We start from the raw sequence: 252,098 nt of genomic DNA, 5'->3' as shown, positions 1-252,098 counted from the left end.
CTTCTTAAATGTTGTGAGGCTTCCCGTCTCTTTCAGGCAGTGAGTACCAGATTCCCACTATCCTCTGGGTGAAAAAAGGTTTTCCTCAAATCCCCGCTAAATTTCCTGGCCCTTACCTCAAATCTATGCTCCTTGGTTATTGACCTCTGAACTAAGGGAAGAAGTTTCTACCCCAACCAAGGGAAAAAGTTTCTTCCTATCTACTCTAACCTTATAATTTTGTACACCTCAATCAACAATCTTCTCTGCTGGAAGAAAAGTATCAATCTCTGAACATTATTTAGCCAGTAATTTAGAGATCCAGACCAATGTTCTGAGGGCATGGATTCAAATCTCACCACTGCAACAAGTGGTAGAATTTAGATTCAATTCATAATGGTGGCCATGACAAAAATAGTTGCAAAATACTTTTCCAGCCTGATCTGGTCTACATGTAACGACAGACACACCACAAAATGATTAACTCCAAAGTCTCCTTGCTCAGCCATCCAGTTCAATGGCAATTAGGGATGGGCAACAAATGCTGGTCTTGCCAGCGACACCCACATCTCATGTGTGATGATATAGTTTATGTTTAAGGGGAATGTTTTAGAATATAGTTCTTTTCTGCAGACAGTCGGTATGTCTGGCAGGAATGCAGCTCAGATGCTGGGACAGCAGGATAGTCACTCATTTTAGGCACGTAGGATTTATTTAGGAGTGAGCTAATGGACTTCTGTTTACAAAAAGGGAAGGTCTCTGGGGTTTTTGATTAAAGAACCAGAAGGCAGATTTAGGTATGCAGGGTCATGTGATAATGTGGTTCATGGGAGGAGCTAGGCATGCAGCAGAGGGAAAAAGGAGTTCAGTTCTGGCTGGGATTTGCTTAAAAGCAGAGGTCAGCGAAAGGCAGGATTTTACAGCCTCCCTCGGGCGAGACCAGAAATTCTTTCCCGCGATCAACGGAGATTTCTGTTGTTGGACCCTCACCCACGCTGATTCCATGGCTGGTGAGGTGGTAGAATTCCAGCCTCAATTCCTCTTAAAGCATCAAGGTTGTTTTCAAACTTATATGAGGTATATTTATCGTTTGTGGCTATATTTAAAGTGGGTCTGTAAGAAAAATGTTGCTTGTTTGGAACTGAAACAGTGATAAGTTAGAAATTAAAGTTGTTTCCTTTTATTTTCTAAATATTGTTCAATTGTTAATAGTTAAGTAGCTTCATTTGTTAGTGTTATATTGAAACTATGTTATGAAATAAAGTTTGTTTTACATCTTTAACTTGCCAGTGGAATTACTCCTGGAGTGAAGAATCATACCCTCGCATTAGTGCTAAAACAGAAAAGCTGTTGGGGTTTAATCTGGTTTCCTGACATAAACTGGGATTCTGGTCCAGGGTCCTCACACATGAAAGAAAAAAATAATTGATGACAATCCTTCTCACAGAAGTCTCCACTTTGTATCTAAAAGTGTTGAAGATGCCCATGACCAGGCCATGCATTTTCAGTGGCGTCGCTGACTCTCCACAATTGACCAGGAGGCTGGAGGAATTGAAGATTGAGTGCAACCCTAGAGCAGAATCAAAAAGTTGGTTTTCTTTTCATTTTCTTTGACGATTTAGCTGTTAGGCCATAAGAACATAAGGCATAGGAGCAGAATTAGCCCTCTCAGCCCATCAAGTCTGCTCCACCATTCAATCATGGATGATACTTTTCTCATCCCCATTCTCCTGCCTTTTCTCCATAATTCCCTTATTAATCAAGATCCTATCTATCTCTGTTTTAAAGACATTCAATGTTCTGGCCTCCTCTGCGGCAAAAAGTTCTACAGATTCATCACTCTCTGGCTGAAGAAATTCCTCCTCATCTCTGTTTTAAAGGATCGTCCCTTTATCCTGAGGTTGTGCCCTCTAGTTCGAGTTTTTCCTACTAGTGGAAACATCGTCTCCACGTTCACTCTGTCCAGGCCTCACAGTATCCTGTGAGTTTCAATTAGAAACCCCCTCATCCTTCTAAATTCCAACGAGTACAGACCCAGAGACCTCAACCGTTCCTCATATGACAAGCTCTTGATTCCAGGGATCATTCTTGTGAACCTCTTCTGGACCCTTTCCATGAACTCTTCCCTGTTCAGAGAAGGTTCATTCAATAGATTCCCTGGGATGACAATATTGCCTAATGAGGAAAGCTTCAGCAAATTACCAAGCAGTGTTTCGAAGAGTGAAAGTGGACCTTACCAAAACATATCAAATCCTGAAGGGAATTGACAGGGTCAATGCTCCCCCTTGTGGGGGAGTCTAGAACTAGGGGGAACACCGTTTAAAAACTGAGGTGTTTGCCATCACCGAGATGAGGAGAATTTTTTCTCTCAAAAGTTCTTTAGTCTGTTGGAATTCTGTTCTGCAGAGAGCACTGAGTCATTGAATAAAGTCCATGCTGAGTTAGACAGATTTTTGATAGTCGTTGGAGTCAAGGTTACGTGGGGCAGACAGGAAACTGAAGTTGAGGCCGCCATCAGACCAGACATGATTTTATTGAATGACGGAGCAGGCTCGATGGGCCGAATGGTCGACTCCAATCCCTAATTCTGTTGGTTTTCTGTTCTTGTGTTCCCACCAGCAGTTGTGACAATGATCAGATTATCTACTTCAATTACGTTGGTTCCGTGCTAGAGATTGGCCACCACATTGGGGAAGATTCAAGGTGAGGGGGAGCGAGGTTTAACTCAGATATCAGAGGGACATATTTTACACAGAGGGTGGTGGGGGCCTGGAATGCACTGCCAAGCAGGATGGTGGAGGCGGACACGCTTGGATCATTTAAGATTTATCTGGCTGGTCACATGAGCAGACTGGGAATGGAGGGATAGAGAAGAATGGTCTAGTTGGACCAATGAGCGGTGCAGGCTTGGAGGGCCGAAGGGCCTGTTTCCTGTGCTTTTTTGTTCTTTGTAAGATTCCTTTCTTTCCTCTTTAAATTGTGGCATGAGATATTTTATATCCATCAAGGGGGTCACATGGGATGTGAACACCACTATCTAGGCCAGCATTTATTGCCCACCCCCAGTTGCCCTTCAAGATATGGTGATGAGACATCTTATTGAACCTCTGCAATGCTGTAGGAACACCATTAGTGGCGCCAGGAAGGAAATCGCAGGATTCTGACTCAGCAACAGTGAAGGAATGGCAAAATATTTCTAAGTCAGGATGATAAGAACATAAGAACATAAGAAATAGGAGCAGGAGTAGGCCATCTAGCCCTTCGAGCCTGCCCCGCCATTCAATAAGATCATGGCTGATCTGTCGTGGCTCAGTTCCACTTTCCCGCCCTCTCCCCATAACCCTTAATCCCCTCTCTTATCAAGAACCCATCAACCCGCTTCTTAAAAATATTTAGCGAGGCAGCCTCCACCACTTCAACGGGCAGAGAATTCCAGAGATTCACCACCCTTTGAGTGAAGAAGTTCCTCCTCAACTCCGTTCTAAACCGCCTCCCCTTTATCTTGAGGCTGTGCCCCCTAGTCCTACTGTCTTTTTTGAGCAGGAAGAGTCTCTCCACCTCTATCCTATCCATCCCATTCATCATCTTATACGTCTCAATGAGATCTCCCCTCATTCTTCTAAACTCTAACGAGTGTGGCTTGGGGGGAGAACCCACAGGTGGCAATGCGCCCTATTAATCTATCTGCTGCCTTTGACAATCAAAGTGGTAGAGACACGTGTTTGGAAAGTGGTTGGATACTGGATGCTGTCGACCATCTTAAGTGTTGTTGGAGCCACCCTCAGAGATGGCGGTACGGTGGTACTGTGGTTATCACTGCTGCTTCACAATGCCAGGAATCTGCATTTGATCCCTGGCTCGAGTCACTTTCTGTGTGGAGTTTGCACATCCTCCCCGAGTCTGCTTGGGTTTCCTCCAGTTGCTCCCGTTTCCTCCCACAGCCCAAGGATGTTTGGGTTAGGCGGATTGGCCGTGCTAAATTGTCCCTTAATGTCAGGGGGACTACCTAGGGTAAATACATGGGGTTATGGTGATAGAGCCTGGTTGGGACTGTGGTCAGTGCAGACTCAATGGGCCAAATGGCCTCCTTCTGCACTGATTCTAAGATTCGTGCAGGAAAGTGTGGAGAATTCCATCACACTTCTGAGTTGTGCCTTGTAGATAGTGCACAGGCTTTAGGAAGTCAGGTGGTGGGTTACAACATCCTCTGATTTGCTCTTCAAGCTATGGTAGTGACGTAACCCTAAGATGTTAATAGTGGGGGAATTCAGTGACAGTGATGCCATTGAATGTCAAGGGGCGATGGTTAGATCATCTCTTTCTGGAGATAATCATTGCCTGGCTGTTGTGTGGCACGGTGTGACTCTGCCACTTATAGGTACATGCCTAAATTTTGTCTAGGTCTTTCTGCATTTGGGCATGGACTGTACTTGTATGTATTGGTAATAAAGTATGTACAGCATATATGTAAAAACATTTCTAAAATGATTTTTCTTCCTTTCTATTTCATCATGTTATCTTTCTTCCATTCTCTTTCAGTCATTACAGTCATTAATACTTGTCAAATAAAGCTTATTGCTTTTATATTTTGTCTCACTCATTCCTATTGATCCACAATACGGTTCTGAGTATAAGTGATACTCGGAATGGCACTCTCACACTCCCTTACAATGTCAAGATCAATCATTCACCCTTATCCAATAATCTGACAAAGAACTAGGCAATGGTAACAGTGTGGTTATATTATGTATCCAGGCGTGTGAAAGAATAAGAGTTGGACTGCAGGAGGAAACCCACACAGACACAGGGAGAATGTGCAAACTCCACACAAACAGTGACCCGAGGCTGGAATTGAACCCACATCTCTGGCTCTGTGAGACAGCAGTGCTAACCACTGTGCTATTGTGTCACCACTAGGACTGTTTCCATCAGAGTAGAGAAGGTTCAGGGGAGATTTGGTAGAGATATTCAAAATTATGAATGTTCCAATGAGTTCATTGAGAAATTGTCTCCATTGGCAGAAGGGTAAATGGAGAGGACAGATTTCAGGTCGCTGACAAAAGAAACAGAGGTAAAATTAGGAACAATTGTTTATTTGGGGAATGGTTGTGATCTGGGAGGCACTGATTTGAATGGGTAGGCACTTTCGATGGATGGGTTTTCCAGTCTCACCCACTGCTGGGATCATCCGGTCTACACTGAACGTCAATGGACTTTTGGCTGGACTGCCGAATATCCCACGGGGCTGGAAAACCGGTTATGCTGTCTCGTACAGCCAGTGAGCAGAGTTTTCCATTCGGTGCACAGCGTGCTGACTGAGGCAAGACGACCGGTGTCCGCCTCACAGGCTGCACAACCAGGCTTTCTCTCCAGATAATTCAGCGCTCTGCAGAAACAAATCTGGAGGTGTGGCCCACACTGGCAAGGCCAGAGCCTGAGAAAGTGGTTAGAAAAAAAGAAATTCTGAGATCAGGTCTCCATTTTGAAGATACAGGGTATTCCCCCCACCATGGACATGGGGGATCCCACCTGCCCTCCGCAATGGACATGGCCCCCTGGCAGTATCAGGGGGAAGTGTCAGGAGGTGTCCAGATCGCCAGCAACCTGTCCTTGTCACCCCTTGCCGACACAATAGTGAAGAAAGCCCACCAATGACTCTACTTTCTCAGAAGACGAAGGAAATTTGGCATGTCAGCTACAACTCTCACCAACTTTTACAGATGCACCATAGCAGGCATTCTTTCTGGTTGTATCACAGCTTGGTATGCCTCCTGCTTTGCCCAAGACCACAAGGAACTACAAAAGGTCATGAATATGGTCCAATCCATCACGCAAACCAGCCTCCCATCCATTAACTCTGTCTACACTTCCCACTGCCTCAGCAAAGCAACCAGCATAATTAAGGATCCCACGTACCCTGGACATTGTCTCTTCCACCTTCTTCCAAAAGTCTGACGTCACCTAACAACCGACTCAAGAACAGCTTCCTCCCTGCTGCTGTCAGACTTTTGAATGGACCAACCTTGCATCAAGTTGATCTTTCTCTACACCCGAGCTATGACTGTAACACTACATTCTGCACTCTTGTTTCCCTCTCTGTGAACTGTATGCTTTGTCTGTATAGCATGCAAGAAGCAATACTTTTTACTGCATGCCAATACATGTGACGATAATAAATCAAATCAAATCAAATCAAAATCAAAGTGGAAGTGTCAGGGACAGTGCCAGGGGACAGTGCCAGGCAGTGACAGGACAGTGCCAGCAAACAATGCCAGAGTACTGTCCAGGCGTGTCCCTCTTTTCACTCCCCACCCTCCCTGGGACTGTATGGGCTCCTCTCGCTTTGTTCCCACGTTTGAAAAACAGATGTCAATCTCACTAATGTGTTGGGGTCATTGATTATATAAACATTTATTGAAAAGAGGTTCCTGACTTCCCTGGACTTTTCTTGAGTCCATGAATATTACTACCGGAGTTTTACTGCCTCGCCCACCCTAGGCTTGTAAGATTCCGCCTATGGCCAACAGAGAATGCCATTCTGTGAGCCTCACCCTCTCCAGTTCTGGGACAGGCGTGCCGGTAAAATTCTGACCTACATGTCTGTCACCTGAGGCTGCCTGTGGTGGGTTTCTCCATTAGCTTTGCCGTCACCACATTGTGCACTCTCCATTCAAAATACTTTTAAACAAAATTAACCTCATTCTTATGGAAGTTCTGTTTAGCTTGATTAATTTATTGCCTGGTCATGTAGCCTTGTTACGGCAGGGAGTGGGGAGAATCAGAAAACTAGATCATTTTCTCAGGCTTGTGAGGTTTTGCCCATGTTGCTGCTTGCGTTTGTGGCGAACACTGGCTCAAAATCACGGCAAATGTCTTTCAAAAGGAAACTTGGAAAATGCAATCCTCTGGGATAACAGGAAGAGAGTGGAACTGATTGCTTAAGACCATAAGCCTATCAAGTCTGCTCTGCATTCAATCGCGACTGATATTTTTCTCAAGCCCACTTTCCTGCCTGTTCCCCATAACCCCTGATCCTCTTATCAATCAAGAACCTAACATTCTCTGTTTTAAAGACACCCAATGACCTGGTCTTCACAGCCTTCTGCGACAAAGACTTTCACAGATACACCACTCTCCGGCTGAAGAAATTCCTCCTCATCTTTGTTTCAAAGGATCGTCCCCTTAGCCTGAGATTGTGCCCTCTGATTCTAGTTTTTCCCACTCGTGAAAACATCCTCTCCGCGTCCACTCTATCCAGGCCTCGCAGTACCCTGTAAGTTTCATTAAGATCCCCCCTCATCCTTCTAAACTCTAACAAGTGAAGGAAGTGAGGGTTGTGCTAGAGGGCAGATTTGAAGGAACTCAGATGTCTCAGAGAGTTGTAGGGCTGGAAGTGGTTGCAGTACAAATAGCCATTGTGTAAGAAAATGCTTTTATCCCTGTTGGTGGGGTTGAATTGTGAAGTGATGAAAAGGCGTTGCCTCATGTTTATTCACACACAATAAGAGCAGTCTCAGGAGATGGACTGCTTAAACTGATCGCTAACCAACAGAATGGTGTATTGTATCTCTGCATCTTCAAATACTTGTTCGTTTCCCTATTATTGCCAACTGAAGACAGGGAGATGCAGAATAAACAAATACAAGCCTGGGAATGTCTGTGTGTGATATCAATGCATGGGCACTTAGGTTCTCGTCAAATTCATTGTGAAACTATTAAGTTTCCAGCCAGTACCAGGTAAGCATATGGACAGAGATGAACATATTCAGCTACCTAATCATTTCCATACATTAGCATTTTGTGTAACTAAATTAATTCCTGGGATAGAGGGAATGCCCGAAGAGGGATAATGAAATAGGCTGAGCTTTTAGTCTCTCAGAAGAATGAGAGGTGATCCCATTCAAATAAAATTCTTCCTCGGCTCAAGAGGGTAGATGTAGGAAGTACATTTCCCCTGGCTGGGGGTTCAAGAACCAGGGACAAGCCACTTAGGTCTGAGATGAGAAAGAATTTCTTCACTCAGAAGGTGATTAACCTTTGGATTCTCTGCCCCAAACAGACCTGGAGACTCTGTTGTTGAGCATGTTCAAAACTGGCAGTGATAGATTTCTACATATTAAAAACATGAGTAGCATTGTGGCACAGAGGTCAGCACTGCTGCCTCACAGCGGCAGGGATCCAGATTCAATTCCCAGCCTGGGTCACTGTATGTGTGGAGTCTGCGCATTCCCCCCGTGTCTGCATGGGTTTCCTCCAAATGCTCCAGTTTCCTTCACAGTCTGAAAGGTGTGTTGGTTAGATGCATCGGCCATGCTAAATTCTCCCTCAGTGTACCCGAACAGGCATCGGAGTGTGGTGACTAGGGAATTTTCACAGTAACTTCATTGCAGTGTCAAAATCTTGGAATTCCCTGTCTAACAGCATTGTGGGTCAATCCACAGCAGGTAGGCTGCAGCGATTCAAGAAGGCAGTTCACCACCACCTTCTCAAGGGCATCTAGGGATGGGCAGTAAATGCTGGCCAGCTAGTAGTGCCCATGTTCCATGAATGAATGAAAAGAAAGTTGGCAGCTGAATCACCCTTGTCATTGCAACAAGGCAACAGCGAGGTAAAGCCCCCAGTTGTATGGGCTTGCTGTTTCCCTGAGTCCAAGTTGCAATATGTTGTTTTGTATTCTCCCACAGAATATTCTTTCAGCTTCCTGAATAGCAAAGAACAATTGCACATTCCTGGATAATAAAGGAAAGCTTTCCTTGTGTGCACAAGTTGGGAGAGACTCTGCAAAGAAAGAAAGGAAGAGTAGGAGAGGGGGAGGAAGAAAGGAAGGGAAGAAAGGAGGAGATAAGGAAGGAATGATTAAGTTCATATTGATCTTTGCAAGACCACAAAACATTTCAAAGTGCTTTAAAATCAACAAAGCGCTTCTGAAGTACAGTAACGGTTGTAATGTCAGGATTACTGGATATTGCTGGTGAGGAGAGTTTGACCTCGACTGGAATAAGAACCAGGTGGAGGAGAACATTGAGATGATGCTCATGGGGGGACTCCTCGACAACTGTGGAACATCTCAGCACTGATTCCCTCTCTTCTGTACATTTTATCTTTTCATGACCCATCCCTTTCAAATAAAGGGATATTTCCCTAATCTTCTGCTCTACAACATAGCAACATGACAATCCTCAATGCATCTATATCAGTTTAAGTTTATTTGTTAATCAGAGATAGGCTTGCATTAACTGTGCAATGACGTTACTGTGAAAATCCCCAAGTTGCCACACTCCAGCGCCTGTTTGGGTACATTGAGGGAGAATTTAGCGCGTCCAAAGCACCTAAGTAGTATGTCTTTTGGACTGTGGGAGAAAACGGAGCACCAGAGGAAACCCATGCGGACACAGGGAGAATGTGTAGACTCTGCACAGACAGTGACCCAAGCCGGGAATTGAACCCAGGTCCCTGGCATTGTGAGGCAGCAGCGCTAACCGTTGTGCCATGGTGCCATAAGCAGGCCAATAGTCACCCCACGAGTGTACCAGTCAGCACTAAATTAGTTCAGTAATTAATAACTCCAGTCAGCAAAGATAACAAAGTCCAACATCGTTACAATCTCTGTCGATAAGAATTTGATGAGAAACATGAACCTCCTGTTATTATCTAAAAGGATGACTCATTGAGGTTTCATTTCTTAAAACAACTTTTATTGTGTCAAAGGCTGAAACAAAATACTATTATTTCAACACTTCTCTTTTTGTAGACAACCTTTGACAGCCAAACAAGATGTGCTCCTTTCTGCTTTTAATGACAACCAAGAATGCAAATTCTGTTACGTTACTCGTTCTCTTGAGCAGAAATCCAATCGCTTGGAAACAATCCAAAGCATGTTGCAGCTCTAAAGGGTTTCATTCTGGTTCTTTTCATTCCCCAACACAATCTTTCACAATGACAATTATCTCTGGAGATACTCCTGCTAAGCTGCAGCTAGGTTCACTCTCCAGCCTTCTTTACATTCCTCATGTGCTAGGATTTCAAACTGGGTGTGAGTCACAACACACATTTTATGCGGTAAACAATAGAGTCGACATTTTTGCTGCTTTAAGTGGCAGGTCTGGCCTACGTAAATCTTGTTTTCTCTCTCTCCTAGTTATCTGCAGGTCACCCAAGACCAAAACTGCAACATTCCCAGCTTGGGTCACTGTCTGTGTGGAGTTTGCACATTCTCCTCATGTGTGCGTGGGTTTCCTCCGGGTGCTCCGGTTTCCTCCCACATTCTGAAAGACAAGCTGGTTAGGTGCATTGGCCCGAACAGACGCTGGACTCTGGCGACTAGGAGAATTTCACAGTAACTTCATTGCAGTGTTAATGTAAGCCTTACTTGTGATTCATAAATAAACTAAGCTTTTAAATATTGCTTTTCAGTTTTGCCAAACCCAAATTGTTAAACCATTTTTTCCCCCTCAAAAGCAGGAGTCAGAAAGCTGAATCATTCTTGCACAATTGCTGCTTCACAGTGTCAGGGACCCGGGTTCAATTCCGGCCTCAGGTCACTGGCCAAGTGGAGTTTGCACATTCTCCCTGCTTCTGTGTGAGTCAGAAAAACTCACAATCTTTTCTCCAACGGGAACATGCCCAATTCACAGGATTGCTAATCAAGATCCAATCCTCTACTTCTCCATAATTCTGCTGGCTCTCTAACCACCAACATCGACAAAATCATTTTTTGGAACTGCAATAATCGGAACTTACACAGTAGTCCAAGTGGAGTTGCAACACGATTTATGAATTATAAATTATTTCACTATTTTGTGGGTGGCACGGCAGCACAGTAGTTAGCACTGCTGCCTCACAGCACCAGGAACCCAGGTTCAATTCCAGCCTAGGATCACTGTGTGTGCGGAGTTTGCACGTTCTCCCCATGCCTGCTTGGGTTTCCTCTCACACTCCAAAGATGTGCAGGTAGGCTAATTGGTCAGGCTAAATTAACCTTAGTGTCAGGAGGATTAGCAGAATAAATATGAGGGGTTACGGGAATCGGGCCTGGGTGGGATTGTGAGTGGCGGAGACTACATAGAACCCTACAGTGCAGAAAGAGGCCCTTCGAGTCTGCACCGAACACAATCCCACCCAGGCCCTACCCCCATATCCCTACATATTATACCCACTAATCCCTCTAACCTATGCATCCCTGGACACTAAGGGGCAATTTCTCAGCATGGCCAATCAACCTAACCTGCACATCTTTGGACTGTGGGAGGAAACCAGAGTACCCAGAGGAAACCCACACAGACACGAGGAGAATGCGCAAACTCCACACATACAGTGACCCGAGCCAGGAATTGAACCCAGGACCCTAGAGCTGTGAAGCAGCACTGCTAACCACTGTGCTACCGTGCCGCCCCAAACTGTCAGTTTCCTCCCACAGCCTGAAAGAACATCTCCTGCTGCACTGTAGGTTTTCTCTGATTCTATTTTGGCTTAATATATCCCAGTGTCTGTCTCATTTTCTGGTGTATCTGCACCATCGAGCTCCTTGTTAGAAACCCCTCAATTGTAATATAAAGCTGATTACAACATGTAAGATGGTTTGTTCCTTTGCGTGAATGGGACTCTGTGTACATAGCTATTGTGACAGCTTCAATTTATTATCAATCAGCAACCTTTTCACTTTCCAGGCACATTATTTCTTTTCTATTTAATTTTTAATCTTGTGAAACGATTATCGCTATCTCATTTCTTTTCTATTACAAGAGTCCCATTCATGCAAAGAAACAAATCATCTTACTTAAGTCTCATAAATGAGTACAGAATTTAAAACATCAGGGACATGTCATACTGTAGACACATAGGGCTCCAGATGAATATGCACCAATATGTTGTAATCAGCACTATATCACAATTGAGAGGTTTCTAACAAGGAGCTCATTGTGTTACAACGAGCATTTACCTGCTGTTTCTGGATGCCCAGTGTTCAAGGGGATTGAGGAGGGATTTCTCCTTAATATGTACGTTTAACTACAGGAGGATAACTGCACCATTAAATGTGGAACTGAGCCATCCACGTCAGCCTTAGTCCCACTGTTACCTGATCTCAGTCAGGGCAGCATTAAAGTTAATTTATTAGTCGCAAGTAGATGTACATTAACACTGCAATGAAGTTGCTGTGAAAATCCCCTAGTCGCCACACTCCGGTGCCTGTTCGGGTACACTGAGGGAGAATTTAGCATGTCCAATGCACCTAACCTGCACATCTTTGGGCTGTGGGAGGAACAGAAGCACTCGGAGGAAACCCACACTGATATGGGGAAAATGGCAAACTCCACACAGACAGTGACCCAAGCTGGGAATTGAACCCAGGTCCGCTGTGAGGCAGCACCGCTAACCACTGTGCTACTGTATTATGAGGTGCTATGGTTTGGTCTTTCTGCCATTGAAACAGAATCAGATATCTCATAGAGCGTACAAGAAGGCCAATTGGCCCATCATACTAATGCTAGGTTGTTCAAGTGAGCACTCTATTTCATCCTACTCCCCTGCTCTTTCCCCTTGTTTCCTTCTCAAGCATATGTTGGGTGGCACGGCAGCACAGTGGTTAGCAGTGCTGCTTCACTACTCTAGGGACCTGCGTTCGATTCCCAGCTTGAGTCCCTGTATGTGTGGAGTTTGCACATTCTCCTCATGTCTGCGTGGGTTTCCTCCAGGTGCTCCGGTTTTCTCCCACAGTCCAAAGATATGTGGGTAAGGTGGATTGGCCATATTAAAATTGCCCCTTAGTGTCCTGAGATGTGTAGATCAGAGGGATTAGCGGGTAAAATATATAGGGATATGAGGGTAGAGCCTGGGTGGGATTGTGGTCAGTGCAGACTTGATGGGCCGAATGGCTGCTTTCAACACTGTAGGGTTTCTATGATTCCATCCCTTTCACAGATGACAAATGAATCTGTTTCCACTCTCCTTTCAAGCTGTGATGCGAAAATAAAGTCTCCTCATCTCCTTCTTATTTCTTTGGCATTTACCACAAAAAGAATCAATTAAAAAGTTATTAATGGGATACCTCTTAAATTAAATTGAAGTTAAAATTATTAGGGTGTGGGGCTCCTGGAAGCCATGGTATTCCTGGATGATTTCAGCACATTCTTGGTCTCTTCCGGAGGCATTTTTTTGAATAGTAAGTAGTCTCACAAAACCAGGTTAAAGCCCGACATGCTTATTTGGTAGCACAAGCTTTCTGAGCACTGTTCCTTCATCAGGTGAGTGATGGGCACTCACCTGATGAAGGAGCAGTGCTCCGAAAGCTCGTGCTACCAAACAAACCTGACGGACTTTAACCTGGTGTTGTGAGGCTACTTAATGTGCCTACCCCAGTCCAATGCTGGCATCTCCACATCATTTTCCTGAATGTCAGCTCCTCGTGAAGGGTCTTGCATAGTGCAGGATTGTCTGCTCATCGCGTGGCACAGACAGTGACTGTCTTGTAGGCTTCTTTACACACCTGTGCAGTATGACCCTGCTTAAAACCCAAAAGGTCGTGAGGCCCTGCTTTCATCTCCTGTATTCATAGTGAAAATCAAGATCAAGCAACCTTTTGTCCTTCTGCTCCCTGACAGGTTTCTGACCTCCATGAGTGCACCTTAGGGTACCTGTATTACTGCATCCTTTGGTTACCATCCCGCACACAAGTAGAGAAAGTTTCTCCTTATCTACCTGTCAAATCCTTCAATAATTTTTAACACCTCTACTTCCATTTTTCTGATCCGACTCGATAGAGAAACAGTCTCAGTTTTTCCACATAATGGACATTTCTCAATCCTGGAATCAGCTCTTTTCTTGAATTAATTCACAGAATGTGGATGTCACTAGCAAGGTTAGTATTTATCTCCCTTCCCTTTCGAGGGTCAGTGGCTCGATTGTGGGGGAAGGACGGTTGGGGGACATAAGATGTCCGCGCAGAGGTATGTTCATGAGTTGGCAACTCTACTCCCCAGTGGGAATCTGCAGACAATCGATTGCCCCAGTATAAGATGAATTTAACTAAGTTCAGAATTGCCATAAAGGCAAGTGAAGTGAAATTGTAAGATTTGACACTTTGCAGTTTATAATTTCCAAATTCATCTTCAGGTCTTTCTCTGTGGCAGGAGTGTGGGATGGCATTTCCAGGATGGATGTGGAGAGACAAGGAATGAGGTTTTGATTGGGAATGTGGGCACTTGCCATTGGAACATTGAGAGATTGAATAGGTTAGCACTTTATTCCCTGGAGCGTAGAAGAATGAGGGGAGATTTGATAGAGGTGTATAAGATTTTGATGGGTATAGATAGAGTGAATGCAAGCAGGCTTTTTCCACTGAGGCTAGGGGAGAAAAAAACCAGAGGACGTGGGTTAAGGGTGCAAGGAGAAAAGTTTAAAGGGAATATTAGGGGGGGCTTCTTCACACAGAGAGTGGTGGGAGTGTGGAATGAGCTGCCAGATAAAGTGGTAAATGCGGGGTCACTTTTAACACTTAAGAAAAACTTGGACGGGTTCATGGATGAGAGGAGTGTGGAGGGATGTGGTCCAAGTGCAGGTCAGTGGGACTAGGCAAAAAATGGGTTGGCACAGACAAGAAGGGCCAAAAGCTGTAAATTTTCTATGGTTCTATGGTTCTATGGTTCACCTCTTTGGCAGGGCGGTCTGTCCTCTTGGTATCTGGGTATAGAAGTGGTATCCACTCCTCACCTCAGCTGAAGGAATCTTCTTTTCTTTCTCAGTCTTTCAGTTCTATCTGTTTATCGTCTTCTATCCTTCAGCTATTCATATGTTCTTTGGCCTCATGTCAAAGCAGAGCAGAAGTTCCTTGGACCACTCCGATTATATTCCATTTTAATAGTGTAGCAAGTTCAACTGTTGCACTGTTCAAGGCCCATAAAGTGCTTCAATGCTGAGTTCAGGCATAAATTTCTGCAGCGCTGTGTGTGTTTTGGCATGCTTTGGAGATAAAAGAAATTGTCTGCGAATTAATGATGCAATTTATGGATTAATTTCACAGATTTCACAGATACTTTAAATCCATCCAATATTGTAAAATATGAGAATGTACTGTATTAGAATACCAGTCCAAAGATGTGATTAGTCATGGTAAATTGCCCCATAGTGTCTCAGGGGGACCCGCAGGGTAAATACATGGGATTAGGGGATGGGGCCTGGGTGGATTGTGGTTGGTGCAGACTCATTGAGTCATAAAGATTTACAGCATGGAAACAGGCCCTTTGGCCCAACTTGTTCATGCTGCTCTTTTTTAGCCACTAAGCTAGTCAATGTTCTTCTATTATCTCGTGCTGGTATCACTTTCACTGTTTAGCCATCTCTTTTTCACTTTGCAGGTTGTTCCACTTTATCACTTGCGTGATTCTGTGTAGGGCTTCACTCTCCCTTCTCTTTTGTTCCCTTCCTTTTAAAATGCTGTCCACCCATCATGGCTCAAGCTTTGAAGAAGGGCTTGGGTGACACAATGTTTATCATTGCTGTCTCACAGTGCCAGGGGCCCAGGTTCAATTCTAGCCTTGGGTGACTGTCTCTGTAGAGTTTGCACATTCTCCTCATGGGTTTCCTTCAGGTTCTCCGGTTTCCTCCCACAGTCAAAAGATGTGCAGGTTAGGTGGATTGGCCATGCTAAATTGCGCCTTCATATAAATACATGGAATCACAGGGATAGGGCCTGGGTGGGATTGTGGTCAATGCAGACTCGATGGCCAGAATGGCCTCATTCTGTGCTATCAGAATTCTATGAGTTTATGATTCTGTGATTCTAAGAGCGCCCATTTGACTCCACTATTCTTTCCATAAATCCTTTGATTTGATTTGATTTATTAGTGCCACGTCCATTAGTTTACAGTCAAAAGTATTGTTTCTTTGTCTATACAGACAAAGCATACCATACATAGAGAAGGAAATGAGAGAGTGCAGCATGTAATGTTACAGTCATAGCTAGAGTGTGGAGAAAGATCAACTTAATGCAAGGTAGATCCATCCAAAAGTCTGACAGCAGCAGGGAAGAAGCTGTTTTTGAGTACATAACCCCAGACTTTTCTATCATTTTCCCAATGGAAGAAGGTGGAAGAGAGAATGTCCGGGCTGTGTGGGGTCCTGACTTATACTGGCTGGTATTCTCAGGCAGCGGGAAGCTCTCCTGCCTGACCTGCTATGTGCTTTCAGCAATGGTAGACGTTATTGAGTGCAATCAATTTTCTAACTTCAGATGTACCAGTTAGCTAATTTTCTTTTGTGGTTTACAAGATTCAAAGCGAATTAACAATAAGAGAACACTGACATAATTTGAAAAGTGTGAAGCCGTGGCTGGAAGTATAAATTACAGATAAGGCTTTCTAATGTGACCACAATCTGCTGCATACAATGCTGATCGCCAATTTTATGAAGAAATTAGTCAGTTTCAAACTATCATCTCCTGATCTTACACCTCACCGTGGTGTAACCTGCCCAGCGAAATGACCTTTCGTTGATTAGTCCTAGATGAAAGTGGCACTGCCTTGGATAATGACGAAGAGCAGATAAACATAGAAACGAGAAGCAGGAGGAGGCCATTCAGTCCTTCACGCCTGCTCCGCCATTCATTTTGATCATGGCTGATCATCGAATTCAACATCCTAATCCTCAGCTCCCCCCCCCACTCCCCAATCCCTTTAGCCCTAAGACATATATCTAATTCCTTCTTGAAATCAGATAACGTTTTGGCTTCAACTGCATTCTGTGGCAGTGAATACCACACATTCACCACCCTCTGGGTGAAGAAATTTCTCCTCGCCTCAATTCTTAAGGGTTTATCCCTTATCTTCAAACTATGACCCTCTACTTCTTGACTCCCCCACCACTGAGAACGTTCTTTCTGAATCCACCCTGTCTAAACCTGTTAAAATTTTATAAGTTTCTATGAGATCCCCTCTCACTCTTCTAAACTCCAGTGAATATCATCCTAACTGATTTAACCTGTCCTCATATGAAAGACCTGCCATCCCAGGAATCAGCCTGGTAAACCTTCGCTGTACTCCCTTGATAGTAAGGACCATCCTTCCTCAGATGAGGACACCAAAACTGCACACAATACTCCAGGTGTGGCCTCACCAACGCCCTATACAATTGCAGCAAAACTCTATTGAGTTCAACAAGAAACACAACACTTTTACAGGAACCACTGAGATGAATTGGAAGCAAGATCTAAAACTTCTATTTCAATAAGAAACCTAAGTGAAGGTGCTAAAAGAGTTAAATTATGAGGATAGCTTACACAACCAATGCTTTCTATTCCCATTGAATGCAAGAGATTAAGAGGTGACCTAATTAAGATATTTATTAACAATCATAAAATCATCTCACTCAATATGACTATTGAAATTAGTAGTGTAGACAGAGAAAAACTATTTCCTTTGGTGAGGTGAGTTCAGGGGCAGAATTGTCAATATGCGGACAAGAACAGAAGGATGTGGCATCATTCCTGTGGCAGAATGAAGTTGAAGTTCACATTGCCAGCCGTAATGCCAGTTTGCCAATACCATCCTGCTCCGGTGCCACATTCCTAAAGACTAGCAGTTGGTGGACAATTAAGGGAAGTAAAAATGTCCTAATGTCCTTTAGGGAAGGAAATCTGCCATCCTTACCCGGCCTAGCTTACATGTGGCTCCAGAGCAATATTGTTGACTTTCAACTGCCCTCAGGGATGGGCAATAAATGCTGGCCCAGCCAGCGCTGCTCACATTCCACGAACAAATAATAAAAAAGACCAATTAATGCCAATTATCAGAACTTTCCAACTGGTTTATGACCTCCCCCAACCCTTCAGGTGGCCGTCGTCTGCGGGATTTTTTTTGTTTATATCCAATCCAATCCAATCAAAGTCCAATTAAAATTCTCAGTAAGTGAGACATGCCCAATCCAATCTGACAAGATAGGCTGCTTGGATTTGATCTACATGATCCAAACTGATTGGAGCAGACATTGCACCTCCTCCAAGGCTTGATCTCATTTTGCATCTTAGCCAAAAGGACTAGATGCCACTTTTAAAAAAAATGCTTCAAATGAAGCCTCAGTGTAACCTCATGACTTCATGAGAGCATAAGAACATAAGAAATAGGAGCAGGAGTAGGCCATCTAGCCCTTCGAGCCTGCCCCGCCATTCAATAAGATCATGGCTGATCTGTCGTGGCTCAGTTCCACATTCCCACCCTCTCCCCATAACCCTTAATCCCCTCGCTTATCAAAAACCCATCAACCCGCGTCTTAAAAATGTTTAGTGAGGCAGCCTCCACCACTTCAACAGGCAGAGAATTCCAGAGATTCACCACCCTTTGAGTGAAGAAGTTCCTCCTCAACTCCGTTCTAAACCGCCCCCCCTTTATCTTGAGGCTGTGCCCCCTAGTCCTACTGTCCTTTCTGAGTGGGAAGAGTCTCTCCACCTCTATCCTATCCATCCCATTCATCATCTTATGTGTCTCAATGAGATCTCCCCTCATTCTTCTAAACTCTAACGAGTACAAGCCTAGTTTATTCAGCCTCTCCTCATAGCTCAACCCTCTCAACTCTGGCATCAGCCTAGTAAACCTCCTCTGCACTCCCTCCAAGGCCAAAATATCCTTGCGTAAGTGTGGCGACCAAAACTGCACACAGTATTCCAGCTGCGGCCTCACCAGTGCCCTGTACAGCTGCATCTCATCACCCCATGCAGATCACGCTGGACGAAGTGTACACCACTACAAATAGCCTTGAGGCAAAACATCCCGAAGCCTTGTTCATCGTGGCTGGAGACTTCAATCTGGCCAAGCTCAAGAACGCACCACCAACTTACCACCAACATGTGTCCTACTCAACCAGAGGCCCAAACATCCTAGAGCACTGCGACACAAATATGAAAAAATGCCTACCACTCTATCGCCCACCCACACTTTGGCAAATCAGGCCACAAGGCTCTTGCTCCCAGCTTACAAGCAAAAACTGAAGCTGGAGAATCCATCAAAGAGAGTCATGCAAGGATGGTTTGAGGAATCGGATGATCTCCTATGGGGCTGCTTGGGGTCAGTGGACTGGTCAGTATTTAAAAATTCTGTGACCAATTTAGTACTTCATTAGTATCTGTGTTCCAAAGAAGCAAGTCTGTGTGTTCCCCAACCAGAAACTATGGATGAACAGCGATATCCACTGCTTGCTGAAGTCCAGGCCTGAGGTGTTCAATTCAGGCAACACTGGCCTACACAAGAAAGCCAGATACGATTTAAGGAGGTCCATCACAGATGCCAAAAGACAGCACCGGACCAAGCTAGAATCTGAGGCTAGCCACACCGGCACTCGCCAACTCTGGCAAGGTCTGCACGACGTAATGGGCGACAAGATGAAAATATGTAAAATCGTCAGCTCCAACACACCCCCTCCCTGATGAGCTCAATGCACTCTATACCCGTTTTGAGCAAGAGGTCAGCGAGAGCATGCCCTCCACCCTGGATGAACCTGTGTCTGGGTCTGGAGTGACTACTGCAGACGTCAGAGCAGAAAGCAACTGTCCCGGATGGGGTACCTGAACGAGCGCCCAGATCCTGTGTGGATCAGCTGGCGGGGGTATTCACAAATATCTTCAACCTCTCATTGCAACAATCTGAGGTCCCTATCTGCTTCAAGAAGATGACCATCATCCCGGTACCTAAGACAAGCAGTGTGCCTTAATGACTATCAGCCGGTGATTCTGACATCCATCATTATGAAATGTTTCAAAAGGCTAGTCATAGCACGAATCAATTCCAGCCTCCTGGCTACCTGGATACACTACAGTTACCTATTGCCACTGCAGGTTCACAGCAGACGCCATCTCCCTTGTCCTGCACTCAACCCTGGAACACCTACATAATAAGGAGACTTATGTCAGACTCCTATTTATTGACTACAGCTCAGCTTTTATTTCCATGAAACTCATCTCCAAACTCCTTGGCCTGAGCCTCGGCATCCCACTCTGTGATTGGATCCTGAACTTTCTAAATCACAGACCACAATCAGTAAGGATAGGCAACAACACCTCCTTCATGAACATCCCCAACACCGGTGTCCCACGAGGCTGTGTTCTCAACCCCAGATTACACTCCTTTTACACCTATGACTATGTGGCCAAATTCCCCTCTAATTCAATTTTCAAGTTTGCTGATGACACAGATCTCGAACAATGATGAGATGGAATACAGGAATGAGATAAAGAATCTGGTGAACTGGTGCGGCAACAATAATCTCTCTCTCAATGTCAACAAAATGAAAGAGATTGTCATCGAGTTCAGGAATCATTAAGGAGAACATGCCCCTGTCTGTAGCAATGGAGATGAAGTAGAAATGATCGAGAGCTTCAAGTTTTTATTTGTCTAGATCACCAACAACCTGTCCTGGTCCCTCATGTTAACACTAGTTAAGAAAGCCCACTAACACCTCTGCTTTTTCAGAAGACTAAGGAAATTTAGCATGTCAGCTATGACTCTCACCAACTTCTACACATGCACCATAGAAAGCATTTTTTCTGGTTGTATCACAGCTTGGTATGGGCTCCTGCTCTGCCCAAGATCTCAAGGAACTACAAAAGGTTGTGAATGTAGCCCAATCCATCATGCAAACCAGCCTCCCATCCGTTGACTCTGTCTACACTTCCTGCATCTCAGCAAAGCAGCCAGCATAATTAAGGACCTCATGCACCACAGACATTCTTTCTTCCACCTTCTTTGTTCAGGAAAAAGATACAAAAACCTGAGATCACATACCAACCGACTCAAAAGCAGCTTCTTCCCTGCTGCTCTCGGACAGGGAATCAGCATTTGGCTCTGTAAGCACCCATTTGCCATTCCTTTTACTGTTTAAATGCCTAAAGAAGACTTTTAGATTCTCTTTTATGTTAGGCTGAAATTTTCCATTCCTGATTGTGCTGAGTGGATTCAACAACGGGAGCAGAATACCACACAAGAGGTTCCAAATCGTCTCACCATCAGGGAGATAATTTAAATGAATTAGCAACTAATTATCAAGCCTCTAGGTTAGAATCATTCCCCACCTCCTGCCCATTCCCCAACATAAAAACCATTCAAATCAGCGTGAGGATAGAAGGATGGGAATCACAGCTGGTTTCCTAAGGCCTGTGCCTGGCGAGCAGATCACAGAGAAAAACACACCACTTAGCACAGTGGTTAGCATTGCAACCTCACAGTATCAGGGACCCGGGTTCGATTCCCGGCCTGGGTCACTGTCTGTGTGGAGTTTGCACATTCTCCTGTGTCTGCCTGGGTTTCCTCTGGGTACTCCGGTTTCCTCTCACAGTTTGAAAGATGTGCTGGTTAGGTGCATTGACCATGTAAATTCTCCCTCAATGTATCCAAACAGATGCCGGAGTGTGGCGGTTGGGGATTTTCACAGTAACTTCCTTGCAGTGTGAATGTAAGCCTACTTATGACTAATAAATAAACTTTATGTTGCAAAGTTACCTTCAATGCCTCATTCTTTTGTCTTTTTTAAGGATATCGCCATCACATCAAATGCCTTTAGAACGTCTGCGTGGATAGTGTACACTGATAGTATACACCATCCACCAGGTTAACAACCTCCTCAAGGAAACTTTAGCCAGACATCATCAACTCTTCACTAATCCCAACTGACTCTGTTTAATCAGACATTTTAAACACCGAAAGATTTGACTTTAGTTCCACGAAAAATCTTAATGCTGAATTCACGGGGCAGAATGATCAGAACAAGTGTAAAGATTTCACGCTTGAAGCACTGACGTCTGCCGAGCTTTCCAAACAGAGAAACATTTTTCAACTAATGTGAAGCAAGGCCGGCAGCTCAATATAAAATTCTCGACAGCGTGCATTTTTCCAATGATCCGAGGGCCTACTGGTTGACTGGAACCTGTCTCGGTCTCCTCTTGAGACTCTCCGCCGCCCACTGTTGGTGTAAGTTATCTGATGTACCTCTGTAAAGTAATTCTTCACTTGTTTCTTCTCAAATCTGCACAGCCCAAGCTTCTCCAGGCCTTCCCCGTTTCTTGTTTCTTCGGCTTGACTCATGCTCTGCACAGCACCACTTCCGAAGGATTGAATGATCCCCTGGTGTCTCTGTGACCAGAACTGGAGAAAGTTCTCGATATGTAGCCTGGCAAGGGCAATGCACAATTTAAGTTTGTAGTATAGACTTTTGGCTCATTTAGCATTCAATTCCCCTGCAGGTTGACTATATACATTAAGTCCCAAATCAATTAATGTTCTTAGCTCTCTTTCAGCTTCACCAGATTCTGATCTACCTACCACTCATTAGTGTGCCGCACATTTGCCACCCTTTGTTTCTTGCAGGATTTGATATTTATCCGTACACTCACAATGTTTTACACATTTAATACCACCTGGCATCTTTTCACCTAGGTACAAACTTTAACTTATACATCATACAGTTCCCAGCTCAGGTTTAGCTGACCCACTGGGCCGATGACGAGTTGCCAAATTGGCCATCGTCCACCGAGCTCCTGGTTATCCTGTGTTAATAAGTTCAGTTCTTTGTAACTGGCAATGATGTGTCCAAAATAGCATTGTGTTTACCAGGTGGAACATTTTGTCCTTCTGTAATGTGTGGGACTTTCCAATTTTGATACGCACCAGGAGCATTAAGTCACAAGAAGTGAAACAAAACAAGTCCGGAATGACGGGGCCTGCATCAGGCTAATTCAGGTTCCTTTGCATTCACAGTTTGGCTCCTATTTGCCCGGTTAGTAATGAAGCCTAATGGGCAGCATGGTGGCACAATGGTTCGTACTGCTGCCTCGCAGCGCCAGAGACCCAGGCTCGATTCCAGCCTTGGGTCACCATTGGTGTGGAGTTTCTCACCGTGTCAGCATGGATTTCCTCCGGGTGCTCTGGTTTCCTCCCACAGTCTGAAAGATGTGCAGGTTAGTTGGATTAGCCAGGCCTTAGTGTCCCAAGATGTGTAGGTTAGGAGGGGATTAGCGAGATTAATTTTGGGGTTTACGGGATAAGGCAGGGACTGAGCCTGGGTAGGATACTCTGTTGGAGAGTCAGTGCAGACTCAATGGGCTGAATGGTCTCCTTCTGCACTGTAGGAATTCTATGATTCCATCAGTAACGATATACAGAATACACAGCTCATACTCAGCCCAACTAACCCCTGCCTCATCTCACCCCTCTTCATAGAACAGCAGACTCAATGGGCTGAATGGTCTCCTTCTGCACTGTAGGAATTCTGTAAGAATTCTTCATAGAACTCTTCATAGAACAGCAGACTCAATGGGCTGAATGGTCTCCTTCTGCACTGTAGGAATTCTGTAAGAATTCTACTTCATCTGAATGTAAGTGATGTTTATGACAGCGTCACACACACGCGTGTGCAATTTTGATACTGAGGTTGCTATGGGTTCATAGAAATCATAGAAACTCTACAATGCAGAAGAAGGCCATTCGGTCCATTGAGTCTGCTCATACAACCATCCCACACAGGCCTTATCCGCGTAATCCCACATATTTACCCTGCTAATCCCTCTGCCTATGCATCCCAGAACACTACGGGGCAATTTATCATGGCCAATGCACCTATCCTTTTGGACGATGGGAGGAAACCGGAGCACCCAGAGGAAACCCACGCAGACACGGGGAGAACGTGCAAACTCCACATTGACAGTGACCCAAGCTGGGAATTGAACCCAGGTCCCCAGAATTGTGAAGCAGCAGTGCTGACCACTGTGCCGCCCCATTCTTTTCTTTTCATAGATGGTATGCAGGCCAGGCCTATTTTCTGTATCTGTCCCACCTCCGGCTGAGTTTGCCAAGGATGGGGGTGGTCAAGGGGATTGGCAGCATGCAGCACAGAGGTAAGAAACCAATCAATCTGCTTAAGACTGCAAACAAGCGCCATTATTCTATGCTGACAGAATTTCCTGGCATCGCACAGATCCTCTCCTCAACCTGAAACCCCTCAAATGTTTGGAGGAAGCCCCCTGGCAGGAGGTAGGTGGGTTATCAAAGCCCGTTCACAGTGCCAGGATTGCCAGCCTTTCATAATTGGTCTCAAATCTCTAGGAACACAAGATCAATGTCCAGGAATTGCTCTGTGCAGTCCTGGAGAAAAGTTACCGGGCATTAAAAAAGATTGTTTTGTCATTTTCTCTGAACATTTCTCTGCCAGATATAAAAATATTGCCAAAAGGGATGTTTGCTTGACAGGCAAGCATCATCCGATTGGCTTATGAGTCTTTTTGCTTTCAAATTGGCTGAGGAAGGCAGAAGCCACAAGGATAGATGAGTTGGCCAACCTGGGGTGTGAGGCAAGCCACGTAATCAAAGAATCATACAATCTGCGGCACGGAAACTGGCCCTTCAGCACAAACCGGTTCATGCTGACCAAAAAGCCCATCTAAGTAACTCCATTGTCCTGCATTTAGCCCATATCCTTCTAAACCTTTCCTTTCCATGTATCTGCCCAAATGCCTTTTAAATGTTGCCAATGTTCCGGCCTCAACCACTCCCTCTGGTTGCTCATTCCACACACGTAGCACCCTCTGTGTAAAAAAGTTGCCCCTCAGGTTCCCATTAATTCTTTCCCCTCTTAACTTAAACCTACGCCCTCTAGTTCTTGATTCCCCAACCCTGAGAAAAAGACTGAGTGCCTTCACCCTATCCATGCCTCTCATGATCTCATCCACCTGTATAAGATCACCCCTCAGCCTTCTACGCTCCAAAGAAAAAATATTCTAGCTTGTCCAATCTCGCCCTATAACTCAGTACCCTGAGTCCTGGCAACATCCATGTAAATCTCCTCTGCACTCTCTCCAGGTTAATAACATCTTTCCTATAACAAGGCAGGAAAACATTTAATTGCAGATGACAACCCTACTCAGTGCCCATATGGGGGAGCAGACATGATCTCCACATGAATGGCTCAAACAGCTCTGGAATATCTTTGTTATGGAACATTCTGCAGTCTTTGAAGAGCACCTCCATTTTGAGATGAGCTTGCACATCCATTCTGCTTCAGAATGACCATCTCTTCCAACGGGGTTTCCATCAGAAAGCTGTGCGGACCCTCCCGTTGGGCCTCTGAGTTCCTGTTCTGTCTCCTGGGCATAATCAGACATTGAATTGGGGGAAGGTCAGTGCCCAAACATGTCATACGTTAGTGCAGGAGATTCCACCCATTGTGGGCAATGCTGGATACCACACTTTAGAAGGTGTATGAAGATGTTAATGAGGATGCAGAAAGGATTGGGGGTCTCAGAGATGAGGAAATACAGTTACATGGTTAAAATGGGAGAAGTCGGGGAGCTTTCTGCTTTGAGAAGAAAATGTTGAGAAGAGATTTCATTGATTCAAAATGCTTACAGTTCTGATGGAGGCCATTCAGTCCATTGTGTCCATGCTGGTAACAAAGATCTGACTACACTATTACCCTGGGGCTATGGCAGTAGAAGTGAAAACCTAAATACTTTGGAAATGTTACGAGAGTTTCTGACTCACCACCTTTTCAGCAAGGAGTTCCAGGCTGCCACCACCCTCTGGGTGAAAAAGATTCTCCTCAACTCCCTTCTTAGCCTTTATCTCTTACTTAAATCTCAGTCCCCTGGGTATTAACTCCTCTACTAATGGAAAAAGTGCCTTCCTCTCCACCATATCTATAATCTTATCTACCTCTATCAGGTCCCCTCTCAACTTTCACGGCTCCAAGGTAATGAGCCCCAGTCTATCCAATCTCTCCTCACAGCTCAGACCCTGCAGCCCAGGTTACATCCTGGTGAATCACTCACGCACACTCCATAGGGCAATCACATCCTTCCTATAATGGGGTGACCACAACTGCACACAGTATTCCCATTGTGATCTATCCAACAGTTCCAGCATGATCTCCCTGCTCTTATCTTCTATGTCTCAAGTAATAAAGGCAAGTATCTCATATGCTGTCTTAACCACAATATCTACTGCCCTGCCATCTTCAGGAATCTGTGGATGTGCACGCCAGGGTCTCTCTGATCTTCAGTACTTTCCAGGGACCTACCAATCACGGTGAAATCCTTTATCTTGTTAGTCCTCCCAAAGTGCATCATCTCATACTTTTCCAGGTTCAATACTAGCCCATTGCTATCCTCTGCACTATTTACCACCCTACAGTTTTCATGTCATCTGTGAACCTCTTGATCAGACCCCCATACATTTAAATCCAGACCATTAACATACACCACAATTTAGCAGGGACTCCAGCACCAAGCCCTCTGGCACCTCGCTGGAAACAGACTTCCAGTCACAGAAACATCCCTCTCCCATCACCCTCTGCTTTCTGTCTCTTTGCCAATTTTGGATCCAATATGCCACTTTGCCTTGGATCCCATGGGCCTTCACTTTCTTGACCAGTCTGCCATGACGAACTTTAACAAAAGCCTTGCTAAAGCCCATGTAGACCACAGCAGATGCATTACCTTCATCAACACTCCAGGTTAACACCTCAAAACACTTGATGAAATTTGTCAAACACGACTTTCTCTTGACAAAACCACGCCAACCTTCCCTGATTAATACGTAACTATCCAAGTGCAGATATATTCTGTCTCTCAGAAACCTTTCAAGTAAGTGTCCCCTAGCACCCACCTTAGACTGACTGGCCTATAATTTCCTAGTCTAACCCTACCTCCTTTTTTATCATAATGGTAGATGTATTCAAAGTCACGAGGGGTCTAGCAGAGTAGATAGGGAGAAAGTGCTCCCAATGGGAGAGGAGTCAAGCAAAGGACACTGGTGTAAGGTGAATGACAGAAGAACAAAAGTCTACTGATGACCCCCCCCCCCCCCCATTGTCGATTGTCTAATTGGTTCATTAATGACCTTTAGGGAAATTTAGTAGGTAAATTTAAATTTAAATTTAGTAGGTACAGAGGAGATATCAGGGGTAAGTTTTTTACTCAGAGGGTGGTGGGTGAGTGGAACCGGCTGCCGTCGGTAGTGGTGGAGGCAAATTCGATAGGGTCTTTCAAGAGACTTCTGGATGAGTACATGGGACTTAATAGAACTGAGAGTTATAGGTAAGCCTAGTAGGTATGGATATCATCGGCGGAACTTGTGGGCCGAAGGGCCTGTTTGTGCTGTAGTTTTTCTACGTTCTATTTTTTTCTATGAAATCTGCCGTCCTTACCTAGTCTGGCCTACATGTGGCTCTGGAATCACAGCAGGTGGTTGACTTTAAAATGTCCTTAGGGATGGGCAATAAATGTTGGCCAGTCAGTGAAGCCCACATCAAAATAAACGAATAAAAAAAATTATTTTTTTAATTAATCCTTTTTTACAGCATGTGTTTAGGATGTACTGTCCAAGAACGTGGTGGCAGCAGATTCACTCAAGGTATTCAAATGACTATTGGATAATATTTTTTAAAATTAATTAATTTTTTTATTTGTTCATTTTGATGTAGGTGTCACTGGTTAACCAGCATTTATTGCCCATCCCTGAGGACATTTGGAGTCAACCATGTTGCTGTGGTTCACATGTAGATCAGGTAAGGATGGCAGATTTCCTTCCCAAAAGGACATCAGTGAACCAGATGGGTTGTTCATGGTCATCAGTAGATTCGTAATTCCAGATTTTTATTGAATTCAAATTTCACTACCTGCCGTAGTGTGATTTGAACCCGGATCCTCAGAGCATTAACCTGGGTCTCTGGATTACTAATCCAGTGACTATACCACTATGCCACCATCTCCCCATGATATCCTCTTCATTACCTGACAAGACAAAAATGCGAGGGACTAGGGTGGAAGGCTGCAGAGGGCAGAAGGGGAGGTTAGGGGATGGGACTATATAAGACGCCCTGGTGAACTGGATCGACATGATGGGCTGAATAGCTACCTTCTGTCCTGTAATCATAGAAACAGGAAGTAGGAACAGTCCATTCTACCCTTCGAGCCTGCTCTGCCACACATTTTGATCATAACCGAACATCAAATTCAATATCCTGATCCCCCTTCCTCACATATCCAATGTTTAATCATTCTAAGATTCTATGAAAAGCTCCTTTTGAAGATTAGACAGTTACATGGGTAAGATGGATATCGAGGGATATGGGCCAAATATGGAAATTGGGGCTAGTTTATTGGTTTAAAAAAGGGTGGCATGGACAAGTTGGGCCAAAGGGCCTATTTCCATGCTGTAAATCTCTACAACAGTGTGACTCTACTGTTACTCCACTTGGAAAACAGTGGGTTAAACTGAAGCAAGAGAGGCGATTTCATGCATTTTCACGCACGAGTGCAATTTGCTATTCATCAACCATGGTAATGTTCTCAACTAGGATTAATGCTTTGTCCATCAAGATTAGGATCTGTAATTTTACTCCTGACTTTAGCTTGAAGCAGCAAGAACATCTTGCAGAGTAGAATGAGAAATCATGCCTGATTACTTAAGTGCAATATTGTGGTCCCTGCTTTGATGGAAATTCTACTCGCTAACTGATTCAGCTGCATAAGTACGAAATCGAGTTCATCAGACTCGTTCATTTCTGTTCAGTGAATGGATTGGAGGCGAATTTAACTTTAATTTATAACTGCTGTCTCCGCTGTGCTGTTAGTTACAGTGAGGAGGATATTAACTCTGTCTTCAGACTGACAAACAGTTAAAAAATCATGGGTGGCTCAATGGCACAGTGGTTAGCACTTCCACCTCATAGTGCCAGGGGCCTGGGTTCGATTCCTGGCTTGGGTCAGAGTCTGCACCTTCTCCCCGCGTCTGTGTGGATTTCCTCCCACACTCCAAAGATGTGCTGGTTAGGAGCATTAGCCATGCTAAATTCTCCCTCAGTGTACCTGGACAGGTGCCAGAGTGTGGTGACTAGGGGATTTTCACAGGAACTTTATTGCATTGTTAATGCAAGCCTACTCTTGACACTAATAAAAATAAATATAAACTTATCAAATTGCCCAGTTTGCCTTGCTGTCTTAATGCCATCACAATCCTGGTTTTAATTGATTCTTCTGGGGAGAAGAATGCACACCAACACTGATGAGTTCCTCCTCACGGATCCTACTGATGTCATAGGATGCACCAACACTCAATCCCTAGGAGCAGAATTAGGCCCATTGAGTCTTCACCGGTAACAATCCCACCCAAGCTCTACCCCTCTAAAACCCCTCATATTTATGCTGCTAATCCCCCGACACTAAAGGGGCAATTTAACGTGGCCAATCAACCTAACCGGGATATCTTTGAACTGTGGGATGAAACCACAGCACCTGGAGGAAACCCATGCAGACACGAGGAGAACGTGCAACCTCCACACAGACAGTGACCCAAGGCCAGAATTGAACCTGGGCGTGCTGTGGGGCAGCAGTGCTAATCCTAAGGGATTTTTACAGTAACTTCATTGCAGTGCGAATGTAAACCTTATGACTAATAAATAAACTTTAATTGACCACTGTGCCATTGTGCCACCCCCTATCTCAAATTGACTAGGAATATGACATGGTGACTTTTGGTTGACAATAACCCCACTAAGAAACCATGGCCTTGCGGGCAATCTCTTGCAGCATTAGAGGATCTGAGAACTGTCAAAACACAGAAGGCCATTCTGCCCATCGTGCTGACATTAGCTCTCCCAATGGAGCAATTCACTTCATGCTATCTTCCCACCTTGTCCCCATATCCCTGCACATTCTCCCTCTTCAGATAATTTTCTTTCCTATAACTCAGTTGAACCTGCCTCCACCACACTCCAGGCCTTAACCACTCACTGTGTGAAAATGGTTTTTTCCCATGTGGCTTTTGCTTCTTTAGCCATTAACATTCAATCTGTGTCTTATCATTCTCCATCCTTCCATGAGTTGAAATAGCTTCGCCTTAGCAACTCTGTTTGTATCCCTCAAGGGTTTGAGCACCGTACCTCTGAGCCACCTCTAGGTTCCAGTTACACTCCATAGAATTGAACCTTTGTGTTGTTTAGCAGCAATCCTGGGAGAGTGCTGGACTGTCAGAGATGCTGTTTTCTGAATGAGGCATTAAACTGAGGTTCCCTTACCCCGACGCCAAGGCACTATTTCAAGGAAGACTGAGGAAATCGCCACGGTGTCTTTGTCATCCTTTAACTTGTATCAATGATGCAGATTATCTCATTATCCCCTGTGTGTTAATTAACAGTTATATTTCCTTAATGCTTTCCATCCATTCCATCTACAATCTATCCATTGACTCTGTTTAAACTTCCTACCACCTCAGAAAGGTAGCCTGCATAACTAAGGACCCCAAACATCCCAGACTTACTCTTTTCCACCTTCTTCCGTCAGGAAAAAGATACAGAAGTCTGAGACACGTACCAACTGACTCAAGAACAGCTTCTTCCTTGCTGTCATCAGACTTTTGAATGGACTTATCTTGCATTAAGTTGATGTTTCTCTACACCTTAGCTATGACTATAACACTACATTCTGCATCCTTTCCTTTCCTTCTCTGTGTATGGTATGCCTAGTCTGCATAGCACGGAAGAACAGCTTCTTCCCTGCTGCTGTCAGACTTTTGAATGGACCTACCTCGTATTTGGTTGATCTTTCTCTACACCCTAGCTATGACTGCAACACTACTACAGTAGCACAGTGGTTAGCACTGCTGCTTCACAGCTCCAGGGTCCTGGGTTCGATTCCTGGCTTGGGTCACTGTCTGTGTGGAATTTGCACGTTCTCCTTGTGTCTGCGTGGGTTTCCTCTGGTTTACTCCCACAGTCCAAAGATGTGTTCGTTAGGTTGATTGGCCATGCTAAGAAATTGCCCCTTAGTGTCCAGGGATGTGTAGGTTAGAGGGATCAGTGGATATGATATGTAGGGGCTTGTGTGGGATTGTATCTGGTGCAAACTTGATGGGCTGAAGGGCCTCTTTCTGTAGGATTCTATGACTACATTCTGCACTGTCTTGTTTCCTTCTCTATGAATGGTATGCTTTGTCTGGATTGCATGCAAAAATAATACTTTTCACTGTATGTTAACACATGTGACAATAATAAATAAGTCAATTAATCCATGCAGTCAGTAACTACATTCCAAAAGTATTTCATTTGTTATGAAGAGCTTTGGGGTGTCTTGAAGCCTGACACTCGTATTTTATTCTTTCTCTTTTTCATTATTTCTCTCGGGAGGGAGGCTGGAGGAGTGGAGAACCCACGTACATTTCCTGTAGCAGCTCTGACTTGTGATTAGGCTTTCATTGTTTTCGAATGGGGGACATTGTGGCGGGAAGTGGCCGGGATTCTTTGGCCTCGTCCCCGGCTGGGATTCTCTGGTCCCACTGCAGTAAATAGAGTTTTGGATGAGTGCCAAATTCTTCGTTCTCCCTGGCAGTGGCTGTGGGCCAAACAAGACCATAGATTTACGGCCATTGTCACCAGACTAGCAACCCTGAGACCCAAGGAAATGCTCTGGGAGACCAGGATCAAATCCCACCATGGCAGATGGTGGCAGCTAAATTCAATAAAAATCTGGAAACCATTGTAAAAGGTCACCTGGTTAATTAATCTGGAAGGAAGGAAATCTGGCCAGATCTGACTCCAGACCCGCAGCAATGTGGTGGACTCTTAAATGGCCTAGTAGAGATGGCACAATGGCACAGTGGTTAGCACTGTTGCCTCACAACACCAGGGTCTGGTTCCCGTCCTGGGCGATCGTCTGTGTGGAGCTTGTATGTTCTCCCCATGTCTGTGTGGCGTTGTTCCGGTTTCCTCCCACAGTCCAGAGATGCCCATGTTAGGTGATTGGCCACACTAAGTTTCCCCTTAGTGACCCAAAATGTGTAGGTTAGTTGGATTAGCTATGGTAGAAGTGCTGGGTTATTAGGAATGGGGGCACAGGGGTGGACCTGAGTTTTTGTGCTCTGCCGGAGAGTTGGTGCAGACTCGATGGGCCAAATGTCCTCCTTCTGCACTGTAGGGATTCTATGAAGTGATAATCAAGACACTCAGTTCGAGGGCAATTAGAGATGGGCAACAGATGCCTGTGACACACACACCCCATTAATATAAAAAGCAATTCCTATCTTCCTGCCTTGTGAAGATTTGTCAACTGTTTTTCAACAGCTGTAGTTAATCTATTTTATATGGAACCACTTTGAAACTCCTTGGAACACATTTAAAAGCTGTAATTCACTCAAAACTTTATAAATTAGATGAAATTCCCATTTTGAAAGAAATAATCCCGCACAGTTATTAAAACTAGAAGAGAAGTTTTACCTGTCATTTATCAATGTTCCTATTATTTGATGATTTTTGTTCATTCTAATTTGTCAAAAGATCCAGATGGAAAGATAAAGAGAACTTTTTTTCTTTGTGTGGAGAGTTTTTGTGATCTAGAAAGCATTGCAGTGAAAGTAAATTTGGGAATAACTCTCAAGAAGGTCAGATATGCAAATTGACTCTTGGGAAAGATTAGTGTGAGGGAGATTAACTGGGGCTGAATGGTTTTGTTCTCTGCTCTGAGAGTTTGTGCTTTGCAATATTGAAATGCTTGGAGAAGTGAGGCCCCACAGTGAGAAAATGACAATGAGAACATAAGAACATAAGAAATAGGAGCAGGAGTAGGCCATCTAGCCCTTCGAGCCTGCCCCGCCATTCAATAAGATCATGGCTGATCTGTTGTGGCTCAGTTCCACTTTCCCGCCCTCTCCCCATAACCCTTAATCCCCTCTCTTATCAAGAACCCATCAACCCGCGTCTTAAAAATATTTAGCGAGGCAGCCTCCACCACTTCAACGGGCAGAGTAATGCTTTCACTGACAAACTATGAATGATCCCAACATGATCACCACCAGTTTATTCACCCATCAAGTCAGCATGGTTTTACAAAAAAGGAAATCCTGTTTGACAAATCTAAGTCAAACTTTTTGAGAATCTATCTAGTAGGGTAGATAAAGGGTAACCAGCAGATGTAGTATATCTGGATTTCCAAAATGCATTTGTAAATTGCCATTCAAAAGGCAAGTAGGCAAGGTAAGGGCTCCTGGAGTTGAACTATTATATTAGCAATGATAAATAGAAAACAGAGAGTGGAAATAATCAAGACTTTTTGATTGAATGGTGGAGCAGACTCGATGGGCCAAATGGCCTAATTTTGCTCCTATATCTTAAGGTCTTATGGTATTTCCAGGTAAGCAGGCACTGAGTTGTTAAGGACCACTGCCAGAGCCTTGGCTATTTACAAACTATATTAATGACTTGGATGGAGAGAGAGAGACTGATGGGTGTAAGTTCGCTGATGATAACAAGTTAGATGGAAAGGTGTGCTGTGCGGAGGCTAGAAAGAAATATGAACAAGAGTGTGGGCAAAAAGCCAGCTGATGGTTGATTTTCATTTGTTAGGAGAACAGACAGGCATTTCTGTAGAAGACATATGGGAGAAAGTAATGAAGTCGAAATCAGGGGTTACTGTGTGTATATTTGGATGTACAGAATATGTTGCACAGGGTGGCATAGCAGTTAGTACTGCTGCCTCACAGTGCCAGGGACCTGGGTTCAATTCCATGCTTGGGTCACTTTCTATGTGGAGTTTGCATGTTCTCCCCATCTCTGCGTGGGTTTCCTCCGAATGCTCCAGCTTCCCCCCACACTCCAAAGATGTGCAGTTCAGCTGAATTGGCCATGCTAAATTACCCCTTAGTGTGAGGGAGATTGGCTGGGTAAATACAAGGGGTTACCGGGATAGGGTCTGGGTGGGATTGTCGGTGCAGGTTCAATGATCCCAACGTGAACGCCATCTAGTATAGTCGCCCATCAAGTCAACATGTTTTACAAAAAAGAAAATCCTGTTTGACAAATTTAGTTAAGCTCTTTGAGGATCTAACTAGTAGGGTAGATAAAGGGTAACCTGCAGATGTAGTATACCTGAACTTCCAAAATGATTCATAAATTGACATTCAAAAGGCAAATAGGCAAGGTAAGAGCTCCTGGAGTTGGACTATTATATTAAGATTTTGCGGTTGCAATGTGAAAATATGATGTGATAATAATGGAGGCCTGGCATAAAGGAGTGCTGGACTGGGTGTTAAATATTTCTGGGTGTAAGGCGTTCAGAGTAGATAGGAAAGGAAGAAAAGGAGGAAGGATGGCAGTTTTGGTTAAGGAGAACATCTCAGTGCTGAAGAAAAAGGATGTTCCAGAGGTTCAAGGACAGAATCAATTTAGCTAGAACTAAGAAATAAAAGGGTGCAACTACATAGCTCGATATACTCTATAGATTGCCAGCTAGTGGGCAGGATGTAGTGGAAGAAATCTACAGGGAAGTTATAGAGAGACCAAACATTGCACAGTAATCATAATGGGGGACTCTAATTACCCAAATCATAGTATCATCGAACTCCTACAGTGCAGAAGGAGGCCATTTGGCCCATCAGGTTTCCACCAACCACAATTTTACTCGGGCCCTATTCCCAAAACCCCACATATTTACCTTGCTAATCCCCTGACATTAAGGGCCAATTTAGCACGGCCAATCAACCTAACCTGCACATCTTCGGTTTTAGATTTCAACCATCAAATTGCGACAATTTGATGTTCACTATCTAAGTGACAAAGAGGTGTCCAAGATCTTAACAGTTAACAGTGGATGTTAGCGTCGAGAAAAGAGGTTTAAGAAGGCAGTTTGCAGTGGAGAAAACAAGCTAGGGGCTACTTTTACATGCTACTCTGGAACAGTGCATAGATTCCGATCGAGCCTCAGAGAGTCTTGCCAAGTCTGGTCCCGCTGTTGGCATTTAAGGGAGTGGAGTTGATGGTTGTAACTGGGGAAATGGCCAAAGCATTGACAGGATAATTGTTGTGAAATGAGAGTCAGATTGAGCAAAGTGGTCATTGTGGAAGCGTTATGGAATGAAGAGCCAAAGGCTAGACAATTGGGATTTTGGAAGTGCGGCTGTAAGTAAATTAGAAAAACATTTTCTCCGAGGGTGAAGACAGAGGTAAGAATCCTGATTTAGGCATATATCAGCCATTTGTTCATCATTTCTGGGGCAAAAGTCTGGTATTGTCGCTGGACTAGTAATCCAGAGATCATAGATAAAGCTGTGGAGTCCTGGGTTCGAATCCTATCATGACTGATGGTGAAATTTGAATTTAATGAAAAATATTTGGAATTAATCATCTAATAATCACCATGAAACTATTGACAATTGTTGTAAAAAAAAACCCACCTGGTTCACTAATATTCTTTAAGGAAGGCAATTTGCTGATCTTAACTGGTTTGGCCTACATGTTGCACCAGATCTACAACAATGTGGTTGCCTGTCAAATGATTTTGATTTGATTTATTATTGTCACATTTATTAACATACAGTGAAAAGTATTGTTTCTTGCATGCTATACAGGCAAAGCATAACATTCAAAGGACAAAAGAACAACACAGCACAGGAAACAGGCCCTTCGGCCCAACAAGCCTGCGTCGCCATTTTAACATTGTGAGTGACCTCTTCTACCTATGACCTTTGTCTACGCCTGTTGGACTCCACAATAAAGGAATTATAACCAGATTGAGGGATGCCTAATTTAGGGACATGATTCATAGAGGAGAGGAGAGAGTGCAGAATGTAGAGTTACAGTCATAGCTAGGGTGCAGAGAAGGATCAACTTAACGCAAGGTACGCTTTCAAGGATGGGCAATAAATGCTGGCCTGACCAGTGACGTCCACATCCCATGGACAAACCTAAAGAAAATTCCCTCCCGAACAACTCTGGGGGAGGGCTTTCACCCACACGGACTGCAGCAGTGGATGAAGAAGGCTGCTTGCCAAAGGCAATTAACGAGCAAGCAGTGAGTGGTGACCCTGCCAATGATGTCCACGTCCTGGAAATGAATAAATAAATGAAAGTCTCAAAATGGCGTGTGCCATTGATGTCCGACACACAGCACCTCTTTTGTAATTGTACCAAGATGCCCGATTTTCTTTTCAATCTAATTGCAGAGAGCTGAGTGACGTGTCTCCGAGAAGCCTAGAACGGGCTGTTCTTTATGGATCTAATCACAGTGAAGGAGCAAGGATGAATTCTGACGCCCACCAACTGCGCTCGTTTTGCCAGATATTCTCTGGAAGATTAAAGCTGTCACAACACATATCTCAAAAGCATTTATACATGATGAATGAAAGCACAGCTGCAGCTGTTTGTATCTGCTCCTTTTATATCCAGTTACAAACAAATTCAAGGCTATTGCTCAATAGAAAAAAAAATCTCTGCCACCTCTCACTAATCTTTGTCTTTTGATATTAAGATTAACACTCCTTTAATTGCAAATAAATTCATCGGATTCTTTTTTAATCATTGGAGCTGTTAGTTGGATTGGTTTCTCTGTCTCTTGAAGTGTGGAGGAAGTCTACCGCAGAACAAGCACTTGTCCATTTTGGCGTGGGTTCCTGGATTTGTACCAGGGTTTTGTGTGTTCTCTAAACAAAAATATCCTGAAATATGGCCACCATTGGCAAGGTCATGCTTTATTGTCCATCCCTAATTGCCACATGATGAGGGTACACCCACAGCACTGGTAGGGAGGATTTTCATCCAGCAATCAGAATCGTAGAAACCCCGCAGTGCAGAAGGAGGCCATTTGGTCCATTGTGTCTGCACCAGCTGCAATCCCACTGTGCAAATGGCCATTGACTTCGGCGAGACCAGAACATTCCACTCGCCACTTCCACTGTGGGAAAACACACTATGTGAAGGGGTGGGAAGGACCAGAAAATCCCAGCCAATGATGAAAATCTGGCCCATAGTATTTTGATGGTGTAGCCCATGAATGGTCAGGTTGCAATGAATTCAATTTCCTAACTTTACCCGGCAGGATTTGAACTCACAATCACTGGATAATGAATCCAGTGCTGTAACAAGTTATGTCTCCTTCCCTGAGCATGATGGTTTATTGAGGGTAAAACTCCATATCCAAGGTCTCTGTCCTGGTCTGCCCCGTGCCGACATGATAGTTAAGAAAGCCCATCAACGCCGCTCATTTCTCAGGAGGCTAAGGAAATTCGTCCATCACAATACTCACCAATTTTTAAAGATGCACCATAGATAGCATCCTTTCCTGATGTATCACAGCTTGGTACGATTCCTGCTCTGTCCGAGACGGCAAGAAACTACAAAGTGTTGTGAATGTAGCCCAGCCCATCATGCAGACCTGCTTCTCATCCATTGATTCCACCTATACTCCCCGTTGCCTCAGAAAAGCAGCCAGCATATTCAATGACCATACGCACCCCGGACATTCTCTCTCCCATCGTCTTCCGTCAGGAAAAAGGTACAAAAGTCTGAGGTCATGTACTAACCCACTCAAGAACAGCTTCTTCCCTGCTGCCATCAGATTTTTGAATGGAGCTACCATACATTAAGTTGATCATTCTCTCCACCCTGGCTACGACTGTAACATTTATGTTCTGCACCCTCTCCTTTCCTTCTCCACTTTGTACTCTCTGAACAGTATGTTTTGCCTGTATGGCACACGAAGAACAAAGAACAAAGAAAATTACAGCGCAGGAACAGGTCCTTCAGTCCTCCAAGCCTGCACCGACCATGCTGCCTGACTTAATTAAAACCCCCTACCTTCCCGGGGACCATATCCCTCTATTCCCATCCCTCTATTCCTATGTATTTGTCAAGATACCCCTTAAAAGTCAGTACTGTATCTGCTTCCACTACCAAACGAGTTCCAGGCATCCACTGCTCTTTGTGTAAAAAAATCTGTCGCATATATCTCTTTAAACTTTGCCCTTCACACCTTAAACCTGTGCCCCCTAGTAATTGACTCTTCCACCCTGGGAAAAAGCTTCTGACTATCCACTTTGTCCATGCCTCTCTTAATCTTGTAGGCTTCTATCAGGTTGCCCCTCAATCTTCATTGTTCCAGTGAGAATAAGTCAAGTTTCTCCAACCTCTCCTCATAGCTACTGCCCTCCATACTAGGTAACATATTAGTAAATCTTTTGTGTACCCTCTCCAAAGCATCCACATCCTTCTGGTAGTGTGGTGACCAGAATTGAACTCTATATTCCAAGTGCGGTCTAACTAAGGTTCTATAAAGCTGCAACATGACTTGCCAATTTTTAAACTCAATGCCCTGGCCAGTGAAGGAAGCATGCTGTATGCCTTCTTGACAACCTTCTCCACTTGCATTGCCACTTTCAGTGACCTGCATATCTGTACACCTAGACCCTTTTGCCTATCAATACTCTTAAGGGTTCTGCCATTTACTATGTATTTCCTATCTGTATTAGACTTTCCAAAATGCATTACCTCACATTTGTCTGGATTAAACTCCAGCTGCCAACTCTCCACCCAAGCGATCTATATCCTGCTGTGTTCTCTGATGGTCCTCATCGCTATCCGCAAATCCACCAACCTCTGTGTCATCCGTAAACTTACTAATCAAACCAGTTACAAGTAACAATACCTTTCACTATATCCCAATACATGTGATAATAATAAATCAAATTTATTATTGTCACATCCTTCACTGCCTAATATTTGTCTCTAAAATTGTTGGCAGGGTCATTGGCCATGGGAGGGAGAACAAGGGCATGGGGATGGACATCACGGTAGAGCTTACTCCTGCCCTCATTTAACATTTGTGATTTTATAAAGGCATATTTAGTAGCAAGGACAAGGAAGTGGATAGTAGTGTTGCACAGGCATCTCAGCTGAGGTCAGCTAACATTAGGCATGAAAAGCAAAATCCCCACTGACCTTCCAGCTGAAATTCCTGGAGTCTGATCAGCCACGTTCTGCCCCAAGGAAGTAAATAGTTGGCAAGGACTGACACTTGAGCCAAGGTGCAACTTGGTGGCCAACCAAAGTGTTACCCTGAAGCTATCTGTGAAAATGTTTAAAGTTTGGACCCTTCCACATTCCAGGCCATGTGGAATTGGATAGGATAGAAGTATAATTTTACTTGTGATAAATTGAAAAATAACAGTCACAAACCTAAGATCATCATTGACTAATAAAGTCAATGGGGATTTCAGGAGAAAAGTCTTTATCCAAAGACTGATCAGGATATGGAAGATGTTGGGGTGAATAGCATGGATGCATTAATGTCATTCCCTTCTAGTTCTGTGATTTCCTTCAGCTATAATCCGTTGTGAATTTTACGCTCTTCAGTGCCAGTTTTCTGGCACTCAACTTTCTTTCCCCCTAAACAGCTCCCGCTCATCTCCTTTAATTCCAATTCTCCTCCCGTGCATTATGGTGCACAAAGGCAGACTTTCATTTGTTCCCACAGCTAGTAATTCCCAGAAGAGGTTGTTAGTCTGTCACACTCCACATCAAGCATGGCTGGCCAGGAGTCTCTCCCACTCTTACCGCCAGCCATTGACGTGATTCGAAGGATTTTACAGGTTGACACACTCGGCTTGTTTGACTGTGTTACAATTGCACCTTCCTTGGCCATCGAGTCCTGGGGTGGCACTCCAACCCAGAGCTTCTGGCTCAGAGGCAGGGATACTGCCCCCTGTACCACAAGATTTCCTTGTCTCCTATAAGATGCTCCTTAAGGCTTATCTCATTTATCAAACTTTTGATGACCTATATATATATATCTCATGATCTGGCTTAGCGTCAGATTGTTGGGATGCTTTATTGCTTTAAAATGTGAACTGTATTTCTTGTTATATTGCATAGTGTGAACCCACCACCTCCCCCCCACCCTGCCTCTTTATGAGATCACCAGGGATAAATACACTTGGTTCTGGAATGGGGTGTAGGGAACACCAAAATTTTGGTCCTGAAACTCTCCACCCATGGCTAATGACCCTGTCAACAAATCTGAAAGCTCATGATTCCAAATAAACCTTTTGGACTTTAACCTGGTGTTGTGAGACTTCTTAATGTGCCCACCCCAGTCCAATGCCAGCATCTCCACATCATAAGAACATAAGAAATAGGAGCAGGAGTAGGCCATCTAGCCCTTCGAGCCTGCCCCGCCATTCAATAAGATCATGGCTGATCTGAAGTGGATCAGTTCCACTTTCCCGCCTGCTCCCCATAACCCTTAATTCCCTTGTCTGTCAGAAACCTATCTACCCGTGACTTAAACATATTCAACGAGGTAGCCTCCACCGCTTCAATGGGCAGAGAATTCCAGAGATTCACCACCCTCTGAGTGAAGAAGTTCCTCCTCAACTCTGATCTAAACTGCCCCCCGCCACTTACTTTGAGGCTGTGCCCTCTAGTTCTGGTAGAGATCATGATTCCTTGCCAAAGACTATCTGCTGTCATCATGATTTTAGAGACAAATATTAGGTAAGTAAGGAAAGGTGTGACAGTAATAAATTTGATTTATAATTGTCACATGTATTGGGATATATTGAAAAGTGTGCATGCCATACAGACAAAGCATATCATTCATAGAGTGCCATAGGGCAGAAGGAAAAAAATAGGTGCAGAATGTAGTGTTACAGTCATGGCTAGGACATGACTGTAACACTACATTCTGCACCCTTTTCTTTGGGCATAGAGAAAGATCAACCTATTAACCTAAAGAAAATTTAAAATTCAAGTCTGGTGGCAGCAGGGAAGAAGTTGTTCTTGACTGGGTTGGTATATGACCTCAGATTTTAGTATCCTTTTCCCGATGAAAGAAGGAGGAAGTAAATAACCTTCCCGGTAACCCTGTCAATTTTGGTGAAAACACAGTAAAAAGTCTGACAACACCAGGTTTTAGTCCAACCTATTTATTTGATAATATACTCACAAGCTTTCGAGGGACACCCTCTTCGTCAGGTGAATGGAGAGTTCTGGCCTCAGACAGAGCATATAAAGCACAGACAGTTTAGAGATTCCTGATTAGAATGCGAATCTTTACACCAGTTGCATTCTTGGACACACGCATCTCCATTAAGGACGGTCACCTCAGCACCTCACTGTACCGCAAGCCCACAGACAATCTCACAATGCTCCACTTCTCCAGTTTCCACCCTAAACATGTTAAAGAAGCTATTCCCTATGGACAAGCCCTCCGTATACACAGGATTTGCTCAGATGAGGAGGATCGTGACAGACACCTCCAGACCCTGAAAGATGCCCTCATAAGAACAGGATATGGTGCTCGACTCATAGATCGGCAGTTCCGATGCGCCACAGCGAAAAACCGCACCGATCTCCTCAGAAGGCAAACACAGGACACAGTGGACAGAGTACCCTTCGTCGTCCAGTACTTCCCCGGAGCGGAGAAGCTACGACATCTTCTCCGGAGTCTTCAACATATCATTGATGAAGACGAACATCTCGCCAGGGCTATCCCCACACCCCCACTTCTTGCTTTCAGACAACCACACAACCTCAAACAGACCATTGTTCGCAGCAAACTACCCAGCCTTCAGGAGAACAGTGACCACAATACCACACAACCCTGCCACAGCAACCTCTGCAAGACATGCTGGATCATCGACATGGATACCATCATCACACGTGAGAATACCGTCCACCAGGTACATGGTAAATACTCTTGCAACTCGGCCAACATTGTCTACCTGATACGTTGCAAGAAAGGATGTCCCGAAGCATGGTACATTGGGGAGACCATGCAGACGCTACGACAACGGATGAATGAACATCGCTCGACAGTCACCAGGCAAGACTGTTCCCTTCCTGTTGGCGAACACTTCAGTGGTCACGGGCATTCAGCCTCTGACCTTCGGGTAAGCATTCTCCAAGGCGGCCTTCATGACACACGACAGCGCAGAGTCGCTGAACAGAGACTGATAGCCAAGTTCCGCACACATGAGGACGGTCTCAACAGGGATCTTGGGTTCATGTCGCACTATCTGTAACCCCCGTGACTTGCCTGGGTTTGCAAAACCTCACTTACTGTACTGTCTGGAGACAATACACATCTCTTTAACCTGTGATCAGTGCTCCTTCCACTCACATTATCAGCCACTTCAGGTCTTGAACAGCAGGTTAGGTGTAAAGATTCGCATTCTAATCAGGAATCTCTAAACTGTCTGTGCTTTATATGCTCTGTCTGAGGCCAGAACTCTCCATTCACCTGACGAAGAGGGTGTCCCTCGAAAGCTTGTGAGTATATTATCAAATAAATAGGTTGGACTAAAACCTGGTGTTGTCAGACTTTTTACTGTGTTTACGCCAGTCCAACGCCGGCATACCCACACCAATTTTGGTGAACACAGTAAAAAGTCTGACAACACCAGGTTTTAGTCCAACCGATTTATTTGATAGTAAACTCACAAGCTTTCAAGGGGATTCCCTCTTCATCAGGTGAATGGAGAGTTCTGGCCTCGGACAGAGCATATAAAGCACAGACAGTTTACAGAATACTGATTAGAATGCGAATCTTTACACCTAACCTGCTGTTCAAGTCCTAAAGTGGCCGACAATGTGAGTGGAAGGAGCACTGATCACAGGTTAAAGAGATGTGTATTGTCTCCAGACAGTACAGTGAGTGAGGTTTTGCAAACCCAGGCAAGTCACGGGGGTTACAGATAGGGCGACATGAACCCAAGATCCCTGTTGAGACCGTCCTCATGTGTGCGGAACTTGGCTATCAGTCTCTGCTCAGCGACTCTGCACTGCCGTGTGTCGTGAAGGTCGCCTTGGAGAATGCTTACCCGAAGGTCAGAGGCTGAATGCTCATGACCACTGAAGTGTTCGCCAACAGGAAGGGAACAGTCTTGCCTGGTGATTGTCAAGCGATGTTCATTCATCTATTGTCATAGCGTCTGCATGGTCTCCCCAGTGTACCATGCTTCGGGACATCCTTTCTTGCAACGTATCAGGTAGACAATGTTGGTCGAGTTGCAAGAGTATTTACCATGTACCTGGTGGACGGTATTCTCACGTGTGATGATGGTATCCGTGTCGATGATCCGGCATGTCTTGCAGAGGTTGCTGTGGCAGGGTTGTGTGGTGTTGTGGTCACTGTTCTCCTGAAGACTGGGTAGTTTGCTGCGAACAATGGTCTGTTTGAGGTTGTGTGGTTGTCTGAAGGTAAGAAGTGGGGGTGTGGGGATGGCCCCGGCGAGATGTTCGTCTTCATCAATGATATGTTGAAGACTCCGGAGAAGATGTCGTAGCTTCTCCGCTCCGGGGAAGTACTGGACGATGAAGGGTACTCTGTCCACTGTGTCCCGTGTTTGTCTTCTGAGGAGATCGGTGCGGTTTTTCGCTGTGGCGCATCGGAACTGTCGATCTATGAGTCGAGCGCCATATTTTTTTTAAAAAATAAGACTGGTCGGCGCAACATTGTGGGCCGGAGGGCCTGTTCCGCGCTGTAATGTTCTATGTTCTATGTTCTATGTTCTATATCCTGTTCTTATGAGGGCATCTTTCAGCATCTGGAGGTGTCTGTCACGATCCTCCTCATCTGAGCAAATCCTGCGTATACAGAGGGCTTGTCCATAGGGAATGGCTTCTTTAACATGTTTAGGGTGGAAGCTGGAAAAGTGGAGCATTGTGAGATTGTCTGTGGGCTTGCGGTACAGTGAGGTGCTGAGGTGACCGTCCTTAATGGAGATGCATGTGTCCAAGAATGCAACTGATTCTGGGGAATAGTCCATGGTGAGTCTGATGGTGGGGTGGAATTTGTTGATATCATCATATAGTTGTTTCAGTGATTGTTCACCATGAGGCCAAAGGAAGAAAATGTCATCGATGTATCTAGTGTATCTAGTGTGTTTACCCCAGTCCAACGCCGGCATATCCACATCAATTTTGGTGAAACCAGCATTTAAGGCCCAAGGTGTAGGAGTAAATCAATACACGAATGTCAAGATGAACCCTGCCGCTCCCCAACTGGATGTGACAGACCGGAATAACATGGATCTCAACAAAGATGACTTGTCCTTTAACCAAAAATCAAAATTCACTCTCTGTGGTTGGGGTGGTGGTGAAAAGGTTGGACTTGCTACCGCTTGGTGTCGGTTGTGGTCAGCGGCACAGATGCACTTAAGGAGAAGCTGGGCAAAGATACGAGGGAGAAAGGAATGAGATTGGACAAGTGGGAAGAGGCTAGTGTGGAGAAACAACCCTGTGGGAGCAAATGACCTGTTTCTGTGTTGTACACTCGATGCGATTCCTCGCCATAGACTATCTGCCGTTGAAATGAGTAAAATATTTTTAGGGAGTCTTTACTTTGACCGCATGTCCTAGAAAAATAAAGCCTGTTCTGGGCTCATTTCCTTTGTCGCATTGTGACATTCTTGTGTTTGTTTTTCCTACCTTTCACTCAATATTGACTTCACCTGGGCAGAGAGGGCAGCAGACAGTCAGGTTTATTATTCTAGTGGCAAAATTCATTACCAAGAATAACAGGGCTGCTTCGAATTCCTCCCGGGAAAGGGAAAAATGATTACTGGAACAAATATGCCTCCTCATTGGTGGGTGTGAATGGAAGCTGTTTTCTTGACCTTCCTCAGTTTCCTGTATGTCTAACATTCCAGGTCAGTTCGATGCAATTGCGGTATTGTGAAAAACCCTGCCACTATATGTAGAAATAGAGTGTTACTCATAAATGGTATTGAATAGGAGGTCAAAATGTGCAAGCCTCCCACGCACAGTAACTTTTAAGAGCTGATGTTGGAAACCAAAGCAGGCTAGGCCCTGGCCTCTGAGCTTTGGGAGTCAGGTTCAAACTCAGGCCACCCAAGAGGTCTCGCAGTTCGCACGAAGCAAAGGTGCCTGACTTTGGACCGTCTCAATCTGGCTCCTAGCACCAAGGGCTCACGGTGACAATAGTGGCTTGTTTCACTCTAAAGTTGGCACGGACTTGCAAACTTAAAGAGATTACAGGGTGACATGGCTGATGTGAGCTCACAACTGGAGTATGAGGAGAGGTTGGAGAAACTTGGCTTCTTTTCACTGGAACAATGAAGGTTGAAGGGCAACCTGATAAGATGTCTAAAGATTATGAGAGGTATGGACATAATGGATCATCAGAAGCTTTTTCCCAGGGTGGAAGAGTCAATTAGTAGGGGGCATAGGTTCAAGGTGCGAGGGACAAGGTTTAAAGGAGATGACCGAGGCAAGTTTTTTTGCACAGGCAGTGGTGGGCGCCTGGAAGTCGTTGCCGGGGGAGGTAGTGGAAGCAGATACGATTGTGATTTTTAAGGACGTCTGGACAAAAACATGAATGGAAGCTGTTTTCTTGACCTTCCTCAGTTTCCTGTATGTCTAACATTTCAGGTCAGTTCGACCCAATTGAGGTATTGTGAAAAACCCTGCCACTATATGTAGAAATAGAGTGTTAATCATAAACGGTATTGAATAGGAGATCAAAATGTGCAAGCCTCCCACGCACAGTAACTTTTAAGAGCTGATGTTGGAAACCAAAGCAGGCTAGGCCCTGGCCTCTGAGCTTTGGGAGTCAGGTTCAAACTCAGGCCACCCAAGAGGTCTCGCAGTTCGCACGAAGCAAAGATGCCTGACTTTGGACCGTCTCAATCTGGTTCCTAGCACCAAGGGCTCACGGTGACAATAGTGGCTTGCTTCACTCTTAAGTTGGCACAGAGTTGCACACATAAAAAGATTACAAGGTGACATGGCTGATGTGAGCTCACGACTGGAATATGAAGAGAGATTGGAGAAACTTGGCTTGTTCTCACTGGGACGACAGAGGAAGAGGCGCGACCTGATAGAAGTCTACAAGGTTATGAGAGGCATGGACAGAGTGGGTAGTCAGAAGCTTTTTCCCAGGGTGGAAGAGTCAATTACTAGGAGGCACAGGTTCCAGGTGCGAGGGGTAAGGTTCAAAGGAGATGTACGAGGCAAGTTTTTTACACAGAGGGTAGTGGGTGCCTGGAACTTGTTGCCGGGGGAGGTAGTGGAAGCAGATACATTAGTGACTTTTAAGGAGCCTGTTGACAAATACATGAATGGGATGGGAATAGAGGGATATGGTCCCCGGAAAGGTAGGGGGCTTCAGTTCATTCAGGCAGCATGGTCAGTGCAGGCTTGGAGGGCCAATGGGTCTGTTCTTGTGCTGTAATTTTCTTTGTTATTTGCTCTTTGCATCGTGTGCAGTTCTGGTCACCATATTACAGCAAGCACGTAATTACTCTGGAGAGGATGCAGAGGAGGTTTACAAGAAAGTTGCCGGGCTAGAAAAGTGTAGCTACGGGGGGAGATTGGGGATATTTTCCTTGGAACAAAGAAGGCTGAGGAGTGACTTGATAGAGGCATGCAAAATTATGAGGGGAAGAGATAGAGTGGACGGGATAAAATTGTTTCCCTTGGTGGAGAACTCTAGAACCAGGGGACATGAATTCAAGATAAGTGGCAGAAGGTGCAGAGGGGACATGAGGAAGAACCTTTTTACACAGAGGGTGGTGGGTGTCTGGAGTTAGTGGTGGGGGTAGAGACTCTAAACTCTTTTATAAAGCATCTGAATCTGCATCTTAAGTGCTATCAGCAAAGGGCTATGAGCCGGGTGCAGGAAAATGTGATTAGAAAGGGCATCTGCATGCCTTCAGGCTGGCATGGACAAGATGGACTGAATGGGCCTCCTTCTATGCTGTAACTTTTCTATGGTTCTATGTCATAGCAAATGCCCTCGTGAGGCTGAGAAAATGTGCAGAAGATTTATGGGGGATCTGCAATAACAACAACAACAACAACAACCTGCATTTGTGGAGCACCTTTGATGTAATAGAGCATTTCAAAGTGCTTCAGAGAATTGTTACCCAGCAAGATTCATCACTGAGCCTCATAAAATATCTTTAGAGCAGGTGTTCAAACGCTTGGTCAAAGAGGTAGGTTTTAAAAGGTGTCTGAAAGGAGGAGTAAGAGGGGTTTCAGGAGGGAAATCCAGAGCCACAAAGCAATCATCCAAATCTGGAATGCTCAAGACTGGCCAGGATTGGATGAGAGCAGATATCAGAGAGCTGTAAAGAAAAAAGTTTATTTATTAGTCGCAAGTAAGGCTTACATTAACACTGCAATGAAGTTACTGTGAAATTCCCCTAGTCGCCACAGTCCAGTGCCTGTTCAGTGCACCTAACCAGCACAGCTTTGGACTGTGGGAGGAAACCCATGCAGACACGGGGAGAATGTGCAAAGTCCACAGAGACAGTGACTCAAGCCGGGAATCGAACCCGGGTCCCTGGCGCTGTGAAGCAGCAGTGCTAACCACTGTGCCACCGTGCTGCCAGGAGGAAGACATTCAGAAGGGGTGAGCCCATGGAGGGATTTGAACATGAGGGTGTGAATCTAACTCTGAGAGTAGAGCTAAACCTGAGTCGATCTAACCTGGGAATGGAGGATTGGGGGGGGTGGGGGGGTGGTGGGGGGGAGGGAGGGAGAGGTTGGGTGTGGGGTGGGTAGAAAGAGGTACAGGTTCATCTTTTAGATGCAGGCCATCCTTCTGAACTGCTGAATAGGTGAGGGAGCTGTGAGTTAAAAAGTTGAAGTACAACATTTGTTTTACCCAGTGAGTGCAGAAGGCCGTCCCTTCAACTACCTTGCCATAAGCTCTGGAATTCCCTCCCCAAAACCTCTCCGACTCTTAACTTCACTTTTTTAAGATCCTCTTTAAAACCCATATCTTTGATCAAGCTTTGGATTACCTATCCTAATATGTCTTCATGTGGCTCAGCTTGATAATGTCCCTGTGAAGCATTTGGGCCGTTCATTGCATGTAAGGCATTGTACGTGTAAGCTGCTTTTGTTGCAAACATGCTTATGACCCTGATCTGTACCTCATTTTCAAGGATAAAAGAAGCCGGAATGAGGGGAGGCAACAGGATTGGTGGGGAAAGGTCTTGGGGTTGAAAAGGATGAAGAGGCAGAAGCCAGAGGATGGTTGTAGAGGGTTGTTTTTCAAACTGGAGGCCTGTGACCAGCGGTGTGCCTCAGGGATCAGTGCTGGGTCCACTGTTATTTGTCATTTATATGAATGATTTGAATGAAAATATAGGAGGCATGGTTAATAAGTTTGCAGATGACACTAAGATTGGTGGCATAGTGGAGAAAGTTATCTCCAATTGCAACAGGATCCTGATCAATTGGGCCAGTGGGCTGACGAATGGCAGATGGAGTTTAATTTAGATAAATGCGGGATGATGCATTTTGGTAGATTGAACCAAGGCAGGACTTACTCAGTTAATGGTAAGGCGTTGGGGAGAGTTACAGAACAAAGAGACCTAGAGGTACATATTCATAGCTCCTTGAAAGTGGAGTCACAGTTGGACAGAGTGGTGAAGAAGGCATTCAGCATGCTTGGTTTCATCGGTCAGAACATTGAATACAGGAGTTGGGACGTCTTGTTGAAGTTGTACAGGACATTGGTAAGGCCACACTTGGAATACTGTGTGCAATTCTGGTCACCCTATTATAGAAAGGATAGCATTAAACTAGAAAGAGTGCAGAAAAAAATTACTGGGATACTACTGGGACTTGATGGATTGAGTTATAAGGAGAGGCTGGATAGACTGGGACTTTTTTCTCTGGAGCAGAGGAGGCTGAGGGGTGATCTTATAGAGATCCATAAAATAATGAAGGGCACAGATCAGCTAGATAGTCAATATCTTTTCTCAAAGATAGGGGATTCTAAAACTAGAGGGCATAGGTTTAAGGTGAGACGGGAGAGATACCAAAGTGTCCAGAGGGGCAATTTTTTCACACAGAGGGTGGTGAGTGTCTGGAACAAGTTGCTAGAGATAGTAGTGGAGATGGGTACAATTTTGTCTTTTAAAAAGCATTTAGATAATTACATGGGTACAAGATTATAGAGGGATATGGGCCAAATGTGGGCAAGTAGGGATTTTAAAAAAAAGAGCGGCATGGACAAGTTGGGCTGAAGGGCCTGTTTCCCTGCTGTAAACATCTATGACTTTATGACTCTAGTTATGGAACGTAGGAAGGGGAGAGGAGGGGTCAGCAATAGGGGAGAGTAGGTCTTGGTGGGGGACGAAGGATCGAAAGGAGGGGGCAGGAGGAAGGGGCCAAGAAGTGGCCAAACAAATCCATTAGGGAGTCAGGAAAAACCATGAGGCAGCAAGAAATGTGGGAACAGTGGAAAATTCTATTTGATTCCTCAACTTACATGATATTAGAACCATAACTGGAAGATTTTGTAAGCTTGATATTTGGCCTAATGTTATTACCACTAGACTATGAACCTAGAAACTCAGTTAATGTTTTGGGGACCCGGGTTCGAATCCTGCCACGACAGATGTTGGAAATTGAATTCAATGGAAAATATCTGGAATTAAGAGTTTACGAATGACTATTAAACCATTGCCAATTGTCAGAAAATCCCATCTGGTTCATTGATGCCCTTTAGGGAAGGAAATCTATCACCCTTACCTGGCCTGGCCTACATGTGACTCGAGAGCCACAGCAATGTGATTGACTCTCAACTGTCCTCCGAAATGGCCTGGCAAGTTGCCCTGTTCAAGGGCAATTAGGGATGGGCAATAAATGCTGGCTAGCCAGCGATGCTCATATCGCACAAATTAATTGAAAAAAAAGTTATGGTTAATAGGTAAGTGATTTTTTTTTTAGAATGCTAATGCTAGTAAGGTCAATGGGTTAGGGTTAGGGTTAGTCAAAAAAATCTAAGCCAAGTCAAAAAAGTCAAAAAAATCTCAAGGGTGACACGGTAGCACGCTGGTTAGTTAGTACTGCTGCCTCACAGTTCCAGGGACCTAAGTTCGATTTCCAGTTTAAGTCACTATCTGTGTGGAATCTGGACGTTCTCCCCATGTCTATGTGGATGGATTTCCTTGGATGCTCAGGTTTCCTCCCACAGTCCAAAGATGTGTGGGTTAGGTGGATTGGCCATGCTAAATTGCCCCTTAGTGGCTAGCTAGGATAAATGTGTGGGGCTATGGGGATAGGACCTGGATGGGATTGTCATCAGTGCAGACATGGGCCGAATGGCCTTCTTCTGCACTGTAGAGATTCTATGAGTAGACATTGTTGGAGGAGGAGCCCCACACTCAGCAGGCAACAATTCATGGACTAATAGGTGTGCCCCTACTCAACCCCTTTGACTGAGTCCTGGTAAGTGTGACATTCCAGCATGTAAGATGTTCTTGTCAAAACCATCCTATCTTGAATTGCCTGAAGATGTTCAGAGTTAATTTTAGAGCTTCTATATTAGCACTGTCTCAGTGGCTGTCACTTACCTCTCCGTATCAGAAAGGCATGGACTCAGGTCTGCATGCCAGAAACTTGAGTGCCCAATATACACTCCCAGTGCCACTGCTGCACTGTTAAGGCAGCATCTTTTAGCTAATTGTTAAACCAAGCTGCAGTATGCCCTCTCAGGTGAACTCAACTGATTCCCGAGAGTTTTGCAGTTGAGCAGGGGAGGTGTCCCAGTGCCTTGGCCAATATTTATCTCTCAAACAACATCACGAAAAACAGTTTATCTGGTCAGTTATTACATTTGCTGTTTGTGGGGGTTAGCAAAATGGCCACAGTGTTCCCCAGTACATTTCAAGAATGTTTCATTGTCTATAAAGCATGTTGGGATGCCCTGAGGTTGTAAAAGGCAAACCTTTTAAAACTTTCATGAAGCTAGCAAGCCCTTCAGCATCTGGAAATGAAGTCTAAAAGCCTGATGTCTCACTCGTGAGCCTATTGTTCGGTCTCTGGAGGGTGAAATTAGTTTGAGGGAGTTGCACTAAATAGGTGGAGACAGATCTGCCTCACACCCTGCCAACATCGACCCTCACTGATTGACTGCAGTGGAGTCAAGAGTTGGGCATGGAATGGGTAAAATGAAAGTTCATTCTGCCCCCTCGCCGCTCCATCATTGCATTCCTCCCCTGCTGATCGCGATGAAGGGTTTAGATCTGAAACACTAACCAGTCTTTTCTCTCCATCAATGCTTTCTCTTCATTTCAAACATTTATCCTTTGCAGTTATTTTTCCTTTTGAATCAAAGACACAAATCTATTTGACTAGTCCACGGTAGGAATGAAGAACCTATTCCAAAATTCAAATACTTACACTTGTATGTCAGCCGAGGCCATATACTCAAGTCCCAGTGTGGGGTTTTAACTCACAACCTCCTGACCCGTTGGAGGGAATATTTCAAACTGGGCCAAGTTGGCGTAGAATCAGAAATAATTATTTCTGCTGAAATAACATCGCATTTTCTGTAGCTCCATTAACTGTTCTGTACCCAGAGCAAAGGCAAGCTCCACTGCAAATAAACATTACGCTTCTGCAAAATAACAGTCAAATAGGCTTTCAAAGATTGCTTCTGGTTCAAGTCCAAGAATATTGCCTTTGAAAAGGGGGAGCCCAAATTTAACTGCAGTGAACTGGTTCTTAAAGGGTGAGGGGGGAGGTTGGGAGCAATCCCAAATAGCTTGAATTTGAGTGGTTATAAAGTTGGTGGTAAAGCCTTGACTGCACGCAAACAGACAAAAAAAAGGCACCAGCTCTTATTTTTAATTAAAGTTTAAGATTTTTTAAATTTATTAGTGTCACAAGTAGGCTTACATCAACACTGCAATGAAGTTACTGTGAAAATCCTTAGTCGCCACACTGTTCGGGTACACTGGGGGAGAATTTAGCATGGCCAATGCGCTCAATCAGCACGTCTATCGGAATGTGGGAGGAAACCAGAGCACCCGGAGGAAATATGGGACAATAAAAAATAATAGTAAATAAATAATAATAAAAATAATAATAATAAATCATAAATATGGGTCAAAAATGATTGCCGACTTCCCCCAGAACACAGGAAGAGGAGAATGAATTGACCACATGGCTCATTGCACTTGGTCTATCATTTGAGATCATGGCTGATCTTGGGCTTCAATTCTATTCGCCCATCATCTTCCAATCGCCTTAACTTGGCATCCTCTAGCTCTCAACTCTTCAATGGGAATGGTTTCTTCTAATCTACTCTGTCCAGGCTCCTTGTTCTTTTGAGCATTCCTGTCAAATCTCCTCTCAGCCTTCTCTTCTCAAAGGGGAAAAGTTCCATGCAACTTAAATGCTTACTCCCGCAACTATCCTCATCCTCTTTCTCTAAAAGGTTCACATCCTTCCGAATGCGAGGTGCATAGTTAAGGTTAAACCAATATTTTCTCAATATCCATCAGAACTTCTTTCTTTATATGCTCAATGCCTTGATTTATAAGGCTTTGGGGTCCATGAATCTTTCGAACTGCTTTCTCCACCTGCGATCTTCAATGATTCATGCACATATATCCCATTCTCCACCACTTGGGAATGGATGTTTTACTTTCTCTTGCCTTCTCTCATTCTTCTGATCAAATGTATCATTTATCTGCATTAAATATCAGTGGTGACGTGTCCCCCCATTCCAAATATTTTGGGTGGGATTTTTCTCCCCCTCCACGGTGTGTTTTGGGGCGTTGGGATGTGGCGGGAGCTGCTGGCTCGTGGTGGGATTTTATGGTTCCACCGTTGTCGATGGGGTTTCCCGTTGAATGTAGCCCTCGTTGCTGAGAAACTCGCAGTGGGGGGTGCGGGAAAAGCAGCGTAATTTTGGCAGATGTCATGGCAAGAACAGAAAATGGTGGAAAATCTGAGCAGGTCGGACAGCATCTGTGGAGAGAGAATCGAGCCAACATTTCGAGCCAGGGTGACTCTTCGTCAGAGTGGAGCTAGACGTGGATTTTTACAATGGGGAGCTAAAAATAAAATTGAAGAAAATCATAGAATCCCTACAGGGCAGAAGGAGGACATTTGGCTCAACGAATCTGCACCAACCATAATCCCACCCAGACCCTTTCCCCAAAACCCCATGCACTTACCCTAGTCCCCCTGACACTAAGTGCCAATTTACAATGGCCAATCAGCCTAACCAGCGTGGTTTTGGACTGTGGGGGGAAACCGGAGCACCTGGAGGAAGCCCACACAGACATGGGGAGAAGGTGCAGACTCCACACAGACAGTGACCCAAGCCGGGAAGTTAACCACTGCTGAAATGTTTACCACTCATCCTCTAGTATTCGTTCTCATTCTTCGGAGCGCACTAATAGATCAAATTGTTGCAGGTACCAACTTGTGGGTTTGAACTTAATTCCCATTCCCTTGGCAAGGTTGTCTGCTTTAGCCATCAGCAGTGACCCAAAAATCTGACCTTTCTTTTTGCCGACCATTCAGAACAAATTGAGCATCATTGAAGGTTTTGCTTCCCACCTCTTGCTTGGGCTCCAGATTCTGACTGCACAGCCGTCTCTCCAGGATCCCCTCCTTCCTTTGGAATGTACATTGACTATACCTTGACTGGCGCTGAATCATCTTCTCTTTAAAGCAACCCATTGCCCTGAACCAAATCCAACAGTGCCTCCATCATTGTTGGGTCAGGAGTATGCCATTCTCCAGTACCCATTCTGGAAACTCTTTCCCCCTCCGTGTCGTTTCCTTCAGTCAAAAACTAAAATCAATCAATCCCAGTTTCCACGTTCCAATCCTTAGAGAGTTAAATATAATATGTGCATTTGTCTGATTACACAAACTGAATGCAGTCACTTTGGAGGAGGGCAAAAATCTAACAAAGGAACTTGTCCTACTTTCAGCTAACTTACTGCAAGCCCCACTGTGTATTCTGTGGTTCACAGTAGGGAAGTATTGTCCTCCAAATGTAATGATAACATTATCAGGTTCTACATGCAGAGACCAAAGAATTGCAGCACACTCTGCTCCCAACTAGTCACTATCTACTTCCAAGCCTTTTGCCAAATTGGATGTTTCTCATTGAATTCTCACAGCCTGTGATGGAATTGGCCATGCAGTCACTTCCCATTCAAAGTCTGATTCACACTTGAGCTCCCTTTGCAAAGATAAATGTTCAGGCACTCAATTTGCCAAAGCAATAAACAGCTGTACATTGTGCAAAGAGGAGCTGTTAAGAGCAGCAGCCTGTATAGTTATTTTTTACATTACACGCTTAAGCAAAAAGCCAGCAAGCATGTTGAGGGACAATGCAGAATCGACAAAAGCAGTTTGCTACAGAAAGATAGGCTTTACATTGCCACAACGCCATCGCCAATCACAACTTGTCTCAAAGTGCTTTACCACCATTTGGGCGGCACGGTGGTTCGTACAACGCCTGGGACCCGCTGCATATTCTGAGTGGTTTTGTGCAGTTATCAGACTGTCCATTTTGAGCATAATCTATTGGCCAGCATACCGAGGTGAACCCCCACTGCTCTTCCTTGAGGTAGTAACAATGAGTCTTTCACTTCTACTTGAGTGAATAAACAGGGGCCCGTCTCAGCGGGGAGAGAATCAACAAAAATTGGCAGAGTGTTGGTTCTGGTGAGAAATACAGCATGGTACACTGAGGGAGAATTTAGCATGGTCAATCCACCTAACCAGCATGTCTTTCAGGCAGTGGGAAGAAACCAGAGCACCCGGAGGAAACCCACACAGAAATGGGGAGAATGTGCAGAGTCCACACAGACAGTGACGGCGAGAAGAAACCAGAGCACCCGGAGGAAACCCACACAGAAATGGGGAGAATGTGCAGAGTCCATACAGATAGTGACTGTGAGAAGAAACCAGAGCACCTGGAGGAAACCCACACAGAAATGGGGAGAATGTGCAGAGTCCACACAGACAGTAACTCTGAGAAGAAACCAGAGCACCCGGAGGAAACCCACACAGAAATGGGGAGAATGTGCAGAGTCCACACAGACAGTGACCCAAGCCGGGAATCAAGCCCAGAGTCCTGACGCTGTGAGGCAGCAGCGCTAACCATTGTGCCACTGTGATAGAGTAAATAAGTAGAAATTCTTGCTGGTGTCACAGGTACTTATATCAAGTGAGCAAGAGCATAAACCTTCTAGTAAATGGCCTCGCTTGCCCAGAAATCATAAAAAATTCCTCCCAAGGTCAACAGACCTTTCCTTTGGTGAGGCCGCAGCTGGAGTACTGTGTGCAGTTTTGGGCGCCGCACCTGCGCAAAGATATTTTGGCCTTGGAGGGAGTGCAGAGGAGGTTTACTAGGCTGATACCGGAGTTGAGGGGGTTGAACTATGAGGAGAGGCTGAATAAACTAGGCTTGTACTTGTTGGAGTTTAGAAGAATGAGGGGAGATCTCATTGAGACGTATAAGATGATGAATGGGATGGATAGAATAGAGGTGGAGAGACTCTTCCCACTGAAAAAAGACAGTAGGACTAGGGGGCACAGCCTCAAGATAAAGGGGGGGCGTTTTAGAACGGAGTTGAGGAGGAACTTCTTCACTCAAAGGGTGGTGAACCTCTGGAATTCTCTACCCATTGAAGTGGTGGAGGCTGCCTCGCTAAATATTTTTAAGACGCGGGTTGATGGGTTTTTGATAAGAGAGGGGATTAAGGGTTATGGGGAGAGGGCGGGAAAGTGGAACTGAGCCACGACAGATCAGCCATGATCTTATTGAATGGCGGGGCAGGCTCGAAGGGCCAGATGGCCTACTCCTGCTCCTATTTCTTATGTTCTTATGTTCTTTGCCTGTCCCTCGCCAGCTCCAATTGTCAGGCAGGGTGGTAATGTTCCGACATTGTGTCTCTCCCCAGAGAATTTCTCTCCAAATCGGACCAAAGAAAACAGTTGGGTGTGCTTCATGCCTGTCAGGTAAGGGGTGGGGCCTCACCACATCATCTTTAAAGGCTGCTTCAATCAGAACAGAAAATAACCACCATCCCAACCCCACAGAGCACCGGCCCTGTGATCAGAGCTGGCATTTAGCCCCATCTCCCCCACTCTCCGGTCAGAGCCAGCATTCCTCCTCCCAGCCCCTCCCATACAGTCAGTGCCGGGAACCTCCCTCCCCTCCTGAAAATTGGACCTCTTTCCCCCAACACCTTCCTACACCCACCCCACCCAGTCAATATGGGCACCCACCTCACCCATACAGCCATCACCAGCACCCTCCCCACCAACCAAAAGACCTTTGCTGGCATCCCCATCTGTCACAGTTGCTACTGCCCATACAAATGAATCCCGAACCACCCACACCACCCCCAGCCCCCCACCATGAGGCTCCCTCTAGCATCTGCACCTGACACTGTCCCCAGCATATGTTGGCACTGGCAGCTTGCCAAAGGCATGGTGCCAGCCTGCGCCGGGAGCAATGCCAGAGGGCATCGCAGGAGGTTATATTCACCTTTACCCTGCCTGGAGGATCTCATCGGCGAGATTCTGGGTTTTGCCGGATATTGAATCTCTGTCGCTGATCCCATGGACAGCGGATGCGGGTTCAAGATGCCACCCCCCCACCCCCCCGCCCCAAGTGTCCAATTTTAAGAAGGTCCCACAAACAAAGCAGCACGGCCCCTGGCTGCAGGAATAAATCAATCCCTTCCCCAGTCTGATGGAAACTCTCAGTGAAAACTGGGACCCAAACCAGCTGGTCAGGCCCATCAAGGAGGAAAATAGACCTCTTTTATCTTCTGTTAGATTGGACCTTTTTTTAGGCATTTAATGATATTAATTTGCCTGAAAAATCACAACCCTTTGTGGCGATCTTCAATCACAATTCTAAATGTGGCATAATTAGAAGCAACCATTTGTCACACACTTGATGACAGCTGAGGTTAAAACAGCAATGGGAAGGCAAACCACTTGTGTCTTTGACAATTGGGATTGACTTGCATTTCCACTACTTGCTACATCCACTCCCAGCACTGTTATTAGAGTGCTGTTTTACATAAATATAAGATGCACGAATACAGAGTGGGTTGTTCAAAATAAACTCTCTGAAATAGCTGCACGCTTATCACCGTGACACTGGCATCTTCTCAGGGACTTGACTGGAATGGAATCCAGGGCGAGGAATTTCAGTTGAGCGAAGAGATTGGAGAAGCTGCGGTTAATCTCCTTAATGCTGAGACCTTCAAGGGAAATTTAATTGAAGAGTTCAAAACTATGAAGGGTTTTAATGGTTTGACTCCTGCCGGGTGAGGAGAGATTTGATACAGGCATTCAAAATCGTACGACGCACGTGGGGTAAACTGTTTCCAGCGGGCAGCATTGGCCCTTTCAGGGCAGCAAGGGTCACCTGGCCCAGGTGGGCAACTGGGACTCAGAGCGGGGAATCAAGCCCAGGGGGGGAGGAGTTCTCTTAGGCAAGAGGCAATCCAGAAATAGCAGCAGACACGCTTGCTGCTCTTGTTGGGCCTTGGAATAAATACCTTGTTGTTGGCTAATAAAGTCACTGAGAGTGCATCGTTACACAATGGCAGGACTGGAATATAACATTTAAAGCAATTTGCAAAGGAAATAGAGATTACATGAGGATAACTGTATTTCACGCTGTGACTTTTTTATGATCTGTTAGGCGCTGCCTGACAGTGCGGAGGAGACAGATACAATTGCAACTTTAGAAATGAAACGAGATAAACACTTCAAAAGAAAACAACCTTCAGAGTTATGGGGAAAGAGCAGAGGGGATGCAGGCTGGGGAGTGGAAATAGAACCTCCACCGGCCCAGTACAAGCAAGACAGGAGTGCGAATCTCAGTCTGTGCTGTGGGTGGCACCGTTGTTAGCACTGCTGCCTCACAGTGCCAGGGACCCAGGTTCAATTTCTGGCTTGGCCACTAGGGGATTTTCACGGTAACTTCATTGCAGTGTTAATGTAAGACTATTTGTGACTAATTAAAAAAAACTGTAAGGCAGTGCAGGATTCTGGTGTGTGAGGCCTGATCACTCTCTAGAGTCACAGAGGTTTACAGCATGGAAACAGGCCAGATTGCCCATGCTGCCCATTTTTTTCAACCCCTAAGCCAATCCCAAATAGCTTGCATTTGGCCCATCTTACCCATGTAGCTGTCTAAATGCTTTTTTAAAAGTCAAAATTGTACCCACCTCTACTATTACCTCTGGCAGCTTGTTCCAGACACTCACCACCCTTTGTGTGAAAAAATTGCACCCCTGGACACTTTTGTATCTCTCCCCCTCATCTTAAACCCTATGCCCTCTAGCTTTAGATTTTCCTACCTTTGGGAAAAGATATTGACTATCTAGTTGATCTGTGCTCCTCATTATTTTATAAATCTCTATACGGTCATCCCTAAACCTTCTACACTTCTACACTCCAGAGAAAAAGGCCCCAGTCTATCCTGCCTCTCCTTATAACTCAAACTCCGGTGATGAGGGGGTTGGCCTATGAAGAGAGACTAAATAGGCTGGGTCTGTACTCGTTGGAGTTTAGAAGGCTGAGGGGGATCTTATAGAGACTTATGGCGAAAAACTGCAGCATGCGACGGTGTAGAGGGACCTCGGGGTCCTTGTGCATGAGTCGCAAAAACCCAGCTTGCAGGTGCAGCAGGTGGTCAGGAAGGTGAATGGGATGCTGGCCTTCATAGCGAGGGGGATTGAATATAAAAGTAGGGAAGTCTTGCTGCAGCTGTACAGGGCACTGGTGAGGCCGCAGCTGGAGTACTGTGTGCAGTTTTGGTCGCCGCACTTATGCAAGGATATTTTGGCCTTGGAGGGAGTGCAAAGGAGGTTTACTAGGCAGATACCGGAGTTGAGGGGGTTGAGCTATGAGGAGAGGCTGAATAAACTGGGCTTGTACTCGTTAGAGTTTAGAAGAATGAGGGGAGATCTCATTGAGACACATAAGATGATGAATGGGATGGATAGGATAGAGGTGGAGAGGCTCTTCCCGCTCAGAAAGGACAGTAGGACTAGAGGGCACAGCCTCAAGATAAAGGGGGGGTGCGGTTTAGAACGGAGTTGAAGAGGAACTTCTTCACTCAAAGGGTGGTGAATCTCTGGAATTCTCTGCCCGTTGAAGTGTTGGAGGCTGCCTTGTTAAATATTTTTAAGACGCGGGTTGATAGGTTTTTGATAGGCAATGGGATTAAGGGTTATGGGGAGAGGGCGGGAATGTGGAACTGAGACACGACAGATCAGCCATGATCTTATTGAATGGCGGGGCAGGCTCGAGGGGCTAGATGGCCTACTCCTGCTCCTATTTCTTATGTTCTTATGTTCTTATAGACATATAAGATCATGAAGGGGATGGATAGGGTAGAGGTAGAGAGATTCTTCCCGCTTAGAAAGGATAGCAGGACTAGGGGGCACAGCCTCACGATAAAGGGGGGGCAGTTGAGATCGGAGTTGAGGAGGAACTTCTTCACTCAAAGGGTGGTGAATCTCTGGAATTCTCTGCCCGTTGAAGTGGTGGAGGTTACCTTGCTAAATATATTTAAGTCACGGGTAGATGGGTTTCTGATAATCAAGGGAATTAAGGGTTATGGGGAGAAAGCGGGAAAGTGGAACTGATCCACTTCAGATCAGCCATGATCTTATTGAATGGCGGGGCAGGCTCGAAGGGCTAGATGGCCTACTCCTGCTCCTATTTCTTATGTTCTTATGTTATGTTCAAACCATCAAAGAAAGCTAACATGTCTACAAATTTATGAGGCATAGGTAGGGTGGATAGGCAACGGCTTTTCCCCAGGGTGGAAGTCTCAATTACAAAGGGGCACAGGTTCAAAGTGAAAGGGGGAAAATTTAAGGGAGATGTGTGGAGGGAGTTTTTCACACAGAGAGTGGCTGGTGCGCTGCTGGATGAGATGGTGGAGGTAGGCACATGAGCAACATTTAAGAGACATCTGGATGGGTACACAAATAGAAAGGGGATAGAAGGATATGGAGAGAGTAAGGGCAGTTTTCTTTTAGTTCGGGCATCGTGATTGGCAGAGGCTTGGAGGGCCGAAGGGTCTGTTCCTGTGCTGTATTTTTCTTTTGTTCTGTTGTCCTTTGCCGTTTAGTGCAGCTCAGTCGATCAGTTTCTTGAGCAAGTGATTGTACATTGGCTAACACTCAAGGGCATTTTCAACGATGCTACTATTTTTTGTAAAGGGTCTGAAGAGCAGAGAAGTTCTTGGAAAGGACACCCTGGCTTCAAAATCACCAAAGGAATGCTGCATCTCTTACACTAATGAAAAAAAAACAATTTAACACACAGGCGCCCATCCAAACATAGAGAAAGATTAAACAGTCAGAGCAACTTGGCTTCAGCAATGTTGAACTTTTATTACTTTGTGTTGGACTTACCACCAAATAATCAGAGAGCCAACCCAGCCGAAGGCTGAAAAGACAAACATGATTAATGAAAGTCTGAATGCCAAAACAGTGTGTACAGTCTACATGTTAACCGTGGCTCAGTGGGTAACAGAGCTGTGGATCTGGGCCCAACTTCAGGCATTTGATCACAAGTCTTGAGTGTTGAGGCTTGTGACTTGGTCACCACACTACCAGAAAGATGTGGAGGCTTTGGAGAGGGTACAGAAAAGATTTACCAGGACGTTGTCTGGCAGGGAGGGCATTAGCTACGAGGAGAGGTTGGAGAAACTTGGTTTGTTCTCATTGGAAATTCAGAGGTTGAGGGGTTCTCTGGTTTTCTTCCCACAGTCTGAAAGATGTGCTAGTTAGGTGCACTGGCCATGCTAAATTCTCCCTCAGTGTACCTGAACAGGCACCGGAGTATGGCGACGAGGGAGTTTTCACAGTAACTTCATTGTAGTGTTAATGGAAGCCTCCTTGCGACACTAATAAATAAACCATTAAAAACCTTCATAGTTTTGAACTCTTCAATTAAATTTCCCTCGAAGGTCCCTGCATTAAGGGGAGACCTGAAGAAGTCTACAAGATTATGAGGGGCATGGACACTGTGGATAGTTAGAAGCTTTCTCCCAGGGTGAAAGAGTCAATTACAAGGTGGCATTGGTTAAAGGTGCAAGGGGCAAGGTTTAAAGGAGATGATCGAGGCAAGATTTTTATACAGAGTAGTGGGTGCCTGGAACTCATTGCCGGGGGAGGTAGTGGAAACGGATACGATAGTGACTTTTAAGGGGCATCTGGACAAATACATGAATAAGATGGGAATAGAGGGATATGGTCCCCGGAAGGATAGGGGATTTTAGTTAAGTCAGGCAGCATGGTTGGTGCAGGCCATGGTTCATGAAGGGCCTGTTCCTGTGCTGTAATTTTCTTTGTTCCTTATTCTTAGTTCTAAGGGAGTGCCACACTTCTATCTTTTGGATTAAGTATTAAACTGAGCCCTGGGTTAAGTTGAACTGCCTACTCAGGTGGATGTGAAAGCTCTATGATAGACAGCACAGTAGTTGGCTCTGCTGCCTCGCAGCGCCAGGGACTCGGGTTCAACTCTGGCCTTGGGTGACGGTCTGCGTGGAGTTTGCACATTCTCCCTGTGTCTGAGTGGGTTTCCTCAGGTATCTTACGCCAAAGATCTGCGGGTTAGGTGGATTAGCCATGCTAAATTGCTCCTGCGTGTCCAGAGATATGTAGGTTAGGGAGATTAGCCATGGTGAATGTGCCATGCTATTGGGGGTGGTGGGAGTGGGTCTGGGTGAGATGCCGTTTTGGAGAGTTAGTACACTGTTGATGGCCGAATGGCTTCCTTCTGCACTGTAAGGATTTTATGGTTCTAACAGCAGCCCTCAGTAAACCTTTCTGATCAGATTATCTGGTCATTATCAGGGTGCTGTTTTGGAAGTTCTCGATATGAAAAATGGCTGCCTCACATGTTATACTATAGTTAGTTAGCTCAGTCGGCTGAATGGTTGCTTAGTGATGAAGAGCAACGCCAACAGTGTGGGTTCAATTCCTGTACCGGCTCAGGTTATTCATGTGGGCCCCACCTTCTCAACCTTGCCTGAGGGGTGGTGATGCTCAGTTTAAACCGCCACTAGTTAGCACTAAAGATAAAGATTTGATCCCAGGTGATGTTAGGCTACTCTCTCGATAACCAGTTGTGCAGCCAACTGGGCTAAACCAACCCCCAACCTTTAGCAGTGATAACACTAACAGCTCTGCTTCACCTTTTACTGCCTCAAGGTGTCCAGAAGTGCTGTACAACCAATGCATGACTTTCAAATAATAAACACACCTGTCATGTGTGATGACATGCGAGAGAATTACAGACTGAGGCATGAACTGTAAAAGTTGGTTGTGATTCTCCATCTGGGAGGTTGTTCTCTTTTGGGCAGATTGCTGTTTGATGGTGACACAGGCTTGATGGGCCAAAGGGTCTCATTCTGTGCTGTAGATCTCAGAGTCTGTGACCGCTCCCGTCTGTAGTGGATGACTGGCAAAGGCACATTCCAACTCCAATATTGCCCCTTTTTCTCTGATCCAGCCAGTGAGATGGGCTGAATTTTCCAGCCCTTCCAGCCAGCGGGATCTTCCAGCCCTGCCGATGATGACGCACCACTCTCCTCTCTCCGTCCACCACCGCCTCTCCATGGTGGGGGACAGAAAATCCCATCCGAAAGTGGTAAATGGGAGGTGGCAGTTCAGATGTTCTCACGGGCTAGTATAGACATGATGGGCCGAAGGTCCTTTTCTGCACTGTCTGATTCTAGGATTCAATGAAAACTATGACAACTTCACAGATAATGATCAGATTCTTCAACACACCGATATTCAAGCAATGTCACAAGCAGCTTTCAATAGACCTAATTGTGTTTTCTCCTGAAAGAGTGCGAGATTATTACTTCTCACTTGTATTCCTAGAATCCCTTGCTTGTTGGATATTATGCTTACCTTGGCATCATTCTCTATTTTTTTTGGATAATTTGTTGATGTATAAAACAGACATAAAACATGGCTAAATCAAAATGAGTATTTTTAGGTATGTTGCTTTCTCTTGGATAAACTTGAACCCTGAGTTCAACGTTGAGTTGATGCCTCAAGTTTACACTGATTAAAAGAACAGTAAAAAAAAAGTCACCGCTTACTTTTCAGACTGGGCACCTCAGTTAGCCAAGAGAGCTCTAATTATTCAGCTGAAGACCGCATGACAGCTTTAACACGAACACGAGACAGAGATTACTCTTCAAAGTCAAAACAGGTGAGGTTTCTTGAAGAAGGAATGGCATAATGGTTCCATTACTCTCCTCCAACATCTGAAACATCGGAATTCTCACATTAGGCTGGGGGTCTCGTGGAGCTGGGTACGAAAGTGGCCACCAGGGTCTGACTCTGGGATTCCCGGATCCATTCCTGGTATCCACCAATTTCATCAGTGCCGGATAATGGTGTGGGCTCATAGGTGTCGTGAACCTTCACCCTGTATCCATGACCTAGTCAACCCCACTGGGCGGAATAAACATCTCTTAATCACCCACAATCTTTAGAGAATCAGGCCAGGTTTTCCAGGGTTCATTGTTCAAGGCCCCTCAGACATGCCTTTAATCATTGTCCGGATGGGGGAAACCTTCGCAAAGTAAGTCTAAAAGTTCTTACCCATACCTTTCATCCTAACTCTGCTCTTCGCTCACTCCTCCCTCATGCCCTCTACAACCTCCATGCTAACCAATGGCACTTCCATGCTCTTTAACGCAATACACACTCTGTACAGAACCAATGAACCCTACAGTAACAGTGGCATATGTGGAAAAGATATAAAAATGGGCATACATTCATAACTTACTTTAAAAATAACTGTCTTCACTTCATCCCCATTAGCGCACCATCCAATCAGATACTTAACTAATCAATATCATAGAAATCATAGAAACCCTACGGTACAGAAAGAGGCCATTCAGCCCATCGAGTCTGTACCAACCACAATCCCACCCAAGCCCTAACCCGTTATCCCTATATATTTTACCCACTCATCCCTCTAACCTACTTGGGGAACTTGAGACCTCTTTATCTTGCGTAAATAAACATTGAGTAATTGTGAAATACATCTAAGGGAAAAGGCTGTCAATCAAACAGTGTTTGACCATGGGTGCAGCTGCTGCAATAGATATCTAAGGCTCTCTCAGCTGTAACTAAAACATCTGGAGTGTGCAGGATTGAAGGTGATAGTGCTGGGCTGGTCGGGAGATCTGAGGGGTGAAGATTTGAGGGCTGTTTTCTGCTCAATTGCTTTTAACGTATTTGGGACACAGCTGCAGAGTGCCATTGAAATAACCCACCTCTGCACCTGATAAAGCCTGCGGCTCCCTTTGCTCTGTTTTGGGGGGTGGGGTGGTGCCGGGGGGTGGCAGGCGATCCTTCTGTTAGCATCCAAACCCCCAGATCAGAAATCATTTGGAGGCACTTTCTCCCAAGGCAGGCAGGTCCAGATGAGAAAGTTCCTCCCCTTCCGCTAACCATCTCCAGATGCAAATACAGGCCACATTTCTGAAATCTCTGCCCAGCAAGCCTGTATTTTCCAAACAATGTGCTACTTAACGGTGAATCAATTAGCTTTTCATAACTGCTCTTTCAATCTTTCAGGTCTTGCCAGCGATGAGGGGCATCTGAGTGCGTGGTGATGCTGTCCATTAAGCTGAGAAGGTCAAAGGGTGATTTAATTGAACTGTTCCAAACTGTGAAGAGTTTTGATAGAATGCATAAGGAGGAACTGTTTGCATTGGCAGGAGACCCAGTCACAAAGATCACACACTGTGAAAATTAGAAAGGCGCCAGAAAGGGATGATAAGAACTTTTTTATAATGCAATGAATTATTGTGATCCAGGAGCGATGGCCTGAAAGAGTAATGGAAGCCATTTCAACTACATATTCCAAAAATAAACTTCCCAAAGTCAAAGAATGTGTAGAAAAAAAACTGGAGAGTGGAACAAATTGGGTAGTTTCTTGAAAGAAGCACAGATATGATGGGCTGAATGGTCTCGTTCTATGCTGCTTGACTCACTGGTCAATCTCAATAGCAATACATCTCACAATATTTTCATATGTAATACAATGTGTGCAACAGAGGTAACCAACTCCCACCATATTTGAGGACACAAATCAAGTTTTTCCAGCCCTGCCGTGGGCGACCTGGTGGCACAGTGGTTAGCATTGCTGCCTCACAGCTTTAGGGAGCTGGGTTCAATTCTCTGCTTGGGTCACTGTCTGTGTGGAGTTTGCACATTCTCCCCATGTCCACGTGGGCTTCCTCCAGGTGCTCCGGTTTCCTTCCACAGTCCAAAGTAGGTTGATGGGTCATGCTAAATTTGCCACTTAGTGCCCCGGGAGGCGTAAATTAGAGGGATTAACGGGTTATTGTGAGGGATTTTGGGGATAGGGCCTGGGATGGGATTGTGGTCAGTGCAGACTTGATGGGCCAAATGGCCTCCTTCTGCACCGTAGGATTCTATGATTCCTGCTGGCCGGTGGGATCCTCTGGTCCCACTGATGGTGACCCCCCCTCCCTTCCCCCATAATTCCACCCACTCACCACCACACCACACCTGTCCCCCCACCACCTCCACCACCCCCCCAAAATGGCCCATTCCGCCATTGGCAGAGAGTGCAGAGAATGCAAAACTTTGTGGATTTTGGTGGAATTGGAAGAACCCGCCACTGGCCAATGGCGGGGCCACGTCCTGCTGATGGAAAATAGGCCGTTGAGGGGAGGAGGGAGAGGGGGGAAGGTGGGGAGGGAAGGTGGGTGGTGGGGGGAGATGGCCACATCGGTGAGCTTGTGAAATGGTGCTGGTTCTACGCACACGCATTGCCTGACCGACTGAACACTTTCCAACATCCTCTGCTTCTGCTTCAGATATCTGGCGCGCTCCATATTTTGCTTTGTTTTAAATCACATGTATCAAAACTCCGCAGTAAATACAGGCTGAACCCATCAAATTACAGGTTGAGTTCACTCAGTAAGGTCCATAAAAATGAGTTTAATCAGGGTTTTAATCTGTGTGTGGTAATGAACTCTAGACGCGTCTAGACAACCAATGAAAACATGACCCGTGCAAATTACATACAAGATCTTGGGTCATGCACCCCGCTGCTGTGAAATGCCGGTCAGGAACTGGAATGGCAATTGTCATACCTAACCATAATTGCTCTAAACGTCTATCGTTACACGAAAAGAATGTCTTCACGTCTCCCACCCTTTCAAGCCATTTCAAACTTGCCAAAGGCCGCTGGATCTGTTCTCCAACGCAACCACAAAGTCACCTTAGGACTGACTCCATACCCAACTTCCGCTCACCTGGGGCTAATATTTCTCCCTCAGCCGACAGCACTGAAATAGAGCAGGCTATCCAGACACAAACGTGCTTGCAGATTGGCCGCTGCGTTTCCTACCTCACGACTGTGACTCCATTTCCGAGGTACTTGATTGGTGCAAGCAGGTTGGCAGGTCCTGTCGTTTGTGCAAAGGCGCTCTCTCTACACTCACACCTTTCCTTCTTTATTTCTTCTAACAGCCAGTCCCTCCCATTCACTCACGGCCAAGTTAGTGTGGGAACTGAGAAACTATCGATACTGTTCCCAGCACATTTTGGTCCCAGCCCTGTAAGGGATTTTCTCTAAGCATCAGCTGAAATGAAACTAGGTTCTTTAATCAACAGAATAAAGATTTGGCAGCACTATCTTTAACACGGACTTGCATTTCTATAGCGCCTTTCCTGGCCTCAGGCATCCCAAAACACACAAGCAGCGAATGAAATGCAGTCATTGCTATCATGTAGGTAATGTGGTTAAATTAGCAAACTTTCAAAAACACCTCAATGATTTTTATAAACTCATTTTACAGGACCTGAGTGTCGCAGGCTGGGCCGATACTTATTACTTGTTCCTCATTCCCTTTTCAGTTGAAAGTCAGCCACATTGCTGCGGGCCTGGAACCACACGTAGGCCAGACCAGGTAAGGACAGCAGATTTCCTTCCAGGAAAGACATGAGTGAACTAGATGGGTTTTCAATACAATCGACAACGGTTTCATAAGAACATAAGAACATAAGAAATAGGAGCAGGAGTAGGCCATCTAGCCCTTCGAGCCTGCCCCGCCATTCAATAAGATCATGGCTGATCTGTTGTGGCTCAGTTCCACTTTCCCGCCCTCTCCCCATAACCCTTAATCCCCTCTCTTATCAAGAACCCATCAACCCGCTTCTTAAAAATATTTAGCGAGGCAGCCTCCACCACTTCAACGGGCAGAGAATTCCAGAGATTCACCACCCTTTGAGTGAAGAAGTTCCTCCTCAACTCCGTTCTAAACCGCCTCCCCTTTATCTTGAGGCTGTGCCCCCTAGTCCTACTGTCTTTTTTGAGCGGGAAGAGTCTCTCCACCTCTATCCTATCCATCCCATTCATCATCTTATACGTCTCAATGAGATCTCCCCTCATTCTTCTAAACTCTAACGAGTACAAGCCTAGTTTATTCAGCCTCTCCTCATAGCTCAATCCCCTCAACTCCGGTATCAGCCTAGTAAACCTCCTCTGCACTCCCTCCAGGGCCAAAATATCCTTGCGCAGGTGCGGCGCCCAAAACTGCACACAGTACTCCAGCTGCGGCCTCACCAATGCCCTATACAGCTGCAGCAAGACCTCCCTACTTTTATATTCAATCCCCCTCGCTATGAAGGCCAGCATCCCATTCGCCTTCCTGACCACCTGCTGCATGGTCGCTATGAGGTTTCCAATTCCAGATTTTTATTGAATTCACATTTTATCTTGTGGGATGGGATTCGAACCCAGGTCCTCAGAGTGTTACCCTGGACCTCTAGCCCAGCGACAATACCACCGCCTCCTCACAAATTATAACCAGATAATCTGTTTTTTTCTGTTTATTGAGGGATAAATATTGGCCAGGACAATAGGGAGAACTCCCCTGTTCTTTTTTGAAATTGTGCAAGGAGACTATTTATGCCTACCTGAGACAGGGCCTCACCCAGAACTCGCTACCTTAAATGGTGTGGGATTCCCTCAGGACTGCATTGGTGCGTCAGTCTAGAATATAAGCTGAAATCTCCAGAATGGGATTTGAATTCATGACCTTTTGAAATGTTAAGATCAATGGGTCACGCATTGTAACAGGAAATTTGGCATGACGGCTATGATCCTCGCCAACTTTTACAGATGCACCATAGAAAGCATTCTTTCTGGTTGTATTACAGCTTGGCATGGCTCCTGCTCTGCTCAAGATGGCAAGAAACTCCAAAAGGTCACGAATGTAGCCCAATTCATCACACAAACCAGCCTCCCATTCGTTGACTCTGTCTACACTTCCCACTGCCTCAGAAAAGCAGCCAGCACAATTAAGGATCCCACACACACTGGACATACTCTCTTCCACTTCCATCAGAAAAAGATACAAAAATTTGAGAAAATTTGTAGCAACTGACTCAAGAACAGCTTCTTCCCTGCTGCCATTAGACTTTTGAATGGATCTACCTTGCACTCAATTGATCATTCTCTACAGCCTAGCTATGACATAAGGAAGAAATAGGAGCAGGAGTAGGCCATCTAGCCCCTCGAGCCTGCCCCGCCATTCAATAAGATCATGGCTGACCTGAAATGGATCAGTTCCACTTTCCTGCTGTCTCCCCATAACCCTTAATTCCCTTGTCTGTCAAAAACCTATCTACCTGTGACTTAAATATATTTAGCGAGGTAGCCTCCACCACTTCAACGGGCAGAGAATTCCAGAGATTCACCACCCTTTGAGTGAAGAAGTTCCTCCTCAACTCCGATCTAAACTGCTCCCCCCCTTATCTTGAGGCTGTGCCCTCTAGTCCTGCTATCCTTTCTAAGCAGGAAGAATCTCTCTACCTCTACCCTATCCATCCCTTTCATTATGTTATACGTCTCTATAAGATCCCCGCCTCATCTTTCTAAACTCCAACGAGTACAGACCCAGTCTATTTAGTCTCTCTTCATAGTCCAATCCCCTCATCTCCGGTATCAGCCTAGTGAACCTTTGTAACACTGTAACTCATAACTCTGTAACACTCATAGCTCTGTAATGACTGTAACACTACATTCTGCACTCTCTCATTTCCTTCTCTGTGACCGACCTGCTTTGTCTGCACAGCGTGCAAGAAACAATACTTTTTACTGCATGCTAATCCATGTGACAATAATCTATCAAATCAAATCAAAAAACACCAAACATTCCTCAATTTTTTGAAATGACCTTATCTGATACTCTGTAAACCTTTATCAATGCTTTGAAAAAAATGGCTTGACAGTAAGCATCTCAAGGTCAGAATTTGACACTTGTGGATGAAAGACCTCAACAATAAGACGTGCTTCCCAGAAGCTGGCTGACAGTGATATGTGTGGAAGCCAGAGCACCGAGAGTCTGTCTAGCCTGATTCTTGGCCTCCAGACACATCTGGCCCAGGATCCCATGGGGAATCTGGATGGATGGGTGAGTGTGTAGGAGAAGAAAAGCCAACATAAGTATTCCCATCTGTGGATGGATTATACTTGGAGGATCATTTTGTGAGCTATAAAAAAAAGACTTGTTTTTATTTACTTCCTAACTGTATCTCTCAGAAATTCCTCAACATGTCTCATGTGTGGTTGGCACAGTGGTTAGCACTACTGCCTCACAGCGCCAGGGACACAGGTTCGATTCCTGGCTTGGGTCACTTTCTGTGCAGAGTCTGCACGTTCCCCCTGTGTCTGTGTGGCTTTTCTCTGGTGCTCCAATTTCCTCTGACAATGCGAAAGATATGCTGGTTAGGAGCATTGGCCATGCTAAATTCTCCTTCAGTGTACTCGAACAGGTGCTGGAGCATGGCAACTAGAGGATTTTCACAGTAACTTCATTGCGGTGTTAATGTAAGCCTGCTTGTGACACTAATAAATAAACTTAAAACTGCTCAGTATTACAAAGTATTTTCAACTCAAGTAGCAAATTATTCAGCCAAAGGATTCATGCCAGTGTTTATATCCCACGTGAGCCTCCTTCTACTGTACTTCATCTAACCCTGTCAACATAACCTGCTGGTTCTTTCTGCCTCATGTACTTTCCTGTAAGTGCATCTTTGCTATTCCCCTCACCCAATGCACACCCTAGTCGGTCCTGAGATTAACTTTCAGCCACAAATCTTCTCCATTACAAGGACCTCCTTCATCCTTGGTGACAGTACCAGACCAAACTAGAGTCCCAGGCTAGCCACACCAACACCCACTGATTATGGGAAGGTCTACGTGGCGTAACAAGTTACAAGGTGAAGATATGTCGAATCGCCAGCAACAATGCACCCCTCCCCAATGAGTTCAATGCATTCAATGTCCATTTTGAGGAAGAGATCAGCAAGAGGATGTCCCCCGCCTACAGCCCCTCCCCATCCCCATCCCCCCCAACCCTCCCACCACCACCAACCCCCCGCCAACCACCGTCCCAAATGTCTTGGCCGAATTGGTATCCAAGGTCACCATCATAAGTGTTAGATTGGCCTTCTTGAAAGTTAATTCTCGGAAAACAACTGGCCTGGATGGGAGAACCGGATGGGCACTCAGATCCTGTGTGGATCAGCTCCGATCTGAGATCCCTATTTGCTTCAAGAAGACGGCCATCATCCCAGTACTGAAAAAAAGCCAGGCAGTGTGCCATAATGATTATTGCCTGATGGCTCCAACATCCATCATTATGAAGTGTTTCAAAAGACTAGTCATGGCCCCCATCAAATCCAATCCCCCAGACTACCTGTGTCCACTGCAGTTCACCCATCGCCACAACAAGTCCACAGCAGACCCTGGCCCTACACTCAACCCTGGAACACTTGGTCAACAAGGACATTTATTTCAGACTCCTATTTATTGACTACAGCTCAGCCTTCAACACCATTATCCCAACAAAACTCATATCCAAACTCCATGGCCTAGGCCTCGGCTCCTCCCTCTATAACTGCGTCCTGAACTTCTTAACACACAGACCACAATCAGTAAGGATAGGCAATGACACCTCCTCCACGATCATTCTCAACACCAGTGCTCCACAAGGCTGTATTCTCAGTCTCCTACTATACTCCTTATACATCTTACGACTGTAGCCAAGTTCCTCTTCAACTCCATTTTCAGGTTTGCTAATGACACCACCGTAATGGGTCGGATCTCAAACAATGATGAGACAGAGTACAGAAAAGAGATAGAGAATCTGTGAACTGGTGTGACAACAATAGCCTATGGATGGTATGCTTTGTGTGTGTGGTGTAAGAAACAATACTTCACTGCATCCCAATACATGTGGCAATGATAAATCAAATCAAAATCAAGTAAAAGAATTTATCTCTGCCTTTAACACAGCTTATCTATGACAGCAACCCTCATCCGAGCTTTAGGAACCTTTTACTGGCAATGACTGTATGACTCCCTCAATGTCAGTAAAATGAAAGAGACAGTCATCGACCTCAGGAAACATAGCCGAGGACATGTTCCTTTCTACATCCGTGATGATGAAGTGGAAATGGTCAAAAGCTTCAAGTTTCTAGGTGTCCAGATCACCAACAATCTATCCTGGTCCCTCCACATTGATGCTATAATTAAGAAAGCCCACTAAAGCCTCTACTTTCTCAGGAGGTTAAGAAATTTACAATGTCCAAACACAACACTTGCCAATTTTTACAGATGCACTATAGAAAGCATCCTTTCCGGATGTATCACAGCTTGGTATGGCTCCTGCTTTGTCCAAGACTGCAAGAAAATGCAAAGGGTTATGAACATCGCCCAGTCTATCAACCTCCCATCCACTGATTCCACCTACACTTCCTGCTGCCTCCGAAAAGTAGCCAGCATAATCAAGGACCCTACGCACCCTGGACATACTCTCTTCCACCTTCTTCCATTGTGAAAAAGATACCAAAATCTGAAAACACCTACCAAACGATTCGAGAACAACTCTTTCCCTGCTGTCGCTGGACTTCTCAATGGTCCTACCATATATTAAATTGACCTTTCTCTACACCCTAGCTATGACTGTAACACTACATTCTGCACTCTCTCCTATCCTTCTGCTCTATGTACTCTATGAATGGTATGCTTTGTCTGTGTGGTGTAAGAAACAATACTTCACTGCATCCCAATACATGTGGCAATAATAAATCAAATCAAAATCAAGTAAAAGGATTTATCTCTGCCTTTAACGCAGCTTATCTATGACAGTAACCCTCATCCGAGCTTTAGGAATGTTTTACTGGCAATGACTGTTTTGTTACGCTACTGGTCTAACAATGCAGAGGCGTAAGTTCATATCTAAGCACAGCAACTCAAGAATTTAAATTCAGCTAATTAAATAAATTGGGGGATCAATTAGAGTTACCAGGTTATCACTAGAGAAAAAAATATCACTGATGCCCTCCGGGGAAGAACATCCTTAACTCAGTCTGACCTATGCATGACCCAAGGCAGTGTGGTTGACTCTTAACTGCCCTAGGGGTTGGCCTAATAAGCCACCAGTTGTCAAGAAAATTATTTTGCCATTATCTTCTCAAGAATAGTTACCTGGCAGGGGAGAGTCAATGATCACGGTAGCCAATGAGGTCTAACCGAGACATAGAATGATGCAATTTTTCAGTCATCTCATCCTTCTGGCTAAACTGAAGTGTTGGATCAAGCCCAGAATGGGGCGTGATGCCTCAACTTGTCAACTTGGATCTTGTTTGTCCCTCTCTTGGACACCGTTAAATTGGATTCAACTGGAATTTGTTTTCTTTTTGATGGAACAAAAACTTGGGAAAAAAAAACACAGTTAGGGATCTGCAATACTTTCTTGCTATTGACACCAAGATAGAATCATAGAATCCCTACTGTGCAGAAGGAGGCCATTTGGCCCATCAAGTCTGCACCGACCATAATCCCACCCAGGCCATATTCCTCTAATCGCACATCCTGTGAATCTCCCTGACATTAGGGTCAATTTTAGCACGGCCAATCAACCTAACCTGCACACCTTTGGACTGTGGGAGGAAACCGGAGCACCGAAGGAAACCCATGCAGACACGAGGTGAATGTGCAAACTTCACACAAATAGGTGGGGAAGTAAGTTGTCAAGAAGGGCAGGAAGTCTGCAAAGCGACATAGACAGGTTGGGCGAGTGGGCAAAAAATTGGCAGATGGAGAATAACGTGGGAAAGTGCAGACTTGTCCACTTTAGCAGGCAGAATGCAAAAGCAGTACACTGTTTAAATGGAGAGAGAGATTGCAGAAGTGGGTGGTACAGAGGGATGTGGGTGTAACGTAAATCAGGAAATGGAATGTTGACAATTATTGCAAGGGGAACGGAATGTAAAAGTAGGGAGGTTTTACTGCGGTTGTACAGGGCATTGGTGAGATGACATTTGTTTAAAAGATTCATTCATGTGGCATGGTCATCGCCGGCGAGGCCAGCTTTTATTGTCCATCCCCAGTTGCCCTTGAGGAGGTGATGGCGAGCTGCCTTCTTCAGTTGCTGCAGTCCATGTGCTGTGGGTTGACCCACAGTGTCGTTCGGGAGGGAATTCCAGGATTTTGACCCAGTGACTGCCAAGTTGGGATGGTGAGTGGCTTGGAGGGGAATTTGCAGGTGATGGTGTTCCCATGTATCTGCTGCCCATGTCCTTCTAGATGGAAGTGGTCTGGATTTGGAAAATGCTGTCTAAGGATCTCTGGTGAATTGCTGCAGTGTATCTTGTAGATAGTACACACTGCTGTTACTGAGCGTTGGTGGTGGAGGGAGTGGATGTTTGTAGATGTGGTGCTAATCAAGTGGGCTGCTTTGTCCTGGATGGTGTTGAGTTTCTTGAGTGTTACTGGAGCCGCGCCCATCCAGGCAAGTGGGGAATATTCCATCCCACCCCTGACTTGTCCCTTGTAGATGGTGGACAGGCACTGGGGAGTCAGGAGGTGAGTTACTCTCTGCAATATTGCTAGCCTCTGACCTGCTCTTGTGTTTATGTGATGAGTCCAGTTGACTTTCTGGTCAATGGTTACCCTAAGGATGTTGACAGTAGGGGATTCAGTAATGGTAACACCATTGAATGTCAAGGGACGGTGGTTACATTGTCTCTTATTGGTGATGGTCATTGCCTGGCATTTATGTGGTGTGAATGTTACTTGCCACTTGTCAGCCCGAGCCTGGATATTGTCCAGATTTTGATGCATTTGAACATGGGCTGCTTCAGTATCTGAGGAGTTGTGAATGGTCTTGATCATGGTGCAATCATTGGCGAACATCCCCGCTTCCCACTTCATGATAGTGGGAAGGTCATTGATGAAGCAGCTGAAGATTGTTGGGCCTGGGACGCTACCCTGAGGGACTCCTACAGAGATGCCCTAGAGCTGAGATGACTGACCCTCCACAACCATAACCATCTTCGTGTGTATCAGGTATGACTCCAACCAGTGGAGAGTTTGTCCCCTAATACCCACTGATTCCAGTTTTGCTAGTGCTCCTTGCTGCCAATCTCGGTCAAATGCAGCCATGATGTCAAGGGCTGTCACTCAGGAAGAAGTGGTGAGGACTGCTTCACACGTTTGCTGTGTCGCCGCTTGTGAAATAAGAGGCTGCCTTTGACACAAACTCCGGGCCATTGGCGTTGCTGAGACTGATCCATGGGAGCTCGGCATTGCCACCCAGTGGCTGGCCCCCAGTACTGTGACTTTACAAGTACATTCCTCAGTCCTTTAGCGAGCAGTGGCCGTGTTGGGGTTGGGGGGGGAGTTACTTTCTCACATCATTCACGACCCTGCATCCGAGCAGTCATTAATGTTTCACTCAGGTGGTGGCAGCCAGATACCAGCGGTGGGAACATGCCTCCCTCAACCATGTTGATCATTGCATTTTTACTCCAAGCTGAGAGTGGACTATTATTCAAAGGTGGGATTATGGGCAGAGAACGGCATGGTGGGATTCACTTTGCATTGCTTTGGAAAGAATCTAGCACACGTCCGATGGGCTGAATGGCCTCTCTGTCCTCTCACTCTTCTGACGTTGAGCAGGGGCCTGCTGTTCCCGGACAACAGAGGGACCCTGTATTTGTGGTTTAAACTCATACAAAGACAAAATACTGCAGACAGCAAACAATTTGAAATGGGAACAGTGAGCGGCACGGTGGCTCAGTGGTTAGCACGACTGCCTCACAGCACCAGGGACTGGGGTGCAACCCCCGGCTTGTGTGGAGTCTGCGCATTCTCCCCATGTCTGCGTGGGTTTCCTCCGGGTGCTCCGGTTTCCTCCCACAGTCCAAAGATGTGCGGGTTAGGCTGATTGGCCGTGCTAAAATGTCTTCTTAGTGGTTAGGAGGATTAACAAAGTAAATATATGGGGTGACAGGGATAGGGCCTGCGTGGGATTGTTGTCCTCCTCCTGCACCGTAAGGATTCTATGAAAGTAGTTGGTGGAAGGGTTAGAGGGGAGTTGTGGAGTAATCGTTTCTCGCAGGGGGTGGAGTGGCTCAAAACAGCAGCTCACCATCGCTTATTCAAGGGGCAATTAGGGACGGGTAATAAAAATGCTGGCCTAGGCAGTGACGCCCACGTACCGGAGAAGAATTAAAAAGAAAATCAATTGGGTGGCTGTGTGTTGGTCAGAATAGGCACAGTGGGGCCAGGTGGCCTCTTTCTGTGTTGTACATTTCCTGTTTCTCAGTCAGGCTGGAGCTGGGTGAGACACTTTCACTGAGTGATTTGCGATGTCTGAAAGGTGCTACGTAAATGCAGAATCCTTTTATTCATGGCACCAACTGTGTGCATGAGTGGTGGGGGTGGGTGGGGGGGGGGGCAGTAATACTGCAGGAATTGCCCCTGAATGGTCTTGACCAGTGTCTGATGGTCAACCATTGGTTATAGAAATTATTCGGAAGCAGGCGCGAGAAAGACCTGATTTATTGTAGTATGTGTCCATCTAGTGGCCATTGGTGGAGGTGCAGCTTTAAATTGTGCGCAGTTTTGCCACCAGGTCGTAAGATCAGAATGAAATCCTCAGAAATAGGAGCAGGAAGAGGCCATTCCATCCATTGAGCCTGCTCCGCCATTCAATAACATCATAGCTGATCTGTTTATGGCCTCAACTCCATTTTCCTTCCTGTCCCCCATAACCCTTAGTTCCTGTGTCAATTAAAAGCCCCTCTAACTCAATCTATAATATATATATATATAATTATCTGCTCTCTGTGGACAAGAATTCCAAAAGCTAACTAGTTTCTGAGAAAAGAAATTCTCTGTCTGCCAGCATTCCGCAGGGAGCACTCTCTCGGAGACACCCAGGTCCATCACACCCAACATCTCACCCATGCTGCCCATGGCACCTTCCCACGCCATCATAAAACCTGCCCCTTTACCTCCTCCCTGCTCACCGTCCCAGATCCTAAACTCCCCCATCATATGAAGCAGTGCTTCACGTGCACCTCCTTCAATCTGGTCTATTGCATTCGCTGCTCCCAATGCGGTCTCCTCTACATCAGAGAGACCAAACGCAGACTGGGTGACCAATTTGCTGAACATCTTCAGTCCGTCCACAATCAGGACCCAGATCTCCCTGTCACTTGCCACTTCAACACCCCATCCTGCTCTCAAGTCCACATGTCCGTCCTTGGCTTTTTGCAATGTTCCAGTGAACCCCAACGCAAACCGGAGGAACAGCATCTCACCTTCCAACTGGGCACCTTCCAACCCAACATTGAGTTCAGCAACTTCAGACCACGGACTCCCCCCTCCACCTTCACCCCATTTCCATTCACCTTGTTTTATTTTGTTTCATTTTATCTCATTTATTTTCTTTTTTATTTTCATTCCTTCCATGTCGATGGCACGGTGGTACAGTGGCTAGCCAGGGACCTGGGTTTGATTCCAGCCTCGCGTCACTGTCCGTGTGGAGATTGTACATTCTCCCCATGTCTGCGTGGGTTTCCTCCTGGTGCTCCGGTTTCCTCCCACAGTCGGAAAGACTTGCTGGTTGGGTACATTGGCCATGGTAAATTCTCCTTCAATGTACCTGAACAAGTGCCGGAATGTGGCAATTAGGGGATTTTCACAGTAACTTCATTGCCGTGTTAATGTAAGTCTACCTGTGACATTAATAAATTTTAAAATTCGTTTCATTTTTCCACTCTTTTTTAATCTCACTTTCCATCTTTCTCCCATACCTCAGTCTCTCCTGCCCCACCCCAATAGGGAGATGTATTACGTGTCTCAGGCTGTCCTTTGACACTCTGCTTGCCTTTATTCTGCCATTTCGAAGTTTATTAGTCTCACAAGGAGGCTTACAAAGAGAATAAAGAACAAAGAAAATTACAGCACAGGAACAGGCCCTTTGGCCCTCCAAGCCTGCACCAACCATGCTGCCCAACTGAACTAAAACCCCCTATCCTCAAGGGACCATATCCCTCTATTCCCATCCTATTCATGTATTTATCCAGATGCCTCTTAAAGGTCAGTATCATATCTGCTTCCACTAACCTCCCTGGCAGCGAGTTCCAGGCACCCTCTGTGTAAAAAACTGCCTCGTACATCTCCTTTAAACCTTGCCCCTTGCACCTTAAACCTGTGCCACCGAATAATTCACTCTTCCATCCTGGGAAAAAGCTTCTGACTACCCACTCTGTTCATGCCTCTCATAATCTTGTAGATTTCTATCAGGCTGCCCCTCAACCTCTGTCATTCCAGTGAGGCCAAACTAAGTTTTCTCAATATCTCGTCATAGCTAATGCCCTCCATACCAGGCAACATCCTGGTAAATCTTTTTTGTACCCTCTCCAAAGACTCTACGTCCTTCTGGTCGAGTGGCGACCAGAATTGAACGTTATATTCCAAGTGCAGCTTAACTAAGGTTCTATAAAGCTTCAATATGACTTGCCAATTTTTAAACTCAATACTCTGGCCAATGAAGGCAAGCGTGCCACATGCCTTCTCTACCTGCGTTGCCACTTTCAGTGACTTGTGTACCTGTACACCCAGATCCCTCTGCCTATCAATATTGTTAAAGGTTCTGCCATTTACTGTATATTTCCCATCTTTATTACACCTTGCAAAATGCATTACCTCACGTTTGTCCGGATTAAACTCCATCTGTGATCTCTCCGTATTCATACTATAATAAAATTACTGCGAAAATCCCCTACTCGCCACATTCTGGTGCCTGTTCAGGTACACTGAGGGAGAATTTAGCATGGCCAATGCATCTAACTAATTACACATTCTGATCTCTTAATGTACCGCTATTAACACCGTCCTTTAGCATTGATCACCATTTACATTCCCTTTGGCTTTTTGCACGTGGCATCTTTGTCGATCTCTCCCATCACCACCAACCACTATCTCTATATCCAGCTCCCACAGCTTCACCGCCTGCCTCCAACCATACAGGATAAATCTCATCTCCTTTTCTGTCATCTTCAGCTCTGATGAAGGGCCATCCAGATTCAAAACGATGGCCCTTTCTCTCTCCAGAGATGCTGTCAGACCTGCCGAGAAAGGAACATAGGAACATAAGATTTAGTTATGTTCTGTAAGTAAGCAATTCAGCCATTCGAGCCTGCTCCGTCACTCTATATCACCATGGCTGATCCCCATCTCATTCTAACTCCACTTCCCTACCACTGGTAGCACAGTGGCACAGTGGTTAGCAGTGCTGCCTCACAGCACCAGGGACCCGGGCTCGATTCCTGGCTTGGGTCGTTGTCTGTGTGGAGTCCGCACATTCTTCCTACGTCTGCGTGGGTTTCCTCCGGGTGCTCCAGTTTCCTCCCACAGTCCAAAGGGTGTGCCGGTTAGCTGCATTGGCCACGCTAAATTCTCCCTCAGTGTACCCAAACAGGCACTGGAGTGTGGCAGCTAGGGGATTTTCACAGTAACTTCATTGCAGTGTTAATGTAAGCTGACTTGTGACTAATGAATTAACTTTACATTTTCCCCATCGCCCTTTATCCTGCTTTTGATCAAATATTTATCTTTCTCTTTCTTCAATCCATTGATTGATTCTGCATCCACTGCTCCCTGGGGCAGTGAACATAAGAACATAAGAAATAGGAGCAGGAGTAGGCCATCTGGCCCCTCGAGCCTGCCCCGCCATTCAATAAGATCATGGCTGATCTGTCGTGGCTCAGTTCCACATTCCCGCCCTCTCCCCATAACCCTTAATCCCTTCTCTTATCAAAAACCCATCAACCCGCTTCTTAAAAATATTTAGCGAGGCAGCCTCCACCACTTCAACGGGTAGAGAATTCCAGAGATTCACCACCCTTTGAGTGAAGAAGTTCCTCCTCAACTCCGTTCTAAACCGCCCCCCCTTTATCTTGAGGCTGTGCCCCCTAGTCCTACTGTCCTTTCTGAGCCTGCTGAAGTGTTGAAGTCACTACACTATACTGTCTATGGATAAAGGATGCAATTCCTCTTGCTCATTTCAGACAGAGTTTGACAAAGATTACAAAAGGTAAATCTTTTTCTTCAGTCTCCAGTCAGAGGTGGATTGTATAATGAAGTTACAGACCTTTTTTTTAACCATTCAGGTCACATCGGAGAAATCTGCGTCTTGGATGAGGGACGTGTGTTAGCTATGGTTGACCTGAATTAGCGTGTAACGTGTAATTTAAGTTCCTGTGAGTAACTCATGGCAAAGGATGAAGGCAGACAGTTACCATGATAGCTCTTCACTCTACACAATCAGACAAGCGGAAAATGGGAGTGTTTCCTCTCTCAAAATTGCAGCTGAAGTGGATTCTAATCAGGAGTTGAATTATACGAATCCCTGAGTGTAATGTGGCAGTTTCTTTTCTGCTGGACAGGCTGAACCAGACTGAGAAAGACACTCTCCAGAAAAAAACCACCTGAAAAATTAATGCTACAATGCAATTGATGAAACAGCCCAGGAGAACAAGAATCTAATTGTACAGTGAATGAGAAAGCACTTAGTAATAAGCGTTGAATGTTCCTGCTCTGCTTGTGTGTAATTTAAGTTCCTGTGAGTAACTCATGGCAAAGGACGAAGGCAGATAGTTTCTATGATCGCTCTGCACTATACACAATCAGACAAGCAGTGAGTAAAGAAAGAATCACATCTTTGAGTTCTTCTCTCTGGTTAAACTGAGCACCAAAGACATTACATTTGGCCCTGTGGGTGGCAGCTGCTGTCCCAGCTCCCTGTTTGCCTCCTCCCATCACTCTTCACCTAACTCAATTCAAAATATCCATCTCACTCAATGTACGCCAATCGTATCAATTTAGGTCAAACACATGCGCGGGAAGGGAATTTGTTAGATGATTGTTTGAGCACTGGGAGGTGATATCCCAGCGATATTAGGGCGACACGGTGGCACAGTGGTCAGCACTTCTGCCCGGCTTCGATTCCTGGCTTGGGACACTGTCTGCGTGGAATCTGCACATTCTCCCCACGTCCATGTGGGTTTCCTTCAGGTGCTCTGGCTTTTTCCCACAGTAAGAAGTCTCACAACACCAGGTTAAAGTCCAACAGGTTTATTTGATAGTAAAACACCATTAGCTTTAAGGTCACTCACCCGAAGAAGGAACAAAGCCCCGAAAGCTAGTAGCATTTGCTACCAAATAAACCTGCTGGACTTTAACGTGGTGTTATGAGACTGTGTTTAGCCCAGTCCAAAGCCAGCATCTCCACACCGTTTCTCCCACAGTCCAAAAATGTGCGGGTTAGCCGCATTGGTCATGTTAAATTGCCCCCTAGTGTCCCGGGATATGTAGGTTAGGGTTAGTAGGGTAACATATGTGGTGTTACGGGAATAGGGCCTAGGTGGGCTTGTTATCAGTGGAGAGTTGATAGGCTGAATGGCCTCCTCCTGCACTGTAGGGATTCTATGAATCTATTAATCCAGAAACTCAGCTAGTGTTCAGGAGACCTGGGTGCGAATTCCGCCACAGCAGATGGTGGAATTTGAATTCAATAAAAAAAATCAGGAATCAAGAATCTACTGATGATGATGATACTATTGTTGATTGTTAGAAAAACCCATCTGGTTCACTAATGCGCTTTAGGAAAGGAAATCTGCTGTCCTTACCTGGTCTGGCCTACACGCAACTGCAGGGTCACAGCAATGTGGTTGACTCTCAACTGCCCTCAGACAGCTAGGGATGGGTGATACATGCTGGCGAACCAGCAACGCCCATGTCCCACATATGAACAAAAAGATGTATAACGAAACAGTTGGTCACCCAATGAGGAGGAGGTGGAAGAGGACAAGGAGAGTGAGAAAAATGATGATGACAACAGGGACAGACAGGGGACCTCCTAGTCGGCCACTTCTGGGCTTGGCCAATCTGATCATTCCTAGATCCAGGCTGCGGGTGGTCAAAGGGTCATCCGATCTGACTGTCTGCCCCTTTTCTGTGGCTACGTTTGGAGAGGGACCATGCAGTGTCCACAGGCCTTCTGTGCTCGTTGGGCACCGCTGGGCCTGGAGTCGGTTCCTGACCCAGTTAATCACATTTTGGTTTGATGTTTCCTTCCAGATTCAGATTACTTTGATACAATATCTCTTCATGGGGCTGTTTTTTAGTTTATCCCACTGTTTGTGAATTTAGTTTATCTGGTTACCCAAAAGAAGCAAAGGTCTAATGTTTTCCAGATTTCTAAAGAGACACACTTGGTCATCCGATATGAAGCAGGGTGAGGGTACGGAGGAGGGCGAGAGTGGGGAGAAGGATGAGGGAAGTGGAGGAGTGTTCAGGGGTGGGGAGGAGGGTGAGGGGTGTGGAAGAGGGTGAGGGATGGGGAGGAGGCTGGAGGGGTGGGGAGGAAGGTTGGGGCGTGGGGAGGAAGGTGAGGGATGTGGAAGAGGGTGAGGTATGGGGAGGAGGGTGGAGGGGTGGGGAGGAAGGTTGGGGCTGGGGAGGAAGGTGAGGGATGTGAGGCAGGGTGAGGAGTGGAGAGGAAGGTGAGCGGAGTGGAGGAGTGTTGAGGTACGGGGAGGAGGGTGAGGGGAGTGGAGGAGGGTGAGGGGTGGAGAGGAAAGTGAGGGGGTGGGGAGGAAGGTGAGGGGTGGGGAGGAGAGTGAGGGGCAGGTGGAAGGGTAAGGAGTGAGGAGGAGGGTGAGGGGTGGGGAGGAGAGTAAGGGAATGGAGGAGGGTGAGGGTGTGGAGGAGGGTTCAGGGGTGGGGAGGAGGTTGAGGGGCGTGGAGGGGGGTGGAGGTGAGTGAGGGGTGGGGAAGAAGATGAGGGGTGTGGAGGGAGGGTGAGGGGAGTGGAGCTGGGTGTTGGGAGGGGAAGAGGGGAGGGGAGGGAGGGAAGGTGAGGGTGGGAAGGAGGGTGAGGGATGGGGAGGAGGTTGAGGGTGGGGGGTGGGGAGGAGGATGGAGGGAGTAAGGGGAGTGAGGGTCGGGGAGGAGGGTTGGGGGGGTGCGAAGGGTGTGAGGGAGGGTGAGGGTGGGGGGGGGGGTCGGGTGAAGGAATGGAGGTGGGTGTTGGGTGGAGAGATGGGCACAGCAGATCAAATCAGAGGATCTCCTCTTGGCTGCTCCTGGGCCTAACCAAGATGGCCGTCAACAAGTCCAGGCAGCTGGTGATCCACCCGGGCGGGGGGGGGGGGGGGGGGGCGGCGGATATCAGCTGCTTCTCTCCCATGGCCGTGTTTGCGGTAGGGTGTCTGTGGAAAGGGCGTGCATGGTGTCCACGGGTACACTGCAGGCCTTCTGTGACCAGTGGACTTGACAAGGGGCTGGACTACACCAACAGGCCCAGGAAATTAGTTTAATTAGCTAGGCTTCCTTTAGACGTTGTTTTCATTACAATTCCCTGTTGAGGGTCTGTCACGCCCGTAAATGAGTTTATATTTTATTGGTTTGTGAATGACTAAACAGAGGCGCTCACCCATAGCCAAGATACCTGCTCTTGTTTAATCTCAGAAGCTAAGCAGACTGAAGCTTGTTTAATACTTGGCTGGGAGCACTGTGTGCAGTAGGATTAAGGAAGTCATTTAATCGAGGCATGGTAGACATATCTACTTCGAGTATAATAAATCTGTGCTTCAATCAATGGTTGCCTTCCACAATTTCCTGTTCCACCAGTGACAACATTGGAGGAGGGGGTTGGTCTGGAAAACCCACCCCCCAAACTGTTTACATGTGAATATTATCTTGACCTTGCTTGCAATTATCTGTGCCCCTTAAAGGGCTCATTAGTGACTTTTTTTTCTCTTGGGAGAGTAGAAGGAGACGTATATGGGAGGCAAGGTGGCACAGTGCTTAACATTCCTGCCTCACAGCACCGGGAGCCTAGATTCAATGACGGTCTGTGTCGAGATTGCACTTTCTCCCTGCGTCTGTGTGGGTTTTCTCCGCCTGCTCCGATCTCCTTCTGCAGTGCAAAGATGTGCAGGTTAAATAGATTGGTCACGTTAAATTGCCCTCAGTGTCCAGAAATGTGTAGGTTAGATGGGTCGTTCGTGGAAAATACGCAGGGTTACGGGGATGGAGGGAGGGGAGGGTGGGTGGCTAGGTAAGATGCTTTTTTGGAAAGTGGGTGCAGGCTATTACGCCAAATGGCCTGCGTCTTCCCTCTGTGTGCCCAGAGGGTTAGCTGAGTTTCTGGATTTATTACCTCTAAGAAGGAAATGCGAGAGTGCAGAATGCAGTGTTACAGTCATAGCTAGGGTATAGAGAAAGATCAACTTAATGCAAAGTACATCATTCAAAAGTCTGATGGCAGAAGGCTAGCAGATGTTTTTGAGTTGGCTGGTATGTGTTCTCAGACTTCTGTATCTTTTTCCAGATGGAAGAAGGTGGAAGAGACTACATCTGGGGTGTGTGGGGGACCTTGATTATGCTGGCTGCCTTTCCAAGGCAGCAGGAAGTGTAGTCGGTGTCAATGGATGGGAGGCTGGTTTGAGTGATGGGCTGGGCTTCACTCGTGACCCTTTGTAGTTCCTTGCAGTCTTGGGCAGAGCAGGAGTCATACCAAACTGTGATACAACCAGAAAGAATGCTTTCTATGGAGCGAGTTGTAGCGGACATGCCAAATTTCCTTAGCCTCCCAAGAAAGTAGAGGTGTTGGTGGGCTTTCTTAACTATAGTGTCGGCACTTGCAGCGAGGCCCAAGGTAGAAACACCAGGACGCATGCAGAAAATTAAGATAGTTTGAAAAAGCGAATAGGGAAAGGAACCAGAAATGACACTATATTTTTGAAGGTGAGTTACGTGGTTGGGGTAGTGGGCGTCTAGAATCCAAAACTGGAAAATGTTTAGTTTCTCTGCAGCCAAAGTGAAAAATATTCTCATCATCATTGCTAATGTAACACCTTAAAACAATATTGATGGGTAAGATCTTTATAATTCCTTTTGTGCACATACCAATTAATGTTTTGTATTTGGTACATGTTAAGTGATAATATTGTTGTTTGGAAACATGTTAAATTACTGGGGTGAATTTAATACCTATAATTCACCGTACCAAATTACCACAGCAAAGCATCACAAAGATAAATAAGAGATGCATTGGCTACAAGTTCAATGTTGTATCTGTTTATGAGATTTGTATTTATTTATGAGACAGTGACAAACAGAGCCATTAAACTTTACATTGAACTTTGATTAGCCGACACAAAGCATCGCGTATTGTTTTGTTCTCCATCGCATAAAAAGGATATAGATGCGCAAGTTTGACTTGATTTATTATTGTCACATGTACTGGGGTACAGTGAGAAGGATTGCTTCTTGCGCACCATACAGACAAAACATAACATTCATAGAGTACACAGGGGAGAAGGAAAGGAGACAGTGCAGAGTGTAGTGTTATAGCCACTGGATATCTTAAGGATAAGATCAGAAGACCATTATACATAGATGCAGAATTAGGCCACTCGGCCCATCGAGCCTGCTCTGCCATTCAATCATATCTGATATTTTTCTCATCCCCATTCTCCTGCCTTTTCCCCATAACCCCCGATCCCCTTATTAATCAAGAACCTGTCTATCTCTGTCTTAAAGACACTCAATAACCTGGCCTCCACAGCCTTCTGTGCAAAAGGTTCCACAGATTCACTACTCTCTGGCTGAAGAAATTTCTCCTCATCTCTGTTTTAAAGGATTGTCCCTTCAGCTTGAGGTTGTGCCCTCTGGTTCTAGTTTTTCCTACCAGTGGAAACGTCCCCTCCACATCCACTCTATCCAGACCTCGCAGTTCCCTGTAAATTTCAATAAGATCCCTCCTCATCCTTCTAAACTCCAACGAGTATAGACCCAGAATCCTCAATTGTTTCTCAAACGACAAGCTCTTCATTTCAGGGATCATTCTTGTGAACCTCCTCTGAACCCTTTCCAAGGCCAGCACATCCTTCCTTAGATATGGGGCCCAAAACTGCTCACAATACTCCAAATGGGGTCTGACCAGAGCCATATACAGCCTCAGAAGTACATCCCTGCTCTTGTATTCTAGCTCTCTCAACATGAATGCTAACATTGTATTTGCAATGTTAGCATTCATGTCAAGATAGAAAACAACACTTCTTCCACAATTATCCTCAGCAAGGCTGTGTCCTCAGCCTCTTACTATACACCTTGTACACTTATGACTATGGTCACCAAACCCTGCTCCAACTCCAGGTTCAAGTTTGCTGATGACACCACTGTAGTGGGTCAAATCTCAAACAATGTTGAGACAGAGTACAGGAAAGAGATAGAGAATCTGGTGAATTGATGCGATGACAATAATCTCTCCCACAAATCAGTAACACGAGGGAGGCAATCACTGACTTCAGGAAACATAGTGGAGGACATGCCCCTTCCAATCAACAGGCAGTGGAAATGATCAAGAGCTTCAAGTTTCTAGGTGTCCAGATCACCAACATCCTGTTCTGGTCCCTCCATGCCGACACTATAGTTAAGAAAGCCCACCAATGCCTTTATTTTCTTAGGAGGCTAAGCAAATTCAGCTTGTCTGCTAGGACTCTCACCAACGTTTAAGGATGCACCATAGAAAGCATCCTTTCCTGGTGTATCACAGCTTGGTATGACCTCTGCTCTGACCAACAACGCAAGAAACTACGAAGGGCTGTGAACATAACCCAGTCCATCATGCAAATGAGCCTCCCATCCATTGATTCCCCCTACACTTCCCGCTCCCTCCGTAAATCAACCAGCACAATCAAAGACTCTTGGCACGCCAAACAGACACTGTGTCATATGCCAACCGACTCAAGAACAGCTTCTTCCCTGCTACGCTCCAGAGAATAAAGTCCTAACCTATTCAATCTCTCTCTGTAACTCAGCTTCTCAACACCCGGCAACATCCTTGTGAACCTTCTCTGCACTCTTTCAACCTTATTTACATCCTTCCTGTAACTAGGTGACCAAAACTGTACACAATACTCTAAATTCGGCTTCACCAATGCCTTATAGAACCTTACCACAACAATCCAATTTTTATACTCGATACTCCGATTTATAAAGGCCACTGTACCAAAAGCACTCTTTACGACCCTATCCACCTGTGTCGTCACTTTTAGGGAATTCCGTACCTGTATTCCCAGATCTCTCTGTTCAACTGCACTCTTCAGAGTCCTACCATTTAGCCTGCCATCAGATGTTTGAATGGAGCTACCATATATTAAGCTGATCCTTATCTAAACCGTAGCTATGACTTTAACACCCTCTTCTTTCCTTCTCCTTTCCTTCTCCCCTGTGCACTCTATGAATGGTATGTATAGCACAGAAGAAACAATACTTTTCACTGTGAGCCAATATATGTGACAATAATAAATCAAATCTAAATGGGGCTCTAGCCATGTGTTATAAGCAGGTAACTGTATGGGTTGAATAAATCTTCAGGTAAGTTAATCAAACTCCATTTTCCAGCAGGTTATTGGTTTTGAAGGAGAATGTGTGTTGTATTTAATCTGGTTCTCCATTCCTTTCTGATCTCCTAGTTCCCTGCAATTCAAAGCTTCAAGGACTTAGCACTAAAATGTACTCTGTACGAAATGTACAGTCCCAGACATAAATAGTTTCATTCATCTCAGTCTCTCAATTAAGACAGAGGAGAGAATTGAAGATGTGTTTACAGTATAATGTACTGGGTAAAAGGGAGGTAGCTTGGTCAAAATTACAGTTCTTTGCTGCAAAGTTTTTTTTAATTGATAGTGTAAGCACCATTATGGACTCAGGAAAGGTTAATGTTTTAATGTTGGCAAGTGTGAGGTGGTCCACTTTGGTAGGAAGAATGGTAGGAAGGACTATTACTTACGTGGCGAAAAACTGCAGCAGGCGACGGTGCAGAGGGACCTCGGGGTCCTTGTGCATGAGTCGCAAAAACCCAGCTTGCAGGTGCAGCAGGTGGTCAGGAAGGCGAATGGGATGCTGGCCTTCATAGCGAGGGGGATTGAATATAAAAGTAGGGAGGTCTTGCTGCAGCTGTATAGGGCATTGGTGAGGCCGCAGCTGGAGTACTGTGTGCAGTTTTGGGCGCCGCACCTGCGCAAGGATATTTTGGCCCTGGAGGGAGTGCAGAGGAGGTTTACTAGGCTGATACCGGAGTTGGGGGGATTGAGCTATGAGGAGAGGCTGAATAAACTAGGCTTGTACTCGTTAGAGTTTAGAAGAATGAGGGGAGATCTCATTGAGACGTATAAGATGATGAATGGGATGGATAGGATAGAGGTGGAGAGACTCTTCCCGCTCAAAAAAGACAGTAGGACTAGGGGGCACAGCCTTAAGATAAAGGGGAGGCGGTTTAGAACGGAGTTGAGGAGGAACTTCTTCACTCAAAGGGTGGTGAATCTCTGGAATTCTCTGCCCGTTGAAGTGGTGGAGGCTGCCTCGCTAAATATTTTTAAGAAGCGGGTTGATGGGTTCTTGATAAGAGAGGGGATTAAGGGTTATGGGGAGAGGGCGGGAAAGTGGAACTGAGCCACAACAGATCAGCCATGATCTTATTGAATGGCGGGGCAGGCTCGAAGGGCTAGATGGCCTACTCCTGCTCCTATTTCTTATGTTCTTATGTTCATCAGTTATGTTTACAAACTGTACTTTCGAACATCATCACCTACACATCAGTCTGAGATTTTCCAATATGGTTTAAAGTTGATCTACGTCGAGGCTTTCTCAGAAGAATAAGGATATCTGGCATGTCCATTACGACTCTCAACCAGCTTTTACAGATGCACCATAGAATCATACAGTGCAGAAAGAGGCCCTTCGGCCCATCAGGTCTGCACCGAACACAATCCCACCCAGGCCCTACCCCCATATATTATACCCACAAATCCCACTAACCTACTCATCACTGGACACTAAGGGGCAATTTCTTAGCATGGCCAATCAACCTAACCCGCACATCTTTGGACTGTGCAGGAAACCGGAGTACCCGGAAGAAACCCATGCAGACACGAGGAGAATGTGCAAACTCCACACAGACAGTGACCCGAGCCGGGAATTGAACCCAGGACCCTGGAGCTGTGGAGCGGCAGTGCTAACCACTGTGCTACCGTGCCACCCAATGGATGTATCATGTTTCTTCCTGCTCTGACTAAGACTGCAAGAAATGACAAAGGGTCGTGAATGTAGTGCAGTTCATCACACAAACCAGCCTCCCATCCACTGCCTCTGTCTAAACTTCCCGCTGCTTCGAAAAAACAGCCAACATAATTAAGGACCACACGTACCCCAGACATTCCCTCTTCCACCTTCTTCTGTCAGGAAAAAGATACCAAAGTCTGAGGTCACGTATAGGCCAACTCAAGAGCAGCTTCTTCCCTGCTGCCATCAGACTTTTGAATGGACCTACCTCACATTAAGTTGATCTTTCTCTACACCCTAGTTATAACTGTAACATTACATTCTGCGCTCCTTCATTCTCATCTCTATGAACCGTATGCTTCGTCTGTATAGCGCTCAAGAATCAATATTTTTCACTGTATATTAATACATGCGACAATAATAAGTCAAATCAATTTAAATCAAATCAAATCAAAGGCTCAGATTCCACTGGTAATTACTAAGAGTTAATTTGTCTTCCATTAATCCAGGTGCTTGAGTTACATTGAGACGAAGAGCAGGGGTAGACAAGATGGATTTCAAGCCTGCTGCGCTATTCAGGAAGATCATTGTTGAACTTTTCCATCAATTCTGCATTTCCTCCTGATTCCCATATTGTTTACTTAGTGGGACAAAATCTTTCAATCTCAGTCTTGAACAGACACTTCAAATGAGCACCTCCTCTCCTGTGGGATAGAGAACTCACAACCCTCCGAGTGAAGTAATTCCTCCTCACCTCCTGTGCTAAACGGCCACGCCCATCTCAGGACTGTGCCCCTGTGTTGTAGCCTCCCTCACACGGGGGGTGGGGGGTGAGGGTGGGGGGGGGGGAGGTGCGGGCAGCGGTAAGCAGCCTCTCACATCTGTCACATTCTCTGAGCATTTTATACATTTGAACCAGATCACCTCTTGTTCTTTAAACCCCAGTGAATATCACTCTACTCATTTCAATCTTGCCGGTCAGCCCTCTCGGTTTAGGAATCATCCTGGTGAACCTTCACTGCACCTTCTCTTAGACGAAGTATACCTATCCTTAGCTAAGGAGACCAAACCTGTACATAGCACTCCAGATGTGGTCTCACCAAAGTGCTATATAATTACAAGAAGGTTTCTTTACTTCAACCCTCATCCCCCAATAATAAAGGCTGACATATCATTTGCCTTCCTGTTTGCTTGCTGTATCTGCATGTTACCTTTTTTGTGACTTATATACAAGTTTACTCAAATTTCTCCAAATATCAAAGTGTTATCATTGGAGTTAGTTTCTTTTAATCTTTTCTCCTTTCTTTCTCCCTTCATTCCCTCCTTTCCTTCCTTCCCTCCCCTCCTTCCACTAAGTCATCAGCTGATGAAGGAGCAGCGCTCCGAAAGTTTGTGATTCCAAATAAACCTGTTGGACTTTAACCTGGGGTTGTGAGACTTCTTACTGTGCCCCACCCCAGTCCAACACCAGCATCTCCACATCCTTCCACTCTCCCTTTAAGAAATAAGGACATTTTTGAGCTCTTTCGCCCACTAGCCTCCATTGATAGAAACTAATTGCTCTCCTAAGGTTTTCCTGAGAGATGTAAGAGCAGGATGTTGCAGCTTTTTTTTAAACCAGAAGCACTGAGGCAATGCACAGTGTCACTAGATGGCAGAACCAGGATTCACGTCTAAAAATCTCTGCGCAGTAAGTTTGCCGATTAGCGCTGGGGGGGGCAAAAGAAGGCCAAGAAAAAGGGATAAATTATCTGAGACAAATTTAGTCGGGACAGACTTTGTGAATTGGTGGTTCACAAGCTAGGCTGAGCCCCCCATTACAGATTGACATTGTCAGAGGGCTGGTGATAAATGCCTTACTTACCCATGGGAAAGGGAGCAAGACAGGAGAAAATGAAAAGGATCCAAATCTGTCACTGCTATTGCTTGAAAACTTTGCTTATACAAAGCAGCGCAGGACGCAACAGTGATTACAGAAGACTTGAGTTTCTTTTTCAAGTATTTATCCAAGTCTCTATTGAAAGTGACTGGGTCTGCTTCCACAAGCCTTCCAGCCAGTGTACTCCAGATTCTAATAACTCACTGCATTAGGAAAAAACTCCTCTTCTTCTTCCCACTGTTCATTTTGGCAATTATTTTAAATCAGTGCCCTTTGGCTATCTACCCTCCTGCCGTTGGATATGATTCAGATATATTGGATATATTGTTGACTCTGTCAGAACCCCTCATAATTTTGATTTTGATACTTCAAGGTTTGGAACAGTGTTAACTCGATCACAGCAGTTGAAGCCAGCGACTGTTCCTCCAGCAAGAACATCCTGTTCAGATGAGTGGAGTTTTAATGTGTAACTCCTCCATTCTGCACTGATAGGCAGGAAGGTTGTGTGGTGCATTGGGGGTGACGTCCCTGCCTTTTCCTTATTCATTTGCAGGACATGGTGTCATCGGCTGGCCAGCATTTATTGCCCATTCCTAGTTGCCCTTGGAGGGCAGTTGAGAATCAACCACATTGCTGTGGCTTTGGAGTCACATGTAGGTAAAGACAGCAGATTTCCCTCCAGATTGGTGAACCATGGGTTTTATCCAGCAACCGGCAATGATCTCATGCTTATCATTAGACTGCAAATTCCAGGTTTTTTTTATTGAATTTAAATTCCACAATTTGCCGTGGCGGGATTCGAACCCAGGCCCTTAGAACATTAGCTGAGTTTCTGGAATAACAGCCTAGCGATAATATCACTAGGCCATTGCCTCTAAAACAGAAGCTGTGGGTCCAGGTCCTACCCCAGAGCCTGATGTCAATGTGAAAGCATAATGTGACCAAACTGATTGAGTATCAACCTGTAAATCCTTCCAACATGTCAGAGACTGGTGCTGAGAATGGGAGAGATTCCTGGTCAGCAATGTTATGGAGTGAAAATGGAAGCTTCTACCATCACCATCCACAGTTCCTGACTAAACGTGGAAGTGCATGTTGCTACAGCAATGCAGAATCAGACTGAACCATCGGGAGGCTTAGAAGGTTTAGAAACTGTCGGAAGTTGAACTCCAAACAGACAGAGAAAAGTTGGTGGAGTGAGCAATAGCTGGCAGATGAAGTTCAAAGTGGAAAATTGGGAGCTGCTGCATTTTGGTAGGAAGAGCATGGAGACAGTATAAAATAAAGGATGCTACTCTAAAGGGATGCAAGAACAGATGGATATGTATAAGTGCATAAGCCATTCAAGGTGGCAGGGCGGATTCAGAATCAAAGGTTTCTGTGGGTAGATGGGAATATGGAATTAGAATCAGATTAGCCAGTATTGAATGACGGAGTGGGTTCGAGGTGCCACATGACCAGCTCTTGCTTCTATTTCATATGTCAGTAAGTTGAGGGATTAAATAGCAAAGTATTCAGTACCTGGGCTTTATTAATAGGAGCATAGAATTCAAGAGCAAGGAGGTTATGTAGAGCTTGTACAGGGCACTAGTTGGCACGTGGGCAATGCCCATGGGCAGTGTCAGTGGGTGGGGCTATTGGGGGGGAGAGCCATGGACGGGGCCTGTGGGGAAAGTAGGGTCCGCTGCCACTCTGCACACGATCAGTGGCAGAGGGAGGGGGTCCTGCGGCGACTCTGCACGTGATCAGTGGGGGAGAGTGGCCGGACTGCCATTTGTTGGGGGTGGGGGGGGCAGGTTTAATTAAGGCATTAAAGAGGGTAAAGTTAAATATTCTTTTTAATATCACAAGTAGGCTTACATTAACACTGCAATGAAGTTACTGCGAAAATCCCCAAGTCGCCACACTCCAGCGCCTGTTCAGGTGCATTGAGGGAGAATTTAGCACAGCGAATGCAACAAACCAGTGCATCTTTTGGAGTGTGGGAGGAAACTGGAGCACCCGGAGGAAACCCATGCAGACACGGGGAGAACGTGCAGACTCCACACAGACCGCGACCCAAGCCGGGAATTGAACCCAGGTCCCTGGTGCTGTGAGGCAGCAGTGCTAACCACTTTATCTTGCTGTCTTGAACAGGCAGCCAGTGGGGGCTCAAGTTGACATTTGCAGGTCAGCTCACAGTCATCTCTGGGACAGAAGAGGATTAGGTTCAGAGAAGGCCAGATTGCGATGTAAATCCTCCTCTGCCCCTAGAAGATAAATTTAACCTGGATTCCCACACATTCCAGAACCCAAGATGCTCTGAGAATGTAATCACTTCACATGCCTTGTGCCAGTGGCCAAGCTCCAATTCGCGCAATGTTCCAGTAGGCCACATGATGGCCCAGTGGTTGGCACTGCTGCCCCTCAGAACCAGGTGCCCGGGTTTGATTCCTGTCTTGGGTCAGTGTGTCATGTTCTCCCTGTTTAGTGTGCTTCAATGAGATCACCTCACATTTTTCTAAACTCTAAACCAACACTTCTGCCGCTGGAATCAGTTTCTCCTTAATTTCCCCATCAAGACTCTTCATGATTTCCAACACCTCTATCAAATTTCCTCGTAACCATCCCCGCACCAGCTGAAAACCCCAGATTCCCCAGTGTCTCCACTCTAACTGAACCCCCTCATTACCAACCTAGCAAATCTCTTCTGCACCCTCTCCAGGGCCTTGGCATCCTACCTAATGCGTGGCATCGAGAACCGAACACTCTCGCTGAGGCCTAGCCAGTGTTTTATCAAGGTTTTGTCTAACTTGCTTGAATGTGTGTTCTATACATCGATTAATAAAGCCAAGAATCTCATATTTTCTTTTAAATAGCTTTCCAGCACTATCCTGTCACCTTCAAAACTTGGTACATACATACACCCCCCCTACCCTTCCCCCTGCACCCCAACAACCACTCCCCACCCCCACCGCCACCCCCAGGGCTCTCTGTTCCTGCATCCCTTTTCTAAAATTATGCCATTTAAGTCTGATTGCCTCACCTCATTCTTCCTGCTAAGATAAATTTGTTCGCACATCTCTGTAAAATCACACTCTCATTTCACTGTGTCTTCCTGAAATCTTTTACTATCCCTTTCATTGTTTACTGCATTTCTGAGGTTCTTGTCATCAGTTAACTTTACAATGTTGCCCTGGGTACCAAAGTCCAGGTCACCAATGTTAATTCTATCCCAAGTCAGTTGGTGACATTTGAAAGTGCATATTAATATTTTTCTTGATAACATTACAAAATGCAGCCTTGCATACACTCGCTCCTAACCTTCTCTCCCACATGTCCCAGCGGTCTTGCTTTATAAATGCTCTAGATACTTAATTAACAATGCCCTTTACCTGTATATTTAACAACATAATTAACATCACATTGACAACAAATAAACACCAAAAGGATGAGTGAATTTCTCACTTGCCTTACATCCATCTGCTTGTGAAATAGTCGAAAGCTTCAGGTTTCTAGGTGTTTGGATCACCAACAACTTGTCCTGGTCCCTCCACACCGAAGCTGTAGTTAAGAAAGCCCACCAACACTCTCAGGAGCCAAAGGAGACTCAGTGTGTCCATTAAGACTCTGACCAATTTTTACAGATGCACCATAGAAAGCATCCTTTATAGATGTATCACACTTGGTATGGGTTCCTGTCCTGTCCAAGAACACAAGAAACTACAATTGCAAGAACATAGCCCAGTCCCTCATGCAAACCAACCTCCCATCCATTGACTCTCTCTTCTGCAGCCTGGGAAAAGCAGCCAGCTTTAATAAAGCTAATGACTTCGCCTCCGCAGCCTTCTGGGGAAATAGATTCCATAAATCAACCATCCTTTGGCTGAAGAAATTCTTCCTCACCTCAGTTCTAAAGGGTTGTCCCTTTCCTCCGAGGCTGTGCCCTCCGATCCTGGCCTCTCCCATTCATGGAAACATCTTCTCGATGTCCACTTTATCCAGGTCTTTCATGATTCTGTAATTTTCAATGAGATCCTCCCTCATCTTTCCATACTTCATCAAATATAGACTGATAGTCCTCAGGCACTCCACATATGTCAAAATTCACATTCCTGGGATCATTCTCACGAACCTCTTTTGGACCTTCTCCAAGGCCAGCATAGTAATAACTTAGCCTTATTTATTCATGATCTTTTCCTAGTTATAAAAACATTGCCTGTCTTTGAAACTCGACAGCTAAAAATCCCAAATCTTCGCTTATCTACTAATGCAAATTTCTACCAATGTCATGTTTACCTATAGAACACAGTGGCACAGTGGTTAGCACTGCTGCCTCACAGCACCAGGGACCTGGGTTCAATTCCCGGCTTGGGTCACTGCCTGTGTGGAGTTTGTATGTTCTCCCTGTGTCTGCATGGGCTTCCTCCGGGTGCTCTGGTTTCTTCCCACAGTCTGAAAGATTTGCTGGTTAGGTACATGAACCTGAACAGGCACCAAACTGTGGCGACTAGGGGAATTTCACAGTAACTTCATTGCAGTGTTAATGTAAGCCTTACTTGTGACTAATAAATAAAACTTTGCCCGCATAGAATCCTACAGTGCAGAAGGAGGCCACTCAGCCCATCGAGTCTAAACTAACCACAATTACACCCAGGCCCTATTCCCACAACCCCATGCATTTATCCTAACTAGTTGCCCTGACACTAAGGCGCAATTTAGCATGGCCAATCCACCTAAGCCACACATGTTCTGTTGTGTCCTATTCAATTCAAGTGCCTCTCTTGCACATCTAGCCCATTTGATGTTCTCAAGCATTCAGTCACCAGCTTAATTAAATCAGTCATAGATATACACATACATGTGTGCACACACATATATACACGCGCGCACACATGCACACACACATACATGTGCATACACACACACACGTACACACACACGCATATGCGTACACAAGCGCACACACACATATACATACACGCGTGCACACACGTGCACGCGCGCGCACACATGCGCACGCACACGCGTACACACACATACGTGTACACACGCACGCACACGCACATGCGCACACACAAACACGCACACACATACACACACACAGACACACACACAGACACACATACAGACACATCACTTACAATTTTGCTTTACAAAACACCATTGTAGACTCCAGAAATACATCCCAAATGGTGTTTTCTTCACAATGGGCTGCCTGCAAATAAGATTATTAAATCACCAAGATTGGATGAAATGCACCCCAAGATGCTGAGAGAAATAAGTGTGGAAATTGTACTGAACATAACGTTCCAATTCTCCTCAGGAACAGGGAGCTATGTCAGGAGGAGGGAGAATCGCAACAGTTACACACTTGTTCAAAAAGTATTGTTAGGATAAGCTCAGCAAATTCAAGTTAAGTCAGTTTAACCTTAATGGTGGGAAAGGCTTTAGAAACGATGGCCAGAAATTTCCCGTCCCACCTGCCGCGGGAATCACAGTGGGCAGAACAGAAAATCCCGCAGACCGGCTAAAGGTCCATTGGGCTCAGTCAGGAATTTTTCAGTCTTAGGGCGCGTGCAACCAGGAAGTCCCACCCAATAAATTGGGGCAATATTAACAATCGCTTGGAGAAGGATGGACTAATTAAGGAAAGCCAACATAGATTTATTAATGGGAAATAATTTCAACAAACTTACTTCTGTTTTTTGATGAGGTAACATAATGGGTTGTTGAGGGCAATACAGTTAAAGATTATTTATTAGCGCCACAAGTGAGCCGACAGTAACGTTGTAATAAGGTACTGGGAACATCCCCAAGTCGCCACACTCCGGCACCTGGTCGGGTACACCGAGGGAGAATTTAGCACTGTCAATGCACTTAACCAGCACGTCTTTCGGACTGCGGGAGGAAAGCAGAGCACCCAAAGGGATTCTTTGCATACACAGGGAGAACGTGCAAACTCAGCACAGTCACCCAAACCGGGAAATGAACCCAGGTCCCTGGCGTTGTGAGGGACGCCAACAACCTGTTCTGGTCCCCCTATGCCAACACTATAGTTAAGAAAGCCCACCAACGCCTCTACTTTCTCAGAAGACTAAGGAAACTTGGCGTGTCATCTATGACACTCACCAGCTTTTACAGATGCACCATAGAAAGCATTCTTTCTGGTTGTATCTGGTGGTATGGCTCCTGCTCTGCCCAAGACCACAAGGAACTACAAAAGGTCATGAATGTAGTCCAATCCATCACACAAACCAGCCTCCCATTCATTGACTCTGCCTACACTTCCCGCTGCCTCAGCAAAGCAGCCAGCATAATTAAGGACCCCACGCTCCCCTGACATTTTCTCTACCACCTTCTTCCATCGGGAAAACGATACAAAAGCCTGAGGTCATGTACCAGCTGACTCAAGAACAGCTTCTTCCCTGCTGCCATCAGACTTTCAGAAGGTTTTACTTAGCATTAAGTTGATCTTTCTCTAAACCCTAGCTATGACTGCAACACTACATTCTGCATGCTTTCGTTTCCTTCTCTATGAAGGGTATGCTTTGTCCAAATAGCACACAAGAAACAATACTTTTCACTGTATGTTAATCCATGTGACAATAATAAAGCAAATCAAATCAAAGTTGTAGAAGTTCCTCAGTGTAGTTTCCTAAACCCAACTATCTTCAGCTGCTTCATCAATGACCTTCCTCCCGTCTTAAAGTCAGAAGTGAGGATGTTTGCTGGTGATTGCACAATGTTCAGCATCATTTGTAACTTCTCAGATACTGAAGCAGTTCAAGCCCATGTGCGGCAAGACCGGAACAACATTCAGGCTTGGTCAAGTAACCAAGTAACATGTGTCTCACACAAGTGACAGGCAAATGGCCACCTCCAACAAGAGAGAATCTAACCATCTCCCCATGGCACTACCGTCACTGAATCCCTCAGCGCCCTGAGGGTCGCCATTGACCAGAAACTGAACTCAAAGAGCCATTGAGAAAAGCCCAGGAAAACATCAGGCTCCCATTTGACACCTTCTGCCACCATTTTGTTCAGCTTCCCAGATCCTAGATTGACTGAGGCAACCCAAAATTTCTCATTCATGCGGAATTCAAAACAAGGGGGCATAAAGGTAAGAGAGTCAGTTAGAAATCCCAAAAAACATTCAGGAATAACTTTGTTACCTAGAGATTAGAATCATAGAGTCCTACAGTGCTGAAGGAGGCCATTTGGCCCATCGAGTCTGCACTGACCACAATCCCACCCAAGCCCTATCCCCATAACCCCACATACTTATCCTGTCAGTCCCCTGGCATTAAGGGAAATTTAGCGTGGCCAATCAACCTAACCTGCACATCTTTGGAGTCTGGGAGGAAACTGGAGCACCCGGAGCAAACCCCACACGGGAAGAGTGTTCAGACTCCACATCGACAATCACCTGAGGCCGGAACTGAACCCTTGGTGCTGTGAGGCAGCAGTGCTAACCACTGTGCAACCGTGCCACCCATTTTGATTAGGAAGCAGAACTTCCTATCGTAGGGTTGCAGTGAATCATGTGGCGGCTTTTCAGGTAAAGTTAGATAAGTAGAGGAGGGAGAAAGGAATAGGGGGCAATGCTGATAGTGCTGTATAAACAGTGACATTGACAAGCTGGCCTTGATTGGTACTGTGAATACTGTGGAAGTGAAATTCTGAAATTTGAACAGATAAATGTCTGAATAAAAAACAAAATTTTGGTGCGTGCTCACTCACTTCAGAGGGCAGGTCAGAATCAAACATATCTTCCTCAACCTTTTATCACCATTAAAATATAAAAGGAATAAATTTGAAACATTCTTATGTTGCTCTGGTGCCCAAGAGGATGTTTCTTTAAATATGAACTAACTTTTCCATTATATAAAAGAGAGAGGATGTGAATGAAACTTTTAGAACGCTGGTGGGGTTATAGGATCCTTTGTATGGTTTAGTTCAATTAAAAGACTTCATTTTAAGATATTTCTGCCTGTGTAACTAACTACGCCAAGTTTTCAAGCTAATTGGCCACATTTTAAACACAGCAGGCATTCTGGGATTAGTTGGAAAGTTGACTGCATTCTAAGCAAAACAGACTTTCTCATAAACACTTTTTATGACCACAGAGCTGCTATTTGTTTTTTTCTAAGTTGGAGACTGTGTGTGTCCAGCAATTTCAATAACATTTTGTAGTAACAGTTATATGTTTAATTAGTTCAGTCCTGTGCAAAGCTTGGATTGAGTTTGTATAAGGACTGACATCTGCTGGTCCTTCTCTCTCTCTCTCTCTCAAGTAATCCTTCTTCGCTTTCTGTAATGTGTTAATTATAAATGATGCTCAATAACGGGAGTTCAGCTTTGGACTAGTGCTGCCTACGTCTATTCTAAGAAATGAACAGGCTCTACAGGGATCAAGTAAATTATTTGTCACGTATTCAAGTGCAGGGCTGAAAAATATCAATGCAAAATTAACAAGCCAAAAATGAACCACGATATCCTAGTCCTGAACACATAGCCCCGGTCAATGTTCCAGTTCACCTCTGAGGGAGTGCAACACAGTTGGAGATGCCATCTTGCAGAAGTAATGAGATCCCATTTATTTTCTGTTCAACTTGAAAGTGGCATAATTTCAAAGAAATACTGCCGTGTTCTCCCTGTTGCGCTGTCTGATCTTATTCATCAATTTGTGTCACTAATAAAACAGATTATCCAGTCGTTATCGCACTGCTGTTTGAAGGGGTTGTCCGAGTGCAAATTAATTACTGTGTTTCTCACTATGCAACAGTGAACACACTTCAAAAGATACTTCATTCTCTGTAAAGCCCTCTGGAACTGCCGGAGGATCTGAAAGATGCTGCCTAAATGCCAGTCTTTGCCTTGAGTTATCTGCCAGAACTACTTACAACCTCAGAACCAGTGGTCAAGTTGACTGTGACAGCAGTGACAGAGTGTTCTGCATCTGATATGTCACAGAGTGCTCTTTATCAAATCTATTACACCAGTCACGGTCAACTGCCTTATATTGCCACTGAAATAGGAACAGCATAATTTTATTTATCACTTCTGTAAATCATCAGGTGTTGCTAAGGAGACAGGTTAACTCGTCACAGATCACAGTCGAAGCGCTGAGGGCAATGAGATTCTGGGTGAGTGGCAGCAACTCGGGGCTGCTGATATTTAGTGACACACAGCAGTGCCTCTTCCCCTGGTGGAGTATTCTGCCCTCCTTCCCCCGAAGTCAAGGGGCTTTTGAATTCCTCGCTGCATTTTACAGCCCCGCCCCTGATGCAACAAGGACATAAAGTTCCATCCAGTTAGTGCAGGTAACTACTGAGGATCGGTGAATGAAGTCTAATCCATCGTGCAAACCAGCCTCCCATCCATTGACTCTGTCTACACTTCATGCTGCCTCGGCAAAGCAGCCAGCATAATTAAGTACCCCATGCACCCCAGATATGCTCTCTTCTCCTTTCTTCCATTAGGAAAAAGATACAAAATTCTGAGCTCACAGACCAATTGACTAAAGAACAGCTTCTTCCTTCTGCCATTAGACTTCTGAATGGACCTACTTCACATTAAGTTGATCTTTCTCTACACCCTAGCTATGACCGTAACACTACATTCTGCACTCTCCCGTTTCCTTCTCTATTAACAGTATGCTTTGCCTGTATAGTGCAGAAGAAACAATATTTTTCACAGTATACTAATACATGTGACAACAATAAATCAAATCAAATCAAAATCAAATGGCAGTGAGTCAAAGTTCTCATTCTCATGGGGTAGGATGAATTTATAGACCCCGATGGCGTGGATGAGCGGGGCGGTGGGCACAAAAACTAGTGGGATCAGGTGGCATGTCAGTTTGAGGAGGCCATTTCTGGCACTGGGGATTTTGCCTTACCCAGTCCTGAGCTACAGCGCCATCAAGAAGTCTTGACTTCTGATCTGCAAGTGCTTTGTAACCATCTTCTCCACCTCAACATCATTCCCAGGCTATCAATTAAAGACAATTAATTAATTAAACATTTCAATTAAATCATGTTTACGTGAATTAAAGCCTAATACTTGAGATCTGAAAGACAAACAAAGTGCTGGAAAAGCTCAGCAGGTCTGGCAGCGTCTGTGGAGAGAGAAATGGTTTTAGAGTGGAATTTTCTGGCCATTTACACCTTGCACTGTTCCGGGAATTACTAGCTATAGAAAGAATGGAAAGTCTGCCTTAGTGCACCACTAGGTGTGGGAAGAGAATTGGAATGGAATTTCATGACCACCAGATGTTCCAAACTATTTTACAGATGATGAAGTATTTTTTGAAGTACAGAAGGAGACCATTTGGCCCATCGAGTCTGCACCAACAGCTATCCCACCCTATCGACATAACCCAATGTATTTATCCTGCTCAGCCCCTGACATTAAGGGTCAATTTATCATGGCCATTCCACATAACCTGCGCATCTTTAGACTGTGGGAGGAAACAGGAGCACCCAGAGGAAACCCACGCAGACATGAGAAGAACATGCAAACTCCACACAGACAGTCCTCCCGAGACCAGAATTGAACCCAAGTGCCTGGCGCTGTGAGGCAGCAGTGCTAACCACTCTGCCACTGTGCCAATTTTATAATCACAACTCAACCTCAACCTGAGGCACGATCCAGTCTGCAAACCCAAAATTGCACAGATTGCTCTGTACTGTCAGAGGCACCATGGGTGAAGAGGGAGCTTACTATGTGTTATTTGGTGATATACCTTACTTTTCTAGCCATTTTATTAACTTAGCCTGTAGATGGCCTAGGCTAAGGCTATTGTACAGTAAGTAGGCAATGGCCTACTGGATTTACATCCAAAAACCAAAAATATCTAAATACCAAAATGCAATTGGCTTCAAGGATTTCAGTTGAAGGACCCTGTATGTCATATCTTTCTCTTCAATATTGACGGGGAATGGGGGGTGGGAATGGGGGCGTGGTGTGTTGTCATGATAAGGCATCGAATCGCAAGACAAATTAGCCAGGAATTTGGATAGAACTCAAGTCAAGGCAACAACACTGGCTGTTCACTGCACTAGCTTGAGGTTATATGCTCCTGGTGTTGGTTGAGGGATATACATTGATAGTAAAGCATAATATAAGTGCCTTTCTTTAGCACTGTCAATGTTTGTTGTTTCCTTTGTGTGTCACACATCCCTTCATATTTTCTTTGAAAAGAGTGTTTATAAAGCACAATGGTTAGCACCACCACTTCACAGCACCAGAGACCCGGATTCGCTTCCCAGCTTGGGTCATTGTCTGTGTGGAGCCTGCATGTTCTCCCTATGTCTGCATGGGTTTTCTCCAAGTGCTCCGGTCTCCTCCCACAGTCTGGTTAGGTGCATTGGCCGCGCTAATTTCTCCCTCAGGCGCTGGAGTGTGGCGACTAGGGGATTTTTCACAATAACTTTGTTGCAGTGTTAGTGTAAGCATACCCATGCCTCATAAACATTTTTACTTTTTCATGATGAGGAGGTCTTGTGATGCGGTGGGTAGCATTCCTGCCTCTGAGCCAGAAGATCTGGGTTCAAGCCTCACCCCAGGACTTGACAACTAAGGAAAGTGCATTCGTAATGCAGTCAAACAGGTTAAACATCAACCTGCCAAATCCTTCCAACACGCCAATGACTGTCAGTGGGAGTGGGAGGGAATCCTGCTTAGCTATGCTTGATGTGGAGTGATGCCTGAAAGCCTCTGGTGACAGACTGTGCTGAGAATTACTAGCAATGGAAAGAGTGGGAAGTCTACCTTAGTGCACCACTAGGCGTGGGAAAGAAATTGGAATGGACTTTTATGATGACCAGATATCCCAAACCTCTTTACAACCAGTGAAGTAGTTTTTGAAGTGTAGATCACAGAACGACAGTGCAGAAGGAGGCCATTTGGTCCATCAAACCCGCACCGACAACAATCTCACCCAGGCCCTATTCCCGGAACTTCATGTATTTATCCTCTGAATCTCCCAGATGCTATGGGGAAATTTAGCATGGCCAGTCAACCTAACCTGCACATTTTTGGGCTGTGGGAGGAAACTGGAGCACCTGAAGGAAACCCACGCAGACACGGGGAAAACATGCAAACGTCACATAGACAGTGATTGGGGCCGGAATTGAAGCTGGGCCCCTGGCACTGTGAGGCAGCAGTGCCATTCATGTAGTCATGACTATGTTGCCAGATGTTTCGCAAATGTTTTACATACCGCAAAGAGGCAATGACCACATCATTTTTTATGTGATACTGATTGGTGGACAGTTATTGACCAAGACAGCAGCCCACTCCTCTTTGAAATTTTAACAATCATTTATGGTGCTCTGAGAGTGTGGATGGGTCTGGGTTTAATGTCTCATCTGAATGATGGCCCCACTGACAGTGCAGCACTCTGTCAGTACTGCACCGCATCATCAGCCTAAGGTTTTGTGGTCAAGTTCCAAAGCTGGACTTATCCCACCAACCTTCTGAGTGCCAGCCACCAAACCACTGTTGAACAAAACAAGGTTTGATTTGATTTATTATTGTCACGTGCATTAATAGACAGTGAAAAGTATTGTTTCTTGCGTGCTACACAGACAAAGCATACCATACATAGAGAAGGAAATGAGTGAATGCAGAATAAAGTGTTACAGTCATAGCTAGAGTGTAGAGAAAGATCAACTTAATGCGAGGTAGGTCCATTCAAAAGTCTGATGGCTGCAGGGAAGAAGCTGTCCTTGAGTTGGTTGGTACATGAGCTCAGACTTTTGCATCTTTTCTGTGATGGAAGAATGTGGAAGAGAGAATGTCCGGGGTGCATCAGATCCTTAACTATGCTGGCTGCTTTTCCAAGGCAGCGGGAAATGTAGACAGAGTCAACGGATGGGAGGTTGGTTTGCGTGATGGATTGGGCTACATTCACGACTTTTGTCATTTCTTGCGGTCAATATTGTTTTGATTGAAATGTTCTCCCAGTTGGGGTTGGGGTTGGGGTGGGAGGGGTCAGTGTGGAGAGGGATATGAACTGATATTGTTGCAGCACCCTGCCCCTCAGTGAACGAGATCAGCTTTAAGCAGTTCCATCAATTATTCCATCCAAGAATACACGTGGGCACAATGTGGCCAAATGAAGTCGTGATATGGGGCATGATTTAATTAGATTCACTTTAACAGCATTGTTAATACTTGTGTTAATGCTGACCAGGAGAAAATTCCACTTTATTGAACCTATTAATTCCTGTGTTTATCGAGCTGCTGATGAGCTGAAATCCTAAATTAATATACTTTGACAATTATGTCCTTCGTTCCCCATCATTGCTCCTGTTTTACAGCCAATTCCTGGAACATGAATGCAGCTCAATTCTGATCCTTTCTTAATGCATTGGCTAAGTCACAAACACATATCAGCATTTATACATTGGCACTCATTTAATTTGAGTTCAAGGAGATCGTTATCTATGCAGCAGCAAGCTGTATTTACAGAAATACCTTCAATGTCATTCTTCTGAATTGGGAATCCAAGGACCGTGACGAAACAGAAGATAGTGTTTGAGGAATGGATCGCGTAAGTGCATCTGTGTGCATGCATGCTTGTGTGTGAGTGTACATGTGTTTGTGTGTATGAGTGTAAGTGTATGCGTGTTTGTGTTTGAGTGTGTGTGTTTGTGCATGTGTGTGCTTGGGTATATGTGCACATGTGTGTGATGTTTGTATGTGTGTGTGTTTGTGCATGTAATTTGCTCTTGCTGCAACTGTACAGGGTACTGGTGAGGCCGCAGCTGGAGTACTGTGTGCAGTTTTGGTCGCCGCACTTGAGGAAGGATATATTGGCCTTGGAGGGAGTGCAGAGGAGGTTCACTAGGCTGATACCTGAGATGAGGGGGTTGGCCTATGAAGAGAGACTAAATAGACTGGGTCTGTACTCGTTGGAGTTTAGAAGGATGAGGGGGGATGTTATAGAGACGTATAAGATAATGAAGGGGATGGATAGGGTAGAGGTAGAGAGATTCTTCCCACTTAGAAAGGATAGCAGAACTAGAGGACACAGTCTCAAGATAACGGGGGGGGGGGGGGGGGGGGGCAGTTTAGATCAGAGTTGAGGAGGAACTTCTTCACTCAAAGGGTGGTGAATCCCTGGAATTCTCTGCCCGTTGAAGTGGTGGAGGCTACCTCGCTGAATATATTTAAGTCACTGGTAGATAGGTTTTTGATAGACAAGGGAATTAAGGGTTATGGGGAGAAAGCGGGAAAGTGGAACTGATCCACTTCAGATCAGCCATGATCTTATTGAATGGCGGGGCAGGCTCGAGGGGCTAGATGGCCTACTCCTGCTCCTATTTCTTATGTTTTTATGTTCTTATTTGTGTGCGTGTGTGTATTTAAGTTGTGATGTTAGTGTACGTCAAAAGGATTTTTTAATATTATTTTTATATTATATATTATTTTATATTATTAATCTTCTTTACTTTGCATTGTAATCTGGTAAAAATATTTGGGAAGGTGCCAACTGTTCTTCATTAACATTAAGGGTTCATTAATGTAAAGGCTTGACACTCACTTCGAGTGAATAATTAACAAGATACTTTATTTAAATAATCAGGAACTTTAACTAAACGAGTAATATATAACCTAAGGTATGGTTCAAGTGATATGCTGTTCAAATAAAACAAAGACCATTCAATACCAAAACAGTAATAACAGAATTTTAGTCACTCTCAAAAAAAATATAAAACTAGATCTGATAGCGCTCGAAAGTTTTGGAGTTCTTTGGTAATTGTCTGCTATCTATAAGTGCTGTTAGATTTGGTACCTTTCGCTGGTTAAGGAGTTACTTATCTTAAGATCTATCTGAAGCTGGCAGAGTTAAGAATTAATTGCTCCAGTTGTTCAAACTGCCTTTAACTGCTTCAGGTGGTCTGGACCTACTTCTGGTTGAACTCTTGGCTCAACCCCTGATGGAACTGAACTCCAGGCAGTTGAGTTCCTCTTTTATAGTCCTTATGACCTTTCAACATTCCTGTACTCAGATTGGCCTGAGGTTGGCAACAACAGCAAAATTCAAATCTGATAGGTTCCTTGTTAGCCAAGTGTTTTCTTTAAACTCATAGGCAAACAAAATGCAAAAACCTGCAGAGCCGGTTACCAAGGCAACCCTATGCTTTTGGTCTCTGAAGCAAATGTTGTAACCTGGTGTCTGTGCGTACTCTGCATTTTAAACATCTCAGCATTAAATAAAATCAGCTTTTGAAGACACTGATATGACCAGCTTTTAAAGGGACCACACACTGTTGTTCCCCACCCCCCCTTATATTGTACAGACATTCTGTATATCCTGATAAACTCAACTTCACAATAATATATCATGCTCTCTGTAGCTCAAAATCTTACCTGATTGCATTGTGGCACTAGGGTTGTCGACTAGGAGCCCTGTTATTGCTCCTTATGTGGCTTAAATGGGGCTTGTTTATTTTTATTTTAGGAATTAGTTTTATGATCCTGCATTGTCAGGAGGAAAGATGTTTACATAAGAACATAAGAACATAAGAAATAGGAGCAGGAGTAGGCCGTCTAGCCCTTCGAGCCTGCCCCGCCATTCAATAAGATCATGGCTGATCTGTCGTGGCTCAGTTCCACATTCCCGCTTTCTCCCCATAACCCTTAATCCCCTCGCTTATCAAAAACCCATCAACCCGCGTCTTAAAAATATTTAGCGAGGCAGCCTCCACCACTTCAACGGGCAGAGAATTCCAGGGATTCACCACCCTTTGAGTTGCAAGTCAAGTAACTGGAGCTCTTTCAGTTTCAGTTCTGAGCTGCAGGTTTTTGTTTTAGAAGGGAGTGGACATCAGACTGAAAGCAGGGTCTCTCTCTCTCTCTCTCTTTCTCTGGTTTTGCTGGCTAGCTCAAAGCCTTCCTGGAGTCGAACATCTGCTGTTGGTGGTTTGACCAGAGTCTCTCCCTGGTGTTCTGGGAAGCTGCTCTGACTTTTAGACTGTTCTGAGTGTATTAATTCTGAGTGCATCATTCATCCAAGGGACTCAGTTCCGGTATCATGTGAGCCGCAGCCTTTTAAATTTGCGGAAATCTGTGGAAACGTTTTGTTAATGGGATTGGATTGATGGGGACAGCCCTGATATTCATTATGGGTTGTACCATATCATGATTGTTTGTTTCTTGTTTGCAATCAATAAAAGCTATTGTTAATTTTCTTTCTGTACATGTTAACCATATTCTTAAATAAACTTCATTTGAGAAAAGCTCCCAAGTGCATTATTTGAATCGTACATGAATTGAAACGTATCATGCTTACCCAAGCCAAACTCAAGGTACAAAAGTTGTGATCTAGGCGAGCTCCATAAAATCTGAACTGCACCATAACAAAGTATGTGTATTTAAGGGTGGCACGGTGGCACAGTGGTTAGCACTGCTGCCTCACAGCGCCAGGGACCTGGGTACGATTCCCGGCCTTGGGTCACCGTCTGTACAGAGTCTGCATGTTCTCCCTGTGTCTGTATGGGTTTCCTCCGGGTGCTCTGGCTTCCTCCCACAGTCCAAAAGACCTGCTGGTTAGGTGTATTGGCCATGCTAAATTCTCCCTCAATGTACCCAAACAGGCGTCGGGGTGTGGCGACTACGGGATTTTTCACAGTAACTTCATTGCATTGTTAAGGTAAGCCTACCTTAACACTAATAAATAAACTTAACCTTAAAGTATGTACATTTGTGAGCGTGTGGCCAGAATTTTAGCGCTCTGCCCACCTCAGAATCGGGGCCGGTGAGGCTCGCAAAATGGCATTCACCGTAGGCCTCAGACAAGATCTCATGAGCCTCAAGTGGGTGAGGTAGTAAAATTCCGGTATGTGTGTGTGTGTCAACGTGTGTGTATGTGTGTCTGTGTCAGCGTGTGTGTGTGTTTGTGTGTGTGTGTGTGTGTGTGTGTGTGTATAAACAAATATATACAAAATATCTATAAAACTGGCTGAGATCACTAAGGTGGGGTGGAGTGAACCCTGATTCAGACTCATGTCAGCTTCTGTAAACTCAACACCATACAAAACACGTCTGCTCAAGTTATGATGTGCAACATGGCCCATTCATCACCTGAGGGCTTATTGATCGACACTGAGACCAACAACACTTCAAATTTAAAATTCTCACCTTTGTGTTCAAATTCTTCCACAGCCTCGCTGATCCCCATGGCAGTAACATTATCCCACCTCCCGAAAACCCCGTGTTCCCCCAATGCGGACATCTTGCACTTCCCAGATGCCTCTTGAGCCACAATCGGTGATTATGCTTTCAGCTGTCAAGGCCGTACTCTCCAGAGTTCCCTCCTTAAACCTCTCCACCTCCCTCTCTGTCACTTTAACCAGCTCCTTAAAACCTGTCTCCGTGCCCAAGTTTTTAGTGTTCTGCCCTTACATTTTATCATGTGTCCCAATGTCAGTTTTGGGTGGTACTTCTCCCCTGAGGTTCGATCAGGCAGATGAACAAATGGATCATGAGGTAAAAATATGCAATCAGACACTGATCTTGGGGTCAAATATGACACCAGGATTACAGGGGATAAAACGAATGAGAGACTGTCCAGGATTGTATTGAAATAGTCAGGTCTATTGGCCTTGTTTACCACTTTGCTACTTCAATGCGTATGAACCTGCACCTTGAGATCCTTTTGCTCATCATAAAATCATAAGACATAGGAGCAGAATTAGGCCACTCTGGCTGATATTTTTCTCATCTCCATTCTCCTGCCTTTTCCCCATAACCCCTGACCCCCTTATTAATCAAGAAACTATCTATCTCTGTCTTAAAGGCTTTCAATGATCTGGACTCCACAGTCCTCTGCGGCAAAGAGTTCCACAGATTCACCACTCTCTGGCTGAGGAAATTCCTCCACATCTCTGTTTTAAAAGATCGTCCCTTTAGCCTGAAGTTGTGCCCTCTGGTTCTAGTTTTTCCTACTAATGGAAACATCCTCTCCATGTTCATTCAATCCAGACCTTGCAATATCCTGTAAGTTTCAATAAGATCCCCCCTCATTCTTCTGAACTCCAACGAGTACAGACCCAGAGCCCTTAACTGTTCCTCATACGACAAGCTCTTCATTCCAGGGATCATTCTTGTGAACTTCTTCTGGACCCTTTCCTCCTTAGATATGGGGCCCAAAACTGCTCAAAATAATCTAAATGGGGTCTGATCAGAGTCTGATACATCCTCAGAAGCACATCTCTGGTCTTGTATTCCAGCCCTCATGACATGAATGCTAACATTGCATTTGCCTTCCTAACTGCCAGCTGAACCTACATGTTAACCTGAAGAGAATCTTGAACGAGGACTCCCAAATCCCTTTGTGTTTCTGATTTCCTAAGCATTTTCCCATTTAGAAAAAAGCCTGTGCCTCCATTCCTCCTTAGAAAGTGCATAACCTCACAGTTTTCCACATCATATTCCATCTGCCACTTCTTTACCTGGCACTGTGAGGCAGCAGTGCTAACCTGTCCAAGTCCTTCTGTAGCCCCCCTGCTTCCTCAATATTACCTGTCCTTCTACATATCTTTGTGCCATCTGCAACATGTTACAATCTCAAAAGTTGAGCATTCACAGCCTTCCAGGGTGAAGATTCCAAAGAGTGTAAGCTTCTGAGTGAAGAAATCTCAGTTCTAGCTGTCTGACTCCTTGTTCTGAGGCTGTGATGCCTTGTGCTGGACTCTCCAACCAGAGGAAACATCTTCTCCACATCCAACATTGTCAATCTCATCTGTTTCCTCTCAATTCAAGAGAATTTCATTCCATTCCATCCAATCTTCCCTCGTAGACAGAGGGTAAGCAAATTGAGAAAATGAACAATGTCCATGTCGAACAGCCTAAAAAAAAACTTTTGTGATTTCCAAAGAAGAAATAATGCCTCGTGTTACAACACAACGACACGGTGGTGACTATCACTGGACTGGTAATCTAGAGTCCCAGGGTAATGTTTAAAATTTGAAAGCTTAAGTTTAAAGTTTATTTATTAATGTCACAAGTAGGCTTGCATTAACACTGTAAATAGTCTCACAACACCAGATTTAAGTCCAACAGGTTTATTTGGTAGCATGAGCTTTCGGAGCACTGCCCCTTCACTCATGATGAAGGGGCAGTGCTCCAAAAAGCTTGTGCTACCAAATAAACCAGTTGGAGTTTAATCTGGTGTTGTAAGAATTCTTACTGTACCCACCCCAGTCCAACGTCAATAATCCCACATCATGGTTACTTTAACACTGCAATGAAGTTACTGTGAAAATCCCCTAGTCGCCACACTCTGTTTGGGCACACTGAGGGAGAATTTTGCATGGCTAATACACCTAACCAGCATGTCTTTCAGACTGTGGGAGGAACCGGAGCACCTGGAGAAAAGCCATGCAGACATGGGGAGAACGTGAAGGCTCCACCTGGATGGTAACCCAAGCCAGAAATCGAACCCAGGTCCCTGGCGCTGTGAGGCAGCAGTGCTAACTGCTGTGCCACCGTGCCATTGAATAATAGCCTGGGGACCAGCATTTCAATCCCACCATGGCAGATGTTGAAACTTGAATTCAGTAGAAAATCTGGAATTAGAAGTTTAACAATAATGGTGAAATCATTGTTGATTGCCATAAAAACCCATCTGGTTCAATAACATTCTTTAGGAAAAGAAATCTGCCCTCCTTATCTGGTTCGCCCTGTACGTTACTCTTAAATCCCTCTGGAAACCATTCAAGGAAATTGGGGATGGGCAACAAATGCTGGCCTAGCCAGCAATGCCCACACCCTGTGATTGAATAAAAAAACACTGGATGAGTTGGTTCAATGTACTTCAGAATAGAAAATGTTTAATTGCCACAATGTACGTTCTGATAGATTAAATCCAATTAACCCAACCTACGCTTCGAATGGATTTGGCCCAATTAGCGCAGTCTAGTTTGTATTAGATATTATTCAATTAGCATAATCTACTTTGCAACAGATATAGGCTTATCCAACCCATCACTGTAATTTATATTGTCCAGTTAGCAAAATTTGCCTTGTAATGGATCATGCCAATTTATCTTATGATAGCTGATGGATATTTATTTACACTATTGAGTGAATCTGAATTAGCTCAGTCTGAATTGTTCCTATCTACTTTCAATGGTAGATGTTTGGATAGCAGTGGGTCATAAAAAGTGCTGCCAACTCTTCCTCTTAGTTAGCTGAAAGAAGTTTGGAGAAGCTCCCAGAATATTGTTGTTGTGTGGACTGTCCGCATTTTTTTTATTCATTCATCAGTCATGGGTGTCGCTGGCTGGCCAGCATTTATTGCCCATCCTTAGTTGCCCTTGGAGGGCAGTTGAGAGTCAACCACAATGCTGTGGCTGTGGAGTCACACGTAGGCCAGACCAGGTAAGGATGGCAGATTTCCTTCCTCATAGAACATTACTAAACCAGATGGGTTTTTCTGACAATCGACAATGATTTCATGGTCATCAGTGGATTCTTAATTCCAGATATTTTTTATTGAGTTCAAATCCCACGATTTGCCGTGGTGGGATTCAAACCCGGGTCCCCAGCCCATTAGCTGAGTTTCTGGATTTATAGTCTAGCAATAACACCACTAGGCCCTCATCTTCACAGTTTTCTGATGAAGGACTTAATGATATAGAACATAGAACACTACAGCACAAAACAGGCCCTTCGGCCCACAAGTTGCGTTGATCATATCCCTACCTACCAGGCCTGCCTATAACCCTCGATCCCATTAAATCCCATGTACTCATCCAGAGGTCTCTTAAAAGACTCTAATGAGTTTGCCTCCACCACCACCGACAGGAGCCGATTCCACTCACTCACCACCCTCTGAGTGAAAAACTTACCCCTGACATCTCCTCTGTACCTACTCCCTGGCACATTTAACCTGTGTCCTCTCGTATTTCAGCCCTGGGAAATAGCTTCTGAGAATCCACCCTATCTATACCTCTCAACATCTTATAAACCTCTATCAGGTCACCTCTCAACCTTCATCCCTTCAGGGAGAAAAGGCCTAGCTCCCTCAACCTATCTTTATAAGGCATGCCACCCAATCCAGGCAACACCCTTGTAAATCTCCTCTGCACCCTCAAAAACTTCCACATCCTTCTTGTCATGAGGCGACCAGAACTGCGCACAATACTCCAAGTGGGGTTTGACAAGGGTCCTATAAAAAATATGATGATGGTGTACCAGTTTTCTGACGAATGTTCTAAAATACAATGGGCATTTTAACCAATATTTATGCATCAATCAACATGAATCATCCAGTCATCAGCACATTGTCGTTTGTGGGCCATAGCATATTGCAAATCAACTGTGTTTCCTGTACTTTAAAGGTACTTCATTGGCTGGTGAAGAACTTTGAGACATATAGATGGTGAAAGATGCAATATAAATGCAAGCACCTGAATTTTAGACTGAGTTGGAGCCAAGAGTTGAAGTGGGCAGTTGCTAAAAGAATAGCAACACCAGCCTGCATGCTCGTTCCTTGGCCCCCCCAATTCTGTCCTGGGCTATTTTCATTAACAAAGGAGGATGACTGGCAGATTTATCTACCCGCACACCGTAATTAACCAGTCAGGCTTGTTAACATCCACTTAATGCCAATTAAAGGAAGCCAATTGAGATTTTCCAGTTGGCCTCTGAGTTCCTGGTGGGAACACAGTATGAAGTCTCACAACACCAGGTTAAAGTCCAACAAGTTTATTTGGTAGCAAAAGCCACTAGCTTTTGGAGCGCTTCTCCTTCGTCAGGTGAGTGGGTGTCCTGTTCACAAACAGGGCATATAAAGACACAAACTCAATTTACAAAATAATGCTTGGAATGCGAGTCTTTACAGATAATCAAGTCTTAAAGGTACAGGCAATGTAAGTGGAGAGAGAGTTAAGCACAGGTTAAAGAGATGTGTATTGTCTCCAGCCAGGACAGTTAGTGAGAGTTTACAAACCCAGGCATGTCATGGGTGTTACAGATAGTGCGATATGAACCCAAGATCCCGTTTGAGGCCGTCCTCATGTGTGCAGAACTTCGCTATCAGTCTCTGCTCAGCGACTCTGCGCTGTCGTGTGTTGTGAAGGCTGCCTTGGAGAATGCTTACCCGAAGATCAGAGACTGAATGCCCGTGACCACTGGGCATTCCCCTAACAAGGAGAGAACACTCTTTCCTGGTGATTGTCAAGCAGTGTTCATTCATCCATTGTCGTAGCGTCTGCATGGTCTCCCCAATGTACCATGCCTTGGGACACCTCTTCCTGCAGCATATCAGGTAGACAACGTTGGCTGAGTTGCAAGTGTATGTACCGTGTACCTGGTGGATGGTGTTCTCACGTGAGATGATGGCATCCGTGTCAATGATCCGGCACGTCTTACAGAGTTTGCTGTGGCAGGGTTGTGTGGTGCCGTGGTCACTATTCTGAAGGCTGGGTAGTTTGCTGTGAATAATAGTCTGTTTGAGGTTGTGCAATTGTTTGAAGGCAAGAAGTGGGGGTGTGGGAATGGCCTTGGCAAGATGTTCATCTTCATTGATGACATGTTGAAGGCTCCGGAGAAGATGTCATAGCTTCTCCGCTCCGGGGAAGTACTGGACTACGAAGGGTACTCTGTCCACCGTGTGCCGTGTTTGTCTTCTAAGACAAACTGGTGCGGTTTTTCACAATGACGCATCGGAACTGTCAATCGATGAGTCGAGCACCATATCCTGTTCTTATGAGGGCATCTTTCAGCGTCTGGAGATGTGAGTTGCAATCCTCCTCATCTGAGCAGATCTCGTGTATACAGAGGGCTCCTGGTGAGAGACATGGGATAGCCAGCAGACCGGGAGGGGACCAGCAACTCAGGAAGGCTGAGAGGTGCTCCCGGCCGTGGCGGCAGTCGGTAGCCGTCTCCTTTCCCACAGTGGTAGCCTGGTTGCAATGGCCATGTTTTATTTCCAAGTTGGTGTGAGCATGCTTGCACCCTCTAAGGCTAAGGAAATTTGGCATGTCCACTCTGAGTCTCACTATTTTTTATAGATGCACCATTGAAAGCATTCTTTCTGGTTGTATCACAGCTTGGTATGTCTCCTGCTCTGTCCAAGACTGCAGGAAACTACAAAGGGTTGCAAACAAAGCCCTGTCCATCAAGTAAACCAGCCTCCCACGCATTGACTCTGTCTATACTTCCCGCTGCCTGGGAAAAGCAGCCAACATAATCAAGGATCCCACACACCCCGGACATACTCTCTTCTGTCAAGAAAAAGATACAAAAGCCTGAGAACAACTGACTCAAGAACAGCTTCTTCCTTGCTACCATCAGACTTTTGAATGGACCTACCTTGCGTTAAGTTGATCTTTCTCTACACCCTAGCTATGACTGTAACACCCTCTCCGTTCCTTCTCCCCTGTGTACTCTATGAACTTTGTCTGTACAGCATGAAAGAAGCGATGCTTTTTAGTGTATCCCAATACATATGACAATAATAAATCAATTCAATTCAGTTCAATGGTGAAGTTTTGGCTTCCATTGTAGCTTGCTGCTGCCTAACTGGAAGACTCTTTGAGTGGCATTCAGCTTCAAGGGTCCGCCTGCCATTCCTAGTTGGATGGCTAACCTGCCCGTTAATTGGTTGCTCTGAGGAAAATCATGATGAGTGACTGGTTCCCGCATGGGGCAGACGTCAGGGCCACATTTGAACCTGAGGGTGGAGTTCAGAAACCTGCTGGGAAATCTCTGCCTCTGGCAGCACCTAACACCTTCCTCCTGAGTTACATTTCCCTTCTCCAGCTGCCTTCCTGTTGGTTTAGCTTCCACGTCCTTAATTAAATGTAAATAAATTATCTTCTTCCAGATGTACAAAGAACATAACAGCCCGAGAAACAGGCCCTTCAGCCCAACGAGCCCACGCCGCCATTTTAACATTATGAGTACCCCCTCCACCCATGACCCTTGTCTATGCTTATGGCATTCCTCATTGAGGGAAGACTAATTTAATGTATTGTCCATTAATCTTACATGTTATCATTTGTTCTCTTGTCGATTTCAAGTTGGGGAGATTTAAAATCCACTAAATTCACTAAAGCTATAAATTAGTATTGTGAGAACGCTTTTAGCCGCAGGGTTAATTGTCTGTTTGAAAAATAAATGCTTGGGTTTGATGCCTCTCTCATTTGCAGTTACTAGCCTAAAATCATGCATCCTTTGAATTTAATTTATGATATATTTTGCTTCAGGGAACAGAGCTCAAAGGCTGGTTGATTGAATGCAGAGATCAAACGCACTGAGATAAAAGAAATGCCAAAAGATGAAACTGAGTTCTTAGCTACGCTGGACGTAATGGAGTTTAATGATCGAGAGGCTGAAAATATGAGCAGCAAAGAAAGTAAAAAGCGCTGAATAATGATCCAGTGGAACAGTGAGTATCTGTTCTCTGCGGATTATTAGTTTTCAGTAGTCAGATTAAAGAAGTGAATGTCTCACATCGGAACTGGAGGTGGCTGTGAGTGTGAACACCTTTGCCTCGAGGTAAATCAGGCTTAAACTGAAGCAATGGCTATCTCCCCTTTCTACTAGCTTTTATTTCCTTATGGCCCATCTGGATCTCACTCACTCACTCACTCACTCAATCACTCACTCACTCACTCACTCATTCACTCACTCATTCAGTCACTGACTCACACATTCACTCCCTTGCTCACTCATTCACTCACACACTCGCTTCCTCATTCACTCACTCACAGACTCACTCAATCACTCACTCAATCACAGACTCACTCACTCAATCACTCACTCAATCACAGACACACTCACTCATTCGTCACTGACTCACACATTCACTCACTCGCTCACTCACTCACTCGCTCATTCATTCACTCACTCACTTACTCACTCATTCACTCACCTATACTCACTCACATACTCATTTACTCACTCTATTACTCACTCACTCAATCACTCACTCAATCACAAACTCACTCACTCAATCACAAACTCACTTGCTCAATCACTCACTCAATCACAGACTCACACTCACACGCTCAATCACTGACTCACTCATTCACTCGCTCACTCACTCACTCATTCAATCACTCACTCACTCAATCACTCACTCAATAACAGACTCACTCACTCAATCACAGACTCACTCATGCAATCACTCACGCACTCACTCACTCACACACTCAATCAGTGACTCACTCATTTAATCACTTACTCATTCACTCACTCACTCAATCACTCACTCAATGACAGACTCACTCACTCAATCACAGACTCAGTCACGCAATCACTCACTCACTCACTCACACATTCAATCAGTGACTCACTCATTCACTCACTCTCACTCACTCATTCACTCACTCATTCACTCACTCAATCACTTATTCACTCATTTACACTTTCACTCGCTCATACTCACTCACTCACTGATTCATTTACTCACTCACTCACTCATTTACTCATTCACTCACTCTCACTCATTCACATACTCAATCACTCATTCAATCACTCATACTCACTCACTGATTCATTCACTCATTCACTCACTCGCTCACTCACTCGCTCACTCAATTGCTCATTCACTCACTCACTCACTCACTCAATCACTCATTCATTCATTCACTCTCTACACTCATCAGACACACATTCACTCCCAAACCATGGCTTACAAGGGAAAGTAAATTTAATCTCAGATGCAGGAAGGAGCATACAGATTGGCAAGAAAAAGCAATAGGCCTGAGGATTGGGAGCAATTTAAAATTCAGCAAAGGAGGAGCAAGGGATTGATGAAGAAGGGAAAACTAGAGTATAAAAATAATCAAGTGGGGAACATAGACACTGACCGTAAAAGTTTCTATAGATACGTAAAAAGAGAAAGATTGACAAAAATGAATGTAGGCCCTTTTCAGTCAAAAACAGGAGAATTCATATTGGGAATAAAGAAATGGCCGAGGAATTAAATTTGTACTTGGCGTCAGTCTTCACAAAGGGAGACATGAATAATTGACCAGAAATGCCGAGAGGAACTTGTTTTAGTGAGGAGCTGAAGGAAATCAGCATTAGTAGAGAAATAGTTTTGGGAAAATTGATGGGATTGAAGGTGGATAAATCTCCAGACCCTGATGATCTTCATCCCAGAGTACATAAGGAAGTGGCCCTGGAAATATTAGGTCCATTGGTGGTTATTTTCCAAAATTTTTTGGACTCTGGAATAGTTCCTACAGATTGGAAAGTAGCTAATGTAAGCTCACTATTCAAAAATGAAGGTAGAGAGAAAACAGGGAACTATAGACCACTGAGCCTAATGTCGGTACTGGGGAAGTTGCTGGAGTCTGTTACCAAAGATTTCATAATTCAGCATTTGGGAGGCAGTGGTATAATCAGACAAAGTCAGCATGGACTTATAAAAAGGGAAATCATGCTTGATGAATCTATTGGAATTCTTTGATGATGTAACAAGTAGAGTTGACTGAGGAGAACCAGTGGATGTGGTTTATTTAGACTTTCAGATGGCTTTTGACAAACTCTCACATAACACTCTAGTGTGTAAAGTTAAAGCACATGGGATTGCAGATAACGTCTTGAGACGGATAGAAAGTTGGTTAGCAGATAGGAAGCAAAGAGTTGGTATAAATTAATCTTTTTCTGATTGGTAGTCAGTGACTAGTGGGGTCTGTGCAAGGACCCCAACTGTTCACATTATATATTAATGATTTGGAAGGGGGAACTACATATATTGTCTTCAAATTTGCAGATGATACAAAGTTGGGTGGGAGGGTGAGCTGTGAGGAGGATGCAGGGATGCTTCAGTGTGATTTGGACAGGCTGTGGGCATTTGCATGGCAGGTAGGGTATAATGTGGATAAATGTGAGATTGTCCCCTTTGGTAGCAGTAATAGGAAGACAGATTATTACTTGAATTGAGAGAAGTGGATACTCAATGAGATCTTGGTGTCCTCATGCATGAATTGCTGAAAGTAAGCTCACAGGTGTAGCAGGCAGTAAAGAAGGCAAATGGTATGTTGGCCTTCATAGTAAGAAAATTTGAGTCTAGGAATAGGGATGCTTTGCTGCAATTAAATGGTTGATGAGGCCACATCTGGAGTATAGTGTATAGTTTTGAAACTATTATATTAGGATTATATTCAGTTTAGTTTAGAAGAGTGAAAGGGGATTGCGTATAAAATTCGAGCAGGTTTAGACAGGGTAGATTCAGAAAGAATGTTCCCAATGGGAGTCCAGAATTAGGAGTCATAGTTTAAGGATAAGGGGGTAAACCTTTTAGAACTGAGGGGAGGACAAATTTCTTCACCCAGAGGGTGGTGAATGTGTGGAATTCACTACCACAGAAAATAGCTGAGGCCAAAACTTTATGTGATTTCAAGAAGAAATTAGATACAGTTCTCGGGACTAAAGGGATCAAAGGATATGGGAGAAAGGTGGGGTCAGGATATTGAAATTGGTGATCAGCCATGATCAAGATGAATGTGATGCAGGCTTGAAGGGCCAAGTAGCCTAATCTTGCTTCTAGTTTCTATGTTTCACACATACACACACTCACACACAGCCAGGCACACGCTTACACTCAGCTACATACACACACAGAAACACACGAAAACATGCACACAAACATACACACAAATGTATACACAAACAAACGCACACACACACGCGCGCACACACACACACACACACACACACACACACACGGTGTGTGTACGAGGCATATGGTGGCACAATGGTTAGCACTGCTACCACACAGCTCCAGGGCCCCGCTTGGGTCACTGCGCCGAGTCTGCACATTCTCCTCATATCTGCATGGGTTTCTTCCAGGTGCTCAGGTTTTCTTCCACAGTCTGACTAGTTTTAATTAATTCTTCATCAACCTCCTGCCCCCTAAAAGAAGGCCATCTGATCAGAGTGTCACGAAAAAGACAGGTGACACTTCATCAGATTATCTGTGTAGCTGGCGGGTGTAGAAATACAGAGTAAGGGGCATCAGGGACGTATTGGGAGAAATCCCAGCACTTGTCCCACCCACTAATTAATCATCACCGGAGAGATGGAAAATTTGACGGACCCTTTAAAAGCCTGTTGACCACAACAGGGCGGGAACTTCTGGTCTCTGGTTGGATATGTGTAATAACTCCACTGAGACGAAAGTCCCGTCACCAAGTTACTTTATTTACATCTGTACACAGCCAGCCCTCCAGTTGCCCCCTGCTGAATGCAGGCTGAGAGTCTGACACACCTGCTTTAAATAGGGGGCGTGAGGCTCCCTGATTTAACCATCAATTAAGACTCATCAGGTATCTCTTTTCAATGCCAACCAAATAAGCTAACTCAAATTAACTGAGGGACAAAACGAAAGGGGCAGCTCCCCCAAAAGAAGGGGGGAACAGCCTGAACCAAAAAGCAAAGTAGAAAGGAAACTTAAAACAACAACCAAAAAATGATTATTGGGGTCAATAATAAACCCCAGGCCCTGCAGTGCCCAGTGGGCACAAAATTGTGATGAGCAACATACACAAAGGTGCTGCTGAAACTCAAACTCAGGATCTCCTGTTAACTAGACAGGCACTTTAACAACCTAGACTCATCAGGTAGTTCATAGTCGAGCAAGCCAACCTCATTAGCCTGGCTGGAGTCATCACAGTATGACTGGAAAATCTCACCTCCCGTCATGGGATTCTCTCTTATGCCATTCCATGTTTCTCCAGTCCCAGACATTTACTTTTCCGGTCCCGGAAATCCGAATATTACAAGTGAAAGGTCAAGGGAATCCGGGATGGGTAATTTACAGAGTCACAGAATATAAAGTGCAGAAGAGGCCCTTCGGCCCATCGAGTCTGCATTGACACATGAAAGGCTTTAATCTTCCCAGTTAATCCCGATTGCCAGCACTTGGTCCTTGACTGCTATGGTGTGGCAAGTACACATCCAGGTAAAAGATGTGAGGCATCCCGCCTCCACTGTCCTCCCAGGCAGCACATTCCAGACCGTCACCACCCTCTGGGTAAAAAGATTTTCATCAAATCTCCCCTAAATCTCCCACCCCTCTCTTTTAACTTGTGTTCCCTTGTAATTGACTCTTCAACTAGAGGGATCAGCTGCTCCCTATCCACCTTGTCCATGCCCTCATAATCCCAATAACCTCATTCAGGTCACCCCTCAGTCTTCTCTGCTTCAGGGAAAACAACCCAAGTCTATCCAACCTCTCTTCGTAACTTAAGTGTTCCATCCCAGGCAACATCCCAGTGAATCTCCTCTGTACCCCTTCCAGTGCGATCACATCTTTCCTATAATGTGGCACCCGGAATTGCACATAAGTGCATTCAGGGAGGGGTGAGGTGTTGGGGAGTTGGGTGACAGGCCCAGGGCGGCCTAAGGATCCCATGAGCTTCTAGTAAAAGGGAGAATTCAGTCCTCCCCCTCCTGGTACATAACGAGTCCTAAAGGGAGAAGAACTTTAATAATTACCTTGGTCAACAGTGACCCCTACCTGCTAAGCAAAGAAAGCACGGGACCCTTCCCCATGATAGTATGTTAATCAGACAGCACGGTAACAATGAATGATATCATCAAACTTGGCCCTACAAACAACATCTGTGCTCCTGTCTGCCTTTTTCACAAGACAGAAAAAGACTTTTCCCCTGGCAGAGAGATCAATGACTAAGGAGCAAATATTTATGTTAAGGGACAGGAGATTTAGAGGGAATCGGAAGGAAATCTTTTCCATCCAGAGAGTGGTGGAACTGTGGAACTCACTGCCTGAAGGAGTGATCGTGGCGGAGACGCTCATAATATTTAACAGCTATTTAAATGTGCACTTGCAATGCCAAAGTACACAAGGCTATGTATAGACCAACTATCTTGGACAGTAGCCATGTGTGATTTGGCGTCACAATGGAAAATGGGATTAGAATAGTTGGGTGGGTTTTCTTTGACTGGCAGAGATGTGATGGGCTGAAGGGCCTTTTGCTACACTGTATACATCTATGATTCTATGACTCGTCAAGTAGCCAGATTAAAGAGGGGAGTAAAAACATTAAAGTGACTGGGGCAGGGGGGGATTGGAGTCAGCAGGTAGAATTTTAAAATTTACCTTTCTCCCACACTGTATTCCCACGAGTAGGGAGGTGTTAAAATTCGAGCCAGTATTCTACATAAAGCAGAGTCCTCAGACAGCTCGTCTGAAGAGAGCAGCTCAGCTTCAACACAACCACGTCACAGCCTGACTACAGACATCATACTGACGCACACAAGCTTTCATGAAGCCACCACATGGCATCCTTACCTGATTAATATTTGAGTGCTTCCTCTAACCTGGCTGACCCTTTCAACGCTGCGACAGAATTCCTGCATTGAGACAGCGTGTCGAAACATGAAAGGACCTGTTCAAAATGTAAATCCTTCCTTGCTGAAAATCCTGTATGTGTGCAAAGTTCCAAGTGGGAACTGTGCGCTGACGTGATCTGTTGTGCCATTTTGACAAAGGAATTGGAATCCTTCAGGGGCTGTCTGATACCTTCTCTGAACTTTCCTCCTTAAGTAAACCATCAGTAATCTCTCACCAGAGCAATAAACTTGGACAAGAAACAAACATGACCGCAGAATAGAAGGAGGCCATTCAAGTCTGCACCAAGAACAATCTCAGGCCCTATCCCCCATAACGCCATGCATTTACCTTAGCTAGTCTTCCTGATACCAAGGGGCAATTTAGCGTGGTCAATGCACCTAACCCATACATCTAAGGACTGTGGGAGGAAACCGGAGCACCTGGAGGAAACTCACTCAGACACGGGGTGAATGTGCAAACTCCGCACAGACAGTGACCCAAGCCAGGAATTGAACCCGGGTCCCTGGCACTGTGAAGGCCGCAGTGCTAACCGCTGTGCCATCATGCCATGCTTAACACCCAAGAATCATAGCTTTGGCACACTTTGCAAGTCTGGAAAGAGCTGGATTACCTTCTGTCAGCATTGTAATCTTAGTGGTAATGTCACTGAACTAGGAATCAGAGGAAAAGGCTAGTTTACCAGGATGTTGCCTGGTATGGTGGGAAGGTCTTATGAAGAAAGGCTGAGGGACTTGAGGTTGTTTTCATTAGAGATAAGAAGGTTAAGAGGTGACCTAATTGAGGCATACAAGATGATCAGAGGATTAGATAGGGTGGACAGTGAGAGCCTTTTTCCTCGGATAGTGATGGCAAACACAAGGGGACATAGCTTTAAATTGAGGGGTGGTAATTATAGGACGGATGTCAGAGGTAGGTTCTTTACTCAGAGGGTAGTAAGGGCGTGGAATGTCCTGCCTGCAGCAGTTGTGGACTCGCCAACTTTAAGGGCGTTCAAATGGTCAGTGGATAGGCATATGGATAACATTGGAATAGTTTAGATTAGAGGGTCATTAGATTGGTTCCACCGGTCGGCGCAACATCGAGGGCCGAAGGGCCTGTACTGGGCTGTAATGTTCTATGTTCTATGTTCTCGGGGAATGGATTTAGATCCTACCCTGGCAGCCAGTGGAATTTAAATTCAATTACTGAAATCTGGAATTGTAAGCTATTTTCAGTAATGGTGACCGTAGCAACTACTAAATGATTGTTGTTGCAATAATCTTACTGAGGACACTCTTCCGTCGCCAATCATTCTTTTATATACAGTGATATCTGTACGTCTTTCAATCCTTCACAGCACATTTTGGCCCTGAGTCTACCAACTACCGGTCTGAGTGGTGCTAGTGGGTTTTAAACCCCCAGTGCTCCTCCCTTATTGGATGAGGGGTGATCTTATAGAGGTCTATAAAATAATGAGGGACACAGATAAGATAGATAGTTGACGTCTTTTCCCAAAGGTAGGGAAGTCTAAAACTAGACAGCATAGGTTTAAGGTGAGAGGGGAGAGATACAAAAGAGTCCAGAGAGGCAATTGGTTTCACACAGAGGATGGTAAATGTCTGGAATGAGTGCCAGAGATAGTAGTAGGCGTGGGTACAATTCTGTCCTTTAAAACATGGGGAAGATGGGTATATCGGGATATCGGCAAAATGTGGGCAATTGGGCCAGCTTAGGGGTTTAAAAAAAGGGCAACATGGACAAGTTGGGCCAAAGGGCCTGTTTCCATGTTGTAAATCTCTATGATTCTAAATTCATTTCTAATGTTTTCCCACTGATGTACTGTAAGAAACATGCCAGCCAATGTGAACAAAGCAAGGTCCCACAAATAATGACCAAATGTTTGAGAGATGATGCCACTGGAGGGGTAAATATTGGTCAGAATTGGGCAGCACGGTGGCACAAGTAATTAGCACTGATGCTTCACAGCACCAGAGACCCGGGTTCAATTCCAGCCTCAGGTGATTCTGTGGAGTTTGCACATTCTCCCTGTGTCTGCGAGGGTTTCGTCTGGATGCTCTGGTTTATTGGCACAGTTCAAAGATGTGCAGGTTAGCTGGATTGGCATTGTTAAATTGCCCCTTAGTGTCCCAAAATGTGCAGGTTCAGAGGATTAGTAGGCAGATATGTGAGTTACAAGGAAGGGCCTGGGTGAGATGCTCTGTCGGAGAGTCAGTGTAGACTAGATGGGCCAAATGTCCTCCCTCTGCACTGTAGGAATTGTATGAACTCACCAGGGGAGAAATTTTCAAAATAGTGCCGTGTGAATCTTTTTATTTCTATGTATGAGGGCAGATGGGCCCTCGATGTAATGCTTTGATTGAGACACAGCACCTCTGACAGTGCAGCATTCCTTCTGTACCATGATACAATCCCTGCCAAGATGCCACACGATAAAAACAAAGAACTGGCCCGATTGAAAATGGGTCCCATCGACTCACCTCCCCGCTCAGGTTGGGAACAGTTGCAATATATTTCAGGCAGCAGTACGATACATGCAGGTGCTTTATGGTGGAAATCATTATCGGAGAGTGAGACGTGCTCGTCAGTGAGTTCTGTGTTAATTATGTTTTACAGTAAACACCATACAACAAAGAGGGCACTGCCATAGTAACTGTGAATTTAACCGTAACAGCTCACACATTATTTCCAAGGTGCTGGCAGCATGCACAAGTAAGCAGGTATTGTGACACAGCGATGTGTTTTAGCATCCACTGAACTATTGTATTCACAGTATTCACGTTGTACAAAAATGGCTCTATCTTAAGAAGACGGCAACTTGAGGTCAGTTTTGGTGCGGTACGGTGGTAGAGTGGTTAGCACTGCTGCCTCACAGTGCCAGGGACTCGAGTTTAATTCCGGCCTCGGGTGACCGTGTGGAGTCTGCACATTCTCCCCGTGTCTGCATGGGTTTCCTCTGGGTGCTTTGGTTCCCTCCCGCATTCCAAAGATGTGCAGGTTATGTGGATTGGCTGTGCTAAATTGTCCCTTAGTGTCAGGGGGATTAGCAGGGCAAATACTTGGGTTTACGGGGATAGGGCCTGAGTGGGACTGTTGATGGACCAAATGGCCTCCTTCAGCACTGTAGGGATTCTATGATTTTAACCAAAGTCACCTATCAGGTGTTGGGAATTAACGCACTGATGATCTTATATTCTACCTGATCTCCACCGTGGCCCATGCAGAATGACACTGGGTGAAGTGCGCTCCAGCATTCCACCTCCTCTCATGGGATTCTTGCGCAGTGAGTTACATTAAAATGATCCCCATTTAGTGTTTCTCTGTAATCACAGGAAATGGATGGTTTGAAATGTTGCGATGATGGCCTGCCTGTAACTTGTTTCCTCTCAATAAGCCTGCTGCATAATAGAGCCTGCAATCATCTCCTCTGCATAGCAACAGTTACTGCGCGTCAGAAAAATAATTCATTGTATGAAACACTTGGGGACAGTTTGATGATGTGATAAGGTGTTGTGCAATGTGTAAATACAACTTGCCTTTTAATGCTCTTTAATATTTAACACAAACATTGGCCGGGAAGTTACTGCTGGCGTAAGGAATAGGCAAACAATTAAAGTGTTTGTAATATTTCCTTTGTCTGTTAGTTTAATACAGCTGCCTCTCAGTCAAAGCTTAATTGTTCCCTCGCTTAAAATGCTCAAGAAAAATCACAGCAACATGTGAAGCCTTCATCCAGTGACACCAAAAATAATTATCTTTCAGAAAAACCTTAATACCCCCGCAAGTATTTCTGTAACTGAAGTACGGCATTGTTATCATAGAAACCCCACAGTACAGAAAGAGACCATTTGGCCCATCGAGTCTGTACCAACCACAAGCCCACCCAGGCCCTACCCCCATATCCATACATATTATACCCACTAATCTACTAACCTATGCATCTACAGTCAATTTAGCTTGGCCAATCAACCTAACCTGCACATCTTTGGACTGTTTGAGGAAACCGGAGGACCCGGAGGAAACCCACGCAGACACGAGGAGAATGTGTAAACTCCACACAGATAGTGACCTGAGCTGGGAATCGAACGCAGGTCCCTGGAGCTGTGAAGCAGCAGTGCTAACCACTGTGCTACCGTGCCGCCCACATTTTATGTTACAAAATGTTACTATTTGATTTGATTTGATTTATTATTGTCTCATGTATTAACATGCAGTGAAAAGTATTGTTTCTTGCGCACAATGCAGACAAAAGCATAGCATTCATAGAGAAGGAAAGGAGAGAATGCAGAATGTAGTTTTCCAGTCATAGGTGTAGAAAAAGATCAACTTAATGCAAGGTAAGTCCATTCAAAAGTCTGACAGCAGCAGGGAAGAAGCTGTTCCTGAGTCGGTTGGTATGTGACTTCAGACTTTTGTACCTTTTTCCCGAAGGAAGAAGGTGGAAGAGAGACTGTCCGGGCTGCGTGAGTTCCTTAATTCTGCTGGCTGCTTTGCTGAGGCAGCAAGAAGTGTGGACAGACTCAATGGATGGGAGGCTGGTTTGCGTGATGGATTGGGCTACATTCATGACCTTTTGTAGTTCCTTGTGGTCTTGGGCAGAGCAGGGACCATACCAAGCTGTGATAGAACCAGAAAGAATGCTTTCTATGTTGCATCTGTAAAAGTTGGTGAGAGCTGACATGCCAAATTTCCTTAGTCTTCTGAGAAAGTAGAGGCATTGTTGGGCTACTATCTCAGTCTCACATTTCTCCACCAATTAGAACAAAGAACAAAGAAAATTGCAGCACAGGAACAGGCCCTTCAGCCCTCCAAGCCTGCACCAACCATGCTGCCTGGCTGAACTAAAACCCCCTTACCCTTCCTGGCACCATAACCCTCTATTCCCATCCTATTCATATATTTCACAAGATGCCCCTTAAAAGTCACTGTCGTATCTGCTTCCACTACTTCCCCCAGCAGCAAGTTCCAGGTACCCACCACCCACTGTGTAAAAAATTTGCCTCGTACTTCTAATTGTTAGCACAGGCTTGGAGGGGCGAAGGGCCTGTTCCAATGCTGTAATTTTCTTTGTTCTTTGTTTCAGTTTAAGTTTAAGCTTGTTCATTAGTGTCAGAAGTAGGCTGATGTTACCATTGCAATGAAATCACTGTGAAAACCCCCTGGTCGCCACACTCTGGCACCTGTTTGGGTACACTGAGGGAGAATTTAGCCTGGCCAATGCACCTAACCAGCACATCTTTCAGACTGTGGGAGTAAACCGGGAGCACCTGGACGAAACCCATACAGACACTGGGAGAATGTACAAACTCCGCACAGATGGTGACCCAAGTCGGGAATCAAACCCAGGTCACTGATATGTGAGGCATTTTATAATATAAATTCTAAAGAAAGCTCATTCAGCATTTGGCACACTTAGCAGTTCAATTTGTGATTTATTCTGCTCTGGTCTTTCCACAGTTGCCAGAGTTTCCTCCCCTTTGTATCGGCTTGGTACCACTGTTCCTTCTCTGACAGGTTTCATGGTGCCTTGGATGACAAACCACGTAAATGCCATGATTATCCGAGCTGATCAAGAGGCCGGGAATTCAGCTGAGAGCTATTCACTGTCCTAACTTCTCAAAGCCTGCCCGCCACCAACAAGGCGCAGGTCAGAAGGTTCCTGGATGAGTGTAGCTGTAACAACATCTAAAATGCTCACCACCATCCAGGACAAAGCAGCCCGTTTGATTACCAACACATCCACCACACTAAACATCCAACAACAGCCGTTGTGCGTATTGTGATGAAACATAAAACATGTATTTATATCATGTTTTTCTTGCAAGGGGTATGTTTAAAATTCAGCTCTGTTTTTCATGGTGCTGATGTGTCTCAGGAACGGGCAGCTTCATTTTGAGAACGCAGGATAATGACTGATTTTAGCTAATGATGAGTTTGCCTAAATAGTTAATGCATTTGTGTTTACTTAGGTGTCCATTACGATTTCAGAGTGGGTTTTGATTAGGTTGATTGACAGAAATGGAGTTGTGTGCTGATGGGAGGAGCTAAGCTTGCAGAGATGATTCACAATTTCTTTTTTTTAAAACAGTCAATTACTGCCTGATCCTGAGGGAAGTAGGATGTGTCTTTCTGCCTTGTCTCTCTCTAGAGGTGTTTTTAAAAGCTCCAGGAATGTTAACAAGTACAAGCACATAAGCTTGTGGGTTGCTAACTGTCTTTGAAGAGGGGTTTTAAGTTTGTAAGAGGAATATTGCTTGAATTGGAACCCATAGGGCTAGGTTAACAGTTAAGAATTGTACCTTTGCATATTTAAGCATTATTCAAATGTTAAATGTTAAGCTGATTAGTTTCTTATAGTTAAACTGAGTTGTTAAATAAAGTTTGTTTTGATAAAAGTTTCCCAGTTTGTTAGTAGAATCACACCTGGACCAAAACTTCACTCATATTAATGCTAAAAATAGCAAATAGTTGGGGTCTGGTCTTCAGAATGTACTTTGGAGTTTCTGATCTCATAACAGTACTGATCTTCAGGATACACTGGAACAATCGGTAAGATTAGGGCCAGTTACAGACAGTAGAGGGAAGTTGTGTGTGGAACCGGAAGAGATTGGAGAGGCATTGAACCAATATTTCTCTTCAGTGTTCACGCAGGGGGGCATGAATGTAGCTGAGGAGGACACTGGGGTGCAGGGGTGTAAAATAGAAAGTATTGCAGTTGATACCGGGGATGTGCTGGATATTCTAGAGGGCTTGAAAATAGATAAGTCCCCTGGTCCGGATGGGATTTACCCTAGGATTCTCTGGGAGGCTAGAGAGGTGATTGCAGAGCCTCTGGCTCTGATCTTCAGGTCATCGTTGGTCTCTGGTATAGTACCGGAAGATTGGAGGACAGCGAATGTTGTCCCATTGTTTAAGAAGGGGAACAGAGACTTCCCTGGGAATTATAGACCGGTGGGTCTTACTTCTGTTGTGGGCAAGGTTTTAGAAAGAATTATTAGGGATAGGATTTATAGTTATTTGGAGAGTAATGAATTGATTAGAGACAGTCAGCATGGTTTTGTAGCAGGTAGGTCGTGCCTTACTAACCTTATTGAGTTCTTTGAGAAAGTGACCAAAGAGGTGGATGGGGGTAAGGCAGTTGACGTGGTGTATATGGATTTTAGTAAGGCGTTTGATAAGGTTCACCATGGTAGGCTTCTGCAGAAAATGCAGATGTATGGGATTGGGGGAAATCTAGGTACTTGGATCAGGAATTGGCTAGCGGATAGGAGACAGAGGGTGGTGGTTGATGGTGAATATTCGTCATGGAGTTCGGTTACGAGTGGTGTGCCTCAGGGATCTGTTTTGGGGCCACTGCTGTTTGTAATTTTTATTAATGATCTGGATGAGGGTATAGTTGGGTGGATTAGTAAGTTTGCTGATGACACCAAAGTCGGAGGTGTGGTAGATTGTGAGGAAGGGTGTCATAGTTTGCAGGGTGACTTAGACAGGTTGCAGAGCTGGGCCGCGAGGTGGCAGATGGAGTTTAATGCAGAGAAGTGTGAGGTAATTCATTTCGGTAGGAGTAACAGATGTGTTGAGTATAGGGCTAACGGGAGGACTTTGAATAGTGTGGAGGAGCAGAGGGATCTAGGTGTATGTGTACATAGATCCCTGAAAGTTGAGAATCAAGTAGATAAGGTTGTTAAGAAGGCATACGGTGTCTTGGCGTTTATTGGTAGGGGGATTGAATTTAGGAGTCGCAGCGTCATGTTGCAACTGTACACAACTCTGGTGCGGCCGCACTTGGAGTACTGTGTGCAGTTCTGGTCCCCACATTACAGGAAGGACGTGGAGGCTTTGGAGAGGGTGCAGAGGAGGTTTACCAGGATGTTGCCTGGTATGGAGGGGAGGTCCTATGAGGAGAGACTGAGGGATTTGGGGTTGTTTTCGCTGGAAAGAAGGAGGCTAAGAGGGGATCTTATTGAAACATATAAGATGATTAGAGGTTTAGATAGGGTGGATAGTGATAGCCTTTTTCCTCGGATGGAGAAAGCTAGCACGAGGGGGCATGGCTTTAAATTAAGGGGGGGGTAGTTATAGGACGGATGTCAGGGGTAGGTTCTTTACCCAGAGGGTGGTGAGGGATTGGAATGCCCTGCCTGCTGCGGTTGTAAATGCGCCTAGTTTGGGGGCGTTTAAGAGATCTGTGGATAGGTTTATGGACGAAAAGGGATTGGTTTAGATTAGTGGGTCAGTGTTTTTTTTAAAAAAAACTGGTCGGCGCAACATCGTGGGCCGAAGGGCCTGTTCTGCGCTGTAATGTTCTATGTTCTATGTTCTATGTTCTAACTCAACAAGGCTACCCCAAAACCAGGAATTTCACCCTTTAGAAAGGCCACCTCCGAATCACACATCAGGTTGACATGGAAAAATAACACCACTCCTGCATTATCACAGGGTTAAAATCCTTGAACCCCCTACCTGAAAGCCCTGGGGCAGAATCTTCACCGCATGGACTGCAGCAGATCAATACAACACCCCGGTCACCCTATTATGGAAAGGATATTATTGAACCAGAAAGAGTGCAGGTGAGATTTACTAGGATGCTACCGGGACTTGGTGGTTTGAGTTATAAGGAGAGGCTGGATAGACTGGGACTTTTTTTCCCTGGAGCGTAGGAGGCTTAGGGTGATCTTATAGAGGTCTATAAAATAATGAGAGACATAGATCAGCTAGATAGTCAACATCTACTACCAAAGATAGAGGAGTCTAAATTTAGAGACCATAGGTTTAAGGTGAGAGTGGAGAGATACAAAAGGGTTCAGAGGGGCAATTTTTTCACACAGAGGGTGGTGAGTGTCTGGAACAAGCTACCAGAGGCAATAATGGAGGCAGGTACAATTTTGTCTTTCAGAAAGCATTTAGACAGTTACATGGGTAAGATGGGTACAGAAGAATGTGGGGCAAACATGAGCAATTGGGGCTAGCTTCCTGGTAAAAACTGAACGACGTGGACCAGTTGGGCCAAAGGGCCTGTTTCTATGCTGTAAACCTGTATGACTCTATGACAGCACTACACATGGCAAATAAATGCTGGCAATTGCAGCAAATTCCAGATTCCAAAAAATAATTCAGCAAAGGCAAACGGCACTCCAAGACTTGAGCCCAGAATCTGGGTTGACACTTTAATTTGGTCTGGAGTGAGAACAGTATTGTCAGAAATGCCGCACTCAGGCTGAGACAAAATACTGACTCCAGTGATCACTTTTTTCTCCTGAATTATAGAAACCCTGCAGTGCAGAAAGAGGCCATTTGGCCCATCGAGTCTGCACCGACCATAAACCCACCCAGGCCCTACCCCCTATCCCTACATATTTACCCACTAATCCCTCTAACCTACGCATCTCACGACTCTAAGGGACAATTTTTTAGCATGGCCAATCAACCGCACATCTTTGGACTGTGGGAGGAAACTGGAGCACCCAGAGGAAACCCACGCAGACATGAGGAGAATGTGCCAACTCCACACAGACAGTGAGCCAAGTCGGGAATCGAACCCAGGTCCCTGGAGCTGTGAAGCAGCAGTGCAAACCACTGTGCTACCATGCTGCCCTTCTTTACCTTCAGTTGGTCAGTATTTCATTGTACCATCTGAGGAGTTATGGGGAGTTCTCACAACTTCCCTCCCGATGTGCACCCCTTAAAGGACTAGCTACTACACTACCAATGCCCTAAGCTCTGGAATTCTCTCTCTAAACATTTCCACTTCTATCTATTCTTCTTGAAGGCTCGATCTAGTGCCTACCTCTTTGACGAAAGCTTTGGTCAAAGTCCTAATATCTCATTGTGTGACTTGTTGTCACAATCTGTCTGATAACGCTCTTCTGATGTTTTATCACATTAAAGGCACTGCACATTTGCAAGTTATTGCTGTTGCTGATGTCACAGGAACAGGAAAACCATTTGGTTTCTTGACCATGATATCTTCATGATAAACATGATACTGGACAAGCTGAGCTGATAAATATCAATTACACTAGACTTCCCTGGCATGGTGGCACAGTGATGGTGGCACGGTGGCACAGTGGTTAGCACGACTGCTACATAGCACCAGGGATCTGTGTTCAATTCCAGCCTCGAGTCACTGTCTGCGTGGAGTTGGCACTTTCTCCCCGTGTCTGTGTGGGTTTCCTCCAGTTGTTCCAGTTTCCTCCTACAGTCCAAAGATGTGAGAGGCGTTGTGGACTCGATGGGCCAAATGGCCTTTCTCCTTGCTGTCAGGATTCCATTCATTTCCCCAAGCTCTTGCCCAGAGAAACGGCTCCGTTAATCATGCTGGACATGCGACTGAACAAGCTGAAGGATAAGTGCTGAATTCCACCCCGAGTCCAAGGATGTGCATCAAAGTCCGTGAACCTGTTCTGACCTTGTCAGGATCAGTTGGTTGTTAACCCTTAGACTGCTGGTGAAAATGTGTCTCCTCAGGCTGTCTGTTTTATTTGATGCAGTAAAACTCAAACAACGAATTTGTTCAGATGTAGCCAAATTTAAATTTGCTGAATATCTGAAGCAGTTTAAAACCATGATTCTCACATAAATCGTAGAATTCCTACGGTGCAGAAGGAGGCCATTCGGTCCATCGAGTCTGCACCAACACAAGTCCCACCTAGGCTTTATCCCTGCATATTTAGCCTGCTAATCCCTCTAACCTACACATCCCAGGACACTAAGGGGCAATTTAGCACGGCCAATGCATCTAACCTACACATCTTTGGACTGTGGGAAGATACAGGAGTACCCAGAGGAAATCCATGCGGATACGGGGAGAACGTGTAAATTCCACGCAGACTGTGACCCAAGTCGGGAATCAAACCCAGATCCCTGGAGCTCTGAGGCAGCAGTGCTAACCATTGCGCTGCCGTGCTGCCCATTTTGAAAGGTGACGTGATGGTGTTGTTGCAACAGTATGATCCAACTTTAACCTGTAAGCTGGATTCAAAACATTATCCACGCTAATCACTGTTTGCTGTGCAGATACATGGATTTGGGCCAGTATCTGTGGGAGTTTGCGCATTCTCCCCGTGCTTGCGTGGGTTTTCTCCGGGTGCTCCGGTTTCCTCCTACACCCCAAAGATGTGCTCTTAGGCTGATTGGTGTAACAAATTGTCCCTAAATTAGTCTCCCCTCAATCTGGTTTCCAATGTGGAGTGCCATAAGCGTAGACAAAGGTCATGGGTGGAAGAGGGAACTCACAATGTTAAAATGGCAGCGCGGGCTCTTTGGGCTGAAGGGCCTGTTTCCCGTGCTGTGTTGTTCTTTGTTCTTTGCTCTAATGAAGATAATCATTGTCACCATCCAGGTAAGCAAACTCATCCTCAGACAGTGAAGAGTTAGCCATCTTTGAGTTGAGGGGGCTTCTTGTTTTCCCATCCATGTGGCTCAGTTGGCAGTCCTCCTACCTCAAACTCACCAGAGCTTAGATCCAAGAGTCACTCCTGCGACTTAAGCAGTACTGAAGGAGTGCAGCAAGGGTATTTTGGCCTTGGAGGGAGTACAGAGGAGGTTCACTCGGCTGATACAGGAGTTGAGGGAGTTGAGCTATGAGGAGAGGCTGAATAAACTCGGCTTTTACTCGTTAGAGTTTAGAAGGATGAGGGGCCATCTCATTGAGACGCATAAAATGATGAAAGGGATGGATAGGGTAGAGATGGCGAGGTCCTTCCCGCTCAGAAAGGACAGCAGGACTAGAGGGAACAGCCTCAAGATAAGGGGGGGGCAGTTTAGAACAGAATTGAGGAGGAACTTCTTCACTCAAAGGGTGGTGAATCTCTGGAATTCTCTGCCCGTTGAAGTGGTGGAGGCTACCTCGCTAAATATATTTAAGAAGCGGGTAGATAGGTTTTTGGTAGGCAAGGGGATTAAGGGTTATGGGGAGAAAGCGGAAAAGTGGAACTGAGCCACTTCAGGTCAGCCATGATCTTATTGAATGGCGGGGCAGGCTCGAAGGGCTAGATGGCCTCCTCCTGCTCCTATTTCTTATGTTCTTATGTTCTTATGTCAGAGGTGGTGTCCTTCAGGTGAGACATTAAGTCGAGGTTCTCTCAGAGGCAGGTGAGATTCCACGCTCAAATCAGGGCAGGAGAGTTCACACTGGGCTCCAAGCCATTAGCTGTCCAACAGCTAAAAGACAGATTATTTGGTTTTACCTTGCTGCTATTTGTGGCATCTTGCTGTGCACGAATCTGCCAAATTTCAGCACGTCAAAAGCACTTTATTGGTTTTAAAGCATTTTAAGACGCGCTGAGGATTCAAAAGGTGCTATATAAATGCAAATTCTTTCCCTTATGGAAGTCATAACAAATCGATGCTCTATTATAATGATGTCTTTCCACCAATTTATTCATTGTGGCAAAATCTGCTTTTCCAGAGAGAAGAATTGTTCTCGTTAATCAGAGCTCAGGAAAACCTTCCTCTTTTAGATAAATAGTTCCTACTTTTAAAATAAACCACCAGAGGTTAAGGATAGAGGAGAAAGTGACAGAAATGACCAAGCAGGCGCATTCAGGAATGAAGAAAAGCGCAAATTAAAGGAAGACATTTACGCACACCCACTCGCCACCTCCAACACACTCAAAAATAAAGATGCATTAAATACCATGCTCTTGTACAAAGACTGTAAAAAATGCCGCTCTTGTTTTGAACATGGATCTTTGAAGCTTGCTCGAGTTTGACAATGTGGGTCTATGGGACTCAGTGTTTGAATGCTTGCAATCAGGCATGCAGTAAATCCACATTAGGCTGTGAATTGCAGGAATTTGCTTGCGGGAAAAACTACACAGAGTGACATGAGGATTTGCACATGATGCCGTGGGATGTGCTGAGGAATGGATGTTCTTGTTTCCATGGCTGCAACCTCTGAAGGTCAACAAAAACTCTCGTCCCTGAACAGCCAACAAATACCTGACATGTTGCACCACCATTTCATCAAATGCCTGCTCCCGTGCCAGATAATTGAATAGAATGACATAGAGTGTATGGCAATGGAAATGGGCCCCATTCAATCTAATTCATTCATTCAGTCATAGAGGTTTACAGAGTGGAAACAGGCCCTTCGGCCCAACTTGTCCATGCCGCCCTTTTTTTCAAAACCCCTAAGCTTATTTCATATTCTATTCGTTTCTCCCTCATGTGTTACTCTAACTTCTCGAGGGTGGTGCAGTGCCGCAATGGTTAGCCCGGTTGCCTCACTGTGCCAGGGACTGGGTGCAATTCTTGGCCTCGGGTCACTGTCTGTGTGGAGTTTGCGTGTTCTTCCCGTGTTGGCATGGGTTTCCTCCAGATGCTCCGGTTTCCTCCCGAAGTCCGGAACACGAGCAGGTTAGGTCCATTGACCTGAACAGGCGCCAGAGCATGACGACTAGGGGAATTTCACAGTAACTTCATTGCAGTTTTAATGGAAACCTTACTTGTGACTAATAATTAAAACATTAACTGCAGTTAAACCCCAGACTTCATCACATTTCCAATGGCTGACATGGAAAGCTGATATGTGAAAGCAGATGAAATCTCCCAGCAGTTTTAAAATTCCCTTTCAGATTTCACATTAACAATATGTAATATATATGTACATAATATCCTGATAAAGTCACCGGGCTAATAATATAGATCGCATGTTTTCTTGCTTGATGACTTGAGTTCCGTTTTAACTGGGTCAGGAAGGATGGGCCACTAGGTTATTTTCCTGTTTGTTATTTGCCATCTGTTCATAGGTTTTGTGCCAAGTTTATGGCAATAACGAGTGGCTCAGTTGGTACACTCTTGCCTTGGACATTTACCTCTTTTGACATCTTTGCCTCAGGAAGAAAATTGTCCCACATTACACCGGCATCCACAGTCTTTTGCAGGAGAGGTTTCTAGCGACACTCTGTCAAAAGTTTGTGGTTGGTATTCACAATTGACAATGTTGAACTAATCAAAAGGAATTGAGCCTTCTCTGAAGAAAGCTCGAATTATGAACTGCATTGATAGAAATTAGTTGATTGTATTATGGTCATTGAATGGTGATTAAAATTCCAATGCATGATAATCAGTGAGTTCATAGTTCAATGTATATTTATTTCTCTGTTGCCGGAGATCTCATTCTCATTGATATGATTATCTGTAAAAGAGGTGCCAGACACAGCAACAGTTATACAAAAAAAAGAACAATTGCTCCAGTTATTGAGCTGCACTGTGATTGATTTGTTTTATTGCAAGTGGTGCCTTTAAATGTATGACAAGTTAACAGATCCATTGATAATGCAATGTGATTTACATGATAATTAGACTTCCATTAAAATCCCATTAAGGACCTCATTCATCTTCCAGTGTCATTTTGGCTCAGTTCCGCTGTTCTTGCCAAGCATGCAAATGCAGAGAAAAGCAATGGTGGAGGATCAGCCATGTGCATTATAATGAGGTGATTGGAAAGTCAAATAGCGCCCTTGCTAACATGTCTTGTCAACATTGGCGCTATTGTGGAGATGCTGGCGTTGGTCTGGGGTGGGGACAATAAGAAGTCTTACAACGCCAGAATTTTGGAATCACAAGCTTTTGGAGCGCTGCTCCTTCTCACCTGATGAAGGAGCAGTGCTCCGAAAGCTCGTGATTCTAAATAAGCCTGTTGGACTTTAATCTGGTGTTCTTACTGTGCCCGCCCCTGTCCAATGCTGGCATCTCCACACCCTGGGGAAAAGAATTCCACAGACTAATGACCCTCTGAGATAAAGAATTCTCCTCATCTCAGTCTTAAAATTGAGACCTCTCTGACTCGCTGTGTCCCCTGGTCCTCAGCTGGGACTCGGTTACTAATCCACACGCCTCTCATTCCATAAATTGTCAATTTTATTCCCTAATCCCAACACTTGAGCTGCCACTCAGAAATTCAGTGTGATGCTGAGGGAGTGCTGCACTGTTGGAAGGGGTGTTTTTTGGACAGTAAGTGAAGGCCTCATCTGCCATTTTGGCCCGACATTAAAGATCCCATGGCACAGGGGCAGGATGATGGCCTAGTGGTATTATTGTTAGACTATTAATCCAGAAACTCAGCCAATGTTCTGGAGACCTGGGTTCAAATCCTGCTATGGCAGATGATAGAATTTGAATTTAATTTAAAAATTCTGACATTAAGAATCTACTGATAACCATGAAAACATTATCGATTATCAGATAAAAACAAGGAAATCTGCCGTCCTTATTTGGTCTGGCCTACATGTGACTCCAGAGCCACAGCAATGTGGTTGACTCTCAACTGCCCATCCAAGGGCAACTAGGGATGGGCAATACATGCTGGCCCTGCCAGCGATGCCCATATCCCACAAATGAATTTTTTGAAATGTAATAAACAGTGAGAAGAAGAGCAGGATTTCTCCCTGGTGTGCTGATCCATGGTTATCCTTCAACTGTCACCACCAAAGGAGATAACCTCATCATTTATCTCTTTACTGTTTGTGGGACTGTCTTGTGTATCAGTTGGCTTCCGCATTAGCACAATGATTACACTACAAGGCCATCACATTGGCTGTAAGGTGCTTGGGGCAGTTTTGGGGCTGAGGGTCTTTCCTCTCCTTACCCCCTGATTTTGTTGTATCCGTTGGAACCTAACAAACGCAGCTGCAAAACCAGGAAAACCGCTATATGATGTGTTCTTTCTTTAATGATCCTTTATTCATTCATGGGATGAGGACACCGCTGGCTAGGACAGTATTTATTGCCCATCTCTAATTGCCCCTGTGAAGGCGGTAGTTAGTTGTCTTCTTGAACTGCTGCAGTCCATGTGGTGTAGATCCATCAGCAGTGCTTTTAGGAATGGAGTTCAGGATTTACACCCAGGAGCAGCGACATATTTTGATTTTGAATTGATTTGATTTGATTTATTATTGTCACATATATTAGCATACAGTGAAAAGTATTGTTTCTTGCACACTATACAGGCAAAGCATAGCGTTCATAGAGAAGGAAATGAGAGAGTGCAGAAAGTAGTGTTACAGTCATAGTTGGGGTGTCAAGAAAGATCAACTTAATGCAAGGTAAATCCATTCAAAAGTCTGACGGCAGCAAAGAGGAATCTGTTTTGAGTTGGTTGGTACATGACCTCAGACTTTTGTATCTTTTTCCTGATGGAAGAGAGAATGTCCGGAGTGCGCGGGGATAATTTGTTAGCTGGCTGCTTTGCCAAGGCAGCAGGAAGTGTGGCGAGAGTCAATGAATGGAAGGCTGGTTTGTCTGATGGATTGGGCTAAATTCATGACCTCTAGTAGTTTCTTGTGGTCTTGGTCAGAGCAGGGGCCATACCAAGCTGTGATACAGCCAGAAAGAATGCTTTCAGTGGTGCATCTATAAAAGTTGCTGAGAGGTATAATAGACATGTCAAATTTCCTTAATCTTCTGAGAAAGTAGAGGCATTATATTTCCAAGTTAGGATGGTGAGTGGTTTTAGATGGGAACTTACAATGGTGGTGTTCCCATGTATGTGCTGCCCTCGTCCTCCTAGATGGTACTGGTTTTGTGTTGGAAGGTGCTGTCTAAGGACTACTGTGCGATTGAATGTACCATTTTTCAGATAAAAGCCAGAATTTAACCATCGCTTCCACTATGCAAATCAGAATGGGCGAGGGGCAACAATAGGAAGGTCTATGGACCTTGTGCGGGATTTTATAGTTTTGAGATGAGTCAACCTGTAAAATCTTACCCAAAATATTAAACTGAGATTCCACCTAATCTGTCAGATGAATATAACACCTCCCATTGCATTACTTCAAACAAGTTCTCCCTGCATTCTGGCCAATGTTTATCTCCCAAACAACCTCACACAAACAGATTATGCGGCAACATTTCTGATTGCTGTTTTGGAAGCTTGCTGTATACTGATTGCCTGCTGCGTCTGCTACATTACAACGGTCAGTACTCTTCAAAAAATGTCAGCTGTGAATCTCCCATCCTGCTGTGCTGATTTTTTTAGCACAGTGAGCTGGGGGATTTAGGTGGCACCCAATCCGTGGGATCTGCGCTGGGCGTCCAACCGGGCAATCAGGGCCTCCGGGGGGGGGTTGGGTACCAGGGAGGTGCCCTCTGGGCATTGGCACCTTGGCAGTGCCAGCCCAAAGGACAAACAACCAATGCCCAGATGGAACCCTGGCACTGCCAAGGGAACCCAGTCACGGGACAGTGCCAAGGGGGCAGGACCTGAGGGGGGCCTAATGGGGTGATCAGTGGGGATGGGGGTTCCTGCAGTCAGGATCAATGAGGGAGGAGGGAAGGAGGCCACGATCGGACGTGGCCATCAGGGTGTGGGGAGGGGGAATCAACTTGTCAGGAGGGGGGTGCTCAGGGCTTACATTGACTACTCCATGGAACAGCAGTTCTTCTTAATCTTGTTTTCTCGCCCAGAACCAGTGGGGTGTGGGTGTGGGTGGGGGGGGGGTGGATGCGGATGGATTAGGGGATGGTGCTGGTGATCGGAGCGGGCCAGGAGGGGAGGGAATGTTGAGGCTGAGTCTGAACATATCCAGGAGACCAGCAATCAGGCTGGAGAATCCCCTGCACTATGTTTTTAGTGCACTGAATCCAGGTTTGTTTGATTGCAGTTATCTCAGAGTTGCTTACCGATGTCTCAATCAGATGTCCCACGTTCTATAGTTAAAACTTCAATTCCTAAAACTAGAAGTTAAGATCTCAGATATCTAGGGGCGGATTTTCCTACCCCGCACCACCACGGGAATCGGAGCGGGCGAGGGGCAGATCATGGATTGGTCTGTCGACCTTGGGTGGGATTTTCCAGTTTCGGGGTGAGCGCAGCTGGGAAATCCTGGCCATAAAGTGTGAACTAGGTTCTTACAACAGGATGGAAAGCAAGTTTGGGTATCCTGAGATTACTAGGCAAATGCAAAGACGGCATGGTGGCACCATGGTTGGCACTGCTGCCTCACAGTGCTAGGGACCAGGGTTCAATTCCGGTCACTGTCTGTGTGGAGTTTGCATATTCTCTGCATGGATTTCCTCCGGGTGCTCCGGTATCCTCCCACAGTCCAAAGATATGCAGGTTAGGTTGATTGACCATGCTAAATTGCCCCTTAGTGTCAGGAGGACTAGCAGGTTAAATGAGTGAGGTTATGGGAATAAGGCCTGGGTGGGATTGTGGTGGATATAGCCTTGATGGGCTGAATGGCCTAATTTTCTGTGCTATAAGGATTCTATGATTCAATGGGGTAACAGGGGTAGGCCATGTGGGATTTTTTGGTGCAGGCTCGATGAGCCGAATGGCCTCACTCTGCATTGTAGCGATTCTGTGATTTTTCCAATGGTGGGGACTCCTGTTCACTGTTAAAATAGCCAGTCGGGGGGTCCAGGGGGACGGGAGATGACGGACATCCCTGAGGAATGTCAACTGGCTGCAAACAGGGTTTCTGCTCCTCATTAAGGAGGAAGTCCAGCCTTAGATACAGACCAGCCAATCAGATTGGACAGCAGTCCTGTAGTCCTAACAGGGCCAGTGGGAGGAGTGGCCTGGGCTGGAGCTGCAATACCCCCTTGATTCGAAGACTCAGACCCCAGGACGAAGTACATCGAGGGTGTCTCATGGCAGAGAGGAGGATGTGAGACCAAGATGGGATAGTGGTTAGGGATCTTGATAGAAAAGCCAGAAGGTAAGGCATACCTGTGGGGGAAAGACCTCTTAAGGGGTCTTAAGAAACTTTTGCAGGTGGTGGAGTTGCCCGATCTGCCCACTTCCACCCTGTACATCCTTCCCTCCCCCTACCCCCCAGGTAAAATTGTGGGCAGGTGTGTAGAATGGCACCTCCACCATCTGAAAGCCCACCAGTTGTGGTTGGGCGGGGGGGCTTTAAAATTCTTCCCCAATCTTTCATTTTTTCCATGAGAAAGTTTCCTCATATCAACCTTTGTCTCAGTGGGTCACTCCTGTCTTCAAATTCTCTTTGATATTGCTCCTGTGAAGTGCCTTGGAATGTTTTACCAAGTTATAGGCGCTACATAAATGCCAGTTACTCTCCAGAAAGATGGTAATCCACTCATGATTTAGTTGAGAGTCAGTTCCTTACATTAATTACTCCATGAAAGAGCAGTTGTTCTTAATCTGGTTTTCTCACCCGGGACTTGTTAATTCTAGATCCAGTTTTGCATTCACAGTCAGTCGATGCCCTGTTTATGTTCTCACTGTCTCTGAGGCCAGCGAGAGGTGTAACATTCCTGTGAGCTTGCTGTCTAAGAACGGCCCGTTTCCCATTAAAACCTTGGCAGAGGCAGCAAAGAGGTGAGTGGAATTGAATGATAGGAGATCATCTGCCTTGTGCATCTGTGTCTTCTGAGCACTTTCAAGATCTGGATCACAGCCATCATAATCCCTATCATCTAAAGCCCTGTGAGGTTGGGGAATGTCTTCTGAGACCAATTTACAACAACGGGAAGCATAAGGACTGACATCAAAAAGAATGCTCATCTCCATATTCATAGTCTCGACATGAATGCAATATTGGCATCTCTCTAGTGAGAAATCAATAGCTTATGCACTAAGCTAAACACTCTTCTTATAATGGCCACCAGCATTTCTTGCCCAGCACTAATTGTCCTTGAGAAGGTGATGGTAAGCTGCCATCTACTTTAGGCAGGAGGTTAACAGGTAAGTATGTTTTGGCAAATTAACTTTCTTTTCACATTTAATCAGTCATGTGAGTGTGACCATATTTTCTGCACTACCCGTGAATAAGATTGGTGCCCAGAACCTGGAGATTTAATTTCAAGAAAGCACAGGACTTACTGAAAATATTAATGAGTGAAAGCTTGAAATCCAGTAGGATTCTTTTTCCCTGTAAGTACTTGTTTCACTCACTTTATTTGTAATTATATTGCCAGGTTTGAGACTGAAACATGTGAGATGACACAGCGTGCCTTTCCCGATGCAATCAGAACTGTACGCCAAGAAGGAAGAACCAAGAATAGTACAGCACAGGAACAGGCCCTTCGGCCCTCCAAGCCTGCACTGATCATGTTGCCAATCTAGACCAGCCGTCGGTATCCCTCTATTCCCCGACTGTTTATTTTTTTTTCCAGTTAAGTCTTAAACGTCACCATCTACCTCTGCACAAGACCGCAAGGAACTACAAAAGGTTGTGAATGTAGCCCAATCTATCACGCAAACCAGCCTCCCATTTACTGACTCTGTCCACACTTCCCACTGCCTCAGCAAAGCAGCCAGCATGATTAAGGACCCCACGCACCCTGGACATTCTCTCTTCCACTTTCTTCAGTCGGGAAAAAGGTACGAAAGCCTGAGCTCACGTACCAACCGACTCAAGAACAGCTTCTCCCCTGCTGCTGTCAGACTTTTGAATGGACCTACCTTGCATTAAGTTGACCTTTCTCTACATCCTAGCTGTGACTGTAACACTACATTCTGCAGTCTCTCGTTTCCTTCTCTATGAATGGTATGCTTGATCTGTACCGTGTGCAAGAAACAATACTTTTTACTGTATGTTAATACATGTGACAATACTAAATGAAATCAGATCAAAAGGTGTAGCCTCACCAATGCCCTATACAATTGTAACAAAACACCCTAAACGCAAATCCTCTTGTTATGAAGGCCAACATACCAGTTGTCTTCTTTATGCCTATTCAGGAGACACCACATAGTGGAGAAGCATGGGCCAGCCATTCTAGGGCCTTCCTCTCAGGAACCGCACCACCACCCCTCCTTGTCCATGGAATCTCCTTATCCCCTCTGCTATTGACCCAACAGTGCCAGCAGGCAAAGCTTAGGGGGTAGGAAGACCCCAGTAAAATGGAACGTTCAAGGCTCCAATCCTCCAGAGGATACCTGCCAACCCAACAAAGACACCGGGGCATGATACTGAGTTAACTGCCCCCACCTCTGCAGGTGGTGTGGGTTCGTCCCCAGACCTTGTGTTGGCAAAAGAAAATTTAAGAAGTGTGAGCACTAAGGTGGCATCGGTGTCCTTTTCCCTGTCTGCCTCACTTGTTAAAATAAGCACAATATAATTTGTTTTCTGAATCATTTGCAATTATTGAGACTTGTTGGAGCCTGCCACTGTATCACACGTAACAGCCATGGCTCCCCCTCCATGTTTCTCACAATGTGACTGTGAAAGAGCTCAGGGCACAGACATCATTCCTGAAAGTGTTGCATTTTAATACATTTTTTATGAAATGTTCATTACAGTGATGATCTTTCTGTGGAAAATGGCTTATGGATCGAGCACAGCTACCCCTCTCCCATCCCTATCTGTGCAATCCAGCATATACTTACCCCATTGGCTCTCACGTGTTGCTGCATTCGGAGCACCTCAAACATGGTGTTGGATCAGACTAACTGGACAAGATAGACTCTTATGTGATGGCCATATACCCCCTTGGTAGCAGTACTCTCCGTATTATTCTCAGTTGTAGAGGATACAGGTTTATACGTTACCCATCACAGGAGGATAGCAGGGCTGGGTTTATACTGCAGTGAGGCAATGGAGGTCTGGTGATGGAGTGATGGCCATGCAGAAGCATCACTGTTGTGTGAACCTTTTGTAGATCAGGTTGTCCCTGGCATCCCTCCCATGTCCCTCCATGAAAGGCTCATTTGAATTTACAGCCTCCTCCTCATGCTCCATGCTCCTTGTGTTCATCCATCCACACCACATTGTGGGTTGTGCATTGCCCTGCGGACCACTACCATTCATCACACCCTCTCGGGTGCATATGGGCAGCATGGTGGCACAGTGGCTAGCCCTGCTCCCTCCCAGCACCAGGGACTCAGGTTCAATTCCGGCCTTGGGTCACTGCCTGTCTGTTCTCCCCGTGTCTGCGTGGGTTTCCTTTTGGATGCTTCGGTTTCCTCCCACAATCCAAAGACATGCAGGTTAGGTTGATTGGCCATGATAAATTGCGTTTAGTATTAAGGGGACTAGCTGGGTAAATATAGGGGTGAGTTCTGTGTACGATTACTGTTGGTATAGACGCGATGGGCCAAATGGCACCGTTCTTCTGCCCTGTAGAGCCTCTAGGTTCTATGATATTATAGAGCCTCTTCAAACCAATAAAAGCAGCAGACATGCATTTTCAGAAGACCAATACCATGCCTTATAATGGCTCTGGTGGATGGATGTATGAATTTGATTGTAGCATTGTTCTTCCTCATGCTGGGGAAGCTTTACTGGCATCAGCCATGTAAACAGAAAATAGGCTTCGTCACTGAGGATCCATCAACAGGGGGCTTTAGAATGCTCTGGGAGCCATGAGTTTTAACACAAGATACATGTATCATGACAGGCTCCTGGGAACCAAGCACTGACCTGTGTTAATCTTCCCTTGTGGGCACACAGCAGTTTGTATATTCACGGAGTGTCACACTTTACAATTGCAGTTCTCTGTACCAGGGAGTTTCCAAGGCCAGATGAGTACGTCTCACATGGTGTCAAGGCAAGCCTTTCACTCTTTGAGAGTGTATGACATCAGGGTCTTCAACAGTGGGCACAGTGGGGTCGGGGAAATAGAGTTGGTGTCAGTTTTTTGATTTGATTTGATTTGATTTATTATTGTTACATGTATTAACATACAGTGAAAAGTATTGTTTCTTGCATGTTATACAGACAAAGGATGCTGTTCATAGAGAAGGGAACAAGAGAACGTAGAATGTAGCGTTAAAGTCATAGCTAGGGTGTAAAGAAAGATCAACTTAATGCAATGTAGGTCCATTCAAAAGTCTGATGCAGCAGGGAAGAAGCTGATCTTGAGTCGGTTGGTACGTGACCTCAAATTTTTGTATTTTTTTTCTCGATGGAAGAGAGAAGGTCCGGGGTGCGTAGGGTCCTTAATTATGCTGGCTGCTTTGCCACGGCAGCAGGATGTGTAGACAGAGTCAGTGGATGGGAGGTTGGTTTGCATGATGGACACACAGCAGTTGGACATTCATGGAGTGAAACACTTTACAATCCAGGAAGCTTCTATGGGCAGATGAGTACATCTCACACACCTATACAGAGGATTATCTGCTCATGATCACATTGTTCCTTATGGGAGCATGCTGTGCACAAATCTGCTGCTGTCTTCCCTGTATTTTCATGTGTTCTCTGCGAATGTTGCTTATTTTTCTGTTGAAGATGCTGTTAAAATTGTTGTTGATGTGAAGCAGGGTCCATGAAAGTGTGCCACAATTGTTTTTAGAATTCCTACAGTGCAGAAGGAGGCCATTCAGCCCATCGAGTCTTCATCGACCACAATCCTACCCAGGCCCTATTCATGTAACCCCTTTTATTTACTCTGCTAATCACCCAGGGTTAATTTAGCATGGCCAAATCACTAATCCACACACCTTTGGACTGTGGGAAGAAACCAGGCCACATGGAGGAAACCCATGCAGAGGCGGGGAGAACATGCAAACTCCACACAAACAGTGACATGAGGCCGGAGTTGAACCCAGATCCCTGATGTTGTGAGGCAGCAGTGCTAACCACTGTGCCACTGTGCCATCTCATCACTCTGCCACTTATATAGAGTCATTGGAGTATTAAAGTAAAGAGTAGAGTATCCTGGGATTCTGTCCACATCACAGAAAAGTCTGAAAAACATTCAATTTTAGGTTATAAAGACCACACAATTTAACGTGGATGAGAAGTGTTTTAGGGTCCGAATTACAATCTATCACTGGGCTTGAATTCTGGAAAAAACAATTGTTGGAATCATGGGATCTTCAGCATAGTAGGCAGGCATTCTTGTGGTGCAGTGGGTAATGTACCTGCCTCTGAACCAGGAGCTCTGGGTATGAATCCCACCCCAGTACTCGATGGCCAAGGAAGGTGCATTCATAACACAGCCAACAGGGTGAATATCAACCTGCAAAATCCTTCCAAAACGTGCTGATGGCTGGCGTTAAGAGTGAGGGAGACTCCTGGTCAGCTATGCTGGGAGGGGAGTGGCACCCCTCAAGTTTCAGACAAGTAACCTGTTCCAGGAAAAACTCACTATGGAAGCAGATGACCTGTGACCACTATCCGCAATAAGAGAAACAACATAGTAGCATGTCATTTAACTCATTGTACTTGTGCCAGGCACCCAATTGGTTCTGTTGGTAACCTCCTGAGAGTTGTTGGCTTCAAAGCTACATTAAGGAGATAAATCTGAAAGAGAAGGAAGATGCTGGTTGGTGCTGTGTTAATGGTGGTAGGGAGCTCACTATGTGCTCCATCATACCCTCCACCTCCCTATCCCTCTCCAGAGAAAAGGAGTGAAGCTTCTAGACTCCTGTTTGTTACGTTACATTTCCTGGTGGAACAAGTGGATGTCAGGTCAGAGTATATTCACAATGTAGAGTTTCAACCCACTTTCCTTCACCTGTGCAATGCCAGTACCCTCTCTCTCAGTCACTACACCAAGATTGGTCTTTCGGACAGAAGAGAAAAGAAATCTGAGGTCACTGGGCCTTGTGGTTTTCTTGTTGTTTAAATGTCGATCTGCTTTCAAAAGAAGCTGAAGGATGGAGTGTCACCTGAAGTTGTACAGACAGAGCAAATGCATCACAGTATTATAAAACTTACAATTATATGGTGTTGTGAGACTTCTAACATTATAAGAACACAGACGTCAGCATCCTGACACAAGAAACCTATCAAGGACACCTTACAAATCATACCTCCTTACCAAAGAAGTGCTTGAGGTTTCTCACCAGTTTTTGCCTAGAAGGTCAAGATCAACATTAACAGATTAGTTTTTTGGTTTGATTTATTATTGTTGCATGTATTGGGACATAGTGAAAAGTATTGTTTCTTGCGCGCTATACGAAGCATACCGTACTTAGAGTACATAGGGGAGGAGGGGAGTGCAGAATGTAGTGTTATAGTCATAGCGAGGGTGTGGAGAAAGTTGATCTTTCTCTACACCCTAGCTATGACCGTAACACTACATTCTGCACTCTGCCCTTCCCATCTCCCCTTTGTACTCTAAGTACGGTATGCTTTGTACTGCGCGCAAGAAACAATACTTTTCACTGTATCCCAATACATGTGACAATAATAATATAAATGTAAAATTCTGTGGATGTTGGAATCTGAAACAAAGACAGAAAATGCTGGAAAATCTCAGCAGGTCTGACAGCATCTGTGGGGAGAGAATAGAGCCAACATTTCGAGTCTAACCCTGACAAAGGAGCGTCTAGACTTGAAACATTGGCTCCATTCTCTGCCCACAGATGCTGTCAGACCTGCTGAGATTTTTCAGCATTTTCTGTTTTTGTTTCAACTTAATATAAGGTAGATTTAGACAAAATTTGGTTTGATTTATTACTGTCACATCATAGAAACCCTACCATGCAGAAAAAGGCCATTTGGCCCATTGAATCTGTGCTGACCACAATCCCACCCAGGCCCACCGCCGTATCCCTACATATTTACCCATTAATCCCTCTAACATATGCATCCCAGGACAGTAAAGGGCAATTTTAGCATGGCCAATCAACCTAACCTACACATCTTTGGGCTGTGGGAGAAAACCAGAGCACCCAGAGGAAACCCATGCAGACAGGAGGAGAATGTGCAAACTCCACACAGTGACCCTAGCCGGGAATCGAACACAAGCCCCTGGAGCTGTGAAGCAGCAGTGCTAACCACTGTGCTACCGTGTCGCCCTTGCTGCCAAAGCACTTGCTCTACCACTGAGCTGTGTCACCACCCACATATTGGTATACAGTGAGAAGTATTGTTTCTTGCGCACTACACAGACAAAGCATACCATACACAGAGAAGGAAAGGAGAGGGTGCAGAATGCAGTGTTACAGTCACAGCTAGAGTGGAGAAAAAGATCAGCTTAATATACGGTAGGTCCAATTAAGAGTCTGATGGCAGCAGGGAAGAAGCTGATCTTGAATTTGTTGGTAGGTGTCTTTTTCCCGATGGAAGAAGGTGGCTGAGATAGAACATAGAACATAGAACATGGAACATAGAACACTACAGCACAAACAGGCCCTTCGGCCCACGAGTTGCGCCGATCACATCAACACCTACCAACCTACAGACCTATCTATAACCCTCAATCTCATTAAACCCCATATACTCATCCAGAAGTCTTTTAAAAGACCCCAGCGAGTTCGCCTCCACCACCACTGACGACAGCCTATTCCATTCACTCACCACCCTCTGAGTGAAAAACTTACCCCTAACATCACTTCTGAACTTCCCTCCTTGCACCTTAAATCTGTGTCCTCTCGTAGCAACCATTTCAACCCGGGGAAATAGCCTCTGAGAGTCCACCCTATCTATTCCTCTCAACATTTTGTAAACTTCTATCAGGTCGCCTCTCAACCTTCGTCTCTCCAGGGAAAAGAGTCCCAGCTCCCTCAACCTAACTTCATAAGGCATGCCTCCCAGTCCAGGCAACATCCTTGTAAATCTCCTCTGTACCCTCTCAATAGCTTCTACATCTTTCCTATAGTGAGGCGACCAGAACTGCGCACAATACTCTAAATGAGGCCTGACAAGGGTCTTATAAAGTTGCAGCATTACCTCCCGACTCCTAAACTCAATCCCTCGATTAATGAAGGCCAGTACACCATACGCCTTCTTGACCACCTCCTCCACCTGCGAGGCCAATTTAAGAGTCCTGTGGACCCGGATCCCTAGATCCTTCTGCTCTTCAACACTACTCAGACTTCTGCCCTTGATAGTGTACTCGTTCATCCCGTTGGTTCTGCCAAAATGGACGACTACACATTTATCCGCGTTGAAGTCCATCTGCCACTTCTCCGCCCAGTCCTGCATCCTATCTATGTCCTGCTGCAACTTTTTCCATCCTTCCAGACCATCCACAACACCACCGATTGTTTTTATGTTTACACTAACAATCCTCCACTCGATGTTTTTCAGACAGAGAAGTGGATAGACGCTTGATAAGCAAGGGGAGGTTATTGGGCATTGTCAGGAAAGTGCAGTTAAGGTGATTGAATGCCAGAGTAGGAACATAGGGCTGAATGGCCTACTCCTGCTTCTACTTTGTACATTTGTATTAGGATCTAGGACAGCATGGTGGCACAGTGGTTAGCACTGCCACCCCACAGCGCCAGGGACCTGGGTTCAATTCTAACCTCGGATCACTGTCTGTGTGGAGTTTACACATTCTCCCCGGCTCTGCGTGGGTTTGCTCCGAGTGCTCTGATTTCCTCCCACAGCCTAAAAATGTGCAAGTTATGTTCATTGGCTACATCTGGTATCAGGGTCAGTATGTGATGTTATGGGAATAGGGGCTGGGTTGGATTGTGGTCATGATGGGCCGAATGGCCTCCTTCTGCACTGTAGAGATTCTATGATTCTGTGAAGCTACGTCACAGCGCCAGTGAGCCAGGTTCGGAGAGTGAGTGTGGACTTGTTGGACGAACTGGTCTCCTGCGTTGTAGGGATTCTTTGAATCACTGCGCCTCTCTACCATATTCTTCTATTCTGCCATGTCACATTTTTATCTAGGATCCTCTGAAAGGACTCTATGCTGTTCACTGCATGGTGGCACATTCATTAGCACAGCTGCTTCCACGGTGCCAGGGACCCAGGTTCGATTCCTGGCTTGGGTCACTGCCTGTGCGGAATCTGCACATTCTCCCCATGTCTGCATGGGTTTCGTTCAGATGCTCTGGTTTCTTCCCACAGTTTGAAAGATGCGTTGGTTAGGTGCATTGGCCACGCTACATTCTCCCTCAGTCTACCCGGACAGGTGCCGGAGTGTGGCGACAAGGGGATTTTTCACAGTAACTTCATTGCAGTGTTAATGTAAGTTTTGTGACACTAATAAGTCATAAAGCAAAACTAGCGGTAGCAATTTAAATGTTTTAACATGAGAAGCTAAGTCAACAATATAAGCATAAGAAGTTACAGAAGCAGGTAGCTTATTGTTGAGATTGCAACCTGGGATTGATTCAATGGGCAGCACAGTGACACAGTGTTAACCTCACAGTGCCAGGGACCCAAGTTCAATTCCGGCCTCAGGTGACTGCCTGTGTGGAGTTTGCATGTCCTCCCCATGTCTGCGTGGGTTTCCTCCGGGGGCTCTGGTTTCCTCCCATGTGTCGGTTAGGTTGATTGGCCATGATAAATTGTCTCTTAGTGTCAGGGGGATTAGCAGTGTAAGTTATGGGAATAGGGTCTGGGTGGGATTGTGGTTGGTGCAGGCTCGATGGGCTGAATGGCCTCCTCCTGCACTGTCTGGATTCTATGATGCTTTGGTTCAATGGAAATCAAAATTGGAGGAGTTTTAAAACAGATTGCCAACTGACGATCATTTCACAAGAGGGCACTATGTCAAAATGATCTGCCAACTGTCACTGTGGGTGCACCTTTAGATTTGAGTATGTCAAGCAGCTTTTGAAACAGGATCTTTTTTATTGACGTATTCATTCCACCTTTTGCGATACCAAGGTCACTCTCAGCATGAAGACATTGTTAGATTATAACTGGAGCCACAAACAATACAGCGGAAAGGGAATTGGCAGTCGTGTTAACGTTTTAATTGCTTCTCTCAAGAGTGTGACACACCTTCCATAAAAACCCATCCACGTTAATCCATCCACAATACACAGAGAAGGAAAGCAAAATCAAAAAGCAAATAATAGCAGGGGTTCAGTAAATAGAAAACCTGTTTCAGAAATTCAGAACTACCTTCTTTGCCCGCGAGTATTAGCAGCAACATTTTGTGCCTTACCTACCTCACATTAAGTTGATCTTTCTCTACACCCTAGCTGTGACTGTAACACAACATTCTGCACCCTCTCCTTTCCTTCTCCCCTATGTACTCTATGAACGGTATGCTTTATCTGCATAGCGTGTAAGAAACAATACTTTTTACTGTATCCCAATACGTGACAATAAATCAAATCAAATACATTAAGTTGATCTTTCTCTACATCCTAGTTGTAACACCACATTCTGCACTCTCTCCTTTCCTTCTCTATGAATGATATGCTTTGTCTGTATGGTGCACAAGAAACGAAACTTTTCACTGTATACTAGTGCATATGACAAGAATAAATCAAATCAAAGACAGTTTATATTCTTATGGCAGGATTCATAATGGGGAGGGAGTGAGTTCTATCATATAAACATATCAAATTAATGAGCATAAAATATCCACCTATACATCGAGCTTGCAGATATCAAGGGTGGTTGGAGTATCATGACTAAAAGCTGCTCATCCCCTTAACACAACCCCATCTATGACCTTCAGTGCAGCCACTTAACCTGAGCAGGACAGGAAACCCAAGAAAATAAAAGTGTTAACAATTAGGGGAAAATTCCCCTTTGACACCTCTCCTTACTCCTTGGACAACTGAAATAAGTCCAGGGAAGGGATTTTATGGCCTAGCTTGACCCGAGACCAGAAAATCCCACCCGAGCTTGACGGGCCTTCCCATTGTCCATCCCTCTCCTGCTCTGATTCCCACGGCGGGCTGGCGGGTGGTAGAATTCCAAATAGAGAAATATGGGCTGGAATTTTCCGACTGTTCACGCCTCACTGCCGCTATAGGCGAGGAAGGAGAATGAGGCGTTCAGCTCCATTCGCTGCAGTGGGAGTAGAAAATCTTGTTGGCATGAATGGCCAGAAAATTCCACTCACGGTCTTTATTGTCAATATGAAGCAATCACTTCCCAGACACGAAACTGTCCAGCTTGTTCTTACACACTTCTACCTCTTGTGGAGTAGTGCCCTGGAGATTTATCCCTACCAGGGGGTGCAGTGAGCAATGGAGATATACAAAAATTACGGTCAATAATTTTGTGTAAGATTTATCTTCCTTTGTGTTCTATACTTTCATACCACTCAGAGACCCCATTTGGAATATTGTGAGCAGTTTTGGACTCCATACCTAAGGAAGGATGTGCTGGCCTTGGAAGAAGGACGTTCTCAAGAATGATCCCAGGAAGGAAGGGTTTGTCATATGAGGTGCGGTTGAGGACTCTGGGTCTATACTCGATGGAGTTTAGAAGGGATGAAGGGGGATCTAATTGGAACATACAGAATACTGAGAGGCTCAGACAGAGCGGACTTGGAGAGAATGTTTCTACTAGTGGGAGAGACTAGACCTGGAGGGCACAACCTCAGGGTGAAGGGGCACTCCTTTAAAATTGAGATGAGGAGGAATTTTTTTAACCAGAGGATGGTGAATCTGTGGAACTCATTGTCCACAGAGGGCTGTGGAGGCCAGATCACTGAGTGTCTTTAAGACAGAGATACATAGATTCTTGATCAATAAGGGGATCAAGGGCTATGGGGAGAAGGCAGGAGAATGGGGATGAGAATCATATCAGCCATGATTAAATGGTGGATCAGACTCGATGGGCTGAATGGCCTGAATATATTCCTGCATCTTATATTCCTATGGTTTTATATAGGGATGTGAGCTTTAGCTTTTGTTTTTATATAAGGAAGGCTGAAGCTATTGTTTTCAATACTACTCAAAATTCCATCCCTCGTTACTGATTTCATCCCTCTTCTTGGCAACTGAGAGACACTAAACGATGCAATTTTCAACTGTTCAAGGAAATCACACAGAGTCAACATGGTTTTGTGAAAGGGAAATCTTGTTTAACTAACATTGGAATTCTTTGAGGAAGTAAACTGTGCTGTGGGTGAATGGGAACCAGTGGATGTACTGTAGTTAGATTGCAAGAAGGCATGTGATAAAATGCAACATCAATGTTATAGGGGGTAACATACTGACTTGGATAGAGGAATGGCTGACTAACAAGAAGCAGAGAGTGGGCATAAATGGGCCTTTTTCAGGCTGATAAGATGTAATGAGTGGTTATGCCACAGGGATCAAATCTGGAGCTCAAACGTTTACAGTTTATATGATTGACTTGGATGAAGTAATTGAAAGGATGGTTGTCGCCTTGCTGACAGTTGAGAAAGTAAGTTGTGAAGAGGACTTAAGGAGACTCCAAAAAGATATCGAGAGGTAAATTGAGTGGGTAAATATCTGGCAAATGGAGTATCATGTGGTAAAATGTGAATTTGTCCATTTTGGCAGGATGATTAAAAAATAAGCATGTTATCTAAATGGTGCGAGATTGCAGAACCATGAGGTGCAGAGGGATCTGGGTGCCCTACTGCATGAATCACAAAAGGTTAGTCTGCAGGTTGAGTCATACCTGGCACAAAGGAAGATGGTAGTGGTGGCTGGAGGTCAACAATCTCAGCTTCAGGAGATCTTCAGGGTAGTTTCCTAGGCCCTACAATCTTCAGCTACTTCATTAATGACTCATAAGATCAGAAATGGGGATGTTCGCTGATGATTGTACAATGTTCAGCACCATTCGCAACTCCTCAGAAACTGAAGCAGTCCATTTCTAAATGAAGCAAGACCTGGACAATATCTAGGCTTGGGCTGACAAGTGGCAAACAACATTCATAGAAAATCATAGATCATAGAAACCCTACAGTGCAGAAAGAGGCCCTTCAGCCCATCGAGTCTGCACCGAACACAATCCCACCCAGACCCTACCCCTGCATCCCTACATATTATACCCACTAACCCCTCTAACCTACACATCCCGGGACACTAAAGGGCAATTTCTTAGCATGGCCAATCAGCCTAACTCACACATCTTTGGGCTGTGGGACGAAACCAGAGTATCCAGAGGAAACCCACGCAGACATGAGTAGAATGTGCAAACTCCACACAGACAGTGACCCGAGCATGGGAATCGAACGTAGGTCCCCGGAGCTCTGAAGCAGCGGTGCTAACCACTGTGCTACCATGCCGCCGCATAAATATGGTTGACTGGTTTTGACCACAGGCGTGTTTCAATGCTGTATGGGTCAGTTATAGTTCTGCCTCTTGTGTAATTCAGGCCACCGATTTTTGGTGAGCGAATAACCCAAGCCGGGAATCGAAGCTGGGTCCCTGGTGCTGCGAGGCTGCAGTGCTTAACCATTGTGTCCACCCTTCTCTTCTCTAACCCTCTCACCACTCGCATTGTCTGTACCTGTAAAGACTGGATTACCTATTCAGACTTGCATTCCAACCATTATCTTGTAATTGAGTTTGTGTCCATAGATGCCTTGTTTGTGAACCAAATCCTGCACTCCCCTGATGAAAGAGCAGCGCTCTGAAAGCTCATGCTACCAAATAAATCTGCTGGACTTTAATCTGATGTTGTGAGACTTCTTACTAAAAATAAGGGGTCACCCATTTAAGGCAGGGGTGACTTGAATACTTTTTCTTTCAGTGGGTTGTGTAACTTTTTTCCTGAAAAAATAGTGGAAACAGAGTTTTTGAACATTTTTAAAGCAGGGTCGGATAAATAATTGGTAAGCGGGGAGGTGGAGTGGTAGGTTGTTGGGGAAAGGTAGGATGCAGTTTTGACGTTATAATCAGATCAGCCACAATGTTATAAAAGGGCAGAGAAGGCTTGAGGGACTGAATGGCTTACTCTTGCTCCTTCTTGATGTTATTTTTGACCCTGAGATGAGTTTCCAACCATGTACCAGCACCATCGCTAAGGCCAATGTTTTCACTTCCTTAACATCACCTAAATGTGCCTACCTCAGCTTATCCACTGCTGAAGCTGACTCGGTTACCTTCAGACCCGAGTATTCCAAACACTCCAGGCTGGGTTTTTACATTCGACCCTCCTTCAATTGAGATCAGTCTGCTGCCCATGTCCTAACTCACATCATGTGCAGTTCATCTGTGTTTGCTGATGTAAGTCAGCTCCCAGTCTAATAACACTTCAATTTTAAAATTCTCATCCTTGTGACATGACTGTGTAAAAGGTGTATCCTTTTTTTTCTATTTATTTGTGGGGTATGGGCATCTCTGGCTAGCTAATATTTATTGCTCATCCCTAGTTGTACAAGGACAGCTGAGAGTCAACCGTATTACTGTGACTCTGGAGTCACATGTTGGCCAGACCAGGTAAGGGTGGCAGATTTCCTTCCCTAAAGGGCATTAGTGAACCAGTTGGGTTTTTCTGACAATTGACAATGGTTTCAAGGTCATCATTAGATTCGTAATTTCAGGTATTTTTATTGAATTCAAGTTCCACCATCTGCGGTGGTGGGATTCAAACCCAAGTGCCCAGAACACTAGCTGAGTTTCGGGATTAATAGTCTAGCGATAATACCACTAGGCCATCGCCTCCCCAAAACATGGCCTGTCAGCTACAAGTTTAGGTATGTTTAGAATCATAGAATCCCTACAGTGCAGAAGGAGGCCATTCAGCCCATTGAATGTGCACCGACCACAATCCCAACTAGCCGCTATCCCCACGTATTTTGCCTGTTAATCCCACTGACACTAAGGGGCAATTTAGCAAGGCCAATCCATCTATCCTGTACATCTTTGGAGTCCACATTTAGTCTATGTGTGATTCAATTTAAAATAACTCAATAACCAAGCTTTATTCTTAAGCGAGATAAAGGTTAACTTATTATAAACCTACTGCTGGAAGTTACTTAAGTAAAAGTAATAACATTATTAACTAAAATATTAGATATGAGAGTTAAAAGCAGGTAAAAATAAAAAACGATTTATAAAGATTAAATTCGGTTCTCTCCTTTAAGATATCATTGCAAGCTCATAGCTTAAAGTTGAAGCACTGGCTGTCTGGAGTGAAGGGTTTTGTTTAGCAGCTGTGATGCCTTCATAAGAACATAAGAAATAGGAGAACTTGTTGGTGCTTGTCGTTTAGAGTTTATTTATTGGTCACAAGTAGGCTTACATTAACACTGTAATGAAGTTACTATGAAAATCCCCTACTCACCACCCTCCGACACCTGTTTGGGTACACAGAGGGAGAATTTAGCATGGCCAACGCACCTAACTAATACGTGTTTCAGACTGTGGGAGGAAACCAGAGCATTCAGAGGAAACCCACACAGACACCGGGAGAACTTGCAGACTCCACACGGGCAGTGACCCAAGCACTGGAGTTGAACCCGGGTCCCTGGCACTGTAGGGCAGCAGTGCCAACCATTGTGCCAACGTGCCATCGGGCGAGTTAGTGCTCCTGGAGGATGAGTAAAGGCCCAATTGCTTGACTGGCTTTGCTGACACGACACTTGAAGGCTGTCTGGATTTCTTTCTCAAAGAACAGTGATGATTTCTGAACAACTCCTCCGTGACTCCCAGCGGCAGTGAGAAACCGAGCTCTCACATGCTGGTCACAGTGTGTGTTCAGCCAAGAGCTGTGGACTGGAACTGACTTCCAGAGATCTTCTGGATTCCCTGTGAAAAATTCCAAACCTGACATTCTACAGTTCAAACCTCAAAATGGTTGCTATCCCAAGCTGTCAAATCAAGCTTCCATATTCGGTGTTGTGTTAGCCAATGTTGGGGGGAGAATTGTACAATCCATTGCCTGTTAGCTGAGGATTACAATCTTTTAAATGTATCAGCCATTAATTTGAATGATTCACTCTCTTTCAGGTTTGGTGAGATAGTGAGTTATTCACACCTCCTGGGAAGCTATTGTCGATGAGTTTCTATTTACCTTTGCTGGAAAAATGTGCATTGAATTTCAAATGTCCTCACATATCTGGATGAATTTACTTGCCGCCTACTTGAAAACTTCCAGAAAATTTACAGCATTATTGTTGCAAAAGGTCAGATTACTTTTTTGGCAGCCCTTTAAGGCCTCTTGAGTCCATTAAAAGATAGATAAGTTTTTTTAATAAAACTTATAATATAACAGCTGCACATTTGAGATGTGGGTTCTCAAATCCTGTATAGTTTCGTACCTCCTTATCTCTGTAATCTCACAACCCTTCAAGTTATCTGTTCCATTTTTATGTTAGCCTCTTGAGAATCCCTAGTTTTAATTGTTCTCGACTGGCTGCTATGCCTTATGCTTTCACCATAGAAAGTATCCTTTCCAGATACATCACAGCTTGGTGTGGCTCCTGCTCTGCCTAAAACTGCAAGAAACGACAAAGGGTCACAAGTAAGCCCAATCCATCACGCAAACCAGTCTCCCATCCATTCACTCTGTCTACAATTCCTGCTATCTTGGAAAAGCAGCCAGCATAAGCAAGGATCTCATGCACCCCACATATACTCTCTCCCACCTTCTTCCGTCGGGAAAAAGGTACAAAAGTCTGAAGGCACATACCAACTGACTCAAGAACAGCTTCTTCCCTGCTGGTCATCAGATTTTGAATAGTCCTACCTGATCTTTCTCTACACCCTAGCTATGACTGTGGCACTACATTCAGCATTGTCTCATTTCCTTCTCTATGTACGGTATGCTTTGTCTGCATCGCATGTGCGAAAAGTTACTCTTCACTATATATTAATAAATGTGACAGTAATAAATCAAATCAAGTCAAATTAAATGTTGCTTCAGGCTAGAAGTCTGGAATTCACTCCCTAAATCTCTCTACTTCTAGAACATAGAACAGTACAGTGCAGGAACTGCCCCTCCGGCCCACAATGTTTTGCTGAACATCACACCAAATTAAACTGACCCCTTCTGCCTGTCCTTGGTCCTTATCTCCTTATTTCTTGTATATTCATGTGCTTATCTAAAAGCCCCTTAAACGCCCCTGTCGTATCTGCCTCCACCACCAGTGCATTCCAGACACTTGTCACTCTCTATGTAATAAACTTGTCCTCACATCTTTTTTGAATTCTCACCTTAAGGTGCATGCCCTGTAATATTAGACATTTCAACTCTGCAAAAAAGATTCTGACTGTCAACCCTATCTATGTTTCCTGTAATTTTATAGATTTCTAACAGGTCTCCCCTTAGCCTCTACCACTCCAGAGAAAACAACGCTAGTTTGTCCAGCTTCTCCTTATAGCTCATATCCTCTAATCCAGGCAGCATCCTGGTAAAATTCTTCTGCACCCACTCCAAAGCCTCCACATCATTCCTGTAATGCAGTGACTAGAGTTGAATACAATACTTTAAGTGCAGCCGAACCAAAGTTTATAAAGCTGTAACATGACATCCCGATTCTTATCCTTAATGCCCCGACCAATAAAAGTAAGTATGCCATAGGCCTTCTGCACCACTGTCATGGACTTGAACCCTAAGATTCCTCATCAATGTTTTCAGAGTCCTGCCATTAACTGTATACTTGCCCTTAACATTTGATCTCCTAAAGTGGAGCACCTCACTGTTGCCGGATTAAACTCCATCTGCCATTTCTCCACCCATATCTGCAACTGATCTATCTTCCATTGTATCTTTGACAACCTCTACACCATCCCATCCTATCAGGTAGCACGGCAGCACAGTGGTTGGCACTCACAACACCAGGGACTCATGTTTGATTCTTGGCTTGGGTCACTGTCTGTGAGGAGTCTGCACATTCTCCCCATGTCTGCATGGGTTTCCTTTGGGTGTTCCAGTTTCCTCCCACAGTTCAAAAAATGTGCTGATTAGGTGCATTAGCCACGCTAAATTCTCCCTCAGTATATCCAAACAGGCACCGGAGTGTGGAATTTCGCAGTGTTGATGTAAGCTTATCTATGACACTAATAAATAAATTTTAAACTTTAAACAAAGGGACGTAGGCGTCCTTGTTCTTGAGTCACTGAAAGCTAATGTGCAGGTACAGCAAGCAATTAAGAAGACAAATGTATGTTAGCCTTTATTGTAACTCAATTTGAAACAGGAATACCTATCTTTGTGTTGGCTGCATCACCACCTACCTTTCTGTTGTCTGCAAACTTACTAACCCGTCTATTTATGTTTTCATCCAAGTCATTTATCTAGATCACAAACAGTAGAGATCCCAGTATGGTTGCCTGTGGAACACCACAAGTCATGGACTTCCAACCAGAGAAACACCCTTTCACCACTACTTCTCTAACTTCTATGGGCAAGTCAATTCTGAATCCAAGCAGACAAGTTACCATAAATCCCATCCATCTTAATCTTCTGGATGAGTCTACCATAAGGAACCTTGTCAAAAGCTTCCTTTAAGACATTTCTTCACCTATCCCTTTATCCAATCTTTGTTCATTGAGCCATTATCTCCTTATATGGCTGAATGACACATACTTTGTTCTATAACACTCGTTTGGAGAACCTTGGGACATTTCATTATGTCAAAGGTGCTGTATAAAATTACGAGGCACAATTTTCCTGTGTCGCTTGTTGCAAATCCGAAAAATCCCACCTGAGGTCAATGGACCTTTTCAGTGCCCTCTCCTCACCTGCGCCGATTCCTGTGGAGGGCGGAACAGTAAAATTTATCCCCTTGTATTAAAGGTGATTTATGGATACAAGTGGGCCTTCTCCAGGAGAAAATTAATGATCTGCATCTTTCATGACCATAGCATTTTGCAGCCGGTGAAGTATTTATGCAGTTACGGTTACAATGGGGGAAATGTAACAAATGATTTGCACACAGCAAATTCCCACAAGGAGCAATGTGATAACGACCAGGTAATCTGTTTTAGGGATTTGATTGAGAGATATTTTGACTCGGACATTAGGCAGAACTCTCCTGCTCCCCTTTGAAACGGCGCCAAGGGATATCTGACATTTACCAAAGAGGAAAGACTGGGCCTTGGCTTAATGTCTCATCTAAAAACAATGCAGTTCTTTGGTATCAAAGATCTGGAATTTACAAGTACTGTGGTATCTGTCTCTCTAAAGAAAAGATCAGAGCAAGCCCACCCACGATACCGACAGCTTCCCCACAGCAGTCTGACACTGGGAGAAGTGTCAGTTGCCTTAAGCTAAGACTTATGCCCCAATCTCAGGAGGAAGTCCAATTTTAGAGAGTCATAGAATCCCCACAGTGCAGAGATAGGCCAGTTGGCCGATTGGGCTTGCATCAACTCTCCAACAGAAGATCCTACCCAGACTCTAACCCTGTAACCCCACGTATTTACTCCGCTAATGCCCCTAACCTAGGGCACTAAGGGTCTATTTAGCATGGTTAATCTGCCTAATCTGCATATCTTTGAACTGTGGGAGGAAACCGGAAACCCACACAGACACTGGGAGAAAATGCAACTCCATTCAGATTGTCATCTAAGGCCGGCATTGAACCTGGCTCCCTAATGCTGTGAGGCAGCAATGTTAACCACTGTGCCACCAGGCCAGACAATTGGATAGCAAATGGCACTGGAGTTCCAACAGTGCCAGCTGGGATTAGAGGCCACTGCTGGAACCACAGGCAGTCCTGCCATGCCGGGGAGCTTACGATAGGCTGGTGCTGGGTTTCTCGTTGGCGGGATGTGGGAGGGGAGGGCGAAATGACACGTTCAAAAGATCGGAGGACAATTAAAGGGGCATAAATGTCCTTTAGTGGAGGGGCTTTTGCAACCAATAGGCCCAGGGAACCCACAGAGGAAGGGTCCCCCTGCACCCTATGCATGACAATAACCCCCCCACCCCCCGCATAGCCATGGGTGAAATATTGGTTGGGTTGGTGGAAGAAGCTCTGAAATGACCATTAATGAGCCACTTATTGACCCAAATAGGTCCCATACAAATAGTAAATAGATTTAGGAGAGGGAAGGGGTAAGCAACAGGAAAGCCACCTGATCGATTTTATGTGTTCTTACTTTCAAACCCATTGGCAGGTGAGTGTGAAATCCAGCCCAAATTACCAGCCTAGATTTCATGCTCCTTTCTCTGAAGCGAGTCCACAAACCTCTGACTGAAAGGTAAGAGCTACAGGTGAAAATACACACCTCTTGCAGTGCACTTCACCTTTCCATTTCCTTTTATTTGACTGCAATATTTATATTCTTGCTGCACATCAGATAATGTACGAACATGCAAAATAGGAGCAGAAATAGGCCATTCAGCCCCTCGAGCCTTCAATAAGATCATGGCTGTTCTGTGTGTATGTTTGAAATTCTATATTTCTATCTACCCCCTATAACCTTTAATTCCCTTGCCCAATGAGAATCTATCTACCTCTGCCCTAAAAATATTCAGTAACCCCCCCACTTCCACTGCCTTCCGAGGCAGAGAGTTCCAAAGCCACACAACCTTCTGCGAGAAAAAGATTTCCGCTTATCTCAGTTCTAAAAGGTCGACCGCTAGCTTTAAAACAGCATCTAATGGTACTGGATTCACCCACAAAGGGAAACATCATTTCCACATCCAGCTTGTCAAGGCTGTTTATATACTTTATATATTTATGTCTGGGTGGTACAGTGGTTAGCACTGTGGCCTCACAGCGCCAGGAACCTGGGTTTAATTCTGATCTTGGGTGACTGTGTGGAATTTGCATGTTCTCCCAGTGTCAGCGTGGGTTTCCTCTGGATGCTCTGGCTTTCTCCCACACTCCAAAGTTAGGTTGATTGGCTGTGCTAAATTGCCCCTTAGTGTCAGGGGATTAGCAGATAAATATGTGGGGGATAAGACCTGAGTGGGATTGTTGTCGGTGCAGGCTTAATGAGCCAAATGGTCTCCTGCTGCACTGTAGAGATTCTGTGGTTCTATTCTACTCTATGATATTTCAGTCAGTCTTATATATATCGATTAAATCACCTCTCACTCTTTTAAGGTTGTACAGTGGTTAGCGCTGTTGTGTCATAGCACCAGGGACCCGGGTTCAATTCTCAGTTTGGGCCACTGTTTGTGTGGAGCTTGCATGTTGCTTGCATGTTGTCTGCATGGGTTTCCTCTGGGTGCTCTGATTTCCTCCCACATTCTGAAAGATGTGCATTGACCCGAACAGGTGCCGAAGTATGGCAACTAGGGGAATTTCACAGTAACTTAATTGTAGTGTTAATGTAAGCCTTACTTGCGACTAGTAAGTTAACTTTAAACTCCAATTTTGATTCTACTGTGTCCTGAGCAAATAAATAATATTACCTCTCTCTTTCTGCCTCTCTATGTCTCTCTTGCTCTCTAATTCTTTCTTCTTCACATTTTCTCATCTGCTTTCAATCTATTCTGTGGCTGAGTATATTACCCATCAGAGTCATTCACAATATTACTCTATATTAAAAATAATAATTTTGGAAATAAATAACTAGTGATACTGTGTCAACCTATAATGCATTAACAGCTTGCGTTAAAATTTGTGATAAATGCAATATTTATGTCCTTTAATACTCTTCTGCATTTTTTATTGGCTATGTTGGTTCTTCCTTATTTGCTAAATGGCTCAAAATGAAACATCAGCAAATATATGTATTAAATGCTGAAGGAAACATGGGAACATGGACCAGAACTACATGAAGTCTTTGATTTGATTTGATTTATTAGCATCACATGTATTAGCATAGAGTGAAAAATATTATTTCTTGCATGCTGTACAGACAAAACATACCTTTGTTCAATTTGGGGATGTGCTAAGAGGAAAGCTAGAAAGTGGCATGTCAAGGCTTTGGGTGAGATGTCCAATATCTTCATGCCTCCATGTTGTTTTGCCAGCAGCAGGCACAATGGCACATGGCCTGTCCAAGATGCCCAAATTAATCACTTAAGAGGCCAGTTAAGATCCTCTTCCCATCTTTACTTGAAAATTACCTTCCAAATGGCACTTGTATGAGGGGAGCTCCTTTTTCCACGCCCTTTAGTCGATGGAGGGACTATTCAGTGGCAAGGCAGGATTAGTAAAGCCTACCCTCAGCCACCATCACTCTTCCCTCACTGAAGACGACATGACTGACCCCAGACCCCACTTGCTTTACTTTAAGGGCAGGTACCTATTGATATCCCCTCTTCCTCTAGGTGCAACACCAGCAGTGCCCAGCACTAGTGGAGGTGCTGCTGAGCTGCAGGATTTCTGATTGGCCCAGTCACTCTTGAGGATGAACAGCCAACTTGAATGCAACGGCAGCTCTGGTTACAGTCACTCAATGGGCTGCCGGCAGTAAAATGTGGACCTGGTCCTGCTGTCTGCTGACACAGTGGACGGAATTTTACAGCTTTGCTTGAACCGAGACCAGAAGATCCTGCCTGAGATCAATGGACATTTCCATTGTCCGCCCCTCACTCCGATTCCATGATTGTTAGGTCAATAGAATTCTGGCGAGTATTTCTCATGTCTCCCACATTCACCAACCCTTCCCAAACACCAACTCCCAACCTCCCATTAACCACTGGTAGTGGAAGTCTTCTAGCCTGATCTCAGGGTAAAGAGTCAATCATTTTGGACTGGGATAAGGAAGAATTTTGTTCCTCAAAAGGTTGTGAATTTTTAGAATTCTTTACCTCCACAGACTGGGAATCCGCATACATTGAGTACATGAAAGTATAAGAGTAATAGATCTTTCAACTCTTGAAGAATGCAGGGATAGAGGGATAGGGTGGGAAAATAAGTTTGAGGTCAACTTGAGGTTGAGTTCAGCTCAGCCATGACCTGAAGAATGGGGGGAGACACAAGAAGACATACAATATATGCTCCAATAGTGGGCTGTTATTGATATATCCTCGAGCTACAATAATCGTGAAAAGACTAGCTAGCAAAAGAAAGCGACATAAACTAGCGTAACCATTCAAAACCAAGAAAACCTATCTGCAATTATCTTCTCCAGAATAGATACTTCTGATATCCAAAATAGAAATGTAAAAAAAAATTCCATGGCATTGCTTTGAAGAAGATTAGGGAAGTTAGAGTCAAGAAGTCATAGGGTGGAATTTTCCACTCCCATCTGCCATGGGAATCATAGCAGGTGGAACAGGGACCATGACAAGGTCTGCTTACCTCAGGCAGTATTTTCCAGCCTTGGTGTGTGTGTGTGTGTGTGTGTGTGTGTGGCCAGAAAATCCCATCCATGGAGTTTTATAGCATGGCAAAATGTCCTTCAGCCCATCATACTCCCTTACAGGCCTGGGAGAATATTTATTACTTAACCATAGAAACAGTTTATCTGGGAATTGTAGTTTGTGGGAGCTTTCCATGCACCATTGTGGCACTAATTCATAGGGACATAGGAACAAAAATTCCAGTCCTTTGTGCTTTTTCTGCCATTGTATAAGATCACATAGATCCCCTACAGTGCAGAAAGAGGCCATTCAGCCCATTAAGCCTTCACTTCCATTATCTTACATAGAATCCCCATAGTACAGAAGAAAGCCATTCAGCCCATCGAGTTTTCACTTCTTTTCTCTTATCATAAATCCCTACAGTACAGAAGGATGCCATTTGGCCCATCAAGTCAGTACCAACAACAATCCCAGCGAGCCCCTATCCTCTTAATCCCACACATTTACCCCGCTAATCCCTTGAACCTACACATCCTGGGGCACTATGGGGCAATTTAGCATGGCCAATACACCCGACCTGCACATCTTGGGATTGTGGGAGGAAACCAGAACACCCAGAGGGAACCCGCCCAGGCATGGGGAGAATGCGCAAACTCCACTCCGGCAGTGATCCAAACCAGGGTTTGAACTCGGATTTCTGAACCTGTGAGGCAGCAGTGCTAACCACTGTGCCATGGTGCTATGACAGACACTGGGGTAGAACAGTGGTATAGCAGTTAGCAGTGCTGCATCACAGCGCCAGTGATCCAGGTTCAATCCCTGGCTTGGATCACTGTCTGTGTAGAGCTTGCACATTTTCCCTGTGTTTGCGTGGGTTTCCTTTGGGTGCTGTGGTTTCTTCCCACAGTCCAAAGATGTGTGGGTAAGGTGGATTGGCCATGCTAAATTACCCTTTAGTGTCTTGGGGACTATAGGAGGGTAAATACTCATGGGGTATGGGGCCTGGGTAGGAATGTGGTTTGTGCAGACGGGATGGGCCGAATGGCCTCCTTTTGCACTGTAAGAGTTATACGGATTCTAATGGCTATGAAGGGCGTTGGAAGGTTTGACGAAATGGGAAAGGTTCTACATGAATGCAAATATTTATTTCAGGAAGGATTGCGACCGCCCTGACTCTTTTTTAAATTGCACGGCAACCGCCTTGAGCAAGTGACACTCTCGATGCAGTTTAAAAAGTAATGCATTTTCCGTATATAACACCTGTGCGCCGGTGATTCCCTTTGATCGCAAATTTGATCGGCACAGCTCTTTGAAGCGGGTCTAATGCCCGAGTAACTATAGCAGCCTCTCCACAAAGCATGAACAAGGACATGTCAACGAGCTGCAGCCTCACACAAAACACGTGCAATAGTAAGGAACCAGGGGAAGAATTCCTGGGGCTGGCATTGTATGTAGATTGGGCGCTGACGCAGCTTGGGCGTGTCGCCTCGCCGCCAGCCCCATTCTCCTCCAATGTAAATGTGGAGTTCAATGAATCCTTCCGAACTGGCCATGGACTGTATCGGGGAAAGAAATTACCAGACTGGTCGCAACTGGGCAGTGAGGAAGAGTCAGGAGCCGTGAATTCAAGTCAGGACTAAGGTCCAGGACAAAGCAAGTGGAGCAGCATTTCAGCACCAGCAGGCGAGGGACAGCGACCTGGCCAGGCTGGCTTTGTGTGCACACAAGTTCAGGCAAATGGGAAGTGTGGAGCTGGCTTTATTGAAGGGATAACAGTCGTGTCCCCTTCTGCCCCGGGGAACCATGTCTGATCATCCCCCTCCGTGAACACTCTCCACTCTGCCAGTGGAGTGAGGGGTCCCACGATGGACTCTCCAGCCTCGGGGAGGTCGGTGAATGTGTTCCTCTTTTGTCTGACCCTCGCCTGCGCCCTCCTCATCTTCCTGGGCAGCCTCTACTCGCTGGGGTGCCTGCTGAGGACCAAGAGCAAGAATTTCCTGGTGCTGACCGTGGCCTCGCTCTGTGTGGATGACCTCCTGTGCGCGGTGGCTCTGTCGATGTTCATGCCCATGCAGTGGGCAAGGAGCACCGTGCCCGACTCCCTCTGCACCCTCTCCGCCGCCCTCTATCTGCTCCAGGGGCTGTCCAGCGCCCTGAAGTCTTCACTGATTGTCTCCTACAACTACTACACCAGCAGGCGAGCCAGACTCCAGCAGGGCAGCCGGCGATCTGCCTCCCTGGCTGGGCTCCTGCTCAGCCTGTGGCTCCTGGCTCTGTTGGTGAGCCTCCTCCCTGCATTTGGCTGGGGCGCTTTCATCCCAACGCCTTGGGGCTGCCTCATCGACCACAGGAGCTCGTACGTGGCGCTCCTGCTCGGTCTATACTCCCTCTGCCTGGTGGTCCTCATCACCTTCTCGGTGCCCCTCACTTACAAACTGCTCTGCTCCGCCGGGCAGCAGCTCTATCCCACTTACCAGCAAGTGACTGACGGTATCGATCCCTCCAGCAACCTCAGCGGCTCGGAGAACCCCGTGGACAGAACTTTAAGGTGTCTGCAGACCGACTTAAACTGGAGCTCGGAGGCGAGGAGTCCCTCTGATGCGATGAGTTCGCCTCAGAGTCAAAGCGACGGCTTCAAGCACAGGAACCCAACCATCGAATTCGCCCAAAAGCGCTTCTCCTTAATCTTAGCCATGACCAAGGTTGTCCTGTGGCTACCGCTGATGGTGAGTGAAAATGATCAAAATATAACCTGTTCAACCCTAAAACACAAAGGCGTCCTTTACCTCAAACTGGTATTTCTGGAGAGGTGAACCATTCGTAGAATAGAATCCCTACAGTGCAGAAGGAGGCCATTTGGCCCATTGAGTCTGTACTGACAACAATCCCACCCAGGGCCTATCCCCCGATCTCATTTATTTACCCTGCTAATCAGCCTGACACTAGCATGGCCAATCAACCTAACCCGCACATCTTTGGAGTGTGGGAGGAAACCGGGGCACTCAGAGGAAACCCACACAGACATGGGAAAAGTGTGCAAACTCCACATAGACACTGACCCAAGACCAGAATTGAACCCGGGTCCCTGGTGCTGTGAGGCAGCAGTGCTGACTACTGTGCCACACTCAATCTGATTGATTTAACTCCACAATTCACAGAAACAGGATCTTTATAGTGGAGAAGGAGGCCAGTCAGCCCATGGAGTCTTCACTAGCTGTCTGGAAGAGCATTCTATCTCATACCATTCCCCTGCTTTAACTCCGTAGCCTTGCACCTTGTTTCTATTTAGATAAAAATCAGATTCCCTTTTGAATATTTTGATTGAACCAGCCTCCACTGCCTCCTCAGGGAGGTCATTCCCGACTCCAATCACTCCCTCGGTGAAAAAATAAATTCATCCTATCACCTTTACTCCTTTATCAATTATTTTGAATCTGTGCCTTCTCATTCTTGATGCTTTCTTGAGTGGGAACAGTTTCTCACTATTTACCCTGTAAATACTCCTAAGGATCTTGAATATCTCTATCAGGTCTCAGCCATCTTCTCTATCCTCATGGCTACAGTTCTTTATCCTTGGAATCTTTCTTGTGAATCTCCTCTTTCTCTCCAATGCATTCACATCATTCCTGAAGTTTGGCTCCCAGTACCGGATGCAGTACTGCAGATGAGGCCTAACTGGTGCCTTGTAAAGTTTAACATGATCTCCTTACTCTTGTACTCAATGTTTAAATTTTAAGCTTATTTGTTAGTGTCACAAGTAGGCTTACATTAACACTGCAATGAAATGACTGTGAAAATCCCCTAGACACCACACTCCGGTGCCTGTTTGGATACACTGAAGGAGAATTTAGAATTGTCAATGCACCTAACCAGCACATCTTGTGGACTGTGGGAGGAAGCCGGAGCACCCACACAGACACGGGGAGTACATGCAGTCTCTGCACAGACAGAGATCCAAGCCGGGACTTGAACCCAGATCCCTGGTGCCTCTATTAATAAAGCCTGCAATACCGTATGTGTCACTAACTGTGCTCTCAACATGGCCTGCCACTTGGTTAACACCAGAAAGTGATTACACAACAGTCTAAGTTTGGAACAATGATTCTGAAAGGCAATGGGACTCATTCACAACTTACCGTAAAGCCTGGTTGCTGCTGCACAAATCTAACACAAATCCAATACACTTCCCAATGGTCACCACTCTTCAGTTATTGCTCAGATTGGGCAGTGACACCAAGATCAAACTGAGCGTAGAACATAGAACATTACAGCTCAGAACAGGCCCTTCGGCCCACGATGTTGCGCCGACCAGTTAAAAAAACAATGACCCTCTAACCTAAACCAAACCCTTTCCATCCATAAACCTATCCACGGATCTCTTAAACGCCCCCAGACTAGGTGCATCCACAACTGCAGCAGGCAGGGCATTCCAATCCCTCACCACCCTCTGGGTAAAGAACCTACCCCTGACATCCGTCCTATGACTACCACCCCTTAATTTAAAGTTATGCCCCTCGTGCTAGCTTTCTCCATCCGGGGAAAAAAGCTACCACTGTCCACCCTATCCAAACCTCTGATCATCTTATATGTTTCAATAAGGTCCCCTCGCAGCCGCCTTCTTTCTAATGAAAACAACCTCAAATCCCTCAGTCTCTCCTCATAGGGCCTCCCCTCCATCCCAGGCAACATCCTGGTAAACCTCCTCTGCACCCTCGCCAAAGCCTCCACATCCTTCCTATAATGTGGGGACCAGAATTGCACACAATACTCCAAGTGCGGCCGCACCAGAGTTTTGTACAGTTGCAACATGACGCTGCGGCTCTTAAATTCAATCCCCCTACCAATAAACGCCAAGACACTGTATGCCTTCCTAACAACCCTATCTACTTGATTCCCAAGCTTGAAGGAATAGGAAATGTGAACTTGGATATCTCGGCTACTGGGCATCACAAGATATAGAATGTTTCAAGTTCACTGTTCAAACAAAACTTTGTTGAGTTACAATGGATTTGCTTTGTTCCTGCAATGCACAGGAAAGTGACCTGCATGATACTTTGAGATAAATGGACTTTTAGTTTACAAAACATTTTTTGGAAAATCTGTCTGTGTGGAGTTTGCACGTTCTCCCCATGTCTGTGTGGGTTTCCTCTGGGTGCTCCGGTTTCCTCTCACAGTCCAAAAAATGTGCTGGTCAGATGCATTGGCCATGCTAAATTCTCGTTCAGTGCACCCAAACAGGCAGCAGAGTGTGACGACTAAGGGATTTTCACAGTAACTTCATTGCAATGTTAATGTAAGCCTACTTTTAATACTAATGACTAAACTTAACCATAAATGTGAGCACATTCATAGAATGATACAGCCTTGGTATCCTGTCTGCACAGACTCTTTGATAGAACTGTCCAATGAGCTCCATTCCCCAATTCTTTCATCATAGATCTACAACCTGTTCCCTTTCAAGTATTTGCCCAATTGTTTTTTCAAAAGTTGCTATTGAACCTATTTTCATCTCCCATTCAGGCAATGCATTCAGGTGGTGACAACTGGCTGGGGTAATAAATGTTCTAATTTCCCCTGTGGTTCTTTTGTCTATTAAAACTGTGCCCTTGTTTACTGACTGTTAATGCCCCCGTCTCTTTGTATAATGGCAGGCTAATAGGGTGGTGAAAAAGGCATATGGCACACCCGCATTTATCAGTTAGGGTATAGATTATAAAAGCAGAGAAGTGATGATGGAGTTGTATCGAACCTTGGTGAAGTCACGGCAGAACTGTGTGCAGGATTCATCTGGATGTTGTTTGGGATGGAACATTTAAGTTATAGAAAGAGGTTGGATAGGCTTGGGTTGTTTTCTCTGGAGCAGAGAAGACTGAAGAGCCATCTGATTGAAGTGCTCAAGATTGTGAGGGTCAGGGACAGGGTGGATAGGAGCAGCTGTTCCCCTTTGTTGAAGGGTCAGTTACGAGGGGGCACAAGTTAAAAGTGAGGGGTGGGAGGTTTAGGGGAGATTTGAGGAAAAATGTTTTTACTCGGAGGGTGGTGACAGTCTGGAATTCACTGCCTGGGAAGGTGGTGGAGACGGGATGCCTCACATCCTTTAAAAAGTACCTGGATAAGTACTTGGCACACCATAACATTCAAGGCGATGGGCCAAGTGCTGGCAAGTGGGATTAAGTGAGCAGGTGCATTGGTGCAGACTCGATGGGCTGAGGACCTCTTCTGCACTGTTGGATTCTGTGATAACACGAGTTCACCAATCCGGGTAGCAAGCCAGCAAACCTCCTCTGCATCCTCTCTATGACATTGACACCCTTCCTAAAGTATATTGTACCCAGTACTCTAACTGAAATCTAACTCGTCATTTATAAAACTTCTCAATTTTTTTTACTCTCTGCATCTGGTTACAAAGTCAAGGATCCCATATGTTTTCTTAATAGTCTTACCAACTTGTCCTGCCAACTTCACAGATTTGTGTACACACAGTGCTGAGTTTCTCTGTTCCTGAATCCCCATTAGTTTAATTAGTTTATACTGCATCTCATTTCTCTGCCAGCACACACAGTATTCCTGTTTCATTCTTTTGAAACTCAGATTTGTCTCTATTTTACATAAACGTGAACAAAGATTCTCCCTTCCATGGTTCTGGTGTATATTTTTGTTTCAGAGATTTATGGTTTCATTGTCATGCTGCGTGGATGGATGGCCACTTGACTGTCCCCTGTGTTTCACAGATACAACTGCTCATCCATCATGTTACCAAACTTGAGAGTGTGTCCTTCGAGTCTCTGGGTTTTGTCCTGACCTTGCTGGCAGCTGCTATAACTCCAGTGTTTGTTCTGTCTGAACGATGGATTCATCTGCCGTGCGGCTGCATCATCAACTGCAGGAAGAGTGTGTACACAGTCGCCTCGGAGCCAGCCAGGGGTAAGAATCATTCTATTCCTCTGACATGCACACAAGTGCCGGGGGCATGTCTTGTTAGGGGTAATTAGAAAAGTGTCTATTTTCCATCTGTTATCTCTGAAATGCAAACTTCTTATTAGACTAATGCAGTTCATTGTTAGTGTTACAACATCTTTGAAACGTTGACAGCTACACTCGCAACGCCCACATACAAAGTGTTCTTAACATAGTTTTAAAGAGGTGACTTGAACATTGGTATTAGTTTGAAGGGGGGGGGGTTGAACAGCTGACCTAATGTACAGTTGAAGAAATCAGTCTTAGGACATGAATTTAAGTAAATGCGTCCACTCAAGATACAGGATCAACTGATCAATTGTCCTTATTTATCATTGCAATAAAAACCGAACAAATGCAGCACTTATAAGATTGCTCCCTTGACATTTAAATGTAATGAAACCATTAAGAGCTTGTGACTGAAACCCTCTGACTAATCAAATTAAGACAAATCAATCAAGCAGGGAATTTAAGGAGAAATCCTTTTAGCTAGAGAATGGTCAGTCTGTGAACGACAGTCTCACAGCCATGGCTTTACAGGTAGAACTGGTGTCCCTGTAGTATAAGGTTCAGAGTTCAAGCAGAGCTTGAGTGCAAAGATTAAAGTTGATGCTCCAGTGCTATAGCGAAGGAGGTCTGCATTGTTGGAGGTGCCAACTGTCGGATGAGAGGTTAAGGGGAAGACATTGGCCCAGTGGAATTATCCAGAAGCTCGGCGAATGTTCTGGGGACCCAGGTTCAAATCCTGGGCAGATGGTGGAATTTGAATTCAGTAAAAAATATTCGGAATTAAGAATCTATGATGACCATGAAACCATTGTCGATTTTCAGAAAAACCCACTTGGTGCACTAATGTCTTTTCGGGAAGGAAATCTGCCATCCTTACCTGGTCTGGCCTACTTGTGACTCCAGAGCCACAGCAATGTGGTTGATTCTTGACTGTTCTCCAAGGGCAACTAGAGATGAGTAATAAATGCTGGCCAGCCAGTGACACCCTTATCCAATGAATGAATAAAAGAAAAAGTAAAAAGAACGAGGCTACAGCTGCCCCTTGGGTAGATGTATCCCTCCTATGGGACTACTTTGAAGAGGGATGGAGAAGTTATCTCTGGTATCCTATTGAATGCCTATCCTTCAGTTAAGGTCACAAGAAGCAGATGAGCTGGTCATTATCACATTGCTGTTTGTGGATAATACTACATGGGTATTAGCTGCTGTTCTTCCTGCATTAGAACTGTGAATACACTGCAAGAAGTACATTGTTGGCTTTGAAGTATCTGATGGTTTTAAAGTGTGTTGTATGCACTTTTCAAGTCTTCCTGTTCCTCACAAGCAGTAGCTGAGGTGAATAGTAGCATGGCATCTAAAGGGAGTTAGCTGGAGAAAAGAATAGAGAGACATGCTAATAGGGTGAGATGAAGCAGGGTGTGGAGTTAACACATAAGCCTAGCCATAGTGTGAAGGTTAATGTGTAAGCTCTTATCCTATTTGAGGTTCACGGGGAAACATGCCAGCATCCAGGTACATAAGCTCTTTCTTCTTGCGCTGGCTCAGCCTGTTTGTTGTTTTCCAGACACACTGCTTGATCTTTCCCATTGGTGCTCTGTGACGTGGCATCAGGGCAACACTTCATTATCTCTGATGATATTTCTCACACTCAAACATTTTCTCATCCCTGTTATCACATTTTGTTAGCTTGTTGCCACCTTTCCCCTTAACTTTCCATTCTCAGCCTTTCTAATCACAGTATTTTCACACCTTCTCTGATGCTGAACTTGTGCCTGATAACCATTCCCACATATTGATATCTCACGGAATAGAATGTTTTTAAGGTTTTCTTCTTTTAAAGTAGGGTGAGAGATGTGATGAGACATGATATGATGTTGCAGGGGGGTGGTTGGGGGGGGGGGGGGGGCGGCGACATGGCGCAGTGGTAATGTCACTGGATTAGTAATCGGAAAGCCCAGTTTAATGCTCTGGGGACATGGGTTCAAATCCCTCACAGCAAATTGTGAAGTTCAAAGAAAAATCCAGAACTGAAAAACTGGCCTTTGATCAGTAATAAAGACCGAAGCTATCATTGCTGGGCAGCAAGATGGCACAGTGGTTAACAATGCTGTCTCACTGCGCCAGAGACTCAGGTTCGATTCCCGGTTTGGGTTACTGTCTGTGCACATTTCCCCTGTGTCTGTGTGGGTTTCCTGAGTGCTTTCTTCCCACAGTCCAAAGATGTGCAGGTTAGGTGGATTGGCCATGGTAAATTGCCCCTTAGTTTCAGGGGGATTACAGCAGGATAAATATATGGGGTTATATGGACAGGACTTGGGTGGGATTGTTGTTGGTGCAGGCTCGATGGGCCAAATAGCCACCTTCTGTCCTGTAAGGATTCTATGAATCTATGTTTGATTGTTCAAAAACCCATCTGGTCCCAAATTTCTTTAGGAAAGAAAATCTGCCATCCTTACCTGATCTGGCTTACATGTGATCTGACGGAAACCCATGGCTAATTGATTGACTCTTAACTACTCCCTGGAATGGCCAGCAAGCATTTCAATTCTATAACAATTAGGAATCACTGTCCTTGTCAGTGAGACCCATATCCGATTGAAGATTTTTTAAAAGCTTGAATGGGTTAAAGAATGAAATTCCAGAGTGCAATGTTGTGATTACACAAGGTCTTACCAGTGGTCTAATCAAAGGAAGCCCCAGTCAGAAGAGTCAAGCCTGTGGCTCGGTGGAGATGTGTGGGGGACGTTTTTTACACAGAGGGTGGTGGGGGCCTGGAATGCACTGCCAAGTGAAGTGGCTGAGGCAGATACTTTAGTGACATTTAAGATTTATCTGAATAGACATTGTTGCGAGGGTGGGGAGGGGAAGTAGAGGGATACAGGTGGTTGGTCTTGATAGGACAACATGATTGGCACCAGCTTGATGGGCCAAATTGTCTGTTCCTGTGCTGTATGCTTCTTTGGATATGCGATATTAAGGAGCGGTCGGAAGGAGTGAGGGCAGGGAGGGATTTAAATGCACATATGAAGATTAGTGGTCTAGAATCCACTGAAGCAAGGCACCTCGCAGCACAGTCAGTTAGTTCATTTTTTTATTGCATCTTTCAGCTCAAAACAAATTTGCCCTGGAAAGTGTATTTATTTGTGAGATGATAACAATGCAGCAAGGACAATGGCACCCCTGGGACTGAGGTGAATGATTATCTGTCCTCTTAAATAATGAGTTTGCAGAATTTCAAAATAAAAAGCTCTAAGATTAAGAAGGAACGATAAATTAGAGTGAGCGATTTCACTATCAAACAAATGCAGAAATAAGACATGAATGAAAGATAGGACCGAGAGGGAGGGAAAGAGAGACCGAGGGGGGAAAGAGAGGGAGGGAAAAATAAACAAAACTTTCAAAAAAAAAGGTGACATTTTTAAATCTGCAGCAACAATTCATTACCTGAAGGATTAAGTCTCTACACTTGTATTATGCACAATGTTCGCACTGCTGCCTCACTGCACCAGGGACCCAGTTCGATTCCCCGCTTGGGTCATTGCCTCTGTGCAGTTTTCACGTTCTCCTCGCATCTGTGTGGGTTTCCTCCAGGTGCTCCGGCTTCCTCCCACAGCCCTAAGATGTACAGGTTAGCTGGATTGGTCATGCTAAATTGTTCCTTAGTGTCCCAATATGTGAAGGTTAGGTGGATTGACCATGCTAAATTGCCCCTTAGTGTCCCAATATGTGTAGGTTAGGTGGATTGACCATGCTAAATTGCCCCTTAGTGTCCCAAAATGTATAGGTTAGGAAATTAGCAGGGTAAATGCCTGGGGCTTCAGGGATAGGGCAGCAGTGGGCCTGGGGAAGATGCCCTGTCAGAGAGTCAGTGCAGACTCAGAGGGCTGAATAGCCGCCTTCTGCACTGTCGGGATGCTTCCGTTCAATGATTCTATAATTCTGGATAAAGATACCAACTGACTATTATTATCAATCATAATGTTGTTAAGAGTGATTACGCAGTTAATTACCAGGCTTAACTGTTTGTGGTGAGAGTAATTAGTGACAAGTGTGGATATCTCCATAAAACTCCTGCCAGAGCTGAGGATGGGCTGCCATTTTTGTGAGGCTAATGATGGAGTGGTAAAAAAACATCGAAAAAGCGGTGTGATTCACAATCCATTGCTACTCTTTCCTTGCCCCGCGTTGCTGGGTGATTTGCACTGGTAACAGTGTGCATCAGTTGATTTGATTTATTATTGTCACATGTATTAACATACAGTGAAAAGTATTGTTTCTTGCCTGCTATAACACATACTGTTCATAGAGAAGGAAAGGAGAGAGTGCAGGATGTAGTGTTACAGTCATAGTTAGGGTGTAGAGAAAGATCAACTTCATGTGAGGTAGATCCATTCAAAAGTCCGAAGGCAGCAGGGAAGAAGTTGTTCTTGAGTTGGTTGGTACGTGACCGCAGACATTTGCATCTTTTTCCCGATGGAAGAAGGTGGAAGACAGAATGTCCGGAGTGCGTGGGGTCCATAATTATTCTGGCTGCTTTTCCGAGTTCATTCAGGCATCATTATTTTTTCAGCAAATTCCTGCCCCTTTTTTTCCCTATGGCTTGTCACAAACAAGGCAAGCAACTCCGTATCTCCATAACCAAATGGATCAATGGTTCTGAAACTGACAGCACAAAATCTGGGAAGGAAGTGTCAGAGTGAGTGAATTCGATGGTAGCTCAGAAACTGAAAAGGAACTCAGGAGAAAGCAAGAAAGATTGGATTAAGAAAGCGAAAAGAAACACTTTGTTTTGTTTTTAATTTTGTTTTTAATATTTCTGACAATAATTGGAACAACAGAAAATAAGGCTTTAGAAGCAATCGGCCTGATTTTATGGCCTCGGTCGCCTGTAAAATTCCGTCAGAGTCAATGGACCTTTCCATGGTCTGCTCCTGACCCACTCTGATTCTGGTGGCAGGCAGAGTGGTAAAATTCTAGCCGTACAAACCAGAAGCATGAGTAGGCCCTTCGAGCCTGCTCCACCTTTCATTTTGATCATGGCTGATCATAGAATTCAATGTCCTGATTTTCCCCCTTCCCTTCATATCCCTTGATAACTTTAGCCCCAAGAGCAATATCTAATTTCTTCTTGAAATCAAACAAAGTTTTGGCCTCAACTGCATTCTGTGATAGTGAATTCTTCACATTCGCCATCCTCTTGCTTTGTGTGTATCAGGGCGGCACAGTGGTTAGCACTGCTGCTTCACAGCTCCAGGGACCTGGGTTCGATTCCTGGCTTGGGTCACTGTCTGTGTGGAGTTTGCACATTCTCCTCGTGTCTGTGTGGGTTTCCTCCCATAGTCCAAAGATGTGCAGGCTAGGTTAATTGGCCATGCTAAAATTGCCCCTTAGTGTACTAGGATGCTTAGGTTAAAGGGATTAGCGGGTAAAATATGTAGGGATATGGGGGTACAGCATGGGTGGGATTGTGGTCGGTGCAGACTTGATGGGCCGAAGGGCCTCTTTCTGCACTGTAGGGTTCTATGAGTTAATTTTTGGTCTCAGAGAGGTTGCCTGGCAGTAATTACCTTACCACTTTGCTCAAGAAGAGTGGAAGGGTTAAAAATTGACTCGGCTCATGGTGGGCACAATGATCAGAGCACAAGGTTGCCTGGGGGATTTGAGACAGACAGCTTACAAACACAACACATAGCTATCCTTCACTACTTAAAGGCAGTCTGCCCCTTTGAGAAAGAAGTCACACTCAGGCTACAGCAGCTATGGAACTGCAAGTCAGACACTTGGGGAATGCAGGGAGATGAAGAGTTCCGTTTTCCGTATATTACTGAAAGTGCTGTCATGGAATTTGTCTTTTATTACAAGGTATTGGCCAAGAGGGTGCTGGGATGCTATGTAGCAGAGATATGGAAAGGTGGGAATTTGTGGAACAGTGAGGATGGATTTTAGAGAAATAGAGTTGGACAGCTCGTCTGGATTGATCAGGTTTCGGAGTACCTCTTTCCTCCATCCTCCTCCTTGCTTCCTCATTTGTTTCCTCATCTACTTCCTCATGAGGTGATCCCGAATGCCTCATAGCAAGATCTGCACACTCATGAGAGTGAACTTGTGGAGAATGCCACAATGAACAGGAGCCTCACAGAAGCCAATTCAGGAGACTTCTGAACATTCCAGTTTGAATTGGAATACTCCTGCGTTGTTCCAACAAACCCACATGCACACTTAGAACATAGAAAAACTACAGCACAAACAGGCCCTTTGGCCCACAAGTTGCACCGATGATATCCATACCTACTAGGCTTACCTATAAGCCTAGTAGGTATGGGCGGCACGGTAGCACAGTGGTTAGCACTGCTGCTTCACAGCTCCAGGGACTTGGGTTCGATTCCTGTCTCGGGTCACTGTCTGTGTGGAGTTTGCACATTCTCCTCGTGTCTGTGTGGGTTTCCTCCGGGTGCTCCGGTTTCCTCCCACAGTCCAAAGATGTGCGGGTTAGTTTGATTGGCCATGCTAAAGTTGCCCCTTGGTGTCCTGGGATGCGTAGGTTAGAGGGATCAGCGGGTAAATGTGTAGGGATATGGGGATAGGGCCTGGGTGGGATTGTGTTCGGTGCAGACTTGATAGGCCGAAGGGCCTGTTTCTGCACTGTAGGGTTCTATGTACTATCTATCTATAACCCTCAATTCTATTTAGTCCCAGGTACTTATCCGGAAGTCTCTTGAAAGACCCTATCGAATTTGCATCCATCCCACCGATGGCAGCCCATTCCACTCACCCACCACCCTCTGAGTGGAAAACTTACCCCTGATATCTTGGCTCTGAAATTCATTGTGCTGATAGACAGGGCCTTGGTCACTTCCTTCATGCATCAATACTTTGCAGTGTTATCTGATCCTGCTCAGTAGGATCCGTTGGTGCAGAAATTGAGAGCCACAATGATCTTCACAGTCCCTGGCAGCACACTCCACACCCTGCCGTGAGACTGCAGGCCTGGTTAGTACATGTGACACATTCCAATGACGGGAAATCTCCCGTCTCCCCTGGTGAAATGTCACTATTACAGACACAGCTCCTGCCTGAGGTGGAGGTAGAAGTTCAAATACTCAGTGGAGAAATGTGAAATGATTCATTTTGGTCGGAAGAATATGAAAAACAAAATAAGATAAAAGGTACAGGATATCTGAAGGGGATGCTGAAGCAGGGGGAAGCTGGGTATAAATGTGTCTAAGTTACCGAAGCAGCAGGACAGGTTGAGAGAGTGGTTAATGAAAGCTGCAGTATCTGAGCCTTTGTGATTAGGAACATAGTGTACGAGGATAAGGAGATCATGTTCTCCGTTATAAAGTAGTCGTAGTGGGCAAGACAGAAAATTGGGTGGGACCAGTCAAAGGTTTGTTGTGCTCAGATGGGAATTTCCGATCTTGGGGGTGCGCGCAGCCTGTCCCATTATTTCATCCCCTGCTGCAGTATCATGTCCACTTCTATGCATCACACTTTAAGAAAGATGGAAGCCACCATTGAGGAGAGTACAGAAAAGGTTCCCTAGAATGATCCCCAAAAATGAGGAACTTCAGTTATTGTTTCTAATCATTCACAGGATGTGGGCAGTCAACAGCTATTGGCCATTCCTAATTCACCTGCGGAGTTGATGTTGTACCACCTCCTTGAACTGTTGCAGTCCATGTGGTGTGCCTGTACCTGTAGGTGTAAAGACACCTGTAGTGTCTTTGAGAAGGAAACTTCAGGTTTTGACCCAACAACAGTGAAGGAGCTAAGTTAGAATGGTGTACGGCTTGAAGGAGAATTTGCAGGTTCTGTTCTTATCCTTCTCGGTGGCAGCACGATGGCACAGTGGTGAGCACTGCTGCCTCACAGTGCCAGGGACCCAGGTTCGATTCCTGGCTTGAGTTACTGTTTGTGTGGCATCTGTATATTGTCCCCGTGTCTGAATGGATTTCCTCCGAGTGTTCCTCCCACAGTCGGTTAGGTGGATTGGCCAAGCTAAATTGCCCCTCGGTGAAGCCAAATAGTGAGGCAACTAGAGGGTTTTCACAGTTGTCTCATTGTAAGCCTACTTGTGATTAATAGATAAATTTTACTTTAAAAAGATGTGAAGATAGATTAGAGAAATTGGGACTGTTTTCCCTGGAGCAGAGAAAGGTGGGATGAGATTTGACAGGGATGTTCCAAATCCTGAGAGGTCTGGACAGAATAGACAGAGAGAGAGACACTTCTCACTTGTGAAAGGATCAAGAATGAAGGGGCATTGATTTAAAATAATTGGCAAATGAAGCAAAAGCAACGTGAGAAATAACATTTCACTCAGCAGGTTTTGAGGATCTGGAATGCGCTGCCCAAGAGTGTGGTGGAGGCAGCTTCAATCGAGACATTGTAAAGGGAATTAGCCCTTCTACGATAAGTCTAATGTACAGGGTTACAGGGAGAAGACGGAGGAATCTCATTAGGTGAATTGGTCATTCAATGAGATAGTGCAGAAACGATGGGCCAAATGGCCTCCTTCTGCACCATAACAGTTCTGTAAATCTATGAGGTCCCCCTTGAAAATTCTTGGTGGATAAGGGTCCTCCTCGTCCCTTCTGAACACATGTTCCCCTCGGTTTGCCCATGTCCTATCTCCCTGTCATCTTGTGGTGAAGAAGAGTGATATCTCCCTTTATTGAAGGCAGGCTTTCTGCTGACAGACCTTCCAAATTCTCTGACCTCCTTGACAAAGTCCAGCATTGACTTCCTCTGAATCCAACATATCTTCCAGATTCCTACAACAGCACTAAAAACATAACTCCCACATACTGTACAGCTGTGAAAGAAGGTTGTGAGCACTTCACCTACAATATGTTGATGCCATTAAATAGTGTGGGTGTGGTGACAGAGAAGGGGGAGACAATGTGCCTCATATCTTTAAGAGAGGATGTTAACAGGAGCAGCGAGGCCGTGAGTTGCCCCATTCGCATGATTCTGGTACAATAGGGAGCTGAATTTTGCAGCCAAGGTTACATTATCCTCCATGGTGAGTTTACCTCCTATGTAATGTGCAGGTACAGGAACATCGCACAGCCTGGGGATTTGAATGGGAACCTGAACTGTGAGATGACAGTGAGAAATGGACCGACCTCGCACTAAGCTGATCTTTCTCTACACCCTGGCTATGACTGTAACACTATATCCTACACCCTCTCCTTTTCTTCTTTATGAATGGTATGCTTTGTCTGTATAGCACAAGAAAATATACTTCTCACTGTATGTGGCAATAATTAAGTCAAATCAAAAATAACTTATCAAGTCAAATCAGATTCTCTTTCGCAAAGCTGATGATGGAACAATGCAACTCTGACAAGAATTCCTAGATTTTCCCATGAAACTAAGCAGCACTTTGCACCTATCTGAGGTCCCTACCTTCTTCAAGAAGATAACCATCATCCCAATACCAAAGAATAGCCAGACAGCGTGCCTTAATGCTTACCATCCAGTGGCTCTGAAATCCATCATTATGAAATGCTTGGAAAGGTTAATCATAGCACAAATCAATTCCTGTCTTCCTGACTGCCTGGATCCACTACAATTTGCCTACTGCTGCAAGAGGTCCACAGCAGAGAACATCTTCCTGGCCCTACACTCAACCCTGGAACACCTAGGCAACAAAGGCATCTACATCAGGCTTCTATTCATTGGCTACAGCTCAGCCTTTAATGTCATTATTCCCACAAGACCCATCTCCAAACCTCATGACCTGGGGCTCAGCTCCTCCCTCTGCAACTGAATCCTAGCCTTCCTAACCCAGTGTCTGCAATCAGTAATGACAGACAACAAAACTCCACAATCATCCTCAGCACGGGTGTCCCACAAGGGTGCACCCTCAGCCCTGACTACACTCCTAATACGCCTATGACTGTATGGCCAAATTCCCCTCCAACTCGATTTTCACGTTGGCTGATGACACCACCTATGTTTGCCGGATCGCAAACAATGACGAGACAGAGAGTACAAGAAAGAGATAGAGAATCTGGTGCAATGACAATGATCACTCCTTCAATGTCAACAAAATGAAGAAGATAGTCATCGACTTCTAGAAGTGTAGTGGTCAAGAGCTTCAAGTTTTTAGGTATCCAGATCACCAACAACCTGTCCTGGTCCCTCCATGTGGATGCCATAGTTAAGAAAGCTCACCAATGCCTCTATTTTATCAAGAGACTAAGAAAATTTGGCATGTTCACTATGACTCTTATCAACTTCTACAGATGCACTATGCATTGTTTCTGGCTGTATCACAGCTCTGTCACAAGAAACTACAGAGGGTCGTGAATGAAGCCCAGTCATCACACAAACCAGCATCTCATCCATTGACATTGTTGACACTTCCAGCTGCCTTGGAAAAGTAGCCAGCATAATTAAGGACCTCACGCACCCAAAACATACTCTCTTCCACGTTCTCCTGTTGGGAAAAAGATACAAAAGTCTGAGGACACGTCCCAGCTGACTCAAAAACTGTTTCTTCCCTGCTGCCATCAGACTTTTGAATGGACCTACCTCGCATTAAGTTGATCTTTCTCTACACCGTAGCTATGACTGGGACTCTACATTTTGTACTCTCTCCTTTCCTTCTCTATGAACGATATGCTTTGTCCGTATAGTGTGCAAGAAACAATACTGTTCAGTGTATAATAATAGATGTAACAAAATAAATCAAATCAAATCACTTGCCTGAATTTGCTGTGGCTTTTGCAGTTCAATAACAGTGCATGCCATTCATCTCACTGCTATTTTAGTCAATAAATTATGCTTCTTTATCATTCATGCGCTGAATACGGCTCTTGAAGCATATCAGAGAGAAAAAATATACAGCTGAACTGACTTTACACCTCTTCCCCTGAAGTTCAAACGTCACTATTACTATTCAGCAGTAGAGTCCAGCCATGAATGAAGACATCACAATTTGCCTCTAATCCAAGGCCAGATATACCACCGTAATCAAAATTTCATGCCGTTGTAAGGCCACAGTCAAAAGGAAATTGTTTGTTCTCAACTAATGGCTTTTAATCAGATTTCCAGACGAGGCCTGGAATGGAAGTGACCTGCTGGTCCATTCTGTTATGTTACATTCTCTGAGGCCCACAAATAGTTTAGTCTCGGGGTTAGATTAGGCAGTTTAATGTTGGCGCTCACTGCGTAAATGCTATTCCCTGAAAAAATGCATTTACCTAACAAGTGATGCAGTTTTTTTTCCCAATTTGCTTTGAAGTGGCACATTTTCAAAAGCGAATCGCTTCCACAAGAGATTTTTCATTTCCAGCAATTAGGGCGTCTGGACAACCAGCCATAAACATGAAAGTCAGCATGAGGGAATAAAAGTTGCATATCATGAGGGGAATGCTTTCATCCCATTTACCACTCTTGTAAATTGTTGCAAATTCAAAGTAATTAAAAGTTCAAAGCTTTTGTTTTTGCCAAAAAGGCAGAGGGGTCATTGCAAGCCATCCACTCATGTGAAACATCTTGGGACATTTTATGCAAATTGCTATTGCACAGAAATGGAGACACAGGTAATTGCTGATGGTGCAAAACCTTAGTTCCATCAGCACATATCAAACAACTGTGGCCAAAGGGCAGAACATTGAACAAATCATTAGGCTTCTTGGAGCCAGCCTCTACTTGGGAAATTATCCTCAAGGTATTTAAACAAACTGCAGTGATTTATAATGAGGGTTTAGTGAAAATACTTTTCTCTTACTAGACATAAAGTGCAAAATGATTCAACTGTGCATCTGCTTCCCATCATTATCTGTTACAATATCTAACCCTCTCCTAACAAGAAACAGGAAATGTCAACATGCAGCCTGGAGTGCATTTCAATGCAATGATGTGTTGACAGACTAAGCTGGCCATCCGTTTAGATCTTTTTTTCATGTGTTCTTATCCCTGTTCCTATACTAAAAGTGTTCTAATTTCTTTACCCGGGGAGTGTTTCAAATGTGAACTTGCTATTACATGGAGTACTTCAGATGAGTTTAAGGAGAGGCTAGTGTGGGGGAAAAGAATAGAAGAACAGTTTCATTGATACACTTCAGAACAATCTGAGCCTCTGCAATGGATGAACTGAGTCTTTAGTTTCAGAGGCCAGAACGATGGATGTGGAATTTATTTGTTAAGAGGTTCCTTGGCAAATATGAAATCTATATTCATAATATGTGAAATATGCTATACCCATCTGATGTGCAATGAAGTAAAGCTTGACATCATCAGCAGTTTACATCACATGGTACAATAACACTACATTCCAAATTAGCTAATAGGGAATTTACCATCTGTCGTGTCCTTACAACAGCTGCTGTTAGCCATTGAAAGCCTAACCAGCATTGAAAAGCCGTGAGTGTTAGAGAGACATATCATTGGCCAGGATATATTTCAGTGTTGAATGTTGAACACTCTGCAAGGACACGCTGTTAAGATATGTCCATGAATAATGATCGCTTATCTGATGGAGGCATCTGGAGCCAATGGAACCCAGCAAGGAATCAATAACTTTTTACTTAGTTGATTTATTTTTAAATTCACTCAGAGTACATGGGCGTCACTGGCAAGGCCATTGCTTGTTACCAAAAGCAGTTTGTCAGCTTGTATTTGTCCTTGAGAGAGAGCTGGTGAGCTGCCTTCTTAAATACAACTGAATGGCTTGTTACACCATTTCGGAGAGCAGTTAAGAGTCCTCCACATTGTTCTGGGGCTGGCATCATAGAATAGAATCGTAGTATCCCCATAATGAAGAAGGAGGCCACTCAACCCATCAAGTCCATACCAACCCACCTATAGAACATCCTACTCAGGCCCACCACCTGCCCCATCCCCGTAACCCCTACCATTTACCCCACTGATCCCCCGTCTTGAGATACTAAGGGGCAACTTGTAGGCTAGACCAATAAGAATGGGAGAATTCCTTCCCTAAAGGATATTAGGAAATCAGGTAGGTTTGTACAGTATTCCAATAGTTTCATGATCCCAGCTTTTTTACTCCCAACTTACTTAATTCATTGATTTTTATCCTCCCCCTGTTTCTATGCTGGGAATCATTGTCAGGTCACTGGTCCAGGCGTCTGGATTACGAGTCCAGTAACGTAACCAATTTGCTACTGAACCTTCCTACATTTCTCCAACCTTAAAACAATTTGCAGCAGTGCAATTATTCCTCTGTGCAACACAATCATTTCATTATCAGTTTTCAGCTACATGAATCAAAGTCATCATAAAGACATTAACTGTCATTGTGTTCTGCTGTAGAGACGTTTTAATACTGCTTAATAGCTTCAGAAATTCAAGTTCAGTGCGTCATTATTCTGCTGCGCGATGCAAACTTTTCAAAACAACATATTAGCTATATAAATTTACACCCAGTTTGTCAGCCTGTATTATATATATCTACTGAACTTTAAAAAAAATGGCCAAAATGCCATCCTTAAATTTAATTCCTGAAGGTTAGAATCATTTTAATCTATACTTTAAATACTTCCAGATTTCACCAGGGAAGAAGATAGGAGAAATGTGGCAGCAAAGGTGGCAAAGTGGATAGCACTGCTGTATGACAGCGCCAGACATGTAGGTTCGATTCCCGGCTTGGGTGACTGTCTGTGCAGGGTCTGCACACTTTCCCAGCATCTGTGTGGGTTTCCTTCAGATGCTCTGGTTTCCTCTGACAGTCTGAAAGACATGTTGGTTAGGTACATTGGCTGTGCCAAAAAAAAAGTTTATTTATTAGTCACAAGTAGGTTTATATTAGCACTGCAATGAAGTTAGACTGAACATCCCCTAGTCGCCACACACCGGCGCCTGTTCAGATACACTGAGGGAAAATTTAGCATGGCCAATTCACCTAACCAGCACACCTTTCTCTCAATGTACCCGAACAGATGGCAGAATGTGGCGTAAAGGGGATTCTCACTGTAACTTCATTGCAGTGTAAGCCTACTTGTGACACTAATAAATAAACTTTACTTAAGATCTGGCAGAAAAACTGGTTCAGATGCAAAATTCATCGTTTGTCACCTTGCTGCCTCAATTTTTTAACTTTCGTGTGACACACTGCAACCCATGTGTTGTCCAATGCAACATATATAAATTTTGTATTATTTCCCATCAATTATCCGTTAACTCTTCCTCAGTAAGCATAATTGATCTTTAATCCTTCGAATCAGTGAAGCACAGTGGTACAGTGGTTAGCACTGCTGCCTCAAGGCACGAGGGATCCAAGTTCGATTCCCACTTGGGTCACTCTCTGTGTGGAGCCTGCACATTTTCCCCGTGCCAGCGTGGGTTTCCCCTGGGTGCTCTGGTTTCCTCCCACAGTACTGGTTAAGTGCATTGACCGTGCTAAATTCTCTCTCAGTGTACCTGAACAGATGCTGGAGTGTGGTGACTGGGGGATTTTCACAGTAACTTCATTGCAGTGTTAATGTAAACCGACTTGTGACATGAATAAATAATCTTTACTTATGATCTGAGGGAAAAACTGGTTTAGGTGCAAAACTCCTGAAGTTACATTCTCATTCATCATTTTGTCAGCTCGGTCCCTCAATTTTTTAACTGTCGTGTAGCGTACTGTAACAGGTATGTTGGCTGATGCAGCAGATATAGCTTTCATATTATTTCCCCGTAATTATCTGTTAGTTCGTACTCAGTGAGTGTAATTGTTCATTAATCCTTCAAAACAATAGTGATTGGATTTCAAAAGTAATTCAAGAGTTGTGCAGCTATTTTGGATGTCCTGAAAGATGCCATCTAGTTTCAAGCTTTGTCTTTTATTTTCTCAGTTTAAAAACATTGTACAAAGGACAGAGAGGGTGTTGGCAATTTCCATTTAAATTACGTGAGGCATTACTCATTTTAAAATGAAGAAAGATGTGAGCATGGAAAATATGAGCTAAAACAGAATATCGCAAGCAACACCGCAACCTCTGAAAGGGGAAAAACTAATATCAAGGTCAATTTTTATGAAGTGTTACACTCCAAGCGTGGTTTTATTTTCATTCATTCGTGGAACATGGGCATTGCTGGCTGGCCAGCATTTATTGCCCATCCTTAGTTGCCCTTGAGAAGGTGGTGGTGAGCTTCCTTCTTGGTTCGCTGCAGCTCACGTACTGTGGGTTGACCCACAATGCCGTTAAGGAGGGTGTTCCAGGATCCTGGCCCAGCAACTGCGAAGGAACAGCGATATATTTCCAAGTCAGGATGGGGAGTGGCTTAGTGGCTTGGAGGGGAACTTGCAGGCGATGTTGTGCCCATGTGTCTGTTGCCATTGTTCTTCTAAAATAGTCATCGGTTTGAAAAATGCCCTCTAAGGATCTATGATTGTAGATAGTACACGCTGCTGCTATTGAGCATCAGCATTGGAGGGAGTGGTTGTTTGTAGATGTGGAGTCAACCAAGCAGACCACTTTGTCCTGGGTGGTGTCAAGCTTCTTGAGTCCAGTTGGACCTGCACTCATCCTGGCAAGTGGGGAGTGTTCCATCAAACTTGTAATCTTTCTACTTCTGATTGTCCAGCTAGGCTCCACCAGTTTCCATTTTATCAAAGACTGGTTAATAGTAGGTCAGCAATAATCTCCTGAAAGGGCTTTCAGTCGTATCATAATCATGAAAGTAAAGCTGAGTTTAGAACAATATCACCTGATCCTCCCATAAGATGTTCTACCTTACAATTAATCATGAGTTACCTAGTGCCCTGGCCAATATTTATCCCTCACTCAGTATCACAAAACAGAAGATTATCTGGTATTTATCACAAGTTTATTTATTAGTTACAAGTAGGCTTACATTAACACTGCAATTAAGTTACTGTGAAAAACCCTTAGTTGCCACACTCCAGCACCTGTTCGGGTACACTGAGGGAGAATTTATCATGGCCAATTCACCCAACCTGCACATCTTTGGATTGTGGGAGGAAACCAGAGCACCCAGAGGAAACCCACACATAGACAGGGCTAACATGCAAGCTCAACACAGATAGTGGCCAAGCCAGGAATCGAACCCAGGTCCCTGGTGCTGTGAGGCAGCAGTGCTAACCACTGTGTCCCACACCATGTTGTGCTCTAGAAATTGCTCTAGACTTGTGCTCTAGAAATTGTCGCTCCCACAGCCTAACCGTTTCAGTACAGTGCTGCGTTGGCATCTACTCCGCAATGTGGAAAATTGCCTAGGTATGTTCTGTACACAAGAAACAGGAAAAATCCAACCAAGCTAATTACTGCCCCGTTAGTCTACTGTCCATCATCAGTAAAGTGATGGAAGGTGTTATCAACAGCACTATCAAGCAACATTTACTCTGCGATAACATGCTCAGTTTGGATTCTGACAGGGTCACTCAGTTTCTGACCTCATTACAGCCTTGATTCAAACATGGACAAAAGAGCTGAATGTCAGAGGTGAGATGAGATTGACTGCCCTTGACATCAAGGTTGCATTCAACCAAGTATGGAATCAAGGAGCCCTAGCGAAACTGGAATCAATGGGAATCAGAGGGAAAATCTTCACTGGTTGGAGTCATACCTGGCACAAAGGAAAAGGTTGTAAAGATTGGAGATTAATCACCTCAGCCTTTGGACATCACTGCAGGAGTTCCCCAAGCAGGGTGTCCTAGGCCCAACAATCTTCAACTGTGATATTCCCTCCATCATAAGGTCAGAAGTGGGGATAACTTACATCTCCTCAGATACTGAAACAGTCCATGTCCAAATGCATCAAGACATGGACAATATCCAGGCTTAGGCTGACAAGTAGCAAGTAACACAAGTGCCAGGCAATGACCATCTCCAACAAGACAGAATCTAAACATTGCCCCTTGATATTCAATGGCATTGCCATCACTGAATCCCCCACTATCAACATGCTGGGGGTTACCATTGAGCAGAAACTGAACTGAACTTACCATATAAATACTGTGGCTGGGAGTGAGTAATAAATGGCAAAGGAGTGATTATATGCACTGGAGTTTAGAAGATTGAGGGGGAATCTCATAGAAACCTATAAAATCCAAACAGAATTATAGAGGGTAGATCAAGAAGGATGTTCCCATTGGTGTGGGTATCCAGAACCCGGGGCTACAGTCTCAGGATATGAGGTAACTATTTTGAACTGAGGTGAAGAGAAACTTCTTCACCCACAGAGTGGTGAGCCTGTGGAATTCACTGCCACAGAAAGCAATTGAGGCACTGGAGCAGCATGGTGGCACAGTGGTTAGCATTGCTGCCTTACAGCGCCAGGGGCCCAGGTTTGATTCCTGGCTTGGATCCCTATGTGGAATTTGCATATTCAAACATAGGTTTCCTTCAGATTCTCTAGTTTCCTCCCACAATCCAAAGATGCGTAAGTTAGATGAATTGGCCATGCTTAATTCTCCCTCAGTGCACCCGAATAGGTGCCAGAGTGTGGCAACTGGGGGATTTTTACAGTTCATTACAGTGTGAATGTAAACTGACTTGTAACAAATAAGTAAACTTTTATAGGTTTTCAAGAAGGAGTTAGATATAGCTCTTGGGACTAAAGGGAACAAAGGATACGTGGGGAAACAGGTTACTGAGTTAAGTGATCAGCCAGGATCATAATGAATAGTATAGTAGACTTGAAGGGCTGAGTGGCCTATTCCTGCTCCAATTTTCTATGTTTATCAGAACCCTTCATTCTGGTTTAGCGATTGTCTAAATGTGCTGGAACTGCTGAAGTTGCTATGGAAACCAGATACTTATCACATAGTCAAACATGCAAATAATTGGTCAACATGTTTTGGCACTGTTTTACTGACTTTATGGCATTATGTTCCTAAGGCAATTCCTTGATAAATAATTCTGTCCTTTTCTAGCAAAACGAAGAGGTTTTGAATTCAACCTATCATTCCAGCAAGGATATGGGGTATACAAGATATCCCAAGCCAACAGCTGCGGTGCTGAAGAAAGCAAGCCCCTGTCTTACCACAACCTTACCGCCTACCAGTCTGAGTGCCACAAATTTGCCCCTGCCCAACTCAAGGAGACTCCGAGCGCTGCGAGAATAGAGATCAGCACCACCACTTTGCAGGACAGCTCCCCGCGGATATCGACGGAGCAGAGCACAGAGCCCGGAAAGGTGAGCACGGGTCAGGACAAAGAGAACAGCAACGACCCCGGAACCTCGGTTGCTGGCTCCACTGGTTCCCCAGAGGCCTCGGAGCGCAAAGCGGCCCAAGAGGAAGGTCGCAAGTTGGAGCTGGTCGACTGGGAGTGGTGTCGGAGCAAGTCTGAAAGGACTCCGCGACAGGTGAGCACGTTCACTAGTGCTTTAAGGCTGTCTCATCAATGGGACATCCAAAACACTGTCCTGTGTGCTAACAAAATCAGAAGCCACAGGTTAGACCATGATACTTAGGAGCAGAAATAGGCCATTCAGCCCATCAAGTCTGTTCCATCATTCAATGAGATTATGACTAATCTGATAATCCTTAACTCCACTTTGCTGCCTTATCCCCATAACTCTTGGTTCCCTGACTGATTAAAAGTCTCTTTATCTCATCCGTGAACATACTTAATGACTCAGCCTCTACAGTAAAGAATGCCACTGATTCACTGCCCTCTAAGAGAATCATAGAATCCTACAGTGCAGAAGGAGGTCATTCAGCTCATCAAATCTGCACCGACTACAATCCCACCCAGGCCCTGTTCCCAAAACCCCATGCATTCACCCTAGCTAATCCCTTTGACACTACGAGGCAATTTAAAATGGCCAATCCACCTAACCAACACATCTTTGGTCTGTGGGAGGAAATCGGAGTACCCAGAGGGAACCCATGCAGACAAGGGGAAAATGTGCAAACTCTACACGGATAGTGACCCAACCCGAGAGTCAAATCCAGGCCCCTGACGCTGTGAGGCAGCAATGCTAACCGCTGTGACACTGTGCCACCCAAGAAGAAATTCCTCCCCATCTCTGTCCGAAAAGGGAAACCCCCTTATGCTGGTCCTAGACTCTCCCACAAGGAGAAACAACGTATCCTGTCAAGGCCCCTGAGAATTCTGTTTGTCTCAATAAGGTCATACCTCATTCTTCTAAACAGTGAGTACAGACCCAACCTACTCAACCTCTTCTGATAAGAAAATCCCTCCATAGACAGGATCAACCTGGCAAACCTTCTTTGGACTGCCTCCAATGCCAGAGTATCATTCCTTAGATAAGGAGATGAAAACTGCTCTATTGCATATAACCTACCAGTAATTGAGACAAACCTTGAGTTTTATAATGTAGGAACTTGTTATTAATATCACAACATAAACAGAGATTGTAATCTCTATTTATTGAACAAGGTGATATGATCACTAACACAACCAAGAAGAATTTGCTACAATTGCAATGCCATTAATATTAGTAACACACAGCACGATCTAATCCCTGCATTATTGAAAATGTTTTCAACCTTTGTATGTGTTTGGGAACTTTAACTGGAACACCCGTTATTTTTCTGCTCTTACATCCATACTATTTTCTTTCAACACCACCCCCAATTCCCATCTTTCCCTGATGGATATGAGTTTTACAAACATTGGCAGCACTCATGTCTGGAACCCAAATACTGAAATGAGTCCAAGCAGTGAGTATTGCTAGGCTGTTCAATAATTAACATTTTTTTCAGTGCATTTTTTCTTTGTTCTTTCATGGGATTTGAATGTTGCCAGCAAGGACAGCATGTATTGCCCATTTCTAATTGCTCTTGAACTGACATTTCAGAGGGCAATTAAGAGTCAACCACATTGCTAGGCCAGGCCAGGTAAGGATGGCAGATTTCCTTCCCTAAAGGACATTAGTGAACCAGATGAATTTTTCACGACAGCCAATGATGGTCACCATTAATGAAATTAGCTTTATATTCCTGACTTATTCACTGATTTTCCAACTCCATCCCATGCATGGTGGGATTTGAACCCATGTTTCCAGAGCATTGACCTTGACCTCCAGATTATTGGTCTAGTGACATGAACAAAAGGGCACCTTCTCTCTTACGTATCAATAATCTCAGGTGCATATCCACATACATGAAGCTGTCCAAGTTATGTTGATGGGCCATGCTAAATTGTCCCTTAGTGTCTCAAATTGTATAGGTTTGAGGGATTAGTGGGGTAAATATGAGGGACTACGGGGATAAGGCCTGGGTAAGATGTCTTGTCAGAGTGTCGGTGCAGACTCAACGTCTTTGTTCTGCATTGTAGGGATTCTGTGATTCTAATGCAGGAACATGCACATGTGCACAGAAATGCAAGATTACGCACATGCACGTTCTGTCTCCCAGGAGTGATTGAATATGGATCAGGAGCAGGAACCAACAAAAGTTCCCATGAATAAATGTAGTAGAGTTTTCCCTCACGTACTGGATGTTTAGCACTCAAAGAACATCACTGAAACAAGACTGGGGGAGTGCCACATTCTCAGATGTACCAGTTTACAGAAGGCAGCATGGTGTTACAAGGGCGGCACGGTGGCACAGTGGTTAGCACTGCTGCCTCACTGCGCCAAGGACCTGGATTCAATTCCGGCCTTGGGTCACCATCAGTATGGAGTTTGCACGTTCTATTTGTGTCTATGTGGGTTTCCTCCGGGTGCTCCGATTTCCTCCCACAGTCCAAAGATGTGCAGGTTGGGTTGATTAGCTACGCTAAGTTAGCCCTAGTGTCAGGGGATTAACGGTAATTACATGGGATTAGGAGAGTAGTGTCTGGGTGGGATTATGGTTGGTGTAGATTCAGTGGGCTGAATAGCTTTATTCTGCAGGGATTCTATAGAATCTATTAGTTGGTAAATCAAGGCCCTGGCTGGACATATAAGATCCTTTGGCACTATTTCCAACAGATTATCATATTGCTGTCTTTGCTCTGCATCCATTGCCTGCCACAGCTCCCAAATTAGGACAGTGATTACAGTTCAACAGTATTTCATTGGTAGCAAAGAGCTGTGGGATGCCCCAAGGTTGTGAAAGATGATATTTAACTCAAATTTCTTCATTTCATTATAACTGTACTTCAGTCACCAAGATCAACTCATGACGCGCATTTATTAAGTCCCCTAAGACACTCTGTAAAGCAGAAAGGGACCATTTTATTAGTGAGTTATTTCAGTGCCCTCGGGTGCCTACCTCCGCAAGTTGAGAATTAAGAGACATGTTGTTTCTTTGTGATTTCTCACCTCGCTTGATATTAAACGAGACATTTTTATGCATCTCACTCATTGGCAACCTGTCCTGGCAAGCATGTTTATTAGCACTCTGTAGGAAACTGCATTAAACTGGATGAAAAGAAAATAGCGTCCTCAGAACTGGAAAGGGAGAAAGGGTTTGTGTTCTCTTCATTGCTTTCCGTACATTTTACAATTTATAATTTTCATCCGGGTATTCAATACCTTCCATGGTTTCCCTGCCCTCATTCTGTGATTCCCTCCGGCTCTTTAACCTTCTGAGAACTCTGCGTCCCTCTAGCCTCTGTGTGTGGCTGCAATTTTCTTTGCCGCTCCATTGATTGCCACGCAGTTTTAAACTGTAAGCACAGCAATTGTCAGCCTATACATCTTTGCCTCTCTCCCTTTTAAGACATGGTTTACAATCTGCCTCCAAATAAGCTTTTCACCACTTGTCCCAATATCACATCAAATTTAGGCTCTTGTCAAACACTGTGGGATGTTTAAGCACATTAGTGTTGTAAGTTGTTGGTGTTATTCCTTGATCTACCTTTCTTTACATTTGTCAAATTTTCAGTTCAGAAGTAAATTGTTTGAGAGGGCGGCATAGTTGTTAGCACTGCTGCCTCATAAAGCCAGGGACCTGGATTCGAATCCAGCCTTGCGAGACTATCTATATGGAGTTTTGCATGTTCTCCCCATGTCTGCGTGGGTTTCCTGTGGGTGCTCCAGTTTCCGCCCACAGTCCAAAGATGTGTAGATTAGGTGGATTGGCTATGCTAAATTTCCCCTGAATGTCCAAAGATAATTAGGTTAGGTGGATTAGCCACGGTGACTGTGCAGGTTTAAGGGGATAGGACAGAGGAGAGGGACTAGATGGAATGATTGTTTTGGAGATTTGATGCAGACTCGATGGGCCAAATGGTCTCTTCCTGCACTATCAAGATTCTACTCCATGGTGATCCCAGATTCGATCGCTGAGTTGGGAGATAGCAGATCTCAAAGTGGAACAGCAGTTTGCAAGGTGTAATCAGCTTGAGTGACCTTGGGTTAGAGAAGGGGATATCAGCAAGAATTCTTTCACTACTCCTTATCCAACAACTCTTCCTGCATATGCTTTGTGTGAGGATAGAATTGACCTTGGCTCTGGAAGCTGCCCCAATGAAATAGCTTGAAAACACTCACTTCCTGGGTTCACATATGGAGAATTGTTCATTGGGCCAGTGGAAATGGTGCTTGTAACAGCCAGACCTTTAGAAGGGAAAGTTTTAATATTGGTCATTAACATCGGAGATGGAGCCATTTAGTCCATCGGGATTTTTTGTTAGAGCAACTCAGGACTAATCCCATTTCCTTGTTTTGTCCTCATTTCCCTATTTTACCCTCTGACATTCAAATTTCTGCTATTTAATCTATTTGGCATGGGTGGCACACTGGCACAATGGTTAGAATCATAGAACCATAGAAAAACTATAGCACAAAGAGGCCTTTCGGCCCCAAGTTGCGTTGATCATATCTCTACCTACTAGGCTTACCTATAACCCTCAATCCTATTAAGTCCCATGTACTCATCCAGAAGTCTCTTAAAAGACCCTATCGAATTTGCCTCCACCACCACCGACGGCAGCCGATTCCACTCACCCACCACCCTCTGAGTGAAAAACTTACCCCGGCATCTCCTTTGTATCTACTCCCCAGCACCTTAAACCTGTGTCTCCTTGTGGCAGCCATTTCAGCCCTGGGAAAAAGCCTCTGAGAATCCAACTGATCAACACCTCTCATCATCTTATACACCTCTATCAGGTCCCCTCTCATTCTTCATTTCTCCAAGGAGAAAAGACCAAACTCTCTCAACCTATCCTTATAAGGCATGCCACCCAATGCAACCTCACAGCGCCAGGGACGCAGGTTCAATTCTGGACTCAGGTCACTGTCTGTGTGGAGTTTGCATGTTCTCCCCATGTCTACTTGGTCCCCTCCGGATGCTCAGGTTTCCTCCCGCAGTCCAAAGATGTGTCATTAGGTTGATTGGCCATGTTAAATTGCCCCTTTGTATCAGGGGGATTAGCAGGATAAGTACATGGGGGATAGGGCCTGGGTAGGATTCTGATCAGTGCAAACATAATGGGCTGAATGGCCTCCTCTTTCTGCACTGTAGGGATGCTATGATTCTATTTATACCATAACACACCAAAGTCCCACTAACCCAGTATTCACTGCTCTACTTTGCCTCCCAGTCTCGCAATCTCTTGATTTAAAAACTCAATTTCAAATCTCTCCTAAACCCCACCTCTCCCTATCTCTATCATTTCTTCCATCCCGACACACTCTGTGTTCCCTGTGTTTCTCCAACTTCTCCTGTCACATTACCAGTGTAATTGTGCCACCATTGGTTTCAGCCGCCCAGACCCTAAGCTTTGGAATTTCACTCCCCAGTTCCCAAACCTCTTTACCTCTGTCGTATAGAACATAAGAACATAAGAAATAGGAGCAGGAGTAGGCCATCCAGCCCTTCGAGCCTGCCCCGCCATTCAATAAGATCATGGCTGATATGTCATGGCTCAGTTCCACATTCCTGCCCTCTCCCCATAACCCTTAATCCCCTCGCTTATCAAAAACCCATCAACCCGCGTCTTAAAAATATTCAGCAAGGTAGCCTCCACCACTTCAACGGGCAGAGAATTCTAGAGATTCACCACCCTTTGAGTGAAGAAGTTCTTCCTCAACTCCGTTCTAAACCGCCCCCCCTTTATCTTGAGGCTGTGCCCCCTAGTCCTACTGTCCTTTCTGAGCGGGAAGAGTCTCTCCACCTCTATCCTATCCATCCCATTCATCATCTTATATGTCTCAATGAGATCTCCCCTCATTCTTCTAAACTCTAACGAGTACAAGCCTAGTTTATTCAGCCTCTCCTCATAGCTCAACCCCCTCAACTCCGGCATCAGCCTAGTAAACCTCCTCTGCACTCCCTCCAAGGCCAAAATATCCTTGCGTAAGTACGGCGCCCAAAACTGCACACACTACTCCAGCTGCGGCCTCACCAATGCCCTATACAGCCACAGCAAGACCTCCCTACTTTTATATTCAATCCCCCTCGCTATGAAGGCCAGCATCCCATTCGCCTTCCTGACCTCCTGCTGCACCTGCAAGCTGGAATAGGAATAGGAACAGGAGCAGATCACATGGCCACTCAACCCTGCTCACCATCCAATATGATCATAGTTGACCCTCCACCTCGACTCTGCTTTCAACACATTCCCCATATCCCTGATTCCCTGAGAGAACAAAAATCAACCTAACTCAGCCTTAAATCTACTCCACAAACCCCTTAGTCAGACAATCCCAGAAATTCACAATCTTCTTGAGTGAAGAAACTTATCTTGACCTCACTCCAAAATGATTGACAAAATCACAGAATCAGAATCACAGAATCCTACAGTGCAGAAGAGGCCCTTCAGCCCATTGGGTCAGCATCAGCGCAAGAAAGACCCTGACCTGCCCATCTAATCCCACTTGGCCCATAGCCTTGGCTGTTATGGCACGCCAAGTACTTATCCAGGTACTTTTTAAAGGATGGGAGGCATCCCACCTCCAACACCCTTCCAGGCAGCGCATTCCAAACAGTCACCACCCTCTGTGTAAAAGCTTTTCCCCAAATCCCCCCTAAACCTCCAACCTCTCACTTTTAACTTGTGTCCCCTCGTAACTGACCCTTCAACTAAAGGGAACGGTTGCTCCCTATCCACCCTATCCATGCCCCTCATAATCCTGATAACCTCAATCAGGTTGCCCCTCAGTCTTCTCTGCTCCAGGGAAAACAACCGTAGCCCATGCAATCTCTCATCACAATTTAAATGATCCATCCCAGGCAGCATCCTGGTAAATCCTCTGCATCCCCACCAGTGTGTTCACATCCTTCCTATAATGTGGCGACCAGAACTGGACACAGTACTCCCGCTGTGGCCACACCAAAATTCGATACAATTCCAACATGACCTCTCTGTTTTTGTAACCTGTACTCTGATAGATAAAGGTGAATGTGCCTTATGCCTTTTTCACCACCCTATTAACCTGTCTTTCCGCCTTCAGAGACCTTATCTTCAAATTATACTTCTGTGTTCTAGATTCCCAGCCATCAACGACAACTTCTCAGTGTCGACCCTGTCAAAATCTTGCATGTTTCAATCAGGTCATCTCTCATTTTTCTGACCTCCAGAGAATATCAGTCCTATTTACCATGCCACTTATCATAGGACAACTCTGTCATCCCAGGAACCAACTGAATGAACCCTCGCTGTACTGCCTCCAATGAAGATATATCCTTCCTAAAAATCCAATACCATTGACTTCCCCAAGTTGCTCCTTCAAACTTTTTCATTATGTGACTCAATGCTGAATTTTACTGAGTGAAGTGGGATGGCGTGAGGGGTGGGGGGGAGGCATGAAATGTCCATTCCACAGCAATAATAAAACGCAAACAGCAGCAGCATGGAAAATGTGGGATTTGTGCCCTTAACGGCACAGTGGCACAGTGGTTAAGTAATGGGCGGCACGGTGGCACAGTGGTTAGCACTGTTGCCTCACAGTGCTAGGACCCAGGTTCATTTCCAGCCTTGGGTCACTGTCTGCGTGGGGTTTGCATGTTCTCTCCATGTCTGTGTGAGTTTCCTCTAGGTGCTCCGATTTCCTCTCACAGTCTAAGATGTATGGGTTAGGGGGATTAGCCATGCTGAATTGCCCCTTAGTAGGTTCATAAATTCAGTAGAAATAGGCCATTCTGCCCATCAAGTCCACTCTGCCATTCAATCATGGCTGATGAGCTCCTCATCCCCATTTTCCTGCCTTTTCCTCATAACCCTTCAACCCATTATCAATTAAAAATCTAACTCCTCCTTAAACATACTCACTGTCCCAACATTCACCTCACTTTGGGAGAAGCTGTTTCTCCAGGTTAGATGGATTGGCATGGTAAATGTCCATCCCTTGGTCTCTAATATTGTCCGATAATATTCCCATTTAGCCTTAGGAGTTTAACTACTTTAAAGACGCTATACAAATACACATCAGTATTTTTAACTGTTGATCCAGTTTACCGTGAATACATTCATTGCCTCAAACATTCTCTGCATTAATAACAATTTGTAAAAACATTTCTCCTAACTGCTGACAATTTTCAATTGATGACCATCTTGTTAGCAATTTCTCAATCAGAGGACATGTTTTTCTCTTGTCCTTTTTCCTGGTCATCTGGTCTCGAAACATTGGCTCTGTTCTCTCTCCACAGACACTGTCAGGCCTGCTGAGATTTTCCAGCATTTTGTGTTTTTGTTTCAGATTCCAGCATCTGCAGTACTTTTTCAAAAGGTTTTCCCAATCACTGCATCAAAACCCTTGTTTTTTTTCCAATCTTGATTAAACCTCCGCCTAGTCCCCTTTGCTCTTGTGAAAATGGTCCCAATGTCTCGCCATAACCACATGGCTTTTCATTCCATGGTGGCACAGTGGTTAGCACTGATGCCTCACAGAGCCAGGGACCCAGACTCAGTACCCGTCTTGGGTCACTGCGCCGAGTTTTCCCTGTGTCTGCGTGGGTTTCCTCCAAGTGCTCCAGTTTCTTCCCACAGTCCGAAAAATGGATTGATTAGGTGCATTGGCCATGCTAAATTTTTCCTCAATGTACCCAGAGTATGGTGAAAAGGGGATGTTCACACTAACTTATTTGCAGTGTTAATATAAGCCTAGTTATTTGATTTGATTTATTATTGTCACATGCATTAGTATACAGGGAAAAGTATTGTTTCTCGTGTGCTATGCAGACAAAGCATACCGTTCATAGAGGAGGAAACAGGAGAGTGCAGAATGTAGTGTTACAGTCACAGCTCGGGTGTAGAGACGGATCAAAATAATGCGAGGTAGGTCCATTCAAGAGTCTAATGGCAGCTGGGAAGAAGCTGTTCTTGAGTCAGTTGGTATGTGACCTCAGACTTTTGAATCCTTTTCCTGACAGAAGATAGAAGAGAGAATGTCTGGGGTGCATGGGGTTCTTAATTGTGCTGGCTGTTTTTCCAAGGCAGCAGGAAGTGTAGACAAGAGTCAAAGTAAAGTTTATTTATTAGTCACAAGTAGATTTACATTTACTGCGAAAAATCCCCCAGTTGCCACACAACAGCGCCTGTTCAGGTACACTGAGGGGGGAACTTGGCACGGCCAACACACCTAACCAGCACGCTTTCAGACTGTGGGAGGAAACCGGTGCACCCGGAGGGGACCCATGCAGATATGGGGCGAACATGCAAACTCCGCACAGACAGTGACCCGAGCCGAGAATTGAACCTGGGTCCTTGGCACTGTGAGCTGACGGTTCTAACCATTGTGCCACTGTGCTGCCCCGATGGATGGGAGGCCTTTTTGCATGATGGATTGGGCTACATTCATGACCTTTTGTAGTTCCTTGCGGTCTTGTGGAAGAGCAGGAGCCCGTACCAAGCTGTGATACAACCAGAATGAATGCTTTGTGACACTAATAAATAAAATAAACTTGTGTGGAATGGAGAGAAACCTAAAAAGAGACCTGCCAACATCGCACTTGCATTTTTGTATCTCATCACTTGAATGCTAGTACTGTTGTCAGAAGTGATACATTGAAAAGGTATTTGTCAAAAGGCCTGCAGCGGCAGAACAGGAATCAGAGAACATCATTGCCACGTTGTTCATGGCTGAAGGAAAACCTCAGTGCTGATCAGCATGCATGAGTGATGGCTACTGAGCAATGCTTTCAAATAAAAATCACAAAGGCACCCTGAGTATCAGGGCCAATCCTGCTGTTTCCATACTGTGCCTCCGAGGATTCTGTTTTCTGTAATGCCTGTACCAACCCAGTCTGAAAATCCTTATCCATACCAACTCATGATCGGCCTGGGCAGTGATCACAATCGAATAATGGAGCCAAGGTTAACACTGCTCCATTTTAGACAAGAGAAGCTGGGGTTTTTACCGCTAGCCCCCCCTTGTCCAGGGTTGCACAGCTGGATTAGAAAGAAGGGACATTGATTAATAGTTTACAAATCTATTTCTTCAGTTAAGCACCAAATCCTGCTGTAAATCACCCTGTCCAGCTAGACTAAAGCCTCTCACACATTGAGTATCCTTTCCAGCTCTCTGTAGTTGTGAACAATAAAGCACAGACCACTCGGTCTGTCATGCTGTTTCAGTTAGCAGGAAGTTCCTGCCCTTTCCCACAGTCTAATACTCTGGAAGTTAGCATTGAACCTGCTTCTACTCTCTTTTTAAAACTTATTTATTAGCATCACAGGTAGACTTACATTAACACTGCAATGTTACTGTGAAAATCCCCTAGTCTGGCACCTGTTCAGGTACACCGTCAAAACCCATGCACACATGGAGAGAACGTACAGACTCTGCACAGACAGTGACCCAAACACAGGAATCGAACCTGGATCCCTGGTGCTGTGAGGCAGCAGTGCTAACCACTGTGTCACCATGCTGCCCTGAGACAGGATTCAGTTGATGGAATGCATCCCAGGGCACTAAAAGAGAGGGCAGAAGAAATAGCAAATGCACTAGCGGTAATTTACCAAAATTATCTGGACTCTAGGGTGGTTCCCACAGATTGGAAAACAGCAAATATGACACCATTGTTTAACAAAGGAGATAGATAAAAGGCGAGTAACTATAGGCGGTTATCTTCTGTAGTTGGGAAAATGCTTGAATCTATCATTAAGGAAGAAATAGCGAGACATCTGGATATAAATTGTCCCATTGCTAAGATGCAGCGTGGATTCATGATGGGAAGGTCATGTTTGACTAATTTGGTGGAATACTTTGAGAACATTACATGTGCAGTGGACGATGGGGAACCTGTGGATGTGGTATATCTGGATTTCCAAAAGGTATTTGACAAGGTGCCGCACCAAAGACTGCTACATCAGATAAAGGTGCATGGTGTTACGGGTAATGTATTAGCATTGATAGAGGATTGCTTAACTAACGGTCAGCAAAGAGTGGGGGTAAATGGGTGTTTTTCTGGTTGGTGATCAATGACTAGTGGAGTGCCTCAGGGATCAGTGTTGGGACCACAATTGTTTACAATTTGCATAGCTGATTTGGAATTGGGGACCAAGTGTAGTGTGTCAAAATTCGCAGATGTTACTAAGATGGTTAGCAGAGCAAAGTGTGCAGAGGACATTGAAAGTCTGCAAAGGGATGTAGATAACCTAAGTGAGTGGGCGAGGGTCTGACAGATGGAGTACAATGTTGGTAAGTGTGAGGTCATCCATTTTGGTAGGAATAACAGCAAGATGGACTATTATTTAAATGGTAAAAAATTGCAGCATGCTGCTGTGCAGAGGGACCTGGGTGCCCTTGTGCAAGAATCTCAAGGATTTGGTTTGCAGGTGCAGCAGGTAATTAAGAAGGCAAATGGAATTTTGTCCTTCATTGCTAGAGGGATGGAGTTTAAAAACAACGAGGTTATGTTGCAGCTGTATAAGGTGCTGGTGAGGCCACACCTGGAGTACTGTGTACAGTTTTGGTCTCCTTACTTGAGAAAGAATATACTGGCACTGGAGGGGGTGCAGAGGAGATTCAATAGGTTGATTCCGGAGTTGATTCGGTTGGCTTATGAGGAGAGACTGAGTAGACTGGAACTATACTCATTACAATTCAGAAGAATGAGGAGAGATCTTACAGAAACATATAAGATTATGAAAGGAATAGATAAGATAGAAGCAGGGAAGTTGTTTCCACTGGCAGGTGAAACTAGAACTAGGGGGCGTGGCCTCAAAATAAGGGGGAGTAGATTTTAGAACTGAGTTGAGGAGGAACTTCTTCACACAAAGGGTTGTGAATCTGTGGAATTCTCTACCCAGTGAAGCAGTTGAGGCCACCTCATTGAATGTTTTTAAGGCAAGGATAGATAAATTTTTGAACAGCAAAGGAATTAAGGGTTATGTTGAGTGGGTGGGTAAGTGGAGCTGAGTCCACAAAAAGATCAGCCATGATCTTATTGAATGGCGGAACAGGCTGGAGGGGCCAGGTGACCTCCTCCTGCTCCTAGTTCTTATGTTCTCATTTACGTCTCATACAATAGCAGTTGTGTTACAGAGACACAGACACATAGTGACCAATGAACAATCTTGATTTTGTTTTTATTCATGCATGGGGCACGGGCTTCACTGACTAGCCAGCATTAATTGCCCATCCCTAATTACCCTTGGAGGGCATCTGAGAGTCAAGTACATTGCTGTGGCTCTGGAGGCACGGGTAGGCCAGACCGGGTAAGGACGGCAGATTTCCTTCTCTAAAGGACATTAGTGAACCTGGTGGGTTTTCAAACAAACAATGGTTTCATGGTCATAAGTAGATTCTTAATTCCAGATATTTTTTATTGAATTTAAATTTCACCATCAGGTTTGGGATCAAAACTTAGAAAAGAACATCAATGTTAAAGCTGATAGTTTTATGAAAAAATATCTTTGTCCGTAGAAGTTCTTCCGTCTTGTGAGATTTGTGAAGTGAATCGAGAAAATGAATGCAAGATGAATAGTTCCTCGGAGCAATGAAGCATCCTAACTGGCTTCAGCTATCTCAGTTAGACTCATCTGGCTGTCAGGCACCACCATTGGCTATCATGTAATATTGACAGCATCTCTCCCCGGAGACAGGCAGTCACTGAGCTATTCGATCTACATCAGCCATTTATCTTCAGGAACTCATTGTCAGTGCTTCAGCTTGGCATTTAGGAGCTGCTGCCAGCTGCAAATGCCACACAAAAAAAACCCCAGTCACCTTGACCCCCCTCGGTGGGGCGTGTTTCATCATTGCCCTTCTAAATAATTTCTCACTGCCTGAATGAGAGCTGTCAGCCTGCTAAGTCAAGGACGGAGAATAATTGTCTCCACTCCGCAGAGATCCCACTGTTAGAGGCTCCTGCTAAAATATTTAACATAGAGGGAAGAAATGGAAACTTAGGAAAAAGAATCACAAGGACCTGATTAATAACAAAAAAAAAGCAGGTTGAACAATACAATGAAATGTGATGCTGAAAGCAATTTAGCTTGTTTGGCCAAAATCCCGACTTTGAGATAGGTCAGGGGTCAGTAGCCTACAGCTCCAATGCAACTTATTAAGGACTCATGCGTATCTCCTGATCGATCAAATCCGTTTTGATGGGAATTGAATGGCTTGTTTTATTTTTAAAAACCTTTCATTAACATTGTACGAGTGAAGAAGTATCATTCATGTAACAACTGTTTTATAAAGATTCGGTATTTATATAGGACACAATTTCAATTGAGGACGATACAAGATGAGGAACCATTGTGAATTGTGAGTGGAATAGTGTAAAACTTCAAAAGGACATAGACAAGTTGGTGAGATGGGTGGACAAGTGGCAGAAGAGTTAATGCAGAGAGACTTGATTTGGTTTGATTTGATTTATTATTGCCACATGTGTTAACAGACAGTGAAAAGTATTGTTTCTTGCGTACTATACAGACCAAGCATACTGTTCATAGAGAAGGAAAGGAGAGAGTGCAAAATGTGGTGTTACAGTCATAGCCAGGGTGCAGAGAAAGATCAACTTAATACAAGGCAGGTCCATTCAAAAGTTTGATAGCAGCAGGGAAGAAGCTGTTCTTGAATCTGTTGGTACGTGTCCTCAGACTTTTGTATCTTTTTCCCAACGGAAGAAGGTGGAAGAGAGAATGTCCAGGGTGCATGGGGTCCTTAATTATGCTGGCTGCTTTTCCGAGGCAATGGGAAGTGTAGACAGAGTCAATGGGTGGGAGTGTGAAATGATTCATTTTAATAGGACGAATGAAGGAGAGAAAATAGAAATGAAAGGATACAATTCTAGAGGGGTGCAGGAGCAGAGGGATCTGGGTGTATAAGTTCATAAGTCATTGGAAGATGGCAGGGTGGCACAATAGCACAGTGATTAACACTGCTGCTTCACAGCGCCAGGGACCCAGCTTCGATTCCTGGCTTAGGTCACTGTCTGTGTGGAGTTTACACGTTCTCCCCATGACTGCATGGGTTTCCTCCCATTCTGAAAGACGTGTTGGTTAGGTGCATTGATCCGTACAGGTGCCGGATTGTGGTGATGAGGGGACTTTCACGGTAACTTTAAGCCTTACTTGTGACTAATAAAGAAACTTTACTTTAGACAGGTTGAGATGGTTAATAAAGTATACTGGGCTGTATGAGTAAGGGCATAGAGTACAAAAGCAATGCTAGCATCGAATAGAATCCCAACAGGCCTTTTAACCCATTGAGTCTGTACTGACCACAATCCCACCCAGGCCCTATTCCCGCGACCCCTTGCTTTTACCCTGACACTAGGGTCAATTTAGCATGGCCAATCAACGTAACCTGCACATTGTTGGACTGTGGGAGGAAACTGGAGCACCCAGAGGAAACCCATGCAGACATGGGGAGAATGTGCAAATTCCATGCGACGGTGACCTGAGGCTAGAATTGAACCCAGGTCCCTGGTACTGTGAGGCAGCAGTGCTAATCACTGTGCCACCGTGCCACCCCAAATGTTGAACCTGCATAAAACAATGGTTCAGCTCAACTGAAGCATTGCATAAGTCCTGGGCATCCTTGGGAAGGATGTGAAGACATGTGAGAGAGTCCAGCTAAGATTCAGGAGACAGGTCCCAGAGATGAGGAACTTTGGTTATGTAGGGAGGCTGGAGAAGTTCTCCATGTAGAAGAACAGGAGGTATTCAAAATCATGAAATGTCTGGGCAGAGTGGACAGGGAGAAACTGTCGCCATTGCTTAAAGAATCCAGAATTAGCAAGTACGGGCTTAAGGTGATTGGCAAATGAGGCAATGGTGACATGAGGGAAACCTCACTCTGTGCAGCAAGGGGCTAGAGTCTGAAATAGACTCGTGAGCTTGTGGTAGAAGCAGATTCAATTGGACAGCAAGAGGGAATTGGATTACTATCTGTGAAAGTGGAATGTGCAGGGCTGTGGGGAGAAGGCGAGGAAATTGCTCCTTCAGACAGGCAACACAGACGTGCCTTCTCTGCTTTAACCATTCTCTGATAATCTTTATGGCACTTGTCATGATGAAGGTGTAGAAATTTACAGCACTTGCTAAGGCGGAGTTGCCTGAATCATGCTGAAGATGAGGAAGAGATAATCTGGAACTGTGAATTGCCGCAAGTCACTGAATGATTTGCGGAGCTCTTTAGCCTCTGCTGTAACAGTCTACATAATTCTAATGGCAGTTTTGGTGACTGAAGGATTTGTAGTGATGAATGCATCTTGTCCACGAACTTGTGACCACAATGACAATTTTCTTTTCTTCCTCCCTCCAGAGACCAGGTGGATTGTCTATCCCACTGTGTGCCTTCCAGGGAATGGTCTCACTGCACGCTCCAACCACCGGCAAGACCCTCTCCTTATCCACATACGAAATCAGCGGCGAGGGCCGGAAGATAACTCCGGTGGCCAAGAAGGTCGAGGTGTATCGCTCCAAGAGTGTGGGTCATGAGCCCAGCGCCGAGGACACGCCAGGCAGCCTGGCCGACACCAGTGTCAAAATCCACTTGGAAGTGCTGGAGATCTGCGAGAATGAGGAGGCCTTGGACACGGTGTCGATCGTCAGTAATATCAGCCAGTCCTCGGCACAAGCCCGCTCGCCTTCCCTGCGCTACTCGCGACGCGAGAATCGTTTTGTCTCAGTGGACCTGGCTGAGTCAGCCTCCTACTCGCTGCTCATCCCCACCGGCCATTCCGGCAGTGACATCAACATATCGATCCCGGACACGGTGGAGGCTCACAGACAAAACAGCCACAAACAGCACCATCACGGATCCGGTTATCAGGAAGAGATACAGCTCCTGAACGAAGCCTACAGGAGACAAGAGGAAATATCTAATAACTGCTGATTGCTGATGGAGCCAGTATTTCTCATGTGTCATTGTGATCGAATGTATATGTGTGTATGTGTGTGTGTGTGTGTGTTTGTCTGTCTGTGTATGTATGTGTGTGTGTGTGTGTGTGTGTGTGTGTATGTATGTGTCTGTCTATGTGTGAGTCTGTTTCTGTATGTATGTGTCTGTGTGTGTGTCTGTTTCTGTATGCATGTGTGTGTGTGTGTGCGCGTGTGCGCCTCTCTGTATATATATGTGCCCATGTGTCTGTCTGTCTGTGTATGCATTTGTCTGTGTCTGTCTATTTATGTATGTATGTATGTGTGTGTGTGAATTTTTATGTATGTATGTGTCTGTGTGTGTGTGTGTGTGTATCTGTTTATGTGTGTGTGTGTCTGTTTGTGTATGTCTGTGTGTGCGTGTGTGCCTATGCGCGCGTGTGTGTGTGTGTGTGTGTGTGTGTGTGTATGTGGGATGCACTTTCTGATCTCACCACTTAATACTTGGAATCAGATCAAGATCCAGAGGTCTCTTCCTTTTTAGTTTCAAACTATTCATTTGATACATATTTCATCTAATTTCGGTGATTTCTGTACGGCTTCACCTCATAGTTAAAAAAAAAGAATGATGGACCGGGATTCTCCGACCTCGCCCATGGCGGGGGTTCCCCGGTCCCACTGTAGTGAATGGAGATTTGGCTAAGTGCCAAATTCTCCAACCTCGATGATGGGGGGTGAATGTCCATAAAATTCCAGCTGATATATTCACAGCTACAGCATCATGGCATTCGCATGTGTTTTTTCCATTTTCTTCAAGATCGACATTTTACGGGCTTGAATCCTCTTTGCATTTTGCTCCCAAATGTAACCATCATTTGGAGGCAAACCAATGGCGTGGTTTGAAAGATGGCAGAATTTTGGCCTTCAGTGTGATGCCTATGACTGCCATACGCCCAAACCTCCTTTCTCTGTCTTCTGTCTGAATGAAGTCACTCGCAAAACTGGCCCCGACTCTCAGACATGTGCTTCCTCCAATAGCATTTGTTTGCGACGAGGTCTCTGACCTGATTTCAAGGCAGAACAGAAACCAAATGCTATTTTTCTGGCCTGTTCACTGTAATATTTTGAGACTTTTCAAAGAAAACCTCTCCACTCAAACCCGCTCTGTATTATCTGTTTCATTTAATGCATTTTTAAGGCGTATCAGTCACATTCAACATTGGAAAGGCTTTTTAAACATTTATAGCGTAAAACTGAATAAAGTGAGGGTCAAAAAAATATATCGACATACGATATATAGGAGCAGAAGTAGGCCACTTGGCCCCTCGAGCCTGCTCCACCATTCAATGCCATCTGCCTGTAACTTCAACCCTATCGCTGAAATTCTACCGCCACACCCACGGGAAATCAAAGCAGGCACGGAGCGGACAATGGGAAGGTCCATTGACCTCGGGTGGGATTTTCCAGGCTTTTGGGTCGAAAGATCTCTCCCCATATCCTTGCCTATGGATAACCTTTTACCCTCATGTGAATCAAGAATCTATCTAGCTCTGCTTTAAAAATATTCACAGACTCTGCTTCCACTGCCTTTTCAGGAAGACGGATCCCGAGACTTATGACCCTCTGAGAGAAACGATTTCTCCTCATTTCTCCTTGAATAGGCAGCCCCCTCTTTTTAAGCAGTGACCCCTCATTCTAGATTCTCCCACAAGTGGAAACATCCTCAGCACATCCACCCTGCCAAAAACCCCACAGAATCTTAAAGATTTCAATCAAGTCCCCTCTTACTGCAGTGGAAATAATCGTAACCTTGTCAACCTTTCCTTAGAAGGCAACTTGCCATTTCTGGTGTTAGTCTAGTAAACTGTCTCTGCACTGTTTCGAATGCATTTACATCTTTCCCTAAATAAGGAGACTAACACTATAGTTAATACTTCAATGTGGTCTCACCAGGACCCTTGTATAATTGAAACATAGCCTCTAGCCAGTGTGACATTGGTCTATTTTTACCTATTCCACACCAAACTCAATTCCATTGACTCCAATCAAGCTGAGAATCAGATGTATCAGAGGGTGGCATGGTGGCGCAGTGGTTAGCACTGCTGCCTCCCAACACCAGGGACCCGGGTTCAATTCCAGCCTCGGGTCATTGTCTGTGTGAACTTTGCATGTCTTGCCCCGTGTCTGCGTGGATTTCCTCTGAGTGCTCCAGTTTCCTCCCACAGTCTAAAGATGTGCAGGGTAGGCTAATTGGCCATGCTAAATTGACCCTTCTGTCAGGGGGCTTAGCAGGGTAAATATTGTAGTGTTACAGGAATAGCTCCTAGGTGGGACTGTGGTTGGTGCAGACTCAATGGGCTGAATAGCCTCCTTCTGCACTGTTGGAATTCTATGATATGTGTTGTTTAAAGTGCCAAATTCAAGACTCTGTCTCCCAACACAATCTGTATCCAATTTCATTCCCAGTGGGTCTGATGTGTGTGGATGGTAGCAGCATGAGTAGAAACGGTAAATTTTAAGACTCAAAGAAGAGGTTTGGGATTTCATTCATTCCCTGGTTCTCTGCACTGATTATTTCCCAATTTACCCCGACTCTAAGTCCAAGAGAGAGTCACCACACCTGGAATAGGCGAATTCAATTTCCACCCAGGTAAAGGAACTCCAGGTATGCAACATGAGTGAGAAGTCTGTCCATGTGGAAAATGACAGAGTTGCAGATACTTCTTGTAAATGACACAAAGGCCTTTGATTTTGTCCACTATGCAGAGCTGGAGAATCACTTAATCTGATTCAGCTGGAGTAGAAGTTGCGATGCATGTATTTGGAGAGAGGCCAGAGTGTTCATTTCTAACAAATTTGAATAATTTCCCCATTACCTTTCAATGTAATGGATGAACAGATGAAGAGAAGAGTCAGCTCTGCTCTCTTGGAACATCCTGGGGCCAGTCTTGGTGGTCACAATATTTGGACATGTCGCTGACATGACCTTAATGGTGAAGACAAGGAAGAGCTATCCATCGTGGCTAAAGAACTGAGAAACTCAAGTCTGGATTTTGGGTTGAGCGGCAACAAGATTTACAATTCACAGTCTGACAATTTGTCCACAGCAACTGCAAGCGTTAATCAATTTAGATTTCTGGGATCAAAAGTGACCTCACATGGGGATAGCAGGACTGAAATCAGGACAAGGCTAGGAGTGATTGCTTCAACTACATCTCACCCACTGAATGGAGCATAGAGGACATCCATCACCAGCCTGGACATCAAAAAGCAACTTGCAAAATCCCCAGTATTGGACATTGATTTTGATCTTTTTTCATTCATTCATAGGCCATGGGCATCGCTGGCTGGCCAACATTTATTGCCCATCCCTAGTTGCACTTGAGGAGCCGCCTTCTTGAATGCATGTTCTGTGGGTTGATCCACAGTGCCATTAGGGAGGGAATCCAGGATTTGGACCCAGCGACTGTGAAGGAACGGTGATATATTTCCAAGTTAGGATGGTGAATGGCTTGGACGGGAACTTGGAGGGTGGTGTTCCCATTTATTTGCTGCCCTTGTCCTTTTAGATTGAAGTGGTCGTGGGTTTGGAACATGCTGTCTAAGGATCTTTGGTGAATTGCTGCAGTGCATCTTGTAGATAGTACACACTGCTGTTACTGAGCGTTGGTGGTGGAGGGAATGGATGTTTGTAGATGTGGTGCCAATCAAGTGGGCTGCTTTGTCCTAGGTGGTGTCAAGCTTCTTGAGTGTTGTTGGAGCTGCACCCATCCAGGCAAGTGGGGAGTATTCTATCACGCTCCTGACTTGTGTCGATAGGCTTTGCGGAATCAGGAGGTAAGTTACTTGTCGCAGTGTTCCTAGCCTCTGCCCTGCTCTTGTAGCCACTGTGTTTATGTGATGAGTCCAGTTGAGTTTCTGGTCAATGGTAACTCCAAGGATATTGGCACTGGGGGATTCAGTGATGGTAATACCATTGAATGTCATTGTTGGTGGTTACATTGTCTCTAATTGGTGATGGTCATTGCCTGGCATTTGTGTGGTGTGAATGTTACTTGCCACTTGACAGCCCAAGCCTGGATATTGTTCAGATCTTGTTGCATTTGCTTCAGTATCACAGGAGTTGTAAATGGTGCTGAACATTGTGTAATCATCGGCGAACATCCCCACTTCCCACTTTATGATAGAGGGAAGGTCATTGATGAAGCAGCTGAAGATTGTTGGGCCAAGGACACTACCCTGAAGGACTCCGACAGAGATGTCCTGGAGCTGAGATGACTGACCCTCCATAACCACAACCATCTTCATATGTACCAGGTATGACTCCAACCAGTGGAGAGTTTGCCCCCTAATACCCATTGGTTCCAGTTCTGCTAGGGCTCCTTGATGCCACACTTGGTCAAATGCGACGCTGATGTCAAGGGCTGACACCCTCAGCTCACCTCTGGAGTTCAGCTCTTTTGGCTATGATTGAACTAAGGCTGTAATGAGGTCAAGAGCTAAGTGACCCTGGCAAAACCCAAACTGGCATCACTGAGCATGTATTGGGATACAGTGAAAGGTATTGTTTCTTGTGCGCTATACATACAAAGCATACCATTTATAGATACATAGGGGAGAAGGAAAGGAAGGATGCAGAATGCAGTGTTAGAATCATAGCCAGGGCATAGAGAAAGATCAGCTTAATATGAATAGCATCATTCAAAAGTCTGATTGCAGCGGGGAAGAAGCTGTTCTTGAGTCAGTCGGTAGGTGTTCTCAGGCTTTTGTATCTTCTTCCCAATGGAGGTAAGTGAAAGTGAGTATGTCCGGGGTGCATGGGATCCTTGATTATGCTGGCTGCTTTTCCGAAGGCAGTGGGAAGTGTAGACAGACTCAATGGATGGGTGGCTGGCTTGCCTGATGGACTGAACTAGTTTCACAATCCTTTAGTTTCTTGTGGTCTTGGTCAGAGCAGGAACCACACCAAGCTGTGATACATCTGGAAAGGATGTACCACACTGTATGGATGTCAGCGGAGGACCCTCAATAATAGTGCTGAGTAGAGAATTACAACGTCTGAAAAGTGGCTTCGGGAAATGTTCCTTAGAATCAGCTGGACTGAGAGAAGAACCAATGAGTTTGACTGCAGGGTCATTGAATCCCAGCATCTTATCGGCCAAAAACTGAAATGAAGAAGTGGAATAGAGAAAGTGTGAAGACTGGGAAAGGCAGGATGAGAATCCGGTGTCAATGACAATAGATGGTGAGACATCAGGTAATGACATGCCAGGTTGCAGAAGGACCAGATGAGTGAACCACACCAGGAACTGGATGGAGGGAGGAATGATAATGACGTGCAGGAATTCAGTGAGCAGAGAAAAGTCTACCACCACACCCATGGGCTATGGCTAGTTAGGGAATGAAGAGCTGGAGGTTGCTCTAATTAAAAAAATGAAGGAAACATTTGCTTCATTTTCAGGTCTATTGTCTGGTTTGCAGCCAAGGAAGAAACTGCAAGTGTTTCGCCATTTATCTTCTGCCAGAATGTCAGTGATGGGGAAAGAGATGCTAACAGCACAAAGTAATATTGACTGATTCACTTGACTGGACCAGTAGGGACTGGCTACCAGAAGACCAATTGTTCTCATTCTCTTAATGGTTGATCTAATTCCCATGTTTCAGATGATTGAAAGATTTAATAGGACAGATAGAGAAAAAAACGATGCTAGTGGATGCAACCAGTCCTTTCAAAAAGATTAGATTTTTGTTTGAATTCCTTGTGGTGTCCTCTTTCTCTGTCATGAGGTAGAGAATATAGTAACACCGTAACAGGAGGTGGCTTTTTTTTTATTTATTGGACGTGAGCATCACTGGTTGGGCCAGCATTTAGTGCCCATCCCTGAGTCAAACACTCTGTGGGTCTGGAGTCACATAGAGGCTACAAATTTCCTTTTCTAAGGGACGTTAGTGAACTGGACGGGTTTTATTTTATTACAAATGACAATGGTTTCATGATCATAGAACCCTACAGTGCAGAAGAAGGCCATGTGGCCCATCGAGTCTGCACCGACTACAATTCCACCTGGGCTCTATCCCCATAACCCCATGCATTTACCCTAGCTAATCCCCCTGACACTAAGAGGCAACTGAGTATGGTCAATCCACCTAACCCACACATTATGGGCTATGGGTTGAAACCCATGCAGACATGGGAAGAATGTGCATACTCCACACAGATCGTGACCCAAGCTGGGAATTGAACCCAGGTCCCTGCTGTGAGGAAGCAGTGCTAACCATTGCGCTACCATTAGATGATGACCAGATATTTATTGAATTCAAATTTCTCCACCTGTCCTGGTGGGATTCGAACCCGTCCCCAGAGCACTATCCTGGTCTCTGGGTTACTAGTTCAGCGACAATGTCACAACATTGTCTGCCCCTTGACCTTGTTCCACCATTAAACTGGATCATGGTTGGTCTGCATAGGAACTCCTTCAATCTAGCATTGGATCCATATCCCTTTATAGCCTTGCTGAGAATTGTAGTTTTGACATTTATAATTAACTTCATAATTTTTTGATGGAAGTTCAGATTTCAAAACCCCTTACCATGAGTAAATGCTTCCTGGCAATAACTTTGAAAAACTTGGCTCTAATTTTAAGTTTATAGTTCCTAAATCTGGACTCCCCCATGCTAGAGGGAAATGAGTTTCTCTATTTGTCCTATTAAACCCTTCAATCATCTGAAACACATGAGTTAGATCAACCATTAAGAGAACAATTGGTTTTGTGATAGCCAGTCCCTACTGGTCCAGTCAAGTGAATCAGTCAATATTACTTTGTGCTGTTAGCAAGCTGCTAATCTGCTGAGAGATATTTGTGCCCAATCCCACCAGTGTCAACATCTCTGTTTCACGAGTGTTTGGAGACAGCTAGTTTGTAGATGACTTACCAGTCAGAAGGGCCAGGATTGATTCTCAGGTCGTGTCCATCTCCTGTAGTGTTTAACAAAATATCTCACATTTGTTGTTGACATAATTATTCATAATACCATAAGATATTGGAGAAGAATTGGGCCATTCGGCCCGTCGAGTCTGCTCCACCATTCAGTTACGGCTGATTTTTTCTCAACCTCATTCTTCTACCTTTTCCCCATAACTTTGATCCCCTTGCCAATCAAGAACCTATCCATCTCTGTCTTAAATACACTCAATGACTTGGCCTCCACAGCGTTCTGTGGCAATGAATTCTACAGATTCTCCACACTCTGGTTGAAGAAATTTGATTAGATTTGATTTGATTTATTATTGTCACATGTATTAGCATATAGTGAAAAGCATCGTTTCTTTATACAGATAAAGCATACCATGCATAGTGAAGGAAAGGAGAGAGTGCAGAATGTAGTGCTAAAGTCATAGCTAGGGTGTAAAGAAAGATCAACTTAAAGCAAGAGAGGTCCATTCAAAAGTCTGACAGCAGCAGGGAAGAAGCTGTTTTTGAGTCAATTGGTACGTGCCCTCAGACTTTTGTACTTTTTCCCGATGGAAGAAGGTGGAAGAGAGAGTGTCCGAGGTCCGTGGTGTCCTTAATTATGCTGGCTGCTTTTCTGAGGCAGCAGTTTCGGCTGGTTTGAGTGGTGGACTGGACTTCATTCATGACCCTTTGTAGTTTCTTGTGGTCTTGGACAGACCAGGAGCCATACCAAGCTGTAATACAAAACCAGAAAAGACTCTTTTTATAGTGCATCTCTAAATATAGGTGACAGTTGTTTGGACATACTGAATTTCCGTAGACTTCTGAGGAAGTAGAGGCATTGGTAGGCTTTTGTAACTTTAACATCAGCATGGAGGGACCCGGATCGGTTGTTGGTGATCTGGACACCTCAAACCTTGAAATTGTTAACCGTTCCTACTTTGTCCCCATTGATGTAGACAGGGGCATATCCTCCACTATGCTTCCTAAAGTCGATGACTGTCTCCTCATTGAAGGAGAGATTATTGTCATCTCATCAGTTCACCAGATTCTCTATCTCATTCCTGTACTCTGTCTCGCTATTGTTTGAGATCCAATCCACTATGGTGGTGTCATCAGCAAACTTGAAAATAGAGTTGCATTCTAAAGGCACATTCCTTTATTCTGAGACTGTGATCCTAGTCTTGCCTACTAATGGGGACATCTTCTCCCTATTTCCCCTCTATCCTATGAGATCAATCATCATAATGACTGGAAATCTGCCTCTTTTACTTGCCCCAGGCTTGATGTGGCCTGGTGCCCCTCAAGGTATATAACTAATTGTCTCTCTTGAATGGAGAAAGGTGCCAATGATCCTTAATGGATTCTCGCCCAATTAAAGAAGGTGTTTGAGCTGAACCATAGAATTGGAGAATCATAGAGTCCCTACAATACATTTGGTCCATCGAGTCTGTACCAACCACAATTACTTTGAATTGAATGAGCTGAGATTACAGTTGGAAAATAGCTGCATAAATGAGTGGTGAATAATGCAAAAAATAAAATATTACCAAGTTAAAGAAGTAATTACAGATCTCCAATCATGGCTGCGTGTGATTATGGTCATAGGGAATGGCATGGATGATTGGTGTTGTTTTCGTTTTTTCTGACTTTCTGACTTTGTTTTTAAAACTGTAGCGGCAAAACCAGGAGAAAGATACAAAAGTCTGATGTCACGTACCAACCGACTCAAGAACAGCTTCTTCCCTGCCGCCATTAGACTTTTGAATGGACCTACCTCGCACTAAGTTGATCTTTCTTTACACCCTAGCTATGAATGTAACACTGTATTCTGCACCGTCTCCTTTCCTTCTCTATGAACAGTATGCTTTGTCTGTATCGCGCGCCACAAACAATAGTTTTCACTGTATCCCAATACATGTGACAACAATAAATCAAATCAAATCAGGGCCATGGCCAAATGCCATTGAGGTTAAAGAGAATACGGAAAGGGAGAAGGTCAAAGCAAATAGTTAGTGATAATAATTACTTGCTGTTAAAAAGCCCAATATGCTGTCGGGATGTCTGAAGGAGTTGATAAGCGCCAATGTCTGAGGGGTGGAATTTGAACATTTGCTTTTGCATTTGGGTGAAGTCAACTTGAATTGTCAATGTGGATATTTGTGAACATATTGTGATGAACTGTGCTGTGCCTGTGCCAGGTGTTCTCTATGATGGGTGCGAATGGGCAACCCAGCCTGTAGATGTAACACGTAGACTGGAATTGGGTTGGGCGTATGGCGCTGTTTGGGACAGGGTTGTGGGGAGAGGGCTGGAGTGCAATCATGGATTGCGCAGGCAGAGTTTCAACAACGAGTTGTTAATTTTACTCTAAATTCAGTTCACGTTGAGCAACAGTTATTTTTCATCCTGCTGGCTAATAACTCAGTAAGCTGCCGTCATTTCTGGTGGCAGAGGCCTGAATAATGTCTCATTGTTTTCAACACTGCAACATGGTGCAATCTGCAATGATCAATGAACATTCGCTCGTATTTTCACCTGCGAATGATTAATGTGGATTCATGTTTTATGAGTCACTCGTTCGGTTTCTTCAACTCATAAAAATAGGTTTTACTGACAGAGCTTCAGATAATATTAATTAGACTTTGCAACATGAAACACAAAATGGTCAGTTCTTCTGCGTCAGGAGATGCTGGGGTTAATAATCCATTAGGATTCTGAGGGGCTTTCATCATGATTACAGAGCTTGGTGCTGTAGAAACAGCACCAGATGATTTCTATTCCTCAAAGTTTTGCTGCACGGTGGTTAGGGGCAGCACAGTGGTTAGCACTACTGCCTCACTGTGCCAGGGACCCAGGTTCAGTTCCAGTGTTACTGTCAGTGTGGAGTTTGCACTCTCTCTGCGTGGGTTTTCTCCGGGTGCTCCGGTTTCCTCCCACACTCCAAAGATGTGCAGGTCAGGTGGATTGCCCATGCTAAATTGTCCTTCAGTGTCCAAGCATGTGTACGTTAGGGGGCTTAGCGAGATAAATGTGTGGGGTTCTGGGGACAGGGGGTGGACCTGGATAAGATGTTCTGTCAGAGAGTCAGTGCAGATTCAATGGGTCGAATAGCCTCCTTCTGCACTGTCAGGATTCTATGATTCTCAGCCTTACCCTTCCCGACAGTTTGCATCACACTTGTCGAACTTTTTAAATGTAGGCTGGAATTCTCTGACCCCGCCCGTGACTGGGATTCGCCAGACACATAGCAGTGCATGGAGATTTGGCTGAGTGCCAAATTCTGCATTCTTGATGGCAGTGCAGTGTCTGACAGCGGAGAATTCCAGGCGTCGCCTGCCCATGGGATGTGGCCATCAGTGGCCAACATTTATTGTCCAGACCATTCATACAAATGGTGCATAGAACGCACTGTCAGTGGAGGTGGTGGAAGCAGGCATTTCAGCAACATTCTTGATAGACACAAGGGCCTATTCCTTAACTGTATTATTCTTTGTTCTAAATGCCCTTGAGAAGATGCTGGTGAGCTGCCTTATTGATCCATTATGGTGTCTAGACTCCCACAGTGCTTTTAAGCAGGAAAGGGGCAGTGGTACAGTTTTGGGTCAGGATTGTGTGTGGCCTGGAGGGGAACTGGCAGGTAATGGTGCTCCCATGGATCTGCTGCCTTGTCCATCTAGATGATAGAGGTTGCAGGTTTGCCAAAGGAGCCTTGTTGAGTTGCTGCCGTGCATCTTATGGATAGTACACACAACAGCAGTGGAGGGAGTGAATGTTTAAGGTGGTGGATGGGTGTGCTGCCACCTTCTTTAGTATTACTAGAACTGCATTCATCCAGAAAGTGGAGAGTAATCCATCACATTCTTGACTTGTCCCTTGTGGACAGGCTTTGGGGAGTCAGGAGGTGAGATACAATTCCTAGCCTCTGACCTTCTCTAAAAACTATAGTATTTATATTTCGAGTCCAGCTCAGTTTCTGATCAATGGTAACACCAGAGTATTAATGATAGGAGATTCAGTGATGATAATGCCATTGAATGCCAAAGGACAATGGTTTGATTCTCTCTGTTGGAGATGGTCATTGCCTGGCACTTGTGTTATGTGAATGTGTGTGAGTGTTGGCGATTTCTTAAGTACTGTGGGAAATTATTTCCCTGTCACTATTAGTTGGCAATACACTTGGTTAAATACTTTCAAGTACCAAATACAAGTGCTAGACATTTCCTGCCACTGTGAGCTGCATGTGATGGGGGCAAGAGAGTGTGTCCCATCTTTCCCTCGGCCCTCTGGGAAGTAAAGTCAGCGAGAGGTCGATTCTGTGTGCGCAGTCCTGTGTGCTATGGGTGGGCGGAAGTATCTAACACTGGGACTTCTGCCCCTCACTGGGGAGAAAGTCCCACCCATGGGAACTGCCAATCCCAGTCCCAGCAGCGCCCAAGCGCACATTAGTGGACCCAGTCGGAACAGCCAGTCTCAATGGATTCCAGAGCAAAGTAAGTCTGGGAGATTGGGGGGTGGGGGGGGGGGGGTGGGGTGGGGGGGTACTGGGGGAGCGGTGGGGAATGAGGGCCATGAGAATGATTCATCCAGTTTTTGGAGGGGGGTGGGGGAGATAAGATGGTGGGTTTTAGGGAGCAGGAAATAAAGGGGCTTCTTTCTTTGGGGCTGTCCTCTGATTCTCAAAGAGCACTCTCCTCCCAAGATAGTACCCCCCCCCCCAACCCAATTGCTGCCTTTTTAACATGTTTTTAAGAAAACCAGCCTCCCTATCCCTGCCTGACTGCTCGGTATTATGGCTTATCGACATTAGGGCATGGGCAATGTATTATTGGGTCATTTGGCTTCCTAACAAACTCTATTTTCCCATGACTCTTTATTTAAATATGGAGGCAGGGCTGTATATTTCAGTTCCCGCTCACCTACCATATTATGGGGGACACCTGGGGGGTGGGCAGGAAGATAGTGTGTTGGCACCTGCCCAATTAAGTGTCTCATTTTCCCCCCCACGCAACCCCCACAACCCTGAGTGTAAACACACCTGAAAGGACAGGTAAAATCCAGTGTGTGAGGCAGTGTTCCACCTCAGTGTAGACGGACAGTTTCTTGATTGCTTTTTCAAGGGACATTATAAAGACGCTTTTTTAAACATAGCTCACCAGTCTCGCTAAATGGAGAGCCTGGAAATCTTCTCACCGCATTCACATCCCAAATAATTCTGAGAATCATCCATCCTCTGCTATTTCGTGAGGACAGCACGATGACGCAGTGGTTAGCACTGCTGCCTCACAGCGCCAGGGACTTGGGCTCGATTCTGGCCTCAGGTCACTGTCTGTGTGGAGTTTGCACATTCTCGCCGTGTCTGCGTGGGTTTCCTTGGGATCTCTGGTTTCCTGTCACAGTCTAACGTGTGCAAGTTAGGTTGATTGGCCATGCTAAATTGACCCTAGTATCAGTGGGATTAGCAGGGTAAATATGTGGCGGTACAGGTATAGGGCCTGGATGGGATTGCTGAGAGTGCAGACTGGATGGGCTGAATGGCCTCCTTCTGCACTGTAAGGATTCTATGATCGCTCTTTTTGTTTAAACTGTTGATTTGGTGAATATCTAGCTGACACTCCATTCAATTTTATATTTCAATGGGTTAATAAAGTTTGATTAGTGGTATTTCTTGAATCTCTGCCAAGCTAATCTGGCAACGACTGATGAATTACCCTGTGATGGCGATGCCATCACATACCAATCACTGCTGGAAGTGTTGATGTATCTGCTGCTCCTATTGCCTTGTGGAATTACTGATGGCCATGGACACTGGTCCTGAAGCTATCATCAATCTGCAAGATTGATTCAGACCAGAATTCTATCCCTCTTGTGACAGAATACAATTATATTGATGTAACTTTCCCATCTCGTGCTCTCCTTTACTTCCCCTGATACTGAGACCAAACCGAACTTTTTGTTCCATGGCACCAGTGGTCCAATTGAACCATGAACTAAGAATACTATTTCAAAGCGAGGTTCATGGAATCTTTCAGAGAATCCCTACAGTGCAGAAGGAGGCCATTCGACCCATCGAGTCTGCACCGACCCGCCGACAGAGCACCAGTCTCGGAGCAATGTAACGCTGGAAGCAGGGCTAATTGCTTTAGGAAGCTCTGCCACCCTTTTCTCAAGAGGACATCCCACCTCAGATTGGATTGTCCGGCAGTTCTGAAGTCCCAAGCCACGAGTGTTGACCACTGCTGGAATTACAAACAGTCCTACCATGCCAAGGAGGCCAGGTAAGTCTAAGATCGTAGTCCTAGTGCAAGGGCAGCATGGTGATACAGTGGTGGAGTTTGCACATTCTCCCCGTGTCTGTGTGAGCTTCCTACGGCTGCTCCGGTTCCCTCCCATAGTCCGAAAGACGTGCTGGTCAGATGCATTGACCGTGCTAAATCCTCCCTCAGTGTACCCGAGCAGGCACCGGAGTGTAGCAACCATGGCCTTTGCACAGTTATTTCATTTCAGTGTTAAAATGTAAGCCTACTTGTGACACTAATAAATTTTAAGAGGTCGTAGAGTGATAAAGGTTTACAGCATGGAAACAGGCCCTTCGGCCCAACTTGTGCATGCTGACCAATAATTTAGCAATTTAAATCGTGTGGGGGGTAGGAGGATGAGGACGGGTGGGGGATGGGGTGGGGTGTTTTAGATTACAGCCAAGCCTGGCCTGATTTTCGCCTGATAACCAGCAACTCCTGTTTCCACAAGAATTTGCCAGCAGGAGTCATTTGTCCATCGACAATGCGACCAGGAGAAGCACTTTGCAAACGTTGGGTTTCAGTATGGTTACATTCCAGCCTCAGCATGGTTCTAATGGGTGGCATGGTGGCACAGTGGTTAACACTGCTGCTTCACAGCGCCAGGGTTCTGAGTTCGATTCCCGGCTTGGGTCACTTTGTGCGGAGTTTGCACATTGTCCCCATGTCAGTGTGGGTTTCCTCCGGGTGCTCCAGTTTCCTCCCACAGTCCAAAGATGTGTGGGTTGTGTTGATTGGCCATACTAAATTGCTCCTTAATGTCAGGGGGATCATCAGGGTAAATATATGGGGTTAAGGGGATGGAGCCTTGGAGGGATTGTGGTTCTTGCGAACTTGATTCTAGGATTCTAACAGCGGACATCCTGGACTCTTTCGAAGTCTCTATCTTTGATGGTGTTCCTTTCCCGTAACCAAGAGTAACGTGGTTTTACGAAAAGTATTCAAGTGAATCTCTTAATGTTCATTAGGTTAGGAATCTCAAACGGGGATACCTCATTGCCTTTGCATAATTGGTTGCAGTTTGCATTTCAATATCCCATTGATTGATGTTGGCTGTGGCTCAGTCAGTAACACTCTCACCCTGGGTCAGAAGACTGTGAGCGGGATTTTGCAGTCTCGAGCGAGACTGGAAATTCCCACCCGAGGTCAACAGACATTTCTGTTGTCCACCCCTCACCCACTCCGATTCTGTGGCGGGCAGTAGGATTCTGGCATGTGTCTTCAAGCCTCACTCCAGGATCTGAGCTCATAAATGAAGCTGACATTTGAGGATGGCACTGAGGGAGTGCTGGTGTTCTGAGACTTCTTACTGTGTTTACCCTAGTCCAACGCCAGCATGTCCTCATCATGAGTGCTGCACTGCCAGAAGTTCCAACTTTTAGATGAGACACTAAAGTGAGACCCTGTCTGCCCTTTTGGTTGGATAGAATAAAATTCATACAATCTCTACAATGAGGAAGGAGATCATTCAGCAGATTAAACCTGTACTGACTCTTTGGTAGGGCAATCCCACCCAGGCCCTATCCCCGTAACCCCCTGCTAATCCACCTAACCAACATACTTCGGGCCACTAAAGGGCAATTTGGCACGGCCCATCCATCTAACCCGCACATCTTTGGAGTGTGGGAGGAAACTGGAGCACCCGGAGGAAACCCACGCAGACATGGGGAGAAAGGTGCAGACTCCGCACAGTCTCCCAAGGCCAGAAGCGAATCTGGCGTTGTGAGCCAGCGATGCTAACCACTGTGCCCCCGCTAAGCCCACCCTCCACCCCCTCTCACCCCCACCCAAGGTAAAAAGATGATCACATTAGTATTTCTGGTTGAGTAGAAATTGGTGCGTTTCCCTATACATGGGAACAGTGGTCATGCTTCAAGGGTACTTTGTTGGGAGTAAAGGAGACACAGGTTCAGGGTGAGAGGGGGAAAGTTTAAGGCAGAGGTAGAGAGATTCTTCCCACTTAGAAAGGATAGCAGGACTAGAGGACACAGTCTCAAGATAAGAGACGGGGGGGGCAGTTTAGATCAGAGTTGAGGGGGAACGTCTTCACTCAAAGGGTGGTGAATCTCTGGAATTCTCTGCCTGTTGAAGTGGTGGAGGCTACCTCGCTAAATATATTTAAGTCACGGGTAGGTAGGTTTTTGATGGACAGGGGAATTAAGGGTTATGGGGAGAAAGTGGGAAAGTGGAACTGATCCACTTCAGATCAGCCATGATCTTATTGAATGGCGGGGCAGGCTCGAAGGGCTAGATGGCCTACTCCTGCTCCTACTTCTTATGTTCTTATGTTCAGATGTGTAGGGAAAGGTTTTCACACAGAGGAGTAATGAGTGCCTGGAATGTGCTACCAAAGGAAGTGGTCGAATCAGGCACAATAGCAACATTGAAGAGGTATTTGGACGGGGACATGAATATACTGGACTATGGACTGAGTAAGGGCAGAAGGCTTCTTTTTCAGTTTAGTTAGGGCATCGTGATCGGCACAGGCTTGAAGGGCTGAAGGGCCTGTTCCTGTGCTGTACTCTCATTCATTCTTGGTTTCTTTGTTAAAACTGGGATCTCTGGAGAATGTGAAAGATGCGCCGTCATCAAGAGCTGGGAGGACACAAGAGAAGGAAAGGTCTTTTATTGAAATGAATTAGAGGGGCTGAGAAGGCATTGCGTACACAGTTAGAAAACTAAGGCCGATAAATAAAAGAGAATTTATTATTAGAAGCGATGAGCCGTCAATGACAAAAGATTCCTTCCTCAAACCTGGCAAGCTGCACAGGAATTTGACTATTTCTCAGCACGATACATAGAGTGGAGCAGGGTGTGTGACGAGGCTGACCACTGATAGGTATCTTTACCCTTAAATTTTGCTAACAATGCCATGAGTAATAATGCTGTGAGTCTCATCGCTGCTGTAAATTTAAAACCAATCCCTCCTTTTCTTAACCAAAACAGAAAAAAGCTGGAAAATCTCAGCAGGTTTGACTTGCATCTGTGGAGAGAGAATAGAGCCAACATTTCATAGAATCCCTACATTGCAGAAGGAGACCATTTGGCCCATTGAGTCTGCATCGACCACAATACCATCCCTTTAACCCAATGCATTTGCGCTAGCTAGTCCCCCTGACACTAAGGGGCAATTTGTCATGGCCAATCCACCTAACCCACACATCTTTGGACTGTGGGAGGAAACCAGAGCACCCGGAGGAAATCCACATGGGCACAAGGAGAATGTACAAACTCCATACAGACAGTGACCTAAGGCGGGAATGGAAGCCGGGTCCCTGCCACAGTGTGTCAGCAGTGTGAACCACTGTGCCGCCCTCTCTGACCCTTCCTCAGAGCCGGAAGCGAACCTGGGCCTCCGGTGCTGTCCCTGGGCTCCTGGCACTGTCCCTGGATCCCCGGCCCTGTCCCTGGGACCCAGCGCATCCACAGATGCTGTCAGACCTGCTGAGGTTTTCCAGCAATTATTTCAGCAGCTGCAGTATTTTGACTTTATCCTCCTTTCCTGAATCTGTGCCATTTCCTGTTTTAACCGCTCCGTCAATTAAATCTGACCCATTCAGTGAACCTGTCTGAATGATCACCTGTGATCGAGTCTCTGTTGATTCATGGTTTCTGCATGGTTTTTTTAGTTTACGATTTTGCGTCGACCTGTATTTAAAACCTTGTGTGGTACAGCTGCAAGCACAATTTGTCCTTCTGCTGTTTTGACTAATTAAATGTATTAAAAGGAATAGAATATTCAGATTTTCTCTCTCCTGTGACTGATTTTCACATCTTAACTGGCATCGTTGGGCGTTTTCGACAATTCAGTGTTAATTCCAGGATGTTGCACGTGAATTATCTCATGTTGTCCAAGGAGGACTTTTGTTTTAGGAGCTGTATCTCACAGAGACTGATTGGGAAACCAGTCTCACCTCAGGCTCCCAGTCACCTTATTTTGTCCTTTTCCTGAATTAGGTTGTGGGTCCTAGCCAGAAATGTCAGCTCCTGTTGTTCACATTTCTACCTCCGAATTGAATGGCTGCTTGATGAATCTGCACGATAAACTTAAGGAGACATTTCAGGCAGAGGTGGCACAGTGGTCAGCACTGCTGCCTCACAGCACCGGAGACTTGGGTTCAATTCTGGTCTTGGGTCAGTCTCCATGTGGAGTTTGTACATTCTCCCTGTGCGTGTGTTTCCTCCGCGTGCTCCGGTTTCCTCCCACACTCCAAAGATGTGCAGGGTTAGGCGTCTTGGCCATGGTAAATTCATAGAATTATAGAATCCTACAGAAGGAGGCCATTCGGCCCACTGAGTCTGCACCAACTGCATTTACCGTGCTAGTCCCCCTGATGCTAAAGGGCAATTTAGCATGGCCAATCCATGTAACCCGCACATCTTTGGACTGTGGGAGGAAACCGGAGCACCCGGAGGAAACCCACACAGACATGGGGAGAACATGCAAACTCTATACAGAGAGTGACCCAAGCTGTGAATTGAACCTTGGCCCCTTGCACCGTGAGGCAGCAGTGCTAACCATTGTGTCATTGAACCACTCTTAAAAATTGGACAATTACTAGACTTCAATTCCAGATTTTTTACTGAATTTGAATTGCAACATCTGCCATAGTAGGTTTTGAACCCAGGTCTCCTGCATTACTTTAGATCCCTGGCTGACTAGTCCAGTGATAATACCACTCTGCTGCTGTCTCCCATACTCAAATTACCCCTTAGTGTCCCAAGATGTGTAGGTTAAGGGGGATTCGTGGGGTAAATACTTGGGATTATGGGGAGAGGGTCTGGGGAAGATGCTCTGCCGAAGAATAGGTGCAGACTCAATGGGCTGAATGGCCTCCTGCTACACTGTAGGAAATCTATAATGGTTCTGGGCATTCCCTGCATCATTTGCTTGAGGGATTGAGAGATCTGTCCATCTGCTCAAGTGGTCATTGAAAGTTCTGTAACACTTTCAAAAGGAGCAAACAATATGATTAAGAGTGATACTATTGGTTTATAAAGAGAGATATGGAATATCAAAGCAAACAAGTCAATTGTAACTTTCTAACTCATGGGTTAGTTCTCAGCTGGAGATCCAAAATTAAAATCTAATGATGACCGTGAAGCCATTGTCGATTGTTGTTAAAAACCCATCTGGTTCATTAACGTCCTTTAGAAGAGGAAATCTGCTGTCTTTACCTGGTCTGGCCTACGTGTGACTCCAGACCCACTGAACTGCAATTGAGTCTGAGCTGCCCTGTGAAATAGCCTACCAAGCTACTCAGTTCAAGGGCAATTAGGATGGGCAATAAATGCTGGCCCAGCCAGCGACACCCACATCCCATAAATGAATTAAATAAAAACAAAATGAAGATTGGTGTGGATACTGTGAGCCAGATGAACCATTCCTGCTTTTCGCTATTGGTCTAATTGGACATCACAATATGACTCATCAATGCTGCATCATGTTATATCAGAATCATTTATTTGGATGACTAATACTTGGCAGACAGTTCGGCTAAAAATAAGAATGCCCCGACATATCTACCTGCAGTTGATCTTCCAATTTCCAGACAATTAACTTTTCCTTGATAAATACTTCACGGAGATGGTGGTTTATTCTTCATCATTCAAACTTTTCAGTTAATCCCCGGCTTCCTTTTGCGAAAGACCAGTATCTGAATCGCTTGTTAGAATGGTAGCCATCTGCCTGGTCCATCCATTCTTTGCCCTGTCACTGAGTGTGTGTTCCAGGATAGCTGGAAATCATTGACACTCATCGGAATGAGAAATTGGAGAATGAAGCAGGAGAAACTTCCAGCCATCAGCCTGGGACAACCTCACTGGCATGCTGATGCTCATTGAAAACCAAACTTGAGCAGGGGAAAGGTTCTCCTTCTTTCCTGTTCCAGTTCTGGTCATTTCTTACATATAGAAACATAGAAAATAGGAGCGAGGGAGGCCATTTGGTCCTTTGAGCCTTCTCTGTCATTCATTAAGATCATGGCTGATAATCCAACCTAATAGTCTGGTCCCATAGGATAATAGAAACCCTACAGTGCAGAAGGAGGCCACTTGACCCATCAAATCTGCACTGACTCTCTGACAGAATAACTTACCCATGCCCACCGCTCCTCCCTATCTCCATAACGTCACACATTTACCATGGCTAATCCATCTAACCTACACATCTTTGGACACTAAGGGTCAATTTAGTATAGCCACTCTGCACATCTTTGGACTGTGGGAGGGAACCAGAGAACTTAGAGGAAATCCACACAGATGCAGGGAGAACGTACAAACTCCACACAGACAGTGACCCGAGAACAGAATTGAACCTAGGTGCTGTGAGGCAGCAGTGCTAACCATTGTGCCACCGTGCTGCCCTACTTAATTCATCTGGAAGACTGTCTGTGTGAGATTGCAATATCTCGTAGTACAGCTTGGAAACCTTAGCTTAGATTTTGTATTCAAGCCTCTGAGGCTTTGAACCCATAACATCCTGACACAAAAACAACAGTGCTCACCATTGAGTGACAGCTAAGCATACCTTGTGTAGTGATAGCAATAGTGTTAGCAATACAGTGTGAGACTATGGATAGGTTTATGTATTTTTTAAAGTTTATTTATTAGTGTCATAAGAACATAAGAACATAAAAAATAGGAGCAGGAGTAGGCAATCTAGCCCTACGAGCCTGCTCCGCCATTCAATAAGATCATGGCTGATCTGAAGTGGATCAGTTCCACTTTCCTGCTTTCTCCCCATAACCCTTAATTCCCTTGTCTACCAGAAACCTACCTACCCATGACTTAAATAAACTTAGCGAGGTGGCCTCCACCACTTCAGCGGGCAGAGAATTCCAGAGATTCACCACCCTTTGAGTGAAGAAGTTCCTCCTCAACTCCAATCTAAACTGCCCCCCCCCTTTTCTTGAGGCTGTGCCCTCTAGTCCTGCTATCCTTTCTAAGCAGCAAGAATCTCTCTACTTCTACCCTATCCATCCCTTTCATTATCTTATATGTCTCTATAAGATCCCCCCTCATCCTTCTAAACTCCAACAAGTACAGACCCAGTCTATTTAGTCTCTCTTCATAGTCCAACCCCCTCATCTTCGGTATCAGCCTAGTGAACCTCCTCTGCACTCCCTCCAAGGCCAAAATATCCTTGCGCAAGTGCGGCGACCAAAACTGCACACAGTACTCCGGCTGCGGCCTCACCAGTGCCCTGTACAGTTGCAGCAAGACCTCCCTGCTTTTATATTCTATCCCCCTCGCTATAAAGGCTAGCATTCCATTTGCCTTCTTGATCACCTGCTGCATCTGCAGACTGGGTTTTTGCGACTCATGCACAAGGACCCTGAGGTCCCTCTGCACCGTAGCATGCTGCAGCTTTTCGCCCTTTAAATAGTAATCCCTCCTACTATTATTTCTGCAAAAGTGGATAACCTCACGCTTGCTAACATTATACTCCATCTGCCAGGTCCTCGCCCACTCACTCAGCCTATCCAGATCTCTCTGCAGACTTTCCACACCCTCCACACTATTTACTTTTCCACTCATCTTGGTGTCATCAGCAAATTTTGTCACTCTACACTCAGCCCCCAGTCATAAGTAGGCTTACGTAAACACTGCATTCAAGTTACTCTGAAAATCCCCTTGTCGCCACATGCATGCAGCTGAAGGAGAATTTAGCACGGCCAATGCACCCAAGCAGCATGTCTTTCGTACTGTAAGAGGAAACCGGAGCATCCAAAGGGAACCCACGCAGGCATAAGAAGAATGTGCAGAATCTGCAACGTCACCCAAACCAGGAATCGAACCTGGATCCCTGGTGCTGGGAGGCAGCATTGCTGACCACTGCGCCACCCTGCTGCCGGTATATGTGAGTTTACCACCAGTGTGGTTGAAATCGGGATTGGGTTCACTCCTTCAAAGATTTAGTTGTGTCTTTCTGTCCATTGTAATATCCAACACAACGAGAGGCACATAAAAGCCTCGGATGGGCAGAAGTTTAAAGATGTGCAGGTTAAGTGGATTAGCTATGGTAAGTACACAGGGTGACAGGGAAAGGATGGGAAGTAAGACGCTCTTCGGAGAGTTGGTGCAGACTTGATGGGCCAAATGGTCTCCTTCAGCACTGTAGGGATCCTATGGTTCTTAAGTTGAGATTTTGAAAACATGTCGCTCATGGAGAAACTATATGACAATAAAGGTACAATTCTAAAGGAGGTGCAGCTGCAGACGGACTTGAGTGCACATGTGTATAAATCATAGAAGGTGGGAGGATAGATTGAGGGTGCTTTGAATAAAGCATACAGTATTCTAGACTTCATTGAAGGGGCATTGAGTAGAAGAATAAGGAGATTATATTGAATTCATATAAGTCACGAGTTCAGCCTCAACTGGAGTATTGCATTCTCGGTACCATATAACCTTTGGGGCGGCACGGTGGCACAGTGGTTAGCACTGCTGCCTCACAGTGCCAGGGTTCAATTCCAGCCTCAAGTGACTGGCTGTGTGGAGTTTGCACATTCTCCTTGTGCCTAGTGGGTTTCCTCCAGGTGCTCTGGTTTCCTCCCGCATCCAAAGATGTGCAGGTTAGGTGGATTGGCCATGCTAAATTGCCCCTTTGTGTCATGGGGACTGGCAGCAATAATTATGTGAGGTTGCATGGATAGGGTGTGGGTGGGATTGTTGTCAGTGCAGGCTCGATGGGACGAATGGCCTCCATCTTCACTGTAGGGATGCTATGAGAGAATAGACGTATATTTTATCAGTTGTGTGAGGAACTGAAGCCAAAGATCTTTTGTAACCTCCTGAAAAATCAGCTTAACACCTCATCCTTGTTTTCAATTCTTCCTGTGGTCTTGTTTCAGCCTATCTCCCAACTCCTGCTGGCTTATTGATCCTCCAAGATCGCTGCACTACCTCCAAGACCGCAGCTGTCCATCTCTAATTTTCATTGCTTCAACATTCAGCTACATTCAGCTGACAAATGCGAGGTGATGCATTTTGGAAGGAATAATGTAGAGAGGAGCTGTGTGATTAAAAGTAGACAAATTAGGAGTATAGACATACAGAGGGACCTGGGAGTGCAGGTTCACAAATCCATGAAAGTTGCGACACAAGTGGAGAATGTTGTCAGGAAGGCTTATGGAATGCTAGCCTTTATAGGAAGGGGTATAGAGTTTAAAAGCTGCCGTCTAATGCTTCAGTTGTACAGAACGTTGGTTAGACCGCATTTGGAGTACTGCGTCCAGTTCTGGTCACCTTACTACCGGAAGGACGTGGAGTCTCTGGAAAGGGTGCAGAGGAGGTTTACCAGGATGTTGCCTGGCATGGAGGGGCTGGGTTACGAGGAAAGGTTGGAGAAACTGGGACTGTTCTCTTTGGAAAGACGGAGATTGAGGGGTGACATGATAGAGGTATATGAGATACTGAAGGGAATAGACAGGGTCAATAGTGAGAGACTGCTCCCTAGATTAGGTACAAATACAAGAGGACATGATTTAAGGATGAGGGGGGAGAGGTATAATTTGGATGTGAGAGGAAGGTTCTTTATGCAGAGAGTAGTGGGGGTATGGAACGCGCTACCGAGTAGGGTGGTGGAGGCAGGAACGTTGGACTCGTTTAAGGTTCAGTTAGATAGACACATGAGTGAAACGAGGATGGAGGGTTATGGTAGGGGTTATTAAATAAGGGTTAGAACCTCGGGAGACACCGGAAAGGCAGGCTTGTAAGATTAACGTTTTTGTCTTTTTATTCCGCAGGTGGAGGTCCACCTCGCGTCAAACGAGGGGCGTGCACACGGTGGGTCGTGCGTGGGCTGCTCCTGGAGGTTCCGGGAGTGGCCTAGTACTTTGCGTCGGTGTGTGTGCTTGATCCTGGACGGGCGCCGCAACAGCTCAGTGACTAGCACTGCTAGCTGTGCAGATACATGGATTTGGGCCTGTGTCTGTGGGAGTTTGCGCATTCTCCCTGTGGTTGCGTGGGTTTCCTCCGGGCGCTCCGGTTTCCTCCCACACCCCAAAGATGTGCTCTTAGGCTGATTGGTTTTACCAAATTGACACTATTCTCCCCTGAATCTGGCTAAGTTAGGGGTTCTATTTGTAGATACGCAGGGTAGAATAGGTGTAGGGTGATGCGGCGGCGCGGGCTTGTTGGGCCGAAGGGCCTGTTTCCTGTGCTGGGTTGTTCTTTGTTCTTTGTTCTTTGTATTAATGCGAAACTCTGGAACCGCTCTCTAAGCTTCCCTATTTCATTACTTCAGCCTCCTGATTTCAGAAGATCCTTGATTGGCATTTTGTCACTTATCTGAGCATCACTTAACGCGTCTCAGCGCCAGGTTGGGTTTGATCCTGCCATTGTGACGCTCCTTGGAAAAGTTTACCGTTCAGGTGCTGTCAATCATTGACTCATAGAATGCATACAGTGCGAAAGAGGCCATTCAGTCCATCAAGTCTGCACTGACTCTCTGACAGAGTGTCTGACCCAGGCACTCTCCCCCACTCTATCCCCATCTGTGTGATGGTTAAACAGCATCTCTGACAATGCAACACTGTTCCATTATCGTGGTCAAATGTCAAATCAGATTCCACACTCTGAAGTTGGATATAATCCTACAATCCCCTGACTCAGGCAAGAATCTATCAACTAAGCAGATGAGAAGCTCAAATAATGAGAGGAAGGAATGAGCGTGGAATTTTATGACAGCTTTCATACCCTCAGGCTTTTCTATGTGTTACGCAACTAATCAATTACTCTGGAAGTAAAATGGCATTGATAATTCCTTTATCATTTTTAATAACAGGTTTGAAAAACTAATGAATGTAATATGTCTGATATTTAGCTATTACTGACAGCACAGTGGGTGTTCCTACATGTTCTCCAAGTCGGCCTTCACGACATACGACAACACAGAGACTGATAGCCAAGTTCCGCACACATGAGGATGGCCTCAACTGGGATCTTGGGTTCATGTCATATTATCTGTAACCCCCACGACTTGCCTGGGCTTGCAAAATCTCACTAACTGCCCTGGCTGGAGACAATACACATCTCATTAACCTTTGCTTAACCCTCTCTTCACTCACATTATCTGTACCTTTAAGACTTGATTACCTGTAAAGACTCGCATTCCAACCTTTATTTTGTAAATTGAGTTTGTGTCTTTATATGCCCTGTTTGTGAACAGAACTCCCAATTACCTGATGAAGGGGTAGTGCTACGAAAGCTAGTGGCTTGTGTTATCAAATAAACCTGTTGGACTTTAACCTGGTGTTGTGAGACTTCTTACTGTGTTCCTACACCACGGGGAAAACAGCAGTTCAGGAAGGCAGCTCAGTATCACCTTCTCAAGGGCTTTCCGAATGGGTAATAAATGTTGACTAGCCAGTGATGCCTGCATCCCATCAATGCGTGAGAGCAAAATTCATTTGATTTGGTTTGATTTATTATTGTCACATGTATTGGTTCTTGCCTGTCATACAGACAAAGCGTGCGGTTCAGAGAAGAAGAGGGTGCAGAATGTAGTGTTACAATCATAACTGGGGTGTAGAGAAAGATCAATTAGAGCAAGGTAGGCACTTTCAAAATTCTGATGACAACAAGGAAGAAGCTGTTCTTGAGTTGGTTGAGGTATAGAGTTTAAAAGCTGCCATCTAATGCTTCAGTTGTATAGAACGTTGGTTAGACCGCATTTGGAGTACTGCGTCCAGTTCTGGTCACCTTACTACCGGAAGGACGTGGAGGCTCTGGAAAGGGTGCAGAGGAGGTTTACCAGGATGTTGCCTGGCATGGAGGGGTTGGGTTACGAGGAAAGGTTGGAGAAACTGGGACTGTTCTCTTTGGAAAGACGGAGATTGAGGGGTGACATGATAGAGGTATATAAGATACTGAAGGGAATAGACAGGGTCAATAGTGAGAGACTGCTCCCTAGATTGGTTACGAATACAAGAGGACATGATTTAAGGGTGAGGGGGGAGAGGTATAATTTGGATATGAGAGGAAGGTTCTTTACGCAGAGAGTAGTGGGGGTCTGGAACGCGCTACCGAGTAGGGTGGTGGAGGCGGGAACGTTGGACTCGTTTAAGGTTCAGTTAGATAGGCACATGAGTGAAACGAGGATGGAGGGTTATGGTAGGGGTTATTGAATAAGAGTTAGAACCTCGGGAGATACCGGAAAGGCAGGCTTGTGATTAACGTTTTTGTCTTTTCACTCCGCAGGTGGAGGTCCACCTTGTTGTCAAACGAGGGGCATGCACACGGTGGGTCGTGCGTGGGCTGCTCCTGGAGGTTCCGGGAGTGGCCTAGTACTTCGTGCCGGTGTGTGTGCTTGAACCTGGACCGGTAGATGGGCGCCACAACAGCTCGGTGACTAGCACTGCTAGCTGTGCAGATACATGGATTTGGGCCTGTGTCTGTGGGAGTTTGTGCATTCTCCCTGTGGTTGCGTGGGTTTCCTCCGGGCGCTCCGGTTTCCTCCCACACCCCAAAGATGTGCTCTTAGGCTGACTGGTTTTACCAAATTGACACTATTCTCCCCTGAATCTGGCTAAGTCAGGGGTTCTATTTGTAGATACGCAGGGTAGAATAGGTGTAGGGTGATGCGGCGGCGCGGGCTTGTTGGGCCGAAGGGCCTGTTTCCCGTGCTGGGTTGTTCTTTGTTCTTTGTTCTGGTTGGTACATGTCCGCAGATTTTTGTATCTATTTTCCAATGGAAGAAGGTGGAAGACAGGACATCCGGGGTGCGTGGGGTCCTTGATTATGCTGGTTGCTTTTCCGAGGTAGTGGGAAAGTAGACAGAGAGAAATGGATTGGAGGCTGGTTTGCGAAATGGACTGGACTTCATTCACGCCCTTTGCATTTTTGGGCGGAATAGGAGCCATACAAGCTGTGATACAACAAGAAAGAATGCTTTCTATGGCGCATCTGTAGAAGCTGGTGAGAATTGTAGTGGACATGCCAAATTTCCTTAGTCTTCTGAAAAAGTAGAGGCGTTGGTGGGCTTTTTGAACTATAGTGTTGGCACGAGGGGACCAGGACAGGTTGTTGGTGATCTGGACACCTAAAAACTTGAAGCTCTCAGCCATTTCTACTTTGTTCCCATTGATTTAGAACTTTCACCTTAAGGCTACATACAGCTCAGGGCACATAGCCTTCCTCTCTACGTAAAAGAAATCTCTTTGGAATCATAGAACATAGAATCCCTACAGTACAGAAGGAGGCCATTAAGCCCATTGAATGTGCAACAATGCTCCCAAAAAGCATCTTACCCAGCCCCTACCCTCATAGCCCCATGTATTTACCCCTAACCTGCATACTAAGGGACAATTTAGCATGGCCAATTCAACTAACCTGCGCATCTTTACACTGTGGGAGCACCCACACAGACATGAGGAGAACATGCAAATTCCACACAGACAACCACCTGAGGCCAGAATTGAACCCATGTCCTTGGCGATGTAGGGTAGCAGTGCTAACCACTATGCTACTCCATCATCAATGCTGCTTGTTCAGATTTATAAACGGAAACTCTGTTTGAAGCTTGCTTGAAGTTCCTATTGAGCTTCAGAGAGCTAAATTTGTATCTTTCATTATGAGGACAAAATGTGGGTGTGATATGTCCTGCTGTCATACCTCCTGTTGTGTAATTCCCTGTTGTGTGCCAATGTTTATTGCAAAGGAAACACTTATTCCTCTTGTCCACACAGGTAATCAAAGTTTTTTCTTAAAGCTACCCCATGCTGTGATTAAAATATCTATCTTTTCCACTTGTGTGGTGTCTTTTCTCTCAGGAATGGTTTACCCTGGTTCAGTGGGGTTTGATGTACTGCCAAGTAGCTTATTCTATTAATGATCTGTCTGTGTCTATCTCTCCAGCTTTGAAATTCAACCTGCTCTCCCAATGTGATCAGTATGATTAAAGGTTATGGACAGGATTCTCCTAAAAAGATGAGGAAAGGCTGAGGGACTTGAGGTCGTTTTCGTTAGAGAGAAGAAGGTTAAGAGGTGACCGAATTGAGGCATACAAGATGATCAGAGGATTACTTAGGGTGGACAGTGAGAGCCTTTTTCCTCGGATGGAGATGGCTAACGCGAGGGGACATAGCTTTAAATTGAGGGGTGATAAATATAGGACGGATGTCAGAGGTAGGTTCTTTACTCAGAGGGTAGTAAGGGCGTGGAATGCCCTGCCTGCAGCAGCTGTGGACTCGCCAACTTTGAGGGCGTTCAAATGGTCATTGGATAGGCATATGGATAACATTGGAATAGTTTAGGTTAGAGGGTCATTAGATTGGTTCCACTGGTCGGTGCAACATCGAGGGCTGAAGGGCCCGTACTGGGCTGTAATGTTCTATGTTCTATGAGTACCTCAGAGAGATTCACACTGAAAATCCAGGGGAGGGTCCGGCAGCATAGTGCTGAGCGGGCAAACGCGTGCGCCGAAATGTCAGCACCGAGGTTGGCATGTGCGTACTAGTCCCACGGTACCCCCATCTCCCTTTCCATTCCCCCCCCCCCACCCGCCACCCCCAACAGTCCCAACCATTCCCACCAACCCCCCGGCAGTCTTTAGCCACCCAGGCAGACCCGACACTCCCCCTTCCCCTGCCCTCTTGACCAGTCCCAATCACCCCTTTCCCAGCCTTGCCAAGTGCACAGACTAGCTGTGGGATCCTCCCACCCCATCCCCACAGATGTTTCCCCTACATAGGCCTTGCCCCCAATAGGTCTTGCCCCTTCTGGCCCTACCTGCTTGGCACTGCCAGATGTCTGATGGGTAGTGCCAAGGTGCCCCTTGGGCATTGTCACTTTGCCCCTTGGGCATTGTCACTTTGCCCCGTGGGTAGTGTCAGTGGGCTAGGCTGGGAATTCCCATGGGACCCTCCCTTTACCCACGACCTCCTTGGAGGATGGGTGGGGGGGGGGGGGGAGGCGGGGTGGGAGGGGGGGTGGTCTCCATGGCCTCCCTCACTGCAGCAGGGTCAGGACGCCTGTTCCCCATTAGTGGGGAGCTCTTGTAAACCCCGCTGGAGTGAACCACTCCTGACAGATTGGGGAGAGAGGTTAGCTGATGGCATTTAATGTGAATTTCAATATTTAAATCAGCTCTGCACTGATTTCCAGTGTGGAGTTGGCAACGCCAGAAATCTGGATGCCAGAGATATGCGGAGGCTGTGGCACCCTACGGGGAGCCTGCTAAATGGCCTCCGCTGATGTCCCTGACTGGGGGAATCACCACTTACGATTTGCTAGTGCAGAGTTCAAACCAGTGCTGAGTTACTTACATGAATTAACCACAATAATATCCCATTGTGGGTGGCATGGTGGCACAGTGTTTAGCACTGCTGCCTCACAGCACCAGGGTCCTGGATTGCATTGCTGTCTGTGCAGAGTTTGCATGCTCTCCCCGTGTCTGCGTGGGTTTCCTCCGGGTCCTCCGGTTTCCCCCCACAGTCTGAAAGATGTGGTGGTTAGGTGCATTGGCCAAGCTAAATTCTCCCTCAGTGTATACCCGAACAGGCACCAGAGTGTGGCACAGTGATTTACACAGTAATTTCATTGCGATGTTAGTGTAAGCCTACTTGTGACACGAATAAAACTTTAAAAACGTGCCAGTTTTCTGCCTGGAATTACAAGGAACTTTGGGATCAGTACCATACGGACAGAAGAATTCATGACACTTCCAATAAGTGAGAGTAGGTGGTGGATGTTGTAGTTTGTGAAGGTGCAGACTGGCAGTAACACATCAGCACACAAAGAGGCTTGTCAGTTGAGTATTTAAAACAAAATTGTAGTGAGTTAATAGCCGTAATTTGCATAAGCAACTAACTCACACGATGAATGACAGCTCAACCAAAGCTAATTTAGGCATTTTTGCAGACCTGGGAATCGTTTCGGGTAGAATAGACCTGACAAAAAACGCGTGGCATGTCGGAATGAAAATTGAGTGATCAATCTTCTCAAATACTGTGCAAATACTCAAATACTTGAGCCTTGAACTCCCTCCTCCTCAAGCTGTCTGAGGTTGACTGCTTTCACTCCACATTTCCAATGATACATACACTGAATGCTAATGCAAGACTACAGCACTTTGTAAATGATGGACTGAGAAATAGAAATTAAATTGAAAGTGTTTATTACCGAATACAGTAATTACACTGTCACCTCTGACAAGTAGAATATTTTTTAGTGCGTTTCATATCATACGTGTTTAATTAGTCCGACAGGACTTTCCGAGTGTTAAATTCATTCTGCTGAAACACCTCTCTGTCCTACTGTGTAAACATTGCTTTCTTTTTGAGGGTTTGCAAAAATAAGTCTGCTTCGAATGTTTGGGAGGTTAACTGATATCTCAGAAAGTGTGTAACGGAGGCAGGAAGTCTTTAATTTTGTTTTTGGTCCAGACTGCAATGTTCAGTGAAAGCAGCAACATGAATCTCAATGACCAATGGAATTATGGAGCTGGATTCTAAGCACCTCCGTTGGCAGGTTTGAAGACCTGGGAATTGTGGGGAGACATGTAAAACCCGGAAGATGGCTTCCCGCCATCTTGCCCCATCCTGATCTGTCTAAAATATTACAACAATGTTGTCAGCTAGCCCCTATGCCCTTGGGACTATTAGAATCCCAACAGTGCAGAAAGAGGCCATTTGACCTATCAAGTCTGCATCAACAACAATCCCACCCAGACCCTACCCCCCTGTAACCTCATATATTTATCCCGCTAATCCCCCTGGACACTAAGGAGCAATTTAGCATAGCCACTCAACCTAACCCACACATCTTTGGACAGTGGGAAGAAACCAGAGCAGACACGGGGAGAACGTGCAAACTCTGCACAGACAGTGACCTGAGGCAGGAATTGAACCGGGTCCCTGGTGCTGTGAGGCAGCAGTGCTAACCACTGTGGCATTGGCATCCTTAAGTGACTGATTAATGACTCTTTAAGGGTTAAGCTTTAACTGCATGGGCTGGTGTCAGGTATGCGGTTGGGAGGCACCAGATTTGTGGATCTCCTGGGCCAATTAGAACATAGAACATAGAACATAGAACATTACAGCGCAGAACAGGCCCTTCGGCCCACGATGTTGCACCGACCAGTTAAAAAAAAAACAACAACAATGACCCACTAACCTAAACCAATCCCTTTTCGTCCATAAACCTGTCCACAGACCTCTTAAATGCCCCCAAACTAGGCGCATTAACAACTGCAGCAGGCAGGGCATTCCAATCCCTCACCACCCTCTGGGTAAAGAACCTACCCCTGACATCTGTCCTCTAACTACCCCCCCTTAGTTTAAAGCCATGCCCCCTCGTGCTAGATTTTTCCATCAGAGGAAAAAGGCTATCACTATCCACCCTATCTAAACCTCTAATCATCTTATATGTTTCAATAAGATCCCCTCTTAGCCGCCTTCTTTCCAGCGAAAACAACCCCAAATCCCTCAGCCTCTCCTCATAGGATCTCCCCTCCATACCAGGCAACATCCTGGTAAACCTCCTCTGCACCCTCTCCAAAGCCTCCACATCCTTCCTGTAATGTGGGGACCAGAACTGCACACAATACTCCAAGTGCGGCCGCACCAGAGTTGTGTACAGTTGCAACATAACGCTACGACTCCTAAATTCAATCCCCCTACCAATAAACGCCAAGACACTGTATGCCTTCTTAACAACCTTATCTACTTGATTCCCAACCTTCAGGGATCTATGTACACATACACCTAGATCCCTCTGCTCCTCCACACTATTCAAAGTCTTCCCGTTAGCCCTATACTCAACACATCTGTTATTCCTACCAAAGTGAATTACCTCACATTTCTCTGCATTAAACTCCATCCGCCACCTCTCGGCCCAGCTCTGCAACCTGTCTAAGTCTTCCTGCAAACTATGACACCCTTCCTCACTATCTACCACACCTCCGACTTTGGTGTCATCAGCAAATTTACTGATCCACCCAACTATACCCTCATCCAGATCATTAATAAAAATCACAAACAGCAGTGGCCCCAACACAGATCCCTGAGGCACACCACTTGTAACCGAACTCCATGATGAATATTTACCGTCAACCACTACCCTCTGTCTCCTATCCGCTAGCCAATTCCTAATCCAGTTCCCTAGATCACCCCCAATCCCATACATCTGCATTTTGTGCAGAAGCCTACCATGGTGAACCTTATCAAACACCTTACTAAAATCCATATACACCACGTCCACTGCCTTACCCCCATCCACCTCTTTGGTCACTTTCTCAAAAAACTCAATAAGGTTAGTAAGGCACGACCTACCCGCCACAAAACCATGCTGACTATCTCCAATCAACTCATTACTCTCCAAATAACTATAAATCCTATCCCTAATAATTTTTTCCAAAACCTTGCCCACAACAGAAGTGAGACTCACCGGTCTATAATTCCCGGGGAAGTCTCTGTTCCCCTTCTTAAACAATGGGACAATATTCGCTAACCTCCAATCATCTGGTACTATACCAGAGGCCAACGACGACCTGAAGATCAGAGCCAGAGGCTCTGCAATCACTTCTCTTGCCTCCCAGAGAATCCTGGGGTAAATCCCATCCGGACCAGGGGACTTATCTATTTTCAGACCCTCCAGAATATCCAGCACATCCTCCTTATCAACTGTAACACTGTCAATTCTACTCCCCTGCAACCCAGTGTCCTCCTCAGCTATATCCATGTCCCCCTGCGTGAACACCGGAGAGAAATATTGGTTCAATGCTTCACCAATCTCCTCCGGTTCCACACATAACTTCCCTCTGCCGTCTATAACTGGCCCTAACCTTGCCCTAACCAACCTTCTGTTCTTGACATACCTATAGAACGCCTTAGGATTCTCCTTAACCCTATCAGCCAAAGTCTTCTCATGTCCTCTTTTAGCCCTTCTTAGCTCGCTCTTCAACTCCCTCCTAGCCAATCTAAAGCTCTCTAGTGCACTATCCGAGTGCTCACGTCTCATCCGAACATAAGCCTCCTTTTTCTTTTTAACCAACGAATCAACTTTTTTGGTGCACCACGGTTCCCTAGCCTTACCAATTCCACCTTGCCTGACAGGGACATACCTATCACAGACTCGCAGTAGCTGTTCCTTGAAAAAACTCCACATTTCGGACGTTCCCAATCCCTGTAATCTCCTAGTCCAACCTATGATTCCTAATTCTCTCCTAATAGCCTCATAATTACCCTTCCCCCAGCTAAAACCACTGGCCCGAGGAATTGGAGGAACCCCACCCCCCCCACCTCCCGAAAACAGGTTATCACTCCCCACCTCTTTAAATCTCCCTTCTTTCGAAGCCAGCCTTCCCATTTCCCTCACCCCTGCTTTAAAGTTGAAGTTTGTTCATTGGGGTCACAATAGGCTTACATTAACACTGCAATGAAGTTACTGTGAAAATCCCCTAGTCGCCACACTCTGGCACCTGTTCGGGTACACTGAGGGAGAATTTAGCACGGCCAATGCACCTGACCAGCATGTCTTTCGGACTGTGGGATGAAACCAGAACACCTGGAGGAACGTAAGAACATAAGAACTAGGAGCAGGAATAGGTCATCTGGCCCCTCGAGCCCACTCCACCATTCAATAAGATCATCGCTGATCTTTTCGTGGACTCAGCTCCACTTACCCACACAATAATTCCTTTACAGTGCAAAGATTTATCTATTCTTGCCTTAAAAATGTTCAGTGAGGTAGCCTCAACTGCTTCACTGGGCAGGGAATTCCACAGATTCACAACCCTTTGGGTGAAGAAGTTTCTCCTCAACTCAGTGCTAAAACCCATGTGGACATGGGGAGAATGTGCAGGCTCCGCACAGACTGTGATGTAAGCTGGGAATCAAACCTGGATCTCTGGTGCTGTAAGGCACCAATGCTAACCACTGTGTCACCATGCACTAGGACTATGATCCTTGACTGACCTGGGCTCCTTAGCATGGTGGGACTATCTGGAATCCAAGCAATGTCCAACGCTCGCGGCTTGGGACGACAGAGCTGCCAGACAATCCAATCTAAGGTGGAGAAAGGATTGGCAGTGCTCCTTAAGCAATTAGCTGTGCTTCCAGTGTTACATTGCTCCAGGGCAGCCATTGAGACTCAGGGCAAGCTTCTTTTAGTTTTTTGTTTTATTTGTTATTAGTTTCAAGGTAAACTTACTGCATTGAAGTTACTGTGAAAATTCCTTAGTTGCCACACTCCAGCATTCAGGTACACTGAGAGGGAATTTAGCATCTAACCAGCACATCTTCTGGACTGTGGGAGGAAACCGAAGCACCCGGAGGAAACCCACGCAGACACAGGGAGAATGTGCAGACTCTGCACAGACTGTCACCCAAGCCGGGAATTGAACCGGGGTCCCTGGTGCTGTGAGGCAGCATTGCTAACCACTGTGCCACCGTGCTGCCCAATGGGGTACCAGGTGGGCGTGTGATCACTGCACCCCATAAATCCAGCCCACAGAGCCATGTTATAGCACAGAAGAAGGCCATTCAGCCCATTGTATCCATGCAGCGCTCTGAAGTAGCAACTCACCTGGACCCCACTCCCCTATCTTTTCCCAATAGCCTTTTCCTTCAAATAATTGCCCAATTCTCTTTTGCAGATTTCCCCTGAAGCTGTCTCCACCCCCTCCCTAACAATCCTGCAACACTCTTTTTACAGGGACGATGTACTCTGCATTTTTAGACAAACCAGGCTGTGAAATCCCGGCCAGGAATGCATTGGGATGCAGGAAAGTGCAAGCAGAAACCCTCAGTGATTGCAGCTTTGTGGAAAATCCAGGCTGTTATTTTCGAATAGAAATGTATTTGATTTTCCACAGAATGGATCAGCACTAACTGCTTCCACCTACCTCCTGGGGCATCATCCTTTGATGGACCATTCTGTCATAGAAATATTGCACCCACTTATTGGTTTGTCGTTTCCCCCATTTATGGGCTGGCTATATCCTCTGGCTCTACTATTATGAACAGGATGAAATAGCCTTTCACGGTCCACAGTATTTAGTCTCTTCAAAATCCAAATAGCAGCAATCGTATCACCTCTCACCTTTCTCTTTTCTATCAAGAACATGACCAATTTGCATAATCACCCTTCACATGAATCGCTCTAGACGCTCCCTTCAGTATTCTTTCACCTGTTGCAATATCCTTTTCTGTTCTGTGCTGACCTATACAAAGCGCAGTCATGCCAATTATTTTTAAATTGATGGGATCACCTCACTGTTGCAGTCAAATATTGACCTTTCACTACGTTCCAACTCTGACACCTTGAGAGTCTCTCTTGACTTCAAGGGGCAGTGGGAAAATGCACTTTGAAGTTTCATCACCAAAAGCTGGGGGACAGGTGCAAAAACGATGAAAAGCTGACCTTTATCTCGAGACCGCTGGATTATAAAGGAGTAGAAGTTATGTAACAATTGTATAGACATAAGAACAGGAGCAGGAGTAGGCCATTTGGCTCCTCGAGCCTGCTCTACCGTTCAATAAATTCATGATTGATCTTTTCGTGGACTCGGTTCTGCTTATCTGCCCACTCACCATAACACTAGTTCCTTTACTGTTCAAAAATCTAACAATCTTTGCCTTAAAAGCATTCAATGAGGTGGCCTCAACTGCTTCACTGGGCAGGGAATTCCACAGATTCATAACACTTTGGGTGAAGAAATTCCTGCTCAACTCAGTCCTAAATCTGTTCCCCCTTATTTTGAGGCTATGCTCCCTAGATCTAGTTCACCAGCCAGTGGAAACAACCTCCCTGTTTATATCTTACCAATCCCTTCATAATCTTGTATGTTTCTATAAGATCCCCCTTCATTCTTTTAAATTGCAATGAATATAGTCCCAGTCTATTCAGTCTCTCCTCATACAACAACCTTCCCAACTCCAGAATCAACCTAGTGAATCTCCTCTGCATCACTCCAGTGCCAGTATGTCCTTTAAAGCTCTGGTTAAACTACCTCTGGTGTTACTGTATTCAGTTCAGGGAGGATATATTGGACCTGGAAGGACAGATTCACCAGAAAGATAAAGGTGCTTAAATGGTTAAATTATAAGAACAGATTGCATAGACTAGGTTTGTTATTCCCGTAAGCATTGAGGATTAAGTGGCTATTATGGATGTACTTATCGAGGTAATATGCAGAAAAAACACAAATTAGGCTTCTTAACTTGAACATTGGGAAACACTTTATTATAAGTGTGCACACAATCCCATAGTCAGGACCTAGACTGCTTCACCAGGGTACATATGAACATAAGAACTGGGAGTAGGAGTAGGCCATCTAGTCCCTCGAACCTGCTCCACCATTCAATAAGATCATGGCTGATCTTTCTGTGGATTCAGCTCCACTTTCCCGGCCACTCACCATAACACTTAATTCCTCTACTGGTCAAAAATCTACCTGTCTTTGCCTTAAAAATCATTCAATGAGGTAGCCTCAACTGCTTCAATGGACAGGAAATTCCACAGATTCACAACCATGGGAGGAGCTAGCCCGACCTCAGGGGTCACATAAACCGCACCCTTATGCACCCCAAACTCCCGACATACATACATAACAGCAGCAATTTCATTAAAGTTTTTAAGATGGGATGACAGTGTGGCACAGTGTTTTAGCATGGTTCCCTCACACTGCCAGGGACCTGGTTTCAATTCTGGCCTCAGGTGACGGTCTGTGTGAAGTCCGCACATTCTGCGTGGTTTGTTCTAGGTAACCGGTTTCTTCCCGCAGTCTAAAGACGTGCAGGTTAAGTTGATTGGCCATACTAAAATGCCCCTCAGTGTCAGGGTGATTAGCAGGGTTAATATGTGGGGTTACAAGGATAGAGCCTGGCTGGAATTGTTGTCAGTGCAGGCTCGATGGGTCAAAAGGCCTCCTTCTGCATTGTAGGAATTCTATTCTGTAAAGATGATTAAAGGATTTGGTAGGGTAGATAGAGAGAAACTATCTACTCTGGTCCTAAACAAGGGGACATAACCATCAAATTAAAGGTCTGCTCTTCAGCAGTGATAGTAAGAAGTCTCACAACACCAGGTTTACTTGGTCAACAGGTTTACTTGGTAGCAAAAGGCACTAGCTTTCGGAGCGCTGCTTCTTCATCAGCCAGATAAACCTGTTGGACTTTAAACTGGTGTTGTGAGACTTCTTACTGTGTTTGCCTCAGTCTAACATTCAGCAATAATACCAGGAAGCACTTGTCCATACAAAGGGGAATGGAAACTTGGAACTCCCTATCCATCTCCAAGGCTCCAAGGAGATTGTTACGACACAGAGGTTAACCCTCTTTACCTCACTTTGTAATCTGGTAAAAGTGTTCAGAAAGATGTTAACTGACCTACATTAACAATTAGAGGTTCATTTATATCAAGACCAGACACTCAATTTATGTGAACAATTGATAATGCATGTTATTCAACCAACCAGGAATTTTAAGTATATCAGTAATATTTTAAGTAAAGAATGCTTTGGCTGAAAAGCTGTTCAAATAAAGACGAGGAGCATTCAATACTAAAACAGGAATAACAGAATCTTAATCGTTTTCAAAAAACTATATACAACCAGGTCTGATGGCTTGGAAAAGATTTGGAGTTTTGTTCTGGTGATTTCTCTGTCTGAAACGTCTTCCTGACTTGAAATCCTAATGTTAGATAGAAGGATAATTCTCTTCAGAGATAGTTCTTTCAGCTGGCAGGGTGGAGAACCGCTCCAGAGCCGGCCTTCTCAGTTGAATTCAACTGAACTCACTAACTGAACTGGAGTCACTGAGATAGGCAGTTGAATTCCTGTATTTATATTCCTGATGACCTCTGCATTTTCTACGTCAGAATTGCTTTGATTCTGACAACAGCTTCAAATCTGATAGGTTCCCTTTAGCTGAATGTTTTCTTTAAACTCATAGGCTAACGACATGCAAAAACCTGCACAGCCTGTTACCAAGGCAACCCTGATGCTTGATCTTAGTTATAATTGTTGCAACCTATGTGCCTTTGTTTTATACGTTCAAGCCCTGAATACTTTTAGAGGCTTTTAGAGGGGCCAACCACTGGTGTTCTCCTTCTAGTATTTTACATTCTTTACAAACATTCTTTACATCTTTACAAGCTCAACTTCACAACAGGGTCAGTTGAAAACTTCAAATTTGAGATTGAAAGACTTTTGTTAGGTAAAGAGCTACAAATCCAAGATGGGTGGGTGGAGCTAAGAGGACACAACTGGAGTATTGTGTGCAATTATCCTGGGCAGTGGGCAAACTTATACATCCTTAGGTATCCTCACATTCCAGACCTTTTCACTGACCCACATTCCTTGGGGGTACAGCTACTCGGTGATAAGGGCAGTCCACTGGCTATTGCTGCCTGTGAGGGTGTCTGGACCTGATGCAGACAGGAGATACAATGGAAGCTAAACCAGGGCCGTGGTGAAGCAGACAGTTGGTGTCTGAGAGATTCCTATTTCTGCATAGATCTGGACATGCATTACAATACTTCCTTTCACATGTGCCTCTGACGGTCATCGTTTGCTGCCACAACATCAATATCCAAAGAGAAAATGCCTTGATGGATGATGACACATCAGATGGCAGCCAAATTTCTGAAGAAGAGGGTGGGACTGATGAGTTGAGAGATCATTGATTGCTCCTGTTGATGGCTCTTGCCATGGTTTACCCAGATGATTCCAGGGATGGCAGGACTGACGAATGAGGAGAGATTGACGAGGTTAGGATTGTTTTCATAAGAACATAAGAACTCGGATCAGGAGTAAGCCACCTAGCCTTCGAGCCTGTTCCACGATTCAGTAAGATCATGGCTGATCTTTTTGTGGACTCACCTTCACTTACCTGCCCACTCACCATAACCCTTAATTACTTTACTGTTCAAAAATTTATCTCTCCTTGACTTAAAAAGCTGCAGTTGAGATGAATGAGGGGGGATCTCATAAAGACTTATAAAATTCTAACAGGACTAGACAGGATAGATGCAGGGAGGATGTTCCTAATGGTTAGAGCCAGAGGTCACAGTTTGAGGATTCGGGGTAGACCATTTAGGACGGAGATGAGGAGACATTTCTTCACCCAAAGAGTGGTGAGCCTGTGGAATTCATTATCACAGGAAGTAGTTGATGCCAAAACATTGAATGTGTTCAAGAGGCGGCTGGATATAGCACTTGGGGTGAATGGGATCAAAGGTTATGGGGAGAAAGCAGGATTAGGCTATTGAGATGGACAATCAGCCATGATTGTAATGAATGGCGGAGCAGGCTTGAAGGGCCAAATGGCCTTCTCCTACTCCTATCTTCTATGTTTTTATTGAAATCCATGAAACCAAAGATGCCATAATATGGCAAAGGCTTCTTCTTGCCACTGCTCCAGGAGGAGTTTAGTGAACTCTTTACTCAGCACTCAGTATAAACTGGTCACGTTGATCATATATTGCACGCAGAAGGGCATTAAGAGGGGTTTACTGAATCAGACATGCCTCTTCTCAAATGCTTCTCCCTTCATTCTGATAGCGTGGACACCTATGCATTGGAAGTTGGTAATGAATGAGGTAAGGGCAGCATGTAGCATGGTGATTAGCACTGCTGCCTCACAGCGCCAGGGACCCAGGTTCAATTCCGGCCTTGGGTGACTGTCTGTGTACAATTTGCACATTCTCCCTGTGTCTGCGTGGGTTTTCTCCAGGTGTTCTGGTTTCCTCCCACAATCCATAGATGTGCAGGTTAGGTTAATTGGCCATGCTAAATTGTGCCTCAATGTCAGGGAGATTAGCAGGGTAATAAACAAGTGGGGTTATGGGGATAGGCCTTGGGTGCAAGTGTTGTCAGTACAGGCTTGATAGGCTGAATTGCCTCTTTCTGCACTTTAGGGATTCTATGATTCTAATGCCCAAGCAATGGGAGACTTGCTGATTTTCAAAATGTCTGCCACCTACGAAGATTGTCATGTTTGGCAGAGATGAGCTCAAATTTAAATTGACTTACCTGGCTACATTGAAAAATGCACAAAACTTCACCCCGTTCGGGAGGTGCACACAACTGATCAGCCTAACACTTGTCCCCTGTAAGGGAACTTCTAAAGCACTGGCCACTGCCTTGTTCCAGATCATTGACCACAGCCTCAGTGACTGGACATCCTGCCCTCTGGCACTGATTTGACAGGACTGTAACTCACCTGTTGAACCATAAAAAAAGTTACAGTACAGAAGGAGGCCCCATTTGGCTCATCTTGTCCATGCCAGCCTGAGGACATCCAGGTGCCCTTTCTAACGCCATCTTCCTGCACCCAGCCCGTAGCTTACAGCACTTAAGGTGCAAATCCAGATACTGTTTATTTGTCACTAATTTATGGCAACTTGAAAGCGTATTATTGGGTGCAGACTGACTGTGGGTCAAGAAATCAGAACACCGCTGACATCTGGGTGCAGAAGCTGCCATTGAAGCATGATTGTGTCATTCAGCCCACAGAGTATAATGTACCTTTCCTTGTCGTCCTGTCAATTAATGAGACCTGCATTTTCCAATGCATTGGAATTATTGACCTACTGAAATGTTCACATTTGTGTAATCTCTTTAGTATTTTACTATTATCTACCTTGCATTAAGTTGATCTTTCTCGACACTCTAGCTAAGACTGTACCACTGCATTCTGCAGCCTCTTCTTTCCTTCTCTATGTACGGTATGCTTTGTCTGTATGGTGTGCAAGAAACAATACTGTTCACTGTATGTTAATACATGTGACAATAATAAATCAAATCTAAATTCAAAATCAAGAAGCCTACAATAAACAGCATACCAGGGGAGGCGATGGCCCAGTGATATTATCACTAGACAATTAATCCAGAAACTCTGTTAATATGTTGGGGACCCGGGTTCAAATCTCAGCAGATGGTAGAATTTGAATTCAAAATAAAGAAGAAATCTGGGATTAAGAACCTACAGACGACCATGAAACTATTGTCAATTGTAAAAACCCATCGGGTTCACTAGTGTCCTTTAGGGAAGGAAATCTGCCGTCCTTACCTGGTCTGGCCTACATATGACTCCAGAGCCACAGCTTGGAGTCATAGAGGTTTACAGCATGGAGGCCCACTCTTCGGCCCAACTTGTACATGCCACACTTTTTTCTAAACACCCTAACTAATCCCAATTGCCTGCATTTGGCCCATATCCCTCTATACCCATCGTACCCATGTAACTATCTAAATGTTTCTTAAAAGATAAAATTGTACTTTTATACAATTGCAATTCCTTCTCTATGAATGGTATGCTTTGTCTGTATAGTGCGCAAGAAACAAATCTTTTTACAGTATCCCAATACACATGACAATAATAAATCAAATCAAATCAAAATCAAATCTATTTTATACTCAATTTCTATTAATGATTACCAATGAATATAGTTTTCCTTATTTGTTTTATCATCACAGTTTGGTCGTGATGATTTTTCAATAACACAAAATTAAATCCAATAAGGAATTCAGGAGAAACCTCTTTAATCAGAAAGTCATTAGAATGCGGAATTTACTGGCACACGCAGCTATTGACGTGATTAACACAGCTACATGCAAACACAACCTGGGTAAATACATTGAAAAGAATAGAGGTTGTGCTAATGGGCTGAAAATGAAATTGGGTGGGATGAGGTAGTTCATGTGAAACATAAATATTAGCATGAGGTAATTTAGATGAAAAGTCAGCCTCTGAGCTGTAGATTTTGTCAGTTGCGATGCAACATCTCCTGATAATCTAGCCGTATTTAGGCTGAGATTAAAATGTTGGTTTTTGAATGGATCTGTGCAACAACAAGTTACTGGTCAAGACCAAGTAATAGCTTGGCAACGTTTACGTTTAAATGTATTTACTAGTGTCACAAGTAGGCTTACATTAACACTGCAATGAAGTTACTGTGAATCATTGAATCAAAGAATCCCAACAGTGCAGAAGGAGGCCATTCGGCCCACTGAGTCTGTACCATCCACAATCCCACCCAGGTCCTATCCCTGTAACCCAACACATTTACCCTGCTAATCCACCTGACATTAAGAAGCCATTTAGCATGGCCAATCAACGTAACCTGCACATCTTTGGACTGTGGGAGGAAACTGGAGCTGCGGAAGAAACCCATGCAGACACAGGGTGAATATGCAAACTCCACACAGACAGTGACCCGAGGCTGGAATTGAACCCAGGTCCCTGGTGTTCTGAGGCAGCAGTGTTAATTACCGTCCCACTCTGACAATTGTTGTAGGCAACTGTTACAATCTTGACAGGAAATGTATAAAAACGCGCACAGGGCGGCATGGTGGCACAATGTTAGCACTGCTTCCTCACAGAGCTAGGGATCCAGGCTCGATTCCCGGCTTGGGTCACTGACAGTGTGGAGTTTGCATGTTCTCCCCGTGTCTGCATGGGTTTCCTCCCACAGTCTGAAAGATGCATCGTTAGATGCATTGGCCATGATAAATTTTCCCTCAGTGTACCTGAACAGCGCCAGAATGTGGCGTCTAGGGGATTTTCACAGTAACTTCATTGCAATGTTAAGGTAAGACACTAATAAATAAACTTTAAACTAAACCAAAAATAACCAAACTTAGCAAAAAGTCCCAAATGAGGAACTTATGGGAAAAAAATGTCATTTTTGCCAATTTACTTTAAAACAAATTTAACATGAACCAACAGGCAAATCATGGTTGATGCAAAATATAACTGATACATGGAACAGCAGTTACAACAATGGCTCTCTCACAGAGACTGTAAGAAGTCCATTCCATCTGTGAGGTTTGAGTTTCCATCACACAGTTGCTCTGAACAGAATTTCAGTCACTCTCCTTCAACGACAGCCGGTTCTTCACAGCCAACATTTTCTGCGTAAACAGAGTTCTGCCTGTTCTATGCACGCAATGTCACACAATTCTTTCTGGAATTTTCTCAGCTCCATCGGTCAGGGTAATATGGATTCACACTCCACATGATATAACTGCTTCTGTGCATTCAACCACTCAGAGTCCTAGGCGACCTGACAGAAGTCTACAAGATCATGAGGGGCATGATAAACCCGGATAAATGTGTAGTGGTCCCTTTTGGCAGGTCAAATGAGATGAAGGAGTATAATATCAAGGGTAAGACTCTTAGCAGTGTAGAGGATCAGAAGGACCTTGGGGTCCAGGACCATAGGACTCTTAAATCGGCCTTGCAGGTGGAGGATGTGGTTAAGAAGGCGTATGGTGTACTGGCCTTCATTAATCGAGGGATTGAGTTTCAGAGTCAGGAGATAGTGCTGCAGCTGTATAAAACCCTGGTCAGACCCCACTTGGAGTACTGTGCTCAGTTCTGGTTGCCTCATTACAGGAGGGATGTGGAAGCTATTGAAAGGGTGCAGAGGAGACTTACAAGGATGTTGCCTGGATTGGGTACCATACCTTATGAGGATAGGTTGAGGGAGCTCGGTCTTTTCTCCTTGGAGAGACGAAAGATGAGAGGTGACCTGATAGAGGTGTATAAGATGTTGAGAGGTATAGGTCGGGTGGATTCTCAGAGGCTTTTTCCCAGGGCTGAAATGGCTATGAGAGGGCACAGGTTTAAGGTGCTGGGGAGTAGGTACAGAGATGTCAGGGGTAAGTTTTTCACTCAGAGGGTGGTGGGTGAGTAGGATCGGCTGCTGTCGGTGGTGGCGGAGGTAAATTCAATAGGGTCTTTTAAGAGGCTTCTGGATGAGTATATGGGTATGATTGGCTCAACTGTGGGGTGAAAGGCCTGTTTGTGCTGTAGTTTTTCTATGTTCTATGTACAGAATGGATAGTCAGAAGCTTTTTCCCAGGGTGGAAGAGTCAATTATTAGAGGGCACAGGTATAAGGTGTGAGGGGCAAAGTTTAAAGGAGATGTATGAGGCAGAGGGTGGTGGATTCCTGGAACTCATTGCCAGAGGAGGAAGTAGAAGTAGACATGATGGTGACTTTTAAGGGGCGTCTTGATAAAGATATGAATAGGATGGGAATAGAGGGATGAGGTCCCTGGAAGGATAGGGAGTTTTAGTTCAGTCAGGCAGCATGGTTGGTGCAGGCTTGGAGGGCCGAAGGGCCTGTTCCTGCGCTGTAATTTTCTATGTTCTTTGTTCATTGTTCTTTGTAAAGTACTGTTTGATCAGACAGGAATCCAGCTTTCTGCCTCTGTTTTAAGCCTTTCCCTTCTCCAGCTCTTCCCTTTCCCCTTTATGTCTGTTTGAGATATTTAAGCTTAAGTTTATTTAGTGTCACAAGTAGGCTTACATTAACTTGCAATGAAGTCAGTGTGAAAATCGCCTGCGGCCACCATATTTCACAGACTTCTTCAGAATTGCATTTTCTTTGAAATATTCAAACAGTACTTGAAACTTCCCTGTGTAGGGGGTTAAAAGAAAAAGATTCTCCTACGAAGTTAAAGCTCAAGTTAAAATCCAAGCTCAAATTAAAAACAGAGTTCATCCACTGAACCACAAGAAAAGGCTTAAAAGTTTATAAACATTGTAAACAGCCACAGATTCTTAAAAGTGGCAGCACAGATAGAAAAGGTGGTGAAGAAAGCATACGGCATGCTTGCCTTCATTGGACGGGGCATTGAGTACAAAAGTTGGCAAGTTAAGTTACAGTTGTATAAAACGTTGGTTAGGCCGCATTTGGAATACTGTGTCCAATTCTGGCCACCACATTAACAGGAGGACGTGGAGGCTTTGGAGAGAGTACAGATAAGGTTTACTAGGATGTTGCCTGGTATGGAGGGCGTTAGCTATGAGGAGAGATTGAATAAACTGAGATTGTTCTCCCTGGAAAGTTATAAAATTATGAGGGGTATGGTTAGCGTGAACAGTTGGAAGCTTTTTCCCAGGACAGAGATGACAATTATAAGAGAGTACAAGTTCAAGGTGAGGGGGGAAAGGTTCAGTGGAGATGTGCGGGGGAAGGTTTTTACACAAAGGGGTCTGGAATGCACTCCAAGTGAGGTGGTTGAGGCAGACACATTAGCAACATTTAAGGTTTATCTGGATAGACACATGAATAAACGGGAATAGAGAGATACAAGTGGTTGGTCTAGATTGGACAACATGATCAGTATAAGTTTGGTGGATCAAAGGGCTGTGCTGTACTGTTCTTTGTTCATTCCTAGGCATATTTCTATGCTCCAGATCAGCAATGTCCTATTGAATAAAATGTGTTATAGACGCTAACATTCTGAAAAAAACAGGAAACTGGCCTTTACATCATCTCAAAAAGCATTGATAAATTGAAAGCTGATACAATCTAACAATGGATAGCCTTATGGATGACCCTAAGAATTTGTTAGCTGAATCCTGGAAACTGGGTGTTGCAGCTTTTACAGATGCACCATAGAAAGCATTTTTTCTGGTTGTATCACAGCTTGGTATGTCTCCTGCTCTGCCCAAGATCACAAGGAATTACAAAAGATCATCAGTGTAGCCCAATCCATCGCGCAAACCAGCCTCCCATGCATAGATTCTGTCTACATTTCCTGCTGCCTCAGCAAAGCAGCCAGCATAATTAAGGACCCATGTACCCCAGTCATTCTCATTCTCTCTTCCGCCTTCTTCCGTCAGGAAGAAGATACAAAAGTCTAAGGCCATGTACCAACCAACTCAAGAGCAGCTTCTTCCCTGCTGCTGTTAGACTTCTGAATGGACTTGCCTTAGATCATAGATCATAGAACCCTACAGTGCAGACAGTGCCTTGCATTAAGTTGATCTTTCTCTACACTCTAGTTATGACTGTAATACTACATCCTACACTTTCTCATTTCCTTCTCTATGAACAGTATTCTCTGCCTGTAAAGCGTGCAAGAAACAATACTTTTCACTGTTTGGTAATACATGGGACAATAATAAATCAAACCAAATCAAGTCAAAAGGTAGCTGAGAATGTACAGCGAGCCACTGACAGAAATGGCAGCAGGGATTTTTTCTGAGGGACAATGAAACCCCTCTCTGTGTTTCCAGACAAGGTAATTCCAAAAGAATCCAAAGAGTGATTATTATTCTGGGAAAGACAAAGGAACATAATGGCGATTTCAGGTAAAGACCCTGGATATGATTGCCTTGATCAACTCATGGACTCCAGTTCAACTGCACAAAGCTGGGGGTTAATAGCTAGGTGAGAGAGTTCCCAGTGTTTATGTGTGTGTGTGTGTGTGTGTGTCTGTGTGTGTGTGTGTGTGTGTGTGTGTGTGTGTGTGTGTGTGTGTGTGTGTGTGTGTGAACATAAGAACATAAGAAATAGGAGCAGGAGTAGGCCATCCAGCCCTTCGAGCCTGCCCCGCCATTCAATAAGATCATGGCTGATCTGTCACTGCTCAGTTCCACTTTCCCACCCTCTCCCCATAACCCTTAATCCCCTCTCCTATCAAAAACCCATCAACCCACGTCTTAAAAATATTTAGCGAGGCAGCCTCCACCACTTCAACGGGCAGAGAATTCCAGAGATTCACCACCCTTTGAGTGAAGAAGTTCCTCCTCAACTCCATTCTAAACCGCCCCCCTTTTATCTTGAGGCTGTGCCCCCTAGTCCTACTGTCTTTTTTGAGCGGGAAGAGTCTTTCCACCTCTATCCTATCCATCCCATTCATCATCTTATACGTCTCAATGAGATCTCCCCTCATTCTTCTAAACTCTAACGAGTACAAGCCCAGTTTATTCAGCCTCTCCTCATAGCTCAACCCCCTCAACTCCGGTATCAGCCTAGTAAACCTCCTCTGCACTCCCTCCAAGGCCAAAATATCTTTGCGCAGGTGCGGCGCCCAACACTGCACACAGTACTCCAGCTGCGGCCTCACCAATGCCCTATACAGCTGCAGCAAGACCTCCCTACTTTTATATTCAATCCCCCTCGCTATGAAGGCCAGCATCCCATTCGCCTTCCTGACCACCTGCTGCACCTGCAAGCTGGGTTTTTGCGACTCATGCACAAGGACCCCGAGGTCCCTCTGCACCGTCGCCTGCTGCAGTTTTTCGCCCCGTAAGTAATAGTCCTTCCTACCATTCTTGAGCTGGAGGTTTGATGCAGTAACTGAGGCAGGGGCCCTGCAAAGTAGCCACCTTTTGTAGGGACATCTGAACCTCTCTCTCTAGCTGTGAAAGCTGATCAGCCAGCAGAAGCATCACAGCTGGAAAAAATAACTGAAATCTCTCCACCAAACCACAGAACATCTGAGCCAACAAAATCAGCTTTTAAGCTGCTGAAGTCAACTATTGGGATCAACCTGCCTTGGCTGCAACGTGTCATCATCTCTTCCTCACAACTCAAGGATGGTTCCATTGATTTTTTTATTTACATTTACTTGCAATAGGACTAAATTCCTACTTTTAATCTATATGAATGTAGATGCTTGTGTTCAACCATTTTCCTTATTTTTTAACAAACTTACTCTATCTTAACTCAAGACTCCTTTTTAAACATAACAGTTGGGTTTGGGAAAAGTATCAAGAGAATGGGAGCGTTTTAGATTAAACCTTGCCGCAACCCGCAGAGGCTGAGGTGAATAAAGGCAGAAAGCCAGTCAGCCGTCCTCACTTGGGTTTGTAATAATTTTGAGGTATCTAAATCAGATGGTAACAAGTCGAGGGGTTTCGTTTAGATCAACACCTTTCAGGAACCTCACCTGGGGCTGGGTGTAACAAAGCATTGATGCATATCTTAAATGTCTCTCTGAAACATTAATAAACGTGGATTCTCTGTTAGGAAAAGGATTATGTTTATAGTACCTATTTCTAATTTTAATGTTAACTTGAATTGCTATCAAAAGTGAATTGCATGTTTGTTTTTTTTTAAATAAATCTTTATATGATGTAAAAACATATTCCATGGGGGTGGGGGATTGTGCAGATTTATTCTCATAAAGTGGGTAACTGTAGTAGGATTATTTCTCTGGTGGGTATGTGTGCTGGGATTATATCCTTGGAGGTATCTGGGCTGGATTATTCCAGTGATGGGTAGCTGTGTTTGTATTATTCCGATGAGGGATATCTGGGCTGGGATTATTCTCCCATAACGGTGTCTATGATGGGTTTATTCCCACGAGGGACATATCATAAGAACATAAGAACATAAGAAATAGGAGCAGAAGTAGGCCATCTGGCCCTTCGAGCCTGCCCCGCCATTCAATAAGATCATGGCTGATCTGTCGTGGCTCAGTTCCACTTTCCCGCCCTCTCCCCATAACCCTTAATCCCTTCTCTTATCAAAAACCCATCAACCCGCTTCTTAAAAATATTTAGCGAGGCAGCCTCCACCACTTCAACGGGCAGAGAATTCCAGAGATTCACCACCCTTTGAGTGAAGAAGTTCCTCCTCAACTCCGTTCTGAACCGCCCCCCCTTTATCTTGAGGCTGTGCCCCCTAGTCCTACTGTCCTTTTTGAGCGGGAAGAGTCTTTCCACCTCTATCCTATCCATCCCATTCATCATCTTATACGTCTCAATGAGATCTCCCCTCATTCTTCTAAACTCTAACGAGTACAAGCCTAGTTTATTCAGCCTCTCCTCATAGCTCAACCCCCTCAACTCCGGTATCAGCCTAGTAAACCTCCTCTGCACTCCCTCCAAGGCCAAAATATCCTTGCGCAGGTGCGGCGCCCAAAACTGCACACAGTACTCCAGCTGCGGCCTCACCAATGCCCTATACAGCTGCAGCAAGACCTCCCTACTTTTATATTCAATCCCCCTCGCTATGAAGGCCAGCATCCCATTCGCCTTCCTGACCACCTGCTGCACCTGCAGGCTGGGTTTTTGCGACTCATGCACAAGGACCCCGAGGTCCCTCTGCACCGTCGCCTGCTGCAGTTTTTCGCCACGTAAGTAATAGTCCTTCCTACCATTCTTCCTACCAAAGTGGACCACCTCACACTTGCCAACATTAAATTCCATTTGCCATTTCCTGGCCCATTCGCCCAGCCTATCTAGATCCTTCTGCAGACTCTCCACACCCTCCGCACAATTTGCCTTTCCCCCAATCTTGGTGTCATCAGCAAATTTCGACACCCTACACTCGGTTCCCTCCTCCAGATCATCTATATAAATGGTAAATATCACTCCTGAGATTATTCCCACAGAGCATATCTGTGATGGAATTACTACATGGAGGATGGTACCTGTGCTGGGATTGTTTCATGGGGGAATCTGTGCTGGAATTATTCCCATGCTAGATGTATTGATCCTGGGATTATTCCCATGCTAGATGTATTGATCCTGGGATTATTCCCATGCTGGGTTATCTGTGCTGGAATTATTCCCATGCCGTGTATCTGTGCTGGGTTATTCCCAGTTTGGGTGTATCTATGCTGGGATTATTGCCATGCTGGATATCTGTAATGGAATTATGTTCAAACTGGATATCTCTGATGGTATTATTTCCAAACTGTGTATCTGTGCTGGAATGATTCCCAGGCTGGATATTTCTGGTGGGATTATTCCCATGATGGGTATTTTTCTGCTGGGATTATTCTCATTGTGGTGTGTGTTTGTGCTGGGAGGTTCCCATGCTGGGTGTACCTGTGCTGGGTTATTCCCAGTCTGGGTGTACCTGTCCTGGGATGATTCCCAGTCTGGGTGTACCTGTCCTGGGATGATTCCCAGTCTGGGTGTACCTGTCCTGGGATGATTCCCAGTCTGGGTGTACCTGTGCTGGAATATTCCCAGTCTGGGTGTACCTGTTCTGGGATGATTCCCAGTCTGGGTGTACCTGTCCTGGGATGATTCCCAGTCTGGGTGTACCTGTCCTGGGATGATTCCCAGTCTGGGTGTACCTGTCCTGGGATGATTCCCAGTCTGGGTGTACCTGTCCTGGGATGATTCCCAGTCTGGGTGTACCTGTTCTGGGATGATTCC

At 45.1% G+C, this 252,098-nt stretch overlaps 1 protein-coding gene across 1 annotated transcript; it reads left to right on the top strand.

Annotated features, from left to right (window-relative positions):
- Positions 1–55,510: 55,510 nt before the first annotated feature.
- Positions 55,511–203,056, top strand: LOC145341267 (putative G-protein coupled receptor 149). Its single transcript, XM_080186192.1, has 8 exons — positions 55,511–55,521; positions 56,655–56,846; positions 62,670–62,775; positions 66,413–66,523; positions 163,732–164,646; positions 168,652–168,844; positions 186,744–187,177; positions 202,427–203,056. The coding sequence occupies exons 1-8, from the start codon at positions 55,511–55,513 to the stop codon at positions 202,997–202,999; spliced, it is 2,535 nt and encodes an 844-aa protein (XP_080042318.1). The 3' UTR covers positions 203,000–203,056.
- The last annotated feature ends 49,042 nt before the right edge of the window (positions 203,057–252,098 follow it).

The sequence above is a fragment of the Carcharhinus amblyrhynchos genome, chromosome 3 (assembly GCF_965287045.1).
Source record: "Carcharhinus amblyrhynchos chromosome 3, sCarAmb.v2.hapA, whole genome shotgun sequence".
NCBI classification, from domain to species: Eukaryota; Metazoa; Chordata; class Chondrichthyes; order Carcharhiniformes; family Carcharhinidae; genus Carcharhinus; species Carcharhinus amblyrhynchos.
Note: the sequence above shows the minus strand (reverse complement) of the source record. Positions and strands in the feature narration are given on the sequence as shown.

What these genes read in the sequence shown, in the direction of transcription:
- LOC145341267 (XM_080186192.1), top strand. An exon ending in AATGGTTTGACTCCTGCCGG is followed by an intron (nt 56,847 to 62,669) that starts GTGAGGAGAGAT and finishes CTTACTTTTCAG; the next exon opens with ACTGGGCACCTCAGTTAGCC. An exon ending in CGCCTCGGAGCCAGCCAGGG is followed by an intron (nt 168,845 to 186,743) that starts GTAAGAATCATT and finishes GTCCTTTTCTAG; the next exon opens with CAAAACGAAGAGGTTTTGAA.